The sequence below is a fragment of the Girardinichthys multiradiatus genome, chromosome 7 (genome assembly GCF_021462225.1).
Source record: "Girardinichthys multiradiatus isolate DD_20200921_A chromosome 7, DD_fGirMul_XY1, whole genome shotgun sequence".
NCBI lineage: Eukaryota > Metazoa > Chordata > Actinopteri > Cyprinodontiformes > Goodeidae > Girardinichthys > Girardinichthys multiradiatus.
In genome coordinates, this window is record NC_061800.1 from 46,288,757 (window position 1) to 46,577,114 (window position 288,358).

General features: G+C 40.3%; 3 protein-coding genes and 1 long non-coding RNA gene across 20 annotated transcripts; 3 read left to right on the forward strand and 1 right to left on the reverse strand.

Moving 5' to 3' along the window:
- Positions 1 to 4,679: 4,679 nt before the first annotated feature.
- On the forward strand, positions 4,680 to 109,596 carry col18a1a (collagen type XVIII alpha 1 chain a). Of its 3 annotated transcripts, XM_047370492.1 has the most exons (41): positions 4,680 to 4,838; positions 4,930 to 5,003; positions 76,785 to 77,326; positions 80,826 to 80,906; positions 83,613 to 83,684; positions 88,935 to 89,013; positions 91,032 to 91,162; positions 91,692 to 91,718; positions 94,187 to 94,384; positions 94,497 to 94,523; positions 94,663 to 94,725; positions 94,794 to 94,862; positions 94,956 to 95,006; positions 95,118 to 95,240; positions 95,471 to 95,533; positions 95,889 to 95,933; positions 96,210 to 96,341; positions 97,147 to 97,218; positions 97,414 to 97,440; positions 98,512 to 98,610; positions 99,147 to 99,182; positions 99,285 to 99,374; positions 99,512 to 99,547; positions 99,945 to 100,004; positions 100,083 to 100,160; positions 100,270 to 100,305; positions 100,386 to 100,439; positions 100,524 to 100,595; positions 102,252 to 102,317; positions 102,420 to 102,450; positions 102,687 to 102,740; positions 102,815 to 102,849; positions 102,940 to 103,071; positions 104,007 to 104,166; positions 104,437 to 104,501; positions 104,657 to 104,785; positions 104,917 to 104,949; positions 105,037 to 105,216; positions 106,512 to 106,709; positions 108,031 to 108,146; positions 108,245 to 109,596. In XM_047370492.1, exons 1-41 carry the CDS (start codon positions 4,828 to 4,830, stop codon positions 108,453 to 108,455), a joined length of 3,858 nt encoding a protein of 1,285 aa, XP_047226448.1. In that variant the 5' UTR covers positions 4,680 to 4,827; the 3' UTR covers positions 108,456 to 109,596. The 3 variants fall into 3 exon arrangements, with proteins under 3 accessions (XP_047226448.1, XP_047226447.1, XP_047226446.1); XM_047370491.1 differs by lacking the exons at positions 4,680 to 4,838; positions 4,930 to 5,003 and adding an exon at positions 55,797 to 56,255 and having other exon boundaries at positions 102,690 to 102,740; XM_047370490.1 differs by lacking the exons at positions 4,680 to 4,838; positions 4,930 to 5,003 and adding an exon at positions 55,798 to 56,255.
- A 16,480-nt stretch (positions 109,597 to 126,076) lies between these two features.
- On the forward strand, positions 126,077 to 229,229 carry LOC124871305 (poly(rC)-binding protein 3). 15 transcript variants are annotated; one of them, XM_047370530.1, is made up of 18 exons: positions 126,079 to 126,376; positions 166,564 to 166,620; positions 166,828 to 166,893; positions 168,723 to 168,829; positions 169,015 to 169,134; positions 196,886 to 197,042; positions 197,362 to 197,385; positions 197,479 to 197,511; positions 198,734 to 198,850; positions 201,409 to 201,540; positions 206,547 to 206,675; positions 215,259 to 215,333; positions 217,527 to 217,568; positions 219,333 to 219,338; positions 220,074 to 220,167; positions 224,019 to 224,071; positions 226,095 to 226,264; positions 226,797 to 227,633. In XM_047370530.1, the coding sequence occupies exons 6-18, from the start codon at positions 196,968 to 196,970 to the stop codon at positions 226,801 to 226,803; spliced, it is 957 nt and encodes a 318-aa protein (XP_047226486.1). In that variant the 5' UTR covers positions 126,079 to 126,376; positions 166,564 to 166,620; positions 166,828 to 166,893; positions 168,723 to 168,829; positions 169,015 to 169,134; positions 196,886 to 196,967; the 3' UTR covers positions 226,804 to 227,633. The 15 variants fall into 15 exon arrangements, with proteins under 15 accessions (XP_047226490.1, XP_047226486.1, XP_047226487.1 ...); XM_047370523.1 differs by lacking the exon at positions 226,797 to 227,633 and adding an exon at positions 228,633 to 229,229 and having other exon boundaries at positions 126,080 to 126,376; XM_047370519.1 differs by having other exon boundaries at positions 126,081 to 126,376; positions 226,836 to 227,633.
- LOC124871307 lies at positions 158,054 to 160,561 on the reverse strand. The gene is made up of 4 exons (XR_007038997.1): positions 160,145 to 160,561; positions 159,032 to 159,256; positions 158,215 to 158,444; positions 158,054 to 158,133 (listed from the first exon to the last, which is right to left on the reverse strand). It is a non-coding gene; the product is annotated as an uncharacterized LOC124871307 (long non-coding RNA).
- Positions 229,230 to 254,876: 25,647 nt separating the features above from the next.
- On the forward strand, positions 254,877 to 255,653 carry lrrc3 (leucine rich repeat containing 3). The gene has a single exon (XM_047369722.1). The coding sequence runs from the start codon at positions 254,877 to 254,879 to the stop codon at positions 255,651 to 255,653; it is 777 nt and encodes a 258-aa protein (XP_047225678.1).
- The last annotated feature ends 32,705 nt before the right edge of the window (positions 255,654 to 288,358 follow it).

The following is a 288,358-nucleotide window of genomic DNA, read 5'->3' on the forward strand; positions in this document are numbered from 1 at the left end:
AAACTATATATTTTGAGGTCTCCCATCAGTTTTTTTTTTTTTTTAATCACAATTTAATTTATTATAGTAATAAAGCTATTCAAACCAACCTTGGTCTTATGTGAAGAAGTAATCTTATAGAAGACCTGTAGAGTCAAGAAATAACTTTAATAGAGCCTCTCTTACAACATAAAATAGGTTGCTGTCTGGCAGAAAATACAGAAGTAGAATATCTGACCGAAGATTTGACCTCAAACTCACTTTGCTTATACAGCAGAACAATGATCCAAAGGACACGAACAACCTCTGAATTGTCAAAAAGAAATAATGAAGGTTTCAGAGTGGACTAGTCAAATTCTAGACATAGATCCAATAGAAATGCTGTCCCGTGACCTTAAATAGACAATCCATGCTCCAAAACCTTAGTGTTTGGGTCTCAGTTTGACATACTTTATGATCCATTTTATGATCTTAGGTTAGGAGCATGGACTCAGGAGCATGGCCTCAGGCACATGGACCCAGGAGCATGGACTCAGGAGCATGGAACAGAATAACAGGCTAATTATTAGGGATAGTATTTCAGCTGTGTTTAGCCCAGTTCATACTACATGGTATCAAATATGGACCTGAGATTTTGATTGTGAAAGGCTAATGTGTGGTTGTTAGACATTTCCTTAACGCTGGATGTGGTGTCCCTTCAGCTGTTTGGTGTCCCGACACTCAGCACTCCCACCTCCTCAATTTCAGCTGTTGGAAGTAATTTGATGCGCCTCAAACCTCTCTGGCTGGTTGGGAAACCTTTTGTACCCTAGACTGAGCGAGAGCTGAAAGAGCTGCTGTGTTTACTGTTTAATCAAATAATTAACATTACTCTAGGTTTTTGTCACATTTGTCATATTACTATGAGTACTAAAGTGTTGATGTTTCCATCAGGAAGATATATAGATTGTCAGTTATGTTCTGTGTTTTTGGCCATTTTTATTTCAGGATGTTTTGTTTTCTTACTCCATAGATCAAGCATGCTCATAATACTGTCTATATTATTATCAATTAAAACAACTATATATATATATTATTATATACAGTATATTATAATGTCTTTACTGATAAACATGCAGATAAAATGAATCAATTCAGTTTATTTAAAGAGCACCAAGAAATCATCTAAAATCAGTCTTTTAAAGAGAAGATTGAGTTCAAAACCACCTATTTACAACCAAATTCAATTCAGATCATTAATTTAAAAAATCTTAATTCAAATATACTCAAAACATGGTTTATATCAAGCTTCGATCTTTTTTTTTTTTTAACCGTGTCCTGTCTGGCAGAGTAGCACTCAGAATTGTTGTCTGAGTGTCAAAAGGAAGCCCACCAGATTTACTTTCACAAGTGGAGCATTACAGCTAACGCTATAATGCTTTATATAATATAAAAGACTTTATTAGAAACTGCTTTGGGATAATTTAACTGCAATGGACACGGAGACGGAAATGAAAAGGAAAAAACAAAAAAGCAAGAGAGAGAGAGAGGTCAGGCAAAGAAGAGGGAGGGAAGGAAAGAAGAATAGAGGAGAAAAAGAAGGGTGAAGATAACACAAGATAACATCCTAGAAGACTGCTTCTACACCTGCAGAAACATATACAACAACAGCAATGTTACCGAAAAGTGCATGGTACTAATGAATGCAAGATGTATTTGGTGGTAACTGTGACGCAATATACTGTAGAACATCTGTGTATCTGTATCACCTGAATCCAAACACCTGTGGGTTTGAGTGTGAGTGTGCTTGTGTATATAAGGTTTCTCCATAAAAACATGCAATAGAGAGTACGAGGAGCCACAGACCTGCCCCCCTGGACCCGAGATAGGTACGGAGGAGATCTGAGCCCCAGACATCCGAAGGTCCCCCAGAGCATGGGAACCACAGGCAACTCTGCAGAAGCCCCAGGGAGCTGCAGCGATGAACCCACAGGCCCCGCAGTCAGCCGTCTATGCCGGAGCAGATCCAGACATGGAGACCCTGGGGCACATCATCCCCCAAGCAGAGGCCCGACAGAGCCAGAGGGCCCAGGCCCCAGCAAGCAGCCACCGGGAGTGAGCCGGCACACACCAAAGCACCCAGCCCCGGACACCCCGAGAACCACAAGTACAACAGCAGGCGGAAATACCACCCACCGGCAGGGAGAGTGACGGGAAGGAAATAGTTCCCACATTTGATGGAGGGCCTAAGCTGATCCAGGAGAAGGAGCAGCCCAAGACCCAACCTGACACAAAAACTTGACAGTCACAATCACGCATTCCCACCCTCACACACAACAATGGACGTTGTACACTCATTCACACTCCCCATGCATACTGTAGACTCCTAGGTCCAGGCACCGATACCCCATAGGGGCAACTAGTCCCCGGACTCAGGAGGTGGTCCCCTTCCTTCACCCAAACCCGAACAACCCCGGCCCAGACATCCATCCCCAGCTCCGACCCCAGCCCCCAATGACCCCCGTACCCATCTGGAGAGGGGACCATGAAGAAAAGTGGGGTCTACCAGGATCAAAAGAGCCCACCAACCAGACCTGTCCCAAGACGAAACAGTCCCAGCTCCCCACAGGGCCACTACCAACCAGGACACTTTTTATTTAGCATTGATCTAAATCATCCCATTGTATCCCTGGCAGTATGTTCATAGTGGTTGTCCTGCTGAAAGATGAACCTCCACCCCAGTCTCAAGTCTTCTGCAGCCTCGAACAGGTTTTCTTTTCTTCCAGCCATGAGTTTAGAGTGCTGTGCTGCTATTGTTACTGTGTTACATTGTCACATTAAAGTAATCTGCGTGAAATTATAAAAAATAAATAGAAAACGAAAACATAAATAAACTAAATACTAATAATGTTGTATTAATGTATATGCAAAAATTCCTTATTTATGTTTTTAAGTGTAAAATGATCCACTGGGATAATTATCTGGACCACAGCCCAGCCAGAACTTATAAAATAAGGCTCAGGGGTGCTGATGTTAGGGGGTGTGGCAGGAGGAGCAGCGAGGAGAGACACTGCTGTCTGGATGGAGAAACACAAAGCCTTTCATGTTCTGTCCTAAAACAATAAAACAACAGCATGCACTGATGTGACGCATTAGCCCTGTGGAGCAATTAGTGAAGCTGTCCTCTTTATAGAGATGAAGCGTGCACTACATATGAAAGTCCGCTGACAGAGCTGCAGCCACCTCTGTTTACCCTCCTACCTTTAACAGCAGTTTGCTCTTTCTTTTCTTACAGCTGGAATTTGAGCGGAGCAAACGTCCGCAGAGCTTGATGCGTATTCAGACAGTAGGCCTGCAGACACACTGACTAATGCAGAGGCCTGGGCCCATTGCCTGTTGTAGTGAGAACATCAATAAAACCCATGCACGATAAAACAAGGACCTTCCTTTGTTAGTGTTGAACGGAAACACAGCAGCAGAAAGTCTCTTAGACTGAAGTATTGGAGTTTACACAACAAATTGATATCATTGGTTGCTTCTGCAGGAAGAACAATCAGATATACAAACATATACAAAGACACAGCAAGAAACGCCACTTTTTAATTGGAGTCAAACAAAATCTGCCATGTAACACACCGTCTTTAAAAAAGGTATCCAACTCTACCCTCTGCTGACCAACTTCTGTAAGTGCAACATATTATATAAATATGATGATTTATGAATTTAATATTACTATTATTAAAACTATTAATACTAGGACGACTACTAATAATATCCAATCTATCCAAACTCCATGCAACACTAAAGGCTTTCTACAGGATTTCCAACTGTGCCACCGGGCAGACCCCATAATAACAACAGCAGTTATCAAATTAACAAATATTACTTTACAACTTGGACTAAAAATGTATAATAATTGGTTATAATGAACAAGAGTACATACATATTGCAAATAGTAAAAGCTCACAAACTATATATGTGCATAAAAATACAAAACAAACATTTATTAGGTTATTTATTATGATTAGCGTGCTGTTGTTGATGTTTTTGGTATAGTATTTTTGATAGCCAGTTGACCTGCCCAGGATGAACCCATTTCTGGTGCATGAAGATAAGCACCGCCTCCATCACACAGATTAAACTAGTATAGAACATGGAATGTTTTATAGTGTTAGTAATTTATACATGATATTTTACTTGATATTTTAATGATAAGTATCAGTTATTATTATAATATTTATTATGGCTGGTAATATTTAATAATAGTAACTGCAGTGGTAATAGTAGTATGTTTATTATTGCTATTTGCATAATATTGATTAATCCTTGATCATTATTTTCTTCTTTTTAGCTGTTTATTGTGGTTTATTATTGATATTATTACTATTAGTAGCTATTAGTAGTAGTAGTACGAGTAGTAGTAGTATTAGCAGTAGTAGTTTTAGGAGTTCTAGTTTCAGTAGTCGTATTTTTTTAATAATATGATTATAAATCAATAATATTTAAATAAACATCTAAATTTGATTTATATATTATTGTTCTGCGCTGCACGGTGACACAGTTGGCAGCACTGTTTCCTTGCAGCACAGATTTGGGGCCTGAGGTCTTTCTGCATTAAGTGTGCTGTGTAACAGCCTCAACCTGATAGTTTCCTTTAGGACCTGGCGGAAGTCCCCCCCTATCCCCAGTAGGTCACTAGTTCTTCCTCCTCCTCCACCCTGTGTTTGCTTCCAGCAGAGCACCTCTCCCTCATCAGCTGTTCCGGCGGCGTGCAGCAGCGGAGCCGGACCCAGAGACGCTTCTCTTACGTCCTTTCCCTCCCCTGAAAAGTCCATGTAGCTTCCCCACTGCTACGCACAGACACAGAAGATGAAGATGAGGTGCTGGATTCGGGATTTCAGTAAAACCTTTGGCCAGTTTGTGTAAGAATAAAATTTGTAAAGCTGTAAATGTGCTTTTTCCGCTCCGCAGGTGTTTTCCTCGGTTGCGGCGCTTCACCTGGTGCGTCCTGATCCTCATCATCCCGGCTGCGTCCCAATGGACAGGTAGGAAAACCTGCTGGACTTATTTATGCAAAGGCATCAGATTTCATTTTAAACACCAAAAATTCCAACCTTCACCCTGCCATAATTTCTAACCGCTGCTAAACCTGTGTTGTAAATCTACTCAGACACTTAAACTATTGTCACCATAAATGCTGACCAGTTCATTTGTGAAAAATCTTTTTAAAAAGATGGAAACGATCAGTTTTAACCATTTAAGCAATGATAATTTCTGTTTAGATTCACATTCTGCTGATTTGCAGGATTACTCCTTTAAGTGTGATGCCTTAGCAGGATGTGCTTCATGCTTGCGTGTCTTCTTGGTTTTGGCAACTTTTTCCCCAACTGGGCATACATGTTGTACCTGCTTCAAGGTTTTAGGGTCACATATGGTTGATTGTTTGCTCCAGAAACCCTGAACACAGTTCGGGGTTGTTTTGCAGGTATTCTTGGATTTTTCTTTGTCTTCCTCTACATCTGACCAGACTCTGCAGCTCTTATGTGGAATGGCTGCATCGCTTTCAATCCAGTGCACACGAGCAGAAATCTAAACTTGCATATTTGGCAGCTATTCTCTGTGCACAGATGAAACCATATTTTACATCTTTCTTTCTCGTTAATGGTGTTCTGAATAATTCGTTTTGGAATGTTGGACATCTATCTTAGTAAATGTTTCATTGATTAAGCGTATCGCTGTCAGATGATAGTGAGGTGAAACTGAGAGGATGATGTTTAATATTTGATTGGCTGTGATCAGGGATGAGATGTGGAAGAGCTTTCATAGAAGATTTGGTGTGCATGAAATTGGTTTTACTTCCTTTAAAATCTAACCTCTAATAACGCAAACTCAGCCACATTAAACCTGCTTGTTTTGGATCTTTTGACCTCATTAAAACTGCAAATTTGAATTGTTTTGTCCTGTATGGATCAGAACAGGTAAAGCTACTTCTGTGGATGTGTGAGAAACTCTCTTGCAGGGTGAAACTTCCACAGGAACACTGCGCTGTCTGTGTGGGTTGCAAAGACCTGCAGCTCTGTCTCAAGAGTGACGCTGCAGCATGCTTGAATTAGGCCTGAATCTTTCCCATTCCCAAGCTGGGTCAGGAATCCCTATTGTCATGTGGTCTTTGACACACACCCAGCAGGATGTCGCTGGGGGTGGGGAATTGCAGCGACGGACCCAACTGTGGCATTTAATGGCTGCATTAGATGCAACATTATAAAACCCCTGCCGGCCTGGTGTCTTCTTGTTTTTGAGCGCGAGAAAGGATGTTTGGAAAAACAGAGAAATTATCCAGGATTTTCTCTGTTAATCATGGTCAAAAACATGCTATTTCAATGGTTTGCACCCTACTGCTAATTGTACTCCTACTTTTCTGCTCTGCTGTGTTGGTGTAAACCCTTCATTGTCATTTGAAAGTGTGTAACTAGGATAGAATAAACAGATTGTTGTAAACTAAATAAAAAACAGTCACCCTCAGGGATAAAGTCTGGCTCTCTAGCTGATTTCCAGCCTCAGTTTGGATCAATGTGCATGCTCAGAGTCTGTTCACTCAGTGAACCTTGTGATGTCTAATTCCTGGATTTTCTAGTCATTAAACCTGCTTACACATAATGTTCCTCCCTGGAAGTGTCTCAAGTCCCATCGAGCGTTTGTTTGGTGTATTGTGTCAACTGCTGCCGTTTAGAGAGTTAATTAGACTGTAGCTAAGTAGATGTTTGCAGACTGGCAGTGGACTTATTGTAGCCTGGACTCTGTGTAAGCCTGCATTTCTGTCTGTGTTTGTGGGTGGGAGTCACATTAGATGTCCAGTTTAGGTGTGCACACTGATGACTGACCACCCATATCTCACAGAGATATAGGAAGCAGATTACATGATGGAGGTGCATGATCATGTGAAGGGGTCTTTGGAGAATGTGCAACAAATTTATTTGAATCTTTTCTGTAACCTCTGAGCTGGAAATGTAGTCTGTGTTGTCTGTGGTTATAGATTTTGTTCTAACATTAAACAAACCTTAGAGAGAGAAAAAACACAGCCACTGTAGAGGACATCTCTCCGGGAATCACTTTCTTCTCATACATGAGGTATTGCATCTAAGATCCCTTCTGTAGTGCGGATTCAGGCTCGGTGCTTGAGGTGGTTCTAAATTGGTTCAAGCTAAGCCACCATGGTATTACATCATTTTAAATGTCTATCCCAATATGTCATTTAAACATTAAGGATTTCTGCAGAGGTCAACTGTCCTGGGAGAAAGTTTATCAGATCAGTGCAAAGAAAGGTCCTTAATATACAGTACAGACCAAAAGTTTGGACACACCTTCTCATTCAAAGTATTGTCTTTATATTCATGATTATGAATATTGTAGCTTCACACTAAAGGCATCAAAATTATGAATTCACACATATGGAATTATATACTGAACAAAAAAGTGTCCCTCATGAGCAAATAAATATCGAGGCACGTGACGTCGCCCGGTACGGCGGAGCCGGGGTCCCACCCTTGAGCCTGGCCTGGGGTCAGGACTCGCCGGAGAGCGCCTGGTGGCCGGGTTGCTCCTCGCGGGAGCTGGCCGGGCCAAGCCCAAACGGGAGACGCGAAGCCATCCCCCAGTGGGCCCACCACCTGCAGGGGGAACCGTGAGGGACCGGTGCAAAGAGGATTGGGTGGCGGACGAAGGTGGCGGACAAAGGTGGAGACCTCAGCGGCCCGATCCCTGGATGCTTAGGCTGGCTCTAGGGACGTGGAATGTCACCTCGCTGGGGGGGAAGGAGCCTGAGCTTGTGCGGGAGGTCGAGAGATATTGACTAGAAATAGTCGGGCTCGCCTCCACGCACAGCGTGGGCTCTGGAACCCATCTCCTTGAGAGGGGTTGGACTCTCTTCTACTCTGGAGTGGCCCATGGGGAGAGGCGGCGGGCTGCTGTGGGTTTGCTTGTTGCCCCCCAGCTCAGCCGTATCGTGTTGGGGTTTACCCCAGTGGATGAGAGGGTTGTATCCCTGCGCCTTCGGGTTGGGGATAGGTCTCTGACTGTCGTCTCGGCCTACGGGCCGAGCGGTAGTGCGGAGTACCCGGCCTTCTTGGTGTCCTTGTCAGGGGTGCTGGATTATTCTGCTGGGGGACTTCAACGCCCACGTGGGAAACGACAATGACACCTGGAGAGGCGTGATCGGGAGGAATGGCCTCCCCTATCTGAATCCGAGCGGTGTTTTGTTATTGGACTTCTGTGCTCGTGACAGATTGTCCATAATGAACACCAGGTTCATGCATAAAGGTGTTCATCAGTGCGCTTGGCACCAGGGTACATTAGGCAAGAGGTCAATGATCTAATTTGTTATTATGTCGTCAGACCTTCGGCCGCATGTTATGGACACTCGGGTGAAGAGAGGGGCTGAGCTGTCCACTGATCACCACCTGGTGGTGAGTTGGATCCGCTGGAGGAGGAGAAAGCCGGACAGACTTGGCAGGCCCAAGCGCACAGTGAGGGTCTGCTGGGAACGCCTGGCGGAGCCCTCGGCCAGGGATGTATTCAACTCCCACCTCCGGGAGAGCTTTGACCAGATCCCGCGGGATGTTGGAGACATAGAGTCCGAGTGGACCATGTTCTCCGCATCTATTGTCGATGCTGCTGCCCATGGCTGCGGCCGTAAGGTCTGCGGTGCCTGTCGCGGCTGCAATTTCAGAACCTGGTGGTGGACACCGGCAGTAAGGGATGCTGTCAAGCTGAAGAAGGAGTCCTATCGGCTGTGGTTGGCTTGTGGGACTCCTGAGGCGGCTGACGGGTACCATGAGGCCAACCGTGCTGCGGCCAGGGCTGTGGCAGAGGCAAAAACTCGGGCCTGGGAGGAGTTCGGTGAGGCCATGGAGAAGGACTACCGGTTGGCCTCAAAGCGATTCTGGCAAACCGTCCGGCACCTCAGGAAGGGGAAGCAGTGCTTCGCCAACACTGTTTATAGTGGGGTTGGGAGGCTGCTGACCTCGACTGAGGACATTATCGGGCGGTGGAAGGAGTACTTCGAGGATTTCCTCAATCCTGCCATCATGCATTCCGTGGTGGAAACAGAGGCTGGGGACTCGGGGTTGGACTCTTTCATCACCCAGGCTGAAGTCACCGAGGTGGTTAAAAAGCTCCACAGTGGCAAGGATTCGGGGGTGGATGAGATCCACCCTGAGTACCTCAAATCTCTGGATGTTGTTGCCTGTCATGGTTGACACGCTTCTTCAACATTGCGAGGCGGTCGGGGACAGTGCCTCTGGACTGGCAGACTGGGGTGGTGGTCCCCCTTCATAAGAAGGGGGACCGGAGGGTGTGTTCCAACTACAGGGGGATCACACTTCTCAGCCTCCCTGTTAAGGCCTACGCCAGGGTATTGGAGAGGAGAGTCCGGCCGATAGTTGAACCTCGGCTTCAGGAGGAGCAGTGTGGTTTTCGTCCCGGCCGTGGAACACTGGACCAGGTCTATACCCTCTACTGGGTGCTCGAGGGTACATGGGAGTTTGCCCAACATGTGTTTTGTGGACCTGGAGCATTAGACTGTGTCCCTCGTGATACCCTGTGGGGGGTGCTCCAGGAGTATGTAATCGAGGGCCCTTTATTAGGGGCCATCCGGTCCCTGTACGAGTGGAGCAGGAGTTGGTCCGCATTGCCAGCACTAAGTCGGACCTGTTCCCGGTGCATGTTGGAGTCCAGCAGGGCTGCCCTCTGTCACCGGTCCTTTTCATAACTTTTGTGGACAGGATTTCTAGACGCAGCCAAGGGCCGGAGGGGGTCTGGTTTGGGGACCGGTGGATTTCGTCTCTTCTTTTTGCAGATGAGGTTGTCCTGCTGGACCCCTCTAGCCAAGATCTACAGCATGCGCTGTGGCGGTTCGCAGCCAAGTGTGAAGCGGCTGGTATGAAGATCAGCTCCTCCAAGTCCGAGGCCATGGTTCTCGACCGGAAAAGGGTGGCCTGTCCTCTACAGGTTGGAGGGGAGTTCCTGCCTCAAGTGGAAGAGTTTAAGTATCTCGGGGTCTTGTACACGAGTGAGGGAAAAATGGAGCGGGAGATCGACAGACGGATCGGTGCGGCTGCCGCAGTAATGGGGGCACTGTGCCGGTCCATTGTGGTGAAGAGAGAGCTGAGCCGAAAAGCAAAGCTCTCAATTTACCGGTCGGTCTACGTTTCTACCCTCACCTGTGGCCATGAACTTTGGGTCATGACCAAAAGAACGAGATCCCGGATACAAGCGGCTGAAATGAGCTTCCTCCGTAGGGTGACCGGGCACTCCCTTAGAGATAGGGTGAGGAGCTCAGCCATCCGGGAGGGGCTCGGAGTAGAGCCGCTGCTCCTCCACATCGAGAGGAGCCAGTTGAGGTGTCTTGGGCATCTATACCGGATGCCTCCTGGACCCCTCCCTCGGGAGGTGTTCCAGGCACCTCCCACCGGGAGAAAGCCCAGGGGACGGCCCAGGACACGCTGGAGGGACTATGTCTCTCGGCTGGCCTGGGAACGCCTTGGGCTCCCCCCGGAGGAGTACGAGTAAAAAAAAATGTGAAACAACTGAAAATATTTCTTATATTCTAGGTTCTTCAAAGTAGCCACCTTTTGCTTTGATTACTGCTCCGCACACTCTTGGCATTCTGTTGATGAGCTTCAAGAGGTAGTCACCTGAAATGGTTTTCCAACAGTCTTGAAGGAGTTCCCAGAGATGCTTAGCACTTGTTGGCCCTTTTGCCTTCATTCTGCGGTCCAGCTCACCCCAAACCATCTCGATTGGGTTCAGGTCCGGTGACTGGAGGCCAGGTCATCTGGCGCAGCACCCCATCACTCTCCTTCTTGGTCAAATAGCCCTTACACAGCCCGGAGGTGTGTTTGGGGTCATTGTCCTGTTGAAAAATAAATGATGGTCCAACTAAACGCAAACCGGATGGAATAGCATGGCGCTGCAAGATGCTGTGGTAGCCATGCTGGTTCAGTATGCCTTCAATTTTGAATAAATCCGCAACAGTGTCACCAGCAAAGCACCCCCACACCATCACACCTCCTCCCCCATGCTTCACGGTGGGAACCAGGCATGTAGAGTCCATCCGTTCACCTCTTCTGCGCCGCACAAAGACACGGTGGTTGGAACCAAAGATCTCAAACTTGGACTCATCAGACCAAAGCACAGATTTCCACTGGTCTAATGCCCATTCCTTGTGTTCTTTAGCCCAAACAAGTCTCTTCTGCTTGTTGCCTGTCCTCAGCAGTGGTTTCCTAGCAGCTATTTTACCATGAAGGAAGGCCTGATTCACACAGTCTCCTCTTAACAGTTGTTCTAGAGATGTGTCTGCTGCTAGAACTCTGTGTGGCATTGACCTGTTCTCTAATCTGAGCTGTTGTTAACCTGCGATTTCTGAGGCTGGTGACTCTGATGAACTTATCATCCGCAGCAGAGGTGCCTCTTGGTCTTCCTTTCCTGGGGCGGTCCTCATGTGAGCCAGCTTCTTTGTAGCGCTTGATGGTTTTTGCGACTGCACTTGGGGACACTTTCAAAGTTTTCCCAATTGTTCGGACTGACTGACCTTCATTTCTTAAAGTAATGATGGCCACTCGTTTTTCTTTACTTAGCTGTTTTTTTCTTGCCATAATACAAATTCTAACAGTCTATTCAGTAGGACTACCAGCTGTGTACTGTATCCACCTCCTGCACAACACAACTGATGGTCCCAACCCCATTTATAAGGCTTGAAATCCCACTTTTTAAACCTGACAGGGCACACCTGTGAAGTGAAAACCATTTCAGGTGACTACTTCTTGAAGCTCATCAACAGAATGCCAAGAGTGTGCGGAGCAGTAATCAAAGCAAAAGGTGGCTATTTTGAAGAACCTAGCCTATAAGACATATTTTCAGTTGTTTCACACTTTTTTGTTCAGCATATAATTCCACATGTGTTAATTCATAGTTTTGATGCCTTCAATGTGAAGATACAATATTCATAGTCATGAAAATAAAGAAAACTCTTTGAATGAGAAGGTGTGTCCAAACTTTTGGTCTGTACTGTAGATGCATCAGTTAGTCTTTCTGAGGACGATACAGTCGGACTCATCTGTGTAAACTGTGTTTTTCAAACACTACATCTAACAAACATTGACCGTTCAAGAAAATATGTGCTGCAGGTTTGTGGAAATATTAAAGGAGCAGAACATCATTTCTGCATCAAAGTATCTCTCTCTGACCTTTATCTGGTTTTTAATTGATTCTAAATAAAGTGCATCGAAGAATGTGTTTGTGTTTACTTTGGAGTGGTATTAAAGTCACTTGGAGGACAAAAGGTGGATGGTTTTTGGTTTATCGTTTATACCTTTTCTGTTACAGAATTGTCCAAAACTGATTTCAAGAATAAAGTTGAAATTTTGAGAAAAAAGTCAAAATTCTGTTTTGTGATTCAAGTCTGAATATCGAGTATAAAGTGGAAATCATACCTTGAAGAATAGGTGGAATACTGAGACTGTACATTCATTTCAGTTGAATTTAATTCAAACAGATCCAATTTATATACAGAAATATAGTTAATCCACTCCAAGCATATAGACAAATTCAAAGTCAATTCAGTCCTTGTTATAAAGCAATGCAATTGAGTTCAGTTTATTAAGACGACTGCTAAAAGATTTCCATCTAAAGAAACCCAGCCGATGTCACGGACACACTGTTTTGGAGAAAATCCCTCCTCCTCCCAGCATGTGACAACAGTGGACAGCTGACTGCATTGAGTATTTAACTTTTCACCAATCCCTCATACTGAGCATGCATCGGTAATTCAAACAGGCGTCCTGCAACTGATCTGGTTGTAGACTTTAAATATCCAGTAAGTTATCTTGTTTTAGCATCATCGCAGCGCCATTGTTCTATGAGCTGCAGGAAACACCATATAGAGAAGATTCAACACATAAAACAATACCACAAGGTACTTTCAGCATTTTATCAATCCAGTAATGTAGCACTAATATCAGATATGGTGACAAAGACTTGTAAATCCATGGTAACCTTGTCAGGATGTTAGTCACTCACAGACCAACAAAGTTGAGCACCAAGGAGCAAACGGCCTATTTGGATGTAATTTGTAATTTGTGTTGGTGTTGCAGGCGGTTGCAGGAGCATCCAACAGTGAGTCAGAACCCCGAGTCCGCAGATATAAAATGTGCCTCTTAGATCCATTGGAAAGCCAGATGGTGTTTGATGCATGTTTGTATCGTACCACTCCCGGCATGTGGGGGGTACGGATGGCCCAGTTGCCCTTAATGGTACCAGTACCAGCTCTTAAACAGACTGTAATGCTGCTAATCCTCCCTTAGCATTTTGATTTTAAGAGGAAAAAAGCAATGATATTTACCCGCTATCTCGACAAAAACTATTGGACGATTTACAACACTCCAGTCCCATCATCTTTCCATTTTCATTGGCTATAAAATCCCAAATATTACCAACGGAAAGCCAATAAGCTCATACTGGAAAGAGAATTGCCTTCTTTTTTGTTTCATTGTAATGTCTAGTTAAGATCCAGTTATTTTCATTTCAAGAAGAAATTAGTTTTTGATTGGAAATGGCATGTTTATCTCCCCACAAATAATAAAACAGTGTTATAAGCCTTTGGTAGCACCGCTTACAGCTGCTTACCTGCGTGTTGCATGATTCTGCTGGGATTTCTGACTATTTCTCTTTAGTGATAAGTTTCAGACTGATGATGGAGGGGCCTCCTCAACATCACCCTAATCTTTAGCTCCATTCACAGATTATCTATCGGATTTAAATCAGGATTCTTTCTGGGCCAGTCCAAAACATTACCAGATGAAACATGTTGGTATAGTTACAAGGTTACTCTAAATCTAAGTCTGCCAGGGATGTGAATAATTTGGGGCTTAACTGTATTTCCCTCTTGATCTCTGTATTAATGTGACACAACTCTGAAGAGCTCAGAGAACAAAGACGAGGGCAGAACCAAAAAGGAAACATTGGTCTGTGCTTTACTTTAACATGGAGCTGTTTTTCTAAGAGGATCACTTGGGTCACATCCTGCATCCTGAGTGTCTAACTCAGCCCATCTGGGTCCTGTAATGCACAGGAAGAGTTGTATATCTACATCCAAGTCATACATTGCAAAAACATGACCCAGTTTGAGTGGAAACACTGTTTGCATTACAGTATTAGTACACCTGGAAACACGAGGTAGACACAACTGTCTTTGGTTTGATTTAAAGATATTTGTCATGGATCAGATCCACTCTGAAAATATTAGGGAGGATAAAAATGTAACGCCCTGAGACCAGTTCAGCCATAGATTGGTTATTTTCTCATAATTTCTGTTAGAGGACGGTGCAATTTCTCAGATCACTTTTTTGCCACACAGAGAAACAACCAAATCTGTCATTAAAAATGTCAAGAATATGGATTTTAACCATCAGTGGAATATGACTTCACATAAGGCTTTTGTTAAGTTTCCTACAAAACAAGGAACACATACATGAAGTCCATTACCACCTCTACTCTGACCTGCTTCATTATGTCTGACTGCAAGTAGAACCTCCACGTACACAGCTCTGCTCAGAAGGTTTGGTCTTCGTGAAAGTAAATTACATTTTGTTTCTGATTCATTTTAAAATGATGGATTGATTATACAACATACAGCTGTATAATCAATCCAAAAAAATCCAACAGGCCATTCCTTTATATTAATGTTATTCTGCTTTATCCAGACCTAAAGCAGTTTGGATGTGTTTATGATCATTGTCCTGTTGGAACACTGTGAATCTAAGACAAAATTGAAGAATTTTAGGCCAGTTCTTCTTCATTACCATCACGGTCGAACATCCTCACACCATGATGCTGGTTTGACAGCTGGTATAGTGTTCTTAGGCTTAAAAGTCTCACTTCTCCAAACATTGAGGTCAAACATCTATATCTGCGCCCTGTCAATGTGGCCAGCTGCAGATTTCAGTCCAGCATGAAGGTGTTTGTTTTGGAGCTGGAGTATATTGCTTTGTCTGCATCCTCTCAACTCAGGAACCACAAAGGTCAGGTTGATGGCTTTTGGGTTGTCCCTCACTGGATGTCTTAACCAGTTTGATCTGAAGGTGACGGTTTGGATCTTCTGTGCAGTCTTAGATCTTCACGGAGATCCTTTGACTTTCCCATTGTTCTGAGTGTTCGTTGATCAATTAATTGCTGTCAAATAGATAATTTCTGTGCTGAAACTACGAGCTGCAGTCGATCATGATCGCTAACCAGAGAATAAAAGGCTTTGGCCTTGTTGAGTTAAAAGACTTCAAGGCTTAGGTTTATTTAGGTGAATGTTGGTGTATATTTGAAACTCTATGTATGATTTTGAGTCAAATTCTTTATAAATTTAAAACAGAGCAATTTTTGTTTTTAAAAATCATTGGTTTATGTTATATAATCACCCCACCCTGGAAAAAAATGAAATCGCTAAAAGACCAAATATAACATTTATGAACATTATGGGTGTAAGGAAACTTCTGACCTGAGCTGTAGATGGAGTTTCCCTAGCTGCGATGTCGTGTACGTAGAGTTGGACTCATGTTTGGATTTGTTCTGCTTTTCCTTTATTTCTTGCTCTTCAGAGCATCGTTTTGATAGTTGCTGACAAATGCTATTTGTATTTTACGTCCTCGCTGCACTCAGTGTTTCAGGGATTTTCAGATGTTCTCTCATGTTGTCAAAATGTTGGGTTGACAACAGAAAAATACAGAGGAACACAGTAATTACTGCCTGTGTACTGAAAGAAGAGGATTTGTAGGAGTGTTGCTCCGTACACCCGACCATCTCCAGAATTAATGGCACCCGAGTGCTGCTTCATCACTCAGCACGTCTTTCCTGTTTGAAACCCTCACTTACTTGCTTGCCTTTCCCAGGTCATCCAGGTAACACTCAAAATAAGGTGTAAAGCTCTGCAAATTATATGACTCTATTGTATATACAAGTTTTCTGTTGAAGATCTGAATAACTGGAATTCTGCTAAACACAGATCTATGCTGATTGATCTGACTTAATACTTTGGTCCGTCTTGCTGGTTTATGGTGAGTATTGCACTTTGATAGTTGTTCTCAAAACTGCTCCAAATTCTTTGTTTCTGTTATGGATTTACTTGGTAAGTGCTCCTCCATTCCTAAATCTACCCGTTGTATCAACTCCACTTCGGTTCTTCAGTTGTGCTCAGTTGAACAATCTGAGTTGCTGTTTGTAGTCTAGGAAAATATATTAATTGTTATAATTACTCCTGCTTTGTAAGATCTGATTTTTCCTCCTATATTTCACACATTCAAAGGTTATTTGGTAAATTGAAAATTGTCAGATTTATTAATGCCATTGCCGGTCATCCAAAAAACAAATTTTATCTGCGAAAGTTGTAGTTTTGGTAAAAAAAGAATTTGTATAGTGAGCTTTGTGCACTCAGTTTTATTTAGTTGTTTTTTGTTTTTTTTTATGAAAGTCCTAATAAATGTAAGGAATGCAAATATATCATTTTTAAAGATATTTTTTAAGGTACTAGCGGCTTATATTTTTCAAAAGTAAGCTGACAGGAACTAGGGTGGAGAGAGCATTGGAAGGGTATGCAGTAAACGTCGACTGGCCAGCCGGAGCAAGACGGACCGGAATGGATCAGAAAATTGGAGTTGTTCCGTTATTTAATGGAGAGAGGGTCCGTCGACGGTGACATTCGGAGTAGTACTCAAGCAAAGTCATAATAATTCAGGTATTTTCTTTGTTATAAATATTCACAACAACCATTAGATTGTCTAGTTTGATGTAATTTTGTGTAAAATGTTTGGTTTTTCAGTCAGTCTTCCTTAATGGGCACATACTGTATATTACTCTATGTTGGCTTATTAATGTCAAAGCTGACAAATAAGTTCCCAATAATTTCTGATGTATGGGTGCGTTGACTGGGTGTCTCAGTTTATAATGCAACGTCTTGAAATTTACTTGTAGTGACTTCATTTTAAATCCTGAAGGTTAAGTTTTAGGGAAGGCCCAACAAGGACCTTTGAAGGTGTTTTCACACCTCAGGTGTTTAGTTCATTTAGAAGGAACTCTGGATTATTGTCCTGTTACGGCTTGCGAAATATAGGACCCCAGAATGCAGACGAGCAGGCAGTGTGATGGTAAGTGCAAAGGTTTAATAACAAAAAAACTCACTCACAGCAGGAGGCAGTAACAAAACAACAAACGGGCAGGCGAGACAGGCATGGCATGAGCAAAAAACAAGACTTGATATGATAAGACATGATCAGAGAAAAATGTTTCCATGATGACTAACTGAACAGGTATATATGGAGTGAAAACCAGGTGGAGCAAGGAGACAGATTAACTTGGAGCAGGTGAACCGAATAATCTTAATTAACAGAACAAAACGTGGCTGGAGCAAAACAGAGACTCTTGAACACAAACTAGAAAAACATGAAACAAAAGCATAACCAGCTCCGAAAACCAAACGTGACAAAACATGAACAAGACGACAAAACAAAAGCATGACCAGGAAAATAAACAGAAACATGATTCAAAACTTGAACTGTGAATAAGACCAACAAAAACCCAGAAACCAAAAACCAAACAACCCCAAATCATAACATTCCCTCCTTGGTACAGTTCTTTTGTGTCAATGTGAACACAGCAATTGCACTAATGTGCAAACCAAACAACCATACCAAGACTGTTTGGAGGAGGTGGCCTCGGTACGTTTCCAAACGAACTCTAGAGTGGTTTGTTTACAGTGAGAACGTGACCCAACATCGATCCAACGCAACTTCCAGGTGTATGATCCAAGCTTGAGCCAGACACCTTCCTGTAGCCTGATTTGCATTGCATTGTGGGATATGGTAGGGTAAACAAACAAATAAACAAACGCAGCGTGTTTCGTACAGCATTAAGTCCCATGCAACTTTCTGACAATCATTCTGTATACTGCCCAGATAATTTTGAATGAATTACTACAGAGAAACGAGCTAACGAAATTATCACATGCTCAGTTTTTCACTAGCTTGGAACACAGAACCTGCTTCCTGTTTTCGCTTTGTGAAAAGAAACTGAACCACCGGAAAAAGTTACAAGTAAACAAACTTATCAACTGATTCAGAGCAGAGTAAACATACTAAAGCTCTGAAGAGGCTCTGAGTTTTCAACAGGCCTGGAATTTCTAAAAAGGGATGTTAGTGAAAATATTGCCTTAAAAAATGGTAGAAGTCTGTCTGTCACCTGTTGTCACCGTTTCCTCCTGCTTTGTCAACATAGGTTAAGAATGAAATGGTCATTTTCATGGTTGTTTTGACCATCGGCTGTAGCAGATCAACTCTAAGAAGCTAAAGATATTTTTCTTGGGTTGGGGTGGTTCCCTGCCAAACAACTCAAAAGCCATTAAGCCTTTTAAGAATTCATCAGACGTAAGGCAGGGCACACTTTTCCTCCAGGTGGTCAGTTTGTCTGCTACCTTTAATCTGGAACAGAAATGGTTTCCATGGCCACCAGGTGCAGATTATTCCCCCACAAAGAAGCGTTTGGCTGCAGCGAGGGAAATTGGATCTGAGTACCTGGTGCTTTGTGCCGGTCTTCAGCTTCAGGTCGTGTTCACTAGTCTTCGACAGCCTGCTGAACACAGTGGGACATGAAACCAGAGACCCCCCCCCACCTCCCACCTTCACTCCACATTTTCATTCTCCAGTTCCAGGAAATGTATACCATCAGCTTTTCACTCTTCATGATTTATGGCTGATTCCAACAATATATAGACTGCATAATGTCTCTACCAGTGATGTGATCCTTCCAGCATTATCAAAAAGATGCAAACATTGTCGGACTCAAATACCAGCTACCACCCATTTCTACTTTTTTTCTTTTAATGAATGAATAGACCATTCAGCATTTCACGAGGCCCCTCTCGGGAATGCTATTGTGCATTTTGAACTTCACTTTGCAGTTATATCCCTCTTTTTTGTTCTCCACGTCTGCTTATCTTCTGATTGACTCTCATGATGTGCGCACCGCTTTTCAGGGCATCCTTGAAATCCACTCATTCATCCGTCCTTCAAGAGCTGCCATCTCGTCTCTGTAGGCATTTTCTTTTTTTACCTCCACAAATCTCACACCATGGGGTGTGAACTAAGGAGAATCCTATGGGACAGGGAGATTACCATCAAGGCCAGAGATCCTGCGACAAAAGGCGGATTTTACTTAGTCCTGTGTCTCCAGTCCTAGACTTTGGTTTTGGGGGTTTGAAATTTAATGACATGACCTGTTCTCACCGTAAGCATCAGTAAGCTAGAAGTGAAGCTTCCAGGTGTGTTTGTCATTGGTATGTTAAGCTTTAAAGGTCTGAGAACACAGCAAAGACCCACGAAATGGTCTCTGTGCCTTTCATTTTTACCAGGTAGACATAATCTTGTTGAACATATCTTCATATCAAATTTTCATGCACTGTATAGTTAAATAGAAGTAAGTCCTTACAGATTTCTTCTGTTTTTGCTTTTTTTTGTCACATTTTAATGTTTTAGAGCATCAAACAAATTTTAATAGATAACCTGAGTAAATATATAAAGCCGTTTTAAAATTTTGATTTATTTAATTAAAGGGGAAAAGCTAACCACACCAGCCTGACCCTAAGTGAAAAAGCAATCCCTCTTTGTTAAGTCATATATATATATATATTGTGATAAAACTATATTTTTTGGAAAGCTGAGCTCAATTTTGCAAGCCAAACCAGGTCCTGATTAATACCTGACCTGCAGATATAAAAAATTATTTAAATAGAGCCTCTATCTATCACTCTGGAAAGGGGTACAAAGCCATTTCTAAGACTTCGTGATGCCAGCGAACCAAAGTGAGAGCCATAATCCACAATTAAAGAAAGCACGCAGCAATGATGAACCTTTACAGGAGAGACTGGTCAACCAAAATTGCTCCAAGAACAAATCGACAATTCAACCAAGAGGTCACAAAACAATCCAGAATGTCATCTAGAGCTCTGCAGGCCTCACTTACCTCAGTGAAGGTCAGAGTTCATGATTTAACATTAAGAAAGTTATTTTCCGGCTAGAGACCATAATTGATAGCTCTCTAAAAAATTCAGGAGAATATCCAGTCCAATGTTTGGAGTGGCCTGGCCAAAGTCTGAACTTAAATCCAATTCGGATAAACATGCTGTTTATACTCAAAAACCCTCCAACGTGGCTGGTCCAAATGTCATGGTCCACTCAATGACTGCAAGGTGCCAAGATTCTGTGGCTGCAAAACAAGCCCAAATCATCAGCCCTCCACCACTGTGCTTGCAGTTGGCATTAGGTGTTTGTGTCATCCAGATGAATACATCTAACTTCTTCTCCACAGTGACAATAACACTGACTGTAGTCCCAGTAACTACATATGAACAATGAAATTAAACGACTGCACTTAAAATATCAACAGATCCCCTGCTGCGGCACAGTCTCACATCTTCCTCCTAGTCTGCGTGGACCTGAATTGCCAACCCGCTTGTGTCGAGTGGAATTTCTGCAGAGGCTTTTGTCGTGAGGTTTTGTACTTTTGCGTCGGACAGATGACTTTTCGTGGCTGCTTTGATGTTATTCTGGAGGCTGAATTCAGGCTCTGCCGCCACACTACAGACTGGAATTACAAGCGGCACTTCAGCCAAAGTTTTGAAATTTCTCCAAATTAATTGATCAGCAAGGCCAGCTAGACTCTCTGAACGAGGGGTTTCCTGATTCTGGCAAGCAGTCTGCTTCAGCAACCCCAAAGGAGAAAATAGCTTATTAATACGCTAACTCGCCACCAAGATGTCAGGGGTGTGAATTGCAATCTGTCAAATGACAGCCTTCAGATTCTTCTGTCACAGTTTAAAAAAACTGGTGAGAAAATTAAAATATTAGGTTAACGTGACCCTAGATATACAGTGCCTTGCGAAAGTAATCGGCCCCCTTGAACTGGTCAACATCTTGCCACATTTCAGGCTTCAAACATAAAGATATAAAATTAAAATTAAATAAAAAAATTAAAATTAAATTAAAATAAAAGGAGTATCAGACCACTGCAAATCTACCAAGACCCGGCCGTCCCTCTAAACCTTCGTCTCGAACGAGGAGAAGACTGATCAGAGATGCAGCCAAGAGGCTCATGATCACTCTGGATGAACTGCAGAGATCTACAGCTGAGGTGGGAGAGTCTGTCCATAGGACAACAATCAGTCGTACACTGCACAAATCTGGCCTTTATGGAAGAGTGGCAAGAAGAAAGCCATTTCTCAAAGATATCCATAAAACATCTCGTTTAAAGTTTGCCACAAGCCACCTGGGAGACACACCAAACATGTGGAAGAAGGTGCTCTGGTCAGATGAAACCAAAATCAAACTGTTCGGTCACAATGCAAAACGATATGTTTGGCGTAAAAGCAACACAGCTCATCACCCTGAACACACCATCCCCACTGTCAAACATGGTGGTGGCAGCATCATGGTTTGGGCCTGCTTTTCATCAGCAGGGAAAGGGAAGATGGTCAAAATTGATGAGAAGATGGATGGGGCCAAATACAGGACCATTCTGGAAGAAAACCTGTTGGAGTCTGCAAGAGACCTGAGACTGGGACGGAGATTTATCTTCCAACAAGACAATGATCCAAAACATAAAGCCAAATATACACTGGAATGGTTCACAAATAAACATATCCAGGTGTTGGAATGTTCAAGTCAAAGTCCAGACCTGAATCCAACCAAGAATCTGTGGAAAGAGCTGAAGACTGCTGTTCACGAACGCTCTCCATTCAACCTCACTGAGCTCCAGCTGTTTTGCAAGGAAGAATGGGCAAGAATTTCAGTCTCTCGATGTGCAAAACTGATAGAAACATACCCCAAGTGACTTGCAGCTGTAATTGCAGCAAAGGGTGGCGCTACAAAGTATTAACGCAAGGGGGACGAATAATATTGCACGCCTCACTTTTCAATTTTTTATTTGTTAAAAAAGTTTGACACATCCAATAAATTTCATTCCACTTCACGATTGTGTCCCACTTGTTGTTGATTCTTCACAAAAAATTTGAATTTTATATCTTTATGTTTGAAGCCTGAAATGTGCCAAGATGTTGACCAGTTCAAAGGGGCCAAGTACTTTCGCAAGGCATTGTACATCTTTACCGAAAAGCTTTTATTTTTATTCCCCTTATTATATATTTATGTTTAAAATGTATTCACTGAGAGCAATGTGGAACTGAAGTTTGTGTGCGAAAAGCTGATTCTGATTTAGATGCAGCATTTCACCTGTTGTTTTTCAAGAGAAGGCGCTTATTTTGCTTCAACCATTATATACAGCAACACTTGTTGAGTCTAAACAATTGTCCTGTCATGAACTTTAACCTTTAACCTGCTAACTGAGGCCTGTGCAGTCTGAGCTGAGGCTATGAGATATTTTTGTTTTTGGTGAATTTGGCTGGAACATCCACTCTTAGAAAAATTGTCAGCTGTCTGAAATGTTTTCCACTTAGGAATGATCTTTCTGCCTGCAGAATGATGGACTTCAAGCATTTTGGAAATTGCCTTATAACCCTTTCCCTGGCAGTTTATGTTTTTGATGTGGCTTAACAACTCCTAACATTAAGATTAAGCTGGATAAAAACTGCATAAAACCTGGATAAATGAACCCAGATTTTTTAAAACTGGCTGAAGCCTGTAAGCCTAAAAGAGGGCCTTCTGGTCTGCGACTACAAACCTAGAGGAAGAGATGTTTTTCAAAGGCACTAACAGTGGATAAAAATGTAAATGGACAGAAAAGCTAAATAGTAACCCAAAATAATAGGTAATCTTTATTTATAGAAATGCTGTAAGAGTTACCACACTCTCACTATAGCCAATTGGAACCGACTGTATTTCTTAATGCAGACTGTATTTTGTTACATATAAGTGTTGTAGGTGTATTTTGGTGTCATTGAGGAGAGTTTTGCAGTTAATATTTCAGCTTTCACCCTTTTAATGTGACATATTATCACATATTTAATGTATCTCCAAGATATTATTTAATGCTGCTCCATAAACCCTTTCAGCACTGTGTTCCTGCTCAGATTTACTGCACATTTTTAAAGGAACACTGGAGCAATTTTCATTTCTCAAGCCTTATTTGTGGGAAGAAATTGCCTGTGATTGCACAATTCAGTTTGAATTTATTGGCACCTTCCAGGTTCTCTGCCTCCACAGCTTTCAGTCAGATTAGACTGTTTTCAGACTTTGGTCAGCTGTTCTGCTTAGCTACAGGAAAAGGAAAAGGTCACTTTTAACACACTAATTGACGTTTTTCTTCTTGCCGCTGTAAAACCGGCAGCAGTAGTGTAGAGATGACCTAATTACCTAAATTCTTTCTGGCAGTTTTCCATCTTTCTCTTTTTTCCATTTCTCATGTTGTCTTCAAATTAATGTATAGAGATATGTAAATTCAGGGAACCGGTCAGACTCCAGTTATGTGACAGAAATGCTCATTATTACCCTGCAGGTTTCCAAGGGTCTCGTAAATCAGGGTCTCTAGTTTTAAGTCAGGCTGGTGTACCAGCTCACCAAAATCTCCATCACGTGGATTATAAATGCCGATGCTTTGTTGAGGCTGAAGCAGAGTAAGACCGTGACCCCTGCACCTTTTTTGTGCTGAAGTGGCCTGTGGGGGAACAATAAACGCTGGCACCCTGGACTCTGGTCTGGCCCACGCTAATTGAGGGCCCTGATATTGTCTTGTGAATAAAAGCTCTCTTTGTGATACCTCTCGATCTGCTGTATCACCCCGGGGCCGCTGATTGTAGCTACAGGCATGACGTCATTCCTCTCCAAGCTTTGTGTGCATTCTTTGCAGGGGATTTAAGTGTCAGTTGAAGGTGAAGCATAATATTTCCAACAAGATAGATGGATGGATGTTTAAAAATAAAAGTAGTTTTAAAACAGGACAAACAACCCTCGATTTGGATTAGGCATGAGCTTGTGCTACAAGTACTGTTCAAACCAACTGAGCACTTGAGTGATGTCTGCAGAGGATAAAAAGACTGCAGTGGTCTGCAAAATAATACCACAATCTGCTACCTCCCAACTTAAAAAGTGAAGCAGAGACATCTGATTCGCTCCAGCTGAAGTCTTATCAATACGGTGCAAGTGGTGCATATTCAGGTGCACATTTAGCAGCATTTTTTCCCTGCTTGCAAAATCAAAGGCCTGTAAAGACAAGCAAGTTTTACATAAAGCATCTGTGAGCTTATGACGGATTGAAAGCATAAAAACGTGAGTGAGTTTCTGAAAGAGCACAAATCTGTCAAATTCTTCTCGTTACATTGTTAAAAAAATATTAAGCATTTATTGTTTGGAGAAAACGTTTTCTTATATTATAAAGTTTCAAAGGTTTTCAGTTTTTAAGATGCTAAAGAGGACACAGTTCTATCAGAACCGAACACCAGAATTATCAAGTGTAGAATCTCACAGCATAGGTTAACAAAATGTGTTCCTACTGACGCTGCCAAGCGCTCATACTGAGGTGGGAAAAAAGCCCCCTAATGCTTGGAATCAGATCCAGAATGAGCTACATTTGAAGGAACCTGTTTCTCTGTGTGAGTTTAAACAAATCCTTAATATTTGAATGCAAATGTTTTGATTGATAAATTATTTGACTATTCGCTTCAACCATGTTATTGGACTTCTTATTGTCTTTATTTATATTCTGGTGATCACTGATGTTTCAAAATTAGCTGTTTTTATGTGAATGAGATTTTAAATCTCATTGGGTGTTTCTACAGCACAAAGCTGCTGTAATATTCTGACGATACAGTAAGCCTGAGCAAAATCACCTGGTTTTCGCTGTAGTAGCACATAAGAATAACAATAATTTGGTTGGATTTTTTAAACCGATTCACTGATTGGAATTTAATGGTCCATTTCCAATCTCTAGTGCTTGTATAACTTTAATGCACCAATACCCATTTATGTTGATTCCATTTAATTGTGATGATTATTAATCATTTCTATTAATAAAGCTTTTTTACAGCTTTGGCTGAAGCTTTAAGGGGAGCCAATATAAAGCGTTGTGAGGTAAAACCAGCCGGTAAGATGTGATCCTCTACTGGAAATCAAGTGGGTGGAGCTTTGCTTCAGTTACTAGTCAGGGGCGGGACTCAGGTAACGTTGCCAGGTGCCAGTGTCATTGTGACGTCGCAGTTACACAGCTTTTGAAATTGTGCATTTTTTAGAAAAAATAAAAGTTTCATTAATAACCAATAAAACGGCTCAATGTTTCTTTTTTTTTATGCGTTTGGACTGTTTGTAGAAGCATGAGAGACTCAAATGAAAGAATAAAAATAATCAAAAATTGAATTTTGTAAAATACGTCCCCTTTAAGTATAAAAAGTTCGATCCACACATCCATGATGTTTAATTTCTTTCTCGTCACGTGGATTAAAACTAACTTCTTTCAGCCAAACCTGGATTATTTAGCAGCAGTTTTGTTGTTAAAACATTGTTGTTGTGCAGCATCTACTTGATTTGGGTTTTAGTGTTTAATATAAGGAAGGATAAACATTTGACATCCCTAATGCTTTGCATCAAGTTGTTAGGTGGTCAGAGTGTCCTGTGAAAGCCACATGGGAATCTTAAGAATGCCTTGGAAGTTTGTCAGAGGACGGTCTGCAGACTAAAAGAGTTAGGCCTCTGTTTTTAATAAATAAGAGCCGGTCCTGGAGTGTGGCCATTTTTTACCTATCAGCTCATGGAGCTCTGTTACTTCTTTATTGCTCTGAAGCCCTCAGCTATCACTCATTTATGATTGTTTTCATGGTTAAGTTTAAGCATTGCAAATGTTTGCTCTGATGTAAATTTAAGCATCTCTAAAGTAACAGCGTGTGCCACTGCTTCACAGCGAACCCCTTTCTGAGTCTGATTCAGAAGCACATCAGAAGCTCCTGTAAATGTGGAGCTTCTGATGTAAATGTGTAAATTACACTCGAGGACATCCATTTCAACTAAACATCTCTGAGCCAGGTTGTGGCTTTTGAATGATTTTATTGCTTCTCTGTTCCTCTGATGCCTTATTATCTAAATTTGCTCATCAGATGTTCCAAATTTTTGATGAAAAGCCTCATTAAATCTTTCAACCACTCTCACATATTGGCTGCTCCCTCATTCATCATCAAGAAATCAACTGGAACATGTTTTAAAGTGAAGCAAACAATCCAAAGCTCAGTTGTTTAGTCCTGTGTTTTGACTTCATCTCATTCATTAAAAGCAGTTTCTTAGACTTTGTGCTGTTCACATGTTAAAACAGCTTAGTTTAGGTTTGTCCTTGTTTCTTTGTTTCATCTGTTTAGATGATGAAATCCGCCATCTTTTTACAAGTTCAGTTGATCACACTTCCCAAGACTCCCTCATCAGTTTGTGAAGTTAGAGAAGAATCTGTGTTTTATCTAACTGACCAGTTCAATCTGAATGCTGCACATGCTAAAATGTTTAGGTTGATTTGGTTCTGTGCATCCTTCTGACCGATGCCTCAGGCTGATTCAAGCCCAGGCATGTATATCAGGACGATGGTTTTACATACCTGGGCTTTTTAGAAACCAAAAACACAAAGTTTTTATGTTTTCTTTTAAACCAAACTCCCATTTAAAGATAAGGATTCTTTTTTACAAAGATTGTGTGTCCTTTTAAAAGATCACCTTTTCCATAAGTTAAAAAGGGGGGTGCAAGAGCCCAGGCTGGGATTGAAACCCAGGACCTTTGTGCTACAAGGCAGCAGTGCTACCACCTGCTCCACTGTGCAGCTCCAGAACAAACAAATCAAAAGATTACTTTAGACCTAAATCCCCTGGGGGTATGAATAATTCTGAGCCTAACTTTAGCTAAGATTAAGTTGTCAGACTCCCAACATTACTTTCTAAGGAGCAGAACAGCGGAAAAAACATCTTCGGAGCATTATGACTAAGCTGTTTAATGTAGTTTTAATTTAAATGAAGATTTCAGCTTTAGAGCTTTAATGTTAATATTACAGCAACAATATTTCAGCATTTGGTTTCATTTTTTCTTTATTTTGCTTTATTTTATAATCTGACTTACACACACGCGGCCCACTGTTCCAGTTAGCATGTTTTTATTTAATAGCTACAGGTAAGCATGATTGTTACTGAATATAATGTGTTTACATGACGTTTCTTACAGGTGATCATTTCATGGTGATTGACATCCGTCAAGCTTACGTACGCTGCATTGCTCCAGCTCAAAATGCCGTAAAGGAAGTTAAACCTGATGTGAAAATGTGTAAATCAGTGAATCTGTATTTGATTACTCTGGCTTTCCTCAAGAACCCAGATGTGTGACAGAAAAACCTGAAGTTTGGAAATGAAATTCAGTTACAGAACTGAAAACAACAATAGTCAAACTGAATTTTCAATAAAACAAAATACATTTTTTAAGCAAATAAATTCAGTTTCAAACCATTAAAATCAGTTTCAGTTTAGAGAAACAACATTTTAAACCAATGCATTTTATTTTAAAATTACACAAATATAAAATCAGTCTGAGCAATTCAAATTGAGTTTCTGATGGCACAAGTTTCTGCCCGCACACAATAGGTTTTGAGTTTAATTTCTAACATCACTGGACGGCAGACCTTCTGATGCAAAACTGTGATGAAACAAGTAACAAAGGCTGAAAGACAACCAGAAAGGAAAGCAGGGTTTTACCTGTCAGACCATTTAAACACACATTACCTAACTGAGTCATTTTACAGGCTGCAACTCGCTCCTAAAGCCAAAGAAAAGACCTCAGCACGTTAAAGTGCTTTGCTGTTTGAGGAATGTGCTGGTTTGCAGCAGGATCCTCCCTCCAGCTGCAGAAACCAACATTAGGCCATATATCCTCAAAGTTTTCCGCTAATCCTGGTTGCTAAGGTCTTTAAATACTGAACTACCTTTGCGTATAGGAGGAAAGAGGAGCAGATACTGTTGAACAGGGGAAAATGTGAGCTCTGACAAGACTGACATGATGGACGATTTCATTTCTTTTCTTTTTAACCTCCAATTCCATGTTTAACCTGAGGGCAAGTCAAGTCAAACCTCCTTGTCTTCAGGGTTGCTTTAAGCAAGGAAAAAGTAAACCTGAAGAATGTAGCTGCTCTCAAAGCATTAGTATATCACTGCAGACTCACCATGGGAGGTGAAAAGTCCACAGGCAACAAATTACTCCTTGATGAACTCAGCAGGGAGCTCACGGGGTTGAGAGGTGGAACCTGGAGGAAACCGACTCAGTTTATTCTGAGTTTTGTTTAAAAAGGATGTGCGTAAATATTTAGAGGCATTCCGGCATTGCATAGCACCCCATAGCCCCATACAGTCGTGCCTTGCTACCTAGTTACTTCTGAGGGATCCAGTAGGTCTGATCTGAGCTAAAAAACTGCAGATTTCCTCCCTTGTAAGTTGAAATGCCAGAATTTTTTCCATCTTTTGATTTTTGAAGGTTATAGATAGAAAAGCGACGCACAGCACCTTTAAATTAAGGGTTTAATTTTCTTTTCAAGATAAACCACAGAGCTATTGGACTTCATGGAGCCGTGGGGTCTCCTGGGGGCTGCTGCAGGATTATTAGTGCTTGTTACAAACTAACACGCAGTAAATGTTTTAACATTTCTATTTCTATTTACTTACAGCTGATTGTTTGCATCTGTTTGTTTTTGTGGTGTTCAGCAATAAGAGAAGTAAAGATTTATACACTGAAGAACTGGCCTGCCATCCCTGTTATTATGTTTTATCTCCCCTCACTTCATAAACTCCCAACCTCTGAACGCCCTTCCTGTAACAATTTGTAGCTGTCGAGGCTTTTCTACTTTCTGATGTCACTGAATGGTGCATTGTTTGTCTGGAAGAAGAAAATGAGGCCACACACATACAAACATGCACACCTCCTCCTCTTCTTCCTCCTTCTAACAGGAGCTACCAGGAATGCTTCAGCATTGGGCTGCATGTGCTCCAAATTCTGGATTTCTGTGTTATTCACAATAAAAGGTTTCCTTTGTTGTCCTCACTAACCCCTTCTCTGAACTCTGACTTGATTTTTGTCTGCGCATCCCCTCAGTGAGTCCAAAAAGCCATAAGCCTAAAGCCGGAGTCAGGGTTGGTATCCCCTCTCTGAGTGACACACACAGAGAAAATCTCCCTGGTGAATAGTCACAGCTCAGGGGGAATGCCTGAGCACAGACAAAAGCAGTGTATCCTTACTTAACTTCTCCACCCATCCCACTGAAACACAGCAGGACAGTGGTGGAGATCTCCTCGGTTCAGTGTTCAGTTCAAAGTGATTCAGTATGATCTGCCTAGGTGGGAATATTATATTGAGGCTATGTGTTACAATGTGAAGCAGCCATGAAACATGGGTTAATATACAGGAAATGTCAGAAAAAGCCACTGATGGAAAAGAAAGTCCACCTGATGATCCAGCAGCTTGTAGAACCTCGTTCAGCAGCGCCTCTCACATCACTGTGAAGTGATTTTGGTCCAGTTTTGTTCTTTGAGGTTTGCTGATGTTTGTTGTGTCAGCTCTTGGTTTTTAGGACCAAACATGTCTAACCTTCATTACTCCATGTAATACTTTACTTTATGTAATAAAATGCATTAATATGAGGCAGGTGAGGTCTTAACTCAAGCACCAAAGTGATTACAGTCATTATTTCTAAGGCTGTGACAGTAAAAAAACACAAATATTATACAGGACTTTAAATCGGTGTCAGAATAAGAACACCAGCCCATTATTTGCTCAATGGACCAACAGTAAAACACAGCTGCTGTTCAAACACAAACCTTTCCTGCTGCTGCTGCTGCTGCTAAAAGACACTAGTGTAAATAAGAGCGACACCTTCAGACACGCTGAGTTCTGTCAGATCTTTGATGTCAAGGATGAAAAGACGCAGCCTTTCAGTCTTTGGGCCATTGGAGGAGTCCTTCACGCCTGCTGCATTCTCTCCCTGGAACAGATCAGAAAGTTTCCTTGCAGGAAACAGAAAGATGAGAGTTAAGGAGAAGTTCATCGTACACCAGACCAAATATATCATTGTTGTTTGTCAATTTTATCAAAAGCTGTAAAGATGTTTCAAGAGGGAAGCAATTTTTTTTAATGGCAATAAAAGCTGCCCAACTGCTTTTTTTTTTTTCCCCAAAATCTAATATCTGAGCAACCATTGATGTAGCTTTTAAAACCTTTTAAAGTCTAGCTTCACCCCTTGCATGCATGCAGTACATCTGCATTTAATAACTTTTAACACCTACACCTTCTCAGACATTTCCTTCAGGAAGTTCAGGATTCAGATTTGAATCATGATCCAGCTCATTTCCCTCCCATCATTTCTTCAACTGCAGAAAGTGATTGTGCAGCCTTCTGAGGAGCGGTCTAATGCAAAGGAATCTTGATGGAAATCCCTGTTTTAATGTTTAAAAAATCAAGGCCCACACCGACCCAGTGGGATGATGATAAATTCTACCACAATCTCTCCCTTTCTCTTTCTGCCTGATGCTCTCCTCCTACACTGCACCATTAAAGTCTGACAGATGTTTACTGCATCACATGTGAATCAAAACCCCCTCCTAACGCCAGCGTTTCATTTTCATCATTTAGGAAGACAGAAGACATTTTCTGTGGCTGACTGATAAAAGATTGCAGGACATGTTATCTTAAAAAGTATCTTCAGGGAATCCAACAGTGGGTCATGTTCACCCCGAGGCTACAAACCTTGCCTGCTGCTCTTCTTTCACATGCAGCATTCTGGTATCGCGAAGCCTGAACCAACATGATGGGAACACCTTTTTTTCCTCTTTTGTGCTTTTTGTTAACAGATTATTTTGTTCTAACGGGATAATTTGACTTAAAAAGTTTTCGCTTCAGGCTTCTGAGCTGGGGTTTAGGAGCGGTTTAGGTCTGAGTGTGAAAAATTAGACGTGAGAAGTCTGTTTGTTGGGAATTTTATTCCTTTCTCTGATGTTTACCTCGACAAAGACCTGAGTTCTTAATCACTGGGACTGAAGCTGCAAAGTTAACAGTTAAAAATAAATCTTTTGAGAAAAGCCACCTTTCAAGATTTGTTCATGTTATAACCAAAAGTTTATGTATTTTGTTATATTAATATTACACATTGTTCAACATTTTTTATTTATCAAAATGTCAAAAGTGCGTTTGTATTTAGCCCCTTTTATGTTGATGCTCCTAAATAAAATTCATGCAACCAGTTTCCTTGAGAAGTCATCTAATTCGTAAAGAGTCCAGGTGCGTGTAGTTGAATCTCAGTGCAGCTGTTTCTGGCCTCAGAGGTTTGTTAGAGAACATTAGAGAACCAAAAGCATCATGAAGACCAAGGTACCAAGTATACAGGTCAAGGAGGAAGTTATGGAGAGGTTTAAAGCACATCACCCTGAACAAACTATTCCCGCAGTGAAACATGGTGGTGGCAGCATCATGCTGAGTTGATGGAAAGGTGGGGCTAAATACAGGAACATCCTGAAAGAAGACTTAAGACTAGGGAGGACGTTCATCTTCTAGCAGGACAACAAGCTTAAATATACAACCAGAGCTCTTATGGAATGGTTTAGAAGAAAGCCTCGTCATGAAGACTTCTTCTTCTGCCCGGGTTAAGACACATAATCCTGGCAGAGGGATTTAGTCTCTTTGAATCCTTGGGAATGTTTTCATTAATTTAGTCGTCTTGTCCAAGCATGCACTTTCTAATGAACACTGATGTGGTGACACTTGAGTATGGAAACAAAAAGCCAGAGCCAGGCGTCAGTCTCCATGAGTCTGATGTTTGGAGCAGACTTGGTGCCAATTAAAAGGGTGTAAAAGGTCCCTGAAGGTGGATCAGCCACAGACCTTATTTTCACTCATTATCCTGTTGTTGGTGGTGATGATGATGTGCTGTCTGATAATTGATGACTCAGCAGCATTTAAAACATTTTGTTTTTTTAGTTTCCACCGTGTCAGGATACCTGTATCGTCTTGTCATTTAGGAAGCTTGAAGGCTTTCATCTGCAGCTTTAACGCTTACAGTCGGATCATGAAGTTCCCGTCTTTATTCCAGCTCTGCTAACTCAGCCCAGTTTTTATAACATGCAGACAGAATAGATGGACTTACCTTCTGCATGACGGATGAAGAAAGAAAAGATTTAGGAAAAATTTTGAGAAAAAAGACACTAGGTCTAAGTAGCTAATCATAGAGGCTCAGACTTATGAAAAAAAAAACAGTATAAACCTTAGCTGAATTTCATTCTTTTTATTAGGAGTTATAATAATGTCAAACGTGGAGCTGGAACAATGACAGTGAGATGGATGGAACAGTCTGGCTCTGAGTAGGCGTCTTTATGCACGGATACAAAACAACCAGCAGTGACTAAGTCAACATTTAAGGAAGAAACCCACATTGGGTTTTTTAGTGCTTAAAAAAATATACTTGCCGTCCTACAGATTTCTTCTGTTTTTGTCACACATTTAGATAATTTCACAAATGTTCTATCAAATATAACCTGAGTGAATATAAAAGCAATTATTATGGGGAAAAAGCTATCCAAACCAACCTGGCCCCTATGGCCCCTAAACCTAATAACTGGTTGTTCCACCCTTGGCGGCACCTGCGGTTTTGATAACTGGTAATGAGTCTATGATTTTGGCCTACTCTGTTTGGCTGATTTTTTTTAATTCAGCCACATTTGAAAGTTATCCAGCCTGAACAGCTCATGCTGCAAAATCTCAATTTGACTGAACTCCAGACTTTTACTAGGCAGACTTTTACACACCCTTTATTTATTTATTTGACCTATTCAGAGGTAAACTTACTGGTGTGTTTTGGATCATTGTCCCGCTTTATAACCCAAGTTATCTTTATTATTAGGTCTCAAACTGATACTCTCCTTAAGGGATTTCTGCTAGAGAGCAAAATTCTTGGTTAATTGTTGAAAGTCATCCAGGTCCTGAAGCAGCAAATAAAAAATGTGTTTGACTTTTGATTTTTCAGCAATTCCATCTATTTTGGGTTTGTTTGGGGTTATTCCTTTGTGTAGGCCTAAATACATAGCTTTTAATGGTGAGGGCTAGATGAGTGTGTATGTCTGTTTCTAAACCTTTGGTTTCCATGTGACTTCATGCTGGTCTCCAATTGGTTACTGAAAGAGTCTCCTCTGGGTGCAGACAAGAACCGTAAAGACAGGAGACAATGATGGCAGCAAAATTATTAATTTATTTACAAAATAATAATTTCATGAGACTTTTGCTAGAGGAAAAAAGACGTGGATAAAGGAATTTGGAACGGGCCAACCAAACCGGTCATCAGCAGGTAAGAGATCGTGGACAGATTTATGTAGTTTACTGTTTTACCTCTAGTCCCCCCCTCCAAATTGTTTTTAAAAGCTGTCAGTGCTTTTTTTCTCATCTGTTCTTAAGGTTCTTCAGATTGGGTCATGGTGTGCTGCTTTTTGAGGTCTTTTAGCCTACTTCAAGTTGTTAGACAGGCTCGTTTTAAAGGGTTTGTTGATTTTACAGGTCTTGCAGTAATCAGGCCTAGTGGAGACCGGTGAAATTGTGGTTATTCATATTGAATGGGGCAGGGGGTTACTGATTCACAGCAGTGTGTCTGTCTGACTTGTAACAGAACAAGGATTCTTCAGTGTGAACTTTCTGATTGACTTTTTCTCCTCCATGTCTGGGTGACCGAGTAAAACATTTATTTTTATTCGTGTCAGCACCGTTGACCATGTTCAGGCATGTGCATACACACAGGACACGTGTTTTATATTGGTTGGTTGAAGAAAACAGTGTGGTTGAAGTTTCTTGAACCACTCAGTGAGTTTCAAAGCCTGCAGTTTATTTTCTGTTCCTATAGCACCAACCTAAATCACTGGATCAGGACTTGTTCAGAGCACAAACTGGTTGAGAAAGTAGATTTCCCTCCTGGATTGATCCTGGTTGGGACAACAGCTGTTTTTCTTTCTAAAGGGAAATGCACCGCCATGTAGGTTTATAAGGTGTAAACAGTTTGATGTCCTTTGTTTCTTATCTCCTTTTCTAAAGCTCCCCAGCGTGTAAAATGCTCTGTCTCGCTCATATAGATTCTCAAACACAACACAAATATTTATGAAGACATCCTCCTCTGGCACAGACAGCTTTCTGTGGTGCACGCAGTGTCTGGAGTTCCCCTCCATCTGTTTGTAGGTTGGAGAAATGTCTGATTTTCCGCAGTCCAACCTGACTCATGCTTGTAACAAACCAACACAGCGATGTTTTTGTTCATTTCGGAGTGAGTCACCGAGCGGAAACAAACACTGTCAGAGGCTCTGAGAGGCAGATCGGATCTGAATTTAAAGCATTGCTGTTTGGGTCACCCTGCTGTATTGGTGACCATGGATGAACTCTAAATTCAAACCTGTTGCTCTGCACGCAGCAGAGGAAACAGTGATAAATAATGATCTGCTTGCATAATTCAATCACACAGATAAAGCTCAGAGGTCTCAGATTCCATTTTGTGTTTCAGCAAAGGAAGAAAACTTTAATAAGCTGCAAATGACCCGTTTCAGGAAGAAACCTCACTCTGTCATTGTTACAGAAATAAACCCAGATGCAATAAACATTTTTTTCTCAGATTCTTTCAACAGTGGGACAAATATTTCCACATGTTTTATTTTCTGTTAAACATTCTGGCCACTTTTTACAGCTTTTTCCTGCCAAAGATTCAGATAAAAGGTAATTTGAACAAAAAACATCCCAATGTTCAAGGTTAACATTACACAGGGTTTCCACCCATTTCTCATTACAAAATATGTTTTTAATATCAAATTTGTTATGCATAACCTGCATAACCGATGGATGGATGGATGGATGGATGGATGGATGGATGGATCGCTGGATGGATGGATGGATGGATGGATGAACTGAGAATTTATTCTGCAAATCCAAACATTTTTATATCTGCTTTTCCAGACTAAATCAGATCTGGAAGAGATTTTCCAGAGTTGCTTCGGAACCCTGCATGAAACAGCACATGCTTTCATGGCTGAAGTCCACTTATTAAAGATTAGAGTTTTTCCTTTCTTTACACAGCACTTCTCTCAGTTTACTTTATGTACAGAAATAAAAATTCCTGTAAAATTCCTGTCACAAGGGAAAAAAGCTTCAGTAAAACCAGCAACAAAAACAAATATCTACAGGAACGAATCCTCAGGAGAACACTTCACTGCTCATCCAGAGTGAGAGCTGGACATGTTACAACAACGTTTCTGAGAGAAAACTCTGAAAGGTCAGCAGGAGAATTATGAACATCTCAGAAGTGTTTTCCATTTTCTTACTTGAATAAGTATCTGGATAATTTGTTCTTTCCTGCCCATCTGGTTATGGATATAATCCACAGAGTCAACACTTCTAATTCCTGGGTTCTGATCTTCTCATTGGTTCATCTTTGTGGGACGTGAGAATGACGGCGTTGTCATCCCCGGCTAGCCACCCCTGCTGCACTGCAGCCTAACAGCCGGTTCCTTTTTCTCTTTGGTTTGATGTTGCACAACCTAGAGCTGCTGCTGCTGCGATCTTTAATATCTCCTCAGTAGCAGGAATATTTGATCTGTGGATTTTTCCCCCAGAACAAATGAGCTTAGTGACAACCTGACATTGCTTTATAAGGTGACAGTATATAGTTTGCCATTTGGCCTCCAAAAACCTCATTTTGGGAGTTGGGTGTCTGAGGAAGAAGTTCAGACTTGTTGGACCACAAGCTAACTGCTGGTATATGGAGTTCCTCTACTAACCTCTGCCCCTCTGCAGGCGTTTAGGTGTAACGAAAATGTAACATCTTTTTTTTTTTCTGTCAGCTCGATTATTTTTGAAAATATAGTTGTAGTAAAAAAGTACACCGTATTTAATTTTAGGGTTTTTACTACAAGGTGCCACACCAACATTATTTATTAAGCGAAGATAAAGTGAAAACGGAAAGCTGCACCCTTGCCACTACTACTGGATTTAGCCCCCTGATGCTAATTAATGCAGTGATTAACTGGTTATCATCAGTGTGAGAACCTCTAGAAAAGCAGGAATTTTGACCATACAGATGTGTTGTCAACACAATGCCAGGATGGAAGTACATCAGCAATGATGTTAGAGAAGCAACTGTTGCTCTCCATCAATATGTGAAGGGTTATTACACGCCCATTTCCAAACTATCCAAAGTAACTAAGAGCTCCATCTCAGAGTCTGCAAGCCTCGGTTAGCAGGTTAAATGTTCTCTCTAACCTCCAGTCGGTTGTGGCAGATGGCCGCTCACACTGGGCTCGTTTTTGGTTCTGTTGGAGGTTTCTTCCTGTTAAAAGGGAGTTTTTCCTCTCCACTGTCGCTACATGCATGCTCAGTATGAGGGATTGCTGCAAAGTCAACGCCAGTGATTGTCCACTGTCTCTACATGCTCATCCAGGAGGAGTGAATGCTGCAAGTCACTGACTGGATGCAATCTGCTGGGTTTCGTTTAGACAGAAAAACTCCAATTTGAATAAATAACTGAATCTGACTGCACTGTTCAATGGTTAGGATTAATTGGAATGTATGTACCTGACTTTGTGAAGAGCCTTGAGACGACATGTGTTTTGAATTGGCGCTATATAAATAAACTGAATTGAAACTGAATTGAAATGTTAAAGTTCATGACAGGACAGTTAGAAAAACTCTGAACAGGTATGCTTGTTTGGAAGTGTTGGATGAGAAAGCTTTAGTTTGCAAAGCTCCAGCTGAATGAAGCACAAGACTCAAGTACCCTTGGACAGATCAGATGTTTGACCATAGTTCCCAGCACGATATCACAGAAAAACTAAATAGAACACCTCATGCCAACTGTCCAGCATGGTGGTGGAGGGGCGATGGTTCTGACTTGTTCTGGATTCACACGACCTGGGTACCTTGCAGTCATTGGTATACAGAGGAGTTAATGGACCATTTAAAGTATTCTAGAGTCATATATGAGTTAATCTGTCCACCAGGTGAAGCTTGGCCCAAACTGGGCCATTAACAGGACAATAATTACAAACACATCAGCAAACTATAAAAGAATGACTAAAAAAGAAAACACTCAAAGTTTCAGTGGCCTAGTCAAAGTCCAGATTTGAACTTTATATAAATGCTGTATTTAGACCTTCAGAGGGTTGTGCAGAAATGGATGTCTAAAAGTCTCAATGAACTGAAACAATGTTGGAAAAGAAATTGGACTAAAATTCCTCCCCAACAATGTGAGAGACAGATACGTCAGACAGAAAATTGCTGCAGAGAGTTACTGCTGCTGAAGATGGTTCCATAATTTGTTGGGTTAGTTTTTCCAACTACAGTTTTCTACTTTGGCTTTTTCTTCTTTTAAAAAAACCAATGTTGATGTGAAAGTTGTGCATTTTGGTGCACTAAAGAATTAAATAAATGTAGATCCTAGTAAAAACTACATGCTTTGTGTTGTACCCTGATATGTGAAACCTTGCACAGAAAGAGAGTTTACTTTGTTTTTACCATGACTGTCATCAGAGATTCACATTATAAAGCAGCTAAGATTTGCAGTTGATTTAGGTCTGTGTTTAAAAGAAGAGAATGTTATAAAAATCTGGTGAAGCTTAAAGGTTTAGTTGAACGCCTCCTGGACCTGCTGAAGACTTGCTTCAGTGAATCTTTTCTCCAAACCTTTCAGTTAAAATAGCGTCACGATCTGATCTGGTTTATCCGACCCACAGAGGTACGTCGCTGTAAATGTGTAGCTAAACGGGAGTGGGACATTTTCAACTCCATGACCCTGAAACCCTGCCCATATTAGACAAGCCGGGTCTGGATTCCTGCAGTGGGAGAGTCCCTCTCTCCATGCCTTTCAGGTCTGGAGACAGGTAAATGATTTGTCAGAGCACGGTGACCCTTTGCTTCAAGTTTACACATGAGCCGGGCTGCCCCTCTGAGAAACCTCAATTATCAGATCCTGATACAAAAATGTGTGCAGGCACGTTGGTCAGATTCTGAGGCATGCTCTTGGATTTTATTGGAAATGGGTTTTTCTGTTTAACTTTTATCACGTTAACCTGTGAAGCTCACTGTGAGTGTCCTCGAACATTTAAAGGTTAAGGACTAAACTATGGTGCAGGGATAGTGTTAGTCTTTTGACCAGTTTTTGACCTGAAAGAATTAAAATATGAAAGTGGAAGTTTTTCAGAATAAATCATGGAGGACTGTGATTAAACAAAATGCATATGTGCTCTAATGTGTTTCTGCTCTTGTAGGAACAAAGAGCTACACAATTAAAGAGTCTGTAGTTATGTTCAAAGATGCAGATAGCCTGCGAGTGACCTGAATGCTTTACACTGTAACCCAACAGGGGATGTCTGAGGAGTTTGGTCTCCCCCTACTGATAAAAACATGAGTAACATGAGATTTAGTAATGTATCCCTACCTCCATCCTGCACCATGAAGACATTTCAGTTGACTGAAAAGCCAGCTGAAACTTCTTGTGCAGGCTTAGAAAAGTCTTCAACAAGAAGTTACATCATATGAAAAAATATAAATTACCAGCTCAGCAAAGCAGTGTTTTTTTTCCCCCCCAGATTTTAACTGAAACACGGTCACTGTGAAGGTGCCTTGGCTTATCAGCCACATCCAGACTGATTCACAAACCTGAAGAGGTTCAACCTATTGAACACATACCAGTTCGTTTTTCCATCCTTCCATCCATTCCATACAGACCAGTGATGAAGAGCGGGTAGATACTTAGGGACCTGATCTGCCTGCACTATATTAACCAAGATGTTTGTAAAAGTGTGGATGCTGAGAGTAAAAATGTGTAGAAACCCTGTCACCGTTTACTCGTGTCTGCTCAGGAGACTTTTTATGGGCTGTAAAATGCCATGGAGCTTTCATGTTTCCATGCTATCAGTGAGGAAACATAATCACTGTGAGCGCATGTTTGTGGCTTGTCTTTGTACCGTCACATCAACACTGCAGGTGTGTGGAGAGCTCTGTTGCAGTCGAGAACAAGCAGCTTGTAATGACTTTATTACTCAAGGAGAACCAGCTTTAACATTAAATACAATGACGCCCCCTTACTTTACCGCTACACAAGAGCTTTTATTTTCCAACAGGATCGTTCTGATTGTGTCTTATCTCCTCTGAGCTGTTCTGTGATGGTGACAGGCTTTATGATTAGTGTGTTTGATTTTCCCCAGGTGTGTTTTTGTCAGGAGAGCAACACCTGCTGAGGGAGGTTTGCTTTATGTCATTTGTTGATTTAATCGCAGTTATTTTAATTTATCATTATGTTCCTGGTGTTGAAAACCACACATATAATGGTGTTATATTAATCACCGTGGGCCATAAAACGGTTTCTGTTGTGGTTACATTACAAGCGCAGCTGATGAAGGCAAAATATTGCCCTGGTTTGTTTTACTGCACCACAGTGTAGCTTTGTTGATAGACAGCAGAGGGAACCATTGCCCATCTCACCTCGAAGAGATGTTATCAGACACAAAGGCATAATGTCTCTGTGTCTGTCAGACTGTCAAAGTGAGGCTCTATCTGTAGCAGAATGACAGTGCAGCTGGTCTCCTCCAATCAGGAGGAGGTTTCAGTCCCCACCAATGGGATGTCATTAGATCCTTTAACAGCTTTCAGGTTGCGTGGGCCAATCACAGCTGAGACAGTTACAGATCATCTGAAGGGGCTCATTAGGGGAGTCCTTTTTGGACAGCATGTGTGTAAAAGATAGCTGCTGCTGCCTTTAACTGTTGTCTTTTCAGCATATTTCTTTGTACAACAAGTCTTAAAATTAGACAAAATGCCTGAATAATTTTCAGGTTAGAGTATAAAAGAAGCATGTTACCATTTCTCTAAAACATAAAAAATCATCACTATCTAAACAAAATAGCTCAGTCTGGAACTTCAGGTTACTTTCATTAAACTATTCTTAAGGGTACTTTCTCTGAACTTACAGAAAGATTTTTCTGAATTTTCAGCTTAGTTTGCTTAATCTTAAAAGCTACTTTTTGAACCTACCTGAACTTTACAAGTCACTTTCATGGAATTAAGATGTTACATTTACTATACCCACAGATTAAACTAACAGATTACTTCAACTGAATTTACAAGTTGCTTTCCTGGAACCTACATGTAGCTTTCCTGAAGCTATCTGAAACGTTCAGGTTAAATTGCACAAAACATACAGGTTACATTCTTGGTTTTTGTTAGAACTTACAGTTTTACTTACAATTTTCTTTGTAGCCAAAAACAGAGAAGTTAATTTTCTGAATTTTCCACAAAACGTCTAGGTTACTTTTCTGAACTTAACAGGAATCTACCGGTTACCTTCTTAAACTTAAGTTTGCAGGTTATTTTCCAAGAACTTGAAGATTACTAGGGCAGAACTTAAAGTTACTTTTGTAAACTAACTTAGAATTTGCAGGTTACTTTTACTAACTTACAGGTTACATTATTGCATTACTCCTTACTTAAATAAATTGGTTATTTTTCAAAAACTTACACATAAGTTTCCCAAAACTTCCTGGTCACATTCACGCATCTAATCTTTACTTACTTTACAGATTGGATTCAATGAAATTATAAGTTACTATAACTAAATTTACATGTTAGCTTCCCCAAATTAATTGTTTAGTTTCCCTAATTTTACAGGCTGTTTTGGACATTATCAGTAACTTTTCCAAACTTACCAGGAACTTGCCAGTTATCTTTATAGATTGTACAGGTTTATTTTCTAGAATTTACACATTTTAGATCAAGGTTAAAAGTACAAACTACTCTCTGAAGAGTAACCTATAGGTTCTGAGAAAGTACAGGTTGTTTTATTGATTGCTACACTAGTGCATCTAAGATGCACAGAGCCCTTGACATGGCAACTTGTGAGGCACATGGTAATCTCACCTTTAAGCAAATGAAGAGGAAAACTACTTTTCTTTTAAAAAATGTAATTCCTCGCTGCTACTATGGATATATCCTGCAACCCCAGGAGATGCCTGAGACTGATGATGCCTGGAACTTTTTTCTGTCTTTAAAGCTTCAATGCAACCTACATGTGCTTCGTATATTATTATTATATTCTTATACAAAAACAAAAAATGTGAGTTAGTTTTAACAACACTCTAGAATCTTGAGGTCTAATTAAATATTAAATATACATGGAACCCTTAAAAACCTCCGATAGATTTTGTGGCATTTTAATCTTACTCCCAGGATTTAATTTATGTTTGGAAAACCAGCTGAGCTTTGATCCAGAATACATAAATGTTTGAGTATACAATGAAAATTACATCTTGGTTGGAGCAGTAAAAGTAAAACATTACTTCGTGGCTTTTGTCTCACATGCAGAACACAGATCCAGCTCTTCTTGATTCTGTATCTTTGTTTAGGCACCGCAGGCTACATTTTCCCCTGTTGTTAAGGAATGTGTCTCATAGAGAGTGACAGCCAAGCTTTTTCTGCTTGCCTGAGCAGGACTGGGAGGAACCCTGCAGGGCTCAATCTGTCTGCCTGTGTCTTTCTGCAGGATCCTGAGCCAGTCAGTTGAATGATGGAGCTGAGCAGTCTGGAAGCAACAGATGCATTTTGGTGCATTTTTAAAAATGCATGTAGACTTTGAGATTAGTTATCTGCTGCAATTCTTGGATACTTGCTTGCAAAACTTTCATTACAAATCAGAATTTTTTGTTTTATTAATTGCAAACTTAAAGATATTGCATGATTAATTTTAACTCTCAACTCTCCGACCATAAACACATATGCAACGTAGTATAAATAACCGGAAGGCATCGAGGGATGTTTGTAGTGAGTTACAGCAAACCAACAACTACTTGAACAACATCAATGACTCAAACCCGACTGAAAATAAAACGTTTGTCGACTCGAACACGTTTAGTTCTACAATGTCTGCATCAAATCCACACAGTGCCATCTGGCAGCTGCACTCAGCTCATTCATAGCTTAATGCTGATCATTGTAATGAGGTGAAGGTGCCTAAAACATTTATATTAGGAAGACTGTCACCACACACCCTATGTGAAGAACTTTAAATCTTTAAAACAACTCAGGACATCACATAAAAACAATAGAAAATTATCTAGAAGCCAACCATTGCACATGGAGCCTTGAGGTTAGTTCCAAACACAACTATTATAATTAGATTAATTAAAGCTCCCTCTGAAAAGCGCCAGTGTAGTGAGAACTGGAACTGGCACCAGCGACACACAGTTCCTCCTGGTTTCCCTCTGTAACACTGAAGCCAGCTCCGTGCAGCGCTCCAAAATAATTGCCCTGGGCAATAAATTGGCTAATAAGCCATGCATCACCATGTACCAGCTGATCAGTACGATCTCTGACTTCTTTCATTGGCATAGTCATCCAGCTGTACCAAAGCTGCAATTGTTACATAATTATGCACAACTTAAGCAGCTATTCCTGGACATGTGTGATTGTCTCTAGCTTGTCCAACTAAGGAATCATCAAACCTGACTTGTCTGGAATTAATCTGCAGATCTGACACAGTTTTCTCTTTCAGTGAGAATGAAAAGGCCCCTTGGATAATTTACAAGCATTTTTTGCTCCTCAGCACTCAGACCGATGAGCATTTCCATCTACAGGTGACAGAAACAGAGGAAGTTTCACAGTTTCCATCTGACTGAGGTTGTTTCCATCATTTGTTGAGATGTGTTATGTTATTATATGAGACTAAATGTGATTCAGTTTCATTGCTCGGGTTTACACCATAAAAGTTCAAACTCATGAAAAAACATCAGGTTTCATGCTCCATGAATTAAATGTCAGTACATTTTTCACCAAGACAATGAAAACCACATTCCAGAGGCATGGCTGAGGAAGACATGCCCACTCTAGTAGCAGGTAGCCCACTCTAGTAGCTGTACCCTAGAGTGTACAGCTACAGCTCAGACCGATGAGCATTTCCATCTACAGGTGACAGAAGGATACAGCTACTAGAGTGGGCTACCTGCACTCCTGACTTGTTCATAATCAAGATTGTTGGAAAATTTAGAAACCAAAAATGGGGCAATAACAAATCAGTGCTGTTGGAGACATGTTTGTGGGAAGATTTAACCAAAATAACACCTGAAACCCATGGGTTAGTTTCAATGCCTTTCTGCATTGAAGACTGGGGAGAAGGAAGGGTAACATTCAAAGTGGTAAATATCCCAATTTTTATGGAGAGTAATGAAATTAATGAGTTCCCTGTCTGGTTTCCACCAGCAGATAAGAGTTTATATTAACACTGTAAACACAAAACTGGTAAAAATGTCTTTGTACTTTTCTGCCATGGCATGAAAGTTATTCAGAAAAAAATACTTAATGCAATTTTATTTCTCTCTTAAACTAAGGTTACCATAATGATGTTCTGTAGGACTAAATGAAAGGTTAAATGGGTGTGAGCTTTTCTCCATCATTTCATTAACTGGTTAAAAAACTTTAACAGTTTATGGCCTAATGTCTAAACAGGTCGCATTCAACCTTCAGGCAGAGTTACTCAGTCAGAACCTGCCCCTGCAGGCCTGATATGTCTCCATCTGTGGGAAACAAGAACCCTTTCCCTCCAAGTGCGATAACAGCGACCCCGTGACCTCCATTCTGTTAGACAACCCCCCGCGCCTCTTTCTTTAGCTGTCTCACGCACTCAGTGACACACATTCACTGCTCATTGATCTGAGAGATGGAAGACAAGATGTCGTTTAAATTAGGGTCTTTCAACATGATGAGGAAAGTGGGGTGGGGTGGTGGTAAAAGCTGGATCTGTTGGAGGCCCAGTAGCTGCAGCAGTGTTTCAGCTGTAGGTTCTCCAAAGTCTGCTGTTTACCCTGCCGCTTAGCTCTGACATGCAGAGTGTCTGTAGCACAGGTGCGTTTATGGGTCTCGCTTATTCATGACTGCTTTCACAACATTTATAAGTTAAATTATTGGAACTTAAAGGTTCATTTCCTGAATTTATCCTGAAATTACCAACAGCTATACTTGAACTTTAAGTTTACCTTATTAATCTTATTCAGAACCTAAAGGTTACTTTCACAGAACCTACTGGTTATTTTCATAGAACTTAGAGGTCACTTTTACAAAACCTGCAGGGTAGGTTTCTGGAACCTAAAGATTCCTTTCTTAAAATGACCCAGAATAAATCTTGTTTTTAACAAGAAGAGATACCAGGAGAGATTGGAGGCTGTTTACCGGTGAGTTTTGCGTTTTATTTATTGGGACCCACAGCCAGGGATTTCAACATTAAACTCTGGTATGGACTCTTCTGGAACTTTCAAAATAGATTGCATTTAACTGACTTCCAGCAACTTAGGAATTGGTGGTAACAGCGGACTTCCCATGATGCCACTGCCCGCATAAAACTCCCCACCTTCCCACAAGTCTCCCTCTTTCCACACGGCCTCTAGTGGGACCGGTCAGGAGAGGCCCAGCGCGCTAATGTCTTTTGCTGGCAAAAAGACATAAACTCTTCAAACTGGATCCAAGAGTGTCCTAAGATCACGCGATCATATGCAAAGTTAAGTAGGAATGAATTGCTGTTTGTGTATCTGGTATTCATTCATGAACGGAGTAATTAAGGTCCAAGCATTGCTTGACATTCTCTCCGAGCCCCGCAGACGCAAACGGTGTTCGAGAGAAGCCCCTGCAAAGACGCAATAAATAATAGTCCCTAAACATCATTTACTAGATTTGATAACTAAGTAAACACCATTAAGCCCCGTTTCTCCAGAAAGATTTGGCTCTTTCCAAAATATTTCCTTAATAATATTTCTTTAAATATTATTTTAATAAATAAAGGCAACTAATTAGACACCATTGAGAAGGTTGGTTTTATTCAACAGATCATTATTTAAAACATTATTTAATTAAAATAATATTTTATCTGATCTTACATTGTGAATGGTTGTCTAAACGTTTGCTGATTATTGCTTAAGTTGGTTCCAAGACTAACTTCACTTCACTTCCAGATTCTTCAAGATAATCCTTGGTTCTCAAACATAAACATTGCATGGTAATGTTGCATCACTGTTTTTGGTCATAATTTTCAATCATCTTTAATCAACTTGTTTATATTGTACATAGTCCATTAATCTTCATTATTCTTTAATTCTGCTTGGTAGTTTAGTTTAGATTGTTTTAGCAAAGTAAAGAGTTTGTTGATTGAAATATGTTTGACTTTGAGTTGACTTATTTTTGTTCATAAATTCTTGTATTTTAAGAAATTGTGTGAATTTATTCCATATATGTGCAGAGTTTATGCTGTTCAATAATGTCAGAGCTCGTCTCACACCTTTCTATTTTGTCCTAAAACCATCGCCTTACTGGGCTGGTATTCACAGGACAACCCTTAACAGACCCAAATATTATTTGATAAAATATTAAAATATTAATATTAAATAATATTGTCAGATTCATAATTCCAACATATTCCTGGCTGTGGAAATTGTGTACATCACTGCTCTCTACATGCTGCTGCAAAGGTTCCCTCCTTCTATGTACATAAGTAATTTTTACACATACATCTCTATGTAGGGTGTTACCTTCTTACCAGTGTGATTATTTGTGTATATATCACATCCATTATGACCTGAGGGCTTAAGGGGTTCTTTAATATGTCTGTTCTTGGAGCCAGATGTGAACTTGAAAACAATACTTTACTTAACTATGCTGCCCTGGTTGCATGGAATATAAAAAATGTAATATTGTATGGTATAGTTGTGCTATCTATTGTGTTTTTTACTTAAAACCGTTTTGGTCTTGAATTAGTCACTATAGCTAAATTTAGAGGTGTCGAAATGTAACCCTCAGGATCTGAAATTTGATATCAGAATGGGGGTCAGTGCAGAAGGAAGTTCCCCCTTTCAAGGGGAAAGATGAATAGATGCCATCAGCTTCTGCTGGATTTCGCTGAGGAGGTTTTGTTGGTGTTGCAGTGAGTCGATCATTCAACTACCCATGGATGACTTCAGACCTCAGACTCATTTTTGGGATAGAATTCCAGTCTTTTGTCTGTGTTTTGTGAGGACAGACAGGAGGTGGGACTGGAATTTCATCTCATCTCAACATTTCTTAGATGTTACCAAAAGTGTCACAGGGTAATTTTCAGCTATTGATCACTTTGTGTAGAGTTCTGTAAGTTAAACAAAAATAGAGACTCTAAGCATAAAAATTGTTTTAGTTTAGGTATTTATATGTACTTGTTTCAGACATCTTGTGCTTTTAACTTTTCTACCACTAGGTGGTACAGAAAAGGCTCTATCAGTAATCATTTTAAATCATTGCTCATTCATTCAAATTTTCCTGTTTCAGGAGCCAGACTTTATTCTAATCTGTTAAAGTGGTCTTGATCAATACTGCTTAAGGCTTTCTGAAGGTCTTCAACATTTGTCTGTGGGCTTTATTTGACTGGTTTTATTTTTTTCTTTAACAAAAGGTCTGTGCAGTACATAAATGTGGCAGACTGTTGTTAACTTTGTCCTTTTAGGGCAGGAAAGGGGGCAAGTGTAATGCCTAAAAGAGGATGCACAGTCATAAAGTTGCCGTTTACACTGTAGGAAGACTGTGCTACAATGTCAAAAATAAACCAGAACATGTATTGTTTACACTGGGTCTGGAAAAGGGTCTTCAGGTCATCTTGGTCGATACTGCAGGGCAAGAAATGAAAAGGGTTGTCAGCAGGCAACACTTCGACAGAAGTTGTAAGCTGAGCAAAAGGAAACATCCTCAAAGCCTGTAAACAAATGCTATATTCTAACTGTACATGTAAACTCATCATCTTATGTGTATGACCAACTCTTAGAAAGATAATATTCTAATTAATAATGAACACGTTTTTTATGTTTCACCTGCTCTGGTCTAGAAAGCTTTAGGTTTTAGATTGTCTCATTCTTTTATTCAGCCTTCATCACAGTGCAAACTTTTGAACCCTTCATCCTGTAATTAACATTTCGACAGCACTCTTTGAAACAGGAAGTCTTCCAGCCGTTTCTTCTTCATGTCTCATGGAGACTCTTTATTAGCAGAAGTAGAGATGAAAGAAATAATAAAAACAGCCACACATAATTTCAGACAAATGTTTAAAGCATGTTTCGTGTTTGATGTCTGGAGATTACACATGCTTAAAGATTCAGTCTGAAGCTGTACAAACGCCTTAGGATGTAATTTTTGTTTTTGAGTAGTTAGTTTTTCTTCCCAAACTGCAATTACCGCAGACAAGCAAACATTTGCTAAATACTTTTGACAAGTTGACAATAGCTGTTTGGCCAAATTTCCTTCCTTTCAAATAAGTATGAAAACTTAAGTTCTTTTCCTGTCATCACTGCATTAACAGGTTGGTTTACCGTTATTCTTGGAATAACTATGTTCCTGATTTCCTCTGTTTTGGCTGCATTAAATTGTTTGATAACCGGATTGTAGGGCAAAAAAAAAAAAACACTGAGTGAACAATCTAAATTATTCTGACAAGACTCACCACATTGGATAGAAAGGATGGAACAAAGATGTTCATGTTTTTAAATTGGATGAGGCATTAGGGTGGGAATAAACCAGTTGACACCTGCCAGTAATTATTAATCACTGCTGCTAAGTCACTTCTGTCTTTATTGTTATACATTTAGAATAGAATAGAATAGAATAGAATAGAATAGAATAGAATAGAATAGAAATAACCATTATTGTCCCTCAGTAGGAAAATTCAGGTGTACCGGAAGAAAAGTGACAAGCAAATAGAAGCATGCAGATTCAGACAAAGGTAGACAATATAAAAACAGAAAGCAGAAATAAGAGACTGTACAATGAAGGCAGATTTACAACATAAGAAAAAAAATATCATATAGTTATTCAAAAAAAGGCATACTCAGATTAAAAGAAATGTTGGATAATGTAAAACATGTACAGCATGTGCATTTATATTTGTGGATAAAAACAACAGACTAATTACAAGAAATTGATGTAAACACTGAGTTTGTTGGGAGCCATGATAGTTATAAAGTCTAAGAGCTGCTGGGAGGAAGGACCCAAGATAACACTCCTTTGTGCACCTAAGATGCAGCTGTCTGTCAATGACGGAGCTCTCCAGTTCTGCAACAGCTTTGTGCATGTGGTGGTAGATGTTGTCGTTGTCCCGCAGTGGGGTGGAAGACGCTCTCCAAAAGTGGGAGACATTGCCCCACAGTGTGGTGGGAGACATTGTCCCACAGTGGGGTGGGAGACATTCTCCAACAGTGGGCTGGGAGACATTGTCCTGCAGTGTGGTGGGAGACGTTGTCCCACAGTGGGGTGGGAGACATTCTCCAACATTGGGCTGGGAGACTTTGTCCAACAGTGGGGTGAGAGACATTCTCCAACAGTGGGCTGGGAGATGTTGTCCCGCAGTGGGGTGGGAGACGCTCTCCAAAAGTGGGAGACATTGTCCCACAGTGTGGTGGGAGACGTTGTCCCACAGTGGGCTGGGAGACATTCTCCAACAGTGGGCTGGGAGACGTTGTCCTGCAGTGGGGTGGGAGATGTTCTCCAACAGTGGGGTGGGAGACGTTGTCCCACAGTGTGGTGGGAGACGTTGTCCCACAGTGGGGTGGGAGACATTCTCCAACAGTGGGCTGGGAGACTTTGTCCAACAGTGGGGTGAGAGACATTCTCCAACAGTGGGCTGGGAGACGTTGTCCAACAGTGGGGTGGGAGACATTCTCCAACAGTCGGCTGGGAGACGTTGTCCCGCAGTGGGGTGAGAGATGTTCTCCAAAAGTGGGGTGGGAGACGTTGTCCCACAGTGGGATGGGAGACGTTGTCCCACAGTGGGGTGGGAGACATTGTCCCACAGTGTGGTGGGAGACATTGTCCCACAGTGGGGTGGGAGACATTCTCCAACAGTGGGCTGGGAGACTTTGTCCAACAGTGGGGTGAGAGATATTCTCCAACAGTGGGCTGGGAGACGTTGTCCCACAGTGGGGTGGGAGACGTTGTCCCACAGTGTGGTGGGAGATGTTGTCCCACAGTGGGGTGGGAGACATTGTCCAACAGTGGGGGGGGAGACGTTGTCCCACAGTGGGCTGGGAGACATCCCACAGTGGGCTGGGAGATGTTGTCCAACAGTGGGGTGGGAGATGTTGTCCCACATTGAGGTGGAAGACATTCTCCAACAGTGGGCTGGGAGACGTTGTCCCACAGTGGGGTGGGAGATGTTGTCCCACAGTGTGGTGGGAGATGTTGTCCCACAGTGGGGTGGGAGACATTCTCCAACAGTGGGCTGGGAGACGTTGTCCCACAGTGGGGTGGGAGACGTTGTCCCACAGTGTGGTGGGAGACATTGTCCAACAGTGGGGGGGGGGGATGTTGTCCCACAGTGGGGTGGAAGACGTTGTCCAACAGCGGGATGGGAGAAGTTGTCCCACAGTGGGCTGGGAGAAGTTGTCCAACAGTGGGCTGGAAGATGTTGTCCCACAGTGGGGTGGGAGACGTTGTCCCACAGTGTGGTGGGAGATGTTGTCCAACAGTGGAATGGGAGACGTTGTCCCACGTTGGGCTGGGAGAAATTGTCCAACAGTGGGCTGGGAGACGTTGTCCCACATTGAGGTGGGAGACATTCTCCAACAGTGGGCCGGGAGACATTCTCCAACAGTGGGGTGGGAGACGTTGTCCCACAGTGGGGTGGGAGACATTCTCCAACAGTGGGCTGGGAGACTTTGTCCAACAGTGGGGTGAGAGACATTCTCCAACAGTGGGCTGGGAGACGTTGTACCACAGTGGGGTGGGAGACATTCTCCAACAGTCGTCTGGGAGACGTTGTCCCACAGTGGGGTGGGAGACATTGTCCCACAGTGGGGTGGGAGACATTGTCCCACAGTGTGGTGGGAGACGTTGTCCCACAGTGGGCTGGGAGACTTTGTCCAACAGTGGGGTGAGAGATGTTGTCCCGCAGTGGGGTGGGAGATGTTCTCCAACAGTGGGGTGAGAGACGTTGTCCCACAGTGGGGTGGGAGACATTGTCCCACAGTGTGGTGGGAGACGTTGTCCCACAGTGGGGTGGGAGACATTCTCCAACAGTGGGCTGGGAGATGTTGTCCCGCAGTGGGGTGGAAGACGCTCTCCAAAAGTGGGAGACATTGCCCCACAGTGTGGTGGGAGACATTCTCCAACAGTGGGCTGGGAGACGTTGTCCTGCAGTGGGGTGGGAGATGTTCTCCAACAGTGGGGTGGGAGACGTTGTCCCACAGTGTGGTGGGAGACGTTGTCCCACAGTGGGGTGGGAGACATTCTCCAACAGTGGGCTGGCAGACTTTGTCCAACTGTGGGGTGAGAGACATTCTCCAACAGTGGGCTGGGAGATGTTGTCCCGCAGTGGGGTGGGAGACGCTCTCCAAAAGTGGGAGACATTGTCCCACAGTGGGCTGGGAGACATTCTCCCACAGTGGGCTGGGAGACGTTGTCCTGCAGTGGGGTGGGAGATGTTCTCCAACAGTGGGGTGGGAGACGTTGTCCCACTGTGTGGTGGGAGACGTTGTCCCACAGTGGGGTGGGAGACATTCTCCAACAGTCGGCTGGGAGACGTTGTCCCGCAGTGGGGTGGGAGATGTTCTCCAACAGTGGGGTGGGAGACGTTGTCCCACAGTGGGGTGGGAGACGTTGTCCCACAGTGGGGTGGGAGACATTGTCCCACAGTGTGGTGGGAGACGTTGTCCCACAGTGGGGTGGGAGACTTTGTCCAACAATGGGGTGAGAGACATTCTCCAACAGTGGGCTGGGAGACATTCTCCAACAGTCGGCTGGGAGACGTTGTCCCGCAGTGGGGTGGGAGATGTTCTCCAACAGTGGGGTGAGAGACTTTGTCCAACAGTGGGGTGAGAGACATTCTCCAACAGTGGGCTGGGAAACTTTGTCCAACAGTGTGGTGAGAGACATTCTCCAACAGTGGGCTGGGAGACATTCTCCAACAGTCGGCTGGGAGAAGTTGTCCCGCAGTGGGGTGGGAGATGTTCTCCAACAGTGGGGTGAGAGACGTTGTCCCACAGTGGGGTGGGAGACATTGTCCCACAGTGTGGTGGGAGATGTTCTTCAACAGTGGGGTGGGAGACGTTGTCCCACAGTGTGGTGGGAGACGTTGTCCAACAGTGGGGTGAGAGACATTCTCCAACAGTGGGCTGGGAGATGTTGTCCCGCAGTGGGGTGGGAGACGCTCTCCAAAAGTGGGAGACATTGTCCCACAGTGTGGTGGGAGACGTTGTCCCACAGTGGTGTGGGAGACGTTGTCCCACAGTGGGGTGGGAGACGTTGTCCCACAGTGGGGTGGGAGACATTGTCCAACAGTGGGGGGGGAGACGTTGTCCCACAGTGGGCCTGGAGACATCCCACAGTGGGCTGGGAGATGTTGTCCAACAGTGGGGTGGGAGATGTTGTCCCACATTGGGGTGGGAGACGTCCCACAGTGGGCTGGGAGACGTTGTCCCACATTGAGGTGGGAGACATTTTCCAACAGTGGGCTGGGAGACGTAGTCCCACAGTGGGGTGGGAGACGTTGTCCCACAGTATGGTGGGAGATGTTGTCCCACAGTGGGGTGGGAGACATTCTCCAACAGTGGGCTGGGAGACGTTGTCCCACAGTGGGGTGGGAGACGTCCCACAGTGGGCCGGGAGATGTTGTCCAAATGTGGGGTGGGAGAGGTTGTCCCACAGTGGGCCGGGAGATGTTGTCCAACAGTGGAATGGGAGACGTTGTCCCATGTTGGGCTGGGAGAAATTGTCCAACAGTGGGCTGGGAGACGTTGTCCCACATTGAGGTGGGATACATTCTCCAACAGTGTGGTGGGAGACGTTGTCCCACAGTGGGCTGGGAGACATCCCACAGTGGGCTGGGAGATGTTGTCCAACAGTGGAATGGGAGACGTTGTCCCACATTGAGGTGGGAGACATTCTCCAACAGTGGGGTGGGAGACGTTGTCCAATAAAGATGGTATTTTGCCAGAGTTCTTCTGTCTCCCACCACCTGCACTGGGTCGAGGGGGCATCCTAGGACAGAGCTGGCTTTCCTAATCAGCTTATCTAACCACTTCCTCTCAGCTGTAGATAAACTGCTGCGCCAACAGAAAACCCCATAGAAGATAGCTGATGCCATTAGAGTCAAAAAAGCCACCTTCAGGTCTTCAGCTCCCCTCGTCCCCCCAGCATGGCTCCAGATCAGTTTCTCTTGTTCGTATTTTGGAAACTATGTGCTACTCTTTTACTTAATTCACCACAAATATCAACCTCCCATAGAAGAAATTCTATCCATCCTCTTTTTGCAAAAATGTTATATTTTTCTTTATTTTAAACCCTAAAACTAGAAATAAAATGGTGATTCTTTAAAAGTGGCAACTACTCTCCTTTAGTAGATATTTATCAAAAGTTATCTGTTGTCTTTTTTCAAAAGGTCAAATAACATTTGATTCTCGAAATCAGTTTCTTTAGCTGGACTGAGGCCAATTGATTTCAATTGACTTTCAAGCATTGTTTTCCAATGAGCCAGAGTTTTGTCTGAGTTTTAGCCTAACTTGACTGAAACCTTTTCTTTACCCAAATCAAGACATCTTGATTTTATGTAAGTTAACCAGAAACAGAAAAAAAGAGCTGAAAGCAATTGCCATCCAAAGTTAACAGTGATCTTTAAATGGGCCTTGAAATGTCTTGTAATGCTTTCTTATTCAAATGTATTTTTTGAGAAAGTTATTTTCCCTCATAGAGTTGTCATTGTTTCCTTAGTTGTAATCAAATTGTCCCTTTTTGACAGTTTTAGAATGAGTGATTGGCTGTTTCAGAGCGTTGGATCTTACTTGCCCAGAGGGCCAACCATGAAGTTTTACAAAACCAAGATCATTCTCACATGCAACTATCTGCCACTCAGACAGCTTCAGTTTTTAATCTTTGAGTTAGCCTTTCAGGGACTTTCTTACTTTCTTTAAGGTGCAAAATAAAAAACATTTGGTCCATCACAATTAACCAGTTCCCACCTTCAATTACCTAATTCCCACCTACTTTTATTTAGCCACAAAAGTAACATCCTTGCAGACACCGACTGGGGTCACTTGGCTCATTCCTGACCCCAGGCAATGAAAGAGACCTTAAGTTGTCACAATGACATGAAAACATCTCTGCATAGGAATCCAAAAGCTTCAACAGCTTTAAAGAGTTGACTTCTTTTCTATCAACGACTTATCTTAGAGCATGCGGCATAAACCCTCATTTCTTTGAAAGCCCACTACTCTGAGGAAAAGACAGACTTCTCTTTGCTTTTATCACTGAGCTGCCATTAGTAGCTGTGGAGGGTCTCTGTCAACCAAACCCACAGGCGGTATAAGATACCAGTCTGGGCAAGAAGCTGAAGCCTGGATTACTGTGGAATCACAGGTTACTGAAACAGACTTTTAAAGCCAAATTGAACAATACGTGTGACATGATAGAGGAATAGTTCTTTTGTATACAGTCCTGGTCTTCATTCCTCTAAATTGTCCTTTACGGTAATCCTTTAAATAACTATAGAACAAAAGTTCAAACTTTGTGAATAAATTTCAAAGTTCTTCTTTACATTTAGGCAGCTTGTTTACACATTTCAAGTCCAGTACCAGACCATTTTAAGAGATCACCATTTGACAGATTTCTTCTTTGTTATCTTTGCTTTTCTGTCACTCCTAAATGTTTCAGATCATCAAACAGTTTTTTTTTAAAGTCTGACAAGGACAACCTAAAAAAATTCAAAAAGCTGTTTTCAAAAATGTTGATTTTGTTAGAAAGTAATTGCCCCTTAGATTTCTGGTTCAATTTCAGGTCTGATTACTGCCAAAACTGGGAATCACCATAATAGAACCTGTCTGAAAACATGAAGTAAATTAAATGCTCTCAAAAATCAACACATCATCCAAGATCAGATAAGAAATCAGCCTAGAAAGGGTTACAAAGCCATTTCTTATTTTTTTTCCATGTCCTGTCTGGCAGAAGAGAAGAAGCCCAAAAGATTTACTTTCACAAGTGGAGCATTATGGTTAACGCTATAATGCTCCACCTGATTTTATAAAAAACTTTATTAGAAAAACTTTATTAGAAACTGCTTTGGGATTATGTTATTTGCTATGGACACAGAGACGAAAAGAAAAAGAAAAAAAAAGAAGCAAGAGAGAGAGAGAGAGGTGGGGCAAAAAAGAAGGAGAGAAGAATAGAGGAGAGAAAGAAGGGTGAAGAGAATACAAGATGACACCCTAGAAGACTGCTTCTACACCTGCAGAAACTCATATATAACAACAGCAATGTAACCGAAAGATAGAAGGAAATAGGACCCACATTTGATAGGGGGCCTAAGCTCATCCAGGGGAGGGTGCAGCCCAAGACATAAAATTATTTGCAGCACTAGTGGCCTTTATTTTTCCCAGTATTCAAACCCAGGGTGCCCACTTCGAGGACTATAGCCTCCGTATATGGGTTGCATGCTTAACCCCCTTCACCACTAGTGCTGTGCCCAACAAAGCCATTTCTAAGGCTTCGGGACTGCGGAGAACCACAGTGAGAACCATTATCTAGACATGGAGAAAATACTGAACAGCGGAATACCTTCCTATGAGTGGCCAGCCTACCAAAATTATTTCAAGAGAGCATCAAGGTCATAGAAGAACCCAAAACATTATCTTAAGCAAAACAGATCTCTCTTTCCTCAGTTAAGGTCAGAGTTTATGATTTAGAAATAAGAAAGAGAGACTGGACAAAAATGGTACCATGTGAGAGTATAATGGCCAAAACGTCTGCTAACCACAAAGAACCAGGTCGGGCTCCCCTTTAGCAAAAAACATTTTGCTGATCCACAAGGCTTTTGGGAAAATAATGCTTGGACTGACAAGACAAAAGTGGAACATTTTGGAAGGTGTCAAACTAACAGAGCATTTCAGATAAAGATGATCTTAAACAATTTTTAAAAATCATATTTCAGTTTTTTTCTGTCTTCCTTCTTGTTTATGAAAAATTTGACTTTCACATAATGTTCATCTGCTTGGAAGAGTTTTAATCTGTGGCTCTTTTTTTATTTACCAGAGTCAGGAAAGAAGAAAATCTGTCAAAGTCCAAAAACCTTCTTCAGAAAGCCTGAAAAACTGTTGATCGAGACTGCTTTAAAATATTACAGGAAGACTGGGCTGCTGGGATGGAAATATACAGAAATTAGTGCTGGTTTAAAACATCTTTTTTCTACTGAACATCGAAGCTCTACGTTTCTGCATGAATAATTTCTTTGTACAGATTATACCTTGTTAATATAATACTAAAGATGATTATATCAAGTTTTCTTGTATATTTGAACATTTGAATGCATCGCTGCAGAAACAGTTGGCAAATAATTATTTGCCGCTTTATTCTATTCTATTGGCAGGGCTTGGGCACAGTGTTGTCTGGTTTCAAACTGTCCTCACATTCTATAATGTAATAACTTCTGTTGAAAACCTGATTTAGCATAAGCATATATCCATAGTTTTCTAATTAACATAATTTAACAAAGATGGCCGGTCGGGGGCAACAAATTGCCCATCTCTTTAGCCCGTGAAAGCATCAGTGTTGTAAACTGAAAAGGCAAGCTGCTGTAATTCTGAGGTATGACTGCGGGAGAGATCGCTTTTCACTGCTGCCACAAAAGGAGGAGGAGGGGTTAGCAGCATAAATACTGCTGGGGCAGCCAATACGGAGCACACCTCCTCCCCCTGCTGCTGCTCCACTCTCTTGACTCTTCTGAATGGACGTCCTCCTCTTCACTTTTGCTGTCCGTGCGTTTGCTGGATGGTGTGTGGTTACAGAGCGAAGGGAAGGAGTGTTGAATGGACATGTCATAGTTTGCTCTGGAAACCTGATTAATCTGGTGCACGTGGTTGGACACTGTGACCATAATGAGGACCTGGTTTAAAATTTTGTCTCTTCTGACCCTGTGTGTGGTCTACTCCAAGGCTTGGTTCTGGTCCTGGAGTGGGACTGGTACAACATTGGCTCCGTGGTTAGAACTGGAGGGATCTGGTAGTGTGGCAGATAGTGGAGAGCCACCATCTGAAAGTAGCACCACAGTTGGAACAGAGATTATTGATGAGGGAAATGTGATCCAAAAGGTTGGGCAGACCTGGGATGAGACTACTGAAGGTCCTCAACTGACGACTGTAATTCCTTCAACACAACCAGAGAGGAGACATGGAGCAGAAAAGGCTACTGCAGGAATGTCATCACACAGAAGTAAACCTGGTAATGACACATCTTCTTTAAAGGGTGTGGGTTCTGAAGAATCTGATCATTTAGGGTTAAGTCTTAAATCCAGCTCTGACTCTGATTGGGACTCTGGATCTGGCCTTTTGTCCGGCTCCAAATTTGTTTTTCTAACAAGTTCTCAGCTTGAAAAGGAAGATGTTATAGTAAATAAAAATGGACGTGTTGTTAGTAGAGGCAGTTTGAAATCTAAAAAACTCAATGTTCATGAGGAAGGTTTAACAATTTATCAAAGAAACCAGAAATTAGAGCCTCTCAATCAGAGTCTTTCTTCTCTTCTTGAAACAGCCCAAAACAAAGAAAGCAGAATCACTGGTGTTAGTGGGAATAACTTGTTCATGTCTTCTTATGAAAATCAAGATTTACTAACTAGTGTATTAATTGGCAACTTTTTACAGACTACTGTTGAGGAAGTAAAAGCCATTCAGTTACCAACTGCTGCTAATGAATCAGTCACTTCAGTTCAGTTTCTACAGACAAGTCAACACCAATTTCCTAACCAGACTTTTTCTCCAACACAAAAAGCTCAAACCCCACAACCAGAGATAGACAACAACAAATCAGACCCTGATGTACCTACAACAGCCACTCAACCTGTAATATCCAGGCAAGACTTAGTTTTAGCTCAAACTCTACATGTTTTAGGTGCTACTCAGCCATCAGTAAGGGAACAACAACTTAGCCAGACAGCCGTAGGTGTTGAGGCACCAGCTGAAACCCACACAGAAGTAGCTAAATTAGCGCTTCCCATTGATTCTTTGCATTGCTTGAAGCTAGATTCTGCTCTGCCTTTCTGCTCCTCAATGCTGGGGGAAAATTTTGCTTTACCCAATTACTTCAACCACAGCAGTGTGGAGGAAGTCCGAGCACTCCTGAATGAGTGGGAATGGCTGCTGCGGTCACGTTGCCACCATGGTGTGGAGTGGTTTCTCTGCCTTCTCTTGGTACCAAAGTGTGGCCCTGTGGTTGTGCCACCCATGTTGCCTTGCCGACGGTTCTGCGAAGTGTTACGGGACAGTTGCTGGGCGCTCCTGAATGAGGGTCACCTCCCTGTGGAGTGCCACACTCTGCCAGATGAGGATGATGGGTATCAGTGCTTGTCAGTTTGTAACCAGAAAGGTAACCGCTGGCTCAAAATGAATCTCATATTTGGGTTCATTTTGAACCGGTTTAAAAATCCTCTTCTAACCAGATTCTTATCCCAACCCAGCTTAACTGACGCTTGTCAACACTGAGTGCAATACATTAACAGTGTTTAGGCTTTTAATCACATTTAATTAATTTGACTTATTAACCCTTGGGATATTCTGGCTGCAGCCTACCAAGCTTGGATCCTGACTGATTTTGTTGTGTTTTTCTTTTTGATTTGCTTGTGAGGTTTTCAGCATGCAACATCAATCAGGTCTGTCTCAACTTTAACACATCCTCTTTGCAGGTTATATTTCAAGGAAGCATGCATCATCTTTGGTATTAGTTTTAGTGGTTGAACAACACAGCATCACTAAATAGTCATTTTACATAAGCAACAACAAAGACAATTATTGTATTCATCTATGGATTGCTAATTAAAACTGTTGGTAGCTGTTGCACAGTTTTAAAGTGGAGAAATAGAAATAACGCCTAAAAAGGTATATATTGCTTTTATTTTGAAAATCCAGTTTTTATTTTGTGGACAACTGCTGTTGTTTTCTCTGTTTAGCTACATTAGCATCCTTTTAGTTTGAGACATGGTGTCTGACACAGACATTGATAAAGATGCTGAGCTTTTAATGATACAAAGGACTTCTAAACAAGGCCTCCACAATAAATTGTCATCACAATATCAGAATGAACATTAATATTGATGTTGGAATACTACATCTGTTGGTTTTTATTTAAAATTTTCATAAATGCAAACTTTTATTGCCATTAAGACATTCAGCCTGTTGGATGGGGTCTAATTGGAGTAGATGCCCACTTCTGATATAGATGATAGAGTCCAATGCTGAAGGTCCAATGCTGAGGGAGTTGGGAACAATAATATCATAATCTAGTTTCCTAATGCCATGCAGCCCTACTCTTCAGGATTTATCCACTGTAGTCAAAGTTTGTGCTTGTGGTGAACAAACTGTTGTTCTAAGAGATTACAGCTTGAATCCACTTTACCAGACTACATACTGAGAAGTACAATTTATTAATTATCATTTAGAAAAATGATAATTATAAACTGTAAGATATTTGGTGTGATTAATGTGAGAGGACTCATTTTTTTTAATAGTTTTTTATTAAACCTTTTTATGTGGGAAAGTGAGTTCTTGCTCTGCCTTCATTATGCCTATCTGGCTTAACTCCTGCCCACAGTGTCAGTCCATATCACTGGGACCTGCAGACAGTCTTTTTACAGCAGCGTTATCTTTTAGACACTGTGCTTCACTGACAGACATGAGTGGTGCATCATGTTTTTGGCTCCATGACCAAGAGAAGTATCTGGTTCAAGATATATATATATGAACTGGTGTGAAATAATTTAAAGTTATAGAAGGATTAAAGCAGGGATAAGTCACAAAGCTATTCGAAGACATTCTGGTTGCAAACACATCAGCAGCCATTAGCCTATTAATGATGCTTTCCTGTATAAAAAGACGCTTTAGAGGATAACGTTGTACGTTATTCAGAAGCCGTTTCAGCACCGACTCATAGTGCCTGCTGGTAAAACTGGTCTCAAGATCTAAGTGTGCTGCTTTTGGCCACTTTGGATCAAACAAAGTGTTTACAGCTGGAATCATTTTGCAACGTTCATGACTCAGTAGTTCTGATGCAAAATACGAATTACCATCCAACATGGGTCAATATGAAACAAATAAATCTAGAAAACAGTCATGACAGAAAAAATTACACCTTCTTTTAATTCTTAAATTTTAGATAATAGGAAATAATAAAACTGATCCAGTGTTTACCTGGATTTTAAAATTATTTAAACCTGAAATAAAAAAGAAACACAACAGATACTTTTCTGCCAATTATTAAACAAAATGCAGCTTGTTGAACATTCTTCAGCAGAAATAACTCCCAGCAAATTTTCTCTGCGTGACTTCATTTGTATTTCACATCATTGTAGTGGTATTATTGCCTATAATTCCTTCCAGCATTGTTTCAGTTTGTTGAGGTTTGCAGACATTTGTTTCTGCACAGCTTTCTGAAGGTTCTACCACAGCAATCAAGTTGAGGTTTGGGCTTTTACTAGGCCTTTGCAACCTTTTTTTTTACCTTCTGTTGAAGATTAGCTGCTGTGTTTGGGACCATTGTCATGTCGATGACCCTGTTAGGATCAAGCTTCAGTTCTCAGAGAGATAGCCTCTCATTTGACTTTGATATACAGATGAGTTCACTCAATGATTGCAGGGTGCCCAAGTCCTGTAGCTGCAAAACAAGCCCAAACCATCATCCCTCCACCACTGTGCTTGACAGCTGTTTGTGCTGATATGCAGTTTTTACTCCAAACATGGTTTTGTTCAATATGGCTAAATGTCTCTACTTTGGCCTCATCTGTCCAAAGGACATTGTTCCAGAAGTGTTGAGCTTTATTTAAATGCAGATTTGCAAATTTAAGTTGCGCTTCCATATGTTTTTAAGAGAGAAGAGGCTTTTGACTTTAGTGCATTTGACCAGCAGCACCAGGCTTTCACTTTCCCTCTTATTACACCCTCTATTACAATAATGAAGGTGTACTTTGCAGTGCAGTGTAATTTGCCAAAAAGAGCTTTTCCACTTTTGTATGTTTAATAAATACTGACAGTTTAGAGTTTAACTTGAGCTTAAATTGAAGCAACTAATGACCCTATGTAAAAGTTTAGACCTGTGTAAAAGAGGCTGTATCTGATTGCATTTCTTGTTTTTGAGTTATTAAATTATACACTGCCTGGCCAAAGAAAAAAGTCGCTACCTGGATTTAACTAAGAAAATAGTTGGATAATTACTGCATGGGTGATTGTTTTTCAGCTGGCAACAAGTTATTTAACCCCAACTGATGCAATGAGTTGCTTCTCATTTCTTAAACAACCATGTCTAAAGACACATCCCACGGTCGTGGAAATGATGTCAGTCTGTTTCAGAAGGGTCAAATCATTGGCATGCATCAAGCAGAGAAAACAAGGATATTGCAGAAACTACCAAAATTGGGTTAAGAACTGTCCAACACATTATTAAAAACTGGAAGGATAGTGGGGACCCATCGTCTTCGAGGAAGAAATGTGGCCAGAAAAAAATCCTGAATGATTGTGATCGGTAATCACTTAAACGTTTGGTGAAATCAAATCGAAGACAAACAACAGTAGAACTCCGGGCTGTTTAGTAGTGAAAGTAAGAGCATTTCCATACGCACAATGCGAAGGGAACTCAAGGGATTGGGACTGAACAGTTGTGAAGCCTAAAGAAAACCACTAATCAGTGAGGCTAACTTGAAAAAAAGGCTTCAGTTTGCTAGGGAGCATAAAGATTGGACTCTGGAGCAATGGAAGAAGGTCATATGGTCTGATAAGTCCAGATTTACCCTGTTCCAGAGTGATGGACCCATCATGCATGGTGCCTACTGTACCAGCCTGTGGGGCAGTGCTATGATCTGGGGTTGCTGCAGGTGGTCAGGTCTGGGTTCAACAACAGTATGTGTTCAAAGAATGAGGTCAGCTGACTACCTGAATATACTGAATGACCAGGTTATTCCATCAATGGACTTTTTTCTTTCCTGATGGCACGGGCATATTCCAAGATGACAATGCCAGGATTCATCGGGCTTGCATTGTGAAAGAGTGGTTCAGGGAGCATGAGACATAATTCTCACACATGGATTGGGCACCACAGACCTTAACCTCATTGAGAATCTTTGGGATGTGCTGGAGAAGGCTTTGCGCAGCGGTCAGACTCTGCCATCATCAATGCAAGATCTTGGTGGAAATTAATGCAACACTGGGTGAAAATAAATCTTGTGACACTGCAGAAGCTTACCGAAACAATGCCACAGCGAATGTGTGCCGTAATCAAAGCTAAAGGCGGTCCAACGAAATATTAGTGTGTAACCTTTGTCGACTTTTTTTTTGGCCAGGCAGTGTAACTTCTCTATTTGACATCTAAATCCTTCAGTTGACCTACTATACTGCTCTCCTTAGGAGCTATGTGTGATCTTTGTTAACTATGAGCATCTTATCTGTGGCTCTGATTTCAATAAACGTTGAAGATACTTGTTATAAAACTATGTTAATAATTGCCTTTAAACTAAAAGAAACCCTTCATTCTCATGATTATTAGTCTCATGATTTCTTCATGGTGTCCACCCACTCTGATATCCTCTGACCTTCAATCTTAATCCTGATTATGACAAGCCTCAGACATGTTTCATTACCTACAGCTCTCTTGGCTGGATCACTTAATTGTAACGTTTCCCTGTCAGGGGTCAGGATTGTTAGGGCTCAATAACTCCTTTAATTACCTTTTTCCATGGTTACCGGACTCCTTCTTGAAAGATGAGCAGTCATTCACATCAGGGAATAAAGGTCAACTGCAATTTACTTCAGAGGGTTCGAGACTTTATCCTGCAGAGGAAACCGTCAGTCTCATGCTTAATTGACATATTCAGGTTGTGTCCATGGCCATGTGGTTTCTGGTGTCTTGTGTCTGTTTCTAGTGATCTGACTGATTAGTTGCATCATGGTTCCTCTGAGCAGAGAATCATTTTGAGAGGTGGTCTGGTGCTTGGCGGTGGTTCTTGGCAGGGATTCAGTCTGACTTGGCCGAACCTATTGAGCTTCCATTACGACTGCAGTACTGTCCAGCGACTTTACTGCTCCACACCTTTTCACCCCTCAGGTTTTTGTTGTACAAGCAGAAACCAAAAAGTAATGAAGCTGAGTTGTTAAAGCTCTGGGATGTTCTGAGTTGGATGATGGCCTGAAGTTCTTAAGGGCTGTTGAGGGTGGTGGTGTTCTCTGCGTTGTTGGAATGTGTATTAGTCTTGTTTAGAAGCAATTTTGCTGTGCCTCTACAAGCTTCTGATTCTTTTTAAGGTGGAAAACTACATAAATTTAAAGCAAATATGTAACTGCAATGCTTTTTAGAGCTAGATCCTCCTTCCTAGGTGACCTTTCAATCAAGAGTCCTTTTTTAACCTGATACTTGTTAGTACTGTAACAATGTCTACCTGGACTAATGTTTTAAGCAGTGCTTCCTTGAAAAAGCAGAAATTAGTATGAAAAAAAGTTTAAATTTGAGTCCAGACAAAGTCAGAAAAGCTCACTCGAGTGAGAATCAATCAAATTGCTACTGCCACATTCCCAGCTATCCTACCTCAATGCTACTGTCACTGGTAGTACACACAAACCTGCACTAAGGTCGAAGATCTTATACACTGCTCAAAAAAATAAAGGGAACACTCAAATAACACATCCTAGATCTGAATGAATGAAATATTCTCATTGAATATTTTGTTCTGTACAAAGTTGAATGTGCTGACAACAGAATCACACAAAAATCAACAATGGAAATCAAATTTAATAACCAATGGAGGCCTGGATTTGGAGTCACACACAAAATTAAAGTGGAAAAACAGGCTACAGGCTGATCCAACTTTGATGTAATGTCCTTAAAACAAGTCAAAATGAGGCTAAATATTGTGTGTGGCCTCCACGTGTCTGTATGACCTCCCTACAACTCCTGGGCATGCTCCTGATGAGACGGTGGATGGTCTCCTGAGGGATCTCCTCCCACACCTGGACTAAAGCATCTGCCAACTCCTGGACAGTCTGTGGTGCAACGTGACGTTGGTGGATGGAGCGAGACATGATGTCCCAGATGTGCTCAATCGGATGACACACTCCAGCCACATGAGGTCTAGCATTGTCCTGCATTAGGAGGAACCCAGGGCCATCAGCATCAGCATATGGTCTCACAAGGGGTCTGAGGATCTCATCTCGGTATCTAATGGCAGTCAGGCTACCTCTGGCAAGCACATGGAAGACCGTGTGGCCCTCCAAAGAAATGCCACCCCACACCATTACTGACCCACTGCCAAACCGGTCATGCTGAATGATGTTGCAGGCAGCAGATCGCTCTCCACAGTGTCTCCAGGCTCTGTCACGTCTGTCACGTGCTCAGTGTGAACCTGCTTTCATTTGTGAAGAGCACAGGGCACCAGTGGCGAATTTGCCAATCCTGGTGTTCTCTGGCAAATGCCAAGTGTTCTGCACGGTGTTGGGCTGTGAGCACAACCCCCATTTGTGGACGTCGGGCCCTCATACCATCCTCATGGAGTCGGTTTCTAACCGTTTGTGCAGACACATGCACATTTGTGGCCTGCTGGAGGTCATTTTGCAGGGCTCTGGCAGTGCTTCTCATGTTCCTCCTTGCACAAAGGTGGAGGTAGCGGTCCTGCTGCTGGGCTTTTGCCCTCCTTCGGCCTCCTCCACGTCTCTTGGTGTACTGGCCTGTCTCCTGGTAGCGCCTCCAGGCTCTGGACACTACGCTGACAGACACAGCAAACCTTCTTGTCACAACTCGCATTGATGTGCCATCCTGGATGAGCTGCACTACCTGAGCCACTTGTGTGGGTTGTAGAGTCCGTCTCATGCTACCACAAGTGTGAAAGCACCACCAACATTCAAAAGTGACCAAAACATCTGCCAGAAAGCATAGGTACTGTGGTCCCCACCTGCAGAACCACTCCTTATTGAGTGTGTCTTGCTAATCTCCAAAGATTTCCCCCTGTTGTCTATTCCATTTGCACAACAGCTGTGAAATTGATTGTCAATCAGTGTTGCTTCATAAGTGGACAGTTTGATTTCACAGAAGTTTGATTTACTTGGAGTTATATTGTGTTGTTTAAGTGTTCCCTTTATTTTTTTGAGCAGTGTATTTTATTCCACAGAATTTCCCAAATAAATGGGAGGTTTCTTCTCCCAACCATTAGTTTACACCTTGTTGTGAAAGGAAAAACATCTTCAGTATTTTCATCAGGTTATGTGGACGTATCTCAGTGAGTGCAATCAGGGGGAATCATGCACACAAAATTTGAAATCTGTTTTTTTCTCTAATTACTATGAGCCAGTAACACTGAGCTCTTAAGACCCAATGTAACTGGCTCATAGTCATGCTGCAAAATTATTATTATTAGTATTTATTATTGTAAATACATTTTATATGTGAACTGCAGCCTGAAGATCTTATAATACACTTCAGTCAATTAGCCTATGCACAATTTGGAGGTGTGTGTGCCGTTCTTCTCTCCAACTGGTAGCCCTTTTACACCCAAAGTCCTGTTCAACAACCAATGTGCAGGGGGGCCTGTTTGGGCGGTATTTATTGACCACTGCAATCTGGACATGAGACTAGCATGACATCAGGGCTGCTTGGTGTCTGCTCTGATGATGAAGCTATGCAGGAGCAAGGAGGCCATACCTCATGCATAACCAACCACTGCTGCTACCAGGCTCACTGGCACAATCCCACCATGGAAGTTTTGGGTATGCTTAAAACCGTCTATTAACTCTCATGCTCCAATTCAGTTCAATTCAATTCAGTTTTATTTGTATAGCACCAATTAACAACACATGTTGTCTCAAGGAACTTCACAAAAGTCAGGTTCATACATTCCAATTAATCCTAACCATTGAACAGTGCAGTCAGAGTTAGTTATTTATTCCAACTCCAATGCATTTCATAGGGAGAACGCTACAGTCTTAGTGGACCCCAGAAAACTTCTCCAAGACTCAGCAGAAACCATCAACCTTCTGTCTGAATTTTAATGTTTTGGTGTGTTTCGTATCTGGTGTGGAGTAGGGGCCTTTTTGTGATATGGCACAGGGGCCATATAACTGGGGCCATTTCATTGGTTTTGGGGCTCCAAACAGCTTGAATTTAGAACTGTGGCTATTAAGGCGGTTTTAGATTGGACACAAAACAAAGCATTGAAACAGCTATTTGAAGAATTCTTACAAACAGACAAGGTATCAAAGATGAAAATTAGTGCTTTCAAGAATCTGCATGATATGGGTTAAATGGTACAAGTATTTGTTCTGAAAATATCCGGTACGGGCCTATTGGTTCGGTAAGGGCATGTACCAAACAAATACAGCTTTGTTTTTTACCTGAACACATTCAAAAAGTTTATGTGCAGAAGTATGGATGCAATATGCTTTTCTGTAGTTAAACTTTAAAAATGAAACCAGAACAAAAAGAGAGGGCTTCCAGGTGTCATTGAACTCTGCTATTTGGGAACATTAAAATTCTTCAGCAGCTACAGTGGAGAAGGTGGACTGAATCAAATTTTATGTCAGCGTACACATCTTTCAACAGTAATAAGGTTTGTAACTTGCTCTACACTTAACTGAATTACTCACTTTAAACAACATTAAGCTTAATGTAAACATCACAGATACTGGAGAAAACGTAGCTAAAGTTCAAATCCAGCTGCCTGCAGCATTCAACCAGTCCAAATTGCTGTACAGCATATGAGATCTGACATCATCACATCCCAAAGCGTCTGCTAGATTGAGATCTGGTGACTATGGAGGTCTTTGGAGTGCAGTGTACTCATTGTCATGTTCAGTAAAACTGATTGAATTATTTTGTACTTTATGACATGGAGCATTATTCCGCTGGAAGCGGCCATCAGGAGACACACTGTGGTCATAAACAGATGAACATGATCAGCAGCAATGCCTAGCTAGGCTGTGGTGTGTAAGCTTCTCACAGAGTAAAAACATAGATCTCTGCTTCTGACAGGAGGCCTGGAGAGATGTTTGAAATGCTGATAAATTATATCAAACCAGATTTCCCAAAGCTGCGTGCATGGTGTCCCAATGTATGGACACTTCACCACAACTATCACAAACTGCAGCACCCCATCCTGGAATGCTGGGAGGAGACAAAGAACTGCTTTCCTGGTTGGTAGGCGGCCGGCTTGACAAGACAAACTGTCACCATAAACTCAGCAGCTCCTTTCATCGACAGCTCTTTTATTTTTGGTGCTCAGCTGACCTTGAAGCAGTCATTGTTTAACAAAGGCCATTATGGGAACCTGAATTCAGATTGTACTTAAAATGGTAATGATGAAAGCTTTGTGTCGCTAACATTTTTGACTAACATCAGATCTCTGAGAGGGACTATGCTCATTGGACCAGATTTAGTAACAAATTCTTGTGCAAACACCCAAAATGGGTCAATTGTTATGACCTCTATTAGATTTCACCTTTAAAATGTTCTAATTACAGTCCCCAACTGGCATCTGGCAAATTACAGATTTTGTAGTTCATAGAAACATTTCGTCTTTTTGCAAATCTGCATGCAACGGAGAGCACATCTGTTCTGTGCAAGTGATCCTTTCTGTAATGACAGGTTTAGAAAGTTTCCAACAAGATACACATGCACATATGAACTTCTGGCAAAAGTATTAAAGTTAATTACATGTGTGAACTTTAGAAGAAAGGGTTGGGAGAGATGAAGTCTAGCTGAAAACTTATTACAATCAGAGAGAAATCCTCTCCATCACTCATGTCACAAACGTTTCAAAGCATGAGAAGTTTTGGATGTTCTCTGCTTTTTCACTGCTAAGCTTCTACACCAAAAGTAACATGAATTTGAAATACTGCATTTCAGAGCTAAACTACTATACGCTTTTGCAGTTTTCCTACCCCACTTTAGTTATGAATGAGCTCATAGGATGCCAAGTTTAAACATGTGAGCACAAGCCCCTCGCTGGGACCTTGGAGGTCTCCCATTCTGAGTTTATCTAAGTAAACATCTGCTCTGCTCAGTGCAAATGACTGTTTATTGTAAACTGCCATTCATACAGCAGTCGAGGTGCACCTGAAAGCTTCTGAACCTGTGCCTCATTCATATACTTCAAGGTTTTTTTTAAAGGTGATTGTCAGGGTGATATACTGATAATTAGTGATACACCACTCTATCAGCAAGAGAAATCAGCCACCGGGTGAGCTCCTGAAAAACAATCAGTTTTTCTTTTTTTTGTGTATTAAATGCATAAATACTAAAAACCCTTTTTTCCATCTGTAAACACATCAACCAACAGCGTGCTCATCAGTGCCCTCTGATTTGGGTTTAATAAAAATCAGATAAAGGTTTATTGGTAGAGGCTTTGATGTATACACTCACTGGCCACTTTATTAAGTACACCTATCCAACTGCTGGTTAATGCATATTTCTAATCAGCCAATGGCAGCAACTCAATGCATTTAGGCATGTAGACATGGTCAAGACGATATGCTGCAGGTCAAACCGAGCATCAGAATGGGGAAGAAAGGTGATTTAAGTGACTTTGAACGTGGCATGGTTGTTGGTGCCAGACGGGCTGGTCTGAGTATTTCAGAAACTGCTGATCTACTGGGATTTTCACGCACCACCATCTCTAGGGTTTACAGAGAATGGTCAGAAAAAGAGAAAATATCCAGTCAGCGGCAGTTCTGTGGGCGCAAATGCCTTGTTGATGTCAGAGGTCAGAGGAGAATGGCCAGACTGGTTTGAGCTGATAGAAAGGCAACAGTAACTCAAATAAGCACTCGTTACAACCAAGGCATGCAGAAGAGCATCTCTGAACGCACAACACGTCGAACCTTGAGGTGGATGGGCTACAGCAGCAGAAGACCACACCAGGTGCCACTCCTGTCAGCTAAGAACAGAAAACTGAGGCTACAATTTGCCCAGGCTCACCAAAATTGGACAATAGAAGACTGGAAAAACGTTGCCTGGTCTGATGAGTCTAGATTTCTGCTGCGACATTCGATGGTAGGGTCAGAATTTGACGTCAACAACATGAAAGCATAGATCCATCCTGCCTTGTATCAACGGTTCAGGCTGGTGGTGGTGGTGTATTGGTGTGTGGGATATTTTCTTGGCACACGTGGGGCCCCTTAGTACCAATCGAGCATCGTGTCAACGCCACAGCCTACCTATTGTTGCTGACCAAGTCCATCCCTTTATGACCACAGTGTACCCATCTTCTGATGGTTACTTCCAGCAGGATAACGCACCATGTCATAAAGCACGAATCATCTCTGGTTTCTTGAACATGACAATGAGTTCACTGGACTCAAATGGCCTCCACAGTCACCAGATCTCAGTCCAATAGAGCACATTTGGCCGACAAATCTGCAGCATCTGTGTGATGCTATCATGTCAATATGGACCAAACTATGAGGAATGTTTCCAGTACCTTGTTGAATCTATGCCACGAAGGATTAAGGCAGTTCTGAAGGCAAAAGGGGGTCCAATCCGGTACTAGCAAGTTGTACCTCATAAAGTAGCCAGTGAGTGTAAATGGGAATAATCTTGTAATTCATTCATTGGATTTAAAACCAATCCCTCTGCCGGGCTAATCTGCAGCACATTTTACCTGCATGGTTGATGTTTCTTAGATTTACCTGTTTAAAAAAATGAGCTCAAATGTATTACAGATATCAGTGATTTCAGCCAGTACAAGCCGGATCAGTGCCACTGTGCTACTGAAAGAAACACAAATTTGAGACATAATCAGAAAACCTGATCTAACTCAATTTAGTAAAAAATATCTGCCTCAACTTTTGAGAATAAATTTAATAATTTAAATAATAATAAATAATAAAAATATGAAGTCAAATTCAAAGTCAATGATTATTAAAACCACTAAACACAGAGTAAACTGTCAAAAATGCAGATATTTTTTGCACATATAGAGATTGGTGGAATTATTATTATGCCTCGTTGCTGTCTGATCTTTGTAAGGTAACACAGTGAGTCTTACAAACTGAGATTTACCGAGTTATTGTATTTAGTGCAAAGCACTGGTGAAAACTCATAAATCTTAATTAAATGACTTTTAATCATCTGAACTTTATGTTGGAAAGCAGCTTAACCTTAACTTTTTAAAACCACTGTATCAATAATACCAGAAACCATCAGATTGTTGCTCCTGATGAAGGCTTTGATCCTGTATATGTTATTAAAATTTCATTATATTATATTATATTATATTCAGTGGCGGCTGGTGGTGATATTTGTAGGCTAGATATATATACAGGGGTTGGACAATGAAACTGAAACGCCTGTCATTTTAGTGTGGGAGGTTTCATGGCTAAATTGGACCAGCCTGGTAGCCAGTCTTCAATGATTGCACATTGCACCAGTAAGAGCAGAGTGTGAAGGTTCAATTAGCAGGGTAAGAGCACAGTTTTGCTCAAAATATTGAAATGCACACAACATTATGGGTGACATACCAGAGTTCAAAAGAGGACAAATTGTTGGTGCACGTCTTGCTGGCGCATCTGTGACCAAGACAGCAAGTCTTTGTGATGTATCAAGAGCCACGGTATCCAGGGTAATGTCAGCATACCACCAAGAAGGACGAACCACATCCAACAGGATTAACTGTGGACGCAAGAGGAAGCTGTCTGAAATGGATGTTCGGAGGCTAACCCGGATTGTATCCAAAAAACATAAAACCACGGCTGCCCAAATCACGGCAGAATTAAATGTGCACCTCAACTCTCCTGTTTCCACCAGAACTGTCCGTCGGGAGCTCCACAGGGTCAATATACACGGCCGGGCTGCTATAGCCAAACCTTTGGTCACTCATGCCAATGCCAAACGTCGGTTTCAATGGTGCAAGGAGCACAAATCTTGAGCTGTGGACAATGTGAAACATGTATTGTTCTCTGATGAGTCCACCTTTACTGTTTTCCCCACATCCAGGAGAGTTACGGTGTGGAGAAGCCCCAAAGAAGCGTATCACCCAGACTGTTGATTGCCCAGAGTGAAGCATGAGGGTGGATCAATGATGGTTTGGGCTGCCATATCATGGCATTCCCTTGGCCCAATAATTGTGCTAGATGGGCGCGTCCCTGCCAAGGACTACCGAACCATTCTTGAGGACCATGTGCATCCAATGGTTCAAACATTGTATCCTGAAGGCGGTGCCGTGTATCAGGATGACAATGCACCAATACACACAGCAAGACTGATGAAAGATTGGTTTGATGAACATGAAAGTTAAGTTGAACATCTCCCATGGCCTGCACAGTCACCAGATCTAAATATTATTGAGCCACTTTGGGGTGTTTTGGAGGAGCGAGTCAGGAAATGTTTTCCTCCACTAGTATCACGTAGTGACCTGGCCACTATCCTGCAAGAAGAATGGCTTAAAATCCCTCTGACCACTGTGCAGGACTTGTATATGTCATTCCCAAGACGAATTGACGCTGTATTGGCTGCAAAAGGAGGCCCTACACCATACTAATAAATATTGTGGTCTAAAATCAGGTGTTTCAGTTTCATTGTCCAAACCCTGTATATATATATAGATATATATACAGTACACACCAAATGTTTGGACACACCTTCTCATTCAAAGAGTTTTCTTTATTTTCATGACTATGGATATTGTAGATTCACACTGTCCCTGCTGAAGAGAAGCAGCCCCAGAGCCTGATGCTGCCACCACCATATTTGACAGTGGGGTTGGTGTGTTCAGAATGATATGCAGTGTTTGTTCTCCACACATAGTGTTTCACATTTTGGCCAAAAAGTTCAATTTTGGTCTCGTCTGACCAAATCACCTTCTTCCACATGTTTGCTGTGTCCCCAACATGGTTTTTGTCAATCTGCAAAAAGCCCAGGAATCTCTCCACTGCTGTGCATTCAGTGATGTACCTGAGCACAATCGCACACTGGCTCACACAAGCCACATCTTTGGTTTCATCTGCTTGCATCCCAACAAATGGTGCTTCTGATATTTCATCCCTAATTTTTTGTTGATAAACCCAGTCAGTCAGTCATTTTCTACCGCTTATTCCATAGTGGGTCACAGGGGAGCTGGTGCCTATCTCCAGCAGTCTATGGGCAAGAGGCAGGGTACACCCTGGACAGGTCGCCAGTCCATCGCAGGGCAACACACAAACAACCATGCACACACTCATTCATACACCTAAGGGCAATTTAGAGAGACCAATTAACCTAACAGGCATGTCTTTGGACTGTGGGAGGAAGCCGGAGTACCCGGTGAGAACCCACGCATGCATGGGGAGAACATGCAAACTCCATGCAGAAAGACCCCTGGCCGGGAATCGAACCCAGGACCTTCTTGCTGCAAGGCAACAGTGCTACCAACTGCGCCACTGTGATAAACCCATTAAATGCAATCAAGCAGCTCATTTTGGCTGGTTTTAGAGGTGTATTTGGCCACCTGTGTATTTGGCAGGTGTTCTGCCAACTGATTGTCTAAAAAAGAAAACTGGTTAACCAGATAACACCCTGATTCAGGGATTAGGAAGATTCATCGGTCCTACGTAATGGTAGCTCGTGTGACTTGCAAAATGTAATGCAATCCAAAATCTGGGTAAACACGTCTCTGTACAGCGACGCGGTGGTCCTCATCCAGCTGACCGGCGATGTTAACCCTGCCCAACATGGACAATTTTACACTGTTACCAATGTGACTTGTGCTGGATTTGTGTTTTTTGTATTTCATATGAGAAATGTTTAAGATCAACAATTCCTTGTTGGGTCCAAGCTGTGTCTCCTCCAAACACCATGTACGAAAAGCAGAAAAGAGATTGTTTAGCTACACTTGCCGTTAGCCAGTCCTTTCGCTGAAACCAGGTCACAGAAGAACTCCAGTTTTGCCACTTTTCCTTTTGCTGGATTTGAATATCCTTTGGTTTGTCCGCCCACGTGTGAATATAATTGTGTTTTTATTGTTGGTGACATGAATGCTCATGTATCTAATACAAGTTCCCTTTTTGGGCAACATTTAGGCCAGTTTTGTCAAATTAATAACCTGGTATCATCTATTAAATAAAATCTGCCAGTAGACAGCACTATATATATTAGTAAGGCATGGCATACAACATCTTGGCTTGATCACAGTATATGCACTGCTGATGCACATGAATGTATGACCAAAATGGAGGTTTTTGTATCCCTTGGCTATGAATTTAATCAGGATTTTACATTTCAGGTCCTCTCATCCGATTGTGCAAGTTAATTGGGTTTCGAAAGTTTCTGAACCGTTCTCAGTGTCCAATGGAGTAAGACAAGGATGGGTCCTGTCCTCACTTGTTTTCAACATGTATCTTGATGGTTTGTCTGTTGAATTAAGTGCTCATAAGACTGGATGTATGGTGGGTAACCTTCTTGTCAATTATTTAATGTATGCGGATGATTTGATTCTCTTGTCTCCCTTTAGTGCGGGTTTTTAGCAGCTTCTCAGGGTCTGTGCTAGGTATGGTGTCCAGTCTGACATCATGCTTAATCCTAAAAAGAGTGTTAGTATGATTGTTTCAACTAAAGAGGTTTAGAAGCTGAATTTTCCATCTTTTTGTTTAGGAAAAACTATTTTTGGATGTTGTGAGTAAAGTGAAATACCGGCGGTCATATTTTAAGGAGTGATCTTTGTGATGAAGAAGATGTTAAATGACAGTGTTGTAAGCTGTATATGCAAGCTAATATTTTGGCACACAAATGTAACATGTGCACAGACGTTATTAAAGGGAAACCTTTTTGAACTTGTTGTACTTCCTTCTATGTGGCTGACCTGTGGTGTAACTACAGTAAAGCTGCAATGAAGAAACTACAAGTAGCCTTTCAGGATGCATTTAGAATCTACTTCAGGGTTCAAAGATGGACACCTGGAAGTCAAATGTTTTTTATGAGCAACATTCCTACTTTTCATGTGTTATTTTTTATAACATTTTTTTTTTACCGTGTCCTGTCCGGCAGAGTATCGCTCAGAATTGTTGTCTGAGTGCCAAGAAATTGCCCAACAGATTTACTTTCACAAGCAGAGCATCACAGCTAATGCTTTAAAGTTCTGCTTGATATTTATAAAAGAAACTTTATTATAAACTTATTTGGGAATATTTCAATTGTTACGGACACGGAGACTGAAATGAAAAGGAAAAATGAAGCTCAAAAAAGAGAGAGATGTGGAAAAAGGGGAGAAAAGGAGGAAAGAGTGGAGGAGAGAAAGAAGGATAAAGAGAATACAAGATTACACCTGCTTGCTTATACACCTACAGCTGTTTTTTTTTTTTTTTTTGACAAAATACTACACGGTAATTCTGAATGTAAAATGTTCATGTGTTATTGAGGATCTACGTGTATACATTTATGCGTCGTTTGAATGTGTCGAAGAACTTAAGAGTTAGAGCTCTGTCAATTTCAAAATTAATGACCCCAGATATATGCTTGTATGCTTTGTGATTTTTCTTTATTTTCTTTCTTTCTTTTTCTTTTTTAATGATATGGACTAATTATGTCTGGAATAAAGGTTATGTTGGGATTATGAATCGGAAAATATTATTTAATATTTAATATTAATATTTTATCAAATAATACTTCGGTCTATTAAGGGTTGTCCTGTGAATACCAGCCCAGTAAGGCGATGGTATTAGGACAAAATTATTGAACAGCATAAACTCTGCACATATATGGAATAAATTCACACAATTTCTTAAAATACAAGAATTTATTAACAAAAATAAGTCAACTCAAAGTCAAACATATTTCAATCAACAAACTCTTTACTTTGCTAAAACAATCCAACTAAATTACCAAGCAGAATTAAAGAATAAGGAAGACTAATGGACTATGTACAATATAAACAAGTCGATTAAAGATAATTGGAAATTATGACCAAAAGAGTGATGCAACATTACTATGCAATGTTTATGTTTGAGAACCAAGGATTATCTTGAAGAATCTGGAAGTGACGTGAAGTTAGTCTTGGAACTAACTTAGACAACCATTCACAATGCAAGATCAGATAAAATATTATTTTAATAAAATAATATTTTAAGAATGATCTGCTGAATAAAACCAACCTTCTGGATGGCTAATTCTCAACGGGGTCTCATTAGCTGCCTTTATTTATTAAAATAATATTTAAAGAAATATTATTAAGGGAATGGGAAAGGAGCCAAATCTTTCTGGAGAAATGGGGCTTAATGGTGTTTACTTAGTTCTCAAATTTAGTAAAATGATGTTAGGGACACATTATTTACTGGATTGAAAACTAAACCTTTCTGGGTAAATATTATTTGGCAGCAAGAACTGTCCTTACATGTTAGCAGTTGAAGCTAATAAAGAAGCTGATAACTTAGCGCCAGAATCAAACCACACCTTTAAAAATACCGTCAATAAAAGGGTTAAATAGCATAAGCGCAGACGGCGCGTTATGAGCAATCTTCTGTGTTTAAAATCACCCTTTAAATAAAGTTTGTCTTAACTTTAAAAACACATAGACACAGAACACAAAACTGAGCAGTGTGCTGCAGATAGTCTGCTAGCACCAAGATAGCTGAGTTCAACACAAACAAAACCAAACTTCATAAAATGAAAAACATTTAGATCATTTCAATCTAAATCCTTCTATTTCTCTGTTCTGCCCAAACCTAACCTCTGACCATGATGAGGAAAAGCTGTCTGGGGCGGCGAAGTTTGAAGAAAGCATCCACAGTGAACAATGATTAGCTACAGCTAACCTCCGTAGCTGTGGATGAAAGACGGCTCGTTGTGTCCTCCAACCACACTGCACGTTACCGTAGCCACGGTGATGCGGTCTCTGCTGTCTTCCTTCCAGACTGGGAGACCGCTCCGCTCGGCTTCATAGAGACCGCATCTCTGTAGGGAACTTCTCTGGGACAGTTTGCTTCTGCAGGCCTCAGAGAGAAAGTAAGCAACTCTTACACCTCATGAATGAACGGGGAATACATACAGTATTTCATTCGTACTTAACTTTGCATATGACCGATGATCGTATGACATCCTTGGATCCAGTTTGAAGAGTTTATGTCTGTTTGCCAGCAAAGAGACATCAGCGCGCTTTCCCCTCCTATCCCGATGAACACCGGCGTGGAAGAGATTGGCTTGTTGGAGAGGGGGTGCTCTTATTCAGACAGTGGCATCATGGGAAGTCTGCTACTACCCCCCTTTCCTCAGTTGCTGGAAGTCAGTTAAATGCAATTTATTTTGAAAGTTCCAGAAAGGCTGTACCAGAGTTTTAATGTTGTTTCCATGGCTGGGTCCCAACAGTTATAAAAAATAAAATTATATTATTCATGTTTACCAGGATATTGATACAAAATTTTAGCCAAAACTGTTCATCCAAAGTCAAAGCAATGTTTAAAAATTTTAAATCTGCTGCAAGTGAGACAAACAAGGCTGGACCGAAGTTTATGTTCCACCAATCACAGTAAACATGGTGGTTAAAGCGGTAAAAGCATCTCCAAAGCTCTCTACTGGAGAAATGCAGCAATTTTTCAGTGTGACATGATGCTACTGAAATAAAAGTTTAATCTATTTTAAGGCTTTCGACATGTTTTTTGTCAAGGGTGTCAATAAATGCCAAGGGCACTGTATTTAAATAGGGAAGCAGTACAATCCTCTCACTCAGAAGCTAAACATGAAGCAGAGAACATCTGCGTAATGGGAAGAATTTTTATTGCTGTCCTGTTCTAGCCTGACCAGCCTCTCTGTCAGTTCAGACTCAAATGAAAGCGTCTTTCTTCCTCTGACAGATCGCAGCTGATGTTTATGGTTTCACAGCAAGGACGTTCTCGGGTTCAGCTGAGCATCATGCTTCTGAACAAAGCCAACAGCTGAGCTGTTGATCTCCTGCTCTCATAGCGGTGGGGAGGCTTTGAACCGAGCAGCACATACACTTATTTCTCACCAGGTGGTAAACCGAAACACTTCTTCAAAGTTTCCAAAAGACGTCACACACCATCCGAAAGTCATTTCTCTGTTTTTTCGTTCAATACAAGAAAACATTTTCTTTGATGAAAGGAGAACGTTTAGTTTAAGGATGAAAGCTGCTACAAATGAATATGTATCCTACCACATTAGAGAGTAAATTTTGCTCATTATATTCTGTGCATTTCTGAAACACGTCCATCTTTTAGGCACTGACCTAAGCAAAAAGCTGGAAATAAGCCTCACTGTTTAACATTATGTTTGGACTTCAAAACGATGGATGGATGGATGGATGGATGGATGGATGGATGGATGGATGGATGGATGGTGCAACAGGTGCTTCACATGCTGAGGTCAAAACACACAACTCAAACTAACTCAAACAACTCAAACTAAAGATCTTTGGCCTGTATTGTCCATCTCATGTGAGCAAAGGAATATTTGTCCCTCTTGGTGTTTGAGGCCAAGTAGATGTGTAATTTGTTTAGAGTTGTATCATTTTGCCATTTTTCCTATTATTCGGGTAAATTTAAACACTTTCTGTATTTTTTAAGGTAAAAAATTACTGATTCGTCTGTTATCCTTTGAGAGGACCTGTTTTTAAAGCCAATAAGAAAGGTGGAAGAAAAGTACTTTAGAAACTTACAGTGTTCCTTATGTTGTTTTTGCATCTAACATGTTTTGTCCCTGACCCACATCCTTACAGTTTGTAGTCTAACACCAAACTCTGCCATGCAGCCCTCCTTTCTAACCTCCACCTGCTCTGTTCAGACTGCAAACTGACATCCTATTCCTGTTGTCCAGAAAACAACGGAGTCTCGCTGCTGCAGCTGATTGGAGATCCTCCTCCGGATATATTCCCCGAGGTGGACGGCCCGGAAAACAGCCCCGCCTACCTCTTTGGTCCAGATTCCACCACAGGCCAGCTCGCGCGTGCACACCTCCCCAGCCCATTCTACAGAAACTTTGCCCTCATCTTCAACCTGAAACCCACTTCTGATGATGGTGGCATCATCTTCTCCATCACAGACTCCTCACAGCAGGTCATACATGTGGGGGTCAAACTGTCAGACGTGCAGGGCACCGAGCAGAATGTCATTTTTTACTATAGCGAGCCCGGAGCAAAGCAGTCCTACGAGGCGGCCAGGTTCCGTGTGCCCTCCATGAAGGACACCTGGAACCGTTTTGCTGTCGCTGTGGAGGATGACAAAGTGATGTTCTACCTGAACTGTGATGCAGAACATCAGGTGATGCGAATCGAGAGATCCCCAGATGAGATGAAGCTGGAGGCCGGTGCCGGGGTATTTGTTGGTCAAGCTGGAGGGGAACATCCTGAGAAATTTCAGGTAAGTAAATTTTATTCATTTGAAAAAATTTACAACTAACATCAGCTTGGAAGAACTGGGTCTTCTGCTGTTTCTTGCAGTCCACATTCACTGTGATGAGACAGAACTTTGGTTCATTCCAGTTCACTGACTTGATTTTCTGTTGCTATAATAAATATGTGAAACTAATGACTCTCATGTGATCCACTAGTCTAAATCAAGTATACACCAAACATGTATCCCCCTGCGATCCTCTTCAAGGAACTGAAAGATCACCTGACTGTTATTCTTAGTAATTAAGTACAACTACTGATCTCAGCAGTTTGGTCTGCAGTGGTTCAGTAAAGTTTACTTTAAATCAATGGCAGATATTTCTACAGAGGTCAGGCTTCCAATATGGAACATGGATGGATGTACACCAGACCCAAGACCATGAAAGGTTAAGTGGACTTAGAAGGTGGATGGATGGATGAATGGATCATTTTCTCTTCTTTTTTTATATATATATATATATTGGCCTTTGTTTGTGTTTAACTTTGCAGGAGTTAAAACATAATTATTTCATGTTTACAGTCCTCTGCCAAAAACTCCAACCTCATTGTAAAATCCCTATTTGAATAGTTTATTAACATTTATCAGTATTTCATGAGAAAGTCTTTTAAACAGAGTTTTTAATCAGAATCAGGTTTATTGCCAAGTTTGTACAGACACTTTGTTCTCAATAATGAATATTTTTTTGAATGTACATATATACACAATTGACTTTATAGTGGAATATAATCTGATATCAATAAATGTGTGTATATATCATCCCATGCCATGTTAGTTTATATAGCAATTTGAATTATAAAAACATGTGGTTGACCAAAGTGCTGCACAACAGTTAAAAAAGAAGATAGACATAAAAATCTATTAAAATCCTAAAAACACTAACATAGCACAATAAAATTGGAATAAACTCACTATGATGTCATGTGTCATTCAGGTTTTTTTAATAAATTTTGTCATTTACAATTTACCCTCTGCAAACCAATTTAACTCAGTTTTATACTGTTTTTTATTTTACACATAAACTCTATTTCTGTTACGCCTACATTTCTAAATACGCTGCTTTTATTGAACTATTTTACCACCTTTGTTGTGAAAAAGCAATAAAAAATTAACAGTAAGACAAGACTTAAATGTTCACTGTGAGGTTGATGCTTTACTTTATTTAAATCCTGTTTTTATTTAAGTACTGTGAAACAGATAAAACGTTCATCTAGGCACATGAAAGACAACTACTGCGATGTACAATTTTAAGAAATACATAAACGGCAAGCCAAGTCTAGATTCGCTGCAGGCTGGAGCTTATTCCCAGTGGTCCATGCATCACTGGGCATGCAGACACAACTCAGCATAAGGTTTCAGTTTTTCTTAGCTAAGACACGGGCATTCAAGTACTCTAATTGGATTTTAGAAGATGAAGCAAGCATTTATCAGTATTGGTTTCTACAAAGATACCAGTACCTTCACTGATATGTAACAACTTGACCACATGGACCACAGACAACAGAAATATAGTTGGGTTCTCCCATCTTGGTTAAATACTGTTTTTTTGTTTGTTTTGTTTTTTTGCTCTATCTAGTAGCAAAAGTATATTGTTTCTTTTCAGTTTATAGCAGCTGCATGAATAAAATGTGAAAAGTATACTGTTAGAAAATCTTTTGGTTTGATTTCTGGACCATTTCCTGTGAAACAAACAAACATAACTTTGCTAATCGCAGCTTTAATAGTGCTATTCCAAATAAAGTAACAACAGTTTTTATTCATATATATATACAAATTGGCATCATGCTGTTAATGCCATGTTAGTTAAAACTCAATAGAAGTGTATTCATCTACAGATTCTACACTAAGTTAGCCTGATTACTTCTAATATTTTGTGACAACTTTTAAAGCCAAATATTTCTATATTTATACATTGTTCTTTTATTTTGCTGACTTATTAGAATAACTACATAATGCACTACATTTAAAAGTATTAAAATACATAGAATAAGCTTTAGCCTTTCCAAAGTCTGGAATAGTATGAGAAAAACATTCCAAAGAAATAGTTTCTTGGCTGTTTTCCATTTTCCATGTGCCCTTTTCTTTAAACACATTTTTTTGAGATAATTAGAAAACCAAGTCAACATAAATGAGTACACACACACACACACACATACCCGCACATGTATCCCAACATGCACATAGTTATGGTGATTTATATTTACGACGGTTAGCTGGGGCATAGGTCATAAGTTGGGTTTTGTGTGCAGTTTTGGAGCTTTTGTTGCTTTATTGCTTAGAAATCACTGATATTAAACCCCAAACACTGTAAAATATTAATCACATCAAATTATATTACACATTAGTATTAACAGTTGATAAATATACTGAAAAATTACTAAAATGTATGAAAATGTAAGTCTGGAAAAGTGTAGAATTTTGGAATGGAACATTTTTGTGAATATTTTACTGATTCAAAGGAGGTTGAAACTTTTTTCTTGATTCTAGAAATTCACATCTCCAGCAGTCCTGTGAATTTATCTTTTTCCCTAATTGAATTATGTTTTGTCCTAAATCTTTGAACATCTTAATGTTTAGAGTATGTAATAAATATGAATTCCATTAAATGTAGTGTGCTGCATTCACTGTTTACATTTATTTATAAAGTAAATCTTAAGATTTATGTTGAAGATCTGATGCACTGTGATGAAAGAAGCCTGTAAATCTGAACCTTGGACAGAAAATGCCAGCACTAAATAGTGCCATCAAAGGTCTTCACTGAGAAGGTTCAAATGTTGCTATTTGTCCTCAAAGTTCTTTTAAAATCTTTTTAATGCTTCACTCTGGACATAATGTGTCCCAAAGAGTGAACTTCAAACATAGCACCAAAGAAAGCTCCTCCACAGACACTGCTAATGGCTCATTGATAGCAGAGTAGATATGACTGTGAGAGCTTGTAACAGATTGTGTGTTTGAGGTACAGACAGAAACTTCAATGGACCCACTGATTTAGCAGAGAAGGGGAATTCCCCGGGAATATCAGGAATCCCACAGCAACAAGTTCAGAGACAAACATTCATGTTTATATGTCCGGAGCAACGCATGTTGTGTGTGTGTGTGTGTGTGTGTTCTTGTACTTGTTGCTGAGTGAGAACCATTTTTCGTATTTTTATCACAAAGTGAGGACATTTTGACAAAGTGAGGACATTTTCCTAGTCCTCACTTTTTCAAATTCCGTTCTTGGGACAGGGGTTAGGTTTAGGACTAGGGTATGAATTGAGTTATTGTTAGGGTCAGGGTTAGGTATTAACTGGTTAGGGTTAGTGTTAGGGTTAGGGTTAGGCACTAAAATTCAAGGAAAATGAATGGAAGTCAGCGGAAGTAACTGAAAAGTCCTCATAAAGATAGTAAAACATGGATGTGTGTGTGTGTGTGTGAATGATTATATGTATCATTAAACATCAAACACCAGAGACATGTTGTGTTTCAGGGTGCGATCAGTGAGCTGAGGGTGGTGGGAGACCCCCGCGCGGCAGAGCGGCTCTGTGAAGAGGATGATGACTCGGATATGGTGAGTAACATCTAATCACATTCTTGGAGATAACTGACTGTATGCACGTCATTTTCTGCTGTTCCTCTGCAGGAATGGCACATGTTTTTTTCACAAAGTTAAGGAAAGTATTTCTAGAAAACAACATCTTTCTGATTATGGCGACGATGTGATCTGATTAAACTCTCCATCTGCTGCTGCTTAAGTTCCAGAAACTGTTCATCTGAACTTGATGGTACAGATGGTACAGCACAGAGCTTTCACTCATGTACATGTACATGTTTTACTGTATAATAGGTTACAGAACAACAGTCCATAATTATGGTACAATACAATATTACAGCATGCTCCACATTTGTTGGTTCAGTTCATTTATTCAGGTGGAAATAAAATCCCAAGTTGGTTGGCAACAATGTTTTAATCATTTCCCAAATACTTATTGTTTCATGATATTGATGTAGGTTAATATTCTTACACTTAAATGTTTCAGATCATAAAGGAGATTTTAATATCCAAAAAAAATAATAAACAGAGGAAATGAAAAAAGCAGTTTAGCTATAAAACCAAACCGGCCCTTTTTTGAAAAATATTTGTCCCCCATTGTTAGAGTGTAAATTAGTTTTTTATTTATTTTTGATTCACTCACACTTAGGTCTGATTAATGACTGACCTGGAGAATCAAGACATCACCTATACTGCTTCTGTCTGACAGCATGAAGTAGGCTGAAACATTTCATAAAGCATCACATCATCCCCGATGAACTTTTAGAATACATGAGAAACAAACTTACTAAAATCCATCAGTCTAGAAAGACATTTCTACATCTTTGGGCCCCCTGTTAACTACAGTAAGAATCAATTTCCACTAATAGGGAAAACAAGGAACAGTGGCGAACCTTCCCAGGAATAATGTCTTGAAAATATCTTGAAAATATTCCGTGGACCAGGGAGACAAAAGTGAAACTTTTTCCGAAATTGTGTCCCTTTACATCTGGTTTTAAACTAAGATTTTCAAAAACAAACACCATATCTACCGTCAAAAATAGTGGTAGTAGTGTGATGGTCTGAGGCTGCTTTGCTTCCTCAGAACCTGGACAAATTGCTGTAACTGACTAGTGGCCAATTCTGTACTTAAGTTCACTTAAGATGCTGTGGAATGACCATAAACAGGCCTTTCATTGTAGAAAACCCTCCAACGTGTCTGAATTTAAAAGAACATTTCTAAAAAACAGAGTGGGCCAAAATTCCTTTACCGTGATGGAAAAGGCAGCTGTTGTCGCCAAGGGTGGAGCAACCAGTTGGGTTGTTTTCACATAGGGTCCAGTTGGTTTGGATAGATTTTCACCTACAAAAAACAACAATAGAATAAATCTTTTTGGCATCAATTGGTTTTTACAGCCCTGTTCAATAAAATTAAGCCACCATGAAAATTTAAGACTGTTTATTTGTGAGTCAAGCTCTAAAATGAGCAGAAGTTTAGAAACTTTCCCCCATTGTGTGGGAGCTCTCCTGACCTCGACCACCCACATGTAAACACAGGTGCCTCACTGCAGCCTACCAGCAGCTTGAGCTGATATTTAGTGAAACAATCACAGCTGCTCTGCATGTTCAAACCGCAAGAACCACCTCCTGACTCAAAGAACAACACACCATCACTTGTCATGAAATCTTTAGTTGTTGTTCAGACAAACATCAAGAACATCAGAGGTTTGTCAATTCAGCATTTAACTCAAACTGTAATCATTTTTGTCCAATGTTTAAAGATGCTAAAGCAGAAAGATTTGTACCAGTTTACTATACTGCAACTGTAAACAGTGCATCACTACCACAAATCTGCCACTCAAGGTAATGTTGGTGCACAGACTAAGCAATTTACACATGTTCTTATTAAGTTACATCTTCCTAAACCAGGAACAGGAACAACAAGGCACAAAAAGATTCCAAGCTGCATGAGGACGATAGAGAGCATGAGCTGGTTACTGATTTTAAGATATACCGACTGTTCTCATAAGCTTCAAAACCATGAAAAATACCCATCATATGGATTTTTTTCCCTGAAATGAAATCATCATTTAAAGAAAATGTTCAGTCATCTTTTTTTTTTTGTCAGCTATTAAAACTGGTTTGTAAAGGGGAAATACTTTGTCATTGCATTTTAAGCCAAAGTTATTTATACTTCTGGCAGATTTAAAATTAAAATTATTTTCCTTTATCAAGACGTTTTTGTGTCTGAGAGGAAATTAGACTGAAATCTCTCAAAAGATAATAAAACGATGAGAAAGGATTAACATTAATTTAAAATGTCAAAATGTATGTCTACCCTTCCCAGTAATTAGTAGCATTGCAGCAATTAAACCCTTTGTATAACTGCTGAGCAGCTCTCCGCATGTTCTCACCAGTATTATGTGATGAGTATCTCCAAGTCTTTTTGGTTGGAAGGTCTCCCTGCCATCATCCTAATCTTGACTCTCAGATCCAAGTCATTTCAAGTCAGAAGACACATGTTGGTCAAATTCAAAGATGACTTTAAACCTAACTCAGCCAGGGATATCACACAGTTTACGAATGGCAATAAAGAAATCTCAGAATCGCTTTATTAGTTGTGTAAATTCTTCTGAAAAAAGTAAGGTGAAAAGTATTTTTCTGGTTAGCTGAAGATGCCCTGGATTCACAGGATGAAGCAAAGATAAATGCTGCATGAATCAAACATGTGATTGGTCTCCTCAGGCTTCAGGAGAAGGAAGTGGCTACGAAGAAACCAGACGCCCAAAGCCCTACACGGAGAAACAGCAATCCACGGTATGAAACGCTTCTATGTTTTCATTTGAACTTCTCTGAGTTATTCTCCTCAAACATTCACAGTTTTAAAAATTCATCATCTCATGTTAGGAGGGGATTACATGAAAGCACTTTGCTGCTTAAAGAGACGGTTCACCAGGCCATGCTTGTATATCTTATACATAAGCTATGAATGGCATACTGTGCTGTGTTATATGTGCCAGTGAAGCCTCAGGTTACTTTGTGTAAGTGATTGAACACTCATTCCTGAAGGAAGATTAAAAACTGCTGAGTTTATTCCTGAAAATCAAGCTGCGTCTGTCTTCTACATTTGGAAACTTTTTCCTTTACTTACAAACTGGAATAAGTTACTTTTCACATGGTCCAGTCATGCTCCAAGGATCACTCCCAGCTGCTCATTAGGTTTCTCTGAAGCTGACTTTCAGAGACTTTATCTGCATTTTTGTTCCTTTTTTATCTCTGTCACGGTGTGACATTTTGGACTTTGGTTTTGGTGTTTTGTGAGGGTTTATTTTGTCTAGATGTTTCCATTTTGGTTTTTGCATCAGGTTTATTTGTTTCTGTTTCCCTCTAGTTTCTCTGTTTACTTTAGTTCATAATTATTCTAGTTCTTTATTTCCTCCTCTGCTTTATGTTCTTGCTTAGTTTGTGTTTTCTGTTTGTTTAGTCCTTTCACTCTTCCTCAGCCTTTTTATTTGTTTCACCTGTTCCTTCTGCTTCCCTGCCTCCTTGTCACACCTGTTCTCAGTTCCCTTGATTACCTGCCTTTGTCTTTCCCCGTATATTAGTTGGTTTGGTGTCTCTGTTCGTTGCTGGTTCCTTGTGTTTGTCATACCCTGTTCTCAACCCACGTATTTGTGCTGAGTTTTTCCATGTTCCTGCAGAACTAATCTTGTAAGTTTTTGGATCTGGACTTTTGTTTGTATCTGCAGTGCCTTGTTTGGTTTCTTTGAAAACATGTTGCTGCCCAGCTCTTGTCTGCACTTTGGTCCGCCTGCAAACACTATTATGACAATCTCCACTGCTTTCCTCTTTCTGCTTTCTGTCCTTTGCACTTTCACACCACAGACACCCACGTACGGTCCTCCACCCCACCCATTCTAGAGATGCTCTCGCAGGCTAAGATGTGCCACAGCCTTCAGCCAGTGCACATGAACCCAATACATTTACAATTATAGAGTTAGAAAAACCAGATGTCAATTTGTATCCGATCCAACTCAGGGGCTCCCCTCGCCTCCAGGCCTTGTTGTTTCCACTGGTTTCTCCATTAACGTGCCTTCAGGAACCGACAAAGGGGAAAAAAAGCTGCAGAGGAGAGTTTGAGGTTAAGGTCGGGTAGTTCATTTGGGAAGTCTCTGCTCGTTTATTTGCTCCTTCAGCAGGTTTTACGAGGATTTTTTTTCTGTCACTCCTGTAGACGTTTATTACCAACATGTTGTATGAAATGTCATGTTAGAGAAAACAGCTGGTGTTTTTAATGTCCACCTGCCAATATTTTTCCATCTGATGAGGATCTGTTCACACGTCCCATCTCACCCTCTGCTCAGTCATCTTACCTGTGCAATTAAGGCAAGTCCAGGCAGTGAGCAGTCAGAGATGGAGAGCAGAGGTGAGACTTTCCATTTTGTCTTCCTGGAATTTGCGGTGATGGATGGCAGAGCGAGTCTTTATTGGGTCACTGCCAGATCAGAGTGCCCCCTTAAGCATGAAGCCCAAACTGGCAATGCTTTGGAACAATAATTACAATAACGATGGTTTCAGATTTAGGGATAGCTGCTACTTTTACAGAACATTGTACAAAGAGAGTTCAAAATGGAAACAAAATCCATTGTTAGGAAATAGTTTTTACATAATCTTCATGCAACAAATATTTCACTAACAGTTTCTACAAAATAAATTCACTGCACTGCATGTGATGTGACAGCCAATTCTGTTCTTCTCTTTGCAATGGGAAAGACATGAGAACATGTCATTCAAGTAAGGCAGATGTATGTTAATCTTCGTAAATTAGGAGCTCCTGGCCCATTGCTGCAGTCAGAGCAATGATTAAACAACAGCAGCTGTGACAAACACGGCTGGATGAGGAACCAAGTTTATCTTCCACCACACAGTGGGTAGGATGGTAGGTAGGAAATGTGTTAATGGGTTACCAAGTCTCCATAACAACCATTAGACCATTAAGTTTAGGGAACACTAGAGGAAAAGCTGATTCCATCCTACAATGACAATCGCAAACGTGCGGTTTAGTAAACTGTACTGGGACTTTAACTGGTGAGCTACCTGTGATCAGATGAGACTCAGATGAAGCTTTTCAGGATCAAATACTCCAGGTCGGTCTGCTGTAAAACAGGATGAATATGTGGAAAAGCATCTTATGTCTACTGTTATGTACGGTGAGAGGTCTGTGATGCTGTGGGCCTGATTCTATTCCAAAGTCCATAGGAACCTTGTTAGAGAACATGGCATCATGAAGTCTTTGAGATAAGGGGATATTTTAAATAAAATCTGGGGAACTCACAGAAAACTGAAATGGGTCTTCATTGGGTCTTTCTGTAGGATAATGAACCAACACATATGACCACACTAAATCAGAAATGGTTCAGCAGAAAACAAAATTAAGTTTATGTCACGGTCATCTCAGTTCCCACATCTGAATCTTGTCTATGGAGCGAGCTAAAGAGAAGAGAGTGTGAGAGACGAACCAGGACATAAAGCAGGGATGACAACTTCCAATCCTCAAGAGCTACTTCCCTGCCACCTTTAGATGCATTCCTGATCCAACACACCTGAATAAAATGGCTGAATTCCTTCCTTAGAATTCAGTCATTCAGCTCTGTGGAGGCCTGGTAACAATCAAATCATTTGATTCAGGTGTGTGGGAGCAGGATTGCTTATAAAGGTTGCAGAATTGTTGCTCTAGAGGACTGGACTTAGGTACTCTTGATCTACAGAGATTGTGCTAAGAGGAATGGTCAAAGATACTTCTGTCTGTCTGCTCCAACCTTGATAGATGAAAGAGGAGACGACTAATGTCTGTCCTTATGGCAAAATCCGAATAGCTTTATTGTCATCATACATGTCTGCATGATGAAATTGCTGCAGTTGCCACTGAACAAAAATGAGGTGCACAGATATCTGTGTTTAAGCCAAAATACTCCAAAAAAGGCTGATTTATGCTCCAGTTGAAGTGTAACGGTGGTTACGTGTTGTAAGCAGAGAGTTCCCACGACAAAGAGTTGCGAACCTCTGGTGCCACATTTTCTAAATGTTTGGAGTGTTTCTTTCTTCAGACTTGAGCCAATAATTTCACAGTTCTTCCTTGTGATTCTCCAGAGGACAAACATTTAACGGCCTGCTGCACAGCTGTGGAGGCACAATATCTTCACTAGGTGATCTTCCATTTAGAGGGTGCAGATTCATCAACACTGACTGAGCATCTCAGCCTCCCACCTGGCATTAGCAGCCATGATGGATGATGTAACTGAGTAGGGTATTCTTCATTAAATTCATTCATAAATCAAGTTCTAATAGTAAGGATTGGCCGGGAAGGATTCTTAGCTCAATCAGTGCCGTGCGACGCAGAGCGGAGAATGTTTCCCTGCTGAGAAACACGGTTAATTATCAACATTGGCATGACATTACACCTTCAGCTGGTCCTCATCTTCTCCTCCTCCTCACTGAACGTTTCTATATTCTCCACTCTTTATTCCAACGGGAATCATCTCAAGTTTTAGGAACAAAGTGAAGAAATCTGCTTCTGTTCTCATTTCATCTCACGGGCCTGATGAGTTTGCTGTCTGGAGACTGAAAAAATGTATCCACAGCGTGATTTCAGAGGGTAAGCAGGAATATAATGAGTCGAATAATCGCAACCTATGACTAATGTCCTCAGCAGTATAAACAGAATCAAAGCGCAGCTACAGAAGAGAAAACAAATCACACAGAAACTGTTTCAAACATTGCAACATTTATAAAATCCTGTTTCAACCCAACATTTGTATGTTTTATGTTCCAGCTGATTAAAACAAAATAAAATAAAACATTTTAGGCAACCAAGTCAGTGAACATGTAGCTGACTGTTATTTGAACATATCTGTCATGGAAATGGACCACTTTATGATGCATTCGGGTTTTTATTCATCCACCTAGACGATAATAAATTATTTAAAAACTTTTCACCTTTCATGTGATAAATATCTTTTACAATTCTACAAAAATGTCAGGATGGAAAAATAGGATTGACCTATTTGCTCTCTTGCTTCCTTCAGTTAAATCCATAGTTTGCAGAGAAGTAACAAAGAATCAATCATTCTAGAACGATTTAATGACATATTTAATTTCCTTCAAAGGAAACATCTAGACCTGGCGAAAATCCCCCAAAACCTTATGGAAAAATGTGTTTTGAGCTGTTGGAGCTAACCCAGAACTTTTCAACCATAATTTAAAAAAAAAGTATTGCTATAGGTTCATTTATTTTAAGATGGAGCTTTCGATTTGAATAAAATCAAATGAGTTCACCAGAAGAAGATATAAGCTTTAGAATGGCCTGTGCAGAATTTACAATCTGTGGATGACAAATGTGCTTCCAGTCTGAGAAATCTGGAAAACCTTTTGGAGCTAAAGTGGGTAAATATTGATGAGTCAAGATGTGGAATGCTGACAGACTCCCACATGTTGTAGCTTTTTGATTAGTTTTTCTCTAAAGGATTAGTTCGTTTTCTGAGTTGAGCTGTTAAGGATAATTGTCACATTAAAGGTTGGAAAAACAGTGCTTATTAAACATATTTGAGTTTTATTCTGGTATCTGGTGATGATCTGATGTTCATATTTGTTGATTCTGTGTTCCTTCGCAGCCTCAGCCTTGGATTCCTCCGGGCAAATGTAAAGTTGTGCAACACAGGCAGTTAATTACCAGCAAATGAAAGAAAATAGGCGGCATTACCCGCTCCACTTGTGCGTGCCATGTTGAATCAGTTGTGTTGTGAAAACGCTTGTTGCAGAGCTGGGAGACATTTGTGATAGTTTGTACAAGCAGAACTCCCTTCCAGTCTCCAAACATTAAAGCCATTTGTAGAACATGACTCATTTGGGTTTGTGATTCATGGTTACGGGGAGAAACTTTTCCCATGATGGAGCATTGTTTACAGAAGCTTTTCTCAGTGGGAGGTAGACATGAAGCTGCAGAATACAGAGCAAAATTCCTCTCCATTCACTGATATTTTAAAATTTGGATCTATGCTTGTTCTGCAGACAACGTTTGTGTCTTCTCCGCCCATCCCACAGCCGCCACTGGATAGGAAAGGAGAGGAGGGAACCTTCAGAGAAACAGGTAAAGTTGCATTTCATTTCTTCATTTATCGTCATTTTTGACACTTGGATGAGTGAAGTTATGCGATACAAGCATAAAATATCAAGGTGTTCCTGTTGGAACTGCTGTTGGCTGTCAGTTCATTTTAAGGAATTTCAGGATTCTCTGTTTCAGAGATGTAAAACACAAAATGTTCAACTTATTTATGATTTTATTCAACCCCTGGGATCATGTGCACATCACATGGTGTTGCAGGGTCCTTTAAAGGGACACCTGAGACAATCGGAGCCGAAAAAATGTATTAACAGATAAATGTCACCATCTAGTGGATTGCGGGAATAACGCAGCAAAGAAGGATTTACTTAAAAAGAAAGGAAGCTTCAACTTGTATAAATATTTTTCCCTGTTAGCACAACATATGGCAAAGAAACAAGATATTACATTTTTCTTGTATCTGAAACATTGTTATTTGAAACGATTTTATTTATCACACTAAAAAGAGACCCAGCTACTACTCACAGTGCAGAAACACAGGCTTGACCAATAGAACTGTTTGCTTTGAGAAGCTCTATAAGAGCAGGAGTTTTCTCCATATTCGTCTATCTAACAACCATCATTCCCCTAAGCCTTCCCAGGAGTGGATGTCCTACCAAACTCACCTTTAGGGTCAGAATGTGCAACGCTCTAAGAAAGGACCAAAGAACCCAAGAGCTCCAACTCTGACTTTTATGTTAAAACTTATAATTAGACAAAAACCTGAACAAGTAAGACTGGTTGGAAGGACTAAAAGAGAAAAACAATATTGCAGCCTAACTTTGGTTTGCAAAGTTGCATCTGAATGAAGATCACCTGAAGACATCTGGAACAATGTTCTTTGGACAGATGAGAAACACAGACGTTCGGCCATAATGCTCAGCACCATGTGTGGCGACAACCTAGCAAAGCATGTCAACACTAACCCCTCATGCCAACTCTCAAGCACGGTGGTGGAGGGCTGATGATTTGGGCCAGTTTTTGCAGCCACAGGACCTTGGCGCCTTGCAGCCATTCAGAGGGACATGATCTCTTCTGCAGATCAAAGTATTCTGTGGCTTGGTCCAAACTGGGTCTTCAACAGAACATGATTCCAAACACAGTAGATAATCTACAACAGAATGGCTGAAAATAAAAGAAGAAAGGTATCACAATGGCCTAGTCAAAGTCCAGGTCTCAACTTGATTAAAATGCTATAAGGAACCATCAGAAAGCTGTGCAAAAAAATGTCTGCGGACCTCTACGAACTCAAGCAACGTTGGGAAGAAGATTGGACCAATATTTCTCCACAACAATGTGAGAGACTGATGAAGTCAGACAGAAACAATAGCTGAGAGATGTTTTTAACATTTAAACTTGTGTTAAACCTTAACTAGTGAGAAATAAGTTTTTAACTTAGATTATGTGTTGTCCTGATTCATAAAACCTTGAAAGATTGTGTACTTTTTATCTTGAAATGATGTGGGGTTGTGTTTGTCATTCTGACAGTAATCTGCTAAAAAAATATAAAATACTTATAAAATACAAAATATAAAATCTTAATCTAAAGAAAAACAGCTGGACTGGGAATATTGTGGAAACCTTAGGTAAACTGATGTTTTAAAGTAGGTCATTTTTGCCATGGTATTGGTTTATTTCACGCCACAGTAAGGTCTCTATCTGATAAACTAACATTTACACTCAGCCATGTTTCCATGGGGTTCATTCCTTGAAGCTGCAGGCTGAAGTTCATACGAGTCAAATTGGGTCAAATCAGGGCAGCGTTGCATGCAGGTGTAAGATCTGTTTCCATCCTTAAACTCTTTCCTTGACCTCGAAATTGCAGAATATAGCTGAGCACAGCAGCATTCCTGCTCCGTGACGCAGGAAGTCCTTTTTCCTTCTCCTTTTGGGATCAGGAAATGTCCTGTTTGTTTTCTTTCTTTGTTTGGGACACATTCATTAATAATCTATGAAGGGTTTTCATCAGGATGTTAATGGATGTGTCCCTTGGTAATGCTTTCCAGGTGCAGTCGTTGCTAAAGGACAAAAGGGCGACAGAGGGGACAAAGGAGAGAAAGGAGACAGGGGTCCGATGGGGCCGAAGGGAGAAATGGACTCCAGCTCAAGCTCACAGGGGGGAATCCGTGAGCACAAGGTGAGCCAGAAAAACCAGAGCAGTTTTTAACTAAGCCTTCCCTGTTAAGTGAAAAATACTGAGCTGATGCAGCAGAGCAGCTGCAGCCACACCAATAAACACTAGAGGGAGATAGAAGCCCCAAAAGCAAACAACCCAAATCATTCTATTACAAACTGTACTATTTATTCTGATTGGTAGCTGTATGTGTGTTTATGGACCCCTATCATTATGGAGACCTGATTTTACTAAAATAATAAATAATTAAAAAAAAAGAGTAAATGTCCTGAAAGTTTGGAGGGATTTTCCTGCTAGGATGGATTTTATTTCCTTCATTCAAAGAAAGGATTGGTCAACAAAACAAATTCCCAAGTCAGAATTAAAGCCTGGATATATATCCAGTTTGAATCTCCTGTATAAAGTGAACATGGAATAAATAAAGGATATTGTAGTTTAGAAGGACCTGCAGGCTCAGAGTAAAACACAAATGGTACTGTACTGCATGGCATATTTGGATTTACTTCACAGCTTGTTTTTGTTTTAATTTCAGGGAGAACCTGGTGATAAAGGAGCAAAGGTATGTTTCAGTGGCCTATCAGGTTATGGATAAAACCATTTATTGGTCTTCTCTCTGAGGTCTCCTTTTGTCAACTGTCTTTTAAAAGAGCTCAAATTATTCAAACGTTATTAGAAAAATCCTTGAAAGCATAAACTTTGATTTGATGCTTTGTTTGATTCATGACCTTTGGGCTGCATGTTTAGAAAATTAACGTTAAAATAATAAAAAATACATATACTTGTTCAGACTGTGGGTGGATGTGTTTTGAAACTAAAGTTTAAAAGTAGAAAAGAATTTAATGTGGAGCAACAAAACAGATGAAGAAGTCTGCTTGTAGCGGATTTTAATCAAACAGATCCGTTCAGAGAGGAAATCCCCTGTTTTCCTTTTTGCAAAAACCTTCATAAATTAGGTATTTATAGTATTTTTTGCCAAGCCCGATTCCCCAATATGATACTAAATATTAGGAGACACGTTTTGGGATCCTGTATGTATATGTAGTCTACTCCCATGGAGGTACCATTGGTTTTTAAAAGGGGTGACTCTGTATATACAACATGTGTACTGGTTTTCTTTGCCATATACAACACCTCTACCTCACTGAGCTGGATCACCCTATCACATGGCCTCTCATACCACTGCTCTGCTGACGATACCCAGCTTTATCTGTCATCCCCACCTGACGACCACACGGTCTCAGCATGACTCTCGGACATGTCGATATGGGTGAAAAATCATCATCTCCAACTAAACCTCTCTAAAACTGAACTGTTTGTCTTCCCTGCCAAACCGACCATACAAACAATATGTCCGTCTAAACTGAAGCTCCAGCTCCTGCTCCATCAAAGGTAACTAGAAACTTGGGTGTCATGATCGATGACCATCTGATATTTAAAGATCATGTTGCCTTCGCCCACTTCCCTTGCTAAGATAAATCGGGCCCTACATAACCCAACACGCCACCATCTCCCACCTTGATTACTTTACACATTATCTCTGGCAGAACCTGACTAGTCACTAGTAGTGGACTAGCTTGTTGTTACCTTTTATACTAACTGTGTTGTTATATCATTATTCGTTACTCACTTTGGACAAAAGCCTTGCCTAAATGCATAAACAGAAAAATTGTTGCTCTGAAGGAGGGCATTCTTATTTGTAAGAAAGTTTCCTTGTGAGGGCTTTAGTCAGTTTGCAGATTTATTTGTATAATTTCCACTTTTGCCATTTTGTCCAGCATCCAATCCAGTAGATTTTTGGATGCAGATTTGGACATAGATCTTTCCTACATTTAAATTGGTTCAGCAATGACACAACAGCAAAACGAAACAAATCCATATTTGTTTTTCTCTTGTTTTTAACAGTAAATGAGGCCAGCAAGGCAGGAAAATTAAAAAAATATCAAATGTTTCACACAGTTTGAGCTAAACAGTGCCCCCTACAGGCAATATGTCAAGAATTGAATAGGGTTTAATTAATAGGGATCACCTGTAACAGCATATATATATTTTTGGGAAGGTCTTCCCCAAGGTTTAGGAGTGTGTTTCATAAAGTTCTCTACACACTGTTCTTGAGCTAATCTGAAGGCCACATGAAATGTGGACATCACTCTGCAGAAAGTTGGAGACCTCTGCACAATGCGTGCCTCATCCGCTGAGCCCGCTCTGTGATTTTACGTAGCTTATCATTTTATCGCTGAATCTTGGTTGTTCCCAGTCATTTCCACTACTTCCACTTCCATTCGGGAAAGCTGTAAGAGACATTAACAAACGAATTTACTAATAGGGGTAAAAGGACAACTGGATATTTTGGTGAAAATATGGCAGCTTAAAGAGGCCTAGAAATGAGGCAAGTTTTAAGATTTTATTTCTTTTTTCTCAATCTTTCCTTTCATTCCTATTGGATTTGTGGATGTTTTTATTAATAAATCCTAATATTTAAAATGCTCACCAGGTGTGACACAGGGACCTGTTGATTATGTAGTGTCCCGTGAGACCTGGCAATAAACTGAATGTTGTTTAATAAACCTTCAGGCATTGAAAAACTGTGTATGACATGCCATGGACTAGGGGCTGAAAAAGACAAGTTGATATCAAGGACAGACAATAAATATGGTAATTTCTTTCCATAAGCACACTTTTATCTGACCACTGACTTTGCCATATCCGACCACTTGTTCTAATCAACTGATATAACTGGAGACTGAAACTCTGTGCCCTGATGAACAAAAACAAGATGTTATCATTACTAGCTGTTCTTACATTAGTTTGGCGTGGAGCGCTGTAGGTATTTGCCAAATCTATTCATTTATGTTGTATCTAACATGAAGTAATAAAAGCTCATGTTCTGAATGAGTGGTCATCATCGGTGTCTTCTTCATCTAATGGTTCTGAGAAACTTATGTTCAGCTACTAGTCCAGCAAGTGCAAGGTCTCCCATGTATAATAGCATCACAATACGCACCTTTTTAAACCCTTCCTATCTCCCAGGGCAACGCAGGTTTTGGATACCCTGGTAAAAAGGGAGAACCAGGCCCTCAAGGACCACCAGGGCCCCCTGGACCTCCAGGGCCCACATCTGAGTATTCAGTTGGAAGTGACGGGTCAGTTGTTTCAAAAGTTCCTGGACCCCGCGGACCATCTGGATCTCCTGGTCCTCAGGGACCACCAGGAGAAGATGGAGAACCAGTGAGAGGACTTTCACTTTTTAAGATAGTTTACCTTTAAAAGTTTGAATCTGAAGAAATAATATGTGGAAATTCTGAAAGTCATTGAGATGTTCTTTATTTTATTCCTGCAGGGTGATCCCGGTGAAGACGGAAAAACTGTAAGCAGTTTGTGCTTTTTCTCAATAAGACCTTCAACATCAAAAATTAGCTTTAAAGCGGATTCATCTGATGTTTATTCTTGATGTTAAATATGTGACAGCTTTCAGATGCCTAAGTTTATATATGTTTTCTGCATAGGGTCCTCAGGGACCCCCAGGCTTTCCGGGAACCCCAGGTGACCCAGGACTGAAAGGAGAGAAGGTTAGATGTACCCACATTTAAGACTCTTGTGCAAACGTATCTTGTCCTAATGAGACTGGCACTCACAGGGAGACCGTGGAGAGGGCCACCCTGGCCCCAGGGGGCCTCCTGGACCGCCTGGCACAGGATTCAGATCTGTAAGTTCATCTCAGTCACATGTTGTTGTAATGTTACAACAGAACCTCCTAGTGGTACCTGCAGCTGAATAAACTCTAAATAAACTCTTTCAGACATTTGAGGACATGGAGGCCTCTGGATTCCCAGATTTGGAATCCATTCGGGTGAGAAGAAATAGAAAAAGACTTTCTGTGGTCTTCTTCAATCATTCAGGGCTTTGTTGTTGATGAAAATATGTTCTGATGGGTTTATAACCTTCATTATTCTTGATGCAGGGACTTCCAGGTCCACCAGGTCCTCCTGGTCCACCAGGTCTTCCGGGTCCCTCCTCAGCAAGCACAGCAGTGAGCTCTGGAGCTTTTGGACCCCCAGGAAAGGATGGGGTACCTGGTCAACCTGTAAGTGGAACAGTGTCTGTTTTTCCACTCTAATCAGAAACCACTTCATATAATCAGGAGCATCCAGACGAGTGACTAGAAGGGTTCTGACAGCAAACTGGATTTCACCTACCTGGATTATCTTGTCTTCATGCTGTTAATTTCACCAAACACACAAACTGCCTAGTTATGCTGATGATAGAACGTTCTAACCGAATCAAGTTCCAACAACCAAATCTTTTGGACTTCAGGGTCTGCCGGGTTTACCTGGTGCTGATGGTCTTCCAGGAGCTCCTGGTCCTAGGGGAGAAAAGGTACTGATTTACTGGAACTAACACTATCTGATATGCAGTAAACAGAGATCCTATCAGGAGTTTCACTCTACAAAGAGCGTTTTTGCTGTAAATATGTTTGTTTTTGTAGAAAAATCATTTATAGTTAAACATCTGAAATAGACTGCTGTTAGTATGAATCATTTTCACAGTTCTAACAATAACAGATTTGTCCAGAATACATTCAAAACTAATTTTCAAAACTGAACTCTCTTAAAGTCATATTTAGAAAAAAATCCTTCCCACCTCAGTTATAGCAGTATTATAAGGAGCAATTTCCATTGAAAAGGCTAAGGTTTTACCTTAACTGTATTCTTTTTCCTTTTTATGTATTTAGGGGGATTCGGGTGAGCTGGGACTTCCAGGAGCAATTGGAGAAAAGGTCTGAATTCCTTTTTTTATTTTAACTTAAAGTTGCTTTAAAGTTTATTGTGACATTTACTCAAAACCAACTACAGAATTCTATCTGATATGCAGTAAATGAGGAATTTTTATTTTAACAATACACAGATGCTTTTCAGATACAGCAACGTGTATCTATGGACTAATCTGAGAGTTTCATCTACCATTTGATGTCTGGCGGTTTGTCTGCAGAAGGGTTTTGTCGGATTTCCACAAGTAGAGTGAATTTGAAAGACCCATTTTCTCTCCCCCACAGGGAGCTCAAGGAGAACCTGGTCTACCGGGACCTGCAGGAGAACCTGGACTGGCTGGTCTGCCGGGACCCATGGGACCAGTTGGTCGTCCTGGACCTCCAGGGCCTCCGGGACCAGGTCATCGGGTTGGATTTGTGAGTTCTCCTTTAGGTGTTTGTAAGAGATATTGAAGAAGATCAGTTGTGCTGTTGTTCCTGGAATAGTTCAGCAGAAATGCAAAGCAACATGGAACCTACTTTAGTAACAAACAAATCTATGGAGGCATCTTGATGGCACGAGAAAGAAGAAGACGTTGATTAAAATGCCTAGTGACTGGTTGCCTTTTATGCATTAGGCTAATGGTGAGGTGCAGAAACTGGTGAATGCAACAATGACTGTGTAAAAACCATCAAAATGCCAGTTCAGTCAGGTACAGTCCAACTTCCTGTGAGCCGTTTCAACTTTGAATGCTGTGCCAGGAAGTTGGCTGATCTTTCTCGTTCTTACACCAGAATCTCATCAGAGTTTGTGGGGAATTTTTTCCTCAGTTTTCTTGCCAATGTCACAAACATCGTACAACGGGCAAACCAAAAAGCATAGCACACTTTTCTTAATCCACCCAGTTTGGTGGGTTTTTTGGGGGGTGGTTTTAACACTCTGAGAGGAGCAGAAAACTGAAGCAAAGGAAGCAAAGAATAACAAGTTTATTTCAGTGCTTTTGAATTTGTACCTAATTACTCATTATTTATTGGTACATTTAATTAGAATGGAACATTAAAATTACCTGGAATTACCAACAAACCGAGTTGTGCTCATCAGTGTCATAATACTTAGACCAACATTGAATATATTATTTAGAATACATAACAAAGGATCGTTTCCTGCAATACCTGCTGAAAACAAACACTTTTCATAATGGATTTGTTACTTTGTCATAAAATGTTTTTTCTTGTTCTTCAGGATGACATGGAGGACTCCAGTGGGATTTTCACCAATGGACTTCCTGGTATCAGAGGACCAGAAGGAATACAGGTACCTTTTTTACTCCTACGTTGTAATAAAACATTTGAATATGTGATTCTCAGCACTGAATGTTGAAAGAAGCTTATTTAATTTAATTTAATTTAATTTAATGAAGATGAAGAATTTTAGCAAAGCATCTTATTTCTCTGACCGTTAATATTTTTTCAGAGCTTTAAATAACCAAAGTAAATGTTGTTCTTTCAGGGTCCTCCTGGTCTACCTGGACACCCAGTAAGTAACAAGGTGGTGAACTGGTTTTCCTGCCAAAAAAACATAAAATTAAAGCCAATCAGGGTCTGTTGGTTTTAGTAACATCTTGCAGTGAATTTACAAGTTAGACTCTCATCACACATTTATTCGTCACAATCCTGAGCTTCAGATCTGAGTTTTCAATTTTAGTTCATGGTTTTGGCAGCTTACAGATTTAATCTGCTGCAAAAGTTTAGTGATCATCTTTATCTAATGTTTTAAAAACTGTCAAAGAAAATAAAAAATTTGTCTAAAAAACTCAGAATTCAGAGCTAAAACTTTGTGACAACATTTTTGGCAGACAGACGCTGCCAGAGCAGACAGGTTAACATCTTCTTTTATAATGTTGGTCTAAAGCAGGGGTTTGCAATCTTTTCGATCTGAAGAGCCATTTTTACCCTCAGTCCAGCTGAATAAAGCTCCTTTAGAACTGCAAATATTACTTTTGTAAATAAAATGTTTAAAAATAAAGAAAAACATAAAGGTTTTCCAGAACGAGGATGGATACATGATGCAAACAAAAAAAGGACAACTTCCAACCTAATAACAAGAAAAATATGTCTAAAAAATATTACTGGTACTTTTAGTGTCATTCTGTAGTCTAATGTAGTTATTCAATTAAAAATCTGAAAAACTGCTAAAACCTGCATTTGGTATTATATCTATATTTAGAAACAATGGTTGAATCTTTATCATTTTTAGACAAACTTATGAAGAGCCGTTGCAGAAGGTCCTGCGGCTCTGGAGCCACAAGTCGCAGAACCCTGGTCTAAAGACAGTAACTTGAAAAAATATTTATATTTAAAATAGGAATTTGTTCTCATTTTAAGAAAACTAATTTCAATCCCACTATAACAAGCCTAGTTGATATTCTGAAGTAAGTTACAACCAGATAAAACCTCACCTACAGGTTTTATCTGAAACTGTTTCTTTAAGAGCATCTGTCAAGTTATTACTGACAATTTGGCACATTTGTGTTTCTTTATGCGTGTACATTTTAACTTTGCTTTCTTTCCAGTGTTTTATTAGTTGAACTAATATTTTGATTTGCAGGGTAGACCTGGCTTGGCTGGTACACAAGGTCCAAAGGGTGAGCAGGGTCCTCAAGGAAGAGACGGACAACCAGGCCTGGATGGCTTCCCAGGGCCTCCGGTAAGAAAAAGAGAACTCCGTGTGAAGGTTATATAGGATGGTCGATCGAATTACAACCAGATGATTGACACATGAATACACAAATCATGTATTCTGACAAGTTGCACAATAGTTAGCCTCAATTTCTTTAGGTGTAAATCAGATGACTAATACGGACTTAACAATAGGTTTATTACATTTGTAAAAGTAGACTTTTAATCTGTGTATCATCTGCATAAAAATTACAAAACACCCAGATTTAGTCTATGAAGAAAATAAAACAAGTCCAATTATTCAACTTTGAGGCACTCCTCAAGTCAGAGGTACATACAATAATGGATCGATATAATTCTTCATGTATTGTAAAGTGCCTTGAGACAATATGTGTTGTAAATTGGCCCTATATAAATTAAACGGAATTGAATTGAATTATATGTGTTACAATCCTCATCTATTTTGCATTTTCAGATGTACCCTCAATTTACCAGGTTATGATATTAAAGAAGCAGTGCTGGTCAAGATCTATAAAGTAGTTTTGCTTTTCTTTATCTTCACAGGGTCAAAAGGGTCACAAAGGTGACAAGGGAGAGACGGTAAATATGATATTGTTGGTATATGTGTAGTATTTAAAGAGTTGATTAAGCATAGATTTGGATGTGGTAGCAGATGGAATATTCATTTGATTTGTTTGATAGGGTGAAGCTGGTCGAGATGGAACTGGACTCCCAGGTCCACCAGGTCCACCTGGACCACCTGGACAAATAATCTACCAGCCATCTGACAATGTGAGTTCACATAAAACAAGTCTAAATTTTACCCCATTTCAGCTTTGAAATCTTAAAAATGTTTTTTCCATGATGTCTTATCGGTAAAGGTCAAGACGAGTTGATGAGATCTTTCCATACATGTTTGTATTTCTCAGGGGGCGGCTGGTTTACCTGGAAGAGCTGGATTTCCTGTAAGTGTCTAATATTCTTTTTTTAAATTGTTTAATTTATTAGCTTTTTCGTTGAATATTATTTCTTTTCTATTTTAAATTACTTTTCTTGGTAGGACCCATTCTCTATTATTAGTTTTTCATTGGCAGCGTCATACTGCCATGTACAGGTCTGGAATAGGTACAGCATTTTGGGTTATTTTCTATGTTTTCGTATGGATTGAAACATTGTGTAAACAATAACGTGTTTAGGAGGTCATTTTGGAAAAACTCTTTTTTTTGCATGCAAAAAACAAAATGTTTTTCTGGACTTACCGTTAAACTGCTGTGCTGCGTGGACATCAGTGGGATAGCTAATGATTGATTGAGCTTGTTTATTTCTAAACTTCTCACTTGAATATTTTTATTCACTTTCCAGGGTCCTGCTGGACCGAAAGGGGACAGAGGTGACCCTGGTCCTCCAGGTTATGGCCTGAAGGTAAACTCTAGTTATTTAGCTCAGATGATCATCAACCTGGTAATTATCATCATCATTATCATCAGTTTGTGTGTTCAGGGTGAAAAAGGAGCGCCAGGCTTGATAATTGGACCTGATGGAAATCCTTTGTATCTGGGAGGGCTAACTGGCCCCAAGGTGAGCCTTATCATCTCGGTCTGTTCTATCCCATCAGCTCCTTCTTGTTCCTGTTTGTTATGGGTCGGCATTAGTGCTTAAATTATTCTTCTCTGCTTTGTTTCTTTAGGGAGACAGAGGACCTTCAGGACCTATTGGACCTTCTGTAAGTTTGCATTTTGAAAATTATTTTCAATAAGCGCCTAAGGCCTTTCATGTTTTCTCATATTATTATGTCTTTTGCAGGGTCCTCAGGGACCTTCTGGACTGAAAGGTGAAATAGGAATGCCTGGAAGACCTGTGAGTACAGTGTACCAGTTTATTTCAGTGTTTCTGAGGCTTACAGTGTGCAACAGAAAATGATCAGTTACTGTTATCCATCAGGGTCGCCCAGGTGTGAATGGATACAAGGGTGAAAAGGGAGACCCAGGAGGTGGCACAGGTTATGGATCCCCAGTAAGTTGCATTATTTTTCCTTTATTACAGAAATGCTAACATAATTTTCTTACTTTGTAACCACTAAACATGTCTGTTTATCTCTTTCTTATCAAATCAACATTGGGTTTGGTGTATCTGCCACAAAACGAGTTTGTTAGAGACCGATTTCTTAATGCTTCCACAGTTATGGCATGCAGATTTGACAGGTTAATAAAAGGTTGTTTTATCATTTTAACCTCTTTTTGATCATCACACCCATCTGATGCGTTTCTGCTACCACAAGGTGGCAGTAATTGGGTTTCCATTGTGAAGCCTGCCACTTGGTTGTCATGCATTGATGGTACCACAACGTGGTGGTGAAAAGTGCACCTTGTACTCCAAGACCGTCACCTGGTTGTAACTCAGTGCTGCTACCACAAGGTGACAATGGTGACCAGAGCTTCTTGTTACAATGCATTCCTTCTAACATATGGTGGCAGTAAAAGGGGAGCTTTAATTGTTGATTTTGTCCCCTTGTTGTAATGCACCGGTGCTACCACATGGTGATGTTTTTAAGGAGAGCGTCTTCTGAAAGGCCAGCACCTACATGTAAAAGGTTGCATCTACCACAAGGTGGCACTAATGAGGATAGCTACCACAAGATGTGAGGCAATGCAACAGCTAAATATGATGAAGGTGTCCAAAGATGGCAACAGAAACTTCAAAAACCGGCATGGATAATGCTACGTTCTGATCGGACCTGGGAAGGATGTCACACCGAAGTTGAGGCTGTTACAGAAGCAAAATGGAAGACATGAGAGACTTGCTGATTTTTGCAACCAGGCTAACTACTTTTAGCATCCATCCATCCATCCATCCATCCATCAATCCTCGAAACCCACTTAATCTTTGCATGGTCTTGGGTGGGGTTGGGTCTGGTGCCTATCTCCAGCAGTTAGTGGGTGAGAAATGGGGTTCTTCTTCAACATAAATACAGTCCATCACAAACCAGCTCAGTGAAAAACATGCAGACAAATATTCACACTATTTAGGAAGGCAGTTTATGGAGGCCATTTAACCTGAGATGTTTTTGGACTGTGGTAGGAAGTGGTTAGAGTATCTGCTGAGGACCCTGGACTGAATTCAAACCTGCAAAATGCTAACAACTGGAGTGATGATGATGAATTAATGCCTCAACCAGGAAACAACTTAACACTTTTACTGATGTTGCTGCAAGCAGAATTTTGGTCTGATTTGATAATCATACTTCCAGGCTTGTTATTATTGAAGAAAAGAAAGGCAATGAATTGTAGGCAAGGAAACCGTCTTTAATAAATGTGGAAAATAAGTAACAAAAATATGTTGAGCTCTTTTTTCATTCTGATTAATAACACACCAGATTTTGACAGATCCTGATTGACCTTAGTACAAGTGGATTTGTTCAAACTCCACCCTCCTTCACCTAACTTTCTGACGTACTCTCCAGCGACACCTCTAAGGTGCCCACACGTGAAGTCAACAGATTCAACAGTTGGTTGCTTCTTCAGAGCGAGAGCGAAGGCAGATCTGTCTATGTTCCCGTTAGAGCCACAAAAACTATTCCTCAGCAGACTTAAAATATTCAGATACGTTACCTTAACAGCGTTTCATTAGAAGCTACACCAAACAAAGAGTAAAGCACTGTGTTTTCCATAGGGAGTCCCTGGTCCACCAGGACCTCCTGGACCACCAGGACCAGCCACTTCTTTGGATCGCTTTAATGTGAGTCCATAAGAGTTACATGTAGTGTTCCATGTCAAGTCAATGCTACTCATCTACCTCCAAACGGACTGCCACTGAGTGTGAAATTTTGTCATTTTCTAGCGTTTTGATGAAAATTCACGGAGTTACCAAGGTATGGATGCAGGATGGACATGCATGACAGTGATTCATATTAACAGATTTAAAACCATATAAACATGTTTTAGAGTTTGAACCGTTAAATTTCTGGGAACCTACAGACGGTTTTCTCTAAATTAAGAAAAACTGTGATGAAAAAGAAGAGACATTAACCATAGATTTTACTGCACTGTATTTCCATCTGAATTTGTTGTGTGTAACTTTTTGTAAAATGTTGTTTTTACGTTGCAGCAGTAAAAGGAGAAAAAGGAGAGCGTGGTGACCGTGGACCTCCTGGGATCCCAGGTAATCCTGAAACATTCAGCTCACTATGCCAGGAGTGTTTTCATCACTAAAGCACATGTTTCTGGTCATCACAGGGGCAGCATCGAATTTTGATATTTACACATTCAAGGTAAGCCAGATCATCACTTCGCCATGGTTCAATTTTCTCTGTGTTCTGGATGGCAGTAAGCAGATAAACATTCATGATGTTCTTCAACAGAATGAGCTAAAGGGAGAACAGGGAGATACAGGAGTGAAGGGACAGAAGGGTGAGCCAGCTGGTGGATATTATGACCCACGTTTTGGAGGCCCGCTGGGACCACCAGGACCTCCAGGAAACCCAGGCCTACCGGTGAGTTCAGAGAGGGCTGCACACTTACAGACTGAACAGATCTGAGGTTTGGGAGATGATCTTCTGTTGCTGTTGTAAATGAGGCTCTATTTGACCCGATCTGTATCATTACGGCTCTGCAGCAGTTTATGTTCAGGCTGTGTTCTACATTAAATATCTTGTGGCAAGCATCACTCATTTTAGTGTTTTTTCAGCTTCTGGGTCAGAGGAACAACATGTTTCACTATATGTTTGTGACTTTTAATGTATTGTGGATTATCTCTAATCCACGCAGACTCAGAATTATACATACAATCTCAAACATATATAAAAAACATGTACCTAAATCTGTTAATAAGTGGTGCTGAGGGTTGTAGAAACATCAGAGAATGAGACAGATGAGACACCAAGGGTTAAGCCTTGGTGTCTGAACTGGTACCTTTCCATAGGGAAGCCAGTTTCAAATCAGCTGGACATCCAATGGACAGGCTAAAGGTCTCAGATGATCACACAGAGCACAGATTGAGTTGTTTGATCACAATGACTAAAAGGTGACAGATTCAAACCTAAGAACACAAAACTGTTGAGCATGGTGGGCGCATCATGCAGAGGGTCTGTGTTTGCTGCTCGTGGTCACGGAACACTGAAGAAGGAGGTCTACAAGAAACGTGATAAAATATCTTCCAGAAGCTTGTTGATGGAAACTGGAGTCAAGATGCAACTTGCTAAGAAGCAATAGGCTGCAGAATGTATCGCTTACAGTGTCCTATATAATAAAAATGGTGAGTACTGGAAGCACAGATAGGAATTGAAGGAGTGACCAAAATGAGGGTAGTTGATATTGTTATTGCACATTAATCGATAATATTGTCATCACTTGATTTTCTATAATAAGCCCTGCAGCCATATTGAGCATCCAGTTCCTGTCTTCATTGGAGTTGTATGTTTCATGTTAGGGTCCAAAGGGAGAATCTATAGTGGGCCCTCCTGGACCCGCAGGACCTTCTGGACCACCGGGTGTTGGTTATGATGGACGTCCAGGTCCAGCAGGACCACCTGGGCCTCCAGGACCTCCAGGATCTCCCTCATTTTCTGGAGCATTCAGGCCCAATTATCGTAAGCAGCTTTTCCTGACCATCATGATCCACTTTTAGAGACGGGCTGTAGAAAACATGACCTTATGTTGAGATTACCAGAGTGGGCCAGGCTATTTGCCAGACATTGTATATGAAACGTAAAACTCACCTGTTAATATGCCAGATTGTAGATTACACTAAATTACATTTACAGTTCTGAAACATCACATAACATTTGTTGGGAGATTTTGAACAGATAAAAATCATTTTAGAACCTTTTACTTATGACTGCTTGTGTTTCAACTTGAAGCTGTCAGTGTCCCTGGACCTCCTGGCCCCCCAGGCCCACCTGGGAGTCCTGGTCTCTCCTCTGGGGTACGTGCTATTTCAGTATCTCATTATCACTAACCTTAGGTCTGTCAGTTGGTGTGTCATGCACTTATTTATTTGGTTAAATATGGCTTCTGTTTCTTGCTTCTTTTTGTTTTTTTTACATAAAAACCGATTATGATGCTTCATTATTTCCTCAGGTGACAGTTTTGAGGTCATATGACATCATGATTGCTACAGCCAGACAGCAGCCTGAGGGCAGTCTCATATACATCATGGACAAAGCAGACCTTTATCTGAGAGTGCAGGATGGACTTCGACAAGTCCTCGTATGTCTTCAAAGCATTAACTTTGATTTCTAGCTGCTAAGTTACATGAAAAGAAAAGTACCATGCCTTTGTTTTATTATAACATACAAAGAGTTTCTTATAATATACTAACCGGCAGTTTCTCCTCTTAGCTCGGAGAGTACAGAACCTTCTTTGGAGATCTGGTGCGTTTTGAAGAACAAACATGAATAACTCAGGTTGATTTTTACTGACGTGTCTGATCACTGAATCTCATTGCTTTTCATGTAAAGGGCAACGAGGTGGCAGAAGTCCAGCCCCCACCGGTGGTTGTGTACCCCCACACCCCAGACCGGACTGCCAACAACGGAGCGGGTCATTACTCCCAGAGCAGTGTGGTCATCCGACCCATTGAGCCCCCGCTGCGGCAGCCCAGCCCCCCGGTGGCTGCAGCTGACTCGTCAGAACCAGGAGTAAGTACATCTGATTAAACAAAGATTAATGCACATCACTGTGGGCTAGAGTGATGTGTTGAGCTGTAATGTATCATTAGTTTATGATGTCTGGTATGATTGTACCAAACAGGACCTTAAGCAACCAGTAACACCTTGGTACAACGGTTAGGACCTTAAAAAATGATCTTTTATTAAAGCAGCATCATCTCCCTCTTAACAATTTAGAAAAATCCAATCTTTTGGTTATGTTCATTTATTCCAGTTACAGTTTTTTTTTAAATGATGTCACAATCATTGACTCACCTAATAATGCTTTAAAATAAATATATCTCCAAAACTTAGCGAAGAAGTCTCCATAAAAACTATCAGATTCTGTCTAGATGCCAGCTGGTTGTTTGGGCAGGATATCTGTCCTACCATCACAAATGTAACCTGGAGTTTTCTAAACTCTACTGGGGCTCTAACTGGAACAGTGACCTTTGGTCAGATGAGACTCTGGCTTTTTAGCAACAAACACTCCAGGTGGATTTTCTGTGAAACCAAGGATAAATGTGTGGAAAAGCACTTCATGCCCGGTGTTAAGCACAGTGGAATTGATTTCTTTCTTATCTGAAGGCTCTGAAGAACCTTGTTAAAGTGCATTGAAATATGAAACGTTTTAAATAAAATTCTGGTGAACTCTGCCAGAAAATAGAAACAGGGTCACCATTGGGTCTTTCAGAATCATTACAAATGGTAAAATTAACACAGAAACAGTTCTACAGACACAAAATCAAGCTTCTTCAAAGGCGGTCTCAGTCCTAGAACTAAAGAGACAAGAGCATCGGAGAGGAACCAGGTCTCTGGGCCATTTAGATTTTTCTTTATTTCAAAAGATCATGTTTGTGTACCATTTAAACTATTTTGTGACGATGAATGTTGAATGCAAGTAGCACTGACTGCAGACAAGATAGGGCTCCATTTCTAATTCCCCTTAGAGTTAAAAGCAGGCAAAATATTTCTTGCAGTTAGAATAATCTCCCCATAACTCAGATCATAACCAACAACACAATAAGTTACCATAACTGCACAGATGATACACAGCTCTACATTACAATGTCATCAAGTGACTATGAACCCAATCAAGCTTTAGGTAGATCCATAGAACAAATAAATGCGTGAATGCACCATAATTTTTCTGAGTTGAATAAAAACAAACCAGAATAATAACTGAAACTCTTGTATTACTCGTCAACAAAATTTTAAATTGGAGGAAATACTTTCAAATAAAAAGCAAAAGTTTGCCACTCTAAGAGAAGTTTCTTGTTTTCCAGCTCCACCTCGTTGCATTGAATGCTCCTCAGACTGGCAACATGCGAGGGATTCGCGGGGCTGACTTCCTGTGCTTCCAGCAGGCCCGCGCTGTTGGGCTGAAGGGAACATTCAGAGCCTTCCTGTCCTCCAAGCTCCAAGACCTCTACACCATCGTCCGCAGGTCGGACAGGGACGGATACCCCATCATGAATCTCAAGGTGAGATGCTCCAAATGCACCAATATTATCATTACTGCTGCTTTTTTATTATTACATCATTTATTTATCCAGCTAAAAAATCATATTGACATCAAATCTCTTTTTCAACAGAACTGGCCACAGAAGCAGTAAAACATACAACCATTGAACAATGAAAGAAAAACAGAGCAGCTTCAGTTATACAGTCACACTGAAGGAGGAAACCCTTCTCTTGTTTTATTAAAATGGACTTTAACTTCTCCACAGTAACCAGTTCTGGGAGTTTCAGTCCATTCTGACTCTGGGATAAGATATGTGTAAAATATTTGCAGAATGCTGACCTTTCTGGGTGTGATATTTACACATATAAACACACTGATAAGAAGCTAGCTGCCCTGGCAGAGATTTAATGATAAATCTCTATCCATCTAATTGAAATGTCTGCAAGGATGGAGGTTTAGTAGCATTCATGATTTCCACATGTAGTCATAAAACCCAAAGGTATAGGATGTCCAACTTTGTCAGGTACAAGCCACGTCCATTCATATATCAAGAGTAGATCACAATAATCCATTAAATCCGAAACGGTTTAAGAAACCAAGTGTTTTTTTTTCACCTCAGGGAGGGAAACAATGTTTATTTTAGAAAAACTTACTTTAATTGATATTCAGCTTTGCAAAAGGTTTTTAATATGAGTTTTAATTTGCAGAATATAATAATGATTATTGAATACTTCTGAAATGTGACCCCTGTGAACAGTTTTGAGTTTAGGACGTTAGAAAACTCTTTACCATTTGAGTTATCTGATAGCTAAACACCAAATCAAGTTGTGCTAAACTTCTGATGGAGCTGAACAAAAGATCATTTGGTCATCTGCATAAAAATACAATTTTTTGCTTTTAATTAAATATCACAAGAGTTTTTATGTAGAGTGAAGACCAGGATTCCTAATATGTAGCCCTGAGGAACTTCTTTGGGTACTAGGAGAAAGGAGGAAACAGACCTCAAATAGTGGAATTCTGTGTGCGAGCTGAGAAGTGATTTGAAAATCCAACGTACAGTGTTTCCAGACAAAACTATTTAATGTACTCTGTTTTCCTTAAATAATGAGGTCCACTGTGTCAAAAGCTTTAAAAAAATCAAGGAGAGGAGCAGCAAAGATTTTTTTTGCAAACATTTGCATTGTTAAGGTCAATCACCAGTCTAACAGTGGCTGTTATTTTGTTTTGTTGTGTTGTTCTCTAAATCCTGGTACTTTAAATGAATTGAATTTCTGTTTGGGAATTGTTTTCAGGAATATAATTTATAATCTAATTTACTGTTACCTTCATTCTCCTTTCAGAACCAAGTGTTGCTCAGCAGCTGGGACTCCATCTTCAGCGAGGACAGCAGCAAAATGAGGGAGAATGTACCGTTATACTCGTTTGATGGTAGAGACATCCTCAGGGACAGTGCATGGTGAGTCTTTGTTAACTGGGCCAGATTTTAATCCGTGGCCATGTTTGTTTCCACGCCTGATTTGAAGTTGTTGTTGTGTGTTTTTTCTTCCCCTCCAGGCCAGAGAAGATGGTCTGGCACGGATCAAGCGAAAAGGGCCACCGGCAAATGGATCATTACTGTGAAACGTGGCGGGCAGGTGAGCACGCTGTGACGGGCCTGGCGTCGTCCCTGCAGAGCGGGCGCCTCCTGCAGCAGACGCCCAGCGGCTGCTCCGGCTCCTACATCGTCCTCTGCATTGAAAACGCCTCCACATTGCCCTCCAAATAATAAATCCATACTCCTTCCCTTTTGTTCCTCTGCATTCAGGGCCCTAGTTAACACATCTATGTCAACTCAGCTTGTAAATTTTTACCCTCTTTTAATTTTCCTGCTAACACAGCTTGTAAACACGTGGCATCGGATGAACTGCCCCCTGAGGAGTTTTATCGCCTGGCAGGACGTTCAGCATCCATAAACGCCAAAGAAAAGGCTCCAACACAGAGCCGTTGGTCCTTTTTCTCTGGGACATTGGCACATATTTTCCTTAAAATTCCTCATTCTCTAAATAAATCTCATTTTTTAATTTCTGTATTACATGTTTGCTTTTTGTGTTATTTTTATCTTATTGATGTTTTAAACTTGTCTTTACCCATCCATCTGTTTTATTTTTCTTTCTAGGAATTTTTATTCTTTTCAGTTTCAGTGTAGATTTGGGTTAATGATGGATCACATCAAATTATATGAATTATTTTAAAATTTAAAAAAAGCAAGATATTAGATATTTATTTTTAAATGAAGTTATAAAAGGAGAAAATAGAAACTTAATGTTCTCATTTTATTCTACACAATATAAAAAAGGCTTTGATTAACAATTGTGCCTTATCACACACCCAGGTTTGCTGGTTCAAAGAGTCAGAGATACTTTATTGTCATTGCATGTATGACATTCGACAAAATATAAATGATAATAAAACACTATGGACTTTTCTGCTGACAGTATTTTCAGATGCTGGTACATTTAGCTGAATCTAAATGACTCATTTTGGTCATCCAAGGGGCAATCTTCATTTTTAATTTGAATTTTTTGATTCTGAGTTATTTTATTTTTTGCCCTTTTACCATCCTGTTAAACCTTTATGTGAGCAGACTGAAAAAACTGGCTAATTGTCTAGAAAACCAACATATTGAGGTCCGAGTTTCACACTTCTTTGTTTTCATTTCAGGCTAACTAAGGGTCAGATTTCTTAACTCCATCTGTGAATATGCTTTTTTTGTATGACAAATTGCATTGTACTGTTTCACCCAGGCACTGAATTAAAGACTTTTTCAATTACTATTGTGATGTTCTATGTAGAAGTTTGAATTGTATTTGAATCATTAATTGTTCACATTATTGTGTTGCATTTCTTCTAAATGAGATCATAAGCTATTCCACAAGTCTTTGTCTTTTTTTCAAGTTAGTGATTTATTTATTTTTTTTTAACTGCAAAATGTAATAAATCCTGGAATTTGAGTTGGGTCAGGAATAAAGTTGTCAAATAGCTATCTGAGGGATTCAGACAGAAGACTTTGCAGTTTGGCAGACATTTTAAACATTTAAAGGATATAAAATCAGCCAATCCGATATATGCAGAAAATATTCCTCAATTCGAGGACATTCAAGACAACTGCCAGCATGCCCAGGTCTGGCCATCCCAGCGGGTTCACCCTGAGAGCAGAACATGAGATGCTGAAAGAAGTTTCCAAAAACTCCTAACAGGATCTAAAGCAGGCTACTGCATGCTGTTAATGTGAAAGGTCATGCCTGTACAGTCAGAAAGAGACTGCACATGTTTAAGCTCCATGGTAGGTGTGCAAGGAAGAAACCTTTGCTTTCCATGAAGGCTAGGCTGAAGTTTACCAGAGGGAGCGTAGAGAAAGACCGGGCTTCTGGAATATTGTTCTTTGGAAAGATGAGTCTGAAATTGAAATATTTTCACACCAGAGGACAAACATATCCTCTAACAGAAGCATATCTAGTTTAAACCAAATACAGCATTCCAGGAAAACAACCTCAGACCAACTATGAAGCAAGGACCAGCTGCAGCAGGACCTGGTCAGCTTATCATCATAGAATCCATAATGAATGCTACCGTCTTTCAAAAGCAGCTTTGGGGAGATGTGAGGCCATCTTAAAAAAAGAATTGCTTACTCTTTTAAACTGATACTTTTCTAAATTCCTAAAACCCTTAGCTGTGCTGCAGTGCTAACATTAGCTTGTACATAAACACAACCAGCAGATTCTGAACATTAAGTTTAACGGGCTTAAATAAATGGCTAATGGGAGTTTTAAACGGCTATTTTCCTAACTTTGTGGAATGGCTAGCTACTGCGATGCTAACCTACATAAACAGGGCCATCAATATAAATCCAGTTTTATGTGCATTATTTTTATTGCTGCCTTTCATTATAACTGTGTTTCTATTTTAAAATTGATCCTAAACAATCTCAGTGGTCTTTGGTTTATTTTGAAGTAATTGTTGGATAACTTTCTCTGCATGTTTCTCACACCTTTGACAGCAGTAACACCCACAATCTGAATTTAAGGCCCAGCTGTCAGCCTTCCATGCAGTCTTCTAACTCCAGTATTATTTATGTGCGAGGATGGATGCTCGTTTGTCGTCAGATGTAGGTACTGGGTTCTGCGTTAGTCGAGCACCGTTTATATTGCCTCACATCCTGTAATGTAGGTGGGCTGTTGTTAATCTGTCCCAGCAATCATCCGTTTATCTTTCTTGGCAGGGGAGTAGAAGAGGATCTGAAAACAAGCACTGGCCAGTCCGTTGCTTCTAATATCTATTATTGGGGAGAACGGGGTTGGTTGTCACACTTTTTACGTGCTTAGTCATTACTATTTAAATGTTAATGGAACCCTAAAGTATCTGGTCAGAATAGATTAACTTTATCCTTCTCAAATGAAATTCTTTCAAAAGGTGCGCACCGCCAAATACAATGTGAAGACCAACTCCATCGTGGGCTTGGTTGTCACACACTATGGGGTTGATTGTCCCAGTTGTATTTTATTGAGAAAATATTTTAGAAAGGAGGCTTTTCAAAAATAGTAGATTTTAAAACAAACTTTCAATTTACTATGTTTAGTTTTGTATCTTAGTAGAAACAACATCTTGTAGAGGCAACATGTTATATGCCACGAAATGATACAGCATATAGACTAGGCTAAGAACAATTTTGGTGTGCCAACTTCTTGCACTGAATGGACTGGATCCATGTGACAACTAACTCCACCAGTGATTTTTGCAAGCAGTTGTGCCAGAAAGCATCTGCTATAGTCTAGCAAAGGAAAAAAAATATTCTAACTATAGTTCTTCCTATGTACTTTTGAATGGTAATAAGTGTTAAATTATAAATCTATTGTGTAAAGTCTAAAAAAGGAACAGAGAAAATCAAAAGTTACATTATGATGTGAAAACGCTTCAAGTATTCCAATCTTGATGTCAAGTACCAAACTGCTGAAATGAAAAGTTAGATATATCTGTGACAACTAGTTTGGAAATTTACATACGAACATTTTGTAACAGCGCCCTCTAGGGAATGAGATTACATGACTGTGACAACCAACCACGTTTTCCGCTACTTCCTCTCGTGTCCCCAGAAGCGTTCTTTTTGTTTTGAACCGAGACAGTTTCAAGGAGAACTTCCATTTATTTATTTACAGCCACTGAAAATAAACAAATAAATGGAACTGATACTGCCACTGATACTCTGTAGAAGTTAAATTGAAACTGGTCCTTATAATTCTTGAAAAAATTATACTGCCACAATAAACAAGTGATTTAAAATAAGTTTTAAGCCCATAGCTATTCTGAGAAGCAGCAGTGATAAATGAGTTAAGATTGTCGTAACAGATTATGTTGAATTAAAGCATATTTTAGCAGAATATTCAGTTTTTTTTACTTGTGCTGATTTAATTGTAAAAAATACTGAGATTGTTTAAATATTAGGGAAATAGATTCTTTTTCATTTACATTAAATGCTGATATGGTGGTTAGAAGTATTCACTCCCTGATATGTTTCTTCACAGGTGACTGACTGTATTATTTGAATTGTCTTATAGTTTAAATGCTGTGATTACTTGCACAGTTTATTACAGACTCCTATAAATTTGTGTATAAAGTTTGTGAACACTTTATACAAGAAAAACTTTAGGATCTTCCAGTCAAGAAGAAATAACGCCATAAAGCCATTGGATTAAAAGTTTGGAGCCTAAAGGCACCATTTAGGGATCAAGTCTGAAATATCTCTATTAGCCCACTACATGATAAGTACTAGGACAACCTAAAAATAATCAACGCAAGCTGTCACTTCCCACTCAGTTTTATCCAATCTGCTTGTTAAGATTTACAGCTTGGGATGGTTAGAAGGCTTATATTAATTGACTGGAGGGCTCAGGGTTCCTGGAGACTGACAGAAAAATAAACCAACATCATAACTTCCTGTTAAATTCCTCACTGTCCTGGCCAGAATAAATCTCAAGGAAGACATCCGAACTCCCTGAATGGCATGTTATTTATTAAAGTCCCTTTGACTGACGGAGGTTAGAGTGGGAGCTTGCACTGACCCACAGCTGCAGAGTGGAATCACACAGGCTGCCTGAGGATGGCTGTATTTAGTGGAGGCTCAGTAATAACTAAGTACTGTGAAACGATGCACTCAGGGTAATGATACAACCACGCGACAACCACATATTGGGCGCCTTTAATTACATCCAGGGAGGAAACAAAACACTGCACTTGTCGGATCTGTATGCTGTATTTACTCATCGGTCCTGACTCACTGACAACTAATCCAAGTTTACCTAAACCTATATGGCTGCTTTGTTCTCCGAGCTTCTAATGTGTTTAATATATCTGCTACAGCTAATATGCTGGGAATTAGAGAAGAAAACGACCCCAGGTTTACATTACCCGTTACTATATTTAATTATTTTGAGAACGTTTTAGTTTATTTTATACAGGTCTGTGAAAAGGTTTTGCATTTCAACCAGTTTTAAAGTGATTTAGTTATCAGACAAAGATAACCTCAGTAAATACAAAGAAACAGTTTTCGAGTGATGATTATATTTATTAAGGAGAAAAAAGCTGTCAAAATCATCCTGGCCCTGTTAGAAAACATAATTACCTCGTTTTTAATCAAGAATTAACTCATCAAACATATTTTTTATATTAATTTCACAGGCCACATTAAGGCCTGATTACTGCCAGACCTGTAAATCTGTAGAATGAAGTGGGTTAAATGATATCAGAAAGCAACTCATGTCCGAATCCAATAACTTCTAAAATAGATGCGAAACAAGGTGTCAAACTGTCTGGAAAAAGTTACAAATCCATTTGTAAGGGAACTTCAGTGAACTACAATGTGAAGTGGAGAAAACATGGAAAAGAACCCAGAACACTCATCTAAACCTCTGCAGAAAAATAAGGTTTAATGGTGCTTGTAGCAGTACAGCAGGCATCCCACTTCTGCTTCTTAACATACCAGGGCAGGGTTTGATTACCAGCCTTGCAACCGTTGCTGCATGTCTTCTCCTCTTCTCTCTCAGCCCAGTTCCTGTGTGATTACTGTGAATAAAGGCAACTAGTGCCACAAAAAATAAGCCTAAAACATCGAACTGACAGTCAAACAGGGTGGTCATAGTGAGATGGTCTGGGCTGCTTTGCTGCTTCAGAACCTGGACAAATTCTGCTCTTTGAAAGAAAATCAGTCCCCTATTGGTTTCACATACAAAAGCAAGAAACAAAAAAAATTGTTTAAAGCACAAATGACTGAAAAATAATCTTTATGTGATTTTTGTTGTTCCCCCTTCCTACTGCCGCCCTGGGGAACAATCCATACTGCCAATGGTACACTGCTTTAAATCTTCATCTGATCCATGCCAAGACTTCATGCCTCTGAACGATGTGCTAAAGGTTCTCTGTGTTGCTCTTTCATGTATATATTCAAAGTTCAACCCTAAAGTTTTAGTTTAATCTTTCTGAATAAACTTTTAAAACTGGATCAAGAAGTAGGTTGTTGATGTCAAAAATCAATACTTTGTTGTGAAAGTGAATAATATCATTTAATTTCTATACATCTGATAACAAGAAAATTGGTTTTGACCATCTGCATGTGTTGTATGTAAATGTGAATGGGTTTTGCCTTACCAGAAATGCTTTTTGAAACCTTGTTATTTTTGTTTTATGTGAGGTTTCCATCTGATTTTATTATATATCCAAGATATGATTTGGTTAACATTATTTTAAGCATAGGGTTGTCTTTATTTGTGAGAGTCAGTTGCTCTTTGCTGTAAATAAGGTATAAACATTAAATAGAATAGTTCTGAGCATGAGTTACCATGGTGATAGGCTTTGCCAAGAAGTGAACCAGATGCTAAAAATCCCAAAATCTAACCCCTGAGTTTCCTTGCTAAACAACCAGTCCTGCTTTGTTGTACCAGCATTTGTTCTAGTATCTTTTAGATGTGTAGCAAAAACAGCTTTGTACATTTGTTCCTCTGATAGGTCTGACCTAATTTTACTGATAAACACACTGATCTCCCCCCCGCCTTCTCACCGTATCATTCCTTGGCTGACTGTGAATGACTGACCTACTGCTGACCTACCCTCTTTATACACCTCGCTGTAATCTTTAAACCAACCACAACTGTCCTGCTTTAATTCTCCTTCTTGATTATTCCTTTGTTCTCTGCCAGCTCCTATATATCATAGTGCGTATTCCTTTGGACCCAAATGCAGGCAGACCAGAAGCAGTGTAGTGAAATTCAGAATTTGATAATAAAAACGGATTTACAGAAAATGGCACAATGAGAACAGGACCAAACTGGGGTGAGTGTAACGGAAGAAAGCAGCAAGGAGCAATGAAAACCAGGAAGGTTAAATACTGAGGAGGACTGAAGAGTGGCAGGAGAGTTTAATTAGGGGAATTCTGAACAGCTTAGGGAGATTCCTGAGCTGGGAAGCTGAGGGAAGAAGAGTAATAAACGCAGAGAGAGTTGAACTAAATACAAAGGATCTACAAACCAAACCAAAATGGCCTCGCATTAACATAGCAGTCTGAACCATAATGCATGGGTCAAACACAGAACAATAAGTAAAAAACTGAACACCAAGGAATAAATAGAATGTGGCAAAATAAATTAACTGAATATAGCAACAGTAAGAATCAACCAAGAAATGATGAAAACAAACACAAAGGAAAACTAAAACAGAAAAACCCATGGATCATGACCTAACTGTGTCTGCCTCATCAGTTCAGAGTTTGGAGTTTTTGTCTTTGTGTGATGAACTTTTTTTCCCTGTCTGTTGCAGGTTTTTATTTTTATATTATCTCTTTCTAAGATGCAGTATAATTTTACCAATGCCGGTTTTCCTCCAACCTCCAAGTTCTGCATTTAAGTCCATCTTGACTGCAGGTATGTCTAGGTGAGGTTTACCATAGAATATCCATCCATCCATCCATTGTCTTCCACTTATCCAGGGTCGGGTCGCGGGGCAGGAGCCTAAGCAGAGAGACCCAGACTTCCCTCTCCCCAGCCACTTGGGCCAGCTCGTCCGGGGGAATCCCAAGCTGTTCCCGGGCCAGCCAAGAAACATTGTCCTACCAGCGTGTCCTGGGTCTTCCTCTGGGCCGGATGACTGAGCTTCTCACCCTATCTCTAAGGGAGAGCCCTAACACCCTGCGGAGGAAACTCATTTTGACCGCTTGTATCCGGGATCTCATTCTTTTGGCCATGACCCAAAGCTCATGACCATAGATTCAATTCAATTCAATTCAGTTTTATTTATATAGCACCAATTCACAACACATGTTGTCTCAAGGCACTTCACAACAGTCAGGTACATACATTCCAATTAGTCCTAACCATTGAACAGTACAGTCGGAGTTAGCTTTTTATTCAAATTGGATAAAAGGTTTTTCTATCTAAGGAAACCCAGCAGATTGCATCCAGTCAGTGACTTGAAGCATTCCCTCCTCCCAGATGAGCATGTAGAGACAGTGGACAGTCACTGGCGTTGACTTTGCAGCAATCCCTCATACTGAGCATGCATGTAGCGACAGTGGAGAGAAAAAACTCCCTTTTAACAGGAAGAAACCTCCAGCAGAACCAGGCTCAGTGTGACCGGCCATCTGCCACAACCGACTGGGAGTTTGAGAGAACAGAGCAGAGACACAAAAAGAACAAAGAAGCACTGATCCAGGAGTACTTTCTATGGGAAGGAAAAGTAAATGTTAATGATGTAGCTCCTTTAGTCGTTTCACCTAGAAAGAAAGAACAGATAAACTCTGAGCCAGTTTTCAAGGTTAGAGTCTGAAAGAGAGCACATAGAGTTTGTCACAGTTAAGCTCAGTCAATTGCCATGTCTAGGAGAGAGAAAGGGTTAAACACTAAAAGACAGGGCTATGTGGATCATCGGTAGAGGGTGAGCATTAAGTTGTTGCCAGCAGAAGCTCGGACGATTCCCCTCTCCAGAAAGGTGTCACAGGTAGACACAGAGCCAGGCCAGGTGTAGCTTCTAGGAAGAGAATAGAGAGAACAAGGTTAATAGCTGAAATAACAGCAAATAATGCAAAATTGGAGAGTAGTGTGAGAATGTAGTGAAGAGGGTGAAAGTGGTCGTTATGTCCTCCAGCAACCTAAGCCTATAGCAGCATAACTACACAGAAATGGCACTTATTTACAACAATGTCGTCTCAAGGAACCCCGCAAAGGGTCCCACTGATGGTCATTGTTATACTAAAAACCACAAGGATTGGGATACCTCCCTCTGTCAGACTGATTATACCCATTGGAAAAGAGAAGGGGTCATACAGGTATCAGAAATGGAGGGTATGTTTGCACCACAACCATAACTGAGCCGGTTTAGGCTAAACTTGACTTCCCCCTTACTCCATCCAACAGGGAGGGAGGAAGGCTCCCTCCCTGATAAACTAAGCCACTCTAACTATAAGCTTTATCTAAAAGGAAAGTTTTAAGCCTAGCCTTAAAAGTAGACAGGGTGTCTGCCTCACGGACTAAAGCTGGGAGCTGGTTCCACAGGAGAGGACCCTGATAAATAAAGGATCTGCCTCCCATTCTACTTCTAGAGACTCTAGGAACCACCAGTAAACCTGCAGTCTGAGAACGAAGTGCCCTGTTAGGAACATATGGAACCATCAGATCTCTGATGTATGATGGAGCTAGATCATTAAGGGCTTTATATGTGAGGAGGAGAATTTTAAATTCTATTCTAAATTTAACAGGGAGCCAATGAAGGGAAGCTAAAATAGGAGAAATAAGAGGGTAGGAACGTAGATCGACCAGTAAATTGACAGCTTCGCTTTTTGACTCAGCTCTCTCTTCACCACGGCAGACCGGTACAGCACCCGCATCACTGCTGACACAGCACAAATCCCTTTATCGATCTCCAGCTCCATTTTTCCCTCATTTGTGAACCAGACCCCAAGATACTTGAACTCCTCCACTTAAGGCAGGACCTCCCCCCCGACCCGAAGAAGGCTCTCTACCCGTTTCTGGCTCAAGACCATGGCCTCGGACTTGGTGGCACTGATACTCATCCCGGCCGCTCCACACTCAGCTGCAAATTGCTCCATTGAGAGCTGTAGCTCACGAGCTGATGAAGCCAATGGACCACATTGTCCATAAAAAGCAGAGACGCAATCCTAAGGCCACCAAAACAGCTCCCCTCAAAACCTTGGCCATGCATGGAAATTCTGTCCATAAAAGTTATGAACAGAATCGGTGACAAAGGGAACCTTGGTGGAGTCCAACCCTAACTGGAAACGAGTCTAACTCACTGCCGGCAATGCGGACCAAGCTCTGACACCGGTCATACAGGGCCCTAACAGCCCGTATCAAAGGGCCTGGTACCCCATACCCCCGGAGTACCCCCCACAGGAACGGTCGAATGCCTTCTCCAACTCCACAAAGCACATGTAGACTGGTTGGGTGAACTCTCACGCACCCTCCAGGACACTGCTGAGGGTGTAGAGCTGGTCCAGTGTTCCACGGCCAGGGCGAAAACCATACTGCTCTTCCTGAATCCGAGGTTCGACTATTTGTCGGACCCTCCACTCCAGAACCTCTAAGTAGTCCTTACCAGGGAGGCTTAAGAGTGTTACTCCCCTATAGTTGGAACACACTCTACGTCCCCCCTTTTTGAATAGGGGGACCACCACCCCGGTCTGCCAATCCAGTGGAACTGCCCCTAATGTCTACGTGATGCTGCAGAGTCGCATTAGCCAGCACAACCCTACAACATCCAGAGCCTTAAGGAACAGATGACACAACAACAAAGTCGATCATCGAACTGTGGCCTAGGGTGTCCTGGTGCCAAGAGCACATATTGGCACCCTTATGCTTGAACATGGTGTCAGTTATGGACAATCCATGACGAGTACAGAAGTCCAATAACAAAACATCACTCGGGTTTAGAATGGGAGGGCCATTCCTCCCAACCACACCCCTCCAGGTCTCACTGTCATTGCCATTGTGAGCGTTGAAGTCCCCCAGTGGAACAAGAGAGTCCCCCAGAGGGACACTCTCCAACACCCCCTTCAAGGACTCCAAAAAGGGTGGGTAGTTTGAACTGCTGCTTGGTGTATCAGCACAAACAACAGTCAGAACCTGTCCGCCCACATGTAGGCAGAGATTGTGAGCGTTGAAGTCCCCCAGTGGAACAAGAGAGTCCCCCAGAGGGACACTCTCCAACACCCCCTTCAAGGACTCCAAAAAGGGTGGGGTAAACCCCAACGTACAGGCGCCGAGATGGGGAGCGACAAGTATGCCCACCCTAGCTCGGCGCCTCTCACCAGGGGCAACTCCAGAGTGGAAGAGTGTCCAACCCCTCTCAAGGTGACTGGTGTGAGAGCAAGAGCAGTGCATCTAGGTGAGCCCAACTATTTCTCACTGGAACCTCTCAACTTCGCACACCAACTCAGGCTCCTTCCCCACCAGACAGGAGACATTCCACATCCCAAGAGCCAGATTCTGCAGCTGAGGATCAGACCACCAAGATCTCCGTCTTCGGCCACCACCCGTAACACATTGCACCCGACCCATTTTGCCCCTCCCATGGGTGGTGCACCGATTGGAAGGAGGACCCACATTTCCAATTCGGGCTGTGCCCGGCCAGGCTCCATGGGGGAAAGACCGGCCACCAGGCGCTTGCCAGCATGCCCCACCTCCAGGCCCGGCTCCACAGTGGGGCCCCGTTGACCCTTGTCCGGGCAAGGGAACACTATGTCCATTTGTGGCAATCGTCATAAGGGGTCTGTGGGGTCATAGAATATATATCTTATAGTTTTTACATTCTTGTCCAGACTTTAAATAAACTCTATTATCTGAACAATGCATGTCTCTCATCTTTGTTTAATTTTAAAGCATCCTTATATCATAATATTTCCAGTTGGAGCATTAGTATCAGAAGTATTTAAGACCTTTCTTATCTTCACATGTTTCTAAATATTTTATAAGGGAGGTGATGAACTCGGATATTCTTGGTTTTATTCAGAACACCTGGGTTCTGGTTTTATTCTGACCCAGCTATTCTGATCTGAATCAGAAGTTTCTGTTTGGGTTAATTGGGGTGGAACCAAAGAGAAAACTGATGTCGGAGTTTAGAAAGAGGTTCTCTGCAGACTTGCAGAATGTTTTCTGACTGTGTATTTAATTAGCATTGTCTCTGCATTATTTTTGCAGTGATAAAAATAAATACTGTGTGTTTGAAACACAGTATTTATTTTTATCACTATCAGCAACACAGCCATGGAAATCTAATATGTATTTCCAGCATGTCTTCATGTTTGCATATTCCTGTCAGAATCTCCATCCTGCTGATGAAGATGCTCAGGTCTGCAGGATCGCGTTTAAAGCTGCTCCATCGTCCTTTCACAGCTGACTGCTCCCGGTCATCAGTGTAGCTGGCTACATATTCAATGTGACATCTCCTTCCATTCTCTAATGAATTTTTTATGTCTCTTTCTATCCTGCTGGTCCTGTTCTGTAAACTGTGCCGTTCTAAATGGCAGCACTGCCTTTGGAGTCTGGGCACTCCTCCTCTTTCTTGTTGCCATAAACATCGCTGATGGACCTTGTTAGACTTATCTAGGGACAGCATCATCCACAGCTGTTGAGGAATTTCCTTTTCAAATTATCAATGCAACCCTGAGCTGATCCATCCATCCATCCGTCCGTCCATCCGTCTATCATGTTCTGCTTATCCAATATCAAACTGGTTCTGTCCTAGGGTCTCTTCTTACTGGCTGCCAAGAAAACCTCCACCCAGGAGGTACATTATTATACTTATCTGCATAATATTGTAATTCTTTCAGAAAAAAATATCTATTGATATTTTGATTAATTTTATTGTAAATAAGAGATGAAAAAGCATTTCATTCTCAAAGATCAGTGCTTTTTGTGGCATGCAGATTCTCTAAAACACATGTTGTCTGCAAACAAATGGTTCAACAAGCAAAAATCAACCATTTTGGTCTCAAGACCTAAAGCTTATAGCAAGCCTGTGGGTTGGGCTGAGGAGAGCATCAGAAACAAGTCAGGATTCTGGTCATCTAGTGAGATTGTGCACACAGTAATAGTGAACAGTTAGAGGACTGTGCTGTCTCTTTTATATGTCTGTTAAAAGCCTTACAGCAGCATTCTTAACTGACTGGAGACCGACAAGATCTTTACTATACAAACACATACTATACATCATACTATTACAGTACTCAAGATGAGATTAAATAAATTAGAGATGAATAATCATCTCTAATTCAGCTTTTAAAATTAGTTTGAAGCTTAGAAATATTTCCTAACTAAAATAGAAACCATTTCTGATCAGTCCACAAGAATTTCAGTCTAAATATATCAAAATAATACCAAAGTTTCTGAGGTTTGGTTTTACAGAACAGGCCAATACACCTTGATATTTCTTGATTTCAGTTATTCGGTTCTCAGGGGCAATAATTAGGTTTTTAGTCTTATCAAGGTTTACCTGCAAGTAGTTGTGACTTAGCCACTGTTTGATACTACAACAGTTTATCAAGGTGGACAACTTGAAATATTCCGCTGGCTTAAAAGAGAAGTAGAGCTGAATATCATCAGCATAGAAATTATAAGACACATCAGAAAACTGCCTCATTATTAAACTTAGAAAAAGTATGTAACATAAAGAGAATGGGTCACAAGACTGAGTTCTGTAGTAACCCACATGGAAGGCTCTTGCAGTCTGACGTGATCTGGTTTGCAAAAACACTCAATTTATACTGCCAGAAAGATAGTACTTAAACCAATCTAGAACCACACCTGATGACTACACCTCGGAGCCTGTTAATCAAAATACTGTGAACTACAGTGTCGAAAGAAGATTTAAGATCCAGGAGAACCATTACAGTGGATGCTCCAGAAATAAGCTGTTTTCCCCCTACTAGAACCTTTGACATAAAATGGATCTGGGAAAGAGGCCTGAAATTGTTAAGCTGTTTAGGATTGTCATGCTGAGTTTTAGAGGTAAGACCCAAGTGCAGGTCTTACCTCTACCCGCTTTGTGTGCCTTGTTGGTGAAAAGTGCTATATAAATAAACTTGAGTTAACGTGCAGGATTGAGTGGAGTGATGAAAACATTTAATAGAAAAATAAATTTACAATGGACCAGGTACAGCAACTCAGGCAGGTGAAAAACAACATAAACAGGTTGGAAGCAGGCACATGGAAATCCAGGCAAAAGACATGGAAAGGACTGGACCAGTACTGGACCAGGGCAAAAACACAGGGTAGATGACGAGGTGTTAATGGAAGACCACGGGAGGAACCACCCAGGAACAATGAAAACCTGAGAGCTAATAAACTTAGGGAAGTGAAGTGAGAACCAGTGAACTGGGAGACAGGCTAATTAGGAGCACTATGGCACAGGTGTGAACCAGGGCTGCAGGGAGTGACAAATTGAACCTGAGAGAGGGAGGGAGTGACTAATTGAACCTGATAAGCAAGGGAAATAACCATGACATGAGGAACTGAACAGAAGATAAACAAAGAGACTAGTCTAGATAACAAAACATATCTAAAGGGAAATGTAACTAAACACATGAAACAACAGAATCCAGAAAGTGACAAAAACTAAACAGATAAGATCTAATAAACCTGAATGAACAGAAAACACCTGGCTGAGAAAAGTAAACAAACTCAAACCAGACAGATCCTGACAAGGATCCAAATTGCGTTTTCTTGATAAAAGCTCAACAGCAGCATGCTTGAAGAACTTGTAACCACAACTGTTAATAATGAAGTATTCCAAATTTCTACAATATAAGGGCCAATAGCAGGAAAAACCTTTTCAAACAAAACCACAGACAGAATGCTGTTTGGACAGGTAGATGTTTTCATTTTATCAAGTAAAGATGAAATGCCAACCAGCAGGGGTATCAAACTCCAGTCCTTGAGGGCCAGTGTCCTGCAACTTTTAGATGTGTCCCTCGTCCAACACACCTCAAACAAATGGCATTTCCTCCTCAGTATGCAGTCAAATTCTCCAGAGTCCTGCTAATGACCTAAGTATTTGATTCAGGTGTGTTGAAGCAGAGGAACGTCTAAAAGTTGCAGGTTATCGGCCCTCGAGGAATGGAGTTTGACACCTGTGCCATATAGAGTCACTGGATCAAACACATTCAGTCTGAGAAAGTGGACAACCAGAAACAAAGTTAAGACACATTAATGGACAAATGCTTCCTCTGATATTATTGACTATCATCATTATAAAGTTGAGAAAGTCTTTACAGTCAGTTTTAGATAAAGTTACTGTAGTAATCGTGGAGCTAACAAGATAGTTTATATTTTCAAGCAGGACCTTAGAGTTGTTCTTATTTAAAGAAATAAGATTTGAGAAATATTCCATTCTGGTAGTTTTTATCAATTAATTTAAAGAGATCCAAAGTTCTCCGAAATGGAGCCTGTGAACCTCGAGTTTAATGGATTTCCAAAGGAAAATCTCTTTTGGATTTCCGTATAAATTCATTTATCCATAGATAAGCTTTTTTAGGGGGTACAAAGGCAGTTTTCAGTGGTACCACCTATTAAGAATATCTTGGCAAAGGTTACTAAAAATACCAACATAAGGGCACTCCCTCAGCAAAGATGAATCAAACAAATTACATAACGTCTGAGCAACATTCTGACTAATAACTCTCTTTACCTTGTGATGGGTCCAAAGGAAAGCTAAGGTTAAAAGTTACACTGCAATGATCACTCACATGAGCATCAGTAACACACAACTTAGTGATGTTTAGGCCAAGAGAGAAAACAATGTTGAAGGTGTGGCCTCTTGTGTAGGTGGGATCAGAGACATGTTGAATAATATTACAACAATTAGTATGTGTCCACATGCATGTGTCATCCACATGTATGCTAAAATCTCCAATAATAAAAACCTTCTCAAGTTTAATAATGGAAGATAAAAAGTCAGCAAAATCAGAGAGAAAGACAACAGCAGGACCAGGACGGCAGCAAGTTAAAACCCAGTAAAATATGTTTGATAAACCAACTTTGATTGCGTTTTGTGCTGAAACACTCGGAGTCCACTGTCTGTTGCACTGTTGCGAATCCACCACCACGGCTGTCCAAGCATGGTGTCCCTATGAATGAATGAGTGGGACAGAGCCCATTTAGTGGATATACTTCTTATCCCGCTGCCAAGACTCATGAAACATGAAATCTATACTTTTACTGGAGAAAAACGCATTCAGAGCTAAGTATTTCTTAGCAATGGAGTGAGCATTGAGCAAAGCGATGAAGCGGAGGTGACAGGTAGACATCATAAATAGCTGATTATCATGGAACTGACAGCAAACACCTGGGAGCCTTTCAGGGAGCACATGTTCTGGGAACATGTTGAAAGTTGACGACAAAGCTTGGAAGAAGAATCTTTAAGGTCAATGTTCGTGTACCAGGTGATCCTTATGGCCCGAAAACTAAGACAGGCTGTGTGCGTTCCCAGCACTGCAAAATCTAACTATAGATTCTCCAAGAAGAGACAGATATTTCTCTAATTATGTCAACGAAGCATTTTCCCTCCATTGTTGAAGAAATGACCGCCAGAACCACAACTCCATGGGCCAACCAGTTGCCAACTGAGTTTGACTGCTGTGTGCTGACACTAGTACTTCCTGAAATCCGTATGCTTCGACTGCTATCTGAGAATTGCCTCACGGTTAGGGTACTGTGTCTAGGCAGAGACAGAACAATTTAGATATCATTTCATTGTGTTTTGTTTGATTTACTTTAAACTCTTATGTGCAGGCCACTAAGCCATCATTACCTGTCAATTTTGAAGATGATGCTGATTTCATTGTGTGGTTTGTTTGCTTTGCACTTAACTGGTCTAGTTAATAGTAGGCCACTTAGTCTGCTCTGCATGACTGGTTGGGTTGTTATTAGCATTGAAACCCCAAGTCGCCTGACCTGCATATTTGGCCCGTGTTTTGCCTTTTTTTTTTCTTTTCCTTTGCATCCTAGTAATCCGCACTTGCACACTTGTACCGATATTGTTGACATATAGAGACCCACAAGCTCATGTCTGCCTTTGTCAGGTCTTTAATGCTAGTTGTAGCCAGTTGCTTTGTTGTAATTTGGCACCAACATTGGAACTGGCATAACCACATGACATGATACTTCACCCAGTGTGCCCTCCACTTGCCTCGTCCCATAGCTTGCTTGCTAGTTAGCATAGCTTCACACACACACTCACACACCCATACCTGTATTCACGGACATGTGGGTCTCACAAGATAGTGTCCCTTTGACTGGTCTTTCACGCTGTCAGTTTATGTTTCTTAATTTAACCTTGATTTGTCTCTTAACCTCTGGTCTCTGGATTTGTCTAGTTTCTCTTTACCTCTTTTTCTGTTTCCCTCATGTTTTTATTTTATGGTTTAAGTTTTGTTTCTTTGTCTGTTGGTTGCTCTCACACCTGTCCTCAGTTATTTATTCAATTGAATTCAGTTATAATATATATCACTATAAATCACAACAAATATCTTCTCAATGCACTTTACAAAATAAAATCAATTCAGTCCTATCATACAGACAAATTCTGAGTGTCAAGTTTAGTTTATTCACAAATTGGTTAAACAACTGGTTAAAACTTTTATGTTTTTGAAGACAGAGCATGCACACAAGAAAAACACAGAGGCAGTGGTCCAATCGTACTTTATATGTTAAAGAAAACTAATTTAGTGCATTTATCTAGGACAGAAACACAGCGGAGCAGATAAGCAACATTGGAGAGTAGTAGGAGAATGTAGCAGAGTGAGAAAAAGTGTTAGTTATGTCGACCAGCAGCCTACACATATAGAAGCATAACTAATCAGCCAACCTAGTCTATATTTGGTCCTGACTTCCCTTCCCTTATTTGGTCCTTGGTTTCCTTTGTTTGGGCAAAGCTTTTGCTGTATTATGTTTCTCTTACCTTCGCTCTGTCTTTGTTGTTGGATTACCTGCCTATGCAACACATTAATTTTGTCTTTAAATTAAAAGTTTGTACATTTTTCTTAGTCCTGTGAGGAACGCTCCAAACTGTGCACTGTCCACCTCCCTTAGAGGCTGTGGAGTTTTTTCAGTTTTAAGTCAGTCGTTTTCAGGAATGCTGCACTTTGTCCGTCTTTCAGAGCAGCAGCTTTCCATGTTTCCTTTCACTTTCTAATTATTCCAACTGGATATGAGCTACTGCAATGGGATTAGGTGGCTGCTCGACCTGCTGTTATTGGCTGATGGGTTTCCTCTCTGCCTCCATCCATTGGCTGGCTGTGACAGGGTGGGAGGGGAAACCCTGTACATCCTCCCCTCCTCCTGTGGCTGAGCTTGTAAATGTAGTCTTTCTCCAGCTTTTATCGGAGTGACTTCAGCTCTCTGCCTCTGAGCAAGTGTGTGTGAGTGTGTGTGTTGGAGGGAAAAACGAGTTTAAGAGCGGAAGGGAGGGAGGGAAAGCCAAGCAGCGTTTATTTTTCTCCCCCCTGTTCCCTGTCACTCCATCCTTTCTCCCCTAGCCTGGACCACCCTCCAGCCCTGCTTCCAGCCCAAACCAGGACCCCCGACCACCTGAACCACCCCAGGACCCTTTGACTCTCCTCACTTCTCCGCCCCACCAACCACCACCCCTGAGCAGGTAGGTCTCTGTTTATCACTTGCTCCTGTGCTTCTTTGCCCACTCAGGATTCCTCTAAAACCGCTCCTTTTAATTGCTTTATTGCCCTAAATATTCCATGCCCTTTTTGTCTTTTCTGAATGCATATTCCAAGTTTTACCTGCAGCTCTTCAGAACAAGTCTCAGTAAAGTGACACAGATGTTGGAGATGCTATCAGTGAGGTCACTGTGTCTTCCCTCCTCCGTTTGATATTGTGATATGAACTTCCTCCTCGCTGTCCCCACAATCTCTTCTCTGCATCTCTCCTCATGTCTGAAGCGGTCTCATCCCCTGCAGCTCTCAGGCAAATTCTCAGAGATCAGTTTGATTTTTAACTTTTAGCCACAAGCAGCGATTGACCGGAAAACATGCTGGAAAGGTTCTGTTTTTCTGTTATTTATAGCTCCTAGGAAGATGCTCCAGAACGCATGACGTTGCACAAAGTGTAATGACTTTACAAGGCAGTGAGACGCTTGATTGAATCAGGCAATCCTTCTGGCAGCAGATCGCCAATATTAACATGGCTCATAAAGCATTCCTGGCAGCAGCAGGGAGGAGAAAAACTGCTTAGTTCTCCAGCCGCACATCCTGCACTCCACCAGGAAGGGGAAGTGCTCAATGTGTGTGTGTGTGTGTGTGAGAAAGAGGGAGTGAAAAAGTGTGTGTGATTATACTGAAGTGCTTTAGACATCAATACTGCCAGCCAAGAGATTTTAAAGCCACTTTATCAAATCTGAAAATTGGACCTTGCCACAAACGCAAAAAAAAGCTTCTTTTTCCTCTTGCAAATTTCTACGAGGAGTTAGATGTTAAAAAATAAAGAGTAATTTATTTCTTTTAGTTGTAAAGAATCAAATTTGCTATTTTGAATTTTGTTCCTTTTGAGGCTTCACTCATTTTTAATTTTAAGCTTAACGTTTTTACAGTGCACTTTTCAATAAAAAAACTACACACTGAAAAGCAATCATCGAAATTTTTATTTATTTATTTATTTATTAATACTTAAATATTTAAATTACATGGAAAAATATTAGATAATAAATATTAGTAAAGCCAATTTTTAAATATGTATAAATACGTATTAATACATTACACACAATATGTACAAATATACCTTAAATAAAAAAATATATTTATTGAATTTTTGATGAATTTATTTATATTTAAATGAATGCTATTTTAATACATTTGCATTTAAATGGAAGCAAACTAAGTACTTTATAAATGCATAAAACACATTGTGTTTAACTAATATATAGCAAGCATTTGTATGAAACACTTTTACAGCAGTGTTTTAGGGTTCATGAGCTGTTGATCTCAGAATGAGGTTAAGCTACTTAAAGCTGTAGGAGCGTGCAGGTGTTGCAGTAAATGAGTGAAAGACCAGATGCTGAAAGCTAAAATATGTAACTTAATGATCAGGTAAAGTCTGACATCGAGGTCACGATACATCCGTCTTTTATATAGAGTCATTGTGAAACATTTTGGAGCAATCTATTCTTAGAAATATTTGATATATTGTTTAGAAAAGAAGGAGTTAAGAAGACCGTTGTTTTGTATACATTAATTATTAATCAGGTGAAATTTCCTTCATTTTCAACATTTTCTGATGTAACGGTTTAAATTTCACTTAGAAAGGAGAAATATTATTATTGAGTTATTGATCAGTATTAGGGGGTGATAGATCTCAAACATGCATGAATGCCACATGGACTGAAACTGTAGAGCAGAACATTTAGACAGGACTTTTTATTATTATTTGTATTATTTTATAGGTATATGGATTTGGACTGGGAAAGTCAGAGATCTAACCACAAACCTTCTGCTTCACAGCTGTCTGCTTCTCGTCGTCACTTCCTATCTCTGCAACATATTCATTAGCCTCATGCCTCCAGAGCTACAGGAGACTCCAGTTTCAGCCCAGCTTTAGCTTCATGTTGGGCATTAAGTGTAGACAGTCGTATCCTCAACCCAATGTTGGGTGTTTCAGTAAAATGTCAGCAGACTTCAGAATTCACAAATTAGCTGATTTAAGGGGCAACGGAAACATCAAATCAAAAACCCTGCCTTATTATGTGACATACGTAGCTGGACTATTAGGAAAAGCCTGTAGTGAACAGTGAGCCCTGCTTCCTCCAGAACTGACGCTCTGCAGGAAAGCAGCAGGCTCTTTCTTTCCTGGCCTTTCTGAACCTTTCCGGGTTTCCAACTGGCCTTCTTTAGCTCACTTCCCAGTCATTGCGATTGTTTGTTTTCCAGGAGGTTCTTTATTTCATTCCTTTAGGTTTAGTTTTTTCAGTGGTTCTGTTTGTGATGCATTTTAGTTCTGTTACTTCAATCAATTCATTAATTCATTTGACCTTCTGCCACTGCCATATCAATCAGCTTCAACCAGTCCACCTGTTCCATGCCCATCAGTCTCCTTGTTTTCACCTGTGCCATTCTCCATTTATACACTTCCGTTCTGTTTACTTCTTGTGGGAGTATAATGTTGGTTCATGCCAAGCCAAGCCTGTCCATGTTCATTTATTCATGCCATGTCTGGTCACGTTTGTTGCCTTTTGACCCTATTTTCTTGCCTGTCTGCACTTGGGTCCTCTCTGAAAACCACATATTTGACATCTTCTGCAAACTAGAGTCCAGTAAGTGACAATATAACGATGGAAACGATCTGGTGTGGTAAAACATGCTCATAGGATTTGCATTAATTTATGTCTGTGTGCAGCAGTTTTGCTTTTTAAAGTCTATCAAGAATCCTAAACCTTTTCGTTAATATGCATACTATGAAACCCTTTCACTTTCTTTGTGAGCTTTATTTTGAAAGGCTTATATAGTCCCCTTTTCATCACTGATAAAACCCCATGAGAACTGACTCTTGTAATAACAAAACTATGAAAAAGCTACACTTTTATAATCAAGACGGATCATGTTGGACTTTAAAAATATAGCATACCGACATTTTCAGTCCAGTAATACAGTGGAACTTAATATTTAAATGATCTATAAAAAATCAAATATAGAGGGTTTTTTTTAAGTCTCTTTTTGGCTTTAATTCGAAATGCCAAAATAATCCTTTTTTTAAGTCTGGCTTTAGTAATGTTAAATCCTATAATAATGTTGAATCTACAGGACATCAGGACATGTGTCCACTTTGATTATCCACCAAATAAATTAAATTAAAACTTGTTTGTTTTGTCTGATTTGGTCGTTTTATCTTCAGGTTCCTTCCTGGAATGTTCTTTAAACCTTTTTGATGTTGAATGGAGGTGGAAGTTTGTGATTTATTGTCTGTGTTTTATATTATAAGTTTATTTTTTAAGTTATGAATCCCCAAACACGGATTAGTTTCCTGCTCTGGAGCAATTACTTCCTGCTGGAAAACTGATGTGTTTCACTTTAAAATAAATCGATAAAATCTTTGTGCAAGGTCTGTATGAGGACAAAGATATTACATTGTAATAGATGAATGCATCAATCAATTTCAAAATATACAAATATGTATCTACGGGGGCGCTGTGCTGGTCCGGGGGGCGCTTTACTGGTCCGTTGTGGTGAAGACAGAGCTGAGCCGAAAAGCGAAGCTCTCAATTTACTGGTCGGTCTACGTTCCTACCCTCACCTATGGCCATGAACTTTGGGTCATGACCGAAAGAACGAGATCCCGGATACAAGCGGCTGAAATGAGCTTCCTCCGTAGGGTGGCCGGGCACTCCCTTGGAGCTCGGCCATCCGGGAGGGGCTCGGAGTAGAGCCGCTGCTCCTCCACATCGAGAGGAGCCAGTTGAGGTGGCTTGGGCATCTATACCGGATGCCTCCTGGATGCCTTCCTCGGGAGGTGTTCCAGGAATGTTCCACCAGGAGGAGGTCCAGGGGACGACCCGAGACACGCTGGAGGGACTATGTCTCTCGGCTGGCCTGGGAACACCTTGGGGCTCCCCCAGGAGAAGCTGGAGGAGGTGTCTGGGGAGAGGGACGTCTGGGCGTCTCTGCTGAGTCTGCTGCCCCCGCAAACTGGTCCCGGATAAAGTGGAAAATGACGAGTACGAGTACAAATATGTATCTATGTCATTGAATAAAATCTAACCTTATAAAACCCCATTCTTTAAATACAGGTACTTCTCAAAATATTAGCATATTGTGATAAAGTTCATTATTTTCCATAATGTCATGATGAAAATTTAACATTCATATATTTTAGATTCATTGCACACCAACTGAAATATTTCAGGTCTTTTATTGTCTTAATACGGATGATTTTGGCATACAGCTCATGAAAACCCAAAATTCCTATCTCACAAAATTAGCATATCATTAAAAGGGTCTCTAAACGAGCTATGAACCTAATCATCTGAATCAACGAGTTAACTCTAAACACCTGCAAAAGATTCCTAAGGCCTTTAAAACTCCCAGCCTGGTTCATCACTCAAAACCCCAATCATGGGTAAGACTGCCGACCTGACTGCTGTCCAGAAGGCCACTATTGACGCCCTCAAGCAAGAGGGTAAGACACAGAAAGACATTTCTGAACAAATAGGCTGTTCCCAGAGTGCTGTATCAAGGCACCTCAGTGGGAGGTCTGTGGGAAGGAAAAAGTGTGGCAGAAAATGCTGCACAACAAGAAGAGGTGACCGGACCCTGAGGAAGATTGTGGAGAAGGGCCGATTCCAGACCTTGGGGGACCTGCGGAAGCAGTGGACTGAGTCTGGAGTAGAAACATCCAGAACCACCGTGCACAGGCGTGTGCAGGAAATGGGCTACAGGTGCTGTATTCCCCAGGTCAAGCCACTTTTGAACCAGAAACAGCGGCAGAAGCGCCTGGCCTGGGCTACAGAGAAGCAGCACTGGACTGTGGCTCAGTGGTCCAAAGTACTTTTTTCGGATGAAAGCAAATTCTGCATGTCATTCGGAAATCAAGGTGCCAGAGTCTGGAGGAAGACTGGGGAGAAGGAAATGCCAAAATTCCAGAAGTCCAGTGTCAAGTACCCACAGTCAGTGATGGTCTGGGGTGCCGTGTCAGCTGCTGGTGTTGGTCCACTGTGTTTTATCAAGGGCAGGGTCAATGCAGCTAGCTATCAGGAGATTTTGGAGCACTTCATGCTTCCATCTGCTGAAAAGCTTTATGGAGATGAATATTTCATTTTTCAGCACGACCTGGCACCTGCTCACAGTGCCAAAACCACTGGTAAATGGTTTACTGACCATGGTATCACTGTGCTCAATTGTCCTGCCAACTCTCCTGACCTGAACCCCATAGAAAATATGTGGGATATTGTGAAGAGAACGTTGAGAGACTCAAGACCCAACACTCTGGATGAGCTAAAGGCCGCTATCGATGCATCCTGGGCCTCCATAAGACCTCAGCAGTGCCACAGGCTGATTGCCTCCATGCCACGTCGCATTGAAGCAGTCATTTCTGCAAAAGGATTCCCGATCAAGTATTGAGTGCATAACTGTACATGATTATTTGAAGGTTGACGTCTTTTGTATTAAAAACACTTTTCTTTTATTGGTCAGATGAAATATGCAAATTTTGTGAGATAGGAATTTTGGGTTTTCATGAGCTGTATGCCAAAATTATCCGTATTAAGACAATAAAAGACCTGAAATATTTCAGTTAGTGTGCAATGAATCTAAAATATATGAATGTTAAATTTTCATCATGACATTATGGAAAATAATGAACTTTATCACAATATGCTAATATTTTGAGAAGGACCTGTAATTGTTGTCTTAGTTTAGTAAATAAGTTTTATTGTTATTTACAGTATTTCATATCCAAACAAAGTTGTATGCTGACACCTTTGAATCAGAATTAATTTTTCTGGCTTCTCATTTATTTACTAAAACCTATTTTTATTAAAAACTGGCATCTCAAAAATAATTTTTTACCCTTATCAACAATCAACAGGACATTTTAAGTGCTGAGCAGCTTCTCCGTGTTTCTAATGATTTAACATCAATGAGGAGCTCCAAGTCTTTGAGGTTTGAAGGCCTCCTGGCCATTACCTAATTTTTAGCTCCTTCTACATATTCTCTCACATTTATGTCAGGACTCTGACTGGGCCAGCCCAAAACGTTTTGTTTTGTCGTGAAGCAACGTCTTTGGTCTTTGTTGTGGTCTTGTGTTTTTGAACTTTCATTTAGTTTGGGTTTTGTCTAAGTTCCTTTAGTGGTTTCTTTTCTATTACTTGTTATGGTTTTCTTATGACTATTATTATATTCGTTGTTATTCTAGCTCCTTTGTATTCCTTGTAGTTTCTAGTTTAGTTTCCCATTTTCTATATCTGTGTTTATTTATGTTTTGGTATTTGTTCACCTGCGCTCTTTGTTTACTAGTTTATTTTCTCTGTTCCTCCTCGTCTTGGTTCCCTTTCTGTGGTTTAGGTTTTGTTTATTTACGGTCAGGGTTTCTTTATGGGTTCTTTGTTAATTATTAGGTTTTGGTGTTTCTTCTATTCCCTCTAGTTTCTCAGTTTACTTTAGTTAATGATTATTCTAGGTTCTTATGTCTTTTTTGGTATATTATCTTTGTCATTAATTTTGCTTAGTTCTGTTTCCCTGAGTATTGTTATTTATAGTTTTGTTTTTGTAGTCAGGTTCCTTTTGTGATGTTATTGTCTAGCTTCCCTCTATGTTCCCTTTGTATTCTAGTTTGGTCACCTTAGCAACCATCAAGATTTCCTCAGTTCGCTATAGCCTGGTCCACACCTGATTTCCATTCTCATCTGATTACCTGCCTCAGTATCTCATTGGTCCATACTCCACTTCCCTCTGTTCATAAGCTCTTTGTTTTTGTTTTTTCTTCGCTGGTTCCTTGGTTCGTTCACCTATCCTCGTCTAAAGCTTTGACTACTATGTTCCTGCAGAGTCAACTCTGTAAGTTTTTGGAGTTTCGACTTGTGTTTTTGTATCTGCAGTGATTTTTGCTATGTTCTTGCTACGCTTGGAAAACCTTTTGAACTTATCTTTGAATAAAAGAAGACTCCTTTAAACAAGCAGCTGCCGAGCTCTTGTCTTTGCTTTGGTCACTCTAAACCTCAGAACGCAACAGATATTACTTCTGAGTCAGTTTGAACATGCTGGTTAAATTAAGGTGTCTTTAAGCCTGAGCATTTATTTATTGCATTATAAATTAATGTATTGTGCATTCCACAAAAATAATTACTGATTTACATTGAATTCGTTTTTTAGTAAAATAATTCAAAATGTTAATTTAATTATTCTAATTTAATATGTTTTAATATTTTTCATATGTTTTACACCTTTGGCACTCCGTAAGTTGGAACCATAAATCAATTAATCATATATATTTTTTTATTTAAATAGGAATTTAAACGTATTCTGTGTTTATTAAAAAACATTTTCTACCTAATCAACATCAGTGAGCTGATCTGTGTTCTTAAGTCAAATTCTGCATTGTTGTTAGGACGTTTAGCCTATGATCCAGCTTGGCAGGACATGGCACACTAAACATTGATGCCTCTGGTTCCGCCACACCGGCCCTATGCCATCTCTGTTTGGCTCTGTGTGAACAAGTAAAGGCGAGGATGATGGAGCTGGGTTGTGGTATATTCTCTGTCTGAAGAAGGCTTTACCATTCAAACAGCACAAAAGCTAATTACCACAGGAATGTTTGCCATCCCCATAAAATGTATTTCCTAAAACTTACTGTTACTTTTTACATTAATGCTAAACTCATTAAAGTGTACAAAAACACAGATGCCATGCTGATATTATTTGTTTAACACAGAGGAACCCAAGATGGAGCTGCTTCCACAAGGTTTAATAGAGAAAGTAGCAGCCAGGTGGTGCTGACCATAGTCATTGTGATCATCAGTCTTTAAAAGGAGATGTTTTGTCAGTTTGCTGCTCTGAGCCATGCAGGTGTGAGTTAACCATCCACAATGCCAGGGTGGAAAGACAATGACCTTAGAGAAGAAACTGTTGTTGCCCATCAATCTGAGAAGGGTTATGAGGTCACTCTCTATCTACTATCTACAGAGAAAACAATTATCTACAGAGAAAACAATTATTCACAACCGGAAAACATTTTACACAGCTTCGAATCTTCTCAGGAGTAGACGTCCTGGAAAGTTCACCTCAATGTCAATTTAAAGTCAATGACATGATGCATTGGATTGGACTTTTCTTACATGGATATAGTTTGACTTGTTAACACTATAACCTGAAATAGACTGACTGGTATTACATTTAGGGCCTGATCTTCAAAAGGTTTGCATGTATAAGACCACACGCAAACCTGTTTGCATCAGTAAAGCTGATCTACAAACAAGGTGCTAATCGGATTGCGTGTGTAAAATCAGTGGAACAGCGGGCGCAAAGTTTTTAGCGTATTTGCCTTCCTGAACATGCAAAACATATAATAATTACCCAAATGCACAAATTTATGTGAGGAGGATATGCAAATGTAATCCTTTACCACCTGCAACGCGATTTCTCAAACCAGAAATGGATTGCGGTGCTGTTTTTGCTTCTAGACTTAGCATGTTTTAAAATGCAGGTGCTAACTGGGATGCAAAAATGTCAAAAAATAAAAATAATACAAAGAGATCAGAACAGAGTATTCTATGTAGGATTATCTAAGGCCTGATTCGGAGCCAATCACAAACAGAAGCCATGCATATCTCCTATGATAAAACTCCTTGCAACACTTTTTTTCTTGCATCTGGATCATTTCAGCGCACCATCTCTGTCAGTGAGATCATCTGCTGCTGAAGCACAAACCTGATCATGGTGAAGTGCACACATAACTGATCAAGCACGCACAGCCTGTTAACTGTGAATGCACATCATGTAATGGAGCCACTGTGCTGTGATGTTGATAATATAATCAATAGGAAATAATTAAAGTCATTATAAGGCAGATTCAATCCTTCATTTGCAAACTGAATGCTAAAAAGTGATTTTAGCAAGTAAACAATCACCATTTTAAGGCAGACTATTCCATGTGGTGAGAAAAACAGTGTATGGTTTAACCTTGTCACTAAACTAAACACACTGTATTACTGACAATAAAATTGTGTCATTGCAGAGCAATCGTAGCTGGATCTGTTTGATTATGTTGTTTAAATGTGAACATATGCCAGAGGAGCGTTTATACAGTAAAAAATAATTTCATGTCACCAAACAATTTAAACAATCAAACATGTTGTATATCGATAAAATATTGGCAAAAAATAAATAAATTCTGTAAAACCATTGGAAAATATTTTATTTTTATGTATATCAATGCTCCATTTAAATTCTTTGCAGAACAGTGATGTGACAGGTTTAAAATGAGCAAAGCTACAACAAACAGATAGCAAGTCCTACAACAATCTATATTTATGTTGCTGATATTATGTTCAGACTTGAATACTGGGGCTGTTTATGAGAAACTCCAAATTCTTCAAACATATACTCTCAAAAAAAGTACACCGCGAGTCTCCGAAAATAATTAAAATATTAAGAGAGACAAACCTCTAATAAATTAATTGGCAGACATGTTTGTCTTCTTTATCGTTAATATTCATTGGCCAATTTGTTGCGGGTTATGTTGAGCAACACAGTAAACAAGCTGTGCGCTCCTATGGTGCAGACTCAGCACTGAACAGCTGCTCCGTGTGGGCACCGATGGAGAAGGACGCGCGGTACTTTGGACAATGCTCGGCCCTCCTGCGCATAAGTCTGTAATCCAATGTTTTTATTTACGGCAAAGCCTCAATGGGTCCATCTGAACCCCAAACATAAAGCATCTGCTCACAGAACTGCTGTGAATAGCAACAAGAATAGTTAACTAACTCTGTAACCGTCCAGAAAAGCAGGAGCAGAACAGAACAGAAGGAAAAAAAATCTGCAACTAGATCATTTATAATGATGCAGTGCAACAACCCCTGCATGTTTCAGGCAACATAGCATTTGTTCGCTTTCCCTCTTGTTCTGCAGGGGGCAGTAGCAGCCAGCTAGTAGTACACATAATTTTCTCATTTAAATAGGGCAGTCTGCACCTTTTTTGCACCTGTCCACGCACAATCTTTGAAAATCGCACGCCACACGCCCACTTATTGCACGTTCCAATATTTTTTGTAAAAGCAATTTAGCGCCCCCCGTTTGGGATTCTTGAAGATGGGGGCCGCCTGTTCATGACCATCCCTCACCAGCCAGAGTGATGCTGGGAAAGCAGCGGGGAAGGCTGAAGCTCTATTACTGCACCACAGTTTGCTTCTTATCCTTCTTCCATTTACCCTCCATTTTTCCTGATTGATCTTTAAAGCCTTCACAAGCTTAAATTACATCAGTCTGTGGCTCCTCGTAGACAGGAAGGTCCTCAGATTTCACGTACCATAATTCTCCCAGATGGCTTCGACTTTTAGAAAGTACCACATTCAATTTCAGTAATGCCTCACGCCACTGGTCCTTGATTTCTGGTATGAATTATTGTTGGAACGGATTGTTTTATTTAGGTTTACGACTCTGCCCTGTTGAAAAACAGCTGACCCATCAACTGAAAGAGAAAAACAGAACAAGAGGCAAACAAAACTGCCTGCAGTGTAGGCTGTGCTTTTATACTTTACTACCTCAGTGTTTGATTGGCTGCCATGATGCACATCGCCCTATTTCTTCTGCCTTGAAACAAGTATTTTTTAAGCAGGGACGGTTCCAAAATATTATATTTGCTTTAATACAAAAATAACACTGAAACTGGATCTTCACTCATCTGTGCTGCAGTGCTAATGCTAGCCTGTATTCAGCTAGATGCTGCAGGAAGTTAGGAAGGTTACATATCCTGGGCAGAGCTGGTTGTCTGCTTTTAAATCTCAAACACAACCTCCTCTTATTGGAGAGGTTCAAGGTTCAAAGTTGAAAGTAACATTATTCGCAGCCAAAGGTAGATCTAATTGCAGTGAAAATTAAAGAATATGTCTACAAATTTAGGAAAAACTGACTAGGAGACAGCAAGACACAGGTGTATGAAACATACACAAAACACTGAGCTGAAACAGTCCAAAAGTCAAAACCCAGACCTAAAGCCAGGTGCTCATATGCTAAAAAACATCACGACACAAAATATATAGAATCAGTAAATAAGAGTCTTAACAAATGTGTGAAAATATTGCTGTGGCTTATTTAAATAGATGATTGCTGCTGTAATAAAACAGTTCAGGTCACAGTTCATTCTTAGTTTTGTCCATTCCTTTCTATAAAGTTAGAGAAACACAACCAGATATATAGAAAAATCTTTATGTTGCACCTCAGCAAGCTGCTCTTTGTTCTGAGCTGAGTAAAAGGTTGAAGGACAGATGCTTTGATGTAAGCATGGGGACAATGTTGCAAGACCTTCATTTTGTGATGGATTCAGAACAGCTACCCCACTTTAAGGAACCTGCTGCTAACGTCTTCTTTTATGGATGGATTTAAACTAAGTTTACATATGCAATAGAAAATCTGAAGAAATACACTCAACCTTAAAGATTGCTGGGAGCTGATACCAGCTGGTAAAAGCACATTAGTGCAGCTATACTAGGTTTCAACAAGCAGGTTCGTATTATAGTTTGACTTATGATCAGTTGTGGTTTGATTGTTTATCTGTTTCCTTGTTTTAATCTTTCCGCTCTAATTTGGAGTTTAATTGGGAAGAGCCAGACGTTTTTGAGATCTTTTCATGTCATTATTACAATGAGTTTGCCTGATGAAGAACTTTGACCACAGTGTTGCTTCGTAAAGATTTCAGCTGTAACAGTTTGTGGAAGTTTTTCTTTTATTTTCTGGGATTAATCCATTGTTATGCGTCATATGGATTAATATTAACAGGAGGTCAAAAAAAAATAACAACATATTTATTGTGGTGTTTTTTTATTCATGATTTTATGACTTTTGCTCTGCTTGATCAGAAAGAAGCTGAGCTAATAAATTTAAAAATGTCATGTAAGATATTTTACATATTTACCAAACTCTGAAAGTTCAGTTTTAAATAAAATCGTTTTGCCATTTTCATTCCTGCAAACAATTAAGTTTTTTCATATTTGTTTTTCTTGAAATCTTTTGAATCTTGATTTCAGCCAGTGTTTTCATCACCTTCAAGGTCATGTTTTTGGTAGAAACATCTACTGAGGTTATTTTGTTTTGGCAGAGAGAATAGCAAACAGAAGTGAAGAGTTGTTGTTTTCTGGATTAAAAACAGAGAAATGTGATTTTTTTCCTACAAATTTCACCAAACAAACCACCTGAAAATCAGTTTGTTTACAGAAACAGATACTAAGAGACTCATCATGAGGAAGACATGAAATGAATTTATCATTGCAGCAGATGTTTGACATTTGATAAGCATAGTGAGGAAAGTTCCTGTCATTTGCACACACAGATGGATTCAGTGCTCCTGTTTCTTGCTAACCAGATAATGTCAGGTGGATTTAATGTTCCAGCAGAACCGACAACGAAACGTCGATCAGCTGATGGTGGAGTATTTTAACACCTTGTTTTTGTAAAATTATTCAGAGATGAGTTTGGAATCATCTGTAAATCCTAAACCCCACCAACTGACTTTAATTATTAGATCATTTACTGCAGTGGGTCAAATATGCCCCCAGTAAATTATCCGATAAAGGTTTGACCTCTGAATCCCCCCTGCTCTGACAGAATGCAGCTACGTCACCATGTATGAATGCAGCTTAGTCATTTTGCCACTGTTCCTCTGAGACTGCTTAGACTGAATGATGAATGAAGCCTTCTTAGTCAACAATAAGGTTCTGATGAATCCTTCCCTGGCCTTCAGGCCAGCAGAGGAGTTCTTTGTGAGCAGGAAATATCTTTTTGGTCACAATTACCCAGCGCCGGCGCTCCTCCCACACACATAACGCATTGCGCGTAGGTCACCAAATACAAAACTAAAATATTTGCTCAAGAAAAAGATGGACCTTTCTCCCATGGTGATTTAAACTGGGACAATGCATATTAATTAACATGAGCACAAGTGTAAATATGCCAAATTTAGCCATGAAGGTTAATTTTCATCTGCAGTCCCATGGCAGGTTGGTGTAAAAAACATGACAAAGACATGAAGAACATATGTACATGATGATTTAAAACAAGCAATTACAAAAATACTTTAACAAAGTGTTAGTAAAACGGTCATACAATGAACACAGAAACAAACAAGTTTTCAAATGACAATGAATATAAACAATATACAATAGACACATTATTAATAATAAAATGTTAATAGAAAGCTAAGAGATGAATTATTCAATAACTTTAGACACTGCCACACTAATCATAATGGGCCTAATGGACCTTAAAAAATTGTGTTATTACCATGTTCAGTCTGTTACATCTATCCTAATTAAACAATTACTTGAACTGAACAGCAGAGTGAAAGTCTGTTAATCTAGAATTACATGGAGAGGTTCTGCAGAGTTTAGGGATCTTTGGCTTTGTTGAGCACCTCCTGATGAATCTTCCTCAGGAAGATCTAACTTATCATCATATGGCTCAGTTTCTTCTCTAAGGTCAGACCTTTTTGATGTTTTAGTGGTTTGCATCAAACAAATTTAACATGTGAAAACAGCACAAAGATAAGTTTTAATCTAGTAACAGCTTATAGGATGAGTCATGTTTGGTATTGTTGCAATTATAAAAAACATACATTTCCAAAAAGAAACATATTTCTCCACCCTAATGCTTAAACAAATATTCTAAACACAAAAAGCATTTGGCGTAGGGCACGAAAATGACTGGAACCGCCCCCGCATTTACCTATAGGAAGTGAACTGTATTTATTGCAGTAAGCCCCGAATTGTTGCTGACAGCTGTTGTGACATGAAATAAGACAGCAGAGGAAACTGACTGTGTCCTCTTAAAGGCAAAAACAGGCACGTCTGCAGCTTGCATTTGTTAATGTCAGAGAAAAGTGTAACAGATATTCTAAAGCTGATCTCTCGCCTCTGTCAGCTGCCTCTTGGTGTTTTTACTTGATTAAAAAGCACCCAGGAGTTGGTAAACGCGCAGTAAGTGTGAGCGTATGCCCCGACAGCTTAGCATGCTGATTATTCAAGCCTCTTAGGTTAAGCCCCGGCAGTCGAGTGATGAACGTCAGCTCCTCGCTCTCCTCTCCTGATTTCTCCACATTTCCCCTTCTTCATTTGAGGGAGTGGGAAGACCGTGACGGCTTGCAGAAAGCAAACCTGTTGTCTCTGCAGGTGAACGGACCGGTGACAATCTGATTCAGACACCGCCAGGACTTTATTTAAACGGACTGTAATCCATCCTTTGCTAGGACCGCTCCTCTTGTAGCTCCAGGAGGCCCTCCAACAGGTGTCCAAACGTTTTGTCCCACGGGCCAAGACTGCCATGTAGAAAACACGGACAAACCGCAAAAAACAAACAATAAAAACAATAGTTTTAATGTTTATGTTTGAAAATAGAAAATGTATCTGCCCAAAACAAACTGAACACACAATATTTAAATAAAACCAACAAAATAGTATTAGTAAATAATATTTTTGTAGAAAGGGATCTGTAAATATTCTAGATCAAAAGCATAAAAGTGGTCTCAGATGTTTGCCTTAATACAAGAAAGGTTTCCTAATTATTTTGATCGATTATTTTCTATTTTCCTTTTCTAGAAAAAAACATTTTTGTCCATTTTCAGCGATAAGATTATGATTTTTCCTTGGAAAGTGCTTTCTGTATGACCCCAATTCAAAGAGTCATTCTGAGTAAACGTCTCTGGATGTTTGAGGTTCGATTTACCATGAAATCATAATGAAAGCAGGTGTGGGTGTGGATAATAAATGATGAATATTTTCTATTTTAAGATTAATTTTTGTGTGAAAATCTTGCCCTAAAAAATGTTCAAAGTGTCCATCTGCATCAACAGCCTGTCCCTTCTTGAAATGAGTTCAGGGGCCACAAATGGCCCCGGGCCGCTCTTTGAACAGCATTGTGCTACAGTCCAGACAGAATGCTGGAATAAATAAATATATTATTAGTGGCTTTCTTTGGTGTTTAACATGAAAGGCTCTGTGCCACAATTTTAAATTGTTTTCTAATTTATTCATTTTCCAGCCTGTATGGTAATGTCAAATTGATCTCCAACAGCTTTCTGATGGCCTAGATGGTCTATCTACTGGACCAATCAGGCTGCAGCCAACAAATGCCTTGACCTGAACTGATGACGTCTATGGTCTGCGACCGTTAATCTTCATATCTTTTATAATAACTAATATGAGACTGGAATGAAAACCAATAAAATATCATACACCATGCACCAAAGCACTGAAAAATTGGACTACTCTGGTTCATTTAGGGGCAAACTGGAGGGATGGTGACAACTGAATGACGTAAAAAAAATAATCTTCAATATCTCAGGAACCATAACAGCACAAACAATAATTCTAGTGGCAGAAACCAGCATTTTGCCTGAATTTTACATGTGGGTGGGGTGTCGGCTTCCCTCACCTCCTAGAACACCTTCCCAACTGAATCAACCTTTTGGAGCTAAAATCCTATTTGCTGCCTGTGAACCTGATATTCTTGTAATTTTTCATAGATTCAGCTGATGAAACTGGAACAGCATGGTTTTTGGCTTGTGTTGACAACCCACTGGGTCCTCCCTTTGAGTTTAGAAACTGAGCCTTTATGTCAGACCTCAGATTTAAGTGGTTTTGCAAACAAAAAACTGAAAATGTTCAGGTCAATGTAAAACCTGGAGCTATTGATAAAAGGATACAAACATAACAAAATGAGTAGTGGTTTGAAACTTTTGCACAGCACTGTACATTATTCCTGTCTACTACCTTTCCATATGCATGGTGTTGGCAGCACCTCAGTTTCTGCATCACTGACCCTGTTTCTTTGCTGCAGTGAGAAAGGTTATTCTATTTCCTGTCAGACATAAACTTAAAAACATTTCTATTTCCACCTAATTGCTGAGATAAAATAGAAATATTACAAAGGTAGAATAATGAATTCCCTTTAACAATATTCCAAATGGACTGTACTGTTTGCTCTGAAGTGGGATGTATTTTTGATTTTTGGGCTGAGTGAGCTCCGAGCTGGCAGGACGGGCCTCGGCTGCTACCGCTGAGCCCCACCTGACCAACAGATTGGCCCCAGCTGGTGGCTGAGACCAAAACAGACCCTTTGGATGCTTCAGGATTCAGCTGAAACAATGGAAACATAAGTATGTACTAAATGCAGCACCCTGCGCTAATAGAACTGTTTCCAAACCGTTTTAAACCACAAGACATGATTTAAAAAAGAAATAACTGATCAAAGGAGAGACAGGAAAAAAATGAATGCTGAAGAATCTGTTTTTGGGTTGAAATCTGAGTTTTTAGAAAAAACTACGGAGCATGGTTGGTGGAGGGGTGCTGATTTGGTTCACCTGGAGAATAGAAACCTACAAACTGAATCTACATCCACTCATGATGGGTATACATATCAGTTTTTTTTTCATTTTAAATGTTTCAAGTAAAAAAAATTGCCCTTAGGTGTATGAATGAGTGTGTGCATGGTTGTTTGTGTGTTGCCCTGCGACGGACTGGTGACCTGTCCAGGGTGTAACCTGTCTCTCGCCCAGACTGCTGGAGATAGGCACCAGCTTCCCCGCGACCCACTATGGAATAAGCAGTAGAAAATGACTGACTGACTGACTGTTTCGAGTATTCGAATAATTAGACGACATTCCACTGTAAGGGTTTTGTTAAAGCATCAATTTGCAGCTCAAGCTTGAATTTAATGTGATATTGTTTCCTCTAATCCACAGAGGGTCAAATCCATTTTAAACAGTTAGTAAAATTAGTAAAATAATTAATTTGCCAATGCAATATAATTTGCCTGTAATTAATTAGGGAGTTAAAACACACAGGACATTACAATATATGGTAAAGCATAACAAGAAGGGTCCGAGGACAATACCGGGTCAAATGGCTAAAAATACACATTAAAATAAATAAAATAGCAGTGGGATCTAGATTACTGCAGACAGGTGGTGCTTTCCTACCAGAACTGTGTGGTACTCGCTGCCTAACCTGCTGCTCATACTGAGCTACTTCTGGTGATGGCGCCCTGAATGAATGGTTTTTGTAATTTTCTAAGCAGTTTGGTCTGTTTTTCAAAGGGGAGTGAGTGTATGATGAACCAAACTAGCATAAGATGAACAAACTAAACAATGTTGTGAAATTTCACACAGACCATTCTGGTGTAAAAACCCATATTCTCTTGCTAAACAGAGCAGATAATGAGGGTTTTTGAGAGTTGATGGCCATCTGTCTGAGGAACTTTGCAATTTGAGAATCAAGTGGACCTGGACCTGATCCTATTTAACCTTTTACCTGATGGTAGGGGGCTGCAGGTAGTATTAGCGGGGGAAAAGGGTCTTTTGCTGCCCCCATCGGACAAAAGCAAATTTGTTTGGATGTTCAGGAACAACCCAGGAGTCATCAACTGCTGAATGCCAGCTGTCAAGCACAGTGGTGGTAGTATCATGCTGTGGGCTGTTTTGCTGACCCACAGTTCTGGTGCAGTGCAATAAGTGGATGGATTACTGAAGAAGGAAAATTTATGTTTTTAAAATCTTTGCAGTTGTGTGTTGTATATTGGGTCTATTCAGAGAAAGAACGGTTCAAATAAATCATTAAAAGTCAAATGAGTCAAAGTAAAATTAAAATGGCATCATGCCCAGGATGAGTGAACAGAAACCAACAGGAAGTGTGGATTTCCTGTCTCTATACACTTTCCAGAATGCTGTTTTACAAGTTTCTATTCTCACCTTCATCTCAGTCTCGTTTCTCTATTTGAAGGCTGAAATTATGTCATAGAAGTCGTTGCTCTTTCCCTGACACACTTTTACTCAACGCTGTTATTTATTTTTATTTTTAGACTGCTTTTTCTTTCTTGTGCAGTTCCAGAAGCATCTGCAGAAAAAGATGCTAAGTCAGCAGGAATGCCGAAAAGTGAGCTTAAGCAGATGTTAGTGGAGGGGGGGCAAGGACTTCAGGAGGTTGAGAAAACACTTCTATGGGTCGCGTCTCAGTTGTAGCTTTTTATAGAAGGAAAGAGGCTTAGAGAAATGGGGGCAGCTTTGAAAATGGGAAACTCAAATTGGCATTGTTATTTTTCTTTCAACACGCAGCCTAAGTTGTAAGAAAATTGACAAAATTGATCATTCAGAGATGCTGTGTTTTTAAGGGTACCAGGTTATTTAAAGTTTGTGAAGACATAAAAGCCTTGTTGTAAACTTTGCTGCTCCTGTTTGATTCCTCTTTCCACATTAAGACGAAGGAAATGCTTTTAGCCCCCTGCCTTCTTCCTCTATTATTCATTTAATGGACCTCTGAAACTGTGTCAGAGCCAGAGCAGTTTTCCACCTCCTTGTTTGCACTCCACCTTGTCCTCTTATCTCTTTCTTTGCCTCCTGACACTTTTCACAAGCAGCTTGAGAAGGGTACGATATGTTTCAGACCTCAGCAAATAGCAGAGCTGCTGAAACAATTGCTTCTAATTAGCAGAACTTAACTCTGCAGACATGACGTCAAGTTTAAATGAAGAAATCCTGCGAACATTTCTGACACGCTTGAGCGCAGTGAGTTTCCATGTGGGCGAAACAGGAGTGAAAGCGGATTATTTTTACAGCTTTGTGTCATCTCTGTGATGAAACCTGATCTGTAGCTTTTTTCATCCTGTCAGGAGGATCTAGATGACATCACAGCATCACTGGGAGACCACTTTACCACAACCAAAGAAGTCAATATGGTTTTGCATCATAGTATACGTTTTGGAAAACTTGCAGAAAAATGTTAAACTTGGTGCCTGTATATTCTTAACAAAATATTTCATTGATAAAATGCACCTTGATAATAGGGAAGACAAATTGCCATAAAAGTACTTACTCATGAATCGTAACTTTATATTTTGCCTCAGCCAGACTGTGAAAGTTCTTTTGGGGATGTTAGTTTCTTTTTCATCCAGGGTGAGACAAGTAAATTACTGTTTTTTTATGTTAACATATTTATATTCTAGCTTTTTTAGGCCAGTTAACTCAGAACTATGAGTCGTGCTCCTCTAAACTAAAAAGATGAACCTATGTTGTGTCGACAGAACAAGAGGTGCATTATTAAAAATGTGTATTATGGCTCTCAGCCCAGGGCACCACACCTAGAGGGTGCTATGAGAACTCTTGAGTTTATGATGAGTTTATAACTTATTTGTATATCCAGATAAAAAACAATGTCCATTAACCACTATCCACAAATGGAGAAACATGGTCAGTCTGGCTGATCCGCATTACTCCAAGAGCACATCAAAGATTAATCCAGGAGGTCACAAAGCACCGAGAACAACATCCACGTCCATCAGTTAAGGTCAACGGTCATGATTCAACCATAAGAAAGAGATCAGGCAAAAATAGCTTCCATGGGGGAGTTCCATCTAAAAAGGTATTTCAGAAACATCAAACGTACAGGCAAGCTTTGTGAAGATAGTGTGATGGTGTGGGGCTGCTTTGCTGCTTCTGGACCTGGACAACTTGCCATAATTGATGGAGCCATGACTTATCCTCTCACAGAAGATTCCTGAGGAGAATGTCTGCCATCAGCTGGTGATCTTCAGCCCAAGCTCACTTGGGTTATGCAGCTGGACAATGATCAGAAACACATCAGCATGTTCACCTCTGAATGGCTCAAAAAATGTTAAAGTGGCCCAGTCAAAGCCTGGAATTAAATCAAATTCAGCTGCTGTTGCAAGACATTAAACAGGCCATTCAGTTATTAATTTTAGGGGATAATTATTTTTCCACATAGGGTCAGATTGGTTTGGATAGCTTTTCTTACTTAAGAAATGAAATCATTTAAAAAAATGTTTTTTGTTTATTCAGGTTATTTTTGCGTAAAATGAAATCTGTTTGATGATGTCAATATTTATGTGACAAAATAAGCAAAAATATTTTGTTCCTGCTTCATTCTCACTAGGTTCTCTCTCCAGCAGTCATCTGGTGAGGAGCAGGGTACACCCTGACCAGGTCACCAGTTTGGCCAGTTTGATGGAGTCTCTCTGCTCTTTATGCATGGAGCTGATACAAGTGATGCAGTTCAGATGCTGTAAAGCTTACAGGGAGCGACAGACTCATTGTGAGTCATGAAATTATAGGAAATTACACCTAATATTTTTATTCCCACATTTAAGAATATTTTGGCAAATGGTCATTAAGCACTGTTGCTAAAAACCTGGCTTACAGTAAATGATGCATCTCTCAGGTCCTGTGTCCCCTCCTGAATGGATTTTTATTAGTTGTTCCATCATGTACTTAAGTATTGTCCTCCATTTTTCCACTTTATTTTCTTAACCACAGTATGCTCTCATGGCCAGGTATAAGGACTGGTCAGAAAAAGGGTAAAAAAGCAGCCAAAGCCCAAAGAGAAACTCTAAGTGACCTTCGGAATATAGGAAAAACTGATGATCAGGAAGGTCTGGATGCTTGGAAGGAAAACATGCACAGTGCTATGTTTCAGCATGCATTCATGTGGGTGAAATTTGGAAAACTAGAGACTCTTAAACTCAGGAGGCTTTTAAAATCTGCAGTTTGTTTGGGATTAAACCTTTAAAAGCTGGAACATCAAAGAGTTTTCGGTTTTTGGTGTCGTCTTCGTGTCAGAGAAAGGCTCTGCGTTAGGAAAGCGCAAGGATGCCAAATGCTGCTTAACACAACAGGATATAAGGCTTCCCCTGACACACACACACCCTCACACACACACTCACCATGCAAATGTAGCAAGGACACACATATATTAAACTTACACCTCTATGTTCCCCTAAACTGCCGTCTGTATAAGCACGATTCCTCACCTGTCTTCTACAGAGTTCCATTCATCTGAATGTGCATCAGAACTGTCCAGATGCCTTCAAGGCCACCAGCCTAATAAATATGGGTGTTCAAGGAACTTACCATCAGATTGTTGTAGCTTCGTGGTTTGGCCTGGAAAAGACCTTTTTGTCTCTAACCCGTTTCAACTTATGGATGCACATCTGCATGAGGCACAAATCTTTAGGCTAACTAAATGTAACTTGTTCATGCACTGATTAATATGCAGCATCCTTCACATTTACTGCTTCCCTGGTATAAAAATGTGTAAGGATTATGATATTGATTAATTAATATTTATCAAGAATTATACATTTAAAATCATAAATGGAGAAAGAAAATGTATTTTGTAACCAAAAATCATTACTTACGAATATAAATCAGAGATGTCCTCTGGTGTTGTGATTACGGGTTCAAAGCTCTTTAATAATTATAAATTATTAACCAAAACCACAAACTGTCACTGTTTATTCAACCACTTCACCGAAGATGGAGGATCTTCGACCTTATTTTGACAGATAAATCACTCTTGCATGAAATAAACACAAACGCTTCTCTTAATTATACATATGAAGATTTATCAAAGCCAAATAATCCTGATATACCATTATTCTGGTCCAAAAACCTTCACCTAACTAACAAGCACCGTTCTACACAAAGGGGATAAAAACGACTACCTAACAATGATAATAAAAGAAAAATATATATATGCGCATTTAGTGTCTATGAAGATCAAACCAGCAGTTTTATGGACAAAATGTGTAATTTGGGTTAAATGGAAAGAAATCCTCCTGGTGCTGATGTCTCGAACGCAGCCATCAGCTGATAAAACAGTGAGCTGGTTGCTCTTAGCCACTACCAGCTGATCGCACAAAATCTCAAAGGGTCAAAGGCGGGAACTCCGTGGAAAATCTCCAGCAGTAAAACTGGAACAAAGAGTGGTCAGACCACGAGGTACAGACCGCAGTTGCGTTGAATGGAAAACTTTTAAAAGTCCAACTTCTAACTCCTGGCTGATATGAGATCAGCCGGACAAAACATTAACCACACATAATTCAGCAGCAAATCAAAACACAGCTCAGCATAAAACACTTTAATCAGTATTGCATGCAACGAGTTAATACCTGAGATTAACTACTGGTGATTCTAAATCACCTTCACTATGCCTCATCCTGCCCAGACCTCTAAATGCACCTATCTGATTAAATATTAAAAGATTTCTTCTCTCCACTGGTTGAGGATGGATCAGGTCTGACGAAAAATGAGGGGAGGGGACCACGCGTCCGTGATCAAATTAAAGAAAAAAAACAAACGGTAACTTCTCGTCCAGGAAGGGGAAAGATGAAGAACCATTAGTTGACCGAATCCACAAGGAGGGAAACTCATCTCCTTGGGCGCGGTCTTCGATCGGCGAATAAATCTGCTGATCTTTTTGTATCAGACAGATTTCCAGCTTTCAAGCTCTTCCAGGAATGGCCTTGTGGAGCAAAAGTTCGCCTGCGAGCTTTTGTCTCTCCAGATATGCGCCTCCAATGCGTCATCCTGTGAGACACGCGGGAAATGGCAACGAAACTCCGCATCTCAGCCGGGTTATACCACCAGTGACGTCAGAGCTGCGACGTTTGTTGAGCTGTGCATGTCAAAATGGATGACCCAAACATGTGTTAAAAGCCTTAAAATAAAGTCATTTTTCAACAGCAGCAGCATCTTACAATGAAAAGATAAAAAAATCCAACCTATAATTGTATGTAAATTTATTCAGTGAAAAAAATCTCAAATTAAGAGAGAAAATATTAAAATTGCGGGTGATTGGATCTCTGATGTTAAAACTGTTAGCAAACCATTTTTCCCAGCAGGAAATAACTTTGTCTTCTCCTTTACCATTATCTAAGGACCTTACAGAGGGGAAGATCTTTCACTGTCTCTCCTGGTACAATCTCTCCAGATGCGTCAGTCTGATTTGTTGTTGTCTTGAAGCCCAGAAGCTGTTTTCTTGTAGCCATTTTCTGACCTTAAGGTCAACATGCATGTCCCTTGAATGGTGTCTTTGTTTCAATAATATTGAAATCATGTGAGTTGTACTAAGATGGAAATGGCATGCAGATCAGTCAGTGGACGCTATTCCCAAGAAAGCGAGCTAACCAACGATTTTGAAAACGTACAGCTTTGCAGTCACTGTCTTCTGCATTAGAGTTAGTGGTGAGACACGTGTCCTGGTCTGTCACAGGTTGATGGTTTGGCTTCAAGAGGGAGGAAGTCAGACAAACCAGTTCAATCAACTATGTGGAAAATCAGTTGCTGTCAACCATCAGAGTAAACCTGCTGCAGTGTTAGCAGACGTCCTAATATCTGGACAAACACAGCAGTGAGATTAATGCGCTACAGGCCTAAATTAGGAGCTGACATGGTGGTCGCTGTGAGAAGACATCATGGTTTCCATGACAACAGACGCCAGCACTAATACTTGCACTCTGGTTCAACAGCTGTAGGTTAGTATGTTAAGATTAGCGAGTTTACGACTGCTTTTTGTGCTCCAGTCCCCTGGTTGCTAGGTGGTTAAACCTGGCTGCATCAGAATCAGCTTTATATTTACTGTTCGAGACTTCAAGAATTCCCTTTAATAACATAAAAACAAACATTATATAGAATCAGAATCAGAATCAGAATCAGAAAAGCTTTATTGCCAAGTACGTTTTTGGACATACAAGGAATTTGTTTTGGCGTAGTCGGTGCAATACAGTACATTGCAGTACAGTATATATATCTGTCCTCCTTTTTCTTTTCTTCCCTTGATTGTCATAGGTGGAGAATAATGTAGAAGTTCTGGTCAAGAAAACCCATGTTTGATTTACATAAAGCTGAGTAGAGCTTTTTAAATCGTCTGTTAGGTGGAGAATAATGTAGAAGTTCTGGTCAAGAAAACCCATGTTTGATTTACATAAAGCTGAGTAGAGCTTTTTAAATCGTCTGTTAGGTAATATTTTCCGGTTCTTTTATAACAAACATAAACTGATTTAACACAGAAACATGACTTGAATTGGGCCGCACAATCTCAAATCAAGCATAATTTACTTTAAATTAAATTTAAATGAAAAATGTTTTAAAGACTGTTTTTAGTGGTGAAAGTATCACATTCCAGTTATAAACGTGACCTTTAGGCTCAATAAAGTGAGTTTTACAAATCAGTTAACTGACCTTTATTTTAACCACTGAACATTCATCAAAGATTATTTAATGAACATTTATGGAACTTTCTACAAATGTTTTTGAGATTAGGCATGTTTTTGTGATGTGGGTTAATAATTTCCACACATTTCAATGTAAACTGAGGAATATTATTTACCCCAAACTATTAACTTTAAAAAACAATTTCATCTATGTAGGCTTTTTTTAATCTACATGAAGGATCTTTGTATCATTTTGCTACAACACTGCTGGCAGAGGCTGCCTCATTTATAACAGAAGCTTCTTATTCCAGGTGATGAGTAGTTGGCATTAATATAAAAAATAAAAATAAATATACATTGTTGTGATTTGAATGTTTTTATTTAATTTTGATCCATGTATAACAGCTTTTACATACTTTGGGCTGTTTGTTAAGTAATATTGAAAGGGAACAGTAAATAGTCTCTCACACACCTCTCCTAAATGTTCCTAATCATTCTCTTCCATTTAAAAAATAAAATATGCTTTAAAAACAGTTCACTATGACAGTACTGGTGCAGCAGCAATTTAAAAAGCAATTCTTTCTTAACTCAGGATCTTTTTCTACACTGAATAATGTCATTAGAATAAAGGTGGATTTTTCAAATTTTTTTGTGTAAGATTTTATATTTTATCTTCATCCAAAGCAAACAAACAAAAACTATAAAACATTGGAGCAATAAAATACACATTTGCTTTAGGGATCATCACCTTCAGATGATATATTTTATTATTTGGAGATGTGTTAATTGGACTGAATATCGGTGGAGGGGGAGCTTTGCAGGTGATAGTTGAAGAACCGGTTGCTCTGAGCTGTTGGCTTCTTATGGTTTTCATTACTGAGGAGCTGCTTTCTGTATGTTGTCCCTATCTGTGCTACAGTAGTTCACAGCTGTGGCTTGTAGAGATATGGAGATAAGGTGGTGGAAGATGTCGTGGTTTTGCAGCACCATAAGCCCTTTAGAGACGCGAAGAACTGGACGTAAATGTCCACTGAGCAAAGTTCTGCTGCACAAAAGGCGAACAGTGAAGCAAACTGACGCTTGTCTAATTATTTTATGGGCTGTTGGATGTCTGTGTGAGATCAATGATGCCTCATAATGGTAAATCTAACATGTTTATCCTCTGTAACATCTGTGGGTAAGAACACAGACATCGGGATCCTAATTATGTGTTCCTTTAAATTTAGGAATATATGTTTGACTTTTTGTTACAAGTTAAAAAGGTAATTTATTTCAGTAATTCATTAAAAAGGAAGCTCATACATAATATAGATTAATTACACACAGTGATATATTTCAAGTGTTTATTTATGCTAATTTATTGTTTCATCAGTGTGATAAAACCATACTTTTGATACAGAAACACATCAGGTCATCAGATACTCTATACAAGCATATAAATGGAATGTTGAGTGGAAGGAAAAAGTCTTGTTGAAAAAAATACATAAGAGGAAAAGCGAAGCAAGGCCCATTTAAAAGTTTCAGGGAGACTGATAAGGTGTGGACTACAGCTGGAATCAGAGCCTCAAGAGCTGCCACACTGAGGTGTATCCAGGACCTGGGCTAAAACTGTCACATTCTTGGTGTTAAGCTACTCCAGAACCAGAGATCGTCTTAGAGCCATCTTACCTGGGCTACAGAGAATGATGACTGTTGCATAGTGATCCAAAGTCCTCTTTTAAGATGAAAGTAACTTCAGCATTACATTTGGAAAGTCCCAAAGTCTGGAAGAAGAGTGGAGAGGCACAGAATTCCAGCTGAGATCCAGTGCGAATCTTTTCAATCAGTGCTGGTGCTGCTGGTGTTGGACCACTGAGTTTCATCATGTCCAAAGTCAACACAGCTGTCCACTAGGACATTTTAGAGGACTTCATGCTTCTCTTTGCTGAGAAGCTTTATGGAGATGGTGGTTTCATTTTCTAACTAGACTTGCTACCGGCCCATACTGCCAACAGTACCAATACCTGCATCAGTCACCATGGTGTCACCAGCAAACTGGCCGAATCTAAACCACACAGAGAACCTATGGGCTGTTGTCACACAGAAGATGAGAGACACCAGAACCGACAAAGCAGATGAGCTGAAGGTCACTGAAGGTCAACCTGGGCTTCCAATAGGACCACAGTTCTGTTTTAAACAACATTTTTTATTGATCTCATAAAATGTTATGTTTTTCACAGACGCTGAAGCCAAAATCACCCAAATGAACAGAAATAAACATAAAATATTCTACTCTGTTTGGAATAAAGCTGTTTAAAACTAAAGTTTAACTTTTTTGATTGAATTCGTCAAATAAATGAACTTTTCAGTGATAATCCAGATGTTCCTGTTCAGGTCCAGAAAAAGGTGACAAACATGCACGGAGATTCTGATAGGAATGCCTGTTTATGTTTCATTAACCTGAGTTTGAGATTAAAGCACAGAGATCCAAACCTGGGAGCTCCTCATGACTCCGTCTGTGTTGGTTGCAGTTTGTTTCCAGCAGCGCAGGACGAAACAGAACCAGAACTTCTTCAATGCTCTCATCAGGTCCAGCTCAGCAACTCAGACAGAAAATGATTCCCACATTGTGCCTGTTTAAGATGTCCACTGCATCCCAGCACCGCATTAATACAAAGTCAGCCAAATATTTGCCTGCATCATGAGCCAGGCCTCCTCCTCCTCCTCCTCCTCCTCCTCCTCTTCCTCCGTGTGGTTTTGCACAGCTAGTTTTCCCCTGACTGCTACATATTTCTCTGCAGATCAAAAGTACCAGCTTTAATAAATCTGATAAATGACTGGTTGTAATGTCATTTTTTCTGACAGGAAGTACTACCTGATGTTCTTTCTCGTTTACATTACATGTTTAACAATGTCTCGTCTTTCTCCGGAGGATTATTATCAGTTTGGAACCAGGTGCTCTGATTGTTTTCAACTCGCTTCATTCTCAGATCAACATAAACAGAGGCACCACTTTAAATTAATTGTCCGTTTTTTTGACAGACTACAACGGAAACTGAATAAATGTACAAAAGGTTTTGCGTTTGGGACAAGATATATTATAAAAATCTAATTATCTGAGGATTAAGTAATTCTTGATTTTAAGGTGCAGCCACTGTGAATTTAAGAACAATTTCAGTCTGTGTCTGTGTTCTGCAGACTGGTAAGACAGTTATTAAGTAGTTGAACATACTGTGCTGTTTATGTTTGGTGAAGCTTCTGTGGAGATATTTCTGACAAATATCAGATGTTAGTAACTGAGGTAGTGAGAGATTAACTTTAATTCCATAAAGCTTAAAAGAATGTTTTGGGATCTTTTCACGTTAAATTTTGATCCCAGTTGCAGATTTCCTCCCAAACCAGTTTTTTTTAAGATATATTTTTTTTGCAGCACTAGTGGCCTTTATTTCTCCAGTTTTTGTTGCCAGTAGTTAGACAGGAAATGGGAGCAGAGAGAGAGGGGAAGACATGTGGCAATTGTCGCCAGGGCTTAGACCCCGGACAGCCGCGTTGAGGACTGATGTTGCGTTCAGACTGACTGCGAATGACGCAATAGGAGCAAGTGATTTACATGTTAACTCTATATTGAGGCGTGTTCAGGAGCAAAGTGATGCGAAGGACGCGATTAGGGCAATGTGAGAGCGAAACCCGAGATGGACGCGAAGCGAATTTCACTGGAGTTGAAAAATCTGAACTTTTGTGTCAATTCGCGTTGCGAATCAGTCAGTGCAGTTCCTGCAAAGAAATAAGGGAAAACAATACCTACAATCAGCAAACATCACATATATATATATATAAAAAAACAGAAACATTCATGTACACATGGGATGAAGGAATGTTTGCTCTGAGAGGTTTGTGGGTGGCTTTGCAAAAAGCCATTGAAATTTTGTCCTGAAAAAGACTGGTTAATAAGGCACGCATGAAACTGTGAAACACACATGTGGGCTTCACACACAGCTTTCTATTGAGCTCAGACTCACCGAATACAGATGTATAGGCATTCTGCAGCGGAGATACAGCGCTGTGGTTGGTGTCCCGGAAGCTGATTCTTCCCCCAACGTGGAGCAGCAGGTCCTCAAACTGGGTCCTGGATAGGCGGAAGTACCGCTGAAAGTGACCGTCATCCAGACGCTACTCCTGGAGTAGGTGGTAGTACTCTCCAAACTGGTTCCTTCTCTGGAGAATCTGGTTAACCCAGAGACGTTGACGACGACAGCGTTGTTCAACTTTCCATAAGTAAAGCGCCGTGACTCGCTCCGTAAAATCCAGGTACATCATGTTGCGTTGAAACCGGCAAGCAGCAGATAGAAGCTCCTCCTATATGAAGACACGATGAAGGGAGTGGAGCGTTATTGCCCGTTGGCCACGCGAATCGCTGGCGAAATGTCAGGCCAGTGACAGCACACGAATGAGGAGAAAAATTCACTGAAATCGCGGTCAGTCTGAACGCACCATAAGGCATCCATATATGGGTCCCCAGCTTAACCCACTACCCCACCAGCCCTGCTACCCCAAACCTGTTCTGAACCAGTAGAAACTATTGATTTATCAAGAGACTATGTCCATGTATAAAACGTCTTTATGAAGGAATAAATGTATTTAATTGCTGCAGCAGATGCTCACATTGAAACAATTTTAAAGCAGCCTGTAGTTTTCCATTTTGCTCTAATTAAATCCCCATTGCCACAATTAATAAAGGTCAAGTAACTTTAATTTCTGCTTTTTGATTTTCTTCTCTAAGAATCAGAGTGTCTAGAAACTTATTTTGGGATTTATCACTTCCCCAGGGGTTTAAATATAACATGAGGTAGAGGGACGATTTTTCTGAGCCAAATGGAAAAGAGAAGAAAACATACCATTCAAGAAAGGCAGCTGTTTGTGGAGCTCCAGAAGTCAACAAATGGCTACAAGAAAAATACTGCTGGCTTATACACTGCCTGGACAAAACAAAAATTCACCTGGCAAATAGGTATGAGCCTCCCTTTGGATAATTACTGCATGGGCCATTATGTTTCAGCTGGCAACAAGTTGTTTAACCCCAACTGATGCAATGAGTTGCTTCTAATTTCTTAAACAACCATGTCTAAAGACACATCCCGCGGTCGTGGAAAAGATGTCAGTCTGTTTCAGAAGGGTCAAATCATTGGCATGCATCAATCAGAGAAAACAAGGATATTGCAGAAACTACCAAAACTGGGTTAAGAACTGTCCAACACATTATTAAAAACTGGAAGGATAGTGGGGACCCATCGTCTTCAAGGAAGAATGTGGCTGGAAACAAATCGTGATCAGTGATCACTTAAACGTTTAGTGAAATCAAATTGAAGACAAACAACAGTAGAACTCCAGGCTGTTTAGTAGTGAAAGTAAGAGCATTTCCATACGCACAATGCGAAGGGAACTCATGGGATTGGGACTGAACAGTTGTGTAGCCTAAAGAAAACCACTAATCAGTGAGGCTAACTGGAAAAAAAGGCTTCAGTTTGCTAGGGAGCGTAAAGATTGGACTCTGGAGCAATGGAAGAAAGTCATATGGTCTGATAAGTCCAGATTTACCCTGTTCCAGAGTGATGGACCCATCATGCCTGGTGCCTACTGTACCAGCCTGTGGGGCAGTGCTATGATCTGGGGTTGCTGCAGGTGGTCAGGTCTGGGTTCAACAACAGTATGTGTTCAAAGAATGAGGTCAGCTGACTACCTGAATATACTGAATGACCAGGTTATTCCATCAATGGACTTTTTGTCTTTCCTGATGGCACGGGCATATTCCAAGATGACAATGCCAGGATTCATCGGGCTCCAATTGGTAAAGAGTGGTTCAGGGAGCATGAGACATCATTCTCACACATGGATAGGCTGCCCCAGAGTCCAGGCCTTAACCTCATTGAGAATTTTTGGGATGTGCTGGAGAAGGCTTTGCGCAGCGGTCAGACTCTGCCATCATCAATGCAAGATCTTGGTGGAAATTAATCTGGCACCTCAATGTGGCCTTGGCAACTTCTGCTAACTGGCTATCGACAATATATCTGCTGGATGTTATATAAACACCACTCTCTTCCCCAGCACTCCCCTACCAGCTGCGAGCTGATAGGACTATGCGGCCGATTGATAAAACTTCCACCTCTCTTCTCAAGGACAATGGCGCTTCTATCAGTGTTGACAGTCTAATTCTTGCAAACACACTCAGACTTATATATATATTCGCACCCTCAAGATTCCACCGTACCATTGCTAAATCTTTACTTATGTGTGTGTTGCTTACCTCTGCTGAGGTTTTTTGTACTATTTCAGACTCTATTCTGCTAAGAATAGAGTCTGAAAGATGATTTTTTTTCCTCCTATCTTACTTTACCTAAATGTATGATTTCATTACTTTTCATAGATTTTCAGATTTCTCAGAAGGATTACCAGAAAAAGCCAATTATTATTAGTATTTCATTACTTTTTCATTGATTTTTAGTTTTATCAGAAGGATTACCAACGAAAACCAAATATTAGTAGTAATTTGGACTTTAGCTGCTCTTACACCAAAAACCCAGCCTTCTTAATTAGACCACGATGGACTGTTATTACTTAGTTCAACTTCAGTACCAGTAAAAGCAATATATTATTAGCACCTGAAAATGTGGATTAAAGCTGTTTTGTACCAGTGACTCAGCTTCCCTAGTTGAAATTCAGTGGAATGATGAGACTATTAGATTTCTCAGAAGGATTCATAGATTTTTTGATTTCTTAGAAGGATTGTAGTATCATTTGATTAGTTTTTCTGTGTCTGTATCTGTATTTCTTTTCTTTGTGATTGTATTGTAATTGTATGTACAGCACTTTGAGTGTCTCGTTACTGAAAAGCGCTATATAAATAAACTTACCTTCTGTCTACTGTTAGGTAAGATGGAGGTTCTGTAATGCTGTGGGCCTATTTAACAAAATCATCCAATAGAAAACCTTAGGGTTGAGCTGAAGAGAAGACCCAAGACTATAAATTAGGGGTGTTCAATCTGCGGCCCCCTGGACGGACTTTGTGCCGCTCCCAATGACAAGAACGCAACACAAAAGTGGAGCACAAAGTACTCGTTTTTTAATAACCAAACTTCTTGCCTTTCATAATAAAAGGACAGCATCTGTCCAATGACTTTTACCCACAACAGACTTTGGTGTACCCAAATCTGATTTGAATTCATAAATCCTGGCTAAAAACAGCTGGTGTTTTGTAATCAAATTCCTGTCATTGCTGAGAAGCGACCTGGGAGTAGACCTTTTCCATTTTAAAAGAAAATTAAAATTGACCCCATAAAAATTTGCAAACTGGATGCTTTTTTTTCCAAGTCAAACGTGTAAAACCGTTTTTTTAAATTTTAGATACACAATGATTCACTGTTTTGTTTCTTATAAACAGTCTAACTATCATATTTGGTTAACTAAAATGTTGATAGTTTATTATTGGGCAGGTAAAAACATTTTGTGACTTTTAACTTGATGATTTTGGCCAATGTTAAAAAAAAAAAGGTTGGACACCATGGCCAGAGATGATACTACAAATAGATGTGGTCAAAGATCCTTTTGCAATGTTCAGCATTATGAACTCTGGATGAGGCAACAATCACAAAGGCAGAACAGCAGGTTTAACAGTTTATATGTAATTAAACAAAATGACACTGAAACCGGACTGGATCTGCCGGAGGGATCTGGACTGGCACTGAGGAGGAGAGGAGAGACTTTATCGTTGTTCAGGTAAGGTTATAGAGAGGTGTGCAGAGAAGGGTTGAGGTCAGCTTACTGCTGGTGGTGGATGATGGCTTGTTGGAGCACGCGTGTTAGAGGTTGTACATGCCGGTGAGCAACGGTTTGGTATTTCCACGAGGCGATCTCAGAGCTGTAGGGCTGGAGGTAGGAAAGGAAGGGAGGATCATGGTTGGAGCAGCAGGGAGTTGTTTCCAACACCCACCAGAGCATAACATGGAGAATAAGAGCTTGGAAATCCAGGGCTCTGTCGCATGGTGATCATATCTGCGAAGCAGGACAAGAAACTCAATTAGAGCAGGTTAGAGAAAATGCAGAGAACTGCAGAACGCAGTCAGGTAACCACGCTGGCAGAGACACCTCCCTCCAGGTTGCTGCTTCTTATGAAGCCCTGGTGATTGGGTTCAGATGAGAAACACCTGTTGCAGCTGCACCTGTCAGTCACACCCTGCAGGAGAGAGAAAACAGCACAAACACAAAACCTGCAGCCACTGTGGGATGATACCTTCTCTCCGTCAGAGAAGACGACTCAGGGCTGCAGAAGGGGTTGTACAAAGCATTTACTGCAGATGGGCCAATAAGAGTAGAGGATTCACTGCCAGCAAGCTGAGAAGATTGTCATGATTTAAGCTGGTCGCGCTGCTTTAAGCCCTAACACCTGGTTTTCTCTGGTGGCTTTCCGTAATGTAAAGTTTAATCTGTTTAGATGACTTAACCATACATCACCCATTATGGGTTTCTGAGGAGATGATGCAAAATGTCACTGAACAATAAAACAAAAATTATATTTACTTTATCTTGTAGCAAGACTTTATAAGGGGCATCTAATGAATCTAATTCAAAGGTATATGTACCTATTATTCCTTTGTAGGAAGGTTTAGCTGAGTGCAGTGTGGATACACGCTGGATGTTTGCATGAAGCCAGCAGAAACCAAACACGCAGTTCACCAGCAGACAGTCAGTGTGATGAGCCGGCAGAAAGCCGAACGTCTCTGCTCATAAATACGTCCTCTTCCAAGATTTATGTCTGGCAATCCCATCTCCAGCGGAAGCCTGGTCGACTGCTTTTCGCGCCTGTCCTGCAACTCATGCAGACATGCAACACAAAACACACCGTGTGCGGTTCCAGATGCAGAAAAGGCACAAACTACATTTAATACAGCTGAATAGAGAACAGTTACTCATTGTGTTCTGTTAATTATTTGCATAGATGTCCTACAGCTGCATGTGCATGTGTTTTATTAGCTAAGAGTTATTATCAAATGCACACCTTGTCTAGGTGGAATAACTCAACAGCACTGAAGATGATAAAATATTTCCCCATTAAGGAAGAGCACCTGCTGAGAAGGTAAATCAGCTCTTAGGTTGGTATGGTCCTAATTACAGACATGATAAAGACAGACCCACTCCATGAATCATCTGCTGTCTGATTAAATATTTGAAGAATTCACTCTGTTTTATTTAAACTGGAAGTGTTTTAGTTCGAGAATATGAAGCTTGTGATTGTGTGGAGGTAGTAAGTCTTTAAACTGGTCTAAGTCTCAAAAACTGGTTTATCTTACAAACATATATAGGTAACTGTAGCTGTTATTTCTCTGATTGCGTATCAGGAGGTCAGCAGCGGGGTCGTTTAATGAGGAAAAAAATACAGAATCAGAGAGAAAATCACAGTTGGGAAAGTGCTGCCATGACATTAAATTTGAAGCTATACAGCTGAAGATGAATGAGAACAGACATGAGTTCTGGATTTCTGTTTACTCTACTGGGCTCTGAGCCTGCAGGAGTGAATGTTTCAACTGTCAATCATCCATCCTTTCTTAACTATTTCCTTCCCTTCCTTAATTCTTCCTTTCATTTGTCTTTCTTTCTTTTTTGTTTGTTTCTTTCTTTAAATACATATCTACAGTGTGGAAGCATTCACTGCATATTTTTTAAACCCACTATTAGAGAGCTCTCCAGTGTCTTACCTTGATGGTGGTGTGTTGGCTTGTGGGCCTTCCCGACCCTTTGGCTTACAGGAGTTTTGTGCTCCTGGTAGGTCCATCATGCTGGAGAGGTTTAGGGGTTGAGCTTTTAGGTAAGATCAACTTCCTTTCTGGGCTACTGCCACAGACTCTTGTTTAGACCACCTTAGAAAGACTATGTAGAAAACCTGCCTGGCAAATTCTCACATGCACTAAACCAGACTCCAACTCTCATCCAGCTTTGATGGCTTTCTCAGATCTTGGACCTACAAATGGATCCATTGCATCACACCTGCATGTCCTCAATTTCACCCCAGAAGCTCAGACTGCTCCTCACTGCTTACATAGAATGAAAACCTTAGAGTTAACTCTGACCCTCAACCCGCTGGAATGCTGTCCCTGTCCAATTGCCTCCTAATTAGCAATCAAGATGGTCTAATTTGCTCAGCCTGGCTGTTGTATTGTCATTGGGTCTCAGACGGAGCTACAGGTAGAATTTTTTATTTTTTTTTTCAGTCCACAACCGTTAACCAGATCTTCTGTCCCCACTTCTGGTGGGTAGCTCATGGAACAGGTCCAGGGGAGAAATCCAGATATTCTGTTCCTTTGTGACTTTCACCAGATCCTTATGTAGGATCTGCAGGTGTTCCCAGTCACTTCAACTAACTCCTGACAGAGCAGCATCTCTGCTTCAAATTCCTCTTGGCTGACAGAGCTCCTCACTTCTTATCTAAGACAATCCCAGGCCTCCCCACAGACTCCATTCTCCATTCAGCTGCTTGTATCTGGGAACATTTGGTCATGATCTAAGTCTTATGACTATAGATGAAGTTTGGACCAACGACGGCTCACTAAATCCCTTCTTACCATATTATTCCCATCTGAACCACAGAAGCTGCTTTTAAATGATCTTTGTAACACCAGAAGTCTGTGAACTTTAAGATATCACGGGTTCAGCAAACTGAAATAGTCCATGAAGGGAAATTGCAGGGTTTGCGTGCTCTGTAAGGATTGTGTAACACATCAGTTGTGGTGTTAGCCTGATGCTCATTCAGCGTCAGCATTCAACAAAAAAACCTCTGAAGCAGAAATCCTTGAAATGCTTCAGTTAAGATGCACACTCTCCAATAAACTAATCCCTGCTAACAAATGACAAGGCCTAGTCATCTTCCTCACAATGACTTCAAAGCGTAGCATTTGCCAGGACTCGGACTGTGAATGATGGAGCTTCTGTGTGTGTTTGTCCCGGTGGCTGACAGAGTTAACCAAACAGCAGTTTCAGTGAGGCGGCATTTACTGAAATGCGCACCGGGGCCAGCTAAGCTCCTGATAGCGACCACTTAAGTGCTGCGCAGCCTCTCTGGAGTGTGTTTGTGGGAATAAGCATTTTCTCGGACATTTTTCCTGACTACACTGTGTTTGTGTGTTTTCATGAACACATTGGTGTTGTACATGCATGCTCATTGGTGCGTTAAAGGTTTTCTGTGTGTGTGCAACGGGAGAACATCTTTTTTCTTTTGAATGTCACCGTATTTTGTGGAGCTGAAAGGAGAGCTTGAATGCTTTAATGCCCCAGGTTAAAGAAAATAGAAAACCGAATCTTAAATAGTCCAAGCAAAATAACACGTTAAACCATTATTTTGTTAGTGGATGCTTTGTTTAATGGGATTTGTATATTTAGTTGCCAACTTATTTAATCTACAGGTGAAACTGCATATTTACTGCATTTACAATGTTTGGAAATACACCGCCTTATTGAACATATCTTTCCTTAGTATTTTGTAAAATTTACTCTAAATTGTAAAACCTGGTGGAGGGTTTGAGGGTGCAGTTTTAATTTGGAGGGTTAGCCTAACCTGTATTTTCCTTTAAAGTTTATGCTTCATCTTTCTTTTAGAGTGAATGAGCAGAGGGTTATTAAAGGGTTATTGAGAGGTTAAGATTCATTTTAAAAGATGAATATTCCAGGTAACTCGATCGTTTTGTGTTTCTAATTCGGTACTATTCTGCCATTTCTCGCTATCATATCCTGTTTCTGAGAGGAGGAGAAAAAGAGCTGGAGCGAGATGAATTTATAATCAGTAAAGGATGAGTCCTTCAGCAGCCGGGGTCAGGGCTCTAATATAAGGAAGTGAAGACATTGTGAGGATGTTTAATGAGAGGATAAGAGCAACAGGGAGAGCTGGGGAATTAGCCTTTTTAGATATCATTAAACATTAATACTGTCAGGGGACCGGAGCACACTGGGATGCTTTCATTGACTTTCATGCTGGGTGCTAATAGAGTTTCACCTCCGGGGACCTCAACACCCCTCATCCATCCTCCCAATGCAGAGCTGAAGCAAAAGAAGATCAGATCACCTCCTCACTTCTGAGGATGAGATTATTCAGCCTGTGTGGTAATTTAGATTATTTAAGGTTACACACTCAGTCTTAATCCTTTTCTTTCCTTTCCTTACAATCCAATCGTTTAAAAGTATTAAAACCCTTAGACAGAGTGCATAGAACCTTACCCAGAGCTGGATTCATGGAAGTGATGACGAATGGTTTCTTGTGCACACAAAGCAATACTTTCTCTAGTGATGAAGAGGTGATCTTTAGCAACATAGAAACATTTGAGTCAAAGAGTCTAACCTGCCTTGTTTGGTTGTCAAAAATCTGAAGAGTTGTATTCAAACGGCTAAAGAAACCCATCTAGTGATCTATAGTTAGAGTCAGATGGTGCAAAGAAAAACTGGTCAGAGCCAGAAGCATGCCGATGGCGCCATCTGGAGGCCGAAAAATCCACAGTTTAAAAATGTGGTGAAGGAACGGAAGCATCAGATTTGAATTCCTAAAGCAAAAAGGTAGCTGAGAAGTAAGGTCAAACCTACATGAAATTATTTAAAGGTTCATAAGTGAATCAATCACAATCTGAAGAGTGAACACTCTTCCTTTCCAGAAAACTTTCTTCATCTCATCAAAAGAAGAGCGAGGAGATTTCTGTATATTAAAAATGTGTTTGAAATCAGCGCAAAATTAAGGCTTCAGGCAAAAGCTAAATTTCTGAATCTACCGACTACTGATTAAAACAAAAGAAACACATACAAATAACAGCTGAACAAAAACAGTAACGTAAATTCTTATCCTCAAATTACTAATTAAAGAAACAAAAACTCTAACCCTGAAACAAACACTGAAAACAAGAATTAAAACTGATTAAACATCTAAGAATTACCACCAGCCTTTTGACTTTTCATAAGCCGAAAGGAAACAAACCCAAGACCAATTTTAATTGCTAATACCTAACTTTAATGTGGAGAAAAGAGGGGAAAAGGAAGATGACATTCTGAGTAAGAACCACCTTTGTGACCCATTCCGCCTCCAGCACCGGACAGCCGCCAGAGTGGGACAGAGAGAGCACCTTACTTCAGATCTTTCAGTGAACATTTCTTTCTGACCTAACTGTATGAAGAAAAATGGAATCTGCCTGCATTTTTTCATAAACTTTCACAAAATATACGAAACATATGATGCCGACAAACATTTAACAGAGACAAACGTATGTACCATGTACTGGGTAAATCTGGAAAACAAGTAAATTTACTGAACACTTGTGAGTTCAGTCCATTGATTGGTCAGGCAGAAGATGGTTGACCAATCAGATGCAGACTTTAAGAAATTGTGGGCTGCACAGCCACACATGACTGTAGCTGACACGATTTGTTTGTCTTTAAAATAGTTTCCTACAGACGAAGAAATCCTTCTAAGCTCCACAAATCTAATAAAAAATAACAAAGGTCTGTCACTTCAGCCATAATAATGTCATGATTGTCATGGTTCCCACATTCATTCATCCTCCATAATCCCAAACATCTAATCAATTCACTGAATAAAACACACGCACTCACTCTCAAAATATGACACCATAAACAATTAATACTTAAACTTACCCTTAATTATGGATTTTATTGCATATTTTCTGGATTTCGTAAAATACCAACCCTAATGGAACTCTTTGCTCAACCTTTGATAAAGAAAACGTGTAACATTTGTTAGATTGTCAGGTATTCAGATAAATAACTGACCTTATCGTAGAAAACTCTGCGTCTCCTCACGCTGTGGGTTTCCAGGTCTGGTAGGTTTGCGTTAAACCTGTGGTCCTACGAGGCCTCCAGAAAGGGCCCTGCAGAAATTAGATTAACATTCACATCTCAGGTACTTATGCTTTGTTATAAGGTACAGAACTAATTGTGTCTAATGTGTCCAACGGTGCATCACGTATCTGTAAAAGTTTCGAGGTTTGAGCAAACAGACCGGTCAATTATTGATGTGTGAAGGTTTATTAGTTCTCAAGTTAGGTCTTGTCCTCCACGGATCTCACCTGGAGTCTTTCGGTATTTAATTAAGGTTAATGGTTTTGTGTCTGTCCTGAAAACATAAATGTTACGTTTAAAAAGTTCAGCATTTTTCCAGACATAAATTTCTAACTTTTTCTGAACTTTATTGTACATAGATTATTTAAACCACAGTAAACTACGTTTTTATTCATAAATGCAGAAAACGTAGTATTTTATTGCTTTGATTGGCATAGAAACTTCATTTTTTTCTCTTTTCTTCAGTTAAATCTAAACTTTGTAATTGTGTAATGTATATGGAGCCCCAGCAGAGGGCAGGATGTTCTTACAGGGTGCGTTTAGTTTGTGGCTGGTAATGTGTGAGGATAATGAAACTACAGGTCCTTCTCAAAATATTAGCATATTGTGATAAAGTTCATTATTTTCCATAATGTCATGATGAAAATTTAACATTCATATATTTTAGATTCATTGCACACTAACTGAAATATTATAGGTCTTTTATTGTCTTAATATGGATGATTGTGGCATACAGCTCATGAAAACCCAAAATTCCTATCTCAAAAAAAATTAGCATATCATTAAAAGGGTCTCTAAATGAGCTATGAACCTAATCATCTGAATCAACGAGTTAACTCTAAACACCTGCAAAAGATTCCTGAGGCCTTTAAAACTCCCAGCCTGGTTCATCACTCAAAACCCCAATCATGGGTAAGACTGCCGACCTGACTGCTGTCCAGAAGGCCACTATTGACACCCTCAAGCAAGAGGGTAAGACACAGAAAGACATTTCTGAACGAATACGCTGTTCCCAGAGTGCTGTATCAAGGCACCTCAGTGGGAAGTCTGTGGGAAGGAAAAAGTGTGTCAGAAAACGCTGCACAACGAGAAGAGGTGACCGGACCCTGAGGAAGATTGTGGAGAAGGGCCGATTCCAGACCTTGGGGGACCTGTGGAAGCAGTGGACTGAGTCTGGAGTAGAAACATCCAGAGCCACCGTGCACAGGCGTGTGCAGGAAATGGGCTACAGGTGCCGCATTCCCCAGGTCAAGCCACTTTTGAACCAGAAACAGCGGCAGAAGCGCCTGACCTGGGCTACAGAGAAGCAGCACTGGACTGTTGCTCAGTGGTCCAAAGTACTTTTTTCGGATGAAAGCAAATTCTGCATGTCATTCGGAAATCAAGGTGCCAGAGTCTGGAGGAAGACTGGGGAGAAGGAAATGCCAAAATGCCAGAAGTCCAGTGTCAAGTACCCACAGTCAGTGATGGTCTGGGGTGCCGTGTCAGCTGCTGGTGTTGGTCCACTGTGTTTTATCAAGGGCAGGGTCAATGCAGCTAGCTATCAGGAGATTTTGGAGCACTTCATGCTTCCATCTGCTGAAAAGCTTTATGGAGATGAAGATTTCATTTTTCAGCACGACCTGGCACCTGCTCACAGTGCCAAAACCACTGGTAAATGGTTTACTGACCATGGTATCACTGTGCTCAATTGGCCTGCCAACTCTCCTGACCTGAACCCCATAGAGAATCTGTGGGATATTGTGAAGAGAACGTTGAGAGACTCAAGACCCAACACTCTGGATGAGCTAAAGGCCGCTATCGAAGCATCCTGGGCCTCCATAAGACCTCAGCAGTGCCACAGGCTGATTGCCTCCATGCCACGCCGCATTGAAGCAGTCATTTCTGACAAAGGATTCCCGACCAAGTATTGAGTGCATAACTGTACATGATTATTTGAAGGTTGACGTTTTTTGTCTTAAAAACACTTTTCTTTTATTGGTTGGATGAAATATGCAAATTTTGTGAGATAGGAATTTTGGGTTTTCATGAGCTGTATGCCGAAATCATCCGTATTAAGACAATAAAAGACCTGAAATATTTCAGTTAGTGTGCAATGAATCTAAAATATATGAATGTTAAATTTTCATCATGACATTATGGGAAATAATGAACTTTATCACAATATGCTAATATTTTGAGAAGGACCTGTAATTGTGAATCAGATAGAGGGTACAGAGAGCCGCTGCTGCTGCTTAGAACTACAGCCAAGTTAGCTTTGTGTTAAATAATTTCATTTATTTTTCAGGGATTCCTTTCGGGTTCTCGTTTGGAGTGCTGATTGCTAAGATCTCAGCTTCACACAGTAAGAAACATCAACAAATTTCCACTGATGAGATTAAATGGTCCAGTTTGGGCCTATTTAAAGGAATCAACCCTTTCGGGGTTCAGTTTGTGCTGCGTGGCTCTGTAGAAATGTCTTCTAACAATAGCTGCATGATGTGCTTTGAAATATTCAGGAATGCGCTGAGAGCCTAATTAACGCACAATTTTTCTCTTCTTTCTCTAATAGATCCTCAGAGCCCAGCTACCTGGAGTAATTTAGTGTGAAACACCTCAGCTGAACGTGTGCAGCAAAGTAAGTTGTTCAAATAAATGTACATTTCCTAAGCAAGTTTCTGTACTTTGTCTAGTCCATGTTTAATCTCATCAAAAGTCACAAATAAAAATAGAAATAACATGTGAATAAATACATGGTTGGTTGGAATTCCAACCAAATCACAATAATTTTCTTAAGCTCTGAGTGAAAAGGTCTGTGAAGCAGGAATTAGTCTGTTGCTGCTAATCAGATGCTATAAAAAACTGACCATCAACCGGGTGAGCACCTCCAGTTTGCTGCTCCTAAGCATACAGGGGTGTGTTAACACTATGACAAGATGGAAGGATGTCAGCAGTGACATTAGAGAAGTAACCTTTGCTGCCCATCACTCTGGAGCATTCCCAGGAGTGGACATCCCAGCAGATTCAGCCCAAGGTCAGAGTGTGAAGCTCAGAGAAATGACCAAAAACCCAAGAGCTCCATCTCAGAAGATACAGGCCTCAGGTAGCATGTTAAAGGTTACAGTTCATGACAGGACAGTTAGAAAAACATTGACCATTTATGGCTGCTTGGAAAGATTGAAGGAGAAAGCTGCTTCTCTCTAGAAAGAATATATTAGTATGGCTTATGTCTGAGAAGCAGCATCTGAATGAAGAAAAATACTTCTGGGACAATGTCCTCTGGACAAATGGGACCAAAGTAGAGATATCTGTAAATCAAGTCAAATGTGAGGCCATCTGTCCAACAGCTGAAGCTTGGCCCAAACTGGGTCATCAGCAGAACAAAGATCCCAAACACAGCAGCCAATCTACAACATAATGGCTGAAATGAAAAGAATCAAGGTGAGGCCTAGTCAAGGTCCAGACATCAATCTGATTGAAATGTGTTGAAACAAATGTCTGCAAACCTCTATAAACGGAAGCAACATTAAGAAGAAGAGTGGACAGATGAAGCAAACAGAAACCCAAAGCTGTGAGATACTGCTCCTGAAGTTGAGTCTACAAGCTGCTGAATTAGTTTTTTTACATGACTTTATTGTACCTTTCTAATAATGCAATTGGTCCAAATTGCAAGACATAAATATGGCTTGGAAAACGTAAAACTTCTTGGATGCCTTCAGGCATATATATTACATGCTTTATTAGAAGGTTGAGAGGAGTTTGAACATGACCTTTTGCTGATAAGTGTTCTTGGACACGATATGTTGCTTAAAATAATAAAAATAGAGCCTCCAAGAAGTTAGAATAACATCTGCATATCCTGAGTGTGAATGTAAGAAGGAATCCCAGAGAAATGGTGCACTAAAATCTTTTATTTTTCATGAAGAATAACTTGTTCTGCCTCAAGGTGAAAAAGCAGACTTTTCATCCCTCCTGTTCAGAAATCTCACTTTAAGGTTCTTCTGGCTGCCTCAGGAAATTATGGGTCTCAGCAAGCCAGGAAGTCATTTTCACATGTTTCAGGCTAAAGTACAGAGATTGTGTTGCTCCACTTATACAGAATCATCCTACATGAAGTAAAGGTACAATTTATTCACGAAAAACTCCCGTTTTACCTTGCATATGGAGCAAAAATAAGCAGCACAAAATATCTTTGGAACATCGATTAGAACAGCAGAAAAGTTTTGCTAAGAAATATCTGAGGCCAGGCTCTCCAAACACAGAGGACTGGTATCATATTGTCATGTGAAAAAAATAAAGGTGAATTTAAGGAAATCTGGAAGAGATGGAAGTAACACGCCAGCCTTGTTCTGGATTTGGTGGCTTTAATGTTCTTTAAATGGAAATCCTTTAATCAGAAACCTTTGTAATTATCCTGTTTCTGTCCCAGTTTGCCTCACTCTCATACTCTGTGTGATTTTTATTTAGATCTGTTGGCCAGAGACCCAGTCAACCCCATTCCACAGGAGTTCTGAAAGCCACAGGTCACATGACCTGGAAGAAAAAACCCAGGAGGCTTTTGGGATCGCTCTACGGTCAGAACCTTTTGGTTTCTGTTTCTGCTGATTTATGAATAACATGACTGATGTGTTTTAGTGCGTGACAGAGCGTTAACTGAACATACAATAGAATAAATCCCACCCTGTTTACACCGACACTGTGAAGGTGCTAAGAGAGGTCGATAAATCTGACCTTATGTTTTACTGTTGCTGTGCTCTAGCATGGGCTGGCTATCAACCTGAAGGGAGGTCAAAAGGCTGATGAACTGATCTGAGTCTGAGTGGGAGCACATTGAGCTGGTGTCCTGTATGCCCTGGGAACCCAAACCAGAACAAATCAGGTGGGTACAAACTAATTCAGCCTGTCAGAGTAAACTGATGTGCCTCACTGCCTGCTGTTATCGAGGCGTTTCAACAGAAAGGTGTCCTTGGACTGAAGACACTTCAGAGAATCGCTCCACTAACGTTCATCTGTATGAAGCGGATAATGTCTCTTAATGACAAATTATTTTATGTTTTATTGGATGTGCTAAGCAAATATAAACTCAACCTTAATATTTTGCTAAGTTTCTATCTTTTCAGAGTGTTTTCAATTCAATTCAATTCAAAAATACTTTATTAATCCCAAAGGGAAATAAAATGCTCATATTATGAAGGTTTCTTCAAAGAGCCGTTGTAGATGCTGATGGCTGTGGGCAGGAAGGATCTCCTGTAGCGCTCCGTCTTACAGCAGATCTGAAGAGGCCTCTGACTGAAGACACTCTGTTGTTGTAGGACAGTCTTATGAAGAGGATGTTCAGAGTTCTCCATAATGTTCTTCATTTTATGAAGAATCCGTCTTTCCACAATGATCTCCAGAGGTTCCAGAGGAGTCCTCAGAACAGAACCAGCCTTTTTTATCAGCTTGTTGAGCTTTTTTAAGTCCCTGGCTCTGATGCTGCTACCCCAGCAGATGATGGTAGAAGAGATCACACTCTCCACAACAGACTTATAGAAGATATGCAGCATCTTGCTGCAAACACCAAAGGACCTAATCTTCCTCAAGAAGTACAGTCTGCTCTGTCCCTTCTTGTAGATGGCTTCATAGTTACCTCTCCACTCTAGTCTGTTGTCCAGGTGAACACCGAGGTATTTATACTCCTCCACCACCTCCACTTCTTCTCCCATGATGGAAATAGTTTTTGACTTATTCTTGTTTCCCTTAAAATCTACAATCATCTCCTTTGTTTTAGTCACGTTCAAAATGAGATGATTGTTTCCACACCATGCCACAAAGTGGTCCACCACCTTCCTGTACTCAGCTTCTTCTCCATCTCTGATCCACCCCACGACTGCAGAATCATCCGAGTATTTGTTTTAGTACAAGTCTAAACTTTGTGAAGAGCAGATTGACCATAAGAAGTCACTTGACATAAAACTTTATGCTCAAGTTTTCCGATCAAACAAAAAGAGACTCAGAAAGTATAACTTAACAGATTCACAGATACACTCAATGATAATCAGTTATTTTCTTTTTACTGACTTGAACATTAACATGGTGGACTCAGCTGTTCTAGAAACAGTGTGACCCCATCCAACCAGGTCTCTGTCAGAGAACCATCTAAACATGTCCTTTTTTCGCTGCACATTAGTGGCAGGGTTGGTTTGGCAGGTAATTATCCATCCAAAGGCCACCTAACAATGAAGCAAGTGGAGCAACTACTCCACAAATCCAAGTCTCTTAATGAAATGTTACTGTTTACACTCAGTCAGGAAGAGGAAAGGTAAAGGAACTGCATCTGAAGTAATAGACCAGCGCTGCATCTCTTTCATTTACTGTGAATAAGACAAAACGCAGACCAAAACTTACAATATCACCCTGTTCAGGTAGAGGCAGCTCAGACTAACATGCAAACACAGCTAGTTGTCATGCAGTTTGGGTGTATTGCAATGAAGCGTTCCACCATCAGTAGAAACAGCATTTCAGTGGCTAAGAATCTTTAAAAATGGTTAAACTTCAGGTAAAGATTGGCTTCATTTGCTAAGCATCCCCTGCATAGGAAAAGAGTGACCTTTTCTAGTTCTCCACAGTGCAGCCATACCTTCCAGAGAGCGTTGGGATGACACCAATATTTTAATGTTATTCCCTGAGATGTTAGGTTAAAGATCTCAGGTGTGTGCATTCTAACCATGAAGAAGATAGTCTTTCTTTAATGAGATCGGATCTATTTAGCAGATTCATATATTGTTCTCCTATCTGGCTTTATTCTTCTATTTATAACATCATCCGATGCTCATCCATCCATCCACCCATCCATCCATCCATCCATCCATCCATCCATCCATCCATCCATCCATCCATCCATCCATCCATCCACCCATCCATCCACCCATCCATCCATCCATCCATCCATCCATCCATCCATCCATCCATCCATCCATCCATCCATCCATCCCCAGAAAAACTCCAAAGAGAGGTTCTACCCCAAGTTCAGCCCCATATATCCAAGGTAGAGCATGACCACCTTACAGTGGAAGTGTTAAGGTTTGCGAGATATAGGACCCCAGAATGCAGACGAGCAGGCAGCGTGATGGTAAGTGAAAAAGGTTTAATAATAAAAACTCACTCTCAACAGGAGGCAGGAACAAAACAACAAACGGGCAGGCGAGACAGGCATGGCATGATCAAAAAAACAAGACATGATCTGAGAAATGTTTCCGCCATGACTAACTGAACAGGTGTGTATATATGGATTGAAAACCAGGTGGAGCAAGGAGACAGATTAACTTGGAGCAGGTGAACTGAATAAACTAATTGACAGACAGAACAAAACGTGGCTGCGGCAAAAACAGAGACTCTAATATACAAACAAAACCAAACTTGACAAAACATGAAAAAGACTAAAACAGAAAAATAATAAACAGAAGCATGATTCAAAACTTGAGCAGTGAAAAACATATAAGGAAAAAACCCGAAACCAAAAACCAAACAACCCCAAATCATAACAGGAAGCTCATTGGAGCCTCTTGCACCCAGGATCTTGTTCTTTCTGTCATGGTTCTTTTCTCTTTATACAGGTCCTTCTCAAAATATTAGCATATTGTGATAAAGTTCATTATTTTTCATAATGTCATGATGAAAATTTAACATTCATATATTTTAGATTCATTGCACACTAACTGAAATATTTCAGGTCTTTTATTGTCTTAATACGGATGATTTTGGCATACAGCTCATGAAAACCCAAAATTCCTATCTCACAAAATTAGCATATTTCATCCGACCAAAAAAAGAAAAGTGTTTTTAATACAAAAAACGTCAACCTTCAAATAATCATGTACAGTTATGCACTCAATACTTGGTCAGGAATCCTTTTGCAGAAATGACTGCTTCAATGCGGCGTGGCATGGAGGCAATCAGCCTGTGGCACTGCTGAGGTCTTATGGAGGCCCAGGATGCTTCGATAGCGGCCTTTAGCTCATCCAGAGTGTTGGGTCTTGAGTCTCTCAACGTTCTCTTCACAATATCCCACAGATTCTCTATGGGGTTCAGGTCAGGAGAGTTGGCAGGCCAATTGAGCACAGTGATACCATGGTCAGTAAACCATTTACCAGTGGTTTTGGCACTGTGAGCAGGTGCCAGGTCGTGCTGAAAAATGAAATCTTCATCTCCATAAAGCTTTTCAGCAGATGGAAGCATGAAGTGCTCCAAAATCTCCTGATAGCTAGCTGCATTGACCCTGCCCTTGATAAAACACAGTGGACCAACACCAGCAGCTGACACGGCACCCCAGACCATCACTGATTGTGGGTACTTGACACTGGACTTCTGGCATTTTGGCATTTCCTTCTCCCCAGTCTTCCTCCAGACTCTGGCACCTTGATTTCCGAATGACATGCAGAATTTGCTTTCATCTGAAAAAAGTACTTTGGACCACTGAGCAACGGTCCAGTGCTGCTTCTCTGTAGCCCAGGTCAGGCGCTTCTGCCACTGTTTCTGGTTCAAAAGTGGCTTGACCTGGGGAATGCGGCACCTGTAGCCCATTTCCTGCACACGCCTGTGCACGGTGGCTCTGGATGTTTCTACTCCAGACTCAGTCCACTGCTTCCGCAGGTCCCCCAAGGTCTGGAATCGGCCCTTCTCCACAATCTTCCTCAGGGTCCGGTCACCTCTTCTCGTTGTGCAGCGTTTTCTGCCACACTTTTTCCTTCCCACAGACTTCCCACTGAGGTGCCTTGATACAGCACTCTGGGAACAGCCTATTCGTTCAGAAATGTCTTTCTGTGTCTTACCCTCTTGCTTGAGGGTGTCAATAGTGGCCTTCTGGACAGCAGTCAGGTCGGCAGTCTTACCCATGATTGGGGTTTTGAGTGATGAACCAGGCTGGGAGTTTTAAAGGCCTCAGGAATCTTTTGCAGGTGTTTAGAGTTAACTCGTTGATTCAGATGATTAGGTTCATAGCTCGTTTAGAGACCCTTTTAATGATATGCTAATTTTGTGAGGTAGGAATGTTGGGTTTTCATGAGCTGTATGCCAAAATCATCCGTATTAAGACAATAAAAGACCTGAAATATTTCAGTTAGTGTGCAATGAATCTAAAATATATGAATGTTAAATTTTCATCATTACATTATGGAAAATAATGAACTTCATCACAATATGCTAATATTTTGAGAAGGACCTGTAAAAGATGAGGGTTGGAACATAGGTGGAGCAGTAAATTCAGAGCTTTGCTTCTTGGCTCAGATCATTCTAGAACATTGTATACTAATGGAGCATAGCACCCTGATTGCTGCTGATGATCTATCCATCTTCCGATCCTTTCTGCCATGACTCAGAAAGGAGACACCTTTTTCTTCCCTTTTCTAGTGGAGAACATAAAATGCTCTGTCATGGTCTGAAGGGGATGAAAGATGAGACTCGGTCATTCCTCCTCTCTTTGATCACACCTTGAGATCCTGTAAATGAACTCTACAAACAGGATGAGAACCAGGAGCAGCCCTGGAGCAGTCAGGCCAACCCAAATTGGAAACCAGCTTGAGGTTGTTTGGAGGAGGCAAGCGCAGTGCTTGCTTTGGTGGTGGAGGGACCAGATGGCTCATAAAAGCCACTCAGGAACCCCATAAACTAAAGAGGTTTCCTAACTATTTTACACTGTATTTATATGAGATCAATTCAGATGCTGATGATGTTTAAAACCTCTCACCTTCTCAAAGTAGCCACACAGGAAGTAGCTGAGAAAACGGCATGACTTGTTTGTTTAATGTCAGACAAATACAGAGAAATTATATCAGGAGACAAAATCTGGAAACATTCCTAAATCAGACAGTGAGGAAGTCGTTTTAATAAAACAGCCATTATCTACAGACTGCCTGACAGCGCCAGCTCAGACACCTCTACATTGTTTCTCTAAACTTCCTGTAATTCACCTCAGATAAAATGATTCAGCACTGGAAAAATGTTCTCTCAGAACGCTGATGTGAGTCCTGCACACTCAGTTTGGGATTTTCTTTTCTATGTTGTGACTTTTCTAAGCTAATAAAAAGACCTCCATCCATTTTCTACACCCGCTTCTCCCGTCCAGGGCGGGGGAGCTGGTGCTCCAGTGATTTATCGGCGTGAGGAGGGGTACACCCTGGACCGGTTGCCAGTCCATTGCAGGACAACTCAGAGACACACAGAATAAACAACCATGCACACACCCATTATACCTAAGGGGAATTTAGAGACCAATTAACCTAACAGTCCTGTTTCCGACTATGGGGGGAAGCCGGAGTACCCTGAGAAAACCCACACATGTACAAGGAGAACGTGAACACCATGCAGGAGGACCCCAGAGTGGGAGTCAAACCCGGGATCTTCCTGCTGCAAGGCAACAGTGCTACCAGCTGCGGCACTGTTCAGTCCCTAATGAAAAGCCACCTAATGAAAAATGTTCATGAAGAATTCAGCTTTACCACATTCAGAGAAGTACACCTTAACAACATGTGGAGTAACTGAAGGAAAGATGTGACTTTTAAGTCTGGAACAAACTCATCTCTAAAGTTAAAGAGTGCAAAAGATTTTTCTATCTAACAGGAATAAATCAATGGTGGATTAGTGATGCTATCAGGAGTAAAAACAGATTAATCTGCCATAAGAAAGCTTCTCAACCTTCACCTTCTACTCCTAAATATGTTTCACTTATGAAAGCCAAATTGAATTTATTTTGCTAAATTTCCCTTTCATTATCATGTAGTTTTGGAGAAGCATCCAATGATTGTTTAAAACTAAACTGCAAGTTCAAGAAGGTTTGATCAGGTCCAAAATGTGATTTATCCATTTAAACCATAAGAGACATATAATGTAATAAAATACAGTGTAGAGTTTTCACTAATGCTCATTGAATTTCATTGGAAAAAGCTTTTTGTTATTCCAGTTTTACGGAAAAAAGCTCTTCTCTCTTTCGTCTCTGATGTTGTTTGAAGCCTAGAGAGGCCATACAGATGCTGAACTTCTGAAGAGCTTCATCATTATTGGACTCACCTCTCTCTCTAGTTGGCCACATGAAATAAGTGTATCTGACCAAAAGTGAATAAAAGCATTTACACAGACTCTTTTGTTGGGTTTAATGGCATTTCCAAGCTGTGGAGTAATAATGAGCAGTCAGTATCTTCCCCGCAGTGGACAGTAGCCAGTGTTCTCAGTTTGGTAAGTCAGGAAGGAATTCTCATGGAGGAGTTGAATTAAAACAGGAGTGAGCGATTTCATCCCTCAAGGGCTGATGTCCTGCTTGTTTTAGGTGTTTCTCTGCTTAAACTCACCTTATTTAAACATGTGGCTGATTAGCAGGCTCCTGCAGAAGGCTTATACGAGATAAGAAGATAATTGAATTCCTTGAGTTAGGTGTGTTGGATCAGGATCAAATCTAAAACATGAAGGATGCTGGGCTCCTTCTCAAAGCAAGGTTTATTAAAAAGCATCATTTCAAATGTTAAAACAGCTTAAACCCACAACATAAGTATGATTCCAATATGTTAACGTGGAAGTTAACATTAATGTTCAATTCCCCCTTACCATTTCAGTCATTTTAAATCTCTGGACAATGGTCATAAGTGCTGGTCTGTGATGGTTTTTAATGCCGGCCATATGGGCAGTTGCCCAGAGCAGCAGTAGAGGATGGAGCGCAGGAGCATTATATTTAAAAAATAACATATTTACCTGTCATTTGTGATCTGATCAAGTTTAATACTGCTTTTCGGCATGTTTAGCACCCCCCTGTGTTAAGTAGGTACCCCAACTTGCTAATATGAATAGAGATGTCTAGTTGTGTTGGCTGTTAATACCACTGAGCTGACTTTTAGTGAGGCACCAGTTACCCAATGTATGAGCGCTGCCTTTAACTACACCCAAACAGGAAAATTGAAGAAATTGTGCTTTCACAAACTTTGCCGTTGTTAAATGTTGGGGGTGCCAGACATGTTGGAGCTGTTGCCTTGCATCATGAAGGACTTGAGTCTTCTGTAGAGATTAAAATACTTTACAGATGTTAATTTGGGTGCACCACAAGTTGTTCCAGCTATTTTCTTATCCCCCTGTTCTCCCCAAATATCCACTTATCATCCCTAGAAAAGCCCACATGGACAGTGGTACTGCTGCTGTTTTGTGATAAGACCAGTGGAAAGGTCATTGTTGATTTGGGGAAGGATACAGGATTTATGCAGAAGTACATTACAAAGAATAAAAGACACAGGGAGTGAAACTTCCATTATATTCATACCAAACTGTCATGGTACTGTTGTCACTTATGTCTCCATGCAGTCCAGCAAAGAATACGACAGTGACAGGCCATCAGCAGTCTCATTCAGAAAGAGCGCCTGTGTTTTTAATGCTTTTTGTTAAGTACAACAAAAGAACATAAACAGAATATCCATCCATCTATTGTCTATACCTGCTTGTCCTTGTAGGGCTCCAGGAGGCTGGTGCCTATCTCCAGCCCCTTGGATGATTTGCATGGATTACAGTCTGCTTAGGAGGCCTAGGGGGATTTCTGACATTCACTGAGTCCAGGTTGAAGTTAGTGTCTGGTTCACTGCAACAATGAACTTGCATGGATCAAAACTATTTTAATCACAGAACAATTATGAAGGAGGAATTCCTACACCAGAGTTTATAGAACTCTGACCCTTTCGAAGTTTTTTCTTTCTTCAAATCCAAGTCTGAAACAACATAACAAAGCTGTCCAGTTGACTGAATATAATCCAGTTTTCTGTACAAATAAGATTTAGGAGGTATAGATGGAAGTAGAGCAATCCTTCTCTGCGCTCTGAAGCAAGTTTTCCAATTTTTGGTTGATCTGCCAAACGGTTGTGTGACAGATTAAAGTAAACTCAGTGGAACCCCCCTGTGTAGCTGTGACTAACGCTTCCCGCTTCCTTTAAAGCAAAAGGGAAGAAGAAAAAAAAAAACATGCACACATCTCCCTTCAGTTGTCTGCAGTATGGCTTTATTAGTCTGTCTGTATTCCTGTTTGTACTCAAATCCTTTGAGCATATTTAGGTGCCTGCATATGCACATGTATATATGTGTTTTGACGGTTTAATACTCGCAGCAGTGCTTTATCCCTCAGAAATATTTAAATCTGAGCTGGCTGTCTCTGCAGAGCACTGCTTTGGATTGATAGGACTAAGTCAGAAGATATTGGCTTCTTGTCAGAACCCTAAAAGGGAAGAACTCTGAGCTGCTGCTCCCTCCGACCACATTACCCGCCGCCAAAGATTATTCAAAAGCAAATGCATCCAGTTAAAACACTTTTTATCATACAAACGAGACAATTTTCTATTCCCAGGCTGTACTGTGGAAAATCTTTAGGCCATATTAATAATCTCTGTTTAATAATAAACCACAACAATGCTACAATTAATCTGAACACTATTTATTTATTGTTTGTTTTGAACATGATAAGCTTTACAATGAAGACAAACCAAACCGGTCAGGTCAGTTTATTAGGAAGTAATTGTTTTTTAATCTTATGTTTTAGCTGTTTTAAATTCAAGTTTATCAATTATTGGAATCTGGTTTTGGTTCCTAATCAGTGTAAACAAAAACACTGATATCCTTTATTTATGTTAAGGTATCGTCAGCATAGCAGGAATCTCTGTTGTCATTCAGAAAAAGCTAATCCATTATAAACAAACAGAATGAATTAACTGGACTGAACTGAACTGAGTGCATCATAATAAACACTAAAGTTTGAAATCTACTTTTTTGCCTTTCTCAGTCTCATTACGGTTCTTGCATGAATGGGGCCCAGGGTAGGCCCCTACAGCTGTACTACCACCCCTGTGGTCCTCACTCAAAACAATACACATCCCTAACTTTTTATCATGTAACTTTTCAAAAGCATCAAGAACTAAAACATATTCTTCTGATTTTGTGCTTTGCAAAAGTAATTATATAGATGACCCAACTATATGTTGGGATTTTTATATATTTCTGTTGGACCATGTTTTGCTGAATGTTGGACCATTTGCACGTTGCTGGACGCTACCGGGCCTTCTGGTGTCATCGGCCATTTTGTACCCCAGGATAGTCCGCTACGTCAAATCCTAGCAGGAACCGCGGGTGATAGGACGGGACCGTTCCAGTTCTGACGTCACAATGGGCTATTTAAGAAAGTGAGCCGTTTAAGGGGGTGCTTTCAGCTTGGAACCGAGATGCGGTTACCTCACAACTGGAGCATCACTCTGGAGAAGAAATCCCATGTGGACTTTCATTCATTCTCCTCCGTTGGCCAACAAGAAAACTAAGCGAATTAAGCTTACAGGAATAAGAAGGCTTGTAAGTTTTCAACTTTACCGATCGACGACGTGGATTTAACACGTAACCAAAAAAACCAAGGAGTTTCAAGGAGATGCAATTTTTCCTCCTTGTTTTTTTTTTTGTTCCAGTCGACTAGTGATGATCCGTCATATTTTTTACTTTTCTGCCAAGGAGGACACAAAGGACGAAAAACGGACTGCTTTGCTGAGTATCCACGGACGTGTGGAACTCTTCAACCCCTTTCTCTTTCTCCCTCTCAGAGGAGACAACATCAAGTAAAATCCATCCTTTTATTTTTATTTCTTTATTAGAAATAGCGTGGGCAGGATAGAGTAGGATTTTAGTGCGATTTAGAGTCGCCATTTATAGTCTAATGTGTTCTAAATTGGATGTGCATGCAACATTTTATTGAAACTTTGATTGCTGTTGATTTCTGAGTTGTGTTTTTACTGTCTGGACACCTGAGTGCAGGTGAAAGTTTTACAAGCTTTTGTTTGCGCGGACTCCCCAGCAGTGGAGGATGTTTTATGACATACAGTGACTAAGCTACATTTTGGGAGTGGCCTCCCAGAGCTTCGTTCAGCCATAGTCCTTTTTTTGTTTTTCATAACTGCCATAACTGCTGGTTTGATTTCATACAGACGCAATGCTGTTGTTTTATTTTGTCTAGTTAGATATTTTACCCTTTCGTGTAGAACTTTGCATGTTTGATTAGGTGAAGATTATTGAATCGGAAGAGCGAGTTGTATCAGGGCTGTTGATTTAATAAATATTCACATAGATAAAGAGAAGGCGTTTGTGTTTATTTTGTGCAAGAATGATTTGTCAGTCAAAATAAGGTTAAAGTTCCCCACGTTTCGGCAGAAACGGTTGATTAAACAGTGACATCTAATAATAGTTATCAACTATTCTTGAGAATTTAATAATTGTAATTATCAAAGGCTTTGGGCCATAATTACAACACCAGAGGACATATCTGGTTTTGATTCATAAATGAGGATTTTTGGTTAAGAAATACATTTTCTCAAATTATGATTTTTATTTATAATTCTTGATAAATATTAATTAAACAATAATCATAATTCCAACATTTCTATATGCCAGGTGGTCATATAGGCAAATCAAATAAACAAATAAGTTGAAGAAAGGTTTCAGGAATCTGTAACTTTGCTTAAATAATGTTTGCTCAATGTAACACAATCAATCTTAAATAATTAGTCCAGTCCAGATTCTTTTTTTTATCAATAATGGCAATCCCCCTGGCAATGGCACCCTGGGCAGAGAGCCATGTGTCCCATACCAAAAACCTCCTCTGCTCAGACTCATTTATTTAGGTATTTGTTGTAAGGATTTGTTTTACAGTAATGGTACAAAGAGCCGTTCTGCACTTTCTTAAAACCTAAACCTCTGAGAGGTTCAGATCTTCAGCATTCCAGGTAAGATTTTCACAGAAAGGCGCTCAACATTTTTCTGTAGTGATGTTTTCCTCCATGCCAAAATCTGTCCCAGCCTGTTCTGCTGAAATAAAATGAAACACCTTGACGATATTACTGCCATCTCCAGGTTTATCTGATAAGAAGAGGCCACTTCACTCTTATTATTGGGTTTTGCAGCTAAATCTTAGTTAAATCAGATTAGAGGATTTAGCTTCTTGTGGTTCAAGAGTCATTCAAGTGTCTCCTGGCAAACGTCCATCAAGCTTTAATATTTCTTTGGTCAGACGTTTACATACATTCATTGTGTTCATAAATATCAGATTAAATTTGAGCTTTTAATATTTTTTACAACCATTCTTTTACCTCCATGAAAATATTTTCATTCATTTTTCAAAATAAAATTTGGTACACATATTTGAATTTACTGTGGATTTTCTCAGTTTCACACCAGGTCAAAGTTACACCCCCACTAACTTTGGTCAAATGTCCCTTAGTTGCACCTTAAGCACAGACGTTCTGTGTCATCAACACACTTCTGGCATTTCTAGATGATATTTGACCAAACCTTCTGGCAGAATTGGTAGAAGACTCAGCTTTTAAGCACAGCCCCTAAAATTCAACAGTGTTGAGGTGGGAGTTTTGAGAATACCATTCAGGAAACCATGGATGTGTGTTTAGGATCATTGTGTTGTTGTGAATAAGTTTAGTTGAAGTTTGTGTTTTTTGTGCTTCATAGAGATAGAGACAAGCTAGTAGCTTGTAGACTATTCCAAATTTATCCACATTTGTACAGATTTATTCTATGTAAAATTGTGTTTATTTTATTGTAAAAAAAACAAAAAAATCTTGTTGGAGGGGTTAGTACAAAGATAAACTTCAAACTTTTAAAATGAAATAAAAATTGTAGATTTCTTGGGTCTGGATTTGGACTTTTGGATGTGTGGGATCTGCAGAGATGTTTTCCTGACCCTTGACCTGTATAAGTCCTGGATGGAGGGAAGGTCCGCCCTGATGATTCTCTCTGCAGACCTGATTGTTGGTTGCAGTCTGGACCTGTTCTGTTTTGTGGGTGAACCAAACCACACTGAGATGGAAGAAGACAGGACAGACTGAATGATGGCAGTGGAGAAGATGACCAGCAGCTCCTGTGGAAGGTTGAACTTCTTGAGTTGCCTCAGGAAGGACAGTCTCTGCTGGGCCTTCTTCTGAACATTGTCTATGTGTGAAGACCATCTCAGGTCCAGAGAAAAGGTAGTTCTTAAGAACTGTAAGTGAATCACAGCAGATACAGTGTTGTTGAGGATGATGAAGGGAGGCAGTGTGGGGGTTGTTCTCCATTAATGCACTGTCATCTCCACTGTCTTGACTGGGTTAAGCTTCAGGTGGTTCTGACCACTCCAGTGGACCAGCCGATCCACCTCCTGTCTGTATGCAGACTCATCACTGTCCTGGATCAGTCCAGTAACAGTGGTGTCATGTGGAAACTTCAGAGTAGTTTCATAAATGGGTCCCTGGGGTGCAGGTATGTGTGTGGAGGGAGGAGTGGGGAGAGAACACACCTCTGGGGGGCGCTGGTGCTGATGGTTCTTGTGTGGGAGCAGATGCTCCCCAGCCTCACCTGCTACTGTCGGTTAGTCAGAACACTGGTGATCCACTGACAGATAGAGGCTGGTTCTGTGAGCTGGGTCAGCTTCAGGTGGAGGATATCTGGGTAGAGGGTGTTGATGGTAACTGTAGACTATGACACTGGTGTCCCAGCAGTTTCCAGTTCTGATCCTCTGTTGTTTAGAGACAAAATTCAAACATTTGCACCCGGTTCTTGTTTTAAACCAGAATGATACTTCATCATCACTGCTGTGTATGTTAACACATCAACAACCTGTCTCTGCTCTTACAAAACTAGAAATGCCATTAATTCAACAATAAGCTCAGAGGTTTATGCGTCAACTTGGTAACTAGGCAACCAATTCAATAAGTGATGCAGTGTTTGTGGATATTCGATGGGCATTCTCTCCTCAGTGTGTTAATTTTCTGGCAAATAAAGGCAGGAGAACATGAGGGCAGGTGTCAGTGGGTTTAATTTCATGGCACATATTGTAGATTATGTTTTGCATCCAAACTGAATAAATATTAAAAAACAAAAACACAATCACCTCTGCGGAGCTGTACAATTGCCATGGGGACCTTTGTAATTAAGTGTCTCCTTATTCATTCCCAGGATAAATGTTTACATGCAATTGCTTCTTGATAGGTTTTAATGAGCATCATAATTATTTACTACTCATCACACCTAAAATTACTAGATTGAGTTATTATTCTAAGGTACTTGCCACCCCAAATTAATAAACTTTTATTATTTGAAAAAATAACACACTTTTATAAAGCTTAGAGCAGAGAATATACCAAAAACACATTTTTTTAGAAATGGAAGATACAATAATAATCCAAAGGCTGTTTGATTAGGAGCTAATGAAACACAGCTGCATAAAATGAAATAACGCTGTCTGATTGACAATAATGCAAAGCAGGTCTATCTGTATCTGTCCAATCAACAGTTCTAGTCTTATTATTGTAAAAAAGTAACAATCAATAAAAACGTATTTATATAGCAACCTGAATACATAGATGACAGAGTGCTGTTCAAAAGTAAAACTAAAAATATTAGTACATCCAAATGGTAAATCTAAAAGCAATTTTAAAGAAATTAGTTTTTAGTGTCTTTTAAAAATCCTTAACAGACCTCAAACTTAAGGGGAGAGAGTTCAGCTTCATACGTGCTGCAACCAGCAGGCCTTATTTCATTTTACCTGTGAACCACTTTGGTCACTCTATTGATTGATTTGTCACGTGACCTTTAGGGACATACAAATATCAGTGCCTGAGCCCTATAGAGGTGTGGGTGGGACATGGGGCAGTGTGACGTAAGGTGAACGTGTTCTGATGTGCTTGCTGCAATGTGCAAAAAACATCAGGTCCAAAAAGCAGCCGTCAAACAGCTCAAGGATCACGCACATGGCGGATCTCCACAAAGCCCTAACTGATAGCGATGCAGCTTCCATTTGACATCCATGAAGTTAAAAGTGTCTCTATGAAACATGCATGGAGGAAAAATTCCCATTATATACAGTAACATATACCATGAGTTTCACATAGCAACCAGATTTAAAGTCTCAACCTATGTCTAGAGAAAGACCCTCTGGAAGGAATCCTTGAATGTTAGGGAGCTGGATGTTGTAAATAATTACAGCTTGTGTTAGATCTTCAATCTCAAGTATATTTCTGGTCAGACGTTTTCACCCTCTCATCATAGGCATGAATGTGATATTTAGTCTTTTAATAATTTATTTGATCTGTTACTTTTCCAGGTCAGAAGAACTTTAAAATATACAACTGCATAGATTTTTAAAAACAAGGACTGAGTGCATTTGTTGAGTCTGAAGGTTGGGGGTACAGTATCATCTTTCTCCCTTGCCACATGTTGGTGGACCCATGGGCCAGGCACTTAGTTGCTCACTGATCCACACGTCGACATGGTAAATGTGGGTTAGGGTTAGTAAACGTGGCTCTAATGTAAAACCACTGAGTAATAAGTATATTTTAGCAAACCTTACTTAAGGTCAGTCCATTTACCACAAGTATGCATATATTGTTGATTCTCTTTGGTCCACACAGGGTCAACATTATACATACTTTTTTGTATCCATCAACAAACTTCTAGCTTATATTTGAACACACTTCGTATCAGAAAGGGTTGGTTCCTTGACACCGGCCCAGCTGGACATAATGTCAGGAGACATTTTAGAAAGATTCCAGGTGAGTCCTGCAAACTAAAGAACATTGTAACAACTGTCAAGCATGGTGGTGGTAGCATCATGCTCTGCAGTTGTTCCTTTGCTGGTGGTACTTGTGGATTGCACACAGAAGATGGAATAATGAAGGAGAATTACCTCCAAATTATTTAACTTCACCTGAAATCAACAACTAGATGGTTAAAATTTAGACACAGTTTGTGTTCTAACTGGACAATGATCCCAGTGTTGTTGTTCAGTGTTGATAAAGACGACATTAATAACAATCAGTTAACAATCAAATAATGACAATGAACACCCAGAAGTTGAAGTGAATGAAAGCGTCAGCCTCTAAAGACGTCGCTTATATGATTAATGCAAATAAGGGCAGACTACAATGAGTTCAGAACGACCTCTGACGATGATGCAGACTCTATCATTAGCTTTAAAACACAGACAAAAAGAACTAAAATGAAAGAAATACTGTTATTTGTACTGTTTCTTTATGGGTAGAATGCGCTATTTAAAAAGCTCTTCAACTATCATCTTCTCCTGCTATCCTTTCTCAGCCCTGTTCTGATGAAATAATGAACAACATCATGAAGGACTGATCTTGGTCCTGCTGGACCATGATGAGGTTGGTGGAGCTGGGGATTGCATGATAGAGTTCAGACGATGTTGAGGGCATCTGAACTAAAAACAGACGGAGCTCTATGGGGGAAACTCATTTAATTTGGGCTCCACACTGCTCCAGTGTGTTTATCTACATTATTCTTCTTGGTATTATCCATCATTTATAAGCCCACCCATCTGATTTCTGCAATACATCTCTGAAAATGCAGTCATGAAGAAAAATGTTTTATTGGAAATGAAATTAGATTCTCTGCCACATCATTTATTATCTGGTGAAAATATACAGCTGGTTGAATGAATTGTCCTACTTAATTGGGAAAGCATATCATGGCTGGAAACAGAAATCTAGATTCTCAGAGACCTCAGTGGGTCTGTTCTTTAAAGTGGATCTGATGACAAATCCACATGTGGACCAGTGAAGTAGTTTTTTTTTTGGTTGTTGAGTAATATTTTATTTCGATCTTTGTCATTAAATACATTTTTGTTTCAAACCTGCACAAAAACAGGTAAATCCCTCCATCCATCCGTCCATCTGAAATTAATGCTTCTAACTATCTGTTTCTCCGTGAGTCTGGGATGTCCTTCTCTCCTGGTGATGTTAAGACAATTATGGACCACAAGGGACATGTTGTCCCTCCAGTGAGTTCTGGGTTTGTCTTACGTTGTCTTTCCAGTGCAAAATGACTGAAAAACCTGCAGTGAGGATCCTAATCTGATGCTACAACCACCTCCACTGACTCTGTTAGATGGAGAAGGAGGTCTACACTGACCTCCTGGCTTTATGAAGGGGCTTTATCTCTCAGGATGAGCCTGGACCATTCGGTCAGATGGTTCACTTCAGTTCTTCTTATCTGTGATGCTGTTCTTTTAGTGATGGACCAGATCTCATGAGCAGTAAATCAGGAGCTACACCTTTGGGTAAGCTCTTTGGTGATCACAGTAAACCAGAGTAGAAGCACCATTACTGCAGATGAAAAACTAGTTTATCAGCCTACCTCCTGCTGCATCCTGTCATCACTCTTGACCAAGAGAAAGTGCTCCATTTGAGGCAGAGACTCAACCCCAACCCAAAAGGAGCAGACCCCCATCTTCCTTAAGGACCCAGACCTCACACCTTAAGAAGACATTCAAAGTCCTCCAGGTTGGGCTTAAAACTTTCAGAAGATCTACAGCTTCTTAAAAAAACACAAAGATGAGATTTTGACACACCCTGCAAAATCCCTTTGGGGAACAGGATTCAATGCATTCTCCAGATTAAGAAACATGTTAGAGAAGAGTCAAATGCCCATTCCCCAGGTCAAAGGTGTTAAAGCTGTTAGATGCCTACATTTGATGTGTCTAACCCGGAGCAGCAGGTGCAATTAATTACACATTTATTGTGAATCTTATTTACGGCTGGAGCAATATCATTTACTTCCCTGCCTGAACACGTGCAAGACTGAGAACAGTCTCCCAGTATAAACAGTTGGCATCATGTTGCCTTTACCAGGTTTCACTTCAGGCACAAGAGGGATGTTAGGGATGATGAGACAGACAAGCAGCAAATGCATATAGAAATGTTTTTATTTGTGGGACACAATGACAACAGGTTCGTTTATTCGTAATGAATTGCTAAAGAGTTGCAACTTACAATTTTCAATTTTTTTAAAACCTAAAAACCCAAACCTGTAGTAAGAGATTTGGCTTGTTTAAAACTGTTGTCACCTGATCCTGTTTTGGCGATACTCTGCACATACAGACACACCAACAGCCAAACACAAAATCAACTAAGCATTATCTCTGCTGCATGTAGAGTCTCTATAGGAATGGCTGCAATGATGCCCTGCAGACACAGAAACACACAAACTCTCAGAAAGAAGGTCCGGAATTAAAAACAAATGGTAAATTGCTTGTATAGCACTTTATCAAGTCCCCAGAGACCCCAAAGCACTTCACACTACATTCAGTCATCCACCCATTCATACACCAACAGTGATGAGCTACATTGTAGCCACAGCTGCCCTGGGGCACACTGACAGAAGTGAGGCTGCTATACACAGGCCACCATCTGACCACCATCAGCAGGCAAGGAGGGGGAAGTGTCTTGCACAAGGACACAAAGACTGAGACAGATATAGCGGGGGCTCAAACCGGCCACCCACTGGTCACAAAACAAACCCCTGCCCCTGCAAATGTAATCAGTAAATCAACAACACACAATATCTCATGCAGAAACCCCTAGCATAAAAATACAAGCATTTGTTTCATAGTTCATTTGTATTTATTCAGTTGGCTTGTGGCTACCAGAAAACATCACATTTCTAAACTGCATAAATGTTTTTAAATTTAGCAGTAAATTATTACCAGATTCAACCAAGATAGAGCACTACTTGAGTAGTTTAATATTGATAAAACCAAGTTAAAAAAAGTCTTAAATCTGATCAATAAAGTAAATTCTTTGGAGATGTTGACCTTTCCAGGAAGGTAAAAACTACACTCATAAAGGAGAGTTTCTTCTCATTTTAATTATGGAAAATCTAACGTTTGTAAATCACTCACTGGATGTACTGAATGCAACACAAACTTCTGAAGAATTAACAAATACATATCAAGAAGAAGATTATTTTGAGGGTTTAATTCTGAGTTTTAGGATCTGTTTCTGATCCTAGGAAGGAAAATTAGAATTGAAATGGGATAACAAAACAAACATCCAGAAAACCCTAGAGAATTCGTCACCATTTACAACAGAATCTGCTTAGAACAAAAGCAGGGAAATGCCTTTAGGTCCAACGGGTGCTGCAGCTCATAAGAGCAGCTGTATGACCCAAAGAGGCACACTTCTCCACTGTCTGGTTGGCTTAGAGACACATTTGGAGACAGTGGACAGCAATGCTTCTGGCGGCCACAGTGGTAACTGTCAGACAGGACGGCAGTGGGTTCTTTCACTCTACCTTTGGATTTCTGGGGATTCCTTACATATATTTATATAGTTTTATTTATATAGCACAAATTCACAACACATGTTGTCTCAAGGCACTTCTCAAGGGGTTTGGAATGGTGCGGGGTTGTAGGTTAGATTAAACTACTGAGTGTTCAAGTTTGGCCATTTTAGAATGGGCTATGTGTAGGGGTACTAAATAAAATAATAAACGGATAAAGTTTGTCCATCTAGAGCCCACTGGTGGCCATTATTATGTTAAAAACCACAAGGATTGGGGGTACGTCTCTCTGTCAGACTGATTATAACCATTGGAAAAGAGAAGGGGTCGCATAGGTAGCACAAATGGAGGGTTTGTTTGCACCTCAGCCATAAATGAGCCGGTTTAGGTTAAACCTGACTCCCTCTTACTCCATCCAACAGGGAGGGAGGAAGGCAGAGGTAAAAATAATTTGAGAGTATTGTTTCCTGTTGCATTCTGTGACAGGTGGGTAACTTTAAAATGGGCTAAGTCAATTCAATCGAATCATACAGATTTCAAGTCAGGTACATACATTCCAATTAATCGTAACCATTGAACAGTGCAGTCAGATTCAGTTATTTATTCAAATTGGATAAAAGGTTTTTCTATCTAAGGAAACCCAGCAGATTGCATCCAGTCAGTGACTTGCAGCATTCACTCCTCCTGGATGAGCATGTAGAGACAGTGGACAGTCACTGGCGTTGACTTTGCAGCAATCCCTCATACTGAGCATGCATGTAGCGACAGTGGAGAGGAAAAACTCCCTTTTCACAGGAAGAAACCTCCAGCAGAACCAGAACCAGGCTCAGTGTGAGCGGCCATCTGCCACGACCGACTGGGGGTTTGAGAGAACAGAGCAGAGACACAAAAAGAACACAGAAGTACTGATCCAGGAGTACTTTCTATGGGAAGGAAAAGTAAATGTTGATGGATGTAGCTCCTTTAGAGGCTTCATCTAGGAGGAAAGAACAGATAAACTCTGAGCCAGTTTTCAAGGATAGGGTCTGAAAGAGAGCACATAGAGATAGTTACAGTAAAAACTCAGTCAGTAGCCATGTCTAGGAGAGAGAAAGGGTTAAACACTGAAAGAGAGGACCAAGTGGATCATTGGTAGCTGGTAAGCATTAAGCTGTTGCCAGCAGAAGCTTGGACAATGCCCCTCTCCAGGAAGGTGTCACAGGTAGAGACAGAGTCAGGCCAGGTGTAGCTTCTAGGAAGAGAAAAGAGAGACAACATGAAGTTAAAAACTGAAATAACAGCAAATAATGCAAAATTGGAGAGTAGTATGAGATTGTAGCGAAGAGAGTGAAAGTGGTCATTATGTCCTCCAGCAGCCTAAGCCTATAGCAGCATAACTACAGAGATAGCTCAGGATAACCTAAGCCACTCTAACTATAAGCTTTATCAAAAAGGAAAGTTTTAAGCCTAGCCTTAAAAGTAGACAGTTTGTCCATCTAGAGCCCACTGATGGTCATTGTTATACTAAAGACCACAAGGATTGGGATACCTCTCTCTGTCAGACTGATTATAACCATCGGAAAAGAGAAGGGGTCATACAGGTAGCAGAAATGGAGGGTGTGTTTTCACCTCAACCATAACTGAGCCGGTTTAGGCTAAACCTGACTCCCCCTTACTCCAACCAACAGGGAAGGAGGAAGGCTCCCTCCCTGATAAACTAAACCACTCTAACTAAAAGCTTTATCAAAAAGGAAAGTTTTAAGCCTTAAAAGTAGACAGGGTGTCTGCCTCACGGACTAAAACTGGGAGCTGGTTCCACAGGAGAGGAGCCTGATAACTAAAGGATCTGCCTCCCATTCTACTTCTAGAGACTCTAGGAACCACCAGTAAACCTGCAGTCTGAGAACGAAGTGCTCTGTTAGGAACATATGGACCAATCAGATCTCTGATGTATGATGGAGCTAGATCATTAAGGGCTTTATATGTGAGGAGGAGAATTTTAAATTCTATTCTGGATTTAACAGGGAGCCAATGAAGGGAAGCTAAAATAGGAGAAATATGATCTCTCTTTTTAATTTTCATCAGAACTCTTGCTGCAGCATTTTGAATCAGCTGAAGGCTTTTAACTGCATTTTGTGGACATCCTGATAGTAAAGAATTACAATAGTCCAGCCTTGAAGTAACAAATGCATGGACTAGTTTTTCAGCGTCACTCCTGGATAGGATATTTCTAATTTTGGCAATGTTCCGGAGATGAAAGAAGGAAATCCTAGAAACCTGTTTAATATGGGATTTAAATGACATGTCCTGGTCAAAAATAACACCAAGGTTTTTTACTTTATTACCGGAGATCAATTTAATGCCATCCAGGTTAAGTGATCGACTAAGCAGTTTCTTTTTCAAAGACTCCGGTCCAAAGACGAACACTTCTGTCTTGTCTGAATTTAGAAGCAGAAAATTTAAAGTCATCCAAGCTTTTATGTCTTCAAGACATGCTCCTCCAGACCTGCCCACACCCACACCCTGAGGGGCATCCTAATCTGGGGCACCGGTCGTATCTTTTGCCCAAAACGTTTGCTCCATGGAATGGTCATAGCATTACAAACCGAGCAGCTCCAAAATTCAACCAAACTTGGATTTCTCTACGACTCACGTGTCAAAATTGTGACGTCATCGGTCATGCCTGCATGACATCATGTCTTGACCAGTTGCTCGCCAGCATTGAATGCGTCTTACTGAAAAATAGGATGTAACTTTAGAAGGTGAGGTGATGTTCATAAAGTTGGAGCTGCATAAAAGGTAATTTTTTTCTGTATATTTGTAAATGACCTAACATAATTGTTTTAATGTCTTTGGTCTGGTGGATTATGGTCAAATAAAGTAGAACATATTATTCTGGGCCGTCGCTACTGCATGACTGCATGCATGGTGTTATTGCAGGGAGAGGAATCGGAGCAGAATGATTTCCTTTGAATTCCTCATAAGGATTAGATGTTTCAACTAACGACACCTAAAGATCGTTAAAACTGTGGGGTAAAATAACATCAAGCTGTTCCTGAATTTTTATTCCATATTTAGTTTTTTTCTACCTAATATAATCAAAAATGTTGAATTATTTGTTATTTGAGATGTGTTGAAAACCATTTCTATCATGTGATTGTCTGCGGCATCAGTCATGCTGAAACATGTTGCATATCTTGAAAATAGATTTTATTCCCAATGCTTCAGAAATTCAAAAAAAATCATGTGATTTTTTTGTTTCTTTTGTTACTGCAGTGTTACTTTTTGCTGTCTTAAGGCAGGAGATGGTGCATACAGTATCTTCACTGAGATTAAGATGTTTTTCATGTGATTTTATGGTCTAATGGAGAAAAAGCAGACACCAACAGCTTAAATAAAAACCTCCAAGCTAATGCTGCGTGGCAAGAGAACAATGAAAACAGGCATTGGCTTGTTATTGTAATTTTAGCTGAGATCTCAGTCAGGCCAACTGATTGGACATGGCAGGTTCAGCCTGGTTGTAGGACACATAGAGACACATGGGGGTGGAGAGTGGGCAGAAATCCAGCTTAGACCCAAAATTGCTCCAGAAAAGCCCTCATCGTCACATGTAGCCAAGGAGATTCATTCCCTTCAGCTTGTCAACATTTCATCGAGGCTTTAGGAGATTTCTGAGAGAAAATCGCATTCTGCTGTGGGTGATGGTGGTGATAATGGGCCTCATTTTATATTTAACTTCACAGAAATGATCACTGTGCCACTGGTACAGAATCACTACAACTGCAACTCAGATATTGCAGCAATGATCCAATAATTACATCCCTTCATCTCACAGATACTTTACTCACCTCGGCATGCTGGATGTTTCAAAATGAAAGAGAAACATGACATACAGCAAGGTGGTGGCACTACAAGCAAGCATTACTTACTTCCCGTTTAATTTCGGGTAATAATTATCACGGCGCATTTACTCATGATTCTCAGACTCTAAGCTTAAACCTAAATATGAAAAAATAAAATGGAACCAAATGGTGAAATCAGAGTAAAGCTCCCTGTCCTGATACAGTTGAACACTGTGAAGTCCACACCCATGATTCTAGTGAACATGCAGTGTTCAGAATGGGAGTGCATCAAAAGCAATGCACATCCTTCAGAGACGATACGGATGACCCTACGCATCACCACCATTATTGGGCCATCGTAACGTCTCTTTGGTTGAAATACACAATATACACTGCACATTATGACTGCTTGGACTTATGCAAACCCATAATGGGACCCCTGTCCAAATGCATCAGTTGCTGGCAATGCTGTTTTAGATGCCTACATAGCATCTTCTGCGTCTTATGAGACCTCTCCTGTTAGCTGCGGAAATGTTTTTCTCAGTGATTGTTTTTTTAAAGTTAGTTATTTTGGAATATTAAGGAAAGCGTTTGTTGCTAATTTAATTGCTTGTTTTTTATTGATTGCATTGCTTTTTATTCAAATCTGTGGGTAAAAATCGAGTGCTAATGTTCCTTGCTTATCTGCTGCATGGAGTAAAATGTTTATTTGTTGAAGCTATCAGCTCCAGTTTAAAAAAAAGGGAAACATATTAGGTATATTAGAGAAAAAGCAATTATATTTATATTTGATAATAAACATTTGTTGTTGGAAATGTGAATAGTTCTTTCTAAATTAGACGTTTTGACAGTGATATGAAAATAAATGAACCACAAAAACCCACTTTCAGTACCATCCTTCATCTTGTGGCCAGTCAGACAGGAAATAGCAAGTTTCCTGCATGACATTGCAAACAAGGACACTTCAGAACATTGGGTCTGTTTCCATTTTTTTACATAACCTATTCTAGGAAAAGTTATCACTAATCATTGTGCTTCAAATCCATCCAAACATCAGCTTTAGTAATCATTGTAGCTCTAATCTAACAGTAATTTGTATAGAAAAGCTTGCTAAATTTCTCCTGATCACAGTAGGAACCCCTGGATTTGTTTCAATAACACCAACATGAATAAAAAGAGCAGATCCATGTGTGAAAAGAGCCTGAGTAATTATCTGAATCAGGAGCTTTTTAACACATTTGGTTGCAGCACCATTTTTTTGGGAAAAGCACGAGATCATTAAGCCTGGAACAAACCTGACATATTTATATTAAATCTTTTTCAGCCTTCACTATCGCTGTTGTCCACGTGCTTCTCGTTACTTTAGTACCACAGAGAGGTAAAGACGTCAGACAATCACAAAACAAAACATGAATCAGGCTGGAGGATAAAAATCACATCTTTTCCTCTGAATATTTGTTTACAAGACAACAGTTGAATGAAACTTGTTCTGTCCTCCATCAGCTTTGGTTTCACTGCATTTAACTGTTGCTGATAGGAGAGGTTGGGTCCAGTTTGATGGTTCTGTTTGTTGTTGATCTCCACAAGGATGACTCGTTCATTCTGTGAAAATGTTGGAATCAACTTATGTACATAATTATTAGGAATACATTAAATAGTTTCAGCTTTGCCACATTTCATGAATTTGAAACTGATATAATGCTTCTATGATGGAGTTGAGATGCTGGTGGATTTTGTTAATTCTGTGTGAACGTCCCTTCTTGGAGAAATGGACCAGTCATATTCTCCCGCTAAGTAACATGTTCTGTTCCTTGAAAAAATTATCTGTTTGCTTTATAGTCTTTGATTGTAGAGCTGAGTTGGATGCTGTCGGGGGTGATGTCTTATTTTCTGTATCTGAAGTTGAATTTTCAAGCTTTTGAGACATCTTTGCACACTCCCGCTCCATTCCTAGGTCCTTGGTCCTTGGTAACAAGCTGTCGTAGATTCTCAATTATCCAGGACATGAAAACCCTAAGTGCTTATGAAGAAGTTAACTGGACCTTTTCTACTCTTATTTTTTGATTCACTGAGCTGCTACCATAGGTTACACCTTGGTAAGGCCATTTCATGCATGTACGGTCTGCACAAGGAAGGAGCACCAATGAGATGCCTCATCACCATCGTCAACTAAGTTACCAACAACATTGGTAAACATCTGGGTGCTGTTTTAGCTCCACTGATAAGTAATGCGCCACATCACATACAGAACTCTGTAGATTTTGACAGCATTGCCAGGCAACCGAAACCGGATTCAAGAGAAACACTTTCATCATTTCATGTCACTTCCCTTTTTACCTGTATCCTGACACTGGAAGCAGTGGAAACTGTCAGAAAACACCTCGAAGAAGACAAACATCTACAAGACAGGACCAAATGCACCCAGGTCAGATTTGCACTCTGTTGGATTTCTGTCGCTCCACCACATACTTTAAATACAAGGACAGCTTCTCACCCATTGTGGCTGACTATAACTTATTAGACTGTTACTTTTAATCATGTTCAGAACTGAAGAAGTCTTTAAATGAGAGGTGAAACATCTTCAATAAGACGCAGAAGCCCAGTTGCCTTCTAACTAAGCACTTAAGACTCCTACATATTGGGGCTTACTTGATTGTGCGGACGTCTGTGCGTACTCAAGGCAGACTCAAAGCGGACGCCCGCCGGACATGTCCGCACAAGGCAGAATTTTTACAACCACGTATGTGGTGTCACATTAAATATAGGAAATTGGTAAGCTCAACTATAAAACCTAAAACGTCCGCGGACACAGTCTGCGCCGCTCACAGTGCGCCCGACTGAATTTGAAACTGATATAATGCTTCTATGATGGAGTTGAGATGAATTTCCTTCAGAAGCATTTGTAACTTTTCCATAGTTGAGTGCTGGAGGTGATCACCCATCTACTGAATAAAGAGTATGTCCTTGTCTCCAAGCAGCTTGAATAATTGCTTCTGTTATTCCCCAGAAAACATGTGCATGTTGGGGCCTGTGTGCCTAAAAATTGGCTGGTAAATTGAGCTTGGATGGGAAACATTTCAGCCCAGTGTCAACTGCCAAATTAAGCCCATCTTTAGGTGCAGCAGTGTGCAACGCTCCAAAGTCATCCCTCTACTGCTTTTAAGTGAGACTGGAAGGAAGTGAGTTTCTTGAAGTGGTCTTTATCAAACATTAAATGCTATTTTATCCTCAACAAGGTCATTCTCAAAGAGATGTTAACTAAAAAACTACCTATGTACAATCATGAATAATCACATTAAATACTCAGCTCTTTTAAAAGAAACTTTTAGTTCTAATTTTTATTCTTTAATATATCTCAGAAAAATAAATGTATTTAACTTCAAAGAAATTGTAAAATGAACCTTGTTTTATTAATTAAACAAAAATTATCAACAGGGAATGAAGAATTACACCCTACTCCTTAGTAGCTAAGGAGTATGGTTTTAAGATCTGGACTTTAATTTGGATTTCATATTTTCTACTTCTCAGCCCCTCCTTTGTGGATTTACTGGTATTTACTGGTATGCAGTAGATCTCTTTAAATCTTGTACCAGACTCATAAATTGCTGCAATGTTCTTTCTGAAGGTCTCAGACAGCTTTTTGGATCTCACCATGGTTTTCACTCTCACTTCAACAGGAGCACCCAACTAACTGTTGAATGTAAAAACAGGACAAACCTTTCAAATTCTGAGTAACAATGTTTCCATCTGGTGCACCCGATGTGATGCACTGATGTGAGAATAAACATGGGGGTGTCCTAATTTATTACTGCCCAGAACTTGCAGTTAAAAAAAGATTTAGATAGTATTTTTTTTCTTTTTTATAGTTAATTTATAGTTTTATTTCTTAGCGTAAATAAATAAATATGAAATGTCCATACATAGACTGCTGGAGATAGGAACCAGCTCCACCGTGACCCACTATGGAATAAGCGGTAGAAAATGACTGACTGACTGATGTCCAAATACTTTAGAAATATCCACAAACTACGTCCTGTTTCATTTCTGCCTTTTCTTAAAGAGATGCACTCAGATATTGTTAATCATTTCTTTATTTTGTTCTAAATTTGCAGAGAACTACTGCCTGGTCCGATTTAAAAGCTGAATTGAATATGGGTGAAAAACTGTACAAAGCAAAACCTAAAAAGAACTCCACCAAGCCTGGGAACCATCTATCAAATATGTAAGAGCGTATCTGGAAACTCAGACTGCTTGGAAGGAAAATGTAGAGAAATTGGTTTGTCATTAACTTTTGTCTCTTCTGGTCTTATCTTGGTAAATCCATCTGAACTAGGACATGATGTTGGTGCAGCTTCCTGTGTTGGTCCTAGTTGATCTTTCTAAATAAGACACAGGGTTTCCTAAATGGGCAGAAGAGATGTGGCCCATTTCTGTCCTGCTGAGAGTGAAGACACTGGTCTTTTCCATTGGAAGAAGTCAGCTGAGATGGTTTGATGATCTTCTTCTCCTTTTGGAGGTTCTTCAAGTCGATCCTTCTGGGTAATGGTCCTGGAGCATCCCTGGAACTTGCTGGAGGGATTACATGTCTCTTTTTACCAGCAAATGCTTCAAAATGGGCCAGAGAGTGTCACTGGGCACCTGGATGTCTGGGCTTCTCTTTTGGGCCTTTTTACATCGGCTGACCACCTTCAGAGAACTTGACAAACATGGGTGCAACCCATCCATTATCTTGCAGGAGTAAAAAGTCATTCTCGGATCTTCTCCTATTCAGAAATGGATGGTGGAATGGAATAGGGAAGCATTCATTGATAAAGAACTCATTATCGTTCTGCAAAAGCCCTCTTACACATCTTCTAGAAGGAAAAGGAAACCTGTTGACGATCCATTCTTGAGCTATTCACGTCCCCGGTCATTATCCAGAGAGGTGCTGCAAAACCATTATCCAAGTAGCTGATGCACTCCTAACAATGTCTCCTCATCTGTTTTCCTGGAAGAATATTGTTCTGTTTGTTTAAGAAAGCCACAATAAACAGTGTCTAGCTGAAAATTATAACCTGTAGCTTAATGCTGTGGTGTTCCAATAAAAGCAGAAAGGATGAAGAGAGTACCCTGCAGCGGGACTGAAACAAGGTGGATGATTATATCATACTGCTGTGAAGGCTGCACATTACCATTTCAACCATGTTCTCCCAGCGAAAGAAGCACAACTCACGCCAGGGGGATACAAGCAAATGAGAATATTGAAATGATTCACAATCAGTGAGCCTTTATAACACATGGAGACATTTGACTTAGTTTAAATGTTGGTCCCAACATTAGTGACAAAGAGATTCCTTTATTTTTTTCAGTAAAGACATTTCCCCAGTCTAAAATAAGCCTTATACTTAAAACTGGAACACTAGAACACCTTAAAACACACCTGAGATAAAAAAAAAAGGCTCGGTGCACCATCTTTGTGAAAAATAAAAAGTGATGAATCAGATTTAAAAGCTTTGTGATATTTTTAAATGTTCATATCTGTTCTTCAGGCATGTAGAAGAAGTATTTGGTGAATTCATAAAAGTAACATTTCTCAGAAAATTCCCTAAAATATTTCAATTTAGAGTGTTATGTTAGAGTTCTAATTAAATATTTTTTTGTTTTTCTGATAATTCTCAAACAGTTATGCACATAGACCAGCGTTGATGTGTTTTTACGTGATGTTGGGTCCGACAGGTGACTGGCTGGCTGTAATATCTCTGTACTCCATCTTCCACTGAGGACATTCAAGGGCAGAGCCATTCCCACTTCTCTCAGCATGGAGAACACCAAAGTCCAGTCAGAGGGTGGGCTGAATGTCACCCTGACCATCCGCCTCCTGATGCATGGAAAAGTAAGAAAAACCCTGGATGTGGGGAATGGTGATAAATCAGAGTGGGGCATCAGACCCTTACAGACTTTTACAGTAAAATGGGACATTTTATTAATTTCTCTGGAATGGGGGACAACAGCAAGGAAACAAACTTTTTAAATAACATCTGAATTGTAGCAGATTGTAGAATGGGTGCAGGAGCACTGGAGCTACTTGTAGATGTTAGTTACTTTTGATTTTGGACAACCAATGCAAGCTTACTTTAAATAGACCATATAATACAGTAAATACTGATTAGATATTGTATCTGTAAAACTCTACGATGATATTTTTCTTGCAGGAGGTGGGGAGTATAATCGGTAAGGTGCGTATTCCTGTTCACATCCGGAAAATTAGACGTCTCAAAGAAATACTGATTTATGCTCAAATGTTTTTTATTTGGTTTCTTTTTTTACAGAAAGGAGAAACTGTGAAAAAGATGCGAGAAGAGGTGAGTTTCCATAAGATGAATCAACATTTACTGAATTAAATGTTAGTAATTAAATTAATGGCTCCTTGAAGCTATAAATGTGAAAGATGTGAAAAGCTTGTTTCTGAATTATCACCTGTGCTTGGTCTTCTTTTTCAAATAATCCCACTGAGCTAAAACATCCTCCTTATTGTAGCTAACATTTCTGAACATTGCAGCTTGAAGCACACACATGGAGTCTCCTAGCTTAATGCTGAGCTCTGATTGGTTGACAGATCTTGTCATAACCTTTATGATCACAAAATCTCTAACTTATAAGAAATATATGATTGGTTGGTGAATTCATGGCAGATCTCTTCTAGAGTAAGTATCATTTTGTTGATGAGCTTCCATTGGGTACACCAGTCACCAAGTTGACAAAGTCCCGTTTTCTGCTTAGCAACAGAGCAGAATGAATTCTGATAGGATGAACGCTGCTCTAGACAGCTTTTGAGTGGTTTTGTTATTTCTTTCGGAAAATTTTAAAATGATACAGATTTTAAATATAATTGCAGGATTTTATTTTTTATTATTATTAGGTCCATTCAAGAAATGCTTTTAAAACATATCAGAGAGGGCTCTGATCGTCCTCTGGTGGGAACATTCAGAAATGAGCACTCAGTTGTAAACTGACTCCTCTGCAATAGCAAAGTTACACACTACATAGTATAGCTGCACACCCGCTTCATATTTCTCAGATGCAAGAAGAAGGTTCTATTCAGAATATGGGTCATGGACAAGTGTCAAGAACTCCCAAAAGAGTCCTGTAAGAACATAATGATGTAATTTTGTTCTTGCTGCCATGCAGAGAGAGAACACATTTCTCTCTTCTTGTTGAGTATACATTGCCCTCTAGGATTTCCATGTCCTGCACTTACATTGGACGTTAGGCCTAGCATGCTAACAGTTGTGGTAGCATGCTAAGAATAGCACAAGCATGATTGTTCAGCTCATTCAGGAGCTCATTACAGTCTGCTGTGAGTGTTCAAATCCATAGTGACACTACACAGTGGATGAAGAGTTTTGCTGAAATTTGGAGCAAAAAATGGCTGTAGGATAATTGAGCAGAAGATTCTATCTTAGCACTGTTATTTCTGTGGTATTGGCTCTTTATATCAGACCTACAGCTAACAACATAATTGTTTTTATTACCATTGATTGTGTTACTGTTTTGTTAAGTTTTCTATATGCGGTTTTATTTCAGAGTGGAGCAAGAATAAACATTTCAGAGGGAAACTGTCCAGAGAGAATCGTCACCATCACTGGACCTACAGACACCATTTTCAAGGCTTTTGCTATGATTGCCTATAAATTTGAGGAGGTATGAATCTGTGGTAGCTTCTAATAATAAATTCACTTTCAGATCCATCTGTCTGGGATTTGTTGGTATATTTTCAGACCTTGTTCATACCTTTATGCCTATTTAAATAAAAGATTAAGAGGATAATTGTGCCTGAAAATATGTTACACATTACTCTAAAACTATTGGGAAATGCACAGAAAAAATAAACATAAGTTCATTTCAAACACATCCTAAGTGCCTAAGTAGAAAGCAACTGGACTTCTCTCATTTGTTGGAGACATTTGACCTTTTATTCAAAATGACAAAATGTGATGGCCTCCCCAGGGTTTAACCCTTAGGAACAAAACTCTGTCAAACACTTTGTCTTTTTCTAGTTTTTGTAGGGAGTCTGTGACCTTCATCTTTTAAGTGCTTGTTGGATCCCTCTTCAGTGCTTCATATGTATCATGCGATAATTAGCAACTTTCCTCGTTTGGGTCCTTGCTGAGGGATGATATTGCCTTCCTCTTCTGAGGTGTGAGGTTTGAAGGAGGTTTAGCAATGGGAAGGGTTGCAGCTTTCATCCCAACTTGCTCTGCTTCTGCCTCAGCAATGTTGCTTTTCCTTATGGCTGACTCTGTGGCAGTTGTAAGGTCTACAACTGGTATTTCTTCTGGTAAGAGGGCAAATTTAAGACCCTTGGCTGAAACGTCTGCCCATCAGACTAATTCCTTGGCCTCGACTTTCCAGGCTGGAAGTCATCTCATCATCTTCTCTGGTAGACTCTGACAATTCCTGTGACACGGATGGGTTTTTGCTGTAATCTAGGGAACTTGCATTGTTGTTCTTTTGGTCTTCTGTTTGGTTGTTTGGATAATTGGGCTTTTTCAATAAAATTACTATGACTGAGGTAGGATGAAGTGCTGAAAGCTGCTGGTGGATTTTGTTAATTCTGTGTGAACGTCCCTTCTTGGAGAAATGGACCAGTCATATTCTCCCGCTAAGTAACATGTTCTGTTCCTTGAAAAAATTATCTGTTTGCTTTATAGTCTTTGATTGTAGAGCTGAGTTGGATGCTGTCGGGGGTGATGTCTTATTTTCTGTATCTGAAGTTGAATTTTCAAGCTTTTGAGACATCTTTGCACACTCCCGCTCCATTCCTAGGTCCTTGGTCCTTGGTAACAAGCTGTCGTAGATTCTCAATTATCCAGGACATGAAAACCCTAAGTGCGTATGAAGAAGTTAACTGGACCTTTTCTACTCTTATTTTTTGATTCACTGAGCTGCTACCATAGGTTACACCTTGGTAAGGCCATTTCATGCATGTACGGTCTGCACAAGGAAGGAGCACCAATGAGATGCCTCATCACCATCGTCAACTAAGTTACCAACAACATTGGTAAACATCTGGGTGCTGTTTTAGCTCCACTGATAAGTAATGCGCCACATCACATACAGAACTCTGTAGATTTTGACAGCATTGCCAGGCAACCGAAACCGGATTCAAGAGAAACACTTTCATAATTTCATGTCACTTCCCTTTTTACCTGTATCCTGACACTGGAAGTAGTGGAAACTGTCAGAAAACACCTCGAAGAAGACAAACATCTACAAGACAGGACCAAATGCACCCAGGTCAGATTTGCACTCTGTTGGATTTCTGTCGCTCCACCACATACTTTAAATACAAGGACAGCTTCTCACCCATTGTGGCTGACTATAACTTATTAGACTGTTACTTTTAATCATGTTCAGAACTGAAGAAGTCTTTAAATGAGAGGTGAAACATCTTCAATAAGACGCAGAAGCCCAGTTGCCTTCTAACTAAGCACTTAAGACTCCTACATATTGGGGCTTACTTGATTGTGCGGACGTCTGTGCGTACTCAAGGCAGACTCAAAGCGGATGCCCGCCGGACATGTCCGCACAAGGCAGAATTTTTACAACCACGTATGTGGTGTCACATTAAATATAGGAAATTGGTAAGCTCAACTATAAAACCTAAAACGTCCGCGGACACAGTCTGCGCCGCTCACAGTGCGCCCGACTACTTGGGAGCCTTACGATTGTCATTTCCTGGTTGACTGAGAATCTACACCAGTCCCCTTAGGTGACTGATTTTCCAAACTGAGATTGCCCACGCAAGGTTTGAGTACTTTATCAAACTCAGAAATATTTTGTTTTGCTTATTTTTAATTTAAACATACAAACCCAATCTCTGGCTCAAATAATAAATAAATAAAAAAGTTTATGGGAGCTGGGAGATTAGCACAAAGGTTGAATTAATTAGTTACCATTCAGCTTTCTTTTTACTGATATCATCTGATACTAAAAATGTGACTGCGGACACAAATTTCTGTGTCGTTAATAATTTATGTGAACAAAAAGGGTGGCTCTAAATGCAAATACACCCACAACAATCCCCCTTTAGCAGGGTTAGAAAAATGAAGGAAGATATTTTTTTATAATGAGTAACAGGGTGTATGTTTTTCAGATGATTTGCTTTGAATGGATGATTTTTACTAATACAATTAAACATCATGAATGTTTGAGGCCACATTACTCCTGCAGAATGAATTATGATCTGTTTTTTCCAGGACATAATCAATTCCATGAGTAACAGCCCAGTCACCAGCAAGCCCCCCGTCACCTTAAGGCTTGTTGTGCCAGCCAGTCAGTGTGGCTCTCTCATCGGGAAGGGAGGCTCCAAAATCAAAGAAATGAGAGAGGTAAATAAACTAAAGTTCATTTGGTGAATTACTGGTGTACGAGTACGAGTACGAGTACGAGAAAAGTAGTGAATTACCTCGTTCTTTGTGCAACACAAACAGGAGGTGGTGCACCAGATTTTAGCCTCTATTCATGTACTAAATATTTTATTAAGCTGAGTAAATAAATCAACAACCTAATTTTTTATTTATTGAGAAGTACTAAAATGCCTGTAATATCCTTGCAGACGCATTAATACCCTGTCAGAAATGTGTTTGACATTTTTCCTGGTCTGTTTTTTAATTTTCAACCAATAACCTTTATTTTGCATATAAAGACTTGCATTAAATGCAACTTTGACTTGAACTAATGTACCAGAATCAGAGCCAGAACGTGGCGCAGTATTAGTGGTGGGCATTTGCTATGACTGACTGGGGCCTGAGAGGACAGGAATGAGCCACAGAAAAACCCAGAAGCACTGGCCCCAGGTGTCCTTTCTATTTAAATGAAAAACAAAGGGAGAACATATAGTTAAGGGCAGCAACATCTCTGTGAGGGACTAGTTTATAAAATATGAGATATCCAAAACACGGAAGCATCAGGCCTGCTGCACCTTCTGTAGAAAGAAGAAAACTGAGCGAAAACACAAAATTAATGGCAGCAATAACTTTAGATAATTCCTTATTGTTACTGTTTATGTATTTGGCAGATCCTTTTATCCAAAGCAACTTAAAAATAAGGATATAACGAGGCAATTAACATCAAAGCTAACAATAGGCTAACAATTGGAGAGTAGTAAGAGATAGTAACAAAGTGAGAATAAGTGGTTGGTATGTTACCCAGCAACCTAGGCCTCTAACAGCATAACTATACCTCAAGGTAGTTTAAGGTAACGTAAGCCACTCAAAAAAATAAATTGTCCGTTGGTAAATTAACAGAACCTTACAGGCAACAAATATTCAGGAGCTATTGTATTTAAATTTGCAGTGAAATTAATGTTGAACTGCTGTTCAGTAGACCATCAGTACAGTGCATCTAATTGCATTTTTTACTGCTAAATTAAATGACAGTGATTTTTGGGCCACCTCCTGAAAAAAATACTATACAAATCGCCATAAAGGATTAACATGATTCCTGTTATCATTCTATGACACAGCCTTGTACATTTATCATTTAAAAATTACCAAATAAAATTACCTAATTTAAAATGAAAAAAAAGACAGACAAACTAGCTACATAGAAAACATTTATTGTGCTATTTTCACAATAATCCATTTGGAAATTAAGAGTAAAATGTTACATGGCAATAAAAAACAAAGACAATCAGAAAATCAGGTAGGCTTCAGTGAAAATGCATTCTTCCAAGAGGAGTAATTACTAGTGGCTGCATAAATAGATAACAGAGTTGAATGACAACTAAAGATAAGAATGTTTTTATATCATTAAACGGCATTTTGATTGTGTTGCCTGTTGAAAAATTAAGCAAGTTACATGCTTAACAAATACACAGCATGACAAAAATAGAGATGACTACACTAAAGGCCTTTTAGACATATATATTCTGAGTTTAGAATATATAACATTTGTTTTCCAAATAATTATATTTTACCTAAACATCCTAAAGTTTGAAAACAACAGCCTCAATTTTGAGACCCATTTATGCAAAAAAATTATTGGATTGTCCTGTAGAAAACATAAAGAAATCAGCAAGTCTCACTTAAATAAATGACTGATTAATAAAACTAATGTCTATCTGACCTGACCTGAAAGTATGGTACAGTACCAACATTCTCACCTCCCTTTGCTAAAGGTTCCAGTTAACGTGCTGTAGTTCCTGTATGAATAAAATACAAACCTGATGTTGCACAATATTAAAATAAACACGGTTTGTCGGCTTTTTTCCCTAGGCCTGCTTTACGCAGGGGCAAAACAACAAACGCTTGGCCCCCTCAAATCAATTCTCAATCACAAGCCCTCGCCTTGCCTCTCCCAAAATATAGTTGCGCATACTTGTCTTCGCGGACAGTTTGTGCAAAACTCAATTTTTACGACTGCGCACGCGCTGTCACACAATAACCACATATGCTTAACATTATAGCGCTGCTGAAGACATTACATGGCGTCTGGCCTGATGTTTCTTTATGTTGCCTACATGTTTCATTCTCATGAAATCCATGATTTGAAAGCTTTTGTCCAGCTGTTGACTGATGTTTGTCAGATTTAATGATGAGACAAAGAGGAGGAGATCTGCAAACCAGACAAATTAGACAATTTCACTCATTTCACTTCATTATTTTGTTAAAGCCTGAAGAATAAAAGAAAACGCATGGCTACAATCATTTTTCTGAATGTATAGTAACTCACAATAAAGTATTGATAATAGGAACAAACATTCAGTATTTTAGAATTACAGCATGTTGCCCTAAACTCTTTTCTGTGTAGTTAAAAGTCACTTTAACTGTAGGAGTTCTTTTCATGCAAACATTTCTATTCTAACAGCTGAGGAATCATGTTGCTGGGTAGTTAACATTACAGGCTAATATACAGGGGTTGGACAATGAAACTGAAACACCTGTCATTTTAGTGTGGGAGGTTTCATGGCTAAATTGGACCAGCCTGGTAGCCAGTCTTCATTGATTGCACATTGCACCAGTAAGACCAGAGTGTGAAGGTTCAATTAGCAGGGTAAGAGCACAGTTTTGCTCAAAATATTGAAATGTACACAACATTATGGGTGACATACCAGAGTTCAAAAGAGGACAAATTGTTGGTGCACGTCTTGCTGGTGCATCTGTGACCAAGACAGCAAGTCTTTGTGATGTATCAAGAGCCACGGTATCCAGGGCAATGTCAGCATACCACCAAGAAGGACGAACCACGTCCAACAGGATTAACTGTGGACACAAGAGGAAGCTGTCTGAAAGGGATGTTCGGGTGCTAACCCGGATTGTATCCAAAAAACATAAAACCACGGCTGCCCAAATCACGGCAGAATTAAATGTGCACCTCAACTCTCCTGTTTCCACCAGAACTGTCCGTCAAGAGCTCCACAGGGTCAATATACACGGCCAGGCTGCTATAGCCAAACCTTTGGTCACTCATGCCAATGCCAAACGTCGGTTTCAATGGTGCAAGGAGCGCAAATCTTGGGCTGTGGACAATGTGAAACATGTATTGTTCTCTGATGAGTCCACCTTTACTGTTTTCCCCACATCCGGGAGAGTTACGGTGTGGAGAAGCCCCAAAGAAGCGTACCACCCAGACTGTTGCATGCCCAGAGTGAAGCATGGGGGTGGATCAGTGATGGTTTGGGCTGCCATATCATGGCATTCCCTTGGCCCAATACTTGTGCTAGATGGGCGCGTCACTGCCAAGGACTACCGAACCATTCTTGAGGACCAAGTGCATCCAATGGTTCAAACATTGTATCCTGAAGGCGGTGCCGTGTATCAGGATGACAATGCACCAATACACACAGCAAGACTGGTGAAAGATTGGTTTGATGAACATGAAAGTGAAGTTGAACATCTCCCATGGCCTGCACAGTCACCAGATCTAAATATTATTGTGCCACTTTGGGGTGTTTTGGAGGAGCGAGTCAGGAAACGTTTTCCTCCACCAGTATCACGTAGTGACCTGGCCACTATCCTGCAAGAAGAATGGCTTAAAATCCCTCTGACCACTGTGCAGGACTTGTATATGTCATTCCCAAGATGAATTGACACTGTATTGGCCGCAAAAGGAGGTCCTACACCATACTAATAAATTATTGTGGTCTAAAATCAGGTGTTTCAGTTTCATCGTCCAAACCCTGTATGTTGAAAGCTAAATATAATGCTCTATGATATAGAAATTATAAATAGATAGGAAAATGTTACTTAGCTGTCTGTTTGATTTATTAGCATAATAATAGACCCAATGTTAACATTAACTACTTAAAGTAGGTGTGCGATTTGAAATGGAAGGCAGGTCTTAAATTGATACATGAGTTATATTGATATGGGTAATGGGTTAGTATTAGTGTAATGTTGCAACTCTGTCAGAAAACAGTCAAATACTGTTTACTGTTTTCTCACCTGGTTCAACTCTTTGTTTTTCATTAGAAACTCTGCTGGCATGTAGAGGGGAGGCCCAAAACCAAGCAGAACTTTCTTGGTTTTGTAAAAAATTCCACGTTACTGTGGACATGGCTGAAGAGACCAGAGAAACATCAGAGGGTAGTGTGGGTGTTATGGTGAATAACTGCATTATGCCCATGTTCAGCCTTTAGTTGGTTATACCAATTGGAAGTCAGTGAAGAGATACATAGAGTAAAGATCCAGCTGGCAATCCTAATATGTGTGAACAGTTTCTGGAAGTGACACTAAAAAAAACAGATGCTTGAGGCAAAGTCAGAACTGTTCATTCTTTCTGAGCCCTGCAACCATGTTTGGCAATTATCTTCAGAACAGTCCTTTAATATCTGAGCTATTCATGCCTACATGATAATGATGGGCCCTCTAGTTGAAAACTAATTTTTCACAGTGCAAGACTGACAAGGAAAAAACAATCCAGCACCCTCTGAGGAGGCTAAGTGACAGCCAAGAAGCCAATAACATTTCCCGCCCAATAAACATGTTGGAGACAAGCTTTGCTGTTGTTGTCAGAGTGTGGGGGTGGGGGGGTTTGTTTTCCTGCTGCCCTCAGGTTAATGTCAGCAGATGGGACCTGAGAAATGCCATGCGGGGGGGTCTGGTGCCAAACAGAACGTCCTCAAGCCAGGATGTTGTTATCCCAGATGGACATGTCTCAGCTGGGGGAAATATCAAAAATTAGGCCAGTCTAAACATCTTAATTAGTTCAATTAACTCAGAAGCCACTAAACAAATATCCACCCTGCACTTGGAGGAACTGCTTGACAGATGCGATCAGTTTGTTTCCCTGCAAAAGTCAGTCACTGTTCTCCTGCGTGCAGCTCAGCCGGTTCGGTTGGTGTTACAGTTCACCTGCAAGCATTCATCTCTCACAGTCTCCTCTTCTTTTCCAGTCTACAGGGGCCCAGGTTCAGGTGGCGGGGGACATGCTTCCTAACTCCACTGAGCGTGCTGTGACAATCTCGGGAACCCCAGAAGCCATCATCCAGTGTGTCAAACAGATCTGTGTGGTCATGCTGGAGGTAAAGTCTGAGCACTTCTCAGAAAAAACCTTAACCTCAGATGCAACTTCAAACATCTCTGAAGAGCCTAAATGTCATTTTGAGTCACACTGTGGTCCATCACATCTCTGAAGAATATTCAGCAAATTTGGCGCTTTACAGCTGAGAAATAAAAGTAGCTTTGTAGTCTCCTATAAGCTCATAACACTGATTTCATTTTCCGCTTTGATGGTCCAAACACAAAACTAAGAAAAAACAGAAACTTGACTATGTATAGCTATTCAACCAACCTCCCTTAAAGCTAGTATTTTACAGATAAACCTGAGGGGCTTCCAGGATCTCAGTCATCTTTGTCTCATCTGAAATTTTATTGAAGGTTAGACTGCTCCTGCTACATCAGGATGGGTGGGTTCTGTTCAGAACAGGTTGTTTTTAACCCAGTCACTTCATGTTTAACAGAAAAGCAGATTAGTGCTGCATGATGTCTGTTAACGAGGTTGTTTCTGCTCATCAATCAGGGATGGTTTATAAGGTCATTTCAAAAACAATCAGGAGTCCATCAAGATTATTCACAACAGGGAAACATTTAAGAAAGCTCCCAATCACAAAGACCTCACTTAACTGTGAAGCACGGTGGTAGAGGGCTGATGATATCGGTTTGTTTTGCAGCTTGCAGTCACTGAGTGGACAAGAACTCATCTGTATTATTGAGTCAAATGTGGGTCTATCTATATACATCTGCTAATTTAGAACAGAACGGCTGAAAAAGACAAACATCAGGGTGTTGCAATGGCCCAGTCAAAGTCTAGACCTTCACAAAGCTTTGCTGAAACAAATGTCTGCAAACCTCAGCAACCTGAAGAAATGTTGAAAAGAAGAAGTATGAGACTGATAAAATCTGCTAAAGCTCAAACATGGGATGTACTTAGTTTTTCACATCCAGCTTTTTCATTTCTACTTTGCCTTTGTTTAAAAAATAATAGCAGTGGGGAGTTTGATGTGTTACACATCAACAACATTTCTAATACCTCAAAAGACCATCAAATAATTTGTCTAAATACATCAAAATGAAAGAGAGTGTACTTATTTTTTCCATCGCTGTGGAATAGAGGAAATGTGTTAAAAATGAAAGGTCATACTAGAAAAAGCAAAAAGCTGTCCCTGGCCCAGTGAACTCAGAACTTATAGTCTAAAAACTATTAGCTTTTCATTTTTGGTATTTATTTATCAGAACCAGTTTCCAGATTTACTGGAAAAGTCAACATGACAAAAAATGTCAGCTTGTGTTGTTGTGATTATGAACATATTTAATATTTAATTTTAACATTTTAATATTTTATCAAATAATACTTGGGTCTGTTAATGGTTGTCCTGTGAATACCAGCCCAGTAAGGCGATGGTATTAGGACAAAATAGAAAGGTGTGAGACGAGCTCTGACATTATTGAACAGCATAAACTCTGCACATATATGGAATGAATTCACACAATTTATTAAAATACAAGAATTTATTAACAAAAATAAGTCAACTCAAAGTCAAACATATTTCAATCAACAAACTCTTTACTTTGCTAAAACAATCCAACTAAACTACCAAGCAGAATTAAAGAATAATGAAGACTAATGGACTATGTACAATATTAACAAGTTGAATAAAGATGATTGATAATTATGACCAAATGAGTGATGCAACATTACTATGAAATGTTAATGTTTGAGAACCAAGGATTATCTTGAAGAATCTGGAAATGAAGTTAAATTAGTCTTGGAACCAACTTAGACAATAATCAGCAAACGTTTAGACAACCATTCACAATGCAAGATCAGATAAAATATTAATTTAATTAAATAATGTTTTAAAGAAAGATCTGCTGAATAAAACCAACCTTCTGGATGACTAATTCTCAACATGTCTCATTAGCTGCCTTTATTTATTAAAATAATATTTAAAGAAATATTATGTAGGAAATAGTGAAATAATATTTAAGGAAATGTTATTTTGAATAAGAACTAATTCTTTCTGGAGAAATGGGGCTCAATGGTGTTTACTTAGTTATTACGTTTAGTAAAATAATATTCAGGGAAATATTATTTCCTAGATCGGAAACTAACAACCTTTTTGGGTAAATGATCTTTAGCAGGCAAACACCTGTTCTTAGCTGTTAGCGGTTGCAGCTAACAAAAGAAACTTGTAGCTTATCATCAGAATCAAACACATACCTTTAAAATACCACTAATAAAAAGGTTTAAATGCATAAAGTGCAGACGGCGCGTTATGGCCGATCTTCTGTGTTTAAAATCACCCTTTAAATAAAGTTTGTCTTAACTTTAAAAACAAAAACACAGAACACATAAACAGAGCACATGTGCTGAGCAGATACCCTGCTAGCACTAAGATGGCTGAGTTTCAACACAACAAAACCAAACATCATAAAATGAAAACTGTTTAGATCATTTCATTCTAAACTTCTTCTCTCTGCCCAAAACACAACTTCTTACGTGAACCATTCTGAGGAAAAGTTGTCCAGGACAACGAAGTTGAAGAAAGCGGTGATCCTTCCTTCAGACCGGAAAACTGCTCCACTCTGCGTTGTAGAGACAGGGTCTCTGCTGGAAACTCTGGAAGACAGTTTGCTTCTGTAGACCTCAGAGAGAAAAGTCAAGCCTTAAGTACCTTAATTAACTCCATTCATGAATGAATACCGGATACACAAACAGCAATTCATTTCTACATAACTTAATGCATATGATTGTGTGATCTTATGACACTCTTGGATCAAGTTTAAAGAGTATGTCTGTTTGCCTGCAAAGAGACATTAGCGCGCTGTGTCCCTCCATCCAGTTCCGCTGAGGACCTGCATGGAAGAGGTTAGTTCTTCTTCGTCTTTTTAAAGTTTTACGGCGGTTGACGACCAACTTAATGGGGCTTTACCGCCACCTACTGTTCCAGAGTATGGGTCAGCCACTATCTAAACCCTCCAATACATCCCTGTATCTTTTAAAAAGGACACCAATAGCCGAAATTGTGCTCTACCTCCGAAACCCAAAATACTTTTCAAAGTGAACTCTTACTCCCAGTTCCTTCAATCTTTCCCTCAAAATCTCCCTATGTACACTATAACCTCTACACCTTAAAACCACATGTTCAACTGTGTCTTCTTCCTGGCAACTTTCACATCTCCCTGTCCCATATTTCCCTATTATGTATAGTGCACTATTTAGTGAACAATGTCTTATCCTTATTCTTGTAATAACAGATTTTTCTTTGATATACCCTCCTGAAATCTGGACTCTGCTATCCTGCTGTGAATGTTATACAAATGTCTTTTGCTGCAGATGTCACTTTCTCTTCTGCTCTCGGTGGGGTCAAAGGCTTTTCCACTCTCTCCTTGATCCTCCCCCATTTTTTGCCCTGCTTCAGCTTTTTGTCTATGTTATTCTTAGATCCTCTGTTCGCATATCCTCCTAATTTGTTCATTATGGATTTGGTCAGCTGGTCTCCCAACGCAATCGATCAAATCTTCCCGACGGGAAGATAGGGTAAAGGGGAACCCTCTTGTCCAGACGGGACGTTCTTCTCCGGATACGCATGCTCATTGTCTGCCCCAGCAATCCCCTGTCATGGTGTGACATTTTGGACTTTGGTTTTGGTGTTTTGTGAGGGTTTATTTTGTCTAGATGTTTCTATTTTGGTTTTCGCATCATGTTTATTTGTTTCTTTTCCTCCCTCTACCATCTCCTTGTGTGTATTGTGTTCCTCTAACTCTTAGTTCCTTTTGTTGTTGCTTTCTTATTATTTTTTGTATTATTATTATTATTATTATTATTATTCACCCCTGGATTCATATTTGGTATCTCTGAGTTTAGTTATGGTTAGGTATTTGTTCTTATTCCAGCTTTAGTTATTGTTTACGTTTGTTTATTTTGTAATTTAGATTCTTTTGGGCTCTTGTTTATTTCTTAGGTTATTGTTTTTGTTTCTCTGTTTACTTTAGTTCATAATTATTCTAGTTCTTTATTTCCTCCTCTGCTTTATGTTCTTGCTTAGTTTGTGTTTTCTGTTTATTTATTCCTTTCACTCTTCCTCAGCCTTTTTATTTGTTTCACCTGTTCCTTCTGCTTCCCTGCCTCCTTGTCACACCTGTTCTCAGTTCCCTTGATTACCTGCCTTTGTCTTTCCCCGTATATTAGTTGGTTTGGTGTCTCTGTTCATTGCTGGTTCCTTGTTTGTCATGCCCTGTTCTCAACCCACGTATTTGTGCTGAGTTTTTCCATGTTCCTGCAGAACCTCTTGTAAGTTTTTGGATCTGGACTTTTGTTTGTATCTGCAGTGCCTTGTTTGGTTTCTTTGAAAACCTCCTGAAATACAGCTGAAAACCTTTTACAACATGTTGCTGCCCAGCTCTTGTCTGCACTTTGGTCCGCCTGCAAACCACAGAATGACATCCCACTCATCTGTGAACTGAACTGTATGGCCGTTTGATAAAACTTCCATCTCTTTTTCAAGGACAATGGCACCTTCGTCAGTGTTGACAGTCTAATTCTTTGCACACATGATCATACTTAAATATTGGCACCTTCACGAGTCCACCATGCCCCTGCAAAATCTTTGCTTATGTGTGTTGCTTTCCCATGCTCCTTATTTTTACCTAAATGTGGATTTCATTTCTTCTCCTTTTCATAGATTTTTAGATTTACCAGTAAAAGGAAAATAAAACTAGTTTCTTAAAAATTTGAACAATAGCTGTTTTTACACCAGTGACTCAGCTTCCTTAGTCAGAACTCAGTGATTGATTAGTTAAATTTCAATGGATGCAAATGACTGTTATTAATTTTTAGATTTCTCAGAAGGATTGTAGTATCATTTGATTTGTTTTTCTGTGTCTGTATCTGTGTTTATTTTCTTTGTGATTGTAATTGTATGTACAGCACTTTGAGTGTTTCGTTACTGAAAAGCACTATATAGATAAAATTACCTTACCTTACCTTCCTTTCTCTCCATTATCCCACTCTCTTTGCCACTCCTGATTTATGTGTTCCATGTTAGGTATTATTTAGTCAACTCAGAGGCAAGAACGATACAGAGTCAGTTTTACTTGCAAGGGTAGCTCACTTTGCAGTGCAGACTACAAAGTTTTGACACCCTATCTCTTTATTTATATGCACAGTTCAACAGACAGTTCAGACAGGGTGTATGTGTGTGTGTGTGTGTGAGGCTGAAAGGAGGCTGGTTCTCACGGGATGCGATTGTGTGAAATAGATAACGGTGATCCCACACACAGGAGGGCTGCATACCAGAGCATGATACAAAGCAGGTGCAGTGCAGGTGCCTTGCAGCACAAAGTTTTTACATGAGTGATAACAAGTCCTCGCACCCATCCAACATTCCAAATCATGCTCTTTACCTGAGATTTACTCAATTTAACCCTCATTTCCACTGTACTTTTTTTTAGAGCTTCTTTTGCCAGTTTTACCACTTTTTCATTCCCATTGATCCCCAAATGTGCTGGCACCCACAGAAACTGAACTAAACCTCCCCCACTGATTTTCTGAGAATAACAACTATATCCTACCATACCATACCAACTTTATTTATAAAGCACTTTACACACCGACAGGACCAAAGTGCTGTACACAATCATAAAAACAATGCAAAATGGAAAGAGATTGAATATAAAATACATATTAATGTACAGACACAATAAATCAAGTAAAAACATCTCAAATTTTGCCAAACGCCAAAGAAAAGAGATAGGTCTTAAGGAGTGACTTAAAAACAGTGAGTGAAGAGGCCTGTCTTATGCCCAAAGGAAGATCATTCCAAAGCTTGGGAGCTGCCACAGAAAAAGCACGGCCCCCTCTGAGATTGCATTTTGTTTTTGGCACCTTCAGGAACAACTGATCAGCTGACCTGAGGGAACGTGACGGTGTGTAAGAATGTAACAGCTCAGACAGATAGGGAGGGGCAAGGCCATTAAGAGCTTTAAAAACAAATAAAAGGATTTTAAAATGAATCCTAAAATGTACTGGCAGCCAATGTAAGGAAGCTAAAATAGAGGAGATATGATCAAATTTCCGGGTGCCTGTTAAAAGACGAGCAGCAGCATTTTGTACCCTCTGGAGCTGGGAAACATATAAATCACTGACTCCTATATAAGGTGCATTGCAGTGATCCAGCCGTGTGGTCACAAATGCATGGATTATTGTTTCGAAATGCTGTCTGGAAAGGATATGTTTTACTTTGGCTAGCTGCCTTAAGTGGAAGAAACTGGATTATAGATATAGATATATGGATCATAGATATAGATATTATGGATCATAGAGAATATCCTGTCTACTGTTTGAATGGAATGATCTCATACTTGAGAGGACAGAGGTTGAGTCCAAGCATATTAACACCTTGTTTAACTTTGCTAGCGCTACCCATCGTAATGCCACCAAGATTGCCACCATCTCCACTGTAGAAACCCCCAACCCATCTGGAGTGCATCTATTAATCCCAATTCTCCTTGCTAGAACTGACAAGCAGGGTTTTTATTCGGACAGTGAAGTCACGGGAAGTCCGCTGTTATTCCCTGTTCCTTGCTATGCTGGAAGTAGGTTAATGTGATTTATTTTGAAAGTTCCAGAAAGGTTCTTACTGGCCATTCATGTTGTCCCAATGGCTGTGGTCCAAAGAGTGTCTAGGTGTTATTTATGTCCATTAATTTAAAAAGCAATGTTGCACTTAAAGCAAAAAACTCAAACATTACGTGGCTTGCAGAAAGCAGATGGTTTAATTGTCTATAACTCTAAGAACAGTTTCTGAGTGTGCCCATATTCAAGGAACACAACTCCTAGCAGCGCCACAGGAGCTACAGAGGAGCTGTAAATATATGCTCCGTTATGAATGAACTTCATGTTACAGCAGCATGAATCAGAACTTGGTCTTTTTGTGGTAATTTTGCAAATCGGAGCTCTGCTGTATTCTAGCTAAAAGCACACCTCTGCTGAGTAAGGAAAAACAAAGATGGATTGGGCAGAATAACTGAACAATGGTGATGCATTTAGTTAGAGAGCTTGGACAAGGTCTTTACATTTTCCCTGAAGAAAGAAAGTTTTTACCTTGAAAACAACACAACATACTGCTACCTGAATTCACATTATAAGTTACAAAACCACTGAAAACCATCTGGATAAAGATGTTACCATTCGGTAAACACTGTGTCCTAAAGTATTTCAAAGAAAAGGAATGAAAATTAAATAGTTTGTGGAGCTGGGAAAACATGGATTCATTAATTATATATAAAGTAAGAACAATGAGACTGTACAGTTGTCATGGCTTAAAACAGAAATTGAATTAGACTCTCAGATCATGTATTTATATATAGGATATAATCCTAAATATAAAATATTGCAGATGGAAATGGAAATTTGATCCCAAACATTTGTTGAAGGTACATCCTGCTAATACTCAACTGGAAAACACAGAACCTCATTCTGAACCATGGATATACAAGAAGCTTTCAGCCAAGCACGCTGGTTGTTAGTCTCCAAGCTTGTTTACAGAAATATAAATTAGGTCTAAACAAACCGGTTATTAGCATCTTCCACTAATTCTGAAATATGAAGCTGCTGCGAGGTGGATTATGTTAAAACCCGCTCTAAGTGCAGTTTTGTAAAAAGGAGTTGCATGGTGTAGTTCCTTTAGCAGTCAGTATCTGACCTGCTGTTAGTGGAGGACTTGGTTTAAGGACACGAGAGAGAAATGTTCATGCTGTGAAGGTAACAATTTCTTAGAGAATGAAGCACATTGGAACAACTTTTCATAACCTAAAAAAAATCTTTCCTTGCTGTGAGAGTGAACATTATTAGGTATGTGTAAAAACTCATCACTTTCTCATAGGACAGATTTTTATCCAGTGATTATTTTTGTTGTTTCAGCAGCTAACTGTTGCTACACTAGCTGATATTTTTAGCTGCTAACCCTCCAATGCTAGTTGATATATTAATCTGACACAGCACACATAATCTGCTAACTAATCAGCTGAGTCGACTCACCCTCCACCCAGGGACCGGGCAGCGAATTAGCATTTGGCTAGAGGGCCTACAGACAGAACAATGATTTCTTTTAAATGTAACATTGCTTTTCTTCTAGTCTCTGATCAAATAAATTTGAAATAATGATAAATAAATAACCGACAATTCTTCCACTAATATGATTCATGCAGATACCTTCTTATCCACTAAAAAATGAGCTCTGTTGTCACTTTAATCAGTGCAGGTAAGCTAACAATTACAACAAATTCCCTGCAGGATAGCAAGTGAATTTATTCATGCTAAAAACGACGTTATTTGGTTGTGAAACAGTTCTGATGTAAACAACTGTTTGCAACATGTAAAAACAATAAACGTATAAATACGTTATATATAGCTTTAAGCTGAACTGGCGGGAAGTTTTAGATTTATTCATCTAAAAACATGGAAATGTAGTCAGCTTTTGATTAAACAACCTAAAGAGTGTGCATTCTAAGAGAAATTAGCACATTTCCTCAGCATTTAAAGGTGAAGTAAAATTGTGCATTCAAAGCAGGCTAACTCTGCCTTCTCTTTCTGTTTCTTTCAGTCCCCACCAAAAGGTGCCACTATCCCTTATCGCCCAAAGCCTGCCTCCACCCCAGTCATTTTTTCTGGTGGCCAGGTGAGTGCTGAGCTAAGTTTAGCTCATTAGTTTGTGCTTACAGCCAACCTGAGAGCTTTACTGCAGCATCAGCTTCTGTCAGCACCTTCCTGATTTCTCAAGCAAATTGTTTGCAGCCCTCTCTGCAAGAAAGGATGTTTCTAAGCAAATGCAAAAAAGTTTGTACTGATGCAAAAGTGGCCCCAAATCATATGGCTGTAAGCGGTTATGATACAAAATAAGAGTGGTCTACACTTCATACCTCTGCTCAGAACGAATAAGAAATAAATTCAGCATCCATTATTCATAACACCAGTTCAGATTAGGGAAAGTTTTCTACCATACAATTGGTGTAGGTAAGCAGGTGTTTGTCTGTAGACATTATTCAGCTGCAGAATGATTTTAAAAAGTGAGAAAAATATTCCAGACCTAAAAATAAATATCCAGTAGAGAAACAGAACGCAGCAGTACATCAGACTAAAGCACGCATAAAGTGTCTTTACACACCTTTTAGTGGTACCGTCTCAAACGTGCTTTACACTGTGCTACCTTTCTGGGAATATAATGCATATAATGGAGATCTGACTTCTGTTTACTCATATGTAGATTATAGTGAAGTATATATAATCATCCAAGGATATTTAAGAATAAAAAGACAGAAAAAACAATGCTAAGTAATATGTTATTCTTATTTAGCTCTCTGTGAACATCAAGTTGTTGTGTTTTTTGCAAACTTACGGTAGAAATTATCCACATGTGATCTTAGCTCTTCTCAGCCAGTGGCATGTACAACTCCAGCCACTGAACCAGGTTATCTCTGTGTTTGTCATCCGTGATTATCTGTGCCAAGCGTGTGTCTTATCAGCCAGGAAAACAAGCAGCAGCTGCACACTTTGCTGAGAAATCGGCCATGTTGTCGCCCACCTTAGGGCGACAACCGCCTTTCAAAAGCGGCTCCTACAATGTCAAGCTGGTAGCTTCTAATGGCTGAAGACTGTTAACGTTTTTCTGGAGGAGCCAGATCTCATTTTACATGATTAATAAAGCTGCCTTTTTTTACTTATAACACACAGACCACCGGCCAATTCTTGTCACTGCTCAGTCTGGTAATAATCAGTGTGATTAATTATTCTTTTATTAGGCTTTTTAATTAATTAACAACCAGATGTGCCAGTGTGAATCATCTAGCTGTGGATGTGAGGTGAAGAATGTGGTGATAGTACTTCTTCATTAATCCATCCACTTTGTGCACTTGTCCCATGTGCTGGAAAACAGCCCCACAGCATGATACTGACACCACCATGTTCGACAGATCTCATTTTCTCCTCTCTCAAAACACTTCCTGTCATTGTGGCCAAACTGCTCAAATCTTTTTCTTGCCTGACCATCAAACCTTTCTGCAGAAGACATTTGGCTTTCTCCATGTTGCCAGATGTCAGTCCAACGTGAAGCTGTTGATTTTCCAGCCTGTCTGCCTATGGTGAGAGTTAGCTGGTTGTCAGCAGTTTCCACTTCAGGCTTGTGCCTTGGTGCTGCTTGTGTTGGTACTGAACATCCTAACCAATTTCCTTTCATCTGAGGGGGGCGTTTTGGGTCAAATGGTTTCATCTTGAACACAACTGGGTCTTCCAGCAGGACAATAATTGCAAATAAACATCCAAATTGGTTTTGGAAAGGATAAGGCAGGCTAATATTATGCCTCTGGAACAACTCTGACCTCAACATGTTGAAACCTTGATCAGAAGCCAAGTCCCCGCCAGGAAGCCAACCAGTTTAAATTAAAATCACCAATTAATGCTAAAAAGTGTGAGCAGATATCCAGCCAGAATGATGGCATAAAAATCATCTGCAATAAGTTCAAACTTGTGCACTTATCATGCAACATGATAAAAGGATGGAAACTTCTGACCGTGTAAATCTGTTTGCTTCTTTATTTTCCATGCTGTGAATATACTAGAATGTTCTAAAGCTGCTATGTCTAAATTCACAAAAACATTGTTTTACATCAGCATCAGCTTACAAAACCTTAGTATGAAGACGTCGCCACTGGGCGCTTGGCTCTACTTCTAGTGTAAGGAACAAACAGATATGGCTCTTTTCCTTTGCTCTGCTTCTTCCTGACAGATGAGATGTTTCTCAACAGAAACCATGAGTGAAACCTGGTTTTTCTACTGATGCTAAATCATCTTCTTATTTTCTGCTTGCTCTCCTCAGGCCTACACAATTCAGGGACAGTATGCCATACCACACCCAGATGTAAGTTCTTTGTTTTCCTTTTCTCTCATTAAGTTAATATTCAGCATATAACTGAAACCAGATATTTACCTACACTGTAGACACGCAACATTTTAATTTTCACTGACGGACATTAAATCAGACTAAACCTTTCCAGTTGTAGCTCAGTTAGGAGGATTACCAAAGTATTTGTATTTGTTAAAACATCTCCCAAGCTTCCCCCTTTTTATTCATAATGTAATGATGATCATTACAGCAAAGCACTGCAAGCTAATTTACATCAGACCCCAGAATATGTCTCCAAAAAATAAAGTATTTTGTCCCTCAGGCAGTTTGTTTACTTTTTACTCTGTTTTTTATTTTTTTATTTTGCTGCTTTTGGAGTAATTGTTTCTTCCTCTCTGAATGGCCTTTCAGCCCATGTTGGACTTGTTTTACTGTGTATAATGGCACTGTCTTAAGCCACTAGGCCACACAGCCCACGAGTGATACAAATCACCAAGAACTGCAAAATGTTAGGATTCTTGAATCATAATAAAGTCCTGAATTTTTAACTGATTGGTATTTTATTCTAAATCAGTTGAGCCATCAGGAATTTGTGGCAAAATTTTGAGTTCTGTTCTGTTAAAATGTTGGTACCGAACTCTCGATTCTAAAAAATATAATTTATTTCTTAACAAATGCATAGACCATTCTTAGGTATTGTAACACATTCCTAATTGCTTCTGAGGTATTCCTATATATTCTTAACTTAATCAAGGAAACAACTTGCCAAATCTCTCTTCTGCCAGTGGAAACAAGCAATAAATAAGGAAAATAAATCATTTTAAAAAAGTTAAAAAAATAAAAAATAAATACAAATTTTAATAAAAATAAAAAAACAAAAAAACAAATCAAAAACCAAAATAATTGAATTGAAAAAAAATAAATAATATAAAAACAAGCAAAATTCAATTTTTTTCATTTAGTTTTTGATTACATATTATGTCCAAAAACAATAACTTCACTTAAAGCATTTTAACTGTATTCTTAATAAATTCTTGTAAATCATACAAACTCTTTGACAAAATTCCTGCAAATCAAGACAAATGTCACAATTTATCTTTATCAATCGTACTTGTGTTGTAACTGAATCTTTTCAAAATTCCATGAATCCTCACTAATCCTACAATTTTGCAATCCTTGGTGATTCTTATTTTTTGTGGTCTGTGTGGAATAGAGGCTTTACCAGCTTCAGCAGCATCTTCACAAGGTCTTTTGCTTCTGTTCTGGAGTTGATTGACATATTTTACACCAAAACCTGTTCATTTATGGTACGGAGAACCTGTCTCCTTCCGGAACGCCATGATTCGTTTGGTGTTTATATTTTGATAAAATCATTTGAAAAGATGATTGTGGGACCTTCAGGTATCCGGAAATCTGGACTCAAAGAATAAACTAGAGTTTTGTAGATCCACAGTTATCTTCCCGTTGATTTTCCTCTGATGAAACAAAAGGAAGCAGAGTGTTGGAGGTGTCACCTTAGGATAAATCAACGGGCATGCCTTTATTTTACTCGGATTTGTAAATTAGACGCTTACATTGTCGGGGCTTTCCCAGTGTTTTAAAGGCATGATAATCTAACTCTAAAAAAACTTGTGACATTAAAGAAAGTAATAGAAATTTAAGAAAAATGTGTTAATGTGTCTTTCTATACAGTGTAAATAAGTATGTGGTTTCACAGTACATGGCAGTTCTTTTCAGTGTTTTAGACTTAGATCTCCTGAATCTGCTGTGTGTCTTTAGTTTCAGGTGATCCCGACGCTCAGCAGTTGGTAAAACCTGATCAATAGCAAAACAATGCATCCTGGTGCTAATCATAAAGGATGCAGAAACTTCTTTAATTCCAGCAGCCCATCCCGTCTCCGTTAATAATCTGTCTTCATCAGTCCTTGTCGTTCGAGCATCTCAAGAGCCACCTTGTGTCAGATCCACTAATTCAAAGCCGAACAGTGATTGATGCCAGAGGAGCTAGTGGCTGACGGTACAATCACTCAAGTACAGACTTGACCACCTCTTCCACCCTCATTAAAAGCTCCTTTTAAAAGGAGACGATGCTTTTAAGACATCCTGGGTGGAAATGGTGTGCGGTGGGGGACGGCCAACCTGTGATCATGTTCTCAGGAGAGCGGCTGCTCTTGACAAGCGTGTTAAACTACAGGTTAGATCAGAAGTGGCATCTTCAAAGGCTTGTTGAAACTGATGAGGACAAATTGGATTAATTTTGGATGTGCTGTTGAGTGAAAAAGCACTCTAAAGTATAAAAAAATTACAAGAAGGCAGGAAAAAGTCTTAAATTGTCTGAAAATTTCCATCTTCTAGCAGGAACTCATTGTCTCTTTGTGTTTTTTGCTTTTTGTCCTCCACCACCCCGTGTAATAACCTTCTCCTCACCGTTTCTTCACTCTGGTTTATGTTTGCTTCTTTTCTTGATGTGACCTGTGTAACAGTAACCTCTTAGTTTTACTTTCCCTCCTAACCCTTCAGCAGTTGACCAAGCTCCACCAGTTGGCTATGCAGCAAACCCCCTTTACCCCTCTCGGACAGACCACCCCTGCTTTCCCTGGTACGTACCCACAACGTACCCCTGTAGATCTTTTCTTCTCTTTGCATCCAGAGAAATGTATTTATTCTCTTCTCCTACTTTGCACCTTATCTCTTTTTTGGCACAGCATGACATTGCCCTTGTCGTTTCTTTCATCTTTTGATTTTTTTATTCTTATTTATAGTTTTTCTCGCCCCTGTCTGATGTTATGCCCATAAAGAGGGAAAAAAGGCAACTCCAAGTTCTTCTTTATAATGATTTATTCTGAATTATATTATCGCTTGGCAACAGGTCACATAGTTTACCAACATGTCTTCAAGGCACTTTAACTTTCTTCTGAAAGTAACTTCCCATGTTCTAAATCATTGCAACTTAAAATCATATCTTTCTATTTAATTATAAGGATTATAAAGACAGCATGTACATTTTTTAAATGTACAAACAAAGAGGTTATTTCTATGGAACTAATTAATTTAATTGACTTATTTTTATATTTATTTTATTTTGAATTTATCAAACGACCATGGTTCTTACATTGTCAGATGTTTTGAAGTTCTCTGTCATTTTTTCCTTTACTTTAAAGTATAAATACTAAAGTTCATTATGAATTTATGTCACATATAACATGGATGGATGGATGGATGGATGGATGGATGTGCAGGAATCCATAATCACATTTCAGATAGATTTTAGATGATAAACCACTGAATTATTAAAAATAAGGTCTTGACCCATCCAGTGTTTTCACATGCTTATATTTAAAGATTTAAAGGGATAGTTTGAATTTGTTGTTCAATTTAGGGTTCTGGGGAGAGGTTGGCCTTGTTTATCGTATTATTCCCCCTTCACACTAGATGTAGATGGTGGTAAATTGCCAAACAGCCAGAACATAATTGAATCTTATGGAGGTCTTGTGAAATGTCCTCCCAACAAAGTGGAAGATTGCGATAGTTGCTTCAGGGTTGGAGGCATGCATTGATCGTGGTCCTGCATGGAGCTTGGTTCCAGCGGTGGCAGCATGTCCCCTAACACCAGGATTTTATGTGATACACCAGAACAAAGTAACACATGAAGTGAAAGGATATTATTTTAAATTATTTACAAATAGAAATGTGGTGTTGTATTCAGCCCCCTTCACTCTAATACCTCTTAATAAAATCCAGTGCAACCAATTGCATTCAGAAGACCCGTAATTAGTAAATCTGTGTGTAACTCAATCTGAATATAAATTCAGTTGTTCTCTGAAGGCCTCAGAGGTTCTTTAGAGAACATTAGAAAACATTCAGCATCATGAAGACCAAGGACCACAGCAGACAGGTCAGGGAGAAGGTTTTGGTTGAGTTTAAAGCAGGGTTTGGTTCTACAACAACATCCCAAACTTTGAACATCTCACAGAGCTCTGTTCAATCCATCATCTGGACACAGGGAGAAGATGGACCAACTGCAGACCTACCAAAACACGTACGTCCACCTAAACTGACAGGCTGGGCAAAGAGAGCATAAGTCAGAGAATCGGCGAAGAGGTCCATGATAACTCTGGAGGAGCTGCAGCTTAGGTGGAAAAATTTGTTCTCAGGACAACTATTGGTTGTACGCTACCAAAATATGGGCCTCATCTAAGAGGGAAAAGAAGAAATGCAGAAGTCCTGTTTGCACCTCCCAAAAGCTTGTAGAGAACTCATCAAACATGTGGAAGAAGGTACTCTGCTCAGATGCAACACAGCTGAATACAGCATGCTGGAAGCATCATGCTGTGGGGATGCTTTTCTCCATCAGGGACAGGGAAGCTGGTCAGAGTTGATGGGACGATGGATGGAGCTAAATACAGGATAATCCTGAAGGTAAACCCATTAGAAGCTGGGGTGGAGGTTTACCTTCCAGCAGGACAACGGCACTAAACATACAGCCAGAGATGCAATGAAATGGTTTAGATCAAAGCTTATTCAGGTCTCAGAGTTGCCAGGTCAAAGTTCAGACCTAAATCTGAACAAGAATCTGTTACAAGACTTGAAAATTGACGTTAAGAGACGCACTTAATCCAATCTGATGAAGCTTGAGATATTTTGCTAAGAATAAGCTCTGCTGTTTTGCTCAAGAGTTTAGTGTTAGCAAAGTTAGCTAGATGGCTAAAGGGGATTAGAGCTTAATGTTAGGCTAGGCTAACTATAACATGGCCTCTGTGTGAAAAAAAACTGTGCTTCAAGAAAATAGTATAAACAATTATTTAAAACTTTCTGTTTTTGAAGAGATTTTATATCTAATGTTTGACATTGTTGTTTACTGTGTTAAACTAGCCAGTACCAGGCTTTACATTCAGTTTTACATTCAGCTTACATTCAGGTTTTAAATTTACAGTAAGATGTTTTGATTTTTTCACATTCAAAATGTTGAGTTTTGTTGAAATAACGTTTAGATTCAGATGTTTTTTACATTGTTCTTTAGCTTATTTCCCATCTTTGTGTTAAGCTAGGCTAACTATTAGCTGACTTTATGTTCTAAACGAAAGAGAGATTTCCCAATCTAGGAGCAAAGTGTGGGTGGAGGTAGAGTGGGCCCCACATATCTGGAGGCTATTAGTCCTCAACGCAGCTGTCTGGGGGTTTGATTCCTGACCCCGGGACCTTTGCTGGATGTCTTTGCCTTCCGTTTCTCGTTGCCCATTTCCTGTAGAAATACTACAAATAAAGGCAAAGCAAAAAAATGTACCAATCTAAAAAAAGTTAAGTCAAATAATGAAATCTTCTTTAACAAATATGAACTTCTGTTTCAGCACATTTCTTTAATTTCAAGACTTTCATACACTTTGACCAGTTTTTTTTTGTGTTAAGATGGGTTCACCATTAGCATCTTCTATATTCAGTGTTAGAGTCAAGCACAGGACTGCCAACTCACACATCTGGTGTGAGTCCCTCTTTCCATGTCTGTGTCACCTAACTATCTCACTCCAAATAAGGAAAGTGGCTGTCGGACACAGGAATGTTGTTTTCCACAGGACTGTCTTGTGATTGGTCATTATCAACACAGTTGCAGTTTTGACTGTCTTTTGATGGATAGGTCTCTTCACCAATAGGATCTTTTCACATGTCACTAGGCTACAAAGACACACTGGCACTGTTCAGAATGATGTGTGTGATTTACAGTTGGCGGCAGCTTTCCCAACTAATGTAACGCAAGACAATAAAGTTGCTATAAGCATGGTGTTGTGTCACTTCTCTGGCTACAATAAGGTGCATCTCACCAAGCAGCTGAACCAATAAATCCATCTTTTCCGTACAAAAAAAAAAAGAAACCCATAAAATGCTGTGTCATGCCCATGGTGATGCACAGAGACTGATGTGCTTTGTGATTCCCGTGGACGGCTTTCAATTGGTAACAAAGCGCACACACCTCCAATGTGTGCATACACCCAGGTTGCTAGATGAACAAGAGATGCTGTAGGAGTTCTTGATAAAAATGCTTGCAGTAGTTATTTATTCTTATTTTCCTCAGCGTTTACACTTCAGGTCCCTGAATTTGAGAGTGAAATGGCTCTGCTGGGTGTGGTCGCAGATGATGAGGCTGGTTCCAGTGTATTCTTATAGACATCTTGCAGATAAATCAATAATAAATCTCACTTTAAGCTACATATGAAAGTTGGGAACCCTGGTCAATGTCTTTTCCAAATTTAAACTATTTACGTACAGTCTACATGAAAATAGGTTTATTTATTTAAATGAAAGCCTTACATTTTTTTCCAGCTTATATGTTGTTTATTCCAATGTTACTTTTTGTATTATGCTGGCTCTATATTTAATATGAGAATCAAATCATTTTACAGATCTGACTTTAATATTGAAGTTACTTTTAAAAAAATCAAAGGTTTCTTAAACTGTTGTGCCTCATTTTAGGTTTGGATGCCAGTCCACCAGCCAGTACCCATGAACTCACCATTCCTAATGATGTGAGTATTAAACCAAAGGCTTTTAAATAGTTACAGATGCATTTCTGTCTTTCTGTAGTTAAAAAAAGGATCTGCTAGAATTCAACATTAAAATTGTACTTGCATACATCACTACCAGCTTCTCTAACAATGACCTTCTGTAGCTTATCCTCCTTGTGGCTGGTTTGACCGTCTGCTGGTCAACAGCCAACTCAGCAGTCTGCCTTGTGGGCCGCAACATGACCATGACTTTGTGTTTAATTGGATTGATTAAATACCAGTTCACATATTTTATTAAATTGTTGAAATAAATGAAATGTTTGATTAATTTCTTATGTATTTAGACGCACTTGAGATGGTACTACATAAATAAACTCAGTTAAGTGGAATTAAACTGTAACACAATGTTTTTAATGTGGTTTAACTAAGCTTGACTATGATATCTCATGTAATTCTCTAGAAACAATAAATACTAAACACTGATATGGTTGAAACAGTTAAAACGAATCTAAAGTAGAAAATACTGGCATGCTAATTTATCACTCATAGTGTAAACATATAAAGTTTTTATTCCTTGAGCCAAAAACTTGCATCACTTCACCTTCTCCCTGCCTTACAAAAAGACACCAGAACCCCTGGATTTTAGTGAGTATTTAAAAATCAATTTCACCCTAAGATCTGGAAATCGTTTGAATTTTAAAGAAAGCGTAGTAATTTAGAAAAAAAAACTGTAATCAAGGTGAAAGAAACAAGAACATATTTGTATTGTGCTATTAAAGTTAATCACAGCTACGACTTAATTAGAAGGTGTTATGATTTGGGTTTGTTTGGTTTTTTTGGTTTTGGGTTTTTTCTTTATGTTTTTCACAGTTAAGGTTTTAAATCGTTCTTCTGTTTAATATTATTATTATTATTGTTAGATTTTTGAATCATGTTTCTGTTTGTTTTTCTGGTCATGCTTTAGTTTTGTCGTCTCGTTCATGTTTTGTCAAGTTTGGTTTTCGGATCTGGTTATGCTTTTGTTTCATGTTTTTCTAGTTTCTGTTAGTTTGTGTTCAAGAGTCTCTGTTTTGCTCCAGCCACGTTTTGTTCTTCTGTCAATTAAGTTTATTCGGATCACCTGCACCTATTAATCTGTCTCCTTGTTTCACCTGGTCACGCTCCATGAATACACACCTGTTCAGTTATTCATCGCGGAATCATTTTCAAATCATGTTCATGTCTAGTTTTCAGACCTTGCTCATGTCTTGTTTTTCGGATCATGCCATGTCTGTCTTGCCAGCCAATTTATTGTTTCGTTCCTGCCTCCTCTGAGAGTGAGTTTTTGTTTTTTATTAAATCGTTTTTCACCTACAGCCTGCTGGTCTGCATTCTGGGTTCGTCCGTTGTTCAAGTCTTGACAGAAGGTTTACTTTTAGGTCATGTGGTTTGTAGCTCAAAAAAAGTAAAATAAAGATGAAAAATATACAATTACTATGAAGTGGATTTTATATTTATGTTAAGAAAGCAAACCAATGTAATCATTTGATATAATTCACTGCAGATTAGACAGCTTTAAATAAAGTGGCATTGCACCCAGGGTGTTGTTGCTGTATTGTACAGTACACCATGAATTTACACTCTTACCCACATCTAAGTGTTACTCCTCACTAAACATAATCAAGAGTCCCAAACTTTTAAAAAGAAGAATACCGGTTTTATTTGATAAAGGATGACGAGGGAAGCAATTCTTTAAAAATAGAGGGTATTCATATGTTCTTGCCTTTTTAGCCCTATTTTGATTTAAAAAGACAATGATAATCATTCAGACTTAAATTATTTTAGCCTGCTGGCACAAAGCAGAAAATCCTCCATTAGACAATCTACCAACCATGTCATCGTTATTTAAACCTAATTTCCTACGTTTTAAATAAAACCCAGATCATTACGGAACCTATTACACTTCCTTTGTCATTAAACGTGTCAATAATTAAGTCTATTCGCTTTCAGACAGCACAGAGATTCTTCATTTGACTCCAGTATGTCTTTCTTTTTTCCTCCACAGCTAATAGGCTGTATTATTGGACGCCAGGGAACCAAAATAAATGAGATTCGACAGATGTCTGGGGCACAGATCAAAATTGCGAATGCCATGGAGGGTTCATCAGAGCGGCAGATAACCATCACAGGGACCCCTGCTAACATCAGCCTGGCTCAGTACCTCATCAATGCCAGGTAACATGTCAACCCTAACAGCTGGGCTCCAGCTCGGCCTGCAAAATAAAAGCCACATCTACAATGGCGCCTTTTAAGTATGTTATTGTGCTACTTAAAAAAAAAAAAAAAAAAAAATGTTTCTCATCCTGATTTTGCAGCATGTTTGACAGCTGTTGTTCCAGGACACCGTCCCATAAATGATGTTTCTTCCATAAGTTTCATCCGAGTGTGAAAATGTAAAAAAGACAAGTTTCTGTAGGAGGGTTCCCTGTAAGTAAATCATTCATGGAGGGATCCTAGCTGCAGAGATGAGTTGACCCCAGAAGTAAAGACTCCAGATTAATAAATCAACACATTAAGAAATAAATTATCAAAGGTTCGACTCCTTTCTGAGTTTGGAAAACTACACAACCCCCAAAAGATTTCTGAGAGCCAATAAAGTAGCAGATATAACATCGAACATAATTTGTAACATAACCTAACAGAACCTGCAGTCCCAACAAGCAAAGCTTTGTGTTTTTGACTACTTCAGAAATATTTCTCCATCCAGAATCTAACAGCTCCTGCTCTCTCACAACTCCAACGGCAGGTTCAGAGACGTGGCCGCCATGTGGAATGACCCATCGTCCATGACTACATCCTGAAGGCAGCCAAAATCTGGCTCTAACTTTATCACCTCTTTTCTTTATTTCTTATTAGCTTGGAGCGACAAAGTACTTTGTTAAAACCTGTTTTCTGCGTATTGATGTAAAAATACTTTGACATTTTGAGAAACATGCTTATCTTGCTGTTTAATATAGATAAAGATTAGAAACAAGAATCCTTTCATTAAAGCCGTCATATATTAACTTATTTAGCTTAGCATCAGAAACATCTTAACCATAAACCTGAAATAAGGATTAGTTTCTGTAAGTAAACAACCTTTTAATCTAGATATATGCTGCCTGTCCAAAACAGTCACACAGTTCAATATTTTGTTGACCTGTGTTTCGATTACTATTCTCTATAGTATCGTTTTGATAAGCTTCTGCTTTTATTTTAGAATCAACTTTTTGGCCAGGTTTGTTTTTTTACCCAGATCTTTTTGAGACGATGGGACACTCAGACCGCTGCGTAAACACTTCTTCAGCACATCCCGAAGACTCTGAATGTTATGATTCTGGCACGTCTGCTCTACCCTGTCTCCCTGGCTGCAATCAGCAGATTAGATGCACCTGGTGGCTGCTGCAGTTTAGTGCAATCTATGTCACGCCAAGCACCAGTGTCTTCCCTGATATATACTGACTCTGACAAGCAGACGGTGCCAGATTTTTGAAAGCCATTGTGTGAGTAGATATCCAGCGTTCCTTCCTGTCTGATCATTGTTCTTGACCTTGCCTTGCCTTTTGGATTTATGCCTCTCTGCCTGCTCCCTGTCGGACTATTTGGATTTTGGTTGTCGACCTTGTTTCCTGCATCTGGTTTATGCCTCTGCCTGCCCCTTGCCTGATGCCTCTTGTTCTTGTTGACCCTGTTTCTGTCCTTGGATTATTGAGCCAGGAGTCACTTCTTACCTGTGCTGTGGAGATCCCCGCCTGCCGCCCACTGAGGTTTCCCCTCTGGGTTTCAAGTTTCACTCAAGACAAAAGCAGTGATTCCTGGAAGCTGTGAGGAGTGTTACCTGTGTGACGTTTTCCTGTGGCTGAATAAACCTTTTAAACTTTCAGTACTGTGTCTGGCTGAATCTTGGGTCCGCCTTTTCTGATTCATAGCACTGAATGGGATGCCATGGAATGGTATCTTGAAATATAACATTTTCTTTGCTTAACCCAAGTAGGCGCTTGTTTTTGGACAGGCAGTGTATGACATGATGATTTTGTTAAATTCAAATGCTTATAGTTTGAAATCCTTTGCTTGATGGAATCTTTGTTTGAAATGTGCAGATAAATATGTTTTTTTTTAAAATGTCAAGCTTTACTTTAAATATTTATTTAGCATGTAGCATTCCAAGGGAGTCCTTTCTGTTGTCAGTACTATCATAAATAAACTTGCTAATTGTATCATTGTATTAAAGAGTGAAAAAAAACTATTCAAAAAAAGGAAAAATAAAAAAGTTAAGAAAAAGAGAATGCGACAGTGACTTAATGCGATGTGATGCTACTGTCAGAAGATACAGTTTTTCCTTGTCAAACCACTGCATGGTCTCATTAGGTTTTAATTTGTTGCCATAGAAACGTGACGTCCAGTTTGTTCATACCAGCAGATTCCATCGCAGAATAACTTTCACTCTTCAGCGAAAGTTTCTCTTTCACACTTCTTTATTTCTGTCCTCCCCCCCCTCCCCCACACCCGTCTTCCCCCCACCCGTCTTCCCCCCACCCGTCCCCCTTCTTTTTAACCATTTCAGGCTGACGTCTGAAGTCACTGGAATGGGCACGCTCTAATTTCTGCCCATCCTCCTCTGTGCATCACATGACCTCTGAGTAAACGGCATTAAACGTGGTTTATTGACCTCTGTTTGACCATCCTGCTGTTTAAACTGATAATTTATAATGTTATAATGATGGACACCGCCACTCTTACTCACCCCCCCCACCCCACCTGAAACTGTCTGGTTTCTTTTTCCTCTAAGTTCTCTGGACTCTTTATCTTCTTGTCTCTCTGGTACCTTTGATGGCATCTCATGCTGAGTTTCTGTTGTTGTCATTTAAACAATAAAAACATAGAATGAAGAACAGCACAAGCTTTCACACCAATGTTATCCTTCTCCGTCATACATACGTTTGACCCACTTTTTTCTAGGTGTTACTGATTTTCGGATGATTTTCGGATTTAAGTGGACTGATGCAATGAGTGTGCTTGCAGAAATGTTTGCTTGTCTTAGTAACAGTTTGCATGATTCAGCATTTCAGATTTATTTTAAGGTCAAATGAAAACAGACTGAAATGTAAGTTGGAACTGAATACATTTGTCCGATTTTTTATTAAAATCTCTAAAAATGGAAGCCAAAAATGTTTCTTTGATTTCCCAGTGACAGCTGACAAAAAGTTGGAAAATGAACGTTTGTCACATAAATGACTGCAGCAGGAGTAAAATACAAAATGCACCATAATATTCACCTATTCTCATTCATGTTCTTGCTGCTGTAATATATCCTCCGTATAATAGACCTGGACCTTAGGGAGATGTTGGCTGCATTCTCTCATGCAGACACACATTGGTGATTGTGAACATTGGGACTGTCTTCTTTCAGCTATGTCATCATGTTCACTTAAGCCCTAAGAAAGTATGTTTTACACAGAACATTTTGCGATGTTTTTCTGTTTTGCATGTCTTTAACTTTAGCATCAATAACACAATGCAAATGGAAAAAAACAAAATGCACCTTAATAAGCTCACTTAACAAGGAGATCGATGAAAATCAATCAAGTGGCAGTTTAATAAATTCTTGCAAGAATTGAGAACGGACAGATAATTCAAACGAGTGTCTGGGTTTGTTTTTTCTGCCCCAGACATGGAGTTACAATACTGTTATAGTCCTCACACACCTGAAAATGTAATTCACAACACAGGAAAAAAGAAAATAAAACAGTCCTTGAACATCAGATATCTAAAAGGGGTCAGCACAATGTGAAGCCCTGGAGAGACGAGAGGTATCTTCTCTTGGGAGAACAAAACCTCCATATCAGGGGAAGGCCCTGCATTTCAGGCGCCTCTAAGTGTGGAATGCTGACCTGAACTGAATCTAGTCTGAACTGGACATTTCATAGACAATGAGCTGATTCAGGGCACACATAAGTAGAACAGATGATATCCCGATGATATCCAGAGGTAACCCAGTACTGAAAGTGCTGATATTTTTATTAGTGATATTTACCAGGATGGCCTATTTAATTTTTTCCACTATCACACAACAAAACAGTACTCTTTGTTGTGAATATCGAAGCATAAATCAGTTGCTGGAAATATAAAGTATGATTAACACTCAACAGTTTTATTAGTGGGCTTATATTGTTGTCTTATGAACAAAAGAGGGATGGCAAAATTTTATTTTCCAGTCAAAGCTGAATGTATTACGAGGTTTATTTGAAATGCTAACATTTATTTGGTTCATTTATATTTCGCTATTTTAGGAGGAAAATGTAGCTTTTTTTGAAATTGAAGATAAAGGCATTGTCAAAAAACTGATTATACAACATGCTACTTGGTTAATCCATCCATCCATGGTGCCTTTCTCCATCAGTCAGACAAAGGAGGGGTACATCTGGCAGTTTACTGTTGCCTCTCTTTTTCTCCGTCCACCCTTTGGATTTTTCACTGAGTACTCTGGCTTCCTGCTGCTCCTAACAAATAGTCCATTTTAGCATAACTGGTAATGTTTAACTGCCCTTAGAAAACTGATAGATGGAAAATGGATAAAAAACTCTTCCAAAGTGAAGGTATTCATAGAATCCAGGTTTTGATCTAAATCTATATGAACACGACAACCTTTTGAGAAAAGATGACCAAGCATCTTACTTTGAATATGCCAACTATGGCTTTTGGGACAGATTTTATGTATTTTTCCATTCCTGTCTTCATTCGTCCTGACTCTGTATCCCTTTAACTGCTGAACAATGAATGACTAAATAGAAACAGTGAACAATGTTCTAAAAAAAGCAAGCTTATTTGATTGTTATGGGAGAATCCTTGGCTATGAGTAAAAAAGTTGTTGCTTTTATTGTTTATGTGAATTTTGATGTTTATTGCCACCTACCTACACAAGAGTTAGTCAGTGTTTAGTTACAACCTCTTATTATCATTTGATAATAAAATATTCTCTCAAGCAGAGGGAAATATCTTATTTTCGAATAGTGTATCCAAGGCCTCAGTGAAGCTGAAGTCCATGGATAAAAACAGTGATTACTAAACCATTAAGTTTGATAGAGTTTTAAACCCAAAATAATACTCAGTTCCACGGGTGGAACTGGGTCCACTGTTGAAGGTGCCTTCACACTGGATGAACAACATAAAGACCTGACATGGATCAGGATGGTCTTTGCAGGGTCATACTGAGTTCATTTGGTGCATTTTAAGAACACAGTGGGCTTTCACAGTGAGATTTCATTGAAAGTTGGGAGCAAAAAACTTCCACATCGAGGTTCTGGTTTATTATCATGGTGGCAGAGAAGAGGGAAGGAGAAGGGATTGTGCAGGAAGTGGATCTTGTATGCAGATTTTATTAAATATTGTAAAATATCATTTAAAGTTTATTTATTTACAAATTCAGCTGAAAAACTGATCAGTTCCTCCAAGTCCGAGGCCATGGTTGTCGACCGGAAAACGGCGGCTTGCCCTCGTCAGGTTGGAAGGGAGCTTCTGTATCTCGGGCTCTTGTTCATGAGTGAGGGGAGAATGGAGAGGAAGATTAACAGACGGATTGATTCAGCCGCTGCAGTAATGAGGAGACTGTGCCGGTACATTGTGGTGAAGAGAGAGCTGAGCTGAAAGCTCTTGATTTAGCGTTCGGTCTACGTTCTGACCCTCACCTATGAGCATGAACTTTGGTCATGACAGAAAGAACAAGATCCCGGATACAAGCGGCTGAAATTAGCTTCTTCTGCAGGGTGGCCGGGCACTCCTTTAGAGATAGGGTTAGGAGTTCGACCATCTGGGAGGAGCTCGGAGTAGCTGCTCCTCCACATCAAGAGGAGTCAGTTGAGGTGACTTAGGCATCTGTTTTGGATGCCACCTGGACGCCTCCCCTGGGAGGTGTTCCAGGCACGTCCCACCTGGAGAAAGCCCAGGGGAAGGCCCGGGACACGTTGGAGGGACTATGTCTCTCTGCTGGCCTGGGAACACCTCGGGCTCCCCCGCAAGTACTGAGCTTCTCTGCTCAGTACTTGCAGGGGGGGAGGGTTGGAATGTGAAAGTTGTAGCGCAAGTTCTGGATACATCTGTATGTGGTGGCTCTAGAAACTCTGACTTCAGCTGCAGTCAACACCTTGTGATTCTCCCCTAAGTCTTTGTGTCACAATCCTCTTACACCTGTGGTTCTCCCTGCTGCTTTTGCACCTTTTCCTACCACACATTTTTCCTTCCACTCAACTTTCCATTAACACAGCACTACATAGCCAGATTCTTTAACACTGATCTTTTGTGGCTTCTTGTGGAGGGTGTCAGAGACTTATTAACGTTTTATTGGTCTGATATATTTAATTCTTTTTTTAAAAAGCTTTAAACCAAAATCCTAACAAGACAAAATAAAGACTTGATGTACATCTCTCTGTGTGCAATTGATCAATATAAGTTTTACGTTTTGAATCCAATTAATGAAACAAATAACTGTTTGATGATCTTCAATCATACAGAGATGTACAAAATGTAACAGAACCTTAATTTCTGCCACTCTAAAGTAGGTTTTAGTACAGACATTATGCATGTGTTGGAATCCCAACACGTACATCTGTGTGGGATTACTCTGTGTGTCTGTTTTAACTGACCGACGTGGGAACTTGTAAATATGTAACAAATTAAGTCAGATTAAAAATGTTCTTTATTCTCTGGATCATTATGTAGTCAGTTCATAAATGTGTGTTGGGCTAACCAACATGCAGTCACATGTATCACTCATCATTCTAACTGTTCTTCATGTATAATTTTCTCATGGTTTTACTCCGCTCAGTAAGGTGGACACCTCCTCTGCATTTCGTCTGTGATTTCACTGAACCCCACCTTTTTAGTTTCTGTGCTAAAGGAGCCAAATAAGGAATTATAAAAACTGCTTTTTGAACGTAATGACATATATTTTTAATTTATTATGTACTGAGTTCAAATCTGTAGTGTTTTGTAAAGGAGATATAATAAAGTGTTTGTTCTTTTCTTCCCTCGACTCAAACTGTGTTCATTTTAACTTTTATAAAAACTATAAACCCTTCAGATAATCAAAGCTTGGATTTTGTTCCTCTGTTTTAACCAGTTTTAAGTATGACTAGCCTATCTAAAGTTTATGAAATCACCAAATAGAATCCACTCTGTTATTATTTATGAAACAAAGCTGCAGCCCAAGACAGCTCTTGCTGCTGCCACAGGACTAGTATCATGCAGGTGCTGCTGATGAAACACATCGATTAACTGATCATAATCAGGGTGAGTGGCAAAAACAGGACTTTCGTCAGTTTTGTCAGGTGTGTGTGAACACAACACCAAGATGGAAAAACATCAGCAATGACCTTTCTCTCTGGGAAAAGTTGTGAGATCATATCTAAACTATCTGAAGTCCATTATTCTACAGACAGAAAGATAATTCCCAAGTGAAAAACATCTCCGACATCTTCCCGGGAGTGAGCGTCCCAGTAGATTCCGCCTACGGTCAGAACGTGAGGCTCAGAGCAATGACCAAAAACCCAAGATCTCCATCTGAGACTCTCAGTTAGCACGTTAAAGGTTATGACAGGATAATAAGAAAAACACTCAACAAGTGTGGTTGTTTGGAAGGGTTGAAAGAAGAAGCCTCTTCTCTGTAAAAACAACATGGCAGCAGAACCTAGGCGTGTAAAGCTGCATCTGAATGAAGGACAAGACTTCTGGTTCAATGTCCTTTGGACAGGTGAGACCAAAGTGGAGATGCTTGACCATAATGGACAAAACCATTTTTGGAGGAAACCAAACACAGCATATCAGCTCAAGCAGCCCATAACAACTGAGAAGCACGGTGGTGGAGGGATGATGATTTCGGGCTGTTTTTCAACCATAGGACCTGGGCACCTTACAGTCATTGAGTGGACCATAAACTCCTCTATAGACCAAAGTATTATAGACTCAAATATGAGCATATATGTCTGAAAGCTCAGGCTTGGTCAGGTAACTCAGGTAAGACAAGGTAATACAAATCCAGGATGAGCTCAAATAAATCTCCCTGATGACCATAAAGTGGAGAAAACTCCTCAGGAAATATCTGAGTCTGTGGGAAATGTTCCCATCCTGTCACAATAAAAGCAGCTCCACAGTTCACTCCCAGAGACATTTTCTGCTTCATTTTCAACCTGTTTGAGGTTTAAATTCAGTCTTTTTGTCCAGATTTAATTTTCAGGATGTCAGAGTTTATTTGACATGTAAACCAAACCAAATTTCAGCAGAATAACAGGAGCACCTTTCAACCTGATGCAATAAGTGGCAATGTCCCAACAAATACTACAAAGATTTCAATGCTCTGTACCCAAATAAAGCAGTTTAAATCCACGGAAGCACTGAAATTACAATGTTGTGTCAAGCAAAGGAAAATACTGTCTGTAGAGTGTTGTGCATAAGTTTTAAATCATCTCCAACCCCTTTAAATGTCCGGTATGAATCTTTCTCTCTGCATCTGACGTTATTCTGACTTTGTGATCAAACTTTTACAGTTATTTTCAGACCATCGTGGCATATTGTGAACTGTGTCCCTCAAAATAAAAATAGCAAATAACTGAAGTTAATACATCTAAAAATGCCCATCTTTTAGTGAGAAGGACCTGTGGCGTTCGCTTCAAAGATCCTCAAAGAGATGCAGAGGATTTGCTGGACTGCCTTCTGGAAAAATCTTACAAAACTATTTCTAAGGCTTTGGGACTCCAGAGAACCACAATGAGAACCATTAAACATGGAACAGTGGTAAACCTTGCCAGAAGTGGCCCACCAACCAAAATTACTCCAAGAGCTCATCAACAACTCATCCCTGAGGTCATAAAATACTCCAGAAGATCATCTTAAGCCCTGTCGGTCTCACCTACCTTAGTTAAGGTCAGTGGTCATGATTCAACAATAAGAAAAAAAAACTAGGCAAAAATGTCCTCCATGGGAGACTTCCTAGGCCAGAAGCACTGATAACCCAAAAGAACAGAAAGGCCAGTCTCACATTTACCAATAACATTTCAATGATCCCCAAAATATAATCGGAAAATATTCTGTGGACTGACGAGATAAAAATTTCTTGGAAAGGAGTGTGTCCCATTACATCTCATGTAAAACTAACTTTCAGAAAGAAGAACATCTCATGTGGTTGTGGCAGTATGATGGTTGAAACTGATTGAACCAAGATTTCTACTTTCTAGCAGAAAACCCTAAAGGAGACTGTTCAACCATCAGTCCGGAAACCTTTAGTTCAAGACCACTTGGGTTATGTAGCAGGTCTATGATCCAAACCACGAAACCATGTCTGCCACTTAACGGCTTCTTAAACACAGGCTTAAAGTTTTCAAGTGGCCTAGTCAAATTCTGGCTTAAATCAGATTGTGATGCTGTGGCATGACCTTAAACGGGCCATTCATGCTGGAAAACCTTCCAATGTTGTTGAATTAAAAGAATTCTACAAAGAAGACCAAAAATTAATCCACAGTGACATAAAAGACTCTTTGCCAGTTATCACATTAGGTTTAGGGGGTAATTACTTTTTCACATAGAGCCAGCCTTGCTTGCATAGATTTTCCCTTTGAACACGGCTTTTTGTGTTTAATCTCAACTTTGTCTGGTAATAAAATTTGTTCAATGATATGAACAATTTAACCTCTCAAGCCCACATGGTTTTAGAACCAATTTCCACCTGGAATTACATAACCTAAATAAATCAAGTATAGCTTCACAGTTAAAAAGTCAAACTGCAAATGTTTGGTACCTGTATAAAGGTAAGACACAAATGAATATTTGTTCCCAGTGGAACTATTATTGCAACTGTTACTATGTCTGATTTATTTGTGATTAAACAAAGGAAAAATTTAATAATTTGAAACTCACCAAAATGTTTAATGAAATGAACATTGCAAAACATAATGAAAATCCTTTTGAAATCCTAGGAGAAGCCTCAGGCTGTATTCATCAACATCTTGACTATAACTGCAGCAAATGTGGACTGAATCAGTTGAAGCATATTTGTTGAACAAAGGTTTTAGTGGGCAATGTGCCAGGCGGAGCTGGGATTTTGGCACAATTTAGCCAAATGTGCCAAAACTGTGCTAAATGTGTTTCTCACCTCATAAAAGGTATCTGGGAAATACTAAGTTTTAACTCAAATGTGGGGCTGTTATATTGTGGCTATGAAACACAATTCAAACTAGGGGTAACTCAATACTTTTGCACAGTGCTGTATATCTTTGAATGGTTTTTATTGAGTGATGAACAAGTAATGAAAATGGAGGACTGAGTGAAGGGTATAAAACTTGGAGCAAACCTGGACAGGTTTTCTGGCAGAGAACACGTTGCAGTTTCCACATGAGCAACTCAAACGGACCTTCTATAGTTCCTAGAGACCAGACACAGAATCAGACGAAGAACTTTGAAGGCCCATCCCTTCATCAGTTCAGATTCATCATTCAAGCTTCATGAATAAAATGGCATCCTTCCACATTTCACACAAGTGTAAAGTTTCCTAATTATCACCATTTATTTATATTTCACACAGTTTAGAGTACATTTGTGTCTTGGACAATGATCCACTGCTGGAAGCACAAAAACATCCATCCAACCCCTTAAGGAGGAGATGGCTGGCTGATGTACGAGCAGCTGGCTGCCATGCTGAAGATAAAGCATCGAGGTGTGTTTGGTGTGTGTGACAATGGCTGAATTTACTCAGCGGGTACAATCCTGGGCTCCAGTTGTCACCAGGAGTCCTTTCACCTTCTCCTCCTGTTCAGCCGCTCCCTTAATGAATCTCTGCTTCTGTCGGAGCAGACAAATTACACGTGTCAGCTGTTTCTGGTCAGTTCAGTCCCCCGTCACCCACTTACTCGAGTGGATCACTGTGGATTTCATCCTGATGAGTGGAGCCTTCAGTTCAAAACAATTCATCACAATTACACATATTTACTGTGTAAACATGGGGAGCAGAGCATTAGAAGCTAATGACGTCCACAGAGTGGGGAGGGGACAGAACTGTCTGGTTAGCTGCTGTACTACATCCAGGTTCGTTTGGGTCCGACGGGACCACTGGTTTTCACAAAGATTCATGAGAAAGAAAAGCAAATATCCAGATTAATTTATCCTGATTTATTTCACTGCTGTGGTTGAAACTTAAAGTCCTTACGTAGAAAAAAACAACCAGTTGAATTTACTTAAAGATGATTTCCAAAGGATTATGGCATAAATGGCAAATCAACGTTTATACAATAGCTATCCACCAAAATGGTTCCTGCATTACAAAAACCACTGGAAGAGACCATAAACAGTCCCATCAAACTTTAAAGCAACAGGTCATTGCACTTTCATGTGTAAAAACAGGAAAAATCAGGTTCTTCCAGTCCGCCTTTAAAACACAGACAACTACGCTGCGTTATTCAGTCTGATGATCAGAATCAGAATCCTTTATTTGTCATTGCTATACATGGGTGCAACGAAATTTCCAAAAACAGAACAGTGCAGGCAAGCAGTGCAAATTAAAGAAAATAAATATTAAAAAGTTTAAAAAGTTATAAGTTATAAAAAGTTATAAAAAAGGACTGTGCAGGTGGAAAAAATATTTACAAGAATATTTACAGGTTGTTCCAGTATTGTACATGAGGTAGCATATTGCACTTAGTGTTAAAAGAAATTGTGCGGAATGTATTCACTGTTTATGTCGTTACTGATAGTGACAGTTGATACAATGTACATGAGGCGTTCAGGGCAACGACAGCTCTAGGAAAAAGCTGTTTTTCAGTCTGTTTGTTTTTGTCCTTATTGCCTAGAAACGCCTCCCAGAGGGGAGCAGTTGAAAGAGATGGTGACCACGGTGTGAGGAGTACCTGATGATGCTGCAGGCTCTCCTGAGGCAGCGGGTGGAGTAAATCTCCTCCAGGGAGGGGAGAGGGCAGCCAGTCAGTCTCTGGGCGGTGTTGATGACCCGTTGGAGCTGCTTCCTCTCTGTTGTAGTGCAGCTGGAGAACCACAGCGAGATGCCGCAGCTCAGCACCAATTCCACAGAGCAGCGGTAGAAGGACAGCAGCAGCTCTGGTCGCAGGTTGTAATTCCTGAGGATTCTCAGGAATTACAGTCTCTGCTGCGCCTTCTTCAGGATCGCCGTAGAGTTGGTAGTCCACGTCAGATCCTCGCTGATGTGGGTGCCCAGGAACCTGAAGTCCGGCACCATCTCCACCATCTCTGATGATGAAGTAAACTGATGTTTTTGTTATTAAGCTGCCTTCATCCTGTTCAGCTGCCAGCAGAACTGAAGGGAGATTTTGGAAACAGGTGTGAAAATGGTGAATTTATTGTTTTAAGAACTGAGAATTATAAATGTTATAAATTATCATGTTAACTAAAAATATGTGAACCAGAGCTTAATTTGACCTCCTCACCATGTAGAGGTTTCTTTCTTGCTGACAGGGAGAGAACCAGAGTTTGTTCATGATTAAATCCGACAGCATCCCACTTGTTGAAATTAAATGCAACCCCTCTGAATACAAATGTATTTACATTCAGTCAAACATCAATTTTTATGATCAAAATGTTTATTTGCACCAAATTTGTCCAACTGAAAAATAAAGAAAAAGCGCCTTATTAGAAGAAAAAATGTGCTCAATGCTCACAATCACTTCCAAAATAACCGAGCCAATGATTCTCCCTAAAATTCCTAAAAACATTCCTGAAACATTGTGTGTTGAAATATAAATGAAACAATAAATATTGAAAGCATCTCAGGTCATTTTTTGCAGCACTGTCATCACATTGTCCACTTTCTCTTGGCTGGTGCTCAAGAAGAAATCAGTATATAGACATTTGCTTCTGGGTGTGCTTCAAAATGTTCTGGACAAGGTTCTAAAATGGGTCCAAAATGTCGTTAACGGTCAGATTTCGGTCTGCATGAGGCAGCAGCTTTGTTTGAGTGATGCTGCACACAGAAGCTTATTCCAACGGCACAGGAAGCACACACAAACTGACTGATCCAACAGGATAATAATCCCTAACACACTTCCAAACTGTTTTGCAAATAAGAATGGGCAAATATTTTCAGGGTGTGGAAACAAATCTCCAAAGACCTGCAGCTGGTACTGCCACCAAAGATGGTCCTACAAATTATTGACTCAGAAAGGTGAATACAAATGCATGAAACACAAGGAAATGTTGAAGACTATGTTGTTTTCCTTCACTTCACAGTTATAAACTGTTGGTGTATGACATAAAATTCAAATAAGATACACAGATGTTAGGTTGAAATAATTTAGCAGAGCCCTGGAAGAACATGATCAAACTGACCTTCATACCCTGTGATGTGAGGGATCCGCATCATCTCAGATTTCATTGCTTTTATAACAGAACATTTTAAAAAACAACCTCAGATCTCAGACCAAAACCATGTGAGAAACAAAGGTTAGCTAACAGACTTCCTTTAATCAAACATAAACCAAAAACTCCTGCTAAGAACTAATTTCCACCCAGTGTGGATTCATTTCCTTCCCAGCATGCCTTGCAGTTCAGTCTCAGAGCAGAGCTGTGGCTGTATCTCACAGGGAGCAGAAGGCAAATAGAGAATAATAGCTCATCACTGTCTGAATGTATCATCACAGAATCAGGAGAAAGGCTTAAATGCAAATGAGTGCAGTGTGCAGTGTGTTTAGAATCATTTAAATCCTTGAAATTCCAGGAACAGCTTCATTTTCTCTGCTTTTTAAACTTTCAATTAAAAAGCCTTTTAATTTTGAAGGCTGTCATGACATCAGTATTGAACATTAAGAACCCCTGCTAAGAAGGCGTCAAGTTCACATTTTCCAAGAATTTATTCTCATCATTTATGTTCTGTTCTGATCCACGTGCACGCCTCATTTTTCTGAGGTTGACGCTGTCCGACTCAGCTGAAAGGTCTGGAGGAGCCAGACATTTTACACACCTTTGTCTTCTTGAGCAGAAATGACAAAGGAGCCATGATAGAGGTATTGATGTTTCAGTTTCACAAAGGCTGCTCATATGTTGTTCAGTGTTCTCCTTCCCTGCGAAGGTTGCTGGTTGTTTTGCTTGGGGATTATCTCTACTTATTTAGCCGCTGTGAATGCACCGCTAAATGTAATCAGGGACTTTGGGAGGGGAATCAAGAGCTGCTTGAAACCAGGGCATCTTTAACCACCATTAAAGATTTGCTTAGGGCTGATGGTCGAGTTGAATGCAAGGTGACCTCCCCAAACCTCCCAAAAGGGGGACGATGTTAATTTGGACAACGGTTTTCCCTCCTGTGGTTTGATCTCATTCATGCTCCCCCCTCCAGCTGAAAGTCAGATCGAAACACAGCAACAGCTAATTAGCAGCAGCAGAAGAAGAACGCTTTTAGTGCGACGGACCATTTGGACATTTTTTACAGTTTCCCCTCCAGATTGCTGTGGTAAAATGTGAAGATCTGAGCAGCATGATAAGAGGTTTTACCTGTAACACAGCTGGATCTCATGTGTAAATTCACAAAGATGTGCATCTGCTCCATTGTTATGCACACTTTTTGCTTTAGTTCTGTGCCAGATCCAAGATGCTGATTGCATCAGACCCAAACTATCCCATAAAGCCCTGAAGATCCAGCAATATTCTTATTTTCTATGTGAGGGGGTTATTACATACTGTTACATACGGTTTGTACAAATATGTACAACACTAATTGGTGATATATTGTCAGAATGAAAATGAAACTAATGTGGAGATCATGTTTTTGTTAACACATTAAAAGAGAAACTGAAACAGAACAGAAACCTTCTGTAGCAGGGTTCTGGCTGGTCGCTAGCTCTCTGCAGCCGCTCCAGTTCAGTTTCATAACTCCTGCGTGTCAAACATCTGCTGGAACCTTCCATAATTATTAAGTTCATATTCTCTGAAGAATAAACTGGATTTCTTTTAGTTTAGTCAACTGACAGTGATGTGAAAAAATTAGAACACCCTAACAGCTTCTGTGTGTTTTCTAAAATGTTTGGATATGGATATTTAATACTAATCTAACAATGCAAAACCTTCAAGTAAAATTCATAAACAATAAAAACTGAAGAAAATATCTTCTAAATTTTTCTGCTAAATTTGATTAAAATAAAATTCAATATCTGGTAAAGAATAAATCCGGACACCTGACAATAATTCCCACTAAAGTGACTAAAATCACACAGCTGTATCACATCAGGACACGATTCAAACAACATTACTCAGTATTCTGAAGGAGGTTTGTCCTGTTTAAACCACTGAACTCTTTAGCTTGGTGCTCCTGACTGCTGAAGTGAAAGTAAATACCAAGGTGAGTAAGCTGTCTGAGGCCTTCAGAAAGAAGACTTTAGCAGCTTATGAGTCTGGGAAGGAATTTACAGAGGAGAAGAATTTGAAATCACCCTTTCTACTGTATGGAAAAGAGTCCACAAATGTAGGACATTTAAAGCATCAGCCAACATGTCCAGGTCTGGCACTCCAGACACCCTGAAAGAAGAACACAAAATAATAAAAGCTAAAAATCATAAAATGTCATCACAGGACCTACAGCAGGATCTTGCTACAGCTGCACAAAAGTTCATGCTTGCACAGTCAGACTGAACAAGTTTACCTTCAATAGAAGGTGTGGAAGGAGGAAACATTTACACTCTAAGAGAAACATGAAGGCCAGACTGAAGTCTACAAGAACGAACCTAAACAAAGACCAGGAATTATGTCCTTTGGTCAGTTGAGTCCAAAACTTAATTTTTTTGAGATCAGAGGACACATTTAGCATAAACCAAATACATCATTCCAGGAACAGAAACTCATACCAGTGTTGGGACCCCAGCCATGGGTTACAACATGGATGAACATGGACTTTGAACAGTACATAATCAAAGGCCGGTTCTGGATCTTCCAGCTCAGCCCAGGAAGAAGAGTAAGGAATCTTCGACTCATAAACATGGCCCCTCCTTCCGCTCAATCTCAATCCGGCAGCAGCCCCGCAGCTAACGGAGAGACGCGCGTCAGCTGAAGGTCTTTAACCGTGGGCGAGTATAAGACCACTACTTTCAAAAAACCTTTGGGTTTAAAAGTGACTACGATCTGGTGGCCAAGTCCCCACCGATCCTGCACAACAAAGTCAAGTAACGATCAGTTGTTAGAGTACCCAGCGTTTATTATTAAAAAGAGGGTAATTAAGGCAAGCTTGACAGAAAGCCCCAACAGCTCTGTTTGAGGGGTTTTTCCCACAGCCTGGAGCAGAAGACATCAGGAACACAGCATCACATGCCTGCCTGTGTGCACGTCCAGGCAGCGAAAGCTGCCCCTCCACACCGTGACCACTGAAGGAACTGAAATCTCCCATTGTGTTCAGTTCAGTCCACACGTGGATGACCAGACAACTCCTCAGCCCGTTGCCCCGGACATCTTTTCTTTAGCACGGTTCATATAAGATGTAGTGATTTGGGCAGAGAAATGAGTTTAGGATGAAACACTCTGAATAAGGTTTATTTTAATGAAGTTTGGTTTTTGTTTTTGTTAAGAAAACTCAGCCATCTAAGTGCTAGCAGGTGAACAGACAGCATTGAGGCTAATTATTTGTAGCGGCTTTAATGTGAACCCTCCTAGCCGCTAAAGAGTGCAATGTCTGGTCCTGTAGCTGGCATTTGTGGCGCGCAAATCCAGGTTATTGCAAACGTAATACGCTGAAATCCATATATGCGTTTGGTGGCATTTATTCACATAACGTACAACGAAGGAAAGAGGATATGATGTGGATGCATTGACTGGTGGATAAACTGCCAAAATGTAAAACAAAGTAAAGTGGCGTGGCGTGGCGTGGCGTGGCGGCGTGGCGTGGCGGCACGGTCAACAAAAATTACGTCACCCAGTCTGACTCTTCATCCGTGCCAAAGGTGAGCACACACTTTATACCTCCACACGCCTCACCCACGTGAACCCCTGCCTCAGCACCACACACACACAAGCGCTCCTTGCACCTAATGGATACACACCTTGGTGCATGTCTCCTACATTATTTGATCTGTGTCATGTGTTGCAGTCAGACAAACTATTTAAAGGACGTTCAACAAAGATTAGCCATAACGCGCAGTCAATGCTTATCCATTTTGATCCTTGTATTAATGGTATTTGTAGGTAAATGTGTGACTTTTAGGAAGCTATAGCCTTTCCTTTGTTAGCTGCAACTGCTAACAGCTAGCGCCAGTCAAGTTAGGGATAACACATGACTCGCCGCCATGTTATGAGTCCGTAGTCTTCCTCTTTGCTAGGTGAGAGCCATTAAGAATAATTTATCCAGGAAAGCTGCTAGACTGCAATCTAGGATATAATATTTCCCTAAATATTATTTTACTGAATGTGATAGCTAATTAAAGACCATTAAGAATCATTTATTCAGATAGGTTGTTGGTTCTTATTCAAAAAAATATTTCCTTAAATATTTAAATATTTCCTTAATAATATTTTCTTTAATATTATTGTACTAAATGAAGACAGCTAATTAAACTAAGGTGACCAGATTTCTGAAATCAATTCCAGCTCAGAGATTAAAATAATTAAATGTTATCAAGATATAATAAAAATATTGGTACAGTTATGGTTTCATTTATTTTTAAATATTTATTACTAAAATCCAGTGTAATAGCAGGAAAGTGTCTATCCACACTGTTGTTAACATTTCCTAGGAGTAATAAAATGTATACAGAAATAGCAGTAGTAATGTCTGTCATCTTTCCTCTCCTCCTTTTCAGCACTCTTTCTTTCCCTCCTCTGAGCTTTACTCGTTCTACAGGTCCTTCTCAAAAAATTAGCATATTGTGATAAAGTTCATTATTTTCCATAATGTCATGATGAAAATTTAACATTCATACATTTTAGATTCATTGCACACTAACTGAAATATTTCAGGTCTTTTATTGTCTTAATACGGATGATTTTGGCATACAGCTCATGAAAACCCAAAATTCCTATCTCACAAAATTAGCATATCATTAAAAGGCTCTCTAAACGAGCTATGAACCTAATCATCTGAATCAACGAGTTAACTCTAAACACCTGCAAAAGATTCCTGAGGCCTTTAAAACTCCCAGCCTGGTTCATCACTCAAAACCCCAATCATGGGTAAGACTGCCGACCTGACTGCTGTCCAGAAGGCCACTATTGACACCCTCAAGCAGGAGGGTAAGACACAGAAAGAAATTTCTGAATGAATAGGCTGTTCCCAGAGTGCTGTATCAAGGCACCTCAGTGGGAAGTCTGTGGGAAGGAAAAAGTGTGGCAGAAAACGCTGCACAACGAGAAGAGGTGACCGGACCCTGAGGAAGATTGTGGAGAAGGGCCGATTCCAGACCTTGGGGGACCTGCGGAAGCAGTGGACTGAGTCTGGAGTAGAAACATCCAGAGCCACCGTGCACAGGCGTGTGCAGGAAATGGGCTACAGGTGCCGCATTCCCCAGGTCAAGCCACTTTTGAACCAGAAACAGCGGCAGAAACGCCTGACCTGGGCTACAGAGAAGCAGCACTGGACTGTTGCTCAGTGGTCCAAAGTACTTTTTTCGGATGAAAGCAAATTCTGCATGTCATTCGGAAATCAAGGTGCCAGAGTCTGGGGGAAGACTGGGGAGAAGGAAATGCCAAAATGCCAGAAGTCCAGTGTCAAGTACCCACAGTCAGTGATGGTCTGGGGTGCCGTGTCAGCTGCTGGTGTTGGTCCACTGTGTTTTATCAAGGGCAGGGTCAATGCAGCTAGCTATCAGGAGATTTTGGAGCACTTCATGCTTCCATCTGCTGAAAAGCTTTATGGAGATGAAGATTTCATTTTTCAGCACAACCTGGCACCTGCTCACAGTGCCAAAACCACTGGTAAATAGTTTACTGACCATGGTATCACTGTGCTCAATTGGCCTGCCAACTCCCCTGACCTGAACCCCATAGAGAATCTGTGGGATATTGTGAAGAGAACGTTGAGAGACTCAAGACCCAACACTTTGGATGAGCTAAAGGCCGCTATCGAAGCATCCTGGGCCTCCATAAGACCTCAGCAGTGCCACAGGCTGATTGCCTCCATGCCACGCCGCATTGAAGCAGTCATTTCTGCCAAAGGATTCCCGACCAAGTATTGAGTGCATAACTGTACATGATTATTTGAAGGTTGACGTTTTTTGTATTAAAAACACTTTTCTTTTATCGGTCGGATTAAATATGCTAATTTTGTGAGATAGGAATTTTGGGTTTTCATGAGCTGTATGCCAAAATCATCCGTATTAAGACAATAAAAGACCTGAAATATGTCACTTAGTGTGCAATGAATCTAAAATATATGAATGTTACATTTTCATCATGACATTATGGAAAATAATGAACTTTATCACAATATGCTAATATTTTGAGAAGGACCTATATTTTCCTCCTCTCTCTGTAACCCTTCCAATTTCTTCTGCTCTTTCACTCTTTTTCTGTCTATTTTTCTCCTCTCTCCCCTTATCAGTCTTTTACTACTGTAAAACATAATATAATCTCAATCCCCTCCAAAACATTAGAATTTATACCAATTTTTTTTTATTTAAAGTAAAATAAGATTTTTGTTTCAGATACCCTTTAGAAGTTGTTTATTTTTAGTTGAGAAACTAGGGTAATTCTAATATAATCTTATAAATATTAACATTTATTTAAATATTTGACCAGTTTCCTCAGCTGATGAAACACCAAAATTGCTATATTTTGCAAAGAAATGCAACTATTTTCACTTGGAGCTACAAGCTAATTGAACAGAAGAAATGCACATTTAACTAAGTGAATCTCTCCCTCCTCATCATTCCCATCAGTTCATGCAGCTCTTGCCTCATTCAGTTTCTCGCTTACTGACTTCTTTATTTTTTAGGAGGAACTTTCATATGTCCAAACTGAGTGGACAAACAACCCTCAGCCTGAAAGTCTGTGCTCACATATTACACCAATAAATTAACAAAACAATTAATAACTAGATCTGAAAGTATAAACTAAAAGCTACCAATCAATTCTAAAACATCTTAATTTGGACGAATCCCAGTTGACACTGTAGCTCGACTTTTCCAAATCAGGCACTGCTAAAAAGATTTTTTGTTATCATTTTGTCAGGATTTCTCCCTCACCCAGCTACAGCTACTCTCTGTGCTTGTCTTGCCTTTTTTTGTTCTGTTTGTTCGTAAAAGCTTGGATTATTTTCTTTTGGGTCCTCACTTTTAGTAAAATAAAACATGTCCCTATGTTTTTTACCTGGGCACAGTGAATGTTAAAAACATTACTAACGTATCCTAGCTCAAACTAAACCTTCATCATGGCAAGGATCAGCCCAGTCCAAGGCAGTGTCCTCAGCTCTTCTACTCTACGTTACCAGCAGCACGACCAGCTACTGTAACAGCTGTTGTTGCGTGCAACAGGCTCACTTGCGTTTTCTACCCCTGGCTACCATAAGAAGTCTACATGAACCATTTTTTATTCCCATTTACAAAATCGACTTTTCCAGGGACAGCTTTAGCTGGGGATGTGTCATACTGTCCCTCGAAATTGGGGACATCCGGTTATCCTAAATGAAACACCATTGTTAATTAGTAATCCAGAAAGTTGGTTTTATTCAGCAAACCGTTCTTTGAAATATTATTTTATTAAAATGATGCTTTATCTGATCTTGCATTGTGAATGGTGGTTAGAAGGTATACCAATTATTGCCTAAGATAGTTCCAAGATGCATTTAACCTCATTTCCAGATTCCAAAAGATAATCCCTGGTTCTCAAACATAAATAACATTGAATGGTTATGTTACATCTATTGGTCATGGTTTTTAACCATCTTTGATTCACTTGTTCATATTGTATATAGTTCACTGGTCTTCCTGCCGAGGCAGCTTGGCGTCACTGAATCCACCATGAATGCTACCGTGTGTCAAAAATGAAATCTAAAGCAGTACTGGACTCTGCAACAATGACCAAACAACTAACAAATCCACCAAGGACTGGCTGAGAATCAGGAAATGGAAAGACATGGCCTAGTCAAAGCCCAGATCTTGAACTAATCAAGAGGATGTGTGGTTAATTGAAATGTGTGTGTGAGTAAAACAAGGTTAATATTTAGTATTTAGTATAGATAAAAAGAGGTTGAACATCAACAGGACATTTATTTTGAAGGAACTTAATATGTAATGGGGTCTTCAATATCTTCATTGTTTATGGGCAGATTTTTCTCTGAATGCTTCATAATACATAATTTAAATGTGAATCAATCCAGAGAGATACTATTTGCTCTGCAGACTTACTTTTATTTATTTATTTTATCTATTTACGCACGTAAATCTTATTGAAACTCAATGTGTTATTTTTTGGAATTAGCTTTTTTTACATAGACAAAACAATGTTAGAACAGGCAATAATGACTACAAATCAAATTAACTGAAAAATACAACTGAAAATAAAATTAAGGACAGTAGCAATAAAACAAGAACAGAAACAGCTTTTTTGTGATGTGTTCTCCATTGTCCTTAAACTATATTTGAAACCTGTAATATCTGACTTAAAGGAGATGAAAAAGACAGCCAATTAGAGAAGACTCTTTACGATCTTACTCAGAACCAAACAGTGGTGGGACTTCTGAAACACTAGCAGGTTAGCTCAGGATTGACGAAAACAGGCCATGGAGGGTTAGTGATATAATCTTTAAATCTGGTGAGGAGAAATTCACTAACCTCCTGAAGTCGAGGGAGCTCTCTGTTGTACTTTGTTCCAAATAGATGGAGCACTGTAAACCTCAAGAAACACAAACTGTGATAAGCCTGTAAGATTCATGGTGACGCAGTTAGTAATGCTGTTGCCTTGCAGCAAGAAGGTCCTGGGTCCAAATCCCTGTCTGAGGTCATTCTGCATGGAGTGCGTGTTCTCCCTGTACATGTGTGGGGTTTTCTCCTGGTAGTCCACCTTCCTCCCTCAGTCCAAAAGCATGATTGTTAAGTGTGCATGGTTTGTCCTGTGCATTTTGTGTTGCCCTGCAATGGCCTGGTGACCTGTCCAGGTCTTGCCTCTCGTCCAATCACTGATGGAAATAGGCGCCAGCAGTGACAGCATGACAGCCTACAGACAAGCAGCTATAGATAATGGATGGATGGTTGTAAGCTGATTTGTGATTTACTGTATATATGAAAAACATATCAATGCAACAACCTGCGTGTGGAAAGTGAAGGTCCGTTCACCAAGGCGCATAAAGTTCAATGTGAGTAAGATATTCATATGTGAGGAATCTCAGTGCTCCACGATAAACAGCGTAAATAATGGAGCAGTTCTGGTTTATAGTGTAATTTGAGAATTGAACAGACCCGCAACTAATGGTTTACACACACTGTGTATGAAAATAGCTTAATGGATTTGCCCTCATTAAGTTTTGGAAAGATGTTTCAGGAGATGCTATTAATGTTTGAGCTGCAAAAAGGTGCAAAAGTTTTAAGTCATCTGTCATTTCGTCATAATTTCCTTCCAAATAGCCATTTTTTAAACTTATTTTGTCCTTCACCTTTCCTGTCATGGTCAGGCAGAAGAACTTATCAGAACAAAAGAGGAAAGCATCCCAGGAAATAAAAAATGAAAAACGTCCACAAAGCCTGGAAAACCATAGCTCAAGACCACTTTATAAGATCACAGGAAGGTCTGGCTGAAGAAAAACATGAAGAAAGAAAAGATCGGGTTTAAGACTTTTGCCCACTTCTGTAAAGACGATCTAACAATCTACAAGCTCAACAGAAATAATCTGAAAAATCACATCTCCAGCTGTTGGAGTAAAGCTTAAACTGTTTATCCCTGGGCTTTCTTCCTTTCTTTTAAATCTGCCTAAGATGCCACACAGCATGAATATAAATATGTAATTATGGTCAATAACCCAACAGGTTTTAGCCTTGTTAGTTTTGTCTTACTAGTTTAAAAATGCAAGCCTAAAGTCTGGCTGTGAATCCAGTCTCCTCGAGACAAGAATGAAGACTTTCTGTCTTTAAACTTTCCGTACGACGGGCAATTTTCCGCTGCTTAGACTTCACATGGATGTGTAGGAAGCTTCGTTATTACACGCCGGGAAATTCATTCTGCTCACTACATGACAAACAACACTTTTTTTCCCTGACTGTGTGGAGGTGATAAATTAAAAAATTCACTCTTTCTTATCTGAACACTTGCATTCTTATTCAACCCGACACGAGCGGCACTAGAAGATGCAAAGTGTGAGAGGGTGATATCATCTTCGATTAGATCAGAGGGAGGTGATACGGCCTGCTTCTCTTCGTTGGTGGACGGTTCATCCACAAACATAAATCTAGTCTACACCTTGATTTACATCCAAAGAGAAGAGGTTGTCAACAATCCTACATAATGACTTCAGAACATCTGGCCTATTTATGTGGTCAGGTACTCAGGGTAATTTATTTTCATGTGTGGAACAGAATTGTTTTTATTTAATGCTTTTTTATATTCCTGTGCCTTGCATAATTGTGGCAAACAGAACAGTCTGGTGCTCAGTAAATCTGGTTGTGCTTTTGTTCTCGTTGCATCTGGGCTAAATGTGTTCTTCTCCACTTGAGGGGGCAGTGTAGCAAGTTAAGACTAAGTCATTTTGAAAAAAAAAGGTTATGCGGAATATCAGAAATACATATCTGAACATAATTTCTATTTCAATGTCCAGCATTTACCAATATTTAGCACTTGTTAAGTTTTGTTTTTGGTCTTTGTACCTCTTAAAGTAGAAAAAAAAGTTTATTAGAACTCTGTTCATGTTGCTTATGTAGATTTAACACAGAAAAGACCCAAAACGAGCATCTCCACAGAGAGAGATGCTTGTTTTGTACATTAATAATTCATTAAAAAGAACACAGAGCTGTGTAAAACCATTCGTCCCCTAAATATTTGGTTTTGGTTTTCTCATCAAACTTAAATGTTTCAGAACAACATAACTTGAGTGAAAACATTGGCAGCAAAAGATGCCATCAAGTATTTGTGATACTTGCTAAGGAGTCTTTGGAGTTTTTCAGGCCCACTCTGCTTCCCGGCATGAATGTTTCCCTGCATGAATGTCCTGTTTAAGGTCAAACCACAGCATCTAAATCAGATTTAAATCCAGACGATGCCATTTAAAAACTTCATATAATTTTATATTCGGAGGTTTACTTGATGTTGTTGCATACATGTCCAGCTGCATAACAAATTCACTACACTGATGGCCGGACATTCTTCATCAGGATTTTTTGGTAGAGAGTACAATTCATGGCTCCATCAATGCAGGTCTTCCAGCTCCTCCAGCAGCAAAGCAGCCCCAGACCATCACACCACCACCACCATGTTTCACTGTGGGACTTTCCCCAGAAGTCTTGGGGATTATCAAGATAGTACGAGTTCATCAAGATTTACTTGACTTTTGAACATGCTTATTTTAAGGCATTCATGCCTATGTGAGACCCATATCATCATGTTTATTAAAATCTACTGCAAACAACATTTAATATCAGTACTCAGAGACAGACAGCAGGGCAAAACCTGAGCTCATCCAGGACATAGACAGATCCATTGGACAGTAAAACTAGGTCATATTAGATGGCAGGAAAAATATACATCTGGTATATTCCCCCTGTCAGTATTTTTATTAATAATAATAATAATAATAATAATAGTAATAATAATAATAGCACTCAGTAATCCATTTTCTGGTTGAAAAACATGAGTTAGATCTTGGAACTAGGTGTGCTAATAGTCCTCCCTGATCTTTCTCAGATGCTCACAGCAGCTCCCACTGAATTTTGATAATTCTCCATGAATCCTGTGATAGCAACCAGCAGCCAGCAGCTCCCACAAATCTGAAATATGTTGTGTAATTGCCTACATACAGTTGGGAGACTTCAGCTGCTTAGAACAATACATCATATCACCAGAGTCTCAAACTGAGGCTGGCCTGGAACAATGAAAAGCTTACACTGCTCCGTAGCTGAAACGACACCTGGAACGCCGGGAACAGCTGATCTACATTGGAATTGCATCTTGGGATTGCAAATAGAAGTACTCATTTTGCTCTTTTTTATCTTGTGAGAAGGCCATCTGAAAGATTGTCACAGCAGCCTGTTTTTTTTTTTTTTTAAACTTGTTCTAAATACTGTACAAAATGTATCTAACTATTGATTAATCAGTTCAAAGAAAAAAGGCCCTGTGCACAGCAATATTACAGATCTCATTATGTTCTGCTGCGTTTGCTTCGGTTACCTACCTGCAAAAACAAAAAGGGCCGTTTCTAAAATGAACTCTACCACAATACAAATATTTACATCATTTTCACCAGTCTTATTTTCGTGAAACACATGTACGTGTGTTTATATAGGCAATAATTATATTTAAATAACCTTTCGGACAGACCCTGAACTAAGGAGGAGCTTTCTGTTGGAAAGATGCCAAACACTTCTTATTGGTTAAATATTACCAGCATTTTGTTTCAGTCGCTTGCAGTTTATCCTCCCCTGCAGCTCATATTTCCAAACTTTAAATGATACGACATGAGTTCTGCATTTATGTTTGCAAAGAGGGTATTTTAAACCAGCCATGTACGCTGAAGAAACTCGATGTTTGACAGAGTTTGCATTCAAATATGTGAATAAATTCCACCCTTTTTAGATAAAATAATTAATTAAAAGAGGGGCTGACTTAAACTTTCAATGGAGAAGGAGAGGGTAACGCTCTCATAAAAGCCTTTTTAAGAAATTTTTGATTGTTAGAGTTAGAATATTTGACAGCATTTTTGTATTAAAATACAGATTCAATCGATTTATAGTCTGAGTGAAGCCGACAAGTTGCTGCTGCATGTCTGTATGTTGTTAATAGGCCAGAGCAGCGAAAGCTTTGCGAAGGCCTGTTGTAATCACAGGATTTATTATTATTATTCTCTGGAATGAACTGGCTTTTTGGAGGCCTAAACATACAAAAACTCAAAATTCTACACAAAATTGTCCACCAAGTGAAATAAAATGAAGTAAAACAAAAAGGGGTCCCTAAACTGAGTTAGGCCAGCCAGTATAAGATAAACATTTGAAATTTTGTAGAATCCTCCAAAACAAGAAAAGAAAGTCTCTTGGAGGTATGTCGAATAAACAGCAGGACCTGGAGGCTAACCCACCTAGCCGCAGTCAGATCAGGAGATGTTCACCCACATTCAGACTCCAAATGAACCTCACTGGGTTAACTGGCCATGACTTACAGATGGTGAAATGTTCTTTGACATAAATCAATGCACTTCAGGTTATTTTAGTTGTAATGTGTTTGGAAGGACATTTAAAAAAAAACTGTTTAAACTCACTGGAAAATCAAAGTTAAACATCTAGAAGACAGAAGACATTTTGTACTCCTACAGACCATTGATATGTCTGTAAATTAACTTAGCTCAGTGTTAATGAGGCTTCAACACAGGCAAGAGCTAAAATTTACATTTATTTTTATTTCAAAAGAGATCCTGATCAAATGTAATAGGTTCTAACCCTGTGGGTGGGTTTCCCTGCCATGTTAATGCATGACAAGTTAGCAATATGAGGGTTTGGCATCATGCAAACTCACAATCTGACCCCATCACATTCTGTGAGGTGTTTGTATTGCTGTCTACAGTGTTCATGCCACCACTTCTGCCCTCTGGTGGTTTTCCTAGATGTGTCAGCCCCATGCAAATCACGTTCGTCTCCATCACTGGTTTGCATATTGAGCAAATTACTCCAAACTGTTCTTAACTGTGATTGTATTCTAGAGTGGTAAAATTAGTGTTCAGGTAAAGGTATTTTAAAGGAAAGTAGTTATTAATATGAACCGGTGCAGAACTGAAAGCTGATATCTTGATCCACTCCTTTGTGAACAGCTTGTATCCTTCAGACAGGCAGAATAATCAATAACTCCCTGCAACCACAGAGCCAACCTTAATCTTTTCCCATGGTAATTTCAAAATGTAACAGTCACTTTTAAACGTTAGCACCACAGGACTTGTGAGGATAACTGTGCCTCGGCACAAGCAATCCCTACCCTTCAGGTTCTCTTTTTATGGGGATAATTGAAGGAGGAGGAGAAGGAGGAGGAGGAGGAGGAGACAGAGAGGGGAGGTGCAGGCAGGAGGAGGACAACAGCCCAGGCTCTGATCAGTTCGGGGAGAGGAGCATGAGATGAAGCCCCTTGTGCACCTGCTCCATCAGCACCTTGATCTTCAACAAGTGAGAGCATGAGAATGGAACGGAGCGTGGAAGCATCATTTCTGCAGGAGGAACCGACAGTCGGAGGAACTATTCCCTCTGCAGGTTATGTGAACGGAGCCAAGTGGATCTCCTCTCAAACAAACAATGAAACTTTTCTAGTTTTGTTTGTTTTTCCTGGAGACGTCCTGAATCCTTCCACCTGAGCTGGAGTACCATCTGAGCTCCAAATATGTCTGTTGAACATGGAGAAGAAACTGTAACATATTTTGGTGAGTCAGTTTGGACTATTTTCCTCATTTAGAAATGTTTGTGTGATTGAAATTTATAAAAACTCATTATACTGCCTAATCAATACTTAATTTTGACATTTTAAAATTATTAATACATTTTAAAACTGGAGTAACCATTGGTATTACGTTTTGCGTTTAAAGATGCTTCCAGGCAGCATGCATCTGCACCAAACTAAGAAAATGTGCTAAGCAGTATCAAGCTTAGTGTTCAAAGCTTAAAGTTGGTTATTTTAGGACAGATTAATGTTTAGCCGCACCTATCTGTTAGTTACATCCTGTCTTCACCTCCTGCTGAGCTTCAGAATAACAGGATGCCCCCCATACCCTTTTTTAAAAGCCTTAATGCAAATCCTTTATGTGTCCTGGAGCTTAGCAGATCCTCAAATTGGGAGGAAACAGGAGAGAAAGACTAGAAGAGAAGCAGCGGATGACCAGGGGTTTGTTGTGAGATCTGTTCAGCCCAGCAGAGGGTGTGCAGTCCTGATGATGCTCCTGCAGGACATATGGAGTAAATTTAGAGTCCCTGGCTATTCCTATCCCAGGGATATGAATGGGAGGCAGTGGTCCTTAAAAGCAGGGAGCTCTAGAGGGAAGAGAAAAGGTTTGTTTTTTAAAGCTTGTCCCTTTCTGTCCAGCTGTGAAATCATGTAATTTAGATTGATGTGAGGAACGCTGGAAGATTAGGAACGACATCAGGTTCCGCCTAATTGAACGAGAAAACGCAGGGGATGACCTGTATGCAAGTCCGCCAGCTGCTTTATGAGATTTGGACAAATGGATTTCTTCTCCATAATCATGTTGTATATTCAGTAAACACTGTGGGAATGCCATCAACTGCGCAGGTTTTCCTTTTTAAGGACAATGATACAGCAGGTGTGACAGTCTGGATTTAAAAAATATCTCAGATACACTAACACTGTTGTTTTTTTCAGAACACAACATGATGTTTGGAGTCCAGCATCACTTTCTCTGCTTCTTGAGCCTTTCCGTGTCCTCATGTTAATCCGGAGATTACAGTTTCTGCTGTAATGTGTTCAGTGAGCAGCCTGATTTTTGGATGAGCTCCTTTCAGCCATGTTTCAAAAGACTGTTTAGAACTCTTCCAAATCAAATTTAATGGATTGTCTCCAGATAAACATCCACATTTCTGTAAACGAAATGCTAATTTTGGCATTTTAAAGTTTAATGAAGGAAAAAACTGAACTATGAATTATTTTGCCTGACAGGACTTTGTGGAAGACCCTGCTAATTATGCAGAACTTTGCAAGGCCTCAAATGCCCCGGGTATCCCTCATGTTCAATGGCTTTGCCCTGTTGTGGGGCTTTCTCTCTGGGATACTTTTAAAGAATGCATCCGTGATGGCTTGTCCCTCAAGTTGTCATTGCATAGTGAAGAATGGCTTGATGGTGGTCCAATGTATGTCTCGCAACTTGGAAAAGATCCCACCAGATCTTCCCAGAGATACAGTTGTTCTACTTTTGGCAGCCAATCACATCACGCACATTCCCAACCACGCCTTCAGGGAGCTGCACTACCTTCAGGAGTTGGATTTGTCTGACAATGACATTGAGGCGGTGGACATGGGAGCGTTTCAGGGTATTTCCGACAGCCTCCTCGTGCTGGATTTATCAAACAATCACATCCAAAGCGTCCCAAAAGAGGCGTTTGCCCGTCTCCGAGCAAAGATTAGCCTCTCAAACAACCCGTGGCACTGCGAGTGCACGCTGCAGGAGGTCCTGAGGGAGCTGCGCCTGGACCCTGAAACGGTGAACGAAGTGATCTGCCACACAGCGGTGCAGGAGGAGTACGCTGGGAAACCGGTCATCCAGGTGCTGGACTCAGGGATCAACTTCTGCAACTTTCACCACAAAACCACCGATGTAGCCATGTTTGTCACAATGTTCGGATGGTTCACCATGGTGATTGCTTACGTCATCTACTATGTGAGACACAATCAGGAGGATGCCAGGAGGCACCTGGAGTACCTCAAGTCACTGCCCAGCAACTCTCAGATCAGCAAGGACTTTGACACAATCAGTACGGTTCTTTAACAGGAGATGTGTAGAATGGTCTCTGAGATTGTGATGTGTTCTGACTGCAGGGAGCTCTAGTGCTGCCTTTACTTGGTCCACCTCATTTCCACTGCATTCACCACGATAAAACAGAGTTCTGGGGGAGAAACCCAGGAAAACAGCTCTTTTAAGGAGAATGTTCTCTTGAGCTCAGCCTGAACCTTCATGGTGAAACTGTGTGGTGGGTGGCTACTAAAGCAGTTCTGATTGGTTGAGAGTATTCCCACCCCCCATACAGCTCATAATTTATGTTAAAGTTAGATTACAACAGGATGACTGGGAACTGTTTGCAAACACAATATTCAGATTCAGAACCTCAAATACATTCACTTGGGTTACATTCTGTAACAATGATGAATTCCTCTAAACTCATTAGAAATGTACATCTGATGTAAGACAGAGTGAAAGCTCTGTTGGCAAAAAAAAGACGTGTTTTAGGTACACAAACGTTTGGCGTAACAACGACTTGCAGTGTTTAAGCTCTGAGCCACACATAAAATCAGACACTTTGACTCTTGGTGGGGGTGAAGCTGGAATCAATCTCACAACAACTGAGCTGACTGCTTTTCCCCAATGAGCAACAGTGTGCAGGCGTTTTAAAAGACCAGTTAAAATTCTGACATCATTTATGCAGATCAGACATCTCAAGATCAAGGCCCCGGGGCCCCATTCGGCCTGTGATTGCATCCGCCCTGCGAGATATTCTGATCATTATTTTACTTTAATAAATGAACATTTATCTTGTTTGACCCACTATGTAATATTATCATCTGTTTCTGGTAGTTGCTTATTGTTTTAAAGTGTCTGACTCACAACATATTTTTTGTCAGCAAGGTGCTTTTTAAAATTACTTATCCGCGTTTTAAAATGTTTCACATTTAAGTTTTTTTTTAGGTTTTCTGATTCTAAAGAATGATATATGCCTTTAACACTTTTAAAACTACAACTGATGCTTTGAGCAGCATGTCTGTAAAGATGCTTTCGCAGATCAGAGGTTAACATTTTATTGCTGCAAAGCAAAAGTTTGCTTTTAGTACCAGAGCTCACTTATCCTACTCAGCAAAACACACTAAAACTCTGTTACAGTCATAATTTTCCACAAAATTTAAAGTGATCTTAATTTACTGTTGGAATGTAACCATTTATACGATAAGTGGTTGGTGTTTCATTACTGTAAAACAACAGCTCCTGCTAATATCTCTCTGCAGTGACAGACTCAAGCGAATGCAGAAGGGCGTCCACAAGCTTAAACCCTGTTACAGCTGCAAATTTCCACTAGGTCTAGAGTGGTTTTACTCATGTTTCAGGGAGAAACCACCATGAAACAGCCTGAGATTAATAATTTATCTGCCTGATTTCACTCTTTCTACTCCTGCTCTGGAGCTACAATGCTACTGGAGGCTTCGTTACTCCGCTAACCTAAGCTGTATTAAGGACCGAGTGTGAATGTTGTGTTTGCAAACATTACCCCTTTAAAAGGGAGCAACACTATGCAGCCCAGTACTGACAAGGAGCAACATGTCAGCAAGATTAATTTGCCTGATGTTCCCTCTGTACCTCAGACCTTCCTGAAAATGCAACAGAGCTGAAAGAAATTCTGAAGTTTCCCAAGGACTAAAGATACAGTTCAACTGCACTTCAGTTTTAAACCAAGTCACAGAAGGAATATAAAGCACAATATAACTTTGGGGAATATTTGAATAAAATGCTATCTTCATTTTGGTTCAAATCTCAGATGCTGATATTTTAACTTCTATAGCAAAACTTTAAATTTTATGAATACACAACCAGTAAAAATTACTGGATCTGCACATCTTGGCCAAAACCAACACTTATTTTTTTAACATTTATCAGCTGATATCCAGATATCCTGAAAATATGAGAATCCATCCCTGATTTCTAAAAACATTTTACCCAAAATATTTATATATGAGGAAATCGTCCATAACAGCTGAACGAGAATAGCACAAAATCAGTAAAATCAGTTCTATTATATGTGATATATTTATACTAAAGAAATATATCTTGAGGCTCTGATGTCAACCCCTGATGTGATTGAATCTTGAAAGCAGAGGAGAAGGCCAGAGTCTCCTGGTTGTTTTGCATTGGCTGATTTATGCTTTAGATGTCCCGATGTCAAGGTTAAGGCAATTTCACGAGATCTTTGCTAATTTATGAACCTGCTCAAGAGGCTCACATAAAACAGTGAAGCTTCAAATAAACCGTAGGGGTCATGAAAATAATGTTCTTCATGTAATGTTGAAGGCAAAAAAAAAATATTCAGAAAGGGAAAATTTTCCGAATGTTTCTCTTTTTATTTAATGCATTCTGAAATAAGCTAGATTTATGGAGCCCATCTCTGGGTTTTGTGAGTAAAGACTGGCTGAAACGTTTTTTAACAGAAGATAACAGGCTGGGATTTGACTTCTTTAATATGTGATAATATATACACACATATTTTCCACAGCCTTGGACACAAAGCTTGTCATATCCAACCTGCTTAATTCCTGCATCTCAAATATGTTGGACGTTTTTGACTTAATGCATAACTTACTACCAAACAGCCTATTTAGACAACATGAGGAAATCACGGTCCTCTTTAAGCTGTCATTCTGGCCACTTTATCCTTGTAGTACTCAGTTTTACTTTTGTTACTGCCGATTTCCTGTCTTCTTGTAAGTCATTTTTTCCCAAGTAATTTTGTTGTTGTTGCTCATTCATGCAATTGTAGGGTTTAATAAGAAAATCTAATCTGAACCACAAAGTGGAAATATGCTTATCCAAACAAACAAAACTATGAATTGGAATCTATGCAAAAGAGGAATTTATTTGTTGAAGATTAACTGCATAGATGCATGGATGGCCAGATGTTTAAATCTCAACAATTAAGGTTATTGTATTACAAGTGAACTGATTTTCCTCTTTGTCAGAAGGCAAGCTGGAAATCTAAATAACATGAATGCTTATGTGGTGCTTGTTTGGCAGCAGAACCTTTAGTTCAAATGTTAATGTTGACATTTTAAAAAGAAATGATTGAGCCCCAAAGGCTTTAAAATTTGTTTGTCACTGTGAGCGACTCCTTGTTCCATTTATACCTTTACCCCCCCTCCTTAAATATGTTGTTTACCTGGTAACACCGAGGGGTAGGGGTCTACAGTGTGCAACAGGGACAGGTTGAAGCTGTAGCCCTTCATGGCTGCAGGAGGGGATACTTCCCAGGGTGAATTTCAAAGGAAGGGGCATGAGATGCCCAAAAAAACCCTACTTTGTTTAAAATTAAAAAGCAAGTCGTGGATACTGGTGTAAAGTCTTGTTTTATAAGGGATCATTTTAATCTTCTTACTGCTTGTGACCTCATATAAGGAACCAACTGGACAATGAGTGCTTTTCCACCAAACCGGTTCCCTTAGTACAAGTTGTTTCTGTTTCCCTTGAAAATATTCTGTACCTGCTTTGACAATCATTGATTTATGGTTATTTTCTATCATCTACTGAATAGAATTTTAGTCTACTGTAAGGAAATGTGCTCATGTAAATCCAATGAATAATATCTTTCTGCAGGAGGTTACCATTTTGATTGTAGATTGCCAGTCCATCACAGTGACAGACAGATTGAGACAGGCCAAACAACCAGCACGTACACACTCACAGCCACCGGCAATATAGAGTAGTTAGTTAAGCTAACGTTCATGCTTTTGGGCTGTGGGAGGAAGCTAAGACACTTGGTGAGAATCCACACATGCATGAAGAGAACATGCAAACTTTATGCAGAAGTCCAGGCCAGGATTTAAACCCAGGACCTAGCAATAACAACTGCACCATTGTTCCCAAATGCTTCATCACCAAAAACTACACTGACATGCAATATTTAGGTCAGTGGTTTATTTGGATGTGCAAAAAGGAAGTAGAATGGCCAAATCAGCAACTCCGGGGGGGGGGGTTCAGATAAATGAAATACTAAATATTACCAGTTGCATAATAAGTGTATGTCAACTGCTTTCATTAATGCAGCTTTCTGGTGAACATGTCAAAGACGTTTGCAGCTCTGTTTATATACAGTCAGGTCCTGTCAGTCGGCTTGTGTTTATAAATCCTGCTGGAAATGGTGTTTATGTCTTCTTTTTGCATCTCTGCTTATAAATACCAATCAGATGGTCAACATGCCGGTCGGCACTGCAAAGAGCTTTCCCTAAAACCCATTGTTTCCATAAATACTGAGATAAATAACAACCTCTTCTGTGGAGTTTAGAGCACAAAAAGTAAAAGGAGATCTAGAAAGGTGTTAAATATGTGTTGATTGAACCAGTTTAATCTGCAGCACAGCCCTGGTTTGGTACTGGGCGTACTTGGGGTTGAAAGGAAACTGAATTCTGTCTAATCCAGATTTTTTGAGTAAGTGATACATGTAAAACAATATATGGGTGTTTAAAAATATTCTGAAAAACATTCTGGTAATAACAAGCTGTGCATTAGTAGAGCATGTTTGGCTAGATCATGGAGGAACCAATATCTGACAACTGTAAAACAAATAAAAAGCAGCGCTGCAGAAAGTCATGGGATCATTTAAAAAAATAAAGTCACTAATTCAGGTCTTTATTAAGAAATGTTTTCATCTCGTACTCGTACTCGTACTCGTACTCGTCGTCTTCCGCTTTATCCAGGACCGGGCCACGGGGGCAGCAGACTCAGCAGAGACGCCCAGACGTCCCTCTCCCCAGACACCTCCTCCAGCTCCTCCGGGGGGAGCCGAAGGCGTTCCCAGGCCAGCCGAGAGACATAGTCCCTCCAGTGTGTCCTGGGCCGTCCCCTGGGCTTCCTCCCGGTGGGACGTGCCTGGAACACCTCCCGAGGAAGGCGTCCAGGAGGCATCCGGTATAGATGCCCGAGCCACCTCAACTGGCTCCTCTCGATGTGGAGGAGCAGCGGCTCTACTCCGAGCCCCTCCCGGATGGCCGAGCTCCTCACCCTATCTCTAAGGGAGTTCCCGGCCACCCTACGGAGGAAGCTCATTTCAGCCGCTTGTATCCAGGATCTCGTTCTTTCGATCATGACCCAAAGTTCATGGCCATAGGTGAGGGTAGGAACGTAGACCGACCGGTAAATCGAGAGTTTCACTTTTCGGCTCAGCTCTCTCTTCACCACAACGGATCGGCACAGCGCCCCCATTACTGCGGCAGCCGCACCGATCCATCTGTCGATCTCCCGCTCCATTTTTCCCTCACTCGTGAACAAGACCCCGAGATACTTAAACTGTTCCACTTGAGGAAGGAACTCCCCTCCAACTTGAAGAGGACAAGCCACCCTTTTCCGGTCGAGAACCATGGCCTCGGACTTGGAGGAGCTGATCCTCATCCCAGCCGCTTCACACTCGGCTGCGAACCGCCCCAGTGCGTGCTGTAGGTCTTGGCTAGAGGGGGCCAGCAGGACCACGTCATCTGCAAAAAGAAGAGACGAAATCCACTGGTCCCCAAACCAGACCCCCTCCGTCCCTTGGCTGTGTCTAGAAATCCTGTTCATGAAAGGGCAGCCCTGATGTAGTCCAACATGCACCAGGAACAGGTCCGACTTAGTGCCGGCAATGCGAACCAAACTCCTGCTCCACTTGTACAGAGACCGGATGGCCCCTAATAAAGGGCCCCCGATTCCATACTCCTGGAGCACCCCCCCACAGGGCATCACAAGGGACACAATCGAATGCTTTCTCCAGGTCCACAAAACACATGTGGACCGGTTGGGCAAACTCCCATGAACCCTTGAGTACCCTGTAGAGGGTATTGAGCTGGTCCACTGTTCCACGGCCGGGACGAAAACCACACTGCTCCTCCTGAAGCCAAGGTTCGACTATCGGCCGGACTCTCCTCTCTTCTTATGAAGGGGGACCACCACCCCAGTCTGCCAGTCCAGAGACACTGTCCCTGACCGCCACGCAATGTTGAAGAGGCGTGTCAACCATGACAGCCCCACAACATCCAGAGACTTGAGGTACTCAGGGCGGATCTCATCCACCCCCGAAGCCCTGCCACTGCGGAGCTTTTTAACCACCTCGGTGCCTTCAGCCTCGGTGATGAAAGAGTCCAACCCCGAGTCCCCAGCCTCTGTTCCACCAGGGAATGCATGATGGCAGGATTGAGGAAATCCTCGAAGTACTCCTTCTACCGCCCGATAATGTCCCCAGTTGAGGTCAGCAGCCTCCCACCCCCACTGTAAACAGTGTTGGCGAAGCACTGCTTCCCCCTCCTGAGGCGCCGTACGGTTTGCCAGAATCGCTTCGAGGCCAACCGGTAGTCCTTCTCCATGGCCTCACCGAACTCCTCCCAGGTCCCGTGTTTTTGCCTCTGCCACCACCCGGGCCATGGTATGCTTGGCCTCACAGTACCCGTCAGCCACCTCAGGAGTCCCACAAACCAACCACAGCCAATAGGACTCCTTCTTCAGCTTGACAGCGTCCCTTACTGCCAGTGTCCAGTGTTCGGGGATTGCCGCCGTGACAGGCACCGCATACCTTACGGTTTCAGCTACGGGCGACAGCATCAACAATAGATGTGGAGAACATGGTCCACTCGGACTCTATGTCTCCAGCATCCCTCGGAATCTGATCAAAGCTCTCCCGGAGGTTAGAGTTGAATACATCCCTGGCCGAGGGCTCCGCCAGACGTTCCCAGCAGACCCTTACTATGCGCTTAGGCCTGCCATGTTTGTCTTTCTTTCTCCTCCTCCAATGGATCCAACTCACCACCAGGTGGTGATCATTGGACACCTCAGCCCCTCTCTTCACCCGAGTGTCCAAAACATGCGGCCGAAGGTAACATTTTATTGAGATATGGAAGAAAAGGGAGATTTTTTGCACCTGATCAGCAAGACGTAACCTTATTAATCAAACAGATCAATAAAAATGTGCGTTCTGAGAAAAAATCCAAAACCCTAACAGTTATACTAACTTTAGTGAGAAACGTCTTGTAGCCATCTACCACTCTCTGACATGGGTCTGAGGAAAGTTTTCCCGGTACCTTCTATTTCTTGACGCTCAGTCAGTTTTTGGTAGATTGGTGGATTTACTGGTATGTTTTGTCCCTCTGCAAGTCACAGGGACGGGTTCTGGTTTAGCTTTAATCATTTAATAGAGGCTCTCATATCTTTTTCTCGAGCCCCGTCTGATACATGGAATTCATGGTGGATTCTGTGGTGGTGAGCTGACCGGATCCTGCTGCAGCAAAGCATCCACAAAGTATGACACTACCAGTTCCCCGCTTCCCAGTTAGCAGGAGGTTCTTCTCCTGGAATAGTTTATATGGCTGGTGAAGTTTTAGATTCATTTGTGCAAAGAACATCATTGCTTTTTGGCTAATTTTACTCTAGCCTTCATGTTTTTCTTGGAGACTGATGGTTGCACACCTTCCACCACCTTGACACACCGGTGTGGGATTTTAAATAACTTTCTTTTGATTTACATTTTACAAGTTTTCAAAGGTTTTTTTTATTTTTTATTATTTGAATATTTTAGTATTGTTGAAATTTAAAGTTTTAAATGTTCACATGACCAACAACAAAAAAAAAAACAGGGTGTCAAATGTTGCTCATGACTGTGAGTATGATTAAATGCGAGAAGCTCATTTCTTTTTGATTTTGTGCCGTCACAAAGTGTTTGGACTCAAAGTAGATGTGATTATTGTGTTTCTTGAGGTTGTAAGTCGGTAGTTAATTATGTCCAAGTGCCTACTCTCTGGGATTTCTGCACCGCAGCACTGTGCACTAAGATAGGCAGCTGGTGTTATGTCCCCTCCTCGTCCTCTGCAGCCATTGAAGAGGCGAAAAATGTCTTTAAAAGTCAACGTTGTGTGTTTTTCTGTGCTCTAACTGTACCTGTTGTCATGTGCTGACCTATCTAGTTGTTTAAATAAATGCAAACTGATCATTTACTACGAGAACACAGGATCTGCTCCAGGCTGCAGGTTCGTTTTAGTTACTTGCTGTATCTTTGTGTCTAATTGTCTTTTTGTCACAGTCTGTGAAGGTTAACAGTCATTTTACAACTTTTATGATTTTCAGAAAAATGATCATGCAATTACTTGTTAATTTGTAACATACTGTCTTTGGATACTTTGCTACGTATGTCATGTTCAGTAAATTGAGGTCTTTACAAACGGTTGTTCTGGTCTCATTGAGGGATTCATCCATGAGATGTTTCTCTATGATGGGAATGAAAGGGCTCCTAGTGTGATAATCGTTTCTGTTTCCTATTTGTTTTAATAATTACTTGTATTTGTTTTGTTGTTGGAGTTTTGTTGACACCTTACCAGCAAAATAAACTGTCTTTCTTAAAGTAATTCAGCGTCTGGTTCTGTTTTCTAACAACTTGTTAGAAAACAAGCTGTCCAGATAGGAAACTTACAATCATACTATTGCACCTGTTCAGTTTGAGTCCTGCAAAGAGAAATATTGGGATCTTATTCAGTTTAAATGTTAATGACTTAACAAATGGCTGCCTGAGTATTTGTACCAAAAATAGTAGGTCAGAAGGTGTAGGTGAGTACAGACCCTGCTTATCTATCCTGCTTTGCAGCTGAAGGGCTCTTTCTAACAGGCAGACAACCTTTAGAGCCAGAGTAGAGCCCCCCACCCAGTGTCTCATAAGCATATTATACATAACTGTAATAAAAATTTATATTACAGAAGCCAGCTGCTTGCAGCATTCAACCAGTCGCAAACGCTACACAGAACGCTGGTACCGTCCACCACAGAGGACTTCCCAATGAGCTCCCAATCCTAACATGTTTGGTAGATTCCTGACAAGTAATAACCTCTGACATTGCACTAAAGAAATTAGGAATTAAGAATAACAATGTCACTAATAGTGCTGGGAATCTCAGAAGCATAGTTATTTAACAAAATACAGAAATATATTCACCAAATAATTTTATCAGAAGCAATGCAGGTTGTTACTCTGCCCCTCTGGAATGTTCTTGCACAGTTTGGCTGATGGGTTTTAGAAAAAGCTAGCTCCCCTAACACTGTGAAACTTGTTGTGGGAGGATGTTGTGGAGTAAACATGCATGTATGGACAACCACATATTACAGTATATCATTATATGGATGTCATAACAAGGACAGAAAAGGCTGTAAAAGTTAGCCCCAAGATTTCTAGCTCACAGTTCCTCTGCTCTAAAAAGGGGAACAGGCTTTCCCAGGTAACTTCAACTCTGTAGCTTTTATGATACACCTTTAGGTCAGAGTTATTTTAACTGGAGTTTAACTCTCAAGTGAAGCAGCGGTGGTGGAAGCAGTCGAAAGTGGGAAGAACAAGTACAGTGAATAAAATTTGAATATCGTAAAAACTATTTTCTGTCACTCATTTCAGAAGGTACAACTCACATAATGTATTAAATAGATTCATTACACATACTGTAAAATATTCCACACCTTTGTTTCTTTTAAGGATTATGGCTTTTAGATAAGACCCAAAATTCAGTATCAGAAAATTAGAATATTACAAAAGATCAATAAACTACTCAGAACTGGTCTAACTAAATTGCTGGCCAATCAAGCACAGTGACACCATGATAACCGGACCAGCTTTTGGTACCTATAACAGTGTATGCCGGTACCAAGCAAGCTTCTCAGCAGACGGAGGCATGAAGTGATCTAAAATGTCCTGATACATGGCTGCGTTGACTGTGGACTTCAGAAAACCCAGTGGACCAGAATCAGCCAATGACATGGCTCCCCAAATCATCACTGACCTAAGAACTTCACACTGGACCTCAGGAACTGTGGATTCTGTGTCTCTCCACCTTTCCTCCAGATCCTGGAAGAAGAGTAGAGAGGCCCATTTAATTTGAATTCCAAATTCAATGCAAACTTGACTTTCATCTGAAAGGTGGACTTTGGACTGGACTGAACAACAGTCCAGCTCGTCTTCACATCAGTCTAGGTAAGACATTTTGGACCTTGTTTCTGGTTCAGACACAAGGAAACTTGTAGCCCACGTGTAGGATTCATCTGTGCGTAGTGTCCCCTGATGCGCTGACTCCAGCCTCACTCCACTCCTATTGAAGCTCTCTCAGATTCTTTTACGTATTTTGCTTGAGAATCTTCTCAAGGCTGCAGTTCTCCCTGTTGCTGGAGCACCTTTTCTTACCAGACTTCTTCCTTCCACTCAATGTTCTATGAATATGCTTGGATACACCACTCTGAACAACCAGCTTCTTTAACAAGGACGTTCTGTGGCTTCCCCTCCTTAAAACAATATCCATGACTGTCTTCTGGACATTTGTCCTGTCACTAGTCGTCCTCATGATTGTGTCTCCTTCTGACCCAGACTGAGAGACCATCTAGAGGAAACCTTTGCAGGTGTTGTTGAGGTAATCAGCTGATTAGGGTGCTGACACCATGAGTTTCCAATATTTAAGTTATTCACAATATTCTAATTTTCCAAGACACTGAACGTTGGGTTTTATTTCTCTGTAAGCCAGAATCATCATAATTACAGCAAATAAAGACTTGAAATATTTCAATCTATATGTAATAATAATGTAATCTACATATGAGTTTTAATTTCTCAAAGGAAAGACGACAAATATTGAACTTTTTCATTATATTCGAATTATTTTTAGATGCACCTGTACATCGGGAAAACAGTGCAGACCTGATACATTTAACATGCATGTGAAGGGGACTTGATAAAGATTCGAAGACTGGCATTTCAGATGTTTTGAGTTCACTTTACTGTTAACTATATTTCCGTTTTGAGTAATACAATTTTCATTCATTCATTCATTCATTCATTCATCTTCTATACCACTTATTCCATAGTGGGTTGCAGGGAAGCTGGTGCCTATCTCCAGCAGTCTACGGGCGAGAGGCGCGGTACACCCTGTACAGGTCACCAATCCATTGCAGGGCAATACTGAGACATGCAGGACAAACAACCATGCACACACTCATTCACACCTAAGGGCAATGTAGAGAGACCAATTTACCTAACAGTCATGTCTTTGGACTGTGGGAGGAAGCCGGAGTACCGGGTGAAAACCCCAGCATGCACAGGGTGAACAAGCAAACTCCATGCAGAAAGACCCCCGGTCGGGAGTCGAACCCAGGACCTTCTTGCTGCAAGGCAACAGTGCTACCAACTGTTTTGAGTTCACTTTCCTGTTGACTATTTTTCTGCTTTGACTAATAAAATCTTTCCATAATTTAAAACATTTTTAAAACACTGTCTTAAAGGAGGGTCAACAGCTAAAATCTAGATGAGCTAAATGTTAAAACCAGGGATGCTCCTGTGTCAGGGAGCATGTGCAGTTTTCTGTGTTAGTAATGTGCTTCAGATGCGTATAAATTAGGCAATATGTCAACTAATGCAGTCAGGGTTTGCTAAGCACATATAAAAAGCCTGGATTGCAGATGATTTCCCATGTTTGTGTTTCCCCATGGTTATTATGTCCTCCCCAGATGCTACAGCAAGGCCCAAATAAAGAGAAAACATGATTTCTCTTGTTTCAGCTCTCCTTTATTTTAGCAGCCTTACATCTCAGTTTATTTCTCCCTTTTTTCACATTAAGCTTCAACCAAGACCCTCAAATGACCCCAATTTGCCCCAATGCGGCACCTGTAGCCCATTTCCTGCACACGCCTGGACACGCTCTGGATGTTTCTACTCCAGACTCAGTCCACTGCTTCCGCAGGTCCTCCAAGGTCTGGAATCGGCCCTTCTCCACAATCTTCCTCAGGGTCCGGTCACCTCTTCTCGTTGTGCAGCGTTTTCTGCCACACTTTTTCCTTCCCACAGACTTCCCACTGAGGTGCCTTGATACAGCACTCTGGGAACAGCCTATTCGTTCAGAAATTTCTTTCTGTGTCTTACCCTCTTACTTGAGGGTGTCAATAGTGGCCTTCTGGACAGCAGTCAGGTCGGCAGTCTTACCCATGATTGGGGTTTTGAGTGAAGAACCAGGCTGGGAGTTTTAAAGGCCTCAGGAATCTTTTGCAGGTGTTTAGAGTTAACTCGTTGATTCAGATGATTAGGTTCATAGCTCGTTTAGAGACCCTTTTAATGATATGCTAATTTTGTGAGATAGAAATTTTGGGTTTTCATGAGCTGTATGCCAAAATCATCTGTATTAAGACAATAAAAGACCTGAAATATTTCAGTTAGTGTGCAATGAATCTAAAATATATGAATATTAAATTTTCATCATGACATTATGGAAAATAATGAACTTTATCACAATATGCTAATATTTTGAGAAGGACCTGTATGTTCATATTTCTCCTATAATGCTTCCTGAGTATTGCAGCAATTGATTGCACAAACATTTCAACCTGTGTTGGAAAATATTCATGCTATGCTTATAGGATTGGTATGGCTATGCTTAAGTATGTTTAATAATGTGTGAAATAAAACGTATTGTGTAATTTAGAGGAGGTCTGCTAACAGGCTCCTGTGTGTGTTTGACTTAGATAACTTCTGCCCAGTAATAAGATATTTCTGTATGTAAGACTTACTTTTGCCCAGTGACAACAGATATTTTCATATTTCTACATATGTAAATAAAGGTCAAAAGTAGAAAAACAGGAAGTGTCGAAAAGTCAGCTGAATGGGTGTCAGACAGCTCCAGATATGAAATCAGACAGTCGATTAAAATATATGTTTGTTTATGTACAAGTATACGCCTGGCTTTTGAATAAAGACTGCTGTTCTTGGGGAAGTGATCAGAAGTTTCGGAAGTTTCAGAAGGATTCGGACGATCTTCTCCCTGTACAGGCATCTAAAGACTGCAGTCCCCGTGTTTCTTTTATTACTTTGTTTTTTATTAATAACAGTATAGGAGATCTTAGCTTTACCAAACAAACAAGCATGCAGGGGTTTAGGGATAACTCCAACACCTGGAAAGACTCACAAATGAGAGAAACACAGAAATGGCAATTAGAGGAGTTTATTAGCTGATGTTTGATTTCTTTTGGTGCTCGGACCCTGGTGGAAGACATGGATGCTGATAATGACATGAGCTTGAATGAACATCTTAGGGTTAGAATTAGAGAGGTCTTCCCCCCGGGATCCTGATACTGGTGGTGGAGTGGAGGCCTGAGAAGATAAGGGAGTTGGAAGTAGCTTAAAGCCTGATGATGGAGGGTCAAAGCTCAGCTGAAGATCAGGAGATTCTGCGTATGAAGGTCTTTTAAAGCAAAGCCTGGAGGGGTGATTGGCTGAAGAGGAATGTAGATCAGGATCTCATTGGTTGGAGCAGAGAACGTGGTGGAGTAATTAGACAGAGCTGGAAGTGGAGGTGAGTCTTCCAAGTTGAATTTTCATCAAAACTCCATTTCAACCTGGAAACTCACAAATGAGAGAAACACAGAGATGGCAATTAGAGGAGTTTATTAGCTGATGTTTGATTTCTTTTGGCGCTCGGACCCTGGTGGAAGACATGGTTGCTGATAATGACAAGAGCTTGATTAAACATCTTAGGGTTAGAATTAGCAAAGTCTTCCCCACAAAAATGGGCCGAGGCTGAATATAAACGGAATGTTAGTTGGCATGAATGATGTGAGATTGATAAATGAATGGTAGATGTGATGAGATCAGAATAATAAGAGGAGAAGATCAAACTGACTGAATGGAAAGATGTTGATAGCCTGACAAGTCATGAGAAAGAATGATGTGAGCCTGAAGGAGTGAAAGGAGATTGACAGAGTTTAACGAGGCGTAGGATGAATGGAATAGCCTGCAAAAGCATAGAAAGTGATGTATGTACCTGCTAAGGCATGAGAATGATGAATGGAACTTGCCGAGGCATAATGAGGTTGCGTTGACCTGCTAAGAAATTGAGAATGATGACCTGTACCTGCTAAGGATTTGAGAATGATGATTTGTCTCTGCCAAGGCGTAGAGTGGGATGGACTGTGCCTGCCAAGGCGTAGAGAGGGATGGACTGTGCCTGCCAAGGCGTAGAGAGGGATGGACTGTGCCTGCCAAGGCATAGAGAGGGATGGACTGTGCCTGCCAAGGCGTAGAGAGGGATGGACTGTGCCTGCCAAGGCGTAGAGAGGGATGGACTGTGCCTGCCAAGGCGTAGAGTGGGATGGACTGTGCCTGCCAAGGCGTAAAGAGGGATGGACTGTGCCTGCCAAGGCGTAGAGAGGGATGGACTGTGCCTGCCAAGGCGTAGAGAGGGATGGACTGTGCCTGCCAAGGCGTAGAGTGGGATGGACTGTGCCTGCCAAGGCGTAGAGAGGGATGGACTGTGCCTGCCAAGGCGTAGAGAGGGATGGACTGTGCCTGCCAAGGCGTAGAGAGGGGTGGACTGTGCCTGCCAAGGCGTAGAGAGGGATGGACTGTGCCTGCCAAGGCGTAGAGAGGGATGGACTGTGCCTGCCAAGGCGTAGAGTGGGATGGACTGTGCCTGCCAAGGCGTAAAGAGGGATGGACTGTGCCTGCCAAGGCGTAGAGAGGGATGGACTGTGCCTGCCAAGGCGTAGAGAGGGGTGGACTGTGCCTCCCAAGGCATAGAGAGGGATGGACTGTGCCTGCTAAGATGAAGAGAGAGATGGATTGAGCCTGCTAAGGTATAGGAAGAATAGAATGTGCCTGCCAAGGCTGCTAAGGAGTCTAGAAAAATGAATTATGCCTGTTAAGCATAGAGAAGGATGGATTGGGCCCGCTGAGCCATGGAAAGAGGGATGAAATGAGCCTGCCAAGGCATAGGTGAGGAATGATTTAGAGAGGAAGCAATTGAAATCATGACTACACAAAAGAGGTTTAAGCAAATATTTATTTATTTGGCGCACGGACCCTAGTGGAAGACAAGGATGCTGAAAATGACATGAGCTTGAATGAACATCTTAATATTAGAATAGGGATGTCTTCCCCCCAAAAAGGGCTGGGGCCGAGGCTGAAATAGAAACAGTATGGGAGTTAGTATGAATGAAGGTGGTCTGACTGGCAGGATGTAAAGAAGGGATGATCTGTGCCTGAAAGGATAGCAAAGAAAATTAGTGAGCCTGGCAAGGCATGAGGGATGAGGCGTGTGCCTGACAAGGCGTAGAGAGGGATGAGGTGTGTGCCTGACAAGGAGAAGGAGAAGTAAATTCGCTTAGTCTAAGAAAACCGTAGAAGGCAAGGAGGAAGGCGCTGGAGGAAAGAGATTTGAAATAAGGTGAAAAATGGCAAGAGCGAAGGGTCATAAGGAGATTTTAAGGAGGGAAGGTGTAATATGTCTCCGGGAGTCAGGCTGCGGAATGTAATGTATTAAGATGCCTTTGAGGAAAAGTTTAATGGCGTGATGAGTGAAAAGGCTCAGAGTGGGCTCAGAAAGATGATCTTTTGAGAAAAATTTATGCCTGCTAATATTCAATTTTCAATTCAATTCAGTTGTATTTATATAGCGCAAATTCACAACACATGTCGTCTCAAGGCACTTCACAAAGTCAGGTTCATACATTCCAATTAATCCTAACCATTGAACAGTGCTGTCAGATTCAGTTATTTATTCAAATTTATAAAACGTTTCTATCTAAGGAAACCCAGCAGATTGCATCGAGTCAGAGACTTATAGCATTCACTCTTCCTGGACGAGCATGTAGCGACAGTGGACAGTCACTGGTGTTGACTGTGAAGCAATCCCTCACGGTCCCTAATCCCCAATAAGCTGCAGAAGTAGGGGAGTTTGAAACGACGGTTTTCAAAACAACGAGTAATGAAAGCTAGTACTTTTTTAATGCGAACCGGGTACGATGGTGTGTTATTAGCAAGGCAAATTTTGCAAAGGTTTGCCATTGAAGGAATAGGGTTGAAAGTGGAAGGAGCTAGACCTGAGATACAGCAATGTTTGGCTGATTGCGACGGAGAAAGGACCGAGAGGAATAATCGGAATAGGGTGAAAGTGTGCTGATGGACAGAGACGGTGGAATACCTAAAAATTAAAATGAGACAGGGCATCAGCGATTGAATTAGAAAAAACCTGGAACATGACGGGCAGAAATTATGAACTTATGAGTTACGGCCTGCCAGGATTCAACTGAGGTAAGAGCTACATCCGTGAAATGACCTTAGTAATATTGTCTGTTCATAAATTGTTTAGAAAGAGTTTGTTATTTTTCTGCCGGCAGTAATGCAGTTAATGCTTAAAACACTTAGTCCGGGAAGGCGCTGTAAATCGTTTGTCTCAAACTGAACAACACAGCGCTGACCTGATGTGCAGAGTGAAAATGTGCTCATGATTAGACGGGAAAAAATATAGTTAAGATGTATATTAAAACAGTAAATGGTTCCTTAGCACCTGGTTAATAAGGAAAGAAGGTTGGTGAAAATGTTCGAATGCGTAGATGAATATTTAGATATTCCACTGAGCAAACAGGTTGCTTTTAAAAGTACATCCCCCCAGATGTAGAGGGAGCCATTACGAAGGCTTACTAATTTCAATATAATAAGCTTAGTAAAGTCACACACAATCAAATTAATTTGCGTTGCATTTATTTTATTGTACAGAGAAAACATAGAAGGCAATGGGTACAAATGTAATAAATATTCGTGGTAAAAGCACTCAGGAGATAGACTGTCAAGGATAAACGGGGGTTGTAAAGATTTTTTAACTATAATGATGTGTTCACAAGCAGGGCTCTCACAACGAAAGGATTGAGAACCATCCATCTGAGAAACCGTCTTTTTTAACCGAGATGGTACAGACCGTAAAGAACTAAAACGAGTCAAATTATTTTCTCACCTGGTGACCTCTCCCAGCTCACCATGGAGAAGGATGGAAATAGCTGGCAGTCTTCAAGACTGGCTCGAGACGAGGAGCGATTTTTTTTCCTCACCCTCGGATTCACCACATCATTGAGGCCAAGCGACAAAGGGCCCTGGGAGAAATCGCCGCTTCAATGAGGAGGCCTCCTGCCCCCTCCTCCGCTCGCCTCTCCATTGAAGCTGGAGGCGGCTTTCCGGCTCACAATTTAGCTCCTGATCAGCCATCGCCACTGCTTCCGACTCCTAATCCTGTTCCTGGTCCACTTCCGGAGGGGTTTATGGATGAACTCTTGTCCTCCATCCGAGGACCCCTCCGCCCACCCTGGTCGGATGTTTGTTTTGTTTTTGTTTTGTGGGCGTCTGGGATCCGCCCTTAAAGAGAGGGGCTATGTCATACCTGCTTGTGTTTTGTTATATTACCTGGTCTAGTCCTTTGTTTTATCTCTCCCTGCACCCCAAGCCCACACCTGTTCTGTGTTTTCCCCTGATTGTCTTGTCACGTTTGTCATTGGTTCACCTTGCTGTTCAGTTTTTATATTTAAGCCCATTTGTTTCCGTTGTTCCCTGCTGGTTCCTTGTGTTATGTGTATGTGCCATCTTGTGTGTTGGCTACTCTGTCTGTGTCCTGCCATGGATAATAAAGACTCATCTTACCTGAAAACCTCGAACTTCAGGAGTTCTTCCCTGCATTTTGGTCCAACAAGAAACCAAACTATGACAATGTACCTTTTAAAATTCTACACATAATGCAGCAGATACCAAAATAAAAAGGTTTGTTTAAAATGTTTTAGCAATTTCATTGGAAATTTAAAACAAAAGAAAATCTCACTGTATTCACAGCCTTTCAGAATCAGAAAGGCATACTTTACTGAAGCACCTGTGGCAGGTAAGCTGGAGGCTTTTTGGTCAGTTTCTCCCACTCTTCATTTCTGAATCTCCTGAGTTCTATCAGCTGGATGGGTCGTGTCACTGCACAGTCATTTTTATATCTCTCCAGAGACGTCCAATCAGGTTTAAGTCAGGACTCTGGCTGGGCGCATCAAGGTCATTCAACGAGTTGTCTGGAAAATTTCATAGTTACTTTCCACATGACCCTGTCTTTTAGTGTTTAACCCTTTCTCTCTCCTAGACTCCTGTGACACCTTTCTGGAAAGGGGCATCATCCGAGCTTCTGCTGGCAACAACTTAATGCTCACCGGCTACTGATGATACACTTGGCCTGGCCCTGTCTTTCAGTGTTTAACCCTTTCTGTCTCCAAGATATAGCAATTGACTGAGCTTTTACTGTGACCAGCTCTATGTGCTCTCTTTCAGACTCTAACCTTGAAAACTGGCTCAGAGTTTATCTGTTCTTTCTTTCTAGATGAAACAACTAAAGGAGCTACATCCATTAACATTTACTTTTCCTTCCCATAGAAAGGACTCCTGTATCAGTGCTTCTTTGTTCTCTTTGTGTCTCTGCTCTGTTCTCTCAAACCCCCAGTCGGTCGTGGCAGATGGCCGCTCACACTGAGCCTGGTTCTGGTTCTGCTGAAGGTTTCTTCCTGTTAAAAGGGAGTTTTTCCTCTCCACTGTCGCTACATGCATGCTCAGTATGAGGGATTGCTGCAAAGTCAACACCAGTGACTGTCCACTGTCTCTACATGCTCATCCGGGAGGAGTGAATGCTGCAAGTCACTGACTGGATGCAATCTGCTGGGTTTCATTAGATAGAAAAACTTTTTATCCAATTTGAATAAATAACTGAATCTGACTGCACTGTTCAATGGTTAGGACTAATTGAAATGTATGAACCTGACTGTTGTGAAGTGCCTTGAGACGACATGTTGTGAATCGGTGTGTAGAGGAATAAAGCTGTGTTTGAATAGATTAAAAGTGTTATTATTGTGTTTACCTTGTATAAGATGAATTCTGTGAATTTTTTCTTCTGTGCATAAGGAAACAGGCCTGTCTGGAAACAGATTACATTAGGGAAAAAGTTATTGGTGAGAGGTAAAGACTAATGGGTTTGTTATTGCAGGAGATCTTGTGATGCCCTGACTGCCAGGTCAACGTGACATTAGAAGGTTGCATCCAGATAAAGTCTTGAGAGTGTTATTATAAAATGTCACGTACGCCAATCTGATGTTTTCCAGATGTTTGGCTAAATGTGTATTCCCGGAAAAATAGAGAAAGCAATGTTGTGGATGCCAGATGTATTACGTAAATGAATATGCTGTATTTCAATTGGTCAAGAGAATCCAAATACACACCAATACTTTGTATATGTATAAAAACCGCCCTGTAAAGACTGAACGGGAGGGAGAATTCTGGAATTGTTGTGAAGATGTTGTTTGTGCGCTTTTAATAAAGTCCCCTCTCGTGGAGATTGTTTCAAGGGAGAATATTTCTGAGTATTGTTTTAATTATTTTGGCTCAGAGATCAGACCGCCCGCTCCTAAAGGCGCTATATAAATAAAACTGAATTGAATTGAATTGAATTGAACTTTGGCTTTGTGCTTCAGGTCATTGTCCCGTTGGAAGAATGACCTTCTTCCCAGTCTGTGGTCCAGAACACTCTGGAGCAGATGATATCTTAGTCAGAAGACTGTCCAAAGGCACAAATTCACAATCTCCTCTGTTAAAAAATACATTTAAGACACTGACACCCATAAACATTCATTCCGGGGTATCAGAGTAATAGGAGCTTAATAAAAATGCAGTTAAAGTTTCACAGATTTTTATTTGTAAAAAAAATACTTTTATTATTATTTGTTGACTTCACACATAGGATGAATAAAAACATTTGAAACTCACTGTAAATATGTTTTCTTTTAATACCATAAGTGAAAATATTGACCCAAGTCTGCCCCTATAATGCCTCCCTCTCAGAGGTCCAACTGCAGTGGGCTTGTTTTATCCTGAAAGAACTCAGTGAATCCAGCTGCTGGTTGAATCTTTATCCAGTCAGCAACAGGGAACAGACTGATCTCTTTCTCTGCAGGTTTTTCTATAATTTAAAGATACTCATAGATTTAAGTTGCAGAACAGATCCACCATTACACCATAGCAACTGTATTTTCACTCCTGGATAAAGGTAACACTTTTTGAATCTTTTTACAGCTCACCTTGTCTACAGAACTCAGAAACCTGGCATTTTATTTGCTGTGGTGATTCAGCAGCTGACCAGGGTTGGACTTCATTTATTTCTACAGGTGTGTTTGGGAACATTCAGAACAAATCTTAGTGAGGTGAAAGGCCTCAGCTGCTCACAGAAGCTGACTTCCTTTCAGAATGACTCGCTTTTTGGCCTGAGTCCAAACACTCATTAGAGAGAGGAGTGTGAGCCTGCAGAATATCGGATTCAAAGGCCTAAGGTTCCAGCATGCAGGAGCAATTACAGGCCTTTCTCTGTGCCTTGACACTGTAGTGGTTATTGATTGTTTAGTTATTGTTTGTTGCTTTTCCTCTGCTATACTTAGCTTTTAAAATGATTATGACATACAAATGCTGCCAGTAAGCATGTTCTAACTCCTCTGAGTCAATGCTCTGGAGCTAAAGTGAAGAAGCTTAACTTAATTCGGCAGCCTAGATAGTCAATAACTGTGACCTCTGAACTCTGCTCATTATCTGAGTTTATGTAGATTTTAACATGTCAGTCCATCCATTCATCTGTCCGTCCTTCCATGCATCCATTCATCCATGCACCCATCCATGCATCCACCCATCCATGCATCCGTCCATCCATCCATGCATCTTTCCGTCCATCCATCCGTTCATCCACCCTTCCATCTGTCCGTCCATCCATCCATCCGTCCATCCATCCGTCCATCCATCCATCCATCCATCCATCCATCCATCCATCCAACCATCCCTTCATCCGTCCGTCCTTCCATGCATCCATTCATCCATGCACCCATCCATGCATCCGTCCATCCATCCATGCATCCGTCCACTCATCCATCTATCTACCCGTCTGTCTGTCCGTCCATCCATCTATCCACCCGTCCGTCCATCCGTCCATCCATCCTTCCATGCATCCATCTATCCGTCCATCCATCCATGCATCCGTCCACCCATCCATCTATCCACCCGTCTGTCCATCCATCCTTCCATGCATCCATCCATCCATCCATCCATCCATCCATCCATCCAACCATCCCTTCATCCGTCCGTCCTTCCATCCATCCATCCTTCCATGCATCCATCCATCCATCCATCCATCCATGCATCCGTCCACCCATCCATCTATCCACCCGTCTGTCCATCCGTCCATCCATCTGTCCATCCGTCCGTCTGTCCATCCATCCTTCCATGCATCCATCCATCCATCCATCCATCCATCCATCCATCTATCCACCCATCTGTCCGTCTGTCCATCCATCTGCCCATCTGTCCATCCATCCATCCATCTATCCACCCGTCTGTCTGTCCATCCATCCTGTCTATGCACCTTGAAGTTTTGACCACTTGCTGGCCAGACTTTGCTTTTTTAAAGACGTCAGATTCAGAATTAAGTATAGCTAAACCTAGTTCATGCTCTATAAACAAAATGCCAGTCAGATTTTACATTTGTTTTGCTGTTAAATTTATCATTATTAAGCCGGAAAAACTTGAACCTTATAGCCAACCAATCAAACAAAAACAAAACACATGGGAGCAAATGATTAGGAGGACCAGGAGGGACTTTATTGGACCAACTGAATATTTCCTGCTGAGACCTTCAAAACAACTAAATCATCTTCCATAGCTTTAAAGAAAGATTGTCAAGAAGACAAGATGATCGGCCAGTTAGCTACACCAAGGTATCAGGTGCTGGGCTATCCTGAAGGTATCATCCCCATCATTCAGCCAACACCAAAACAAGCAGTGAGCATGATCCAATCTATGGTATTAATTGCACAAAGAACAATGTCTTAACTCATTTGGATAAGTTGATTGTCATAAGGAAAATATGACATATCTGAAAGGTATTTGATGGTGTAACCATAAATCTTTATGGATGTTTAGTTCTGAGATATAAAACCTGACGCCTGTAAGAGGGCCCGTTTAAAGGACGGCCCGGACGGGTCCAATTGAAGGGTTTGAATTTCAGTTATTGTAATATATGGCTCATTTATGGACTCATATGTTTTATATTCAGTAATTACCATTCATTATGTTTTTTATGTCCCGGGTTGGATCTCAAACAGTAGTCAGTGATGGGACTGTGGGATAAAATCTTGAGATGTACCAGTTTTTTCGGTTTATATCAGTCATACTCTTTCTGTTTTCTGTGCTGCATTACCAAATATTTGTTTTAATAGCTTCTATAATATTTAAAAGAAGAATAAAATTATGACTTTTTTGCCCTTTTGATGTCGAATTGACTTTAAATTCTATAAAAAGAAGCAGAAAGTCACGTTGAGATGCTGAAGTGATCAGAACAACGTATTTTTTTAGCTCAGTTTTCTGGAATCTTTCCATCTCCATGTTCGGTAAAAAGAAAATCCAGATGAGAGCTTCATGGGGGGAAGTAATGTAACCAGTGAAGTAATGAAACCATCAGTTGCACTGATGATATCTCAATGAGGATGACTGTATGAAGGCAGATTTGGTCAAAGTCAGATAAAAAGTCACTGCTGTGGTTCATGCTGTGGTAAAAGTTGGCTGACAGAGTTAGGAACTAATTATAATGCAATTCTTATCCACCTATTGATTCCTTACCCCATCTACCTGAACAAAGCAATTAGGTTTAACAGTAGGGTGGAGACCTTAGACGCGGAGGCCTTGATTCTCCTCTGCAGCCATGCCGACTCTGGGACAGATCGAAGCAGGTCTCTGACGCCTGTAATAAGGGACAGCCACGCTGCTGGGTTTGATCCTCGCTGAGACAGTTTTTGAGGAGGTCACTGTTCTGTGCTTCTACGAAGGGCATAATGATTTGTGATTAACATGTAGAACAATGCACCTGGTTGCACAGTGACTCACTGCTTTGCCTTTCTATGTTTGATCATTTCGGCTGTTTGCCCTTTGGACTATCTGTTCATAAAAATACCTCTTAGCAAAGACCTGAGCTTTTCTTGGGAGAATCACAAGAAGGATGAAAAAAAGATGAAAAGATGAAAAAACATTTACTTTTACCTAAGTTTTAGTTAAATATACAAATAATTCACTGTAAAATGTTTTATTATTTAAAACGAAGAACATTTTCTGGTTGTATTTTACACAAAATGATCAACTACAGCTATGTGAAAAAAGTATTTGAACCCTTACAGATTTAATTTAAGAAAATAAATAAGCTAGCCAAACAAATCTAGAATTAACCTAGACCTGTGAGTAAAGGTTACTCCCACCATTATAAATTAACAGCAATTAACCACATGTTTAGGTTCACTATTATGAGCAACACACAGGCCCGAATACTGTCTTAATTAGGAAATCCCTTAAACAGAACCTGTCTGACAACAGGAAGCAGGCTAAATGATCTCAAACACAAGCACATCATCCCAGGTCTAAATAAAAGATCAGATGAGAAACAAGCGTCAGACATCTGCCAGTCTGGAAAGGGTACAAAACCATTTCTGAGGCTTTGGAACTCCAGAGAACCACAGTGAGAACCATCATCTACAGATGGAGAAAATATGGAATAGTGGAGAACAATGCCAGATTAGTAAGCCAAAGGGACCCCTGGATACTGAGGCTCAGTAACCCTAACACCCACACCCTCCGATGGAGGCAATAACAAAGTTATTGACACCCAACAAACTGCAGACACCTAAAAGAAATTTCTGCCAGACACACACACACGCACACGCGCGCACACACACACACACACACACTGCTAAGGCCCTACCTAGATTATTTGAACTTCCAAAAACGCTGGCATGTAAAATCACATGCCTATTGGTCTGAATGACTAGTCCAGCCTTTCCAGATAAACTGAGTACTGCCACCTCACTCACAAATCCCACGTCAGCAATGCAATTAATCAAGTCATCCCAAGCTGGCATGGCTCAAGATTATGGCAATATAGTGTTTTCTGAAACTCACCCAAGCAGGAAGCGCGCCGGTCCTGCTGAAATGTGACTGACTCATGATATAACAAAGCCATTACAGAACAGTTAGCAAGTGAGCTGCACAACTTCAAACACTTAAACTAATACTCAGCATCACTCTAAAATGACGCAATGTGCCTGCAAAGTGCATATCAAATAAGCAAAATATATTTATTATCTGGTCGCACAATCACAACAGTTCATATTAGCCTACTCATTTCACAGAAAGCATTATGGCTCTCTTGCCTTTAAAAGTTATTTGTTCTTGTTAGTTTTCTTGCAAATCAAGTCCTCAAGTCCAGCTCACCAACCCGGACTTAACGGCAGTGCAGAAAGCCTCTTCTGACCCAAAGTTGTCCTGAGTTTATTTTTTTTAAACTTTCAGTAGTGAAAAAGTCATCTCTCCCTCAAGTTGGAAACAGGCAGTGTGAGAAAAAGCCTGAGAGCAACAAAAACAGGACCTAGTTCTGTTTGCTGACCGGCATCACCTCGAGCTTTTATGGTTGCTCATAGCTACCGTTAGCTCGGCTGAGCATCGCTGGTAGGGGGCGATGCTTTCAAGCTAATGTTAGCTAGCTCGAAACCCTCCTTTTTGAAAATGGGACTTATCTGCCAAACATGTTTTATTATAGTCGCTTGTTTCTCTTGGTAGCCCCGCTGGGCTTTCGGTACCACAGTCCATTTTCTGCCAACACGATCACCATAAATCTTCCCACAGCTCCACTCACAGATACAAACTATCTGACCATAGATCAGTTACAAATTAATTACACCATTTAAATCTCAATTAGCTCTTAGGAAATCTGATCCTGAACCAGTATCCTGGAAACACTGGAAACCACCTGCTCCATGCCCTCCCACCATTATTATTATTATTAGCCAATCTACACAGTGCATTGCCACCTGCTCCCAATCAATGCCTGTCAAGTCAAAAAACTGACATATAAGAGACAATCATGAGAGTTCATTTTGTGTAAAACTTTTTTTTTAAATTCTGATTGGACAATAATGCATATTCAGGGAAAAGCCGATATGTTAGATCTATCCCAGGTAGAGAACCTTCCCAGGAGTGGCTGACCAACCAAAATTACTCCAAGAATGCATCAAAGACTCATCCAGGAGGTCACCAAAGAACTCTAAAGCACTGCAGCTCTCACTTAAGGTCAGAGTTCATGATTCAGCAATAAGAGACAAAAAAATGGCCTCTATGAGAGATTTTCAAAGCCTGAACAATAGCTACTAAACAGAAAACAAAGGCCCGTCTCACAATTACCAAAAAACACCTAGATGATCTTCAAGACTTTTGAGGAAATATTTTGTGGACTGTTGAGAGAAAAGTGCAAATTTTTGAAAGGTGTGTCTCCAGTTAATGTCTAGTTACTGTTTTAAACTGGTGTAAAATTAACAGAATTTTGGAAACAAAACTTCATATCTAAAGTCAGACTTTGTGGTGGTAGTGGTATGGTCTGAGGACTGCTTCAGGACCTGGAAGACTTGCTTCAATTGATGGAACCATGTATTTTGATCTCTATCTAAATATACTGAGGGAGAAGGTCCATCTATGAGTTCGTGACCTTCAGCTCAAGCACACGTGGGTTATTCAGCAGGACAATTATCCAAAGCACAGCAGAAAGCTCTGAATGGCTAGAAATTAGGGTTTTGGATTGGTCCAGCCTTAAATGAGATCGGGATGTTGTGGCATGGCTGCCCAGTGGTGCAGCTGGTAGCACTGTTGCCTTGCAGCAAGAAGGCCCTGGGTTTGAATCCTTCCCTCGGGTCTTGCTCCCTGGAAACCTGCAATAAACAGGTTTTAGAAAAATTTTTGTCTCATCCAGGAGAATGATAAAAGAGATTCCACATTGTCTTTGTTTATTAAATAAAGATGAAGCCATGATGGTAAAGCTGTGAGGCTGTGAGTATACCCCTATGATCCAACAGCTTGTAGGGTTCTTTTCAGCAGAAGTAACTCTCAGCAGGGGTTTTCTTTCTGACTTTATCAGACTCAAATCATTGTGGAGAAAGTTTGGCTCAATCATCTTTCCAATGTTTCTTCCTTGCTCAGATGAAAACAATACAGAGTTCATCGCCCACTCAATGACTGCAAGAAGACCAGACATTTCTACTCTGATCTCAACCAACCAAAGGACATTGTTCCAATGATAACATACGTCATGCTGCTGAATTATTTATAGAAAGACAAGGCTTTCTCCTTTAACCTCCTTGCAAACAGCCATACTTGTTCAGTCTTTTCCTAACTATCCTTCCAAGAATTTTAACCTTTGACCCATGCTAACTGAGGCCTGTAGAGTCTGAGATGGAGCTCTTTCATTCTATTCAAGTCAGTTTTATTTATATAGCGTCACTCACAACACATGTCATCTGAGGGCACTTCACAAAGTCAGTTCAATCCAATCATACAGATTTCAGGTCAGGTTCACACATTCCAATTAATCCTAACTATCGAACAGTTCAGTCAGATTCAGTTCTTTATTCAAGTTTTTCTATTTAAGGAAACCCAGCAGATTGCATCCAGGCAGAGAGTTGTAGCAGTCACTCCTCCTGGATGAGCATGTAGTGAAAGTGGACAGTCACTGCCGTTGACTTTGCAGCAATCCCTCATACTGAGCATGCATGTAGCGACAGTGGAGAGGAAAAACTCCCTTTTAACAGGAAGAAACCTCCAGCAGAACCCGAACCAGGCTCAGTGTGAGCGGCAACCTGCCACGACCGACTGGGGGTTTGAGAGAACAGAACAGAGACACAAAAAGAACACAAAAGCCCTGATCCAGGAGTACTTTCTATGGGAAGGAAAAGTAAATGTTAATGGATGTAGCTCTTTTAGTGGCTTCATCTAGGAGGAAAGAACAGATAAAGCCAGTTTTCAAGTTTAGAGTATGAGAGAGAGAACATACAGTTAGTTACAATTAATCACAGTAAAACCTCAGTCAGTAGCTATGTCTAGGAGAGAGAAAGGGTTAAACACTGAAAGACAGGGCCAAGTGGATAATCGGTAGAAGGTGAGCATTAAGTTGTTAGTAGCAGAAGCTTGGATGATTCCCCCCTCCAGGAAGGTGTCACAGGTAGACCCAGAGTTAGGCCAGGTGAAGCTTCTAGAAGGGGAAAAGAGAGAGAACAAAGTTAAAGGCTGAAATAACAGCAAATAATGCAAAATTGGTGAGTAGTATGAGAATGTAGCAGAGAGTATGAAAGTGGTCATTATGTCATCCAGCAGCCTAAGCCTATAGCAGCATAACTACAGAGATAGCTCAGGATAACCTAAGCCACTCTAACTATAAGCTTTATCAATAAAGAAAGTTTTAAGCCTAGCCTTAAAAGTTCCAGGACATTTCTCTGAGCTTCATTCTCTGACCTTGTGCTGAATCTGCTGGGATGTCCATTCCTGGGAAGATTAGTTGCTGTTTGAGATGTTTTCCACTTGGGAATAATTGTCCTCTCTGTAGAATGATGGACTTCAGATAGTTTGGAAATTACCTTATACCCATTCCCACATTGATGTCCATGTCTATCCGTCTTGTTTACACACACCTTTATGCTCCAGCACACCAAACTGCTTTTATGGAGGTCTTCACATTGATGATTATCAGTTATTTCCATGGATTTGTTTGGCAGCACCTGGCTTCTAAAAGCAAGGGTGTCCTTAGTTTTTAAGAGTGCTTATAATTGAAAGAGTGTGTACTTTCTTTTTCACCATCAGTACTTATGCAGGGGCATCTTTAACGAGAAAACAGACAAGGATGTTTAATCCACAAAGATTTACAGATCATTCATAAAGACAACATTTATGATGACTAACTTTATCCATACAAGCATTCAAAGATATTTGTTTTTAAGCAAATATGCTTTTAGAAGCCTTCAAGAACTACCTCCAGTGTTCAAAGTAAAATGATCAGGTCTGAACCTCTTTCATCTTTGAAAAACAAAACTTCTCTCAGGCCGTAGAAGACATCACTTTTTATAGTTTCTGACAGTTTGTGTTTTCTTCTGACCTCATCTCTCCAGCCTCACCAATTTGGACAGTCTGGGCCATTTGGAGGGCGTTGGTAGCAGGTGGCAGAGACACTGCCAAGAAAGGTCACAGTTTGATTTCCTGAAATTCTGAACATGTTCAGGCACATCATCACGCCCTTGAACATGGCGACAAGCGACCACATGTCAAAATCTAAATCTGTCTGATGTCATAGATCATGAAGCTCTGAATGGTTTCAGACATTTCATTTAATGAATACTTTAAAGTCTACATGCAATAATTTTTAGTGTTTAATGATTTCTTTGAGCCATTTTGTTTTTTCTCAAGGGTGGAATGATGATATAAATGCAATAATTTTAAAAAGATGACCTGTGCACTATTATGAATTTATTGTGGATGGTCTCTAATCTAAACTGATTCAAATATACATTTCATAAATACTTTAATAAAGTTCCAGAATGTCTTTGTTGCTCTTCCTGTTAACCTCTGGTTAATGAACATGACTGAGTGCAGCAGGTAGTTGCTCTGTGCGGCATAAAAATGAATTGGCACCAAACACTGGATTAACCATTACTAAGAACAATGAGGAGGACCAGGTAAAACGACGAACATCTAAAATAGAGACTGTAAGTAGACTTGTTTTGTCCCTTCTTACCACTTTTCTATTCCCACACACATTTTATAGCATCAAGCCTTTGCATCAGCAGACTGTTGGTTTATTTATGAAGTCGCCAGTGATCCAGCTCAATTAATTATATTTGTTAACAGTTGATGCAAATGTAACCAGTTCATACATGGTTATGTTGAAATATATAGTGAAATTAAACAAATATAGCAATACCGTTCAATCCAATTATTTAGATTTAACATAGATTACATAAAGTTCATTTGATTGTAAATATAAAATATTATCAAACGTTTCTGGTGAAATAATTGCCCCTTGATAAAAAGTTGGATCAAGCTGCAGTTTCAGCACCTTCAAGCTGGAGCAACATTTGCAGCTATGCCAACGGACAGGTCTAAGGCATTCTGGAGAAAAGTTTGATGGTCGAATGAGAAAGATGGAGCTGTTTGGGCACAACAACAAGAAGTAACTTTGGAGAAATCAAACCTTTAACACTGTACCAACTGTCAAGCATGGTGGTGGCAGCATCATACTTTTGGGCTGCTTGGTACCCCTGAGCTCTACTTTCTGTAGTTCCTCAGTCTTCAACTTCACCTCAGATTAACGTCTATATTTTATACCCGGTTTGGACTGAAAATGCAATGTAAATTGAACTTTGTGCACCCAATTTGTATTTAAAAACCACTGAATTTATAGAATCATTCCAACCTGAAAAAAATTATCTCAAACAAATCATTAAAACCCAGAATCATGACAGTCCTGTACATGAAGAGTGTACGCCATCATCTAACCAAAACTGGATGTAGCGTAAATGTCCCACTTGACTGTTTTAAAGGTAAACTGTTTGTCTCTCCATAAGAACTTTCAGACCTATATCCTTTAGCACATCGTTTGTGGAGGATCGTTTCTGCTTTGTTTTCACATCTTTCTAAAACAACAATAAATTTGCTTCCCCACATTCTCTGGAGCACTTAATCACACCACTTTCTCTGAAAACTGTAATCACTATCGCATCCCTACGGGTGCTAATAGGAGAAAGTGTTCAATTAGCCCCCTGCTACGGTGTAGGTCACCAGCATGAACGTATGTGCTGAAACAGGAAACCATCTTTGTTTTCAGCTAAAGCCGCATCATTTCCACCTCTGAGGACGGTGGTTTACCAGCATCATTGATTACACCCTGTTTTCTTAGGAGTGATGCTCTGGTATGCGAACTGAGTGGTCTATATTCTATCAGTTGGATGAAGCATGTTGAATGATATAAACAGGGTTTTTGCACATGGCCCTAGAATCTCAGAAAAGATTAAAGAAAATTGCACCTAGAGCAAATAATGTTTCTTGTGCCCTCCCAAAGCCTCCAACCCTCAGGCACCAAACCGTCAGTCCTTCCTCCAGCAGAGATTAATAGCTATCTGTTAAGTGCCTGTAAATGTTTTCCATACATGACTTCAGATTTTGGAAGGCACAGGCTTTAAATCAATACCGAGTTTCAATAACATGATGTCAGAAGCTGACAAGCAGCGTGAAGCAGTAAATCAGACTTTCAGTGGAGGAGGTGACCTGCTTCAGAGCAACGTCTAGTTAATGGATTTTTTAAAATGGGGACATTCAGAGCAGAGCTGGAAGTCAGACAAGGAGATGTGTGCATGGAGAGAACAAAGCACAAGATGTCTTAACGCATGAAGCATTTATCACTGCACTTCAGTACTCCAGCACAGAATGAAAAAAAGTTGTTGTTTGATTCAAATGTTCTGGTTTGAGTGCTCATGTTTGAACAGTGCAAATCACATGAGCAGGAATAAAATACAGTGCCATGAAAGTATTTGCCAATTTAATTCAATCCAATTCAGTTTATTTATATAGCTCCAATTCACAACACACGTCGTCGCAAGGCTCTTCACAAAAGTCAGGTTCATACATTCCAATTAATCCTAACTCTGAACAGTGCAGTCAGATTCCGTTATTTATTCAAATTGGATAAAACGTTTTTCTGTCTAAGGAAACCCAGCAGATTGCATCCAGTCAGTGACTTGCAGCATTCACTCCTCCTGGATGAGCATGTAGAGACAGTGGACAGTCACTAGTGTTGACTTTGCAGCAATCCCTCATACTGAGCATGCATGTAGCGACAGTGGAGAGGAAAAACTCCCTTTTAACAGGAAGAAACCTCCAGTAGAACCAGAACCAGGCTCAGTGTGAGCGGCCATCTGCCACGACCCACTGGGGGTTAGAAAGAACAGAGCAGAGACACAAAGAGAACAAAGAAGCACTGATCCAGGAGTACTTTCTATGGGAAGGAAAAGTAAATGTTAATGGATGTAGCTCCTTTAGTCGTTTCACCTAGAAAGAAAGAACAGATAAACTCTGAGCCAGTTTTCAAGGTTAGAGTCTGAAAGAGAGCACATAGAGTTAGTCACAGTAGAAGCTCAGTCAATTGCTATATCTTGGAGACAGAAAGGGTTAAACACTGAAAGACAGGGCCAGGCCAAGTGTATCATCGGTAGCCGGTGAGCATTAAGTTGTTGCCAGCAGAAGCTCTCCAGAAAGGTGTCACAGGTAGACACAGAGTCAGGCCAGGTGTAGCTTCTAGGAAGAGAAAAGAGAGAGAACATAAAGTTAAAATCTGAAATAACAGCAAATAATGCAAAACTGGAGAGTAGTATGAGAATGTGGCGAAGTGGGTGAAAGTGGTCATTATGTCCTCCAGCAGCCTAAGCCTATAGCAGCATAACTACACAGATAATTTCAGTTCAGATTATTTATTTATATAGCGCTTATTTACAACAATGTCGTCTCAAGGCACCCTACAAAGGGTCCGGAACTATGTGGGGCCGCCGGGGAGGCCCGACCAAACCACCGAGTGCCAGAGCCCGGCCACCCCAGAACGGGCCACGTGTAGGGGCACTAAGTAAAATAATAAACTGATAAAGTTTGTCGATCTAGAGCCCACTGATGGTCATTGTTATACTAAAAACCACAAGGATTGGGATACCTCTCTCTGTCAGACTGATTATAACCAGTGGAAAAGAGAGGGGGTCATACAGGTAGCAGAAATGGAGGGTGTGTTTTCACCTCAACCATAACTGAGCCGGTTTAGACTAAACCTCACTCCCCCTTACTCCATCCAACAGGGAGGGAGGAAGACGGAGGTAAAAAATAAGGAAGATAGCCTAAGCCACTCTAACTATGAGCTTTATCAAAAGGGAAGGTTTTAAGCCTAGCCTTAAAAGTAGACAGGGTGTCCGCCTCATGGACTAAAACTGGGAGCTGGTTCCATAGGAGAGGAGCCTGATAACTAAAGGATCTGTCATTTTCGGTATAGATCTTACCCACATACAGAGAACACTCAGAAGAGAAAGTTTTTACAGATTTTATTGTCAGCAAAGTAATCTGGGGAGGACTGGAAACACCAACTGTACGGGAAGGAAGAAGAATGGAGTGGTGAATAAACAATTGATATGAAGTAACTGATTACTTAGATCTGAGAAATGGCTTGCTAAATTGTTGTAGCTTGAACCACCAGGGAGAGAGAGATTCAGAGTCTTAACTTGTGAGGGAAGATCATTCAGTTGTCTTTTTCGTTGTGATCTTGATGCCAGCCAAAGGGAGCTCAGGTGCCGATGTTTGAGATGGAGGAAGGAACAGGGTATGCTGATGCCCGTGTCCAGGAGTTGGAGAAAACAGGAAGCCACCAGCTTGGTCCGTGTCCGAGAGGTACACACGGTAGAGAGGAAAATATCCACAATAGGATAGATCCTTAACTCAGTAGTTGAGAATCCAGATGCTCAGAGAACCTCAGGAATTAAGTCGGAACTCAGCAAGGTAAACAAAGCCTCAGGTAAAAACCTGCATGGAAACAAAATACAAAGATACTTGAAGTTCATGAACGAAGCAAAAAATCAGTAAAGGCTGAGCTTGTTATCACTAAGGCAAACACTCTGGCATCGTAGTGCTGGCAGCCTCCCGTTTAAGTACTCCTCCAAGCAATCAGCAGATAAGAGACACCTGTCATCCAGTGCACCTGAGAACCCCAGCATCAACTGAAACATTGAATGATTATGAAGACAAGAGCACCAAACACACGAACAGAGACTCAGACTCTGACAGGATCTGCCTCCCATTCTACTTCTAGAGACTCTAGGAACCACCAGTAAACCTGCAGTCTGAGAACAAAGTGCTCTGTTAGGAACATATGGACCAATCAGATCTCTGATGTATGATGGATCTAGATCATTAAGGGCTTTATATGTTAGGAGGAGAATTTTAAATTCTATTCTGGATTTAACAGGGATCCAATGAAGGGAAGCTAAAATAG

Bases quoted from the DNA above. Each gene is read 5' to 3' on its own strand.
- lrrc3 (XM_047369722.1), top strand. From the start codon at position 254,877: ATGCCCCGGGTATCCCTCATGTTCAATGGCTTTGCCCTGTTGTGGGGC.
- col18a1a (XM_047370490.1), top strand. From the start codon at position 55,913: ATGAGGACCTGGTTTAAAATTTTGTCTCTTCTGACCCTGTGTGTGGTC. The intron at 95,241-95,470 runs GTAAGTGGAACA...TTTGGACTTCAG, and splicing joins ATGGGGTACCTGGTCAACCT to GGTCTGCCGGGTTTACCTGG. The intron at 99,375-99,511 runs GTGAGTTCACAT...TGTATTTCTCAG, and splicing joins TCTACCAGCCATCTGACAAT to GGGGCGGCTGGTTTACCTGG.
- LOC124871305 (XM_047370519.1), top strand. From the start codon at position 196,968: ATGGAGAACACCAAAGTCCAGTCAGAGGGTGGGCTGAATGTCACCCTG. The intron at 206,676-215,258 runs GTAAAGTCTGAG...TGTTTCTTTCAG, and splicing joins TCTGTGTGGTCATGCTGGAG to TCCCCACCAAAAGGTGCCAC. The intron at 215,334-217,526 runs GTGAGTGCTGAG...TGCTCTCCTCAG, and splicing joins TCATTTTTTCTGGTGGCCAG to GCCTACACAATTCAGGGACA.